Genomic DNA, 264634 nt, shown 5'->3' with positions numbered 1-264634 from the left:
AGATAGATAGATAGATAGATAGATAGATAGATAGATAGATAGATAGACACACACACACACATACACACATATATATATAAATAACTATATTTCAATATAATTGGTTTCTTTTGTCATCCTGTGTTTTCATGTTATGCATATAAAGCTATTATTCTGAGAACAGGTCCCCCATCTGTTGCTGCTGACTACCACAACTCTCTCACTTTCTAACTCACTCTCACTCTTACTCTCATATCTCTCCCTAGAGAAATTTTTTTTAAACTACCAACATAGAAGAAATCTCCACCTTCCAATTTCAATCTCATAACAAAGTCCTCTCATCCTGAGTCAGGAAGAAATACAACTCCCAAGGTCTTTAGCAACCTAGGCCCCTCACAAAACAGCCAATATAACTCTTGCAAGGATTATTTCACACAGGTAAGTAAATGCACAATATATAAGTAAATTAAAAGTAAGTTGGGGAAAAGTAGAGCACTAATGGACAGCTACATGGCGGAGCAGATAGAGTGCAGGGCATGGAGTCAGGAAGACTCATCTTCCTGAGTTCAAATCTGGCCTCAGATACCTACTAGCTGTGTGATCCTGGGCAAGTCACTTAACCCTGTTTACCTCAGTTTCCTCATCTGTAAAATAAGCTGGAGAAGGAAATGCCAAACCACTCCAGTATCTTTGCCAAGAAAACCCCAAATGACATCACAAAGAGTTGAACACAACTGAAACAACTGAACAAAGAACCCTAATAACTAAATGGATCAGGAAAAGTCTCTTTCAGGAGGTGGCAGCTGGGCTACGTAAACCCTGTTGGGAGCTAGAGATTCCAAAAGGCAAAGTGAGGAAGAAAGGCATTCCAGGAGCAGGGAATTCTATACAAAAGCATAAAGAAGCAAAATGCTCATCATGTCAGGGTATAGCAAGTAGGCTAGTCTGACTGCAATAGCATGCACCTATAAAATAGTCCAGAGGGATAGGGTGGAGTCAGACTGTGATCAGCTTTAAACAACAAATACAGGAGATCCATATTTTATCCTGGAAGCAACTGGAGCCACTGAAACTGTCTGAATACAATAGTGATATACTCGGACTTGTGCTTTTTCAGCTTGGTAACTGTGTGGAGAACAATTTGGAGAAGAGGTAGGAAGAAGAGATGAATTAAGAGGTTTTGCTAGAATCTGGGCTTGAGATCATGAAAGCCTTAATTAGGGTGATAGCCATGTGAGGTGAAAGGAGGGTATTGCAGAAGTGAGGTGGAAATGAGAGTGATGTGCTGGTAGAACAGACAAGATTTGGAAATGGATTGGACATGGGGAAGACATAAGGAGTTGAGGATGACTTGAGGTTGCAAACATGGGTGACTGAAAGGATGGTGGTCTCTTCAATGAAAGGAAGAAGTTATGAAGATGGGGTGGTTTGGAGAGAAAGATAATCATCTGAGATGCCTATGGTATCCAGGTGGAAATGTATAGCAGGAAGCTGGAGATAAAGGATTGGAGTTTTGGAGAGAGATAAAGGCTGGACGGGTAGATTTCGGGATTATCTGCATAGAAATGATCATTGAACCCATGGATGCTAATCACCAAGGGATAAATTATAGTGAGAGAAAAGGGCCCCCTCTCCTAAGCCCTTGACTATCCCCAGTCTCGGGGGTGAGAGATGGGTGATAATCCAGCAAAGCAGACTTTGAAGAAACTATCAGACAGGTAGGAAGAAAATCTGGAGAGAGATGTTATCAAAACCTAGGGAGAAGAAGGTATTCAGGGGGATTAGGTGGGTGCCAGTATCAAAGATACACAGAGGCCAAGAAGAATGAGAGCAGTGAAAATGGTGTGGAATTTAGCTATTAGGAGAGTGTTAATAGACTTAGAACAATTTCAGTCCAATGATGTGGTCAGAAGCCAGGTTATAAGGGTTTGAGAAGTGAAAGAAAATGAGGAAAAAGACAGGGCTGTTGTTGTCTTTTTATCCCTAGAAATCACAGAATTTTAGAGCTAGAAGGATTTTTAATGTTCTAGGACAGTCAACCATAGCCAACCCATCCTCCCAAAATACCTATTCTGACACACTTGAAAAGTAGACATTCAGCCTCTGTTTATAGGCATCCAATAAGTGGGAACCTACTACCTCCTGAGGCAGCCAGCCCATTCTGTCCAAGGATTTAATTGTTACGAAGTTTTTCTTCACAGTAAGGCTAGATTGGTTTATTTGAAATGTTTACCTACTGTCCTTACTTTCTTCCTGCCTCCTCCAAACAGAACAAATCTAATCCCTCTTTTACGTGACAGCTCTTCAAATATGTAAAGATTACTATCCCTATACTGTCTTCTCTTCTTCAACCAATCTCCCCAGTTACTTCTACAGATAGTCTTATGGCAAGGATTCAAGATATTTCACCATCCTGGTTAACTCCCTCTGGACTCATTCCAATTTATAAATGTCCTTTCTAAAAGGCAGCACACAAAATTGAATTCAATGCCTCAGATATGGCTTCATCAGGGCAGAGTACAGCAGGGCTATCACTTCCTTATTCTTGGAAGCTATGCCTCTCTTAAGGCAGCCCAAGACTGCATTAGCTTTTTTAGCTGTTGTTAACAGTGTTAATGTTACTTATTGACTCATATTGAGCTTATAGTCCACTAAAATCCCCGTATCTTTTTTCAGACACATTGCTATCTGAATACACTTCCACCATCTTATACTTAGGAAGTTGATTTTCCTGAACCAAATGTAAGACTTTACATTTATTTCTACTGAATGTTAAAGTCAATATTATTAGAATTATCAAGTTCTTTTTTTGGATCCAGACTTTCTCTTCTAATTTGTGAGTTGTCCCTCCCAGCTTTATATCATCTGCAGATTTAATAAGGAGTTTGACAATAGCATAAGGGCATGGTTGTAAGGGCTGAAGGTTATTTTTGAGATTTAGAGAGATCTCTCTGGTTATGTTTTCAGGCTGCAGGGAAAGAGCTAATGGATAATGGCTTCTTGAATCTTGCTTTGAAACAGTTATCATCTGATACTGTCCTCCACTGAATAGCTACAATTTCTCCTACCCTCTCCAAAGCAGGTTACCTTATTGGGAACAAAGCTTGAGTCCTGAAGATTAAGTCCTTTTTTCTCGACCTATATCACTTATCTCAGACCTTCATCCTGTAGCTACTCTTGTTGCAAGTTATCCAAGTAAAAATGAAACAAGAGGAATTGATCTAATGCTAAAATAATAATAATTTTTAAAAATAAAATAAAATACATCTATTGCTGGCCTACTCCCCACAAGAGGAATGATCCTATCAACTACAATTCCTTGTGTTAGAAATTGTGGGATTCCATCATATCTCAGATTGCCCTTACACCCTCTATGGGGACTACCTGGGTTGGAAATATCAGCCTATAGGATACGGCACTGGCACATTGATCTTCCCTGCCAGGTAGTATGTGCTAAACTTTTATTTGGCTAATACCACTAAACATCTCTGGCTGGTAACATACAGCTTAGAGCATATCAAAACAAAACCCAGTGAATTATTGTTCATTCACACTTGAAATCAAGCTTTATATTTGTAGTCTCAGAATTTGTCAGTGAAAGCTCACTTAAAAGACAAGTTCCAGAAACTATGGCCTGCAGGGCCAAATTTGCCCACCCTCCCTTTTTTTTTTTTTTTAAATACAAACAGGAATAAGGAATCATTTTTACAGTTTTATGTGGTCAAAAATTTTTTTAAAGAATAATATTTTGTGCCAGGAGTGAAATTCAAATTTCAGTGATCATAAATAAAGTTTTGTTGGAACATGGCCATGCTCATTCATTTACATCTGGTCTATGGTTGCTTTCCTGATATAATAGGAAGAGCTGAGCAGTTACAACAGAGACCTTATGTGGCATTCTCATAGCTTCACACTGCTGCTCAGTGCCCTACACTGATGCAGTTATAACTCAACAGCATTTGGAATGCCACCTAGATCAAATTTTATTTTATTTTTTATCACCAGCACATACCCAAAAAGTCAAAACAAGAAAAAAAGAGGGGGAAAAAAGTTTTATTATGATTTTTTGAGCTCAGGGCCAAAACAGAAATTTTTCTCAACAAGAACTGTCCTCAACCATTATTATTGAACACTGACTAGCTTCAGAAGTTAGCTTTTGTTGCAAACTTAATAATATTTCTTAAGAAATTCAACCTAAAACTACAGGGCAAAACAGCACTTATATGTGAAACTTACACTGCAGTGAAGTGAATTTGAGGCCAATTAATGTAGTTTGAATCACAAGTAAGGTCAAGGTACTTTATACACTTCCTTTGCTGCCAAAAATTAAAACAAGAAAAAAGATCTCTATTCAAACACAGATTTGCAGGAGACATATTTTCCAAGTTCAGACTCCAGGCCAATTTGTGTTTTTTGGACTTCAATGTGAGTGCCAAAGAAATTTCCATATTTCAAAACTTATTTAACTGTGCAATGGAGGAGCTTCCATCTAACCTTCAATTGGAAATGACTAATCTGCAATATAATGACATACTAAAAAACAAACATCAAGAAAAGAAATCTAATATAATTCTATAAATGTCTTCCAAGTGATGAATCTACTCAATTAAAATCATATGATCATGGATTGATATCTGTATTTGGCAGCACCTTTCTGTGCAAAAAGACATTTTCAAAGGTTAAATACATAAAATCTTATTACAGATCAGCATTAACTGATGAACATTTGCAATCCATTTTGATGCTAGGGAACACTAACTATGAACCCCAAGTAAGAGAAATGTTACCCCCTCAAAAAAGAATTCCATTCTTCTTACTAATAAACCTGTATTATAAAAAAAAGTACTCAATTATTATTACTATTATATTTTGAATTTTGTCAAAAAAAATTTGTACAAATTTCTGCTTGTTACATAAGTATCTACATAATACTGTCAGTTTAGCTTCTTGGACCACAAAGCCTTAAATATTTACTATCTGGCCCTTTATAGGAAAAAAAATGCTGACTGCTGATTTAAAGCCAAGAACTCTAGTTTATGAAAAATAAGGGGAAGCTAGGTGGCATAGTTCTGAACCTGGAGTCAGGAAGATCTGAATCAATCCTGCCTCCAGATACTAGTAGTTGTGTGACCTTGGGTAAGTCACTTAACCTCTGTGTACCTTATTTTCCTCATTTTTTCTAATTCCCTAAAATTGGAATTAGAATAGCACCTACCTCCAATGTTGTTTTGAGGATCTAATGAGGTGATGTATGTAAAGCATTTTAAAAACCTCAAAGCACTGTATAAATGCTCATTATCATCATCATCAGGAATCTCACTATTAGTAATTCCACTAATGGCACATGAAATTGGCTTCTTGTGACCATCAGTCTCCTGGTATAAAAATGCTCTTAAATCCTTAAGCTTGATTCAGTGTGCAACACAAAAGGCTGATTTAGATGCGAAAAGGTCAACTTTGGGGCACCTATGAAGTAATGAACCATTTCTTGATGGCTGTTTACATTTCACAGAATCATAAAATGCCAAAGTTGGAAGGGACCTTAGAGGCCATATGGTTCAACCCATAGCAGAAAAAGACCTCTCTAGCATTCTTGATGAATAACCATTCATCAAGCTTTTGCTTCAACACTTCAAGTAAAAGGGAACCCATTGCTTCCCAATGGAGCAGTTTCAGATAGCTCTAATTGTCAGGAAGTTTTTCCTTACATAGAGTCCCAGAGATCCCCAAATGGTGCCAGGAGGGTTCAAACCAGAATACTGCCTTTTACCCTTATGAGCTTGTTTCTTCTCGACCATATAACCAGGAGCAAGATCTCTGAGAAGCTTACTAATGATGGCATAATTCTGCACAAACTTCTAAAGAAGACTTTAACTCTCAAAAATTCCTTAAATGTGGCCATGTATGGAAATCAATGAAGTATACGGACTGCTCATCAGTTATTCTTGTTCAATATTTATGGAAGGGCCTAGACAAGAGTTACAAAGCATGAGAGGGCAGAGATAGGTTGTGATCTGCATTACTAGAGTACCTAATCAATCAATACTATTTATTAAGTACATACCTTAATAAGTATATACCATATATATACCATTTTATGCTAAGCACCAGCATAAAAAAAAAAACAAATAGTCTCTGCCCTCAAGGAGCTTACATTCTATAGGGAGAAGATAAAATGTATATGTAAATGCATATATATAATGGATATATGAACATGTATATAATGCAATCTATATGTAGAAACATACATACACATATATCTCTATGTATGTGTGTATAGGCATATATGTTCCAATAGCAGCCCTAACTTCAAAGAAGAATTTTGCTTCTGTACCTTGTTAACCAGCTTCCTTTTCTGCCCTGGGCATATGGGTACAACCATTTATGTGACAGTTCTGTTTCCCTAGAATGTTTCCTTAGGACTCAAATGATTCTTTAGGACATGACTCAATGGCACTACTAACCAAAAGACTCTCCTGAATATGTGATAATGCCTGATGATACTTCGTGAAGTTTTTCTATGGCTTGTGCTGTAGGGTTTTTTTTTTTTTTATCTACGTCCTTTTAAATAAATAGCAGCCCAAATGGATATAGACTCAATGGGGGGGGGGGGGGGGGGGGAATGATGAATGATTGAATAAACAAATATATAAGTAATACAAGGTAATTAGGGATGGGAGAACACTATTGTCTGGGAGTCAGGAAAGGCTTCATTCAGAAGGCGACACCTTACTTGAGGTTTCAAGGAAACAAGGGATAGTAAGGGTTGGAGGCAAAAAGAGAGTGCATTCCAGGCATGGGAGGCAAATAAACAAGGCAGCCAATACAAAGGCACAGACGCAAGAGACAGAGTGTTGAATTCGAGGTGCAGCAAGAAGCCCAGTTTGACTGACCATAAAATATGTGAAGGGGAGTAACATATAATACGGCTGAAAGGTAAGTTGAAACCAGGTGGTGAAGGGCTTTTAAATGCCAGAAGAGTTTCTATTTGATCCTAGAGGAAATGGGGAACCACTAGTTTCTTAGAATCAATGAGATCTCAGATCCCTAGAAGTATCGAGGTATTACATTGAACTATATTAGGCAATACTCCTTCTCAAGTCCAAGTACCAATGAAAAGAAACTTTCAATATTCTATTTTCTCTACACTTAAGGAAAGTTATTCCAGCACAGTGGGAGGAAGTGTAATCCATTTCATTTACACAGCATAATTAGAAGGGATGGGTTGAAGAAGAAGGCCTAGAAAAGAAAGGTTTCAGCAAGGAACTAAAAGAAATATAAACAAACTTTGTATTCCTAATCCCTATGACTTTTCTTTTTCCTTACTCGGGAGAAACAGACCCTGCTTTTCTAAATGTGGACAACAGAATCAGGACTACTGCAAAAAATCACAGGATGCCTCACACACACACACCTCACATTTTATGTTTTTCCAGCAAGAATTTGGATATATGAAACATAACTGCAAAGTGGTATATATCAGGGAAAGAGTGTTGATGACCATATCTATGAATGTTACACTCCCCCAATAACACAGATTGAAACCAATCAATACCCTTTCATTCTGTGACACCTTTCTGTGCCCTCCACGAGGAATCCACGCTGCTGGGGGGCCTTCTCTATAGATCTTGACAGTCACTGCATGACTGGCCTATGTTATTTTCTGGTCATACATCTGTCTGGACTTGACCTGAATTGTATGCTCTATCTCCTCATTTTTATTCTTTCCTCCAGGGTGTTATTGCTCTTGAAGTTAGCTCTAACAGGTTAATGTTCTCACTATACACAGAGCACTGATTCTGGAATGACTCCCACTTTGGTGACCAGTCCTTTCCACTAAAATATACTCAATTTCATTTTTTATGATGTTATTTGGTACTTGCCATGTCTAGGGTCTCCTGGCTCTCTCCTTAAATAAAATATTCATGATATATAGGCAGTGGAGTTTCTGTATTGCCTACAAGCCTTTGATCTTTTTATTTCTTATTCTAAAGCCTTGTTTTCCAACACATTTTTTCTCCATATTCTCTTCTGCCCCCTTTGCAATGAAGTCACCAAATATTAAAGTATATTTTGAATCATTTAAAACTGCTGATCAAATTCTTTTTAGAATTTCTCTGCCTTCTCATCCTCTGCAATAGTTTTTGGTGAATAAGCTACAATTATTTTCATGGTGGTATTTTTTACATTTTTAATTAATTTATTTTGAATTATCAACATTCACTTCCATAAGCTATTGAGTTTTAAATTTTTCTCTCCCTCCCACATCCACTTCCCTTCCCAAGATGGTGAGCAATCTGATATAAGGCTATACATATACATTCCTATTAAACATATTTTCACATTAGTGATGTTGTAAGTAAGAATTAGAACCAATAGGAGGAACCACATAGTGGTATTTTTAATAAATGCTTATCCTGAGTACTACAATACAATATGACCATGTCCCCATGAAACAATATTTCTTCCTTCTTTTGGAAGCATGATCAAACCAATCCTGCCAACTCCTTTTTTTTTTTCTTATCAAGGAAAACCTTTGAGCTGTCCTTCATTTATTTGTAACTCCCTTTTGTACTCTGATTTCATAACAAGAATGTAAAGTTTGATATATCTTGCCCTTTCTAAGCTACTCCCCAACTTGCACTCACTTTTGCCAAGGATTGGCCACCACACGGTTTTAGCATATTCTATAGGTGGATAATCTTAATACTATAATTCATAAGCACCTACCAGTATATTTCCCATTAATAGTTGGCCAGTAGAAAAAAAAAAAAGCTCTTAGCGAAGGCACTTACTAAAATGGAAAATAAGAACAGTAATTACAAAACCATTCGTCCCCTGTTCTCCCCCAATCCCTGCCCCCTTCCCACAAGACATGTAGCCAAGGGAAGACATGTGGCCAAGACAACTCACCACCCCGGATTTTCAGGGCTTTCGTGTCCATTCTTAGCGGGATCCTTATACAGTTCCCTTCCAGCCACAGTATCTCTGCTGGACAAGTTGCTCAATTGAGTTCCCAGTATCTGCTCCTCTCCACAGCTCAACTGTCAAATGCCAAGGCTAGCTCTCTAGAGTCCCTAGCTCTCATTTCTGCTATCCAAAGTCCCATTCTTCAAAGCCACTTGATCACTACCTGGAATGACTGCCTCCCTGTATGTGTGTGTGTTTGAAATGTGTGTCTCTTCTCCTTGATGGATGTATTGTCTCCTACTATTCAAGTGACTCCACTTCAAAGAAATACGGATAAACGTGGCTGTGCGGAGGATAGGCAGAGTTATCTCCTGCTTAATCAAGAGCAACAGTAACTTGAACTGGCTGCTGAGGCATCAAGTGAGTCATCCATCAGCTATGCCATACCCAGAAGTAGACTTGGTGGAGTAAATTCTGGTTGTCATCACTTTAAGGTCTTTTAAGATGTTAAAGGTCTTGAAAGTTTTTAAGGTCAACTGTCAACTGTCCCCAAGGACAGAAATTCAGAAGGGTGTACCCTGTTTGAGGAGACGGTTATACTTTGGTTTTTGTTATATCTTTTCAATAAATATCCCTCTATAAAACTGATAGATGTTAATTGGTAATTTGTGGATAGAATGTTGCACCTGGTGTCAAGAAGACATACATTCAAATATCACCTCAGTCATTTGCTAGTTGGCTGTGTGACCTTGGAGAAGTCACTTAACCTCTGCCTTAGTTTCCTTATCTGTGAAATGGGGATACTATTAGCACCTACCTATTGCAAGGATCAAATGAGTTATTTGTTAAGTGCTTGTCAAAACTTAAAGCACTATATAAATGGTAGTTATTGTTATTAAGGAGATATTAACTGGTTAAATGATAGGTGGGGGCTTAAACTAATAGGATTAGAAAAATACACCCAACAAGTTGGAAGTACCTCTGTAAGCTAAGGAGAGCAGTGGCACAAGTGGCAGTTGGGAGAAAGACCCCTAGAAGTCAAATGGGTAGTTCCTCAGGGCTGGTTCCTTCCTAAGATCAGCCACAATACTTCTGGTATTTCTTCTGACATTTTGAAGATCATGTCATTTTATTTTTAATACTCCTTCACCTAAAATCAGGACAGAATAGATACAAGGACAGAAGAAATAGCAAGTCCATGTTTCACAGGCCACAACACAGCCTAGGAAGAGAGATAAGGACCTAAGACCTCTCTCCATACCCAGAGTCTTTCAGCATTTCTTCTCTTGGTCTCTACTAGAGAAGAGAGATTAAGTTTACATTAGGACAATTTGTATGCATTTTCAGTTCTGTCTCAGGAGCCAATTAAAAGGCTTTTCTTCACCACAGGGCATGCATACAAGAAACATGCTTTGAATATTAGAATGTAAGATCTTTGTGATTAAGGATTGTTCTGCATATTTTATTTGTATTCTCAATGTCCAGCACCGGGTTTGGCACATAACAGCCTCTTTATAAATGTGTGTTAATTGATTGTTTGATCCAGTCATTCCCCAATCATTAAGCATATATTTCGTTTCCAGTTTTGTTTTGTTTTTCCCCACTACAAAAAGTGCTGCTATGAATGTCTTGGAATCTATAGGACTTTTTCTGTCTGTCATTGACCTCGTAAGTCATTGACATTATGCCAGTAGTAGGAAGATCTGGCAATAAGTTATAGATGGGGTACAAGAGATCTGTGATCTTCATAGATGGGAGGAGTTCCCATGCCTACACAATCACAGGCCCTTGACTATTGATGTTTATGCAAAGCTGTGTGCTAGATGATTTCAGTATGTGGGCTGGTACAGCTTCTGTAGCCAATAAACTAAATAAACATTCATGCATATAATGATAATGGATGAGTATGGCACCCCTCTCAGTAAATATAGATCTCTGGGGGCAAGTCACCCAAAAGAGCAACTTCAAAATGAGAATTTCAGGATTGTGGCAGGCTCAGGAATGATATATTTCTGAGTAAGAGGGCCTTTTCATGTGCATCAAATCACATCAAATAGGTGGTAGCCCCTTCTTGTCTACACTTAGGGCTAGTTCTAACTACAACAAAAGAGGCTGATGTAATTCTGTACCATACATACGTTAAGTCTCATTGCAGCACTACAGAGTACTATGAAATATGCTAGGGCCTTTGCTCAGCACAGTGAGCACATTATTAATAGAGAGACATAGACAACCAAAAAGAGATAAAAGGATTTTAACAGAACTAAGAAATAATCTATGAGGAAGGATTAGATAAATACATAGATTGATAGATTATAGGCAAATAAATAAAAATAAATTAACAAATAAATGTAGTTTAGTACATAAATAATGGATAGAAAATCTACTCTACTTTCTCTTCCCCTCTTCCTTACCTCATTTGTATGTATGGGTTGGGTTAATCTAGGGACCAGACTTTCTCTATAACCATTGCCTAGACCTCTCCTTTCTTGGGTGTGGTTACCTCTCAAACTAGGCACTTGGCCAAGAAGAAATGGCCATGCCTAGCTCATTTAGCCACCACTCCTGTGGGTTCTGGACGAAAGAGTGAAGCTGGTGAGCCCTCCCTCACTTAAATCCAATTCACTTGCAAGTCAAGACATTACCTTCCTGAAGTCATGGTCCTCTTAGAAAACTGAGGACAAACAACGAACCATTCATATAATATTACTGACTCCTTTTGATATACAGAGAATGCATTCTCTCTACTCTGGGAAGTTGTTAAAGTAATCAGTCTCTCTTGAGCCCCAGTCAGAAATCTCCCTCTCAGAAATGATCTTGGGGAAAAGTATTATTACTGACCCTAGGGGAGGGTGAAGTGGACAAATACATTTTGATTATCACTAATATTTTTCATGATTATGATGCTATTTCTTAACTTTGCTTTAAGTTCTTCAGAGATAAGAGAAAAGAAATTTTAAAAATGGGAATGATAAATAAGGAAATAAAACTATCACTTTCTGCAGACAATATGATGGTACACTTGGAAAATTCTAAAGATTCAACTAAAAATTAGTTGAAACAATAATTTTCACAAAGTAGCAGGATATAAAATAAATCCACATAAATCATCAGCATTTCTACATATCACCAACAAAGCTTTGCAAGAGATAGAGAGAAAAGAAAAGTAAGAAATATTTCACTTGAAATAACCTTAGACAATGTAAAATACCTGGGAGTATACCTGCCAAGACAAACCCAGGAACTATATGAACATAATTTTAAAAAATTTGTTATACAAATAAAGTCAGATTTAAATAATTGGAGAAATATTAATTGTTCATGGGTGGGCCAAGGCAATACAACAAAAATGACAAGTCTACCTAAACTAATTTACTTATTCAGTGCTATCCCAATTAAACTACCAAAAAAATATTTTATTGAGCTAGAAAATTTGGAAGAACAAAAAGTTAAGAATATCAAAGGATGTAATGAAAAAAATGTTAAGGAAGACAGTCTAGCAGTACCAGATCTTAAACTTTACTACAAGGCAATAATAATCAAAACTGTCTAATATTGGCTAAGAAATAGAATGGTACATCAGTCAAACAGAGTAATTATTCAATACACAGGAGAAAATTATTATAGTAATCTCATGTTTGATAAACACAAAGATCTAAGCTTTCCAGATAAAAACCTCACTACTTGGTAAAAAAAAAAAATACTAGGAAAAACAAAAGCAGTTTGGCAGAAACTAGGTATAGACCAATATCTTATACCATTTACCAAGATAAGATCAAAACAGATACGTGACCTAGACTTCCAGGAACATAGCATAAGTAAATTAGAAGAGCATGGGACACAATACCAATCGGATTTATGGATAAGAGAAGAATTTATGAATAAACAAGAGACAGAGAGTATGGTGGGATATAAAATGGATAATTTTGATTACACTTTGATTAAAAAGGTTTTCTGCATATAAAACCAATATAGCCAAGATCAGAAGGAAAGCAGAAAATTGGGGGAAAAATTTTATACCTAATTTCTTGGATAAAAACCTCATATCTCAAATATATAAAGAATTGATTCAAATTTATAAGAATATGAGTCATTCCCCAAGTGATAAATGGTCAAAGGATATAAACAGACAAATTTTGGATGAAGAAATCAAAGCTTTATATAGTCATATGAAAAAATGTTCTAAATCACTATTGATCAGAGAAATGAAATCAAAACAACTCTGAGGTACCATCTCACACCTATCAGATTGGCTAAAATGGTAGAAGGGGAAAGAGAAGGGGATGTGGAAAAATTGGAACACTAAAACACTGTTGGTAGAATTGTGAACTGATCCAACCATTTTGGAGAGCAATTTGCAATTATATCCAAATTATATCCAGAGATATAAAACTGTGCATACTCTTTGACCCAGCAATACCACTATTAGGTCTCTTTCCCAAAGTGATCAAGGAAAAGGGAAAAGAACCTATATGTTCTAAAATATTTATAGCAGTTCTCTTTGTGGTTGTAAAGAACTGGAAAGTGAGGGATGCTTATCAATTGGGGAATGGCTGAATAAGTTGTGGTACATGATTATGATAGAATGTTATAAGAAATGACAAGCAGGTTGGTTTTAGAAAAACATGGAAAGACGCATGAAATCATGCAGAGTGAAATGAGCAGAACCAAGAAAATATTATATACAATAACAACAATATTGTGTAGAAATTTAACTGTGAACAATTAAGCTATTTTGAGTAATATGATCAAATCAACTACAAAAAAGTTATGAGAAAAATGCTATACACCTCCAGAGAAAAAACTGACATTTGGAAGTATGTATTGTATACTTCAACATATATAGCTATATCAAATGTTGGTTTTCTCTAATATGGGGTTAGGAGAAAGGGAAGGAGACAACTTGGACCTCAAAATATGGAAGGAAGGAAGAGAGAGGGAGAGAGTTCTTCAGAGCTGAATGTTTCAGTTCTATTCCTTCTTTTAAAATGCATATTAACTGAAATTTTAGATAAATTTCACACTTAATGGAATTTTTTAACTAGTTAGGATCCCTATACGGTTATTATTCAAGCCCTACTAACTGAATGAGAGGGATAAGAATTAGACATGTGAAATTTCAGTTGGGGATTACTCTTCAAATAGACTCATGTAGATAGGTGGAGGTCAACACAATGAATCCAGGTGACCCAGGCTCAGACCTAGCTGTGTTGATGACACCACCCAGAAATTCTACATGGAGTAGAGCTTGGTCCTAGCACAAAGCCCTAACTCCTACTTTATATATGAAAATGCCCATTTTTAAATGTTTGTTAAGATAAAAAAATTTTTAAATTAAAATAAATAAAATGAATGGAAACAATACTGTATCCATTAAAGGAATTTTGCAAAATGTTACCCAGTCTCATGTTATAAAAGGCTCTTTGGTTATTTTTGAATATGCAATCAATAAATGAACAAGAGTTTATAAACACCTATTATATGCCAGGCATTTGTGAGACAAAAACAAATCAAATAGTTATCTGATTCCTGAGGACATTCCATTTTATCAGGGAAGACAACATATACACATATAAATATGTACAAAATATTAACAAAATGAAAACATAATAATTTTTTAAGTAAAGCACCAGCAGCTGTAGGGATCAGAAAAGACTTCATATAAAAGAAGGTGGTGTTTAAGCTCTGAAGGAAACTAGAGATTCTGAGAAGCTGAGAAAGGGAGGATATACAATCTAGGCATAGGAAACAGACATTTGCAAAGGTACAGACACAGGAGGTAGGAAGAATGTCATATATGAAAAGAACAAAAATTCCAGTTTGGCTGGACCCAAAAGGTGAATAATATGTAATAAGGCCAGGAAGGAAGGTTGAAACTAGATTATAAAAGGGCTTTAAAAGCTAAACAAAGGAGTTTGTATTTTACCCTAGACTTAAGCAAACCAGTGGAATTTTTTAGTAGGGAAGTGATGTGGTCAGATCGGTGCATTAGGCAAATCACTTTGGCATTTGAGTGGAAAATAGATTATAGAGGGGAGAGACTAAAGACTGGGAGAACAATCAGGAAGCTACGGCAGTCTTCTAGTTGAGAGGTGATGGTTGGTTGATTGTTGTCCTTTGCTCTTGAAGAGGACCAAATTGACATCACTATGTTAGAGTCAAGTTACAGTGTATCCAACTGTGGCTGATCAGATCAATAGAGTTCAGAATGCTCCATCTCATGTCAGACACAAATAGTCCATATTGAGATCTGGGATGGCTTCTCTAAATTTGTACATCTCATGGGTTTGGTTTTATTTTTTGTTCTGTTTTGTTTTTGGGGTTTGTTTTTTTTTTTTTTGGTTAGTTGATTACTTGTTTGCTTGGTTTTTTTTTTTGGTTTGGTTTTTTTTTTGAGCTACTTCAATTCTGCTTTGCCCATACAGCACATCATTTTTTATGTGAGCATGCTATGCTGGGTGGTCTTTTCCCAGCGTCTCCCATGTCACATAATCAGTTCCAAAGTTCTTCAGAGAAACCTCAATAGTGCCCTTGTTTCATTTCTCCTGACCATCATGTGAGAAGTGATAAGGGCCTAAACAAGAGTAGTAACTATATGAGTAGAAAGATTTTATGAAGATAGAATGGATATGATTTGGCAACTGATTGGATATGTGAGATGAGAGTGAATGAGAAACGGAGGGTGCTTGAAAAGTACGATTTCAAGTTTGCAAATGTGGGTATCTGGAAGAATGCTAATAACCTTGATGGAAGTAAGGAAGTTTGGTAGAGGGATAGGTTGGGTTGAGGGGGTGAAAGAGAGGGGTAGGGGAGGTTCTGTTTTAAACATGTTGAGTTCAAGATGTCTCTGAGACATTCCAATTTGAGATGTTCAATTGGGAACTGGAACTCAGGAAAAAGACTAGATAAACAGATTTGAGAGTTATCTGCATAGAGATTATATTTAATCTAATAGGGGTTGTGCTCACCAAAAGAAAGTATAAACACTATGCCTAATTTAATTTTCATTTAGAAGTGTTTTTCACACTCAGAGATTTTCAATACTTCCACTTTCTTACAGATATGTAAATAGGACTGACCTACACATATGCAAAATATGATATGATGTGATTTCAAGAATAATGGATATATACCTATGTTAAAATTGTATTTTGTTCTGGTCCCCTAACCACCCCCCTCATCCCACCCTCATTTTTTCCAGTCAATATGATAAGATTGAAAAGTGAAACCTAGAAGTCACATACGGCACTGTTTCAAAGATCAAAGGAGCATAATTTACAAATTGTATCATATATTAACCAAAAACCACATCTTGGTAATATGTGTGGGCTCAGGGGAAAATGTCTAAACTCTGCTGTCAAGGTTTTTGATCCTATGATACATAAATTTCAGACAAGTTCCAGACATCTGCAGAACACCAAAAGGTACTGATAATTTTGAAGTTATGTGGACATAATAACTTTAAAGTTTAACCAAGAAAATTTTTAATTAAATATTTTTTCCAATTACACGTAAAACCATTTTTCACATTCATTTTTAAAATTTTGAGTTCCAAATTCTCTCCCTCTGCCTCCTTCCTTTCCACCTTTTTGAAAAGGCAGGCAATTTGATATAGGTTATGCATGTACAGTCATGCAAAACATATTTCTGTATTAATCATGTGAAAGAAAACACAGACAAAACACATACACATACAAAAGTAAAAAATGGTATGCTTTGATCTGCATTCAGATCCAGATTTCTCTGGAGAGGGATAGTATTTTTCATCATAAGTCCTTCAGAATTGTCTTGGATCTTCGTATTGCTGAGAACAGCTAAGTCATTCATAGTTGATCATCTTACTATTGCTATTTCTGTGTACAAAGTTTTCTTGGTTCTACTCATTTCACTTTGTATCAGTCCATGTAAGTCTTTCTAGGTTTTTCTGAGAACATCTAGCTCATTATTTCTTATAGAAAATATTATTCCATCACAATCATATACCACAACTTGTTCAGTCATTCCTCAGTTGATTGGCATCCCCTCGGTTTCCAGTTCTTTGCCACTACAAAAAGAGCTGTTATAAATATTTTTGTACATATAAGTCCTTTTTCTTTTCTATTGTAAATCTCTTTGGGATATGGACCTAGTAGTGGTATTGCTAGGTCAAAAGGAATGTACAGTTTTATAGCTCTTTCTTTGGGCATAGTTCCAAATTGCTCTCCAGAATAGTTGGATCAGTTCACAACTCCACCAACAGTGCATTAGTGTCCCAATTTTCCCATATCCCTCCCAACATTTGTCATTTTCCTTTTCTGTTATATTAGCCATCCTGATAGGTGTGAAGTGGTACCTCAGAGTTATTTTAATTTGCATTTCTCTAATAATCAATAGTGATTCAGAGCATTTTTTTCATATGAATATAGATAGCTTTGATGTCTTCATCTGAAAACTTCCTGTTTTACATCCTTGGATCATTTATCAATTGGGTAATGAGTTGTATTATTATAAATTATAAGTTTATAATTATAAACTTATAAACTCAGTTCTCTGTATATTTGAGAAATAAAGTCTTTATCAGAAAAACTCGCTGTAATAAATTTTCCCCATTTTTCTATTTTCTTTTTAATCTTGGCTACATTGGTTTTGTTTGTATAAAATCTTTTTAATTTAACATAATCAAAATTATCCATTTTACATCCCACAATGTTCTCTGTCTCTTGTTTGTTCACAAATTCTTCCCTTATCCATAGATCTGACAGGTAAACTATTCCATGATCTCTTGACTCGCTTATGGTATCACCCTTTATGTCTAAGTCATGTACCCATTTTGATCTTTTCTTACATATGGTATTAGATATTGGTCTATTCCTAGTTCCTGCTAAACTGTTTTCTAGATTCCCCAGAAGTTTTTGTCTTGTCCCCAAAGCTGTGTTTGTCAAACACTAGAATACTGTAGTCATTACCTATTGTGTATTATGTACCTATTCCATTCCATTGATCTACCTCTCTGTCTCTCAACTAGTATCAGATTGTTTTGATGATAACCACTTTGTGATAGTTTGAGATCTGTTCACCAACAAATTTGAGATGATTTGGATATGTTAATGAACTAATTCCAAGGTGACACAGATAAAAATTAATCTTTTTCCCCAAGATCTCTATAAAAATGAGATGGTCAAACTCCTGTCCCCTCCCCCGCCCCCAGCATTCTTCCATTTCTATCAGGTCCATGCTGCCTAGTGTTCCCAACTCTATTCCATTGTTATATGAGTGATTTTCTTTGCCTCTCTCCCTTCCTATCTTTTTACTCAGACTGCTTGCCTTCCTTCACCATCCTCTACCCCTTCCACTGCTTGTTTCTGTACTTTCTGTGCTATTTGACCCCACAACCTGTAGTTATTAAAGTATGATTACAACCTTTTTTTCTGCCAAAAAGTTTATTGCGGCCAGTTGTGGTCTTTTCCAGTGAGTACCCCAACAACTGGGCATGCTTGTCCCCATTTCATAACTTCTTAAATTAATTATTATTTCAATACCCTTTTCCAAAAATATTTTCCTTTCCAGTGCTACAGTTTAGGAGTTTCATGTAAGATCAGTTTCAAACAATTTCAAATATATTTGTATTCATAGTCTGTCATACCTACACAAACATCTAAATCTGTCAACACAACAAACCTTCCCACTCCTTCAAAAAAACCAAAAACAAAACAACAAAAACAAAAGAAAAAAAAAACCCCTGTGTTTTCTACCACATCACATAGAAAGTGATGCTTATCTTTAGCAACACTAGCCAGAGAAGGTGGAAATATAAGTAGATAATGCAAAGTGGACCAGATTGCATGTCTGGGTGTGGAGAGAGCATTTGCTCTCCATTTCATTGATGGGCTCCTTTCCTCACAAGGGCAAACCTTATCTCTCAGCAATTGGGACACACCTCTCAGGACTGGAGAAACTGGCTGAGTTCTTATCTTCTTTATCCTGCCAATAGGCTCTTCAGGTCAGGACAGGTGGGAGATGACAAGGTCAGATCTTCACGTTATGAAGATTACTTTAGAAATAGTCCAGTTGATGGGTAATGAGTACAAGTGAGGAGTGAATGATCAATCAGTCAGTCATCAAGTATTTATTAAGCACTCACTATGTGCCAGTCATTATGCTAACTATTGCCCATACAAACAAAAGCAAAAAACAGTCTTTGCCCTGAAGTAGCTTATTCCAATGGGGAAATCAACATATAAAGTAGATAGATAGATAGATAGATAGATAGATAGATAGATAGATAGATAGATAGATATGCAGGAAGTTCCAAAAGTCTTAGTGCAGTTTAAAGCTATTAAAGCTTATACATGTGCATAGAGAGGAATACAGATACATAAACACATCCACACATATGGATGTATGTACATATGTACATATAAACACACACACATAGTTCTAGTGCTCATGATAAGCATTACAAAAAGATCATCGTTAAATTAACAGCAACCTGTTTACCAACATCTGTTTCATGCTTCATCATCGACCAGTAATCGGGTCCATTTTTTTGATCAGCATCCTTAAGTCTTTCAAAGTTATTTGTTTTTACAGCATCATTGATTTTATACAATTTGTTCTCTTGGTTTTGCTTATTTCACTCTGCATCACTTCATACAGGTCTTCCCAGGTTTCTCTGAAACCATTCCTTCTGTCACTTCTTAAAGCCTAATATTATTTGATTACATTCATATATCATAATTTGTTCAGCCATTTCCCAAATGATGGATACCTCTTTAGTTTCCAGTTATTTGCTATAACAACAAAAAAAGAGTTTCTATAAATACTTTTGCATAGATGGATTTTCTTTTTTCTTTGATCTCCTTGGAATATAAGCTTACTAGTGGTATTGCCAGCAATACTAAAGGGTATGTATAGTTTCATGACTGTGAGGCACAATTCCAAATTCTTTTCCAGAATGGCTCTCAGCCTCTTCCCTCCTATTATTATCCCCTGTAAGGGATAATAATAACACCTACCCCCACAGGATTGTCATGAGGATCAAATGAGCTAATACAAGTAAAGTACTGTGTAAACCTTAAACACTCTTTAAATGTTAGCTATTATTATTCATACTAGGATGTGTGTGTGTATGTGTGTGTGTGTGTGTGTGTGAGAGAGAGAGAGAGAGAGCAAGTGAGCATTATCTAATCAAGTTCAACACTTAAATTCTATGGATCCATGATCTCAGCTAAGTGGTTATTCCCTCCACGATAATAAGTACGATTTATTCATGGCTATCCATTCCTTGAAACTCTTGTCCACGTTCTTCTGCAAATCAACCATAGGAAATCCATACAAAGCACTGCGGGGGGGAAGGGGGAGTCATCCTCTAATATGAGGATACCAATGAAGTCTGCAAGCTTGGTTGCAGAAACATTGGTTAAGTTTCACTCTTGCTATTTGACAACCTCTACTTTATTTAGGTCAAACGTTTCTCCTTTAACTTCTTTTTTGTTGCTTCTCCTACATGTACTCCTCATTTTTTTATGTTTGCAGCCCATTCACAATCATGTTGCACCTCTGCAATTCACTTTGTATAATCTTCAACTTCAATTCTTGATAAACTATAGTATTCCATGGCTGCCACCATACAACATCATTAGAAAAATATTGATATTAGAAAGATGGATTTCTCTTTAGGAAGAAGTTCCATGTGTAGAACAGTTATGGTTTGGATTCCCACGCTCACACGCTAGACTGGCCTTCTTCACACAGCCTATACTTAAACTAGCAGATTTGGACCAGGGAGGAGTACACCATGTTACTACAATTCAAAACCCTCTCAGGTTCTTAGGGGTAACCTTGTGTAGGAGGGAAACTCTCCTGGATACTGAGCCCTCATTGGTGTTCCTCACATTTACACATAATCAAATATTATCACACTATTAATTTTAAAACATAAACCACTTCCTAAAAAAGACAAAAGTAACATTTTAAAAAAGTAAAATATAACATTTCCTCAATAGAAAATCAGCTGAGGAATAATCATAATATAACAGTCCACCTGGTTAACATTCTCTGCACATAATGTGCATATAGAAGAGTGAGCACACACTCATAGAAACCAACAAGGAGGTAAACAAATGTGCCTAGGATACTTCACAACCTTGGACTGCTGGCCTTGTTATCCTAAGTCCTTCAAGAGCATCACACAAAGTCCCTTTTTTACTAGCTGTTCTCTTAATCCTTACTATTTTCCTGTAGGACAAAACGATTCCTATTCTACCCTCCAGCTAAAGAAGCAATGACAATCTCTATTCACTCACAGCAACCCTTAAAAGGGCACTGAGGAAAAAGTGTTATGCCCTTTCATTGACAAGTAGTTCCCTTGTGCTGGAGAACTGACATCGACAGCCATAGATTCTGCTTTGTCCAATCAGCACCAAGCCTCTGCTCACAACAAAGCACAGCTCATAGCTCAACAGATGCAAAGCCTCATTCCCCTCTGTTTTTCTCTTTCAAACCAGATATGTCTGTAGAGTATAACTCAGCTCCCCCACCAGAGGTTTGAGCAAGAAGCTCAAACAGCTTTGTACATATCACCAGGATTCAGTTCTCTTTAAATGCGCTTCCAGCATCTACTCCAACCTTTTCTCCAGGCAATCAGCAATGCAATGCCTCCCTTCTGATCAGCAAATTTCCCGCAAAGCAGCTGAAGAGTCAGCTATAGTTCAGCCTACACTCTGGCTTTTAGAGTCTCTTTCTGTAGTTTCTTCTCTGGCTTACCAATTTCTAATGCCTCAACTCAGAGCCTCCTCAGGGTCAGTGAAGCATCTTCACCTTACGACATAAAATTTAAGAAATCTGCCTTTATGTCAAGTATGAATCCTACAGTCTTCATAAAATCTTCCCCAAACAGACCCCAAACAGTTTTTTGATGTATAATTTTGTCACTTATAAGCTTCAAAATATTTTTAAGCCACATGCTTAAATGAACTTCTGGACCACAATGCTATGTAATCACTACTGCCTCAGTCACTGCTCCACCATCAAACAAGTCTTACAGGTACATTCATATGAGCAGCAGTTCTCTACCTGGTCCTCAGAACATTCTCTCTCTGCTCAACATTTTATCTGAGAAACTATGTTTCTTTACAAGTTAATGTTTATCAGTTTTCTTTATATAAATGGGTTTTTTTTCTGCCCCTTTCAGTTACCAAACTGTTCACATATGAAAGGTACAAAATCTTTAACACGAAATGGGGAAAAGAGAGAGACTTTGAATGAAGGGCATTTTGAACATCTTGATATAATCATATAATGTTATTATCGATATGGTTATATTTTTTATTGTAGGATTATCTTTGCATTCCTGGTGTAAATGTTACTTGATTCCAATGAATTGTTGGAAGCACTATTGTATTATGTTTGCCAATATTTTGTGTAATATTCTACATCGATGTTCATTAATAATATTGTCCTTTAGTTTAAAAAAATCACTATAGAGCTTCTGCAATCCAAATCTTGGAGTGAAACTGGACCTGTGATTTTATTGGTATAGAGAACTCCCTCTACCAATCTAGCTTGGTAAATCTAGACCTCTTTTGAAAGGTATAGTCTTAGAAAATTCCCTTGGGAACTGAGAAACTTGCCTAGGATGACACAGTCAATATGTGCAGAGAAGGGATTTGGACCTTGTACTCCCCGAGTCTGAGGTCAGTACTCTATCAACTATGCCATGCTACCTTTCCATCAAATCAAAATTTCAGTGAAGAATTATTTATAAATTTTTTCTCATTGTATGAAGATTGTTTGCTTCACATTGCTACAAAGAAGTAAAAGGCAGGGCTGGAATAGCTACTCATGACACAATCTCTTCACACATCAGATGGTCCTCTGTGCAAGAGCCATTTGACTTCCCTTCCTCCCTTTGAGTGTTGGCAGGTCACCCGAGGTCTAGGTCCTGAGATCCCCTCATACCCAGATGTCTTTGGAGAAGGAAAAATGCAGCCTTGCACCCTCCAGCTTCTCCTATTAATGGTCTAGCCCATATTCCTTATAGTCTATTCTAAGAGGCATAAATATTACTAACGACAAATCATAACTTACCCAGCTATGTTCAATTCCATCTAATTGGGATTCAAATCTCCCCAATTTCAATAACCTAACTGCGTTATTCATTTACATGTCAATCAATCAATCAATAAGTATTTTTTATGCATTTATAGGCCCTTCAGAGATAGATTTAGGGACAAGAATCTGTGATTTCATTTGAATCAGGAACTTCTAGTCGAGGAAATTCCTTCTTACCAATGAATGTTGGCACCTTCACTGCAATTTAAAAAAAAAAAAGAAAAGAAAGCTGCCTGGGGCATTGAGATGTCAAGAAACTTGACAAGTCATACAATCAGTATGTGTCAGAGGGAGGATTTGAACCCAGGTCTTCCCAGTCAACTCTCTAGCTACTATATCACATTGCTTCTACCATTACTTTCAGAAAAAAAATGAAACTAACAAAAGTTAAAACTATTGAGTGCAGGCATCCCAATACCCTAGACAAATCTGATATCTTAATCAACCAACCTTCTGGTCAGGTTCCAAAAGATTCTTCCCAGTGCCAAGTTTCTTTTGAATCCACCCAAAAACTTCTTTAGGGAAGTGTTTTCCAACATCTTGCTTTCAAAGTCTGAAAGGGAAAAGAAGACATAATCTCATGATCATGATGCTGGTTGGCAAGTCAAACATAAGCTCTCTGGCCCAAAGATTCAGCAAGTTGATCACAGGACTTTCCAATGTCAGGGGCCAGCTCTGGAGTCTTCCCCCAGGAGCCTACTTTGGAAATGGAAGTGGGAACTCATTCAAAACTTTAAAAAAAAGAAAGTGACCATCTGCTAAGCTGGCATTATAAGCACAAGCCCCCAGGAGCTCACTGAATACCACTGTTTTTCTCTAGGGTCATTCCCAAGAAGCACAGAGACCCTCTTTGTTTCAAAATGTCCCACTGCTCCCTGACATTAGAATGACCTTAGGTTACTATTTTTACATTAATGCTATAGGCAACTCACAAAAACAGAGGAAAAGAAGTTACCAAGTATAAAAAAGAAATTTTAGAATTAACATAATCTCATACCAGATAGCTCTCAATTATAGTCATCATTTAAAAAGTCAACTGTTTCCTTTAGATGATCACTTTCAAAATAAGTAGTAAAGATAAAATAAGTAGCTGTGCTCCTCTGGACTCCTCCATCATGCCCTAGGAACTGACTTCTCCTTCTTGCCCCAAGACTAGGTACCATCCTCCTCCTCTCCAGGGCTTCTCCAACTTGCCCACTACCACTTCTTATGGGTAGATCTGTTTTTTACTTGTATATCCCTAGTGCTTATCATAGTGCCTGGCACATAGTTGGCACTTAATATTTACTAGGTGGTATAGTGGATAGAGTGCCAGGCCTGGAGTCAGGAAGACTCATCTTTGTGAATTCAAATCTGGCCTCAGACACTTGCTAGCTTTGTGACCATGGGTAAGTCACTTAACCTCAGTTTCCATATCTGTAAAATGAGCTGGAGAAGGAAATGCCAACCACTCCAGTATCTTTGCCAAGAAAATCCCAAATGGGGTCACAAAGAGTCAATCGTGGCTGAAATGACTGAACAACAACATTTACTAACTGACTGACTGGCAGGTTAACAAGCATATTAGTTATTTCAATCATCTTTTCTGTAAGTATATTTTCTAGTTCAAAAACATTCATATAAGTAAGGGGAGACTACTTAATGAGGCTTAAATAATTTATACTAAACCCACAGACTTATCAACAAAGATGGAAAAACCATTGATGCTTCTTGGTTCCAGTGCTTTATGTTGTTTCTCAGAATGATTAATAAAAATTTACTGCTAAGACAGTGGAGTGGAACAAATCAGAAGAATTTTTTTTATGTTTTCTAGGTCGAACAAGCTAGATGACATAATACATCTTCATGACAAGTTTGTCTTACCTAATAAGTAATGTGCTTTTCTCTTCCCTCCAAAAAGAACGTGATTGAGAACATTTTAAACTGCTAGCATTGTGGGTGCCAGGAAGGAGTGAGACCAATGAAGACTAAGGGATAGAGAGCCTGCCTCCGTTAGGAAGACTTGGGTTCAAATTCTGTTTTAGGCACCTACTACTGTAAGACAAGCCACATAACCTCCCAGACAATTCTAGGACCCTAAGTTGTCAGTCTTCATTGACAGAGGAAATTTCTCTCCAAGGCTTTCGCTCCAGAATTAAATGACAGGTTCAGAAAACAACAAAAATTATTAGTATAAACGGGCAAATACACCTTTAAGGAAATGGCAGTGGCTTTTATAGAAAGTATCAGGCAAGAAACAATGAGCTGTGCATTTGAGCATTCATCTAATCATTGACCAGTTTATACCCTTCTGAACTGCTTGTCAACATGACCACAGACAGGGGAGACTGGCCTTAGGAAAAATGTACAAGATAAATTGCTGGACATCTCATAAAGCAAAGTGATACCATAGTTACATCACAAATATAGGTGCAGAAGGAAAAATCAATCAGTAAACATTTATTAAGTGCTTACCATGTACCTGGAGAAACCTAGACCATCAGGACCATAATGGCTATTACCCCAGAAAGCCATTCCCACTCTCCTCGCCTGCTCCCAGTTTGTTTTTCACCCCATAGTTGTGGGATGATGAGGCCAGTTTCTGAAACACCTATAACTCCATGGTTCTTTGAGGTTCCTTCCCTTAGAAGACCTGCTGATTATAATCTTAATGGTATAGCATACATACCGAAGTGAATTTTCTAGAACAGAGATTGTGCCGTCCACCCTCCAGTCCCGGTTATGTCTGTATTGCTCTTTCTACTATGGCAGACACTTAGTAATGTCTCTGTGGGTTAAGTAGGCATGAAACAAACACAACAATATGTGCCTACTACGTAGTTTTCAAAATACTACTTTTAGGTTCAAGCTATCTAGTAATTAGGGGTTTTGTCTACCACATTATAGCAACTCATCTCTTATAACACAGAGCTCATGTTTAATTTGTTTGAGTGTAAGAGAAACAGGAACAATGAAAAGATGAGCTAGCTTTTAAAAATCACTACAGTACCTTAAGCACCAACATCGTAATTAACTCCTTGCAACCCTAATAACCTGAAAGAGTTAAAACAATTTTCAACAAGCCACTACCTTACTTCCAGGATATACTTTAAGCATTAGGCAAACTATTTCATCCATGAATTTAACTAGGATCAGATTTGTAGCACATCAGGCCATCTTAAGTGCCACTGGGATATAAACCTTTACAGACATAGTAGATCGCTTTTAGAAGCCACTAATTTTGCTTCCTTTTCATCCAGTGTTTCTAATGCTTTCTTGAGACTTCTCTGGACATCAGATTAATGTGGATGGTCTGGTATGAAAACAAAAAGGGCAAAAGTATTTTCCTTTGCTCCAAAAGGAGTCAGTGGGAAGTACTGTCCAAGCATGGGGAGGAACACACTGCTTACAATTGGAGGAAACTAATATGTGAATAAAATTCAATCCCCTAACTTAGCTGAGAGTTGAGACTGGGAATAATAGGTTGGGACAGGTAAGTACAGAAGCACGTGTAAAGGGTTTTCTTTGTTTTTTGTTTTCTGTTTTTTTGTTTTTTGTTTTTTTGTGCCATCAAGGTAAGGTTGTGAGCCTGACTAACAAAAGGGCTGGAAATATGTTGACTGACCCTGAGGTAAGTTGGCCTGGACTGGCTCATTTTAAAAGAGCTGTGACATTTTGCTGAGTAGTGGTGGTAACAGTGGCAGCAACAGTGGGAAATGTTTGACAGCTTCACAGGCAGTGGCAGTGTAGAATAATGATGGAGGCTCTAAGTCTCCAGAGCATCAAGAGATTAGGCTGTGCTCAGGTGAGAAAGGTGTGGGAGTGGGGAGGGAAGTAGTAAAGGTGGGGGATAGAGTTGCTGGAAGACCTGGAGACTTCGAAGTGAAGTGACCCAAGGATGAGAGGAGGAGTCAAATCCAAAGAGCAATGAGGCAAGTTTCTGAGCCTCCATTACCTCATCTGCAAAATGAGGGTATTAGACTAGGTGACCATCCCATCTCCAAATTGAGGATCCTACAATCCATGATGAAGAAGAATGAAAACAGATTTTGGGTACTATAGCCCATGTGGATTGCACAGTGTGATGTTTTTCCCTACCTTAGGGAGCCTCTCACACAGGGTTAAGGAACCTGCAGCCTCATGGCCACATGTGACCCTCTAGGTCCTCAAGTATGGTTTGGACTGAATCCAAACTTCTCATGACAAATCCCCCTAATAAAAGGATTTGTTCTATAAAACTTGGACTCAGTCAAAAGGCCACACCCAAGGACCTAGAAGGCCACATATGTCCTCGAGGCAGCAGGTTCTCCACACCTGCTCTAAGATGACGCTGGAAAGACTTACCAGAAGCTCAACATTATTAGGGAGTAAACCCAAGTTATCTTTCTACATAGGGAGGCAAAGAAGTATGTTGAGTGCTCAGAATGAATATGGGGAAGCCCTAAAGACTGAACCTAGGTTGTATGAACCCAGAGTTTTGTTAACAGACTATTGGTCATATTACTTAATAATATTATTACTTCCATTTACTTAGTTTGGGGCATGGGATGAGGAAGTAGAGAGCTGCTTTGAATCGTGGGTATCTGAGTATGAGTATTCAAGATAAGGGATTCAACTTGTTCTGCTTATCCCCAGAGGATAGAACTGGGAATTGCAGGCAGAAGTTACAAAAAGGCAGATTTGGGATTGATTTAATGAAAAACTTTCTAACAATTAGAGCTATCCCAAAATGAAATGGGCTGCCTCAGGAGGTAGTGAGTTGCCACTTCTCACAGGTCCTCAAGTAAGGTTAGGTGACCACTTGTTAGGTATGTAATCCTAGGGCCTAGTGTTCAAGTAGGGGTTGGACTAGCAGACTCTTGAGGTCCCCAACTCTGAGGACCTGTCATTCTGTGAAAAGAAACAGAGAATTATGATAGTGTTATGATTATCCCAAAAGTCTGAATTCTCAGGCTCTCAACATTCCCATTCTAGTAGCATCAAATTCTTTGCTACATATCATTTCCGAATGTAAAAGATTCATTTCACCAGTTTTAAAAATACCTTTTGTATCCTTCAAGTATTTTAAAACTTGTAATTTACTGTATTTTTGAACCAATAATGAGTTTTGTATCAAATGTAAAACAGAATTAAATCACCTCCTTTCAGGATTGCCAAGTAATCACTATCTTAATTACAGTAATCTAGTAAAGTAGATAAGAGACTAATACTATGTCTATTTTTTTTTCTAGGTCAGACCTGTGGTTTCATTGGTACAGACAACTCCCCACAAGAAAACTCCCTGTACAGATCTGCAACTGTTCTACAATTTGTAGGCTTAAAGTATTTCTTGGGGGCATTGAAAGATAAAATAACTTGTCCAGGGTCACACAGTCAATATATGTTAGACTTAAACCTAACTCTGGCTCTCTATCTGCTAGGCAACACTGCTTCCTGTGTTAATTCTATACATTGTTAGTTCACAGTAGTATAAAAATTGGCATTTGTGATACTTTTTTCATTGCTTTAACCATATGGGGCCAGCCTATCAAAGGCCAATAGCCATATTAACACACCTGAGTCTTTATTTTCAAAGATTGCTTATATGATCTGATATCTTCCTGAATACAGAAAAATGCTAGAAAAATTGTTGAGAAATCAGTTTTGAAAATTTCAAGGAATTTCCTTGTGAAAACCTATGGTTAGTCACAGACAGCAATATATGGCATCTTACTGTAGGCAAGTTGTGACCTGCCATGTTAGAGGAAAGTAAGCTATTCACAATGTATCTGGGCAGTTTGCAATGCTGTAATGATGAGGAGGAAAAGAATGTTCTTTAGTTTGCAAATTATCTTTAGTTTTTATGGAGCAAAGGATTTGATTTTTAAAAACATAAGGCCCAGTTACAGCATTTGATAAACTGTTAAGCTTTGACTATGAATTCCATAGACTGACTGTGTAGGAAGAGATTGCTTTGCAAATCAAGAGAGACAATGTGATACAATGGAGAAGAGCATTAGATTTGGAGGTGGAAGACCTGCTTCAACTCTAATTTCTGTTACCAGTGGGACCTTGTACAAACCACTTAACCTCTTGGGTCTTAGTTTCCTCCTTTTTGAGAAAACTGGGCTCATTGGGCTCTAAGATCCCTTCCAACTCTAAAACTATGATCTCAGTTCTGAATCTACTATCTTCATTTTACCAACTTTACTCATTCTGTGAGACATGAATCAGTTAAAAGTTTAAATCTCTACTATTCTTCCATACTTCAAGAACCTATAATTTCATTGATGTGGGTACTTCTTTCATGGAGCCAGATTGCAACCCCTCTTTAACTTAATAGATGTTCTTCAAGAGTTTCTGGGGCAGAAAAAATTCATCATCTTACAGTCAAATTGGTTCAGAGCCCCTGTGAATTTAGCTAGGGTGGTCTTCAGGCAACAGACAAGCAGATCACCTTCAGGTCCATGTTCCAAGATTTCGTAGCTTAGTAGGATCTGACAAAAATTACGTTCGGCTGGCATAGCCTCAACAACTGATACCATGACAAGGCATCAAGGTAGGTCTTTGGTGTTCTTTCATACTTCCCTCAACCTATCTAGAGGTTCTTATACACCTTAAAGAGGTGTATAGGTATATAGGTATCTCTAGAAAAAACAACTGTGTTGGATTTCTGCTACTGTACATAATTTAGCCGAAATCATCACTACCACTCCACTTTCAACATTTTAGCCTATATTATATTAAAGACAGTATTATTGTTAAAGATAATAAAGGAGTATTATCATTAAAGATAATGGGGTATTATTAAAGATGATAAGGGACCTGAACTTGACTTACTAGATCTCATGCTAACAAAGATCCTCTTTCTATTTGCAAAATGTTTATTACTGAAGATCTTATTTCCTAAAATTTTTACATTTAAACTGACTATACTTTTTCTCTGCATCTTGTTCCTCCCATTCTCAGCTTTCTCCTCCCAGGTGCTGGTTTCACACTCAGAGACCCTGAAAGCCATTGGGCTGAGGTTACAAAGGGCAAAAAGATACAAGGTAGAGAATGAAATATTTTGCCAGGATAGTTAAGCTGGGAAATACTAGTATTCACTGCCCTCCTCTATTCTCTGCTATTTGATTCACTTCATGTTATTCTGGGAAGGAGGTGAGGGAGAGAATGGGAGGTAGTTGGGTTAGGGAAAACATTAATGGAGGAGGAGTAGGGTCCTGGGCATAGGAAGGGTCATTTGGAAGGATCAACCATATCAAACCATATCAAAGTTTCAGATGTGATCACCTTCAGAAAGTTTTGACATTTTTATTCTTTTCCTTAATTGCTCTCTAACCTTAAGAAATTGTTGTTGGGCTCACCAGAGCTGGGTTACTACATCATTCCCAGTTCTGTATCCAAGTATGAAGTTTGGACAGGGTTTAGTTCCTTTAATTAGAGGGATTAGCCCTCATCATTCAATGCTTTCTCCAAAGTCACCAATGATCTTTTAATGACCAAATCTAACCAAATCTCAATCCTCATTCTTTTTGATCTCTCTGTAGCCTTTGACACTGTTGATCACCATATTCTTTTTTTTTTTTTAGGCAAGTGCAGTTAAGTGACTTGCCCAGGGTCACACAGCTAGTAAGTGTCAAGTGTTTGGTCTAAGGCTGGATTTGAACTCAGGTCCTCCTGATTTCATGGCTGGTGCTCTATCCACTGTGCCACCTAGCTGCCCCCCCCCCCCATATTCTTTTGAATACTCTCTCCTCTCTAGGTTTTCATGATACCTGTTTTCTCCTGATTCTCCTACCTGTCTGACCACTACTCAGTCTCCTTTGTTGAATTTTCCTCCAAGACATACCCACTAACTGTGGGTATCCCCCAAAGATCTGCTCTGGGCCAGGGTGTTGTGAGGCTCCGATGAGACAATGGATATAAAGCACTCTGCAAACCTATATAAATGCCAGTCATCCTCATCCTCATCCAGCTACCAGACCTCCAGTCTAGGTGCCAACTTCATTCCCAGAGCCTTCTATTGCACTCCTGCCTAGCTTAAACAATGTTTATAAAGCAGTACAGGTGTCTGCTACCCGCTCTGGCCACCGGGGTGGGGGGGGAAGCACATGCACACACTTTCAAGTTTAATCTACATTATTAACACTTTCTTAAGTCTAGACAATCAACAAAACAATAAATCAAGCCCTGGTATACAGTGATTGCTGATTTCTGAGGTATAAATATTCACATAGAAAATCTGTTGCTGTTGTAGCAGGCCCCCTAGAGCTGGCCCTAGAATCTTTTTCTCTTCTCTCTTTATACTATCTCAGTTGGTGAGCTAATCAGCTCCCATGGTTTCAATTATCATCTCTATACAGATGATTTCAGGTCTACTTACCTAGCCCTGACCTGTCTTCTGACTTCCTATATCACATCATCAATTACCTATTGGACATATTGAATTGGATATCTTGTCGATACCTCAAATTCAGATGTCTGAAACACAACTCATTATCTTTCCTCTCAGTCCCTCCTCTGTTCCTAGCTTCCTTATTACTGTCCAGAGAATCATCATCCTCCCAGTCAACTAGGCTGGACAGTTTGGTGTGACCTCTACTCCTCATTCACACTCATCCCACATACCCAATCTGTCTCCAAGTTTCATTGCTTCTACCTTCACAACATCTCTTACATGTGTCCCCTTCTCTTTATTTATACAGCCACCATACCCTGGGGTAGGCCTTTTATCACCTCTATATTGTATTTACAGTATGGACTAATGTAATTACATGCTGGTTGCTTTTTCTGCCTCAAGTCTCTCCCCACTCCAATATATCCTTCACTCTGTTGTCAAAGTGATCTGCCAAAAGCCCAGGAAACTCCAGTGGTTCTCTGTTACCTTTGAATCCTCTTTGGCCTTTAATGCCCTTCACATCCTGACCCCTTGTTACTTTTCCAGTCTTTTTTGCAACATACTCCCCTCTATGTACTTTACAATCCAACAACACTAACCTTCCCGCTGTTCCTTGCACTCAATAGTATCTCTCAAATCTGTGCCTTTTCACTGATTGTCCTCTGTGCCTAGGATGTTCTCCTTCCTCCTGGCTTCCCTGGCTTCCTTTAGGACTCAGCTCAAAATCCACTTTATGCAAGAGGTCTTTCATAGTCCCCCTCACTATTAGTGCCTCCCCTCTGAGATTACCTCCCATATACACAATATGTTCATAGTTATTTGCATATTGTTTCTCCCCATTAGAATATGAGATCCTTAAGGACAGAGACTTTGCCTTTCTTTGTATCCTAACATTTAGCACGGTGCCTGGCCCATATTAAGTGCTTATTAATTCTTGTTGAATGACTGAGTGACTCTGTGGCGCCCAGTGGAAAATAGTTTTTCAAAAATTGGCAATATGGCTCAGATGCAGGGCCTTCTCAAAAAGCAGGGGAGGTAAAGAGAGAAGGGTGAAAAAGGTATTCAATATATAATATGAATCAAATATAGGACAGGTAATTTATTCTTATATACAAAAAGGATGCTAAACATTAAAAGAATCACATACATTCGTTCACAGAAAAGGATTCAGTAAAAGGATTTATAACTACTGTTAAAAACTGCTAAGAGGTAAATACTTAAATTTCATCAAAACATGAACACTTTGTGGGATTGCTGATTAGGCAGTTTACATTTCAACACAGATGTGCACTATCATTCTACTCTAAACTCAAACCTCCATTGAACTTCAGATCATCTGCTCCTGCAAATCAATCACTTCTAATACTGTCATAATCTCATTTGACCCAGGAGCTCCAGACCGTTAGTATTCACAAAGCCACTTCCAACTATGGACACATCCATTTCAGGATACTCATCCAATTATTATCAGGAAAGAGCAAACATTAAGAAGGTAAAAGTAGGCTAGGACTCCAGTACAAGCTCACCTAGATGTAGTCCTCTTCAGTAGCTGCCACATGGGTAAGGTTACTGATACTAGGGGAGAGAAAAGAGCCATCCTTCCCTGACCCTAACTGGAGTCACATGATGTCACCAGGAGAATCAGAGACAAAAAAATTTTCTTTTAACTGATACATCCCTTGTCCTTCTGCTGTCAAGGGGCTAGAGCAAGGGTGGGGAACCTGTGGCCTTGAGCCCACTTGTGGCCCTCTAGGTCCTCAGGTGTGGCTCTTTGATTGAATCTAAACTTCACAGAACAAATATTCTTAAGGAGATTTGTTTCGTGGAGCTGGCGGCAGGTTCCCCGCCCCTGGGCTAGAGGATGGCCAAGGGGCCACTTAGAGTTTTCCAAGGTATACAAAAGTGCAAAATCCTTTCAGTGCCAGGTTACCAATGGTTAGAACCAGATTCCAAACCTCCCCTGGGGTCAACTGGGTCTAGAGAAAGTAGTTCGATTGGGGATAAAATAGATAGTCTCCAATGTAACTTACTCCAATATTTGCAGATAGATTCTCAAGCTGTAGTATGGGATCAAAGGACAGCTGAATTAATTCTTTTCTTTTGTCTAAACCAGAGACAATAGTGGTATCAATGGTATGGTAATTTTACCCTGGTCCCTGCTCCTAATCAAAGTTCAATGAATTTCCAGCAATAAAGGACCAATGCTGCCCTTTCTCCACCGATAAATACTTCTCTCATTGTAAAGAGATTATGGCGTAGAGGAAGGCACATTGGATTTAGATTCTGAAAGGCTGTGTTCAAGTTCCAATTCCACAGTCTAACATAGACTGCTTGTGTGACTTTAGACAAATATAGAGCCTGCCCCTTCCCAGAGCCCCCCTTTCAGTTTCATTTTCACATCCATAGGATGAAATTAATAATACTTGTACTATATACCTCAAAGGCAATAATGTGCTAGACAATGTTTAACAATTGGCTTTCCAAGAAAAAAAAATGTATGCAATACCCACTTTTAAGTTTAATCTGCTTTAATAACATTTTGTCCATCACTTTCTTAAGTCCTGACAACCAATAAAACAATTCAACATCTGATTTGTATTGTTTCCTGATTTCCAAGGCTCACAATGAAAATATATCACTCTCCTCTTGTAAGCCTGAGTGAGCTTGTTCTATCTAGTACACTCCTTCTTTGTGAACCTCAAAGCACTATAGAAATGTAAACTATTGATAATAATTGGGAATCAGCCAGAAACTAGCAGTCCAGTTTTTGCATCTGGACCCATTCTCAAAAAATACCTATAGAATCTCACAGGTCACATTTTGATCAAGCTTAAGGAGTGGCTATGAAATCTTTATTCTGGAGGAAAAGTGTCCAAATGCAAGGGTGGACACGCTGATACAATCTAAGACAAAGGGTAGAACTAGTTCTCATGTTATTAATATCCCAGTACTTATAATTGTTTATGCCAGCCTACTTCTTGCCAGAACATTTGCACATCAAAAATATCACTAACAAAATATTTGTTTTAGTGAAATATCATACGTTGGCCATCTTATCTTCTGTCTACTTTCTTGGCCTAGATGTTCTTACAGCGAACTTGATCTTCCATTTTACATGTTACTATCTTCCATGTCCTTTATATTCCAGAGTTGGTCTACAACAAAATTAAATCATTATGTCTTCATAAAATTCTTTAGTTTATCACTTACATTGTGACAAATATGTTATACATCTGAAGATTTTTGTACTGTCAATCTAAAGAAATAAGCATTTTTATCATACAAAAACTAAAAATATACATGAAGTAATTTGTTTCTTAATCAAATATGCTATCCTCTACCCCTAATCTCTTCCTGATGCCCTTTTACCTAGCTAGTTTCTATACACATTTTATGTCATTCCCTTTGAAAGGAAGAACTTTTTATTTGTTTTTAAGATGTCACCTTGTTCTCTTTCCTTTAAATTCATTTTAAGAAGTCTTCACTGAATTTTCTTCACCATTATTTTCCTTTTTTTTGGTATCGTAAACTTTTTAGAACAAGAATTGTTTTCTATTTAACTATAGAATGGAATTTATTTTTTAGTGCTTCATACTTTCAAGCTTCTTTTTGAAAGAAGTATCAGTAGTCACAGGATAAAGCAATTCAAAAAGGAAGATCATGTCATATGAACTGAACAATCTAGCAGAGTGAATTTATGTAAAAAAAGAGAGATTAGACACACTGTCTGGGACTGAATGACTTAACAAATGTGTATGTCTTCTAAAAGGGGAATCTGGGCTACTAAGATATAAAATGTTAAGAGGTAGTAGAGGAAAAAATTAGAAGAAACAAGAATTTGTTTAAAAATTAATGGATAACAACGGGACACAATACACTACAATGTACCAGACTGCCTTTCTTACCTTGAAATTAGAAATATTCTAAATTTTTTATAAGCTACGTTTTTCTTGTCCAGTTTTCCTAAAATTTATAACTAGTAACTAAAATTTTACTAAAATTATATGTGGAAATGATTGCATTTAGGTTATTCTTATTTTTAGTAGAAGTTTTTAAAGTAGGCTAATTTTGTGTGTTTTTAATCTTCCTTTAAGTGCTGGAAATGTAGCATCCGGGCCCCATGAGGAGGCATCATGATACAGTGAGAAGAGTGCTGGGTTTGGAGCCAGAAGACAGGGGGTTCAAATTCTGACAATGCCACTGAATCACCCCTGACCAAACCAAGATAAATCACCTGGCCTCACAGTAAAGCAAAGGACATTTACTCAAAACAGGACAGAAGTTAAATAACAAAGGCTTAAATCAAATAGCAAGTGTCCATTTCCTAAGACTAAACAACTCGCCACTATTTCCTGGGGAGTGCTACCAATTTTGGCTCCTGTTTGAACACTTGTCTTTGCAACTCAGTGAGAGCAAAGTGCAAGTCACTTATAGTTGAGGGCTAGATTAGCATCCCCAGCAGCAGTATTGGGTTACTGGGGATTCTCAGCACTAGATCCATACAAATACAGAAAATTCAGGCAGTCTTGAGTGTGCTATTTGTCTCCAAAGCAAGTAAATGAACATTGGGAATGTGGGTCACTCTGAGAGTTTTGTTTCTCAGCACAGCACTGCAAGTTTCTTTTTTTCAACATCATTTCATTTTTTTTAATGAACAAAAATTCAACCTTTTCCTCCCAGTTGCCCCACTCATCCACCAACACCGAATTGAAAAAAAAAAAAAAAACCAAGCTGCTTGTAACGTGTTTGCATAATATACAAATAAAAAATTCTTGAATTGGTCTTGTTCGATATACATGTGTGTGTGTGTATATATGTATGTATGTACACACATGCATATACATATGTGTGTGCATGTGTGTATCATTCTGCATTCTGAATCTATCATCTCCCCCTTAGGAAGTGAGTAGCACGCTTCATCAATTGTCCTCTGGAATCATGGTCAAAGTTGGTCAAAGTTCTTTAGTTTTCCAAAATTCTTTGTCTTTACAATAATGTTGTTATTGTATAAATTTTTTTCCTGCTCCTGCTCACTTCACTCAGCAACAGGCCAAGCAAGTCTTCCCAGGTTACTCTGAAACTGTCCCCTTCATCAGTTCTTACAGCACAATAGGATTCCATCATACACACACATACACACACACACACACACACACACAAAATACACACACACAAAATACACACACACATATGACATATTCATATATACTTGTTCAGCCATTACCTAATTGATTGGTATCCTCTCGATTTCCACTTGGATGCCACCATTTTGTACATATGGGTCCTTTTCCTCCTGTTTTGATCTCCTTGGTGCATAGACATAGCAATGATATCCACAACACCTATTTAAGGTGTATAGTTAAGGGCACCTATAGAAAGATGCTGGCACGAGATCTGGAAGTTTTGTAAAGAACATTGTTGTTTCCCAGCATAGGAACTGGGAGAGCTGGATGTCAGGGCTAGGTCCTGGCCATTATTCTCCGTCTGTCTGGTTATCTTTTCTCTGTTGCCTAACTTAGGTTTTATCCCACACAAGATTCCGCCTTCAAAATAAATATAATGACAACTGCTAATATAGTCTTCTGTGTACTAAACGTAGTATGCATAAAGAAGATGGGAAAGGAAGGGGAAGGGAATAAATATGTATATAGTGCCTACTATGTGCCAGGCTAAGTACTTTTTACAGATATTGTTTCATTGATCCACATGACAACCTGGAGTAAATGCTATTATTATCCCTGTTTTTACAGTTGAGGAGACTGGGGCAAACAGAGATTAAGTGACTTGCCCAGAGTCACACAGCTTCTAAGTATCTAGGTTGGATTTGAATTCAGGTTTTCCTGACTCCAGATAACTTGTACACTGTGCCATCAGCTGCCTCAGGCTGCTTCCGAGAGGATAGATACTCTCTACATAAGTCAATATGGTTATTTTTTGATACATAAATAAAATACTGTAAATTTATAGGCATAATGTTTCCAAATTAACAATACATTTACTTTATGTGCTTCATATTTTCAATTATAGTATAACAAGGACCTAGCTCCGTTTGAAGACCTCCAAAGAGAGGGAGCTTATTCCACTTTTAGACATCTTAAACTTTTAGGAAGTTTGTTCTAAAATTTGCCCTTTGCAATTTTGACCCATTCATCGACTCAATCACTTAATCAACATTAATCCATTAATTAATCAACATGCATTTATTAAGTGTCTACTATGTGTCAGCCACCCAGTGCTCCCTGTTCTGCATTCTGGGGTCAAACCTAACAAATCTAATACCTCTTTTATATGATAACCCCCCCCTTTTAAACACATGCAAACAACTATTACATCTCTCCTGAGTCTTCTTTTCTCCAAGCTCGTTTCTTTTCTCCATGCTTAGTTCCTTCAACCAATCTTTATATGACAAGGACTCAGTGTCCTTCACCATCATGGTTGTTTTTCTCTGGATGCTTTCCAGTTCACCAATATTGTTCTAAAATTGTGGTGCCCAGAACTGAACTGGTATGACCCCATTTGGGTTATGCTAGATGGCTGTTGATTTCCCTGCTATCTTTCAAGATAAGGCCTGGTTGAAAACTAAAAATAAATTAATTTTTAAAATTAAATTAAATTGAAAAAAATGAGGTCTGATGAGGGCAGAGTAGAAATAGAATTGTTACCTCCCTATTCCTGAAAGCTATACCATCCAATGTAGTTCAAAATCACATTAGCTTTTTTTTGTGTGTCACACTACTGACTCATAGAAAGCTTGTAATTGATTAAAACCCCAAGATCTTTTGCAAAACAAATGCTATTTATTCATTCCTCTCCCATATTGTACTTTTGAATTTTTTTTGGACCCAAGTATCACACTCTATATTTCTCTCTATTTAGTGTCATCATATTAGATTCAGCCGAATGTTCTAGCCTGTCACATATTTTTGATTCCTGAATCTGACCAAATGTGTTAGCTATACCTCCCAGCTTATCATCCTATGCAAATTTAATGAGCACATAGACTATTTATCCAAATCTTTGATAAAAATATTAAACAGCACAGGGCCAATGATCCCTGAGGTATTCCACTTGAGACTTCTTCCCACACCGACACTGAACCATTGATAAACACTCTAAGTCAGATTATTTAACCAGTTCTGAATTTTTTCAGTTGTATTATTGTCTAGTCCACATTGTTCCCTACCCCATAGGTGTCAAACTCATGGAGGCCATCAAAACTTCTGAGCAAGGCCCAAATAAAAATGTAACTGGGAAATGTTTAACAAAATAAATAAAAATACAGTACAACATAGAAAATGTTAATATGTGGTTTCCTAAGGCAATATGCTTCAGTACCATCCATTTCTATTTGTCTGACACCATTTGTTCTACACAACAATGATATGAGATAATTTATTAAAATTTCTGCTAAAATCTAGGTGAACAATATCAAGGGTAATCCCTTCATGCATCAATTTAATAACCCTGCCAAATAAAGTTAGTCTGGCATTACCTGTTCTGGATGAATCATGCTGGCTTTTTGAAATCACGACTTCCCTACAAACATGCCCATGTGTCTCCATGTCTCCTCCATTTTCAAAAAGTCCTCACTTGAACCATCTATTCTTTCTGACTCTTTCCTTTCCTGGCTAAACTCCTTAAAAAGGCCACCTACAATAGGTACCCCCACTACTTTTCTTCTTACTCTCTTCCTAACTCTGCGCTCTTCCTTCCAACCTCGTGATTCAACCAAAACTGCTCTCTCCAAAGTTACTAATATTTTAATGGCCAAAACACTCCTCATCCTGCTTAACCTTTACACATGCTTTGATACTGTTGATCACCTTCTTCTTCTCGATATTTTCTTCTCTCTAGGTTTTTGGGACACAATCTCTCCTGATTCCCCTCCTACCTGTCTGATCACTCCTTCTTAATCTCCTTTGCTGGAATTCCAACGGGGTCACTCCTGCTAACCATGGAGGTCCCTCAAGGCTCTGTCCTGTGCCCTCTTTTCTTTCCCCTCTTCCCTCTCTACATTATTATGTTTGGTAACTTTGTCAGCTCTCATAGTTTCAATTATCATGTTGATGTCAATGATTCTCAGATCTACTTAGCCAGCTCTACTCACTTCCACTCTTGCATCTCCAATTTCCTGTAGAATATCTTTAACTCGGTGACCTGTAGACATTTTAAACTCAATATATCCCAACCTGAATTCATTATCTATCCACTCTCCCAACCCTCTCCTCTTCCTATATTCTATATTATATTAAGGGTACCACTTTCCTCCCAGTCTACTCTCTCTCATATCTCCCTCCACTCCCATAGTCATTCAATGGTCAAGTCCTGTCATTTCTGCATTTGTTACATGGTTTTATATGGTCCTTTTATATGGTCCCTTCTCTCCTCTGACAGTACCTTACCACCTCATACATGGACTATTTCCACAGCCTTCTGATCAGTCTCCCTACCTCAAGTCTCCTTTCCAATTCATCCTCTACTCAGCTGTAAAATTGATCTTTCTAAAGCAAAAGTCTGACTATGTCATCCACCTATTCAATCAACTCCAATGGTTCCCTATTACCTCATCAAATATAAAACCCTCAATATGGCTTTTAAAGGCCTTCATAAACTGGCCCCTTCCTACCTTTCCAATCTTCTTATACATTATTTTCTTCCACATACTCTGAGATCCAGTGACTGGTATCCTTGCTTTTTCTTGCACAGACACTATCTCTACCAATTCTATGCATTTTTCCTGGCTGTCTCCCATGCTTGGAACTCTCTTATGCCTCATCTCTTTCTGGTTTCACTGGCTTCTTTCAAATCTCAGTCAAAATACCAATTTCTGCAAGAATCCTTTCCTAATCTCCCTTAATCTTATGTGAATATATGTATACATATATATTAACACACATACGATTATTTAATAAATGCTTTTTAACTAACTGATATTTACCAACCATCTCTTTAATGACCCATTCTAGAATCTTCCCAGAAAGCAAAGGAATTGTATTCCTAGAAATACAATTGGCAGACTGTTCTCTTTTCTGAAAATCGTGACATTTGTTCTCCAATTTTGTGTTCTCTCTCCATTTTCCATGATCTTTTACATATCAATGACAATGGCTCATCACCCACATCTGCCAGTTCTTTGGGGACCCAAGGATTCAGTTCATCTTGGCCAAGTGACTTTAATTTATCAAGGCTAGCCAGATGTTCTCTTACAATCTTTTTATCTTTAGAATCCACTCCCTGGTTGTCATTTTTGTTCTATCATTCCTAGTTAAAGGCATTCCCTTATGAAGAGAAAACAGAACCAAAAGAAGGATTGAACAGCCCTGCCTAGTCTCTATTGACATTTCTAATCATCCCATCCCCTCCTCACCTTTTAGGCTTCCTTTTGTGAGTTGTCTTCCCCCTACCCTTAGAAAGTAAGCTCCTTGAGGGTAAGGATGGTCTTACTTTTTCATATTTATATTCCTAGAGTTTAGAACAGTACTTGGCACTAGTAGGCACTTAATAAATCTTTATTCACTGTCTGATCATCTATTCTAACAAAGGTTCTATTCCTTCTTTGATATTTCTTTTTCTCCTAATTTACTTTTTTTAAAAATCCCTTTTTATTATCCTTACCTTCACTTGCCAGCCTCAGCTCATTACAGTATTTTGCTACACTCTCATAGTTATTCTGTTAACCTAGCTTTGATTTCCATCTCCCATACATTTCTCTTAAAAAATACAAGATGTTTGGTTCCAATTGCCCTTTTTCCTTCCTGGTTTTCGTTTGTGTCTTCAGAATTTCAGTCTTGAGCAACTCCCATTTCTACTGGGCTGATTTCACCTGAAGCATTTTAGTTATGGGATCCTTTCTTCCCTGAACTCCTTGTAATCTCCTTTTCTCAAACCTCAGGTCAGGTTATAAGTCCAAATTTTCTCTTTGTCTCTGTTAGAAACTCTAGAAGGGAATAATCGCATCCCCCAAGATTTGCCATCATTTGTACATCAGATCTAGAATTGAATTTTCACTCATTGGTTTTTCTACCTTTTAAGGATAAAACTACCACTAAGGGAAGTTTAAAGGTTATTAGCTGCAAATCCAGGCCTCAGACACAGGATATTTACTATCTGTGTAACCACAAGCAACTGTGTAAGCTCGACCACCTCATCCCCCACCCCACAAAAAAAAAAGTTATTAGCTGTTCTGCTTTTGGCAGAGACACCTCCAGATTTCTGGACAATTGAAACCCCCCCCATCACTGTTATATTATGCCAAAGTTGTGATTTGTTTCACAAACTCCTTATCAATTTCTTCTTTCTTTCCAAAGATAAAATCACTTGCGTTTCTTCTTCCATTGACCTTCAATCAGATTCTCTCATGTGCCACCCTCCCCTCCACCTCCTTGTGGCTCCTGAATTTCCTTATATGACAATGTATCTTTTTTTGTTATTGTTGAGGCAATCAGGGTCAAGTAACTTGCCCAGGGTCACACAGCTAGTAAGCTTCTGAGGTGGGATTTGAACTCAAGTACTCCTGATTCCAGGGCTGATGCTCTATCCACAGTGCCACTTAGCCACCCCCATAACATTGTATCTTAAGATACAATGCTAACTTCCCCTCCTGGCGCCTGCCCTTTTTTTTTTTTAAATCATTTTTCTTTTGAATAAAGTATGTCCATCTATACTGGACCACAGTACAGTCAAGGTTTCATTCTACCAAGTCTTCCCGTATTGAGATCAAATTCTATCTCCTCTCGATTTCTCTTTCATTATGACCTCTAGTTCCTCAAGCTTATTGCCTAAACTTTGATTATTTCTGTATAAACACTTGAGGCCACGGGTGTTACTACCGGCTCCTTTCTTGGATGTTGTCTCTTGTGAATTTCTGGGTTAATGCTAAGGCATTTTTTTTTTTTTGGTGGTTCCTCTCTATAGTATTTAACTTGGGGATATATAGGCAGTCTGGGGGCCATCACCAGTCACCCTGATCTGTATCTTGACACAGGACCCAGATGGCTGTGGAGGAGAGTGTGAGGCTGGTGATTTTGCACAGCTCTCCCTCACTTAAATCCAATTCACTTGCAAGTAATGGCATCATCATCCGGATGTCCTGGTACTCTTGGAGAAGAAAGGACAAACAATAACAATAACAATAACAACATAGTCTTGTCTCTCCCTTATCTTTATTAGTTTAATGCCCATTTTGATCAGATTTGCAAGATACTTGGAAAATACATTCTTATCAGCCTTTTTAAGGTGAAGTAGGCTGTTGTCATCTATTTTAATAAGTTTTGAGGGGTTCTCTAGCATAACTTGGATAAATTCCCCAGGAAAGAAATATCCCTTTCTTGTTATTATAACTGCCTCAGAACCCCTGAGAAGAGAACCATCAGCTACTCTTCTCTTCTTCCTCTATCCTACATCCAGATCTTTCTTTCTCTTTTTTAATGAGAAAGCTGAAGTCTAAGGAGGGTAAATGATTTGCCCAAGGTCATGCATGTAACAAGTAGCAGAGCCAGGATTCAAACCGAAGCCTTCTGACTCACTTTCCAATGTACCTAATTGTCTCTTCAATTCATTGAGTCTCACCTTCTAGAGGAAGCCTTCCCGAACTCCTCTTAATTCCAGTACCTTTTCTCTTTTTAATTATTTTTCTATTTATTCTGTATATAGCTTGCTTTGTAGATATGTTTGTATATTGTCTTCCCCCATTAGATTGTAAACTCCTTGAGGGCAGGGACTGTCTTTTGCCTCTTTTTGTATCCCCAATGCTTAGCCCATATAGGCACTTCATAAATGTTGATTGATTGATTGATAGATAAATAAAAAGAGCCCCCCCCCCCATGGACTGGTCTGGAGATGAAATGTTGAAAAACAATTGCTGTAAGAGAAAAGAGTGAAATGAAAGAAGAGAATTCATAGGAACAAAAAAAGAGAAAAAATAAAGTTTATGGAGTTTTCCCTCCAGTATATATAAGAGGACAGAAATCTATAACAATGATGGAAAGAATAGAATCTTCTCTGTTACAGACATAATAGTCTTACGAAGGTAATGAGAAGTTTATGTGAAAACCTCACTCTCCCTCCCCTATCGTTCCATGCCAGGAGAAAGGATATTTCTTAACAGGTAGCAGTATGGGGAAAGCAAGCTTCTAATGAGTCTGATGCATGAGATGTTTTCTCCATTGAGCAGCTGAGGGTTCCCTTCCCTGACCTATGAAAGGAGATGGCTGACAGGATGGAGAATGTTTTCCCACCTCTGAACAGTTACAGAAGCTGTTGCTCTGTCCCCCTTTTGGAAACTATATTTTTTTCTGCCAATTGGTGAGGGAACAGTTATTGCCCTTCCCTGGAGAGAAATGGAACTCCAGGGAAGGTTTTTTTGGCCATGAGGAGAAAGAACCAGCAGGCAAATTTTGCTGTGCTGCTGGACAACAAGCCCTCGGGAGCAAGAGCCTGTTAGGATTAGTTAGATTGATGACATAGAACTGTTGTTGACTGTACTGAAGAGACAGGATCCTCAGAGAGGAACAAGCTGAGGGTCTCCAGGGACAAGTAGGCAAGCACATTAAGAAAGTTGTCATTAAACTGAGGCTCTAATATCCAAGTGCTTAGATTGTGAGCAAGTGGGCTTCAACTAAGTTTTGGGGAGAAGAGACACTAAGGCTTGGAGATAGGAGAGCTCCCTGAAAAAAGAAGGGGTTGTAAACATTATCTCTCGTTGTTATTACTTAGTTATTTAATAAACCTGTTCTTTGTTAAGGTTGTGTTACCCTGACTGCTTCCAGAGGCAGAAGAGATGGCTTGGAGAGTGGTGTGCTTTGAAAAACAGGAGCCAAATTTCTCATGTTCCCAGGGGTTACCCAAGATGGGGGCTAAGTATTATAGATTGTTATTGTTGAGACGCCCCAAAGATTGAATTGGTCATTATAAGCCCGGAGCTGAGATTCTGAACCATAAATTACAAGGATTAGGGCATAAATGAAAAGGAGTGCAACACGTGATTTCAATCGAGCTCCATCTCATGTACTGGATGTGACTCGGGCCAAGCTTTTGTCGTAGTTTTTTTAAATCGAGGTAAAATGATTTACCTCCTTTAGCCATTGTGAAGGAGAAAAATGTTTCCAAGGTACCCTGAACTAGTCGCAAGAAACGTGCCCTATGACAACCTAGTCGTACTTTTATTATTGAACCCTTGCGTTGGAATGACTCATCTCTTGCTTGGGACAAAGAAGCTCAGGTAATTGGAAATATTGTACACTGGATAGGCAGAGACAAAAAGAGGCAATCATTGTGGTGTTGGGAAAGAAGCAGAGTCCTTTAAAAAAAAAGTATACCAGGTAAGGGGCTTTAAGGGAAGACAAGGAGGAACTTGTCTTCTAAGTCTCAAGACTACGCATCTTTTCATAGATTCAGTTGCTAACCTAGCTTTTGATTGTCTGGCACAGACATACAAAGCTTTCTTAGCTTTAAAAAAAAAACAAAAAAAAACCGAAAAAGCTATACTTAACCAACAAAAATCCTTGGCCTTTCAATAACTGTTAATGTCATCTGGCTCTTGAAAGAGGTGTTTCGGGGGTTGCTTTTAAATAGCAAAGCATCGGGCACCGTGGGCTTGCTTTCTCTCCAAACACCAGGGCTAGGAAGCCGAAGTGCAGACTCTGGGACCCGGGATCCAGGCTGGAGCTTTTTTTTTCCCTTTCCCCCAATAGAACCCGGAACATTCCGAGTGGGAGGGAAGAGGTGTGGACAAGCTGGGGGCGCGGCTGCCGGGCTTGCGCCCCTCCCCCGGAAAGGGCCGGGGGGTGGGTGGGCAGAAGGCCCCGGCGCTAGACGGGAGACGTCAGGGGGCGGTGACTGGCCGGAGCCCCGAGTCCGGGCTCCGCCGCCGCCGCCGCAGCTCAGCCCCAGCTGGAGCGCCGGCCCCGCTCCCGGGCGCGGTGCTGGAGGAGGAGGAGCGGGAGGGGGCGGCGTGCCGGGGGCGCGCCTCGTGGCCGTGCTCGCTCCCTCTGGGTCTCCCTCCCCTCCCTTCCCTTCCTTCCCTCTCTGCCTGTGCTACGGGCCGCAGGAGAAGGAGGCGGCGGCAGCTCGAGATCAGACATGGCGGCGGATCTGAACCTGGAGTGGATCTGCTCCTTGCCCCCGACCTGGACTTACGGGATCACCAAAGGCGGCCGCGTGTTTTTCATCAAGTAAAGAACCTGGGAAGGCTGGAGGAGGCGGGGGGAAGGGGAGGCACGGGTGGAGAAAGGGAGGCGGCTGGAGAGGAAGAGGAGGCAAGGACAGGAGGGGGGAGACAGGAGAACGAGCGCCCCCACCCCCCCGCAGCGAGCGCCCCTCCCCCCCACTGCCCCCCTCACTTTCCCGTCTGTCTCCCTTCCTGCAGCGAGGAGGCGAAGAGCACCACCTGGCTGCACCCCGTCACGGGAGAGGCCGTGGTCACCGGTCATCGGAGGCAGAGCCCAGGTAACCGCTCAGTCCTGACCCCCCCTTTCCCAGCCCAGGCTGCGTGTGCGTGTGTGTGTGTGTGCGTGCGTGTGTGTGTGTGTGTGTGTGTGTGTATGCACATGTCTCCTCTTCTCGTCCTGCGCTTCCCAGGAAACTGTACCCCAATCTTTTTCCCGTCCCCGCCTGGGGCTTATTAAGCCACCTGCACGGGAGCTGCGGCCACTCCCCCACAGGGAGGCGAGGTCTGGTGAGGACCCCCACCCCCATACAGTTAGAGGAGCAACCCAGGAGGTGCCCCGAACTTGGTTCGTGCTCCTCTTGGCCCGGCGCCACCCGATTATCTGTCCATTCATAGGATCTGAAACCCCTTAAGCATCGCCCCCCTCCTCCCCCAACACATACACATACACTCTCTGTCTCTCTCTCACCCTCTCACTGTCACCCCCACCCTCACCTCTTGTCAATGCTCGGAAATGATATCCTCCTTTAGACCTTTCCCCATGCCTGCCAGGACCCCTGCCTCCCACCCCACCTTAGTGCCCAGCATCCCTCTCGGAGCAAGAATAGTTCCGAAGCTCCATTTAACCTAGAACCCTGACCCTGCATCTTGCAGACAACTACCCGTACTCGTTGAGTCCCCTGTCTTCTCGGGTCTTTCTCACTCATGCTCAGACCAACATTTTAGTAAGTCCTGTCTGTGACCCTTAACGGAGGTAATGGTTTCATACTCCCTGCTTCCCATGCTGTTATGCTCTCTGCTCTGTAAAGGTGGGATTTATGTATAGGTGATTGCAGATGAGGGGGAGGAGAGGAATTGGGGGAGGTTGTGCTTTTTTCTGCGACAGAATAGCTGAAAAAAGCTTGCCCATTTCTCTCCTACCTCTGCTGTTGCCGCCTCCTCCTCCCAGGAGTGAGCCTCTGGAGCTGGAGGAGGATTTTTGCGAGCTGAAGATGCTGGAGATCTAGATTGAAATTCCCCAGCAGTGGCAATGAGGTAGCAGATATTCCCCTGGAGACTCGACAATGCAAGCGGGCAAGTGTCCGCTTTGGGGGGGAAGGGGGGGGCGTGGAGAGGGAGCTCAGAGATATGTCCATGGCAGTGGTTTGTTTAATTACTAAGTGTAAGTTGAATGTGAGAACTGTAGCAAAAATGCTGCTTCAGCTTTCCTTTGTCATTCATTGTTTACATTAGTGAAACTTGTTTGTCTTAGAAAATGTTGCATGTTTTCTTTCTGGCTCCATAGAGTTCCAAAAGCTTGAACAATGTGTGCTGTAGGTGGGAGACCATTTAGTTCGCCTTCCTCCTTCACTAGTTTTTTATTAATTCTCATTATTTGAAATAAGTCACCAAGAAGAACGATTAAGAAATGTGATAGCATTCAGTTTAGTGACTAATCTCTCTAAATTTGCAGAAAGGTGGAGGAGGAAGAGAGTGGAGGAAAGGGAAAGTTAGTAACAGGCATGATGGGGTTGAATTTTTAGGGTTTTCTGACTAATATACTTAAGACCCTGCTGGCTTTTGACTTTAGTGTGTCATGTCATTGTCTTTCAATGTACATATATCAATTTGTTTTGGTTATTGATAAATTCATTTAATAAAACACAGTATAGTATGACATTTAAAGGAGAAGCACCAAAATAAGGTGGAATTATACTTTTGGATGCTTATTTTGGTTATTCTGTTGAATCTAGCAGACATTTATTAAGCACCCACTATGTGTCAGGTGATGGGGAGCCAAAACAAAGGGAAAAACAGACCCTGGACTCGAGGTTTAATTACATTTTATTGAGTCGGAAGCAGTGTGACCATTCAAAATTACATTGAAGAAATATATACAGACTGATTTGTGGTGTCTATGGGGAAGGTGTGCTAAAACAGGGAGGACTTTATGGAGGGCAGAATTTAGCTGAGAAGCCAGTGGTTGTAAAAGCTAGAGGTAAGGAGGAAAATTAATTTTGGCATGGAGGGAGGTCTCTACAAAGATACCAAAGCAGTAGTTGAAATGCTGTGTACAGGAAACAGTAAATAGGAATAGAGTGTGGATGGGCGGCAGAGACGAGGAATCGCCCTTTAAAGATTATGTCTGGTCCCACCTTCTCATATCTGTCTGGCAGATCTGATAACATCCATGTATAGAGAAAAAAGCTGTTCCTATTTTATAGGGTATCCACTTTAATTTTTTCTCATGTGTCATTTTCTTCTCCTTGACTGGCTTTAGACTCAAGTCAGTCTGTTATGTCAAGAAGGGGCCAGTTATTATTAACAAATAGCATGTAATACATACATAGTTTGCCTGACATATATTAAGATATATTAGTATTGTCTACATCTCTGGAAAAAGTGAAAAACAGGAAATATGATATGCTTTTAAATTTATGCAGTGTCAGATTTCTTTATATTTAAATATAGTACTCAAAAAGTTCTTCCTTTTATTTAAAACAGTAAGTTGTATATCCTAAATAAGAAAAGTGGAGATTAATATACCCAAGAGGAAGGTGGCATGTAGGATTTGGTGGGAAACTTTTTTCAAAACCATTTTTTAAAATGCTAAGGCCAGTACTTTTTAAGTGAGTCCTTTCTCTGTCATTCCCCTTCATACTTAAATCTAAAAGAGTAATTGGTTCAGATAATTAGCTTTGATCCTGTGGTTAGTTTTCTAGTTGAATGAAGCAGATGAAGTGTCTTGTTTAAACTACTAAATTAATAGCCAAATGAGAGCCTGATTATATACATACAATCTATTGTGTATCTGATGATGGGACTGTGTGTCATAAGAGGACCAGCCTAGTTAAGTTTGAAGAAGCTAGTTACCAGAAGTTTGGCCATTAGGTGATGAATATTTTTGGCCCCAGTGGCTCATGGAAGACAAACTACAAAGGCATGGATGGGTTGTGATCGGAATCATTGTACTTAATGGATGAAACCCAAAGTCTTGAAGTATTGAAGAACAGCCAAATAATAACAGGAATGTTTCCCTTAATGTTCATTCTCAGTTAAACATCTTTCCAGCTTAGAAATGCATTTAACAAGTAAGAATAGCTCATCTAACTGAAATTACATTAATTTTGTGTATGTATTTTAGATTTGCCTACTGGTTGGGAAGAAGCATATACTTTTGAAGGAGCAAGATACTATATAAAGTAAGTTGTTTATGTTCCAACACTTCATATTGGTGTTTTGATTATTGTCATTAATGTATTTTATTGTATGTTTAGATCTACAATAAGATAATATTTTTAGTTCATTCTGTATCATGTATTCTATTGGAATTTGAACAAAGCAAGACTGTTGAGCTGTTCTATAAAATTACCTGACTGAAAAAAAAGTAAAATAAAATTACCTGACTGGTATCTTATTGAATTGGAAATGTGGCAGTTCAAATGTTCTTTTCAGAGCCAGACAGAAAAAAAAAAACCATGGATTTTAGATTAGATGGATGAAATATCTAAAGTATAAATTATTGCATTTAGAATTTGGTTGGTTCTGTTGATATCATTGAGGGCACATCTATCTATGGGAATGGATCATTCATTCCACAAATAATGCCCCACCCCCATGTTTTGGGTTTTTGGGTTTTTTTTTTAATTTAAAGCAAAAGTGATCAATTTGAACTTATTTCCCAGGCTTGTCATGAAGGTAATGATGAGCCGTGAACAGTCTCAGTAAGAGGGTAAAAGGTAGAATGAGGGGCAGCATGAGGGTATATTTTAGTGGTGTCAAGCTCATAGAAAAGGGCCTTTAGAAACCACATATTAACATTATTTTTTTGGTCTATTTATCTTAATTTGTTTTGTTAAATATTTTCCAGTTACATTTAAATTTCTCTCCCCTATTCTGGTGTAATGGATAGAGGGCCAGCTCTGATTCTGAGATGACCTGGGTTCAAGTCCTTTCTCTGACACATACTAGCTGTTTGACCTTGGGCAAGTTACTTAATCATCAAGCCTTCCTTAACTTGAATTACTGTAATTTAACCTCTCAAAGCCCCAGGCACCTCTGTAAGACTCTTAAGTTATAGATTTGTGTGATGAGGTGCAACACCTGGTTCCCTATTCCAACAAATAATCATTCTGGACCCAAAAAACCCTCAAAACCCAAGGAAGGGAACTATCTGGATATTTTACAAAATTGAATGATTGAGAATTGTTTGCTCCTTTGTAAAGTTTTATGTTTTATTTATTTAAATAAAAGGATAAGATTCGGAAAGGTGAATAGTCGTGCCATTAAAACCCATTTGTCCAAGCATAAAATTATTCTTTCCCTTAATCTTTCAACTAATTTTAGTTAATCATGAGTTCAGTAATTGTTGGGATGACTACGATACTTGAAGTTTGGGGTTTGTTTTTTTAATTCAAGACCAAAATTAACTAGAGTGTCCTCCTTTTAAATTGACTCTCATAATCAGCAGATCTTGTTAAGAGTTTTGCAATTAGCTATATAACTTTACCATGATAGTTTCATGAACTTTATTCTTGTTGTACCACAACTTGGCAAAAATGGAGAACTTTTATTACTTTTAAGTGTCTTTGAACTTTTCAGAACATAATTATATATAGATGTCAGATGGCATCTATTGTGTGAATTATTAAGAATGCTTGCTTTTGTTGGAGTGGGTGGGAATGGGATGAAAAATAAGGTAAGGTAGAAAGCAAGTTGATAAATTAGTCATGCTCTGGTATTTTCTCTCCTTTTACAAATTCGGGAAGTGGTATTACAAATGAATTCATGGTGGGGGAAAATGCACTATATCTCATCATTATTGACTCAAGAAGTAATAGTAACAAAGGAGTGCACAATTTCTATATTGTTTCCTAGTGCTGGTTTCAAGTAATGTTAAAATGAGTATGTTGACATGGAAAGGAATGCTGAATTTCTTTTGTATACTACTTTTAAGTGAGGATCTTAATATGTCTGGTGAAAGAATACATTTTTATTTTCCAGAAGTTTATGTGGTAGCAACCACTATATTTTGGTCACAATATAATATATTATATAATATAATAAATAATATAATATAATATAGTAAATCATAGATTTGGTCCTGGAAGGAACCTTATACATCATCTAGTTCATCTGTTTCATTTTATGAATGAAGAAACAGAGGGCCACCAGGGAAGTGGTATAACTTGCTCACACAGGTAGTAATTGGCAAGGCCAGGATTCAAACTTGGGTTCTCTAATTCCATATAGGAAGAAAAGAATAAAACAAGCATTTACGAAGCACCTACTATGTACTAGGCACTGTACAAATATTATCTCTCTTAATCCTCACAACTCTAGGAAATTGTGCTATTGTACTATTGTTATCCCCATTTTGCAGTTGAGAAAACTGAAGCAGGCTGATATTTAAGTGACAGCTGGCATTGTCTGAGGCGGAAATTGAACTCAGGTTTACCTACCTGAAATTTTAAAGAATGATAGTTGTATTAGAACCCCCAATCTATTATTTTAATGTTTTTAAACATTGACATTTTAAAATAACTATATGAAAATATAATGCAGTTATTATTGATCAATGTAATTGAATAGATATATTTAGAAAATTGTAATATTTTAAATTGACAATTTGGTATAGTAGAAAGTGGCTGTTACTGGTCTGGGTTAGAGTTGCCTAACAAGGGTTGGTAAGAATGTATTGCTGAAGTGTCTTGCAAATCCAACCAAATGAGCTCTAAAATGGAAAGGAAAGGGAAGGCGGGGAGGGGAACGCATCATATCCCAAGTTAGAAAAATACCACAGTGTAGAAGAATCGCTATAGAGGCACTTAAGATATTCACAAGGGAAAAAATTCCAAAAGGAAGCCAATAAGATGACTGTGGCTTTCCATACACAAGCATGAGCAACCAATAAGATAAACCAGAGACAGACACAAGGAGGCACATTTAAGGACTCGGACTGCTACTTGGGGTAGTTGGCATGCAGTAGAGAAAAAGCAAAGATGCTTCTGAAGGAGGAGAGATCCAAAAAATATCATTAGAGAAATATATGTTGAAAAGAAATGGGCTGTTCGTGGAGTGAGAGAGAAAGTGGTATAACTGGACAGATTGGACACTCTATTGTTATCCTGCAATGTCAAGAGAACATTAGAAAGGCCTTCAGAATATTCACTGGGGGCCTGAACTGTTAAAAGCCTATGGCAGGAGGTGAACTAGAGTCGTCATACTGGATGGGCAAGCTGGAATGATGTGTAGTCTGCATTGTTGGAGGGGGGAATACCCATATTGATGATTCATTGGAGTGTTGGAGAATTTTTCTCTGTTAAGGAGAATGTTCTTAGATTTAGAAATGACAAAACAATAGTGGCTAATGGGAAGTTGATACTCAGACTGAGGAGATAGTAAGAAAACGTAAGATTGTTGTTGATAAATTCAGATCACCAGATCTCATTTATATACATCCAAGGGTGCTGAAGGAACTGGTAGATTTGACTACCAAGCCACTGTACCTGATCTTTGAAAGAAGGAAAGGTTTGAGAGGATTGGAGAAAGATAAATGCCCTGATTTTTTTTTTTTAAGGGGAGAAAATGGCATAAGCAAGTAAGCTTAACTTGAATTTCTGGTAAACTTCTGGAATATAGAAACAGTAAGTGAACCTTGGAAAAGGAATTAGTGAGTCAGTCTGAATTCAGTTCCTGGTACAGTGGCCACTAAAAGCCAGCCTGGCTTCATCAAGAACAGATTATGCCATCCTAAATTTATTTCCCCTTTTTTTTTTTTTTTGATGAGTAAGTAAGGGACATAGGGATATGATAGTTTACATTTATATCATGCTTTAAGGTTTGTGAAATGCTTTCACTATGTTATCTCACTTGGTACTCAAAGCACCTTTGTGAGGTACTATCCCCATTTTACAAATGAGACCGAGGATCACTGATTAAATTCCTTACCCCAGGATCACATAGGGCTCTTTCTATGGTGCCATATTGACTCTTGATGTGCTCTAGAATTCAGGGGTAGGGAACCTGCAGCCTCGAGGCCCTCTAGGTCCTCAAGTGCGGCCCTTTGACTGAATCCAAACTTCACATAACAGAACCTTTTACTAAGAGTACCTAGAGGGCCACGTGTGGCCTCGAGGCCGAAGGTTTCCTAACCCTGCTTTAGATGAAGGTTTCTCAAATGGATTTGTAATTTCATCAATTGAGGAGTTCCCCCTAGTGGTGCAGATTGCAGCCTTAGCATTACCTGCCCATCCTATGTGTCCATTCTTTCAAAACTTTTAGGGCAGCTAGGTGGTGCAGTGGATAGAGCAGTGGCCCTACAGTCAGGAGGACCTGAGTTCAAATCTGGCCTCGAACACATAACACTCACTAGCTCTGTGATCCTGGGCAAGTCACTGAACCCCATTGCCTAGCCAAAAAAAAGAAAAAAGTTTCACCAAAGAAAAGTTAATGCTTAAAAATAAATGCCTTATCTTAAAGATAAATATTTAATGCTTTATTTTCTTGGCAGAGAATAATTACATATAAAGTCTCCAAATCTATTCATTCCATTTTGATGTTACTATACAGTTCAGGTTCCATTTACATGAAATAGTTTCCCCTCACAATGGAGTACCCTTTACTTTTAATTTCTCTGATGTGTCTTTAGAAAAGAAAATTATTGTTAAAACAATTTTTATTATAAGAGAGTATTGCAACTTGTGTATAGCTTTAAATATTCTGTATTCTTGTTCTTGGTCATATGACTTGGCTTAAATTGTAGAAGCTAATCCATCATGTTTGAAATTAACAAAGCATTTGGAAATACTGCTTACTTATGAAAAAGGCTGCTTATTCATCCTATAATGACTGGTCGTTTAATGTGTCATGATGTATCAGCCAATCTCCTTTTGTGCATCATGGCTTTGACATAGTTAACTGAGAGCACCAGAAATATCTCAAAAGTACTCTCAGAAGTTGTAATGAACAACAATTGGTAGAATAAGATAGCACTATGCAAATTGTTTAATTGAACATTAATACTGATGCTTTCTTCAACATAAAGTTAAAATTTTATAAAATGATAATAAGGCAGCATTTTGCTTTTATATAAGGTTTCATCTCAACGTAACTACGTAACTACACTGAAATATAACTCCAGTTTAATGTTTAGATTTCAAACTACCATGTCACTAGTTTTAAAGGTGATAAAGTGTTTTAGGAAAGATTAATGTGATGATATATAATAACCATTTGCGTTTATACAGCACTTTATACTTAACTTGGAATACTTTAGGAACTATTACTTTATTGGATAATGAAATAATTAGTCCTTGACCTCAAGGAGTTACAGCCTAGTTGAGGGAGATAAAACATATAAATATATTAGCCACCTTGCATTTTTTTTAAAGCCATGTACAAAAAGGTAGAAGGAAGGACAGGTAATAGAGAATGAGTATAAGACTGTTAAAGGAATCCATAGTGGATATTGAAAAAGAAGTAGTAACCACAAAACCAACATGGCTTTATCAAAACAGGTTGTACCATACTAACTTGATTTCCTTTTCTAACAGGGTTCCTAAACGTGTGTGTGTGTGTGTGTGTAAAATATAATTGAGGACTACTATAGATATAGTTTGCCTAGATTTTAGAAAAACATTTGATAAAGACTAATGCTGTTCTTGGAGACAAGATTAGGGAGCTGTGATTTAGATGATTCATGTAGTAGAGTTGGCTTTGATACCTCAGGAATAGTCATTAACGGTTTGGTGTTACTTTGGAAGGAGGTTTTTAATAGTGTCCCAGTGATCTGTTTGGTCTCATGCTATTTACATTTGGGGGGGGGGGTTTAGGCAGTTGGGATTAAGTGACTTACCCAGGGTCACACAGGTAGTGTCAAGTGTTTGGTCTGAGGTCAGATTTGAATTCAGGTCCTCCTGACTTCAGGGCTGTTGCTCTATCCACTGCACCACCTCGCTGCCCCCTCTGCTGTTTATATTTTATCAGTGACTTATAGAAAGGTGTGCTTGGATAGATGGCATGCTTTTCAAATTTGCATATATGATTGGAGGAAGGGGGGGTTTAGTAAGTTATATATTAATTAAGATATAAAAAGACCTTGACAGGTTAGAATGTTGGACTACTTCCAAAGGATAATTCTAATAAAGATAAACAAAATCTTAGACTTGGTTTTTAAAAAAAAAATCAGTATTATCTGTGCACTTTGGGGGAGATGTGGCTAGTTTACATGCAAAAAATTTGGGGTTCATGACAGTCAAAAGAATTAATATTGATTTAACAAATACTACTCAAAGAATGAGTATTTGTTAAGAGCTTACTATGTGCTAGGCAAAGAAAGGCAAAAAAAACCCCAAAACATTGTCCTTGTCCTCAAGGAATTTATGTTCTAATGGGAGAGACGACATATAAATAATTACATACAACATATCCACAGAGTAAAGAGAAAATCTGAGAGACAAGGCTCTAGTATTGGAGAGACTAGAAAGACCTCGTTCAAAAAGTGGGATTTTTTAGCCAAGTCTTGAAGGAAGTCAGGGAAGCCAAAAGGTGGAGATAGGTAGAAAGAACATTCTAGCCATGGGGATTAGCTAGTGCAAAGGCATAGAAGTGGAATTGGTGACTGTGAGGGACAGCAAGTAGGCCAATGTAGCTGGATCATAAAGTCCATTAAGGAAATCACTTTGGGAGCCAATTGGAGGATGGATTGGAAGTAGGGAGAACTCAAGGCAGAGAGACCAATTGTAATGCAATTGTCTGAGTAAGAGGTGATGATCTCTACTAGGCTGGGGACTGTAAGACTAGAGAAGAGATCATAGTCCTGCTTTTCTTTGGTCATACTATGTATGTTTATTGTCTGGGTGAAAGGACATTGACAAACTAGAGAGTTTCCAGAGGAAGGTGACCAAGATGATAAGGGGAATGGATGCCATAACATAAGAGTTATTTGAAGGATCTTGGAATGTTTAGCATGGAGATAACTTAGGAGGAGCATAATGTCTGTTTTGAAATATTTCAAGAGATGTTATTAGTCAAGAAGTAAGAAATAGGATTAGAAGGCTTAGGTTTGGGCTTTTTGCCCCCAAGAATTTGGATCTACTATTAGAAGTTAGAGGGTGATCAGATTTAGGTTTGCATTAAGGGAAAACTTCCTAGTAGAGCTAACCAGAAGTGTAACTGGGCTATCTTTGGAGGTAAAGGGCTCCCTCTCCTTTAAGGAAAGAACTCTGATCACTTATCAAGGTCATCTTGGTCAGAAGCCCCCTCTAAGGTTCCTTCCAACTCTTGTTTTCTTCAGTTCTGACAGATAGCGTTCTTTATTTTTGTAGCTCCATAAGTGGCAAATAGTACTTTCCGTGTAATTATAGGTAGCTAGCATTTACATAGCCCTTTAAGGTTTGCAAAGTGCTTTACTTATTTGATCTTCATAGCAACTTTAGGAAGTAGGTGCTATTATTATCCTTATTTTATGATGAGGAAACTGAGTCTGAGAGAGGTAAAATGACATGCCCCAGGTCACATGGTGTCTGAGGTTACATTTGAACTCAGGTCTTCCTGACTCCCAGTACAGGGACTCTATCCATTGTGCCACACAGCTGCTGCATATTTAATACCACTTGGTAGGTACTTAGTATACATTGAATTTTGGTACAAATACATATTAAAAACGTTAGAGAAAATGCTCTATAGATATTTAAAATGCTGCTTTTGCAGTTTTAGAAAAAAAGGTGATTCTGGTCAAAATTATTTTTATTGTTTAGAAAAACTGGTCTAGTAGGAAAAGCGTTGGATTTGGAGTCAGAAGGACCTACCTGTGTTTTAATCTGAGCCTTGTTTTTTCAGTTTCCACACCTGTTAAATGAAATTGAACTAAATGACTTTTGAGGTCATTCTAAATCTAACTCTATGATCCGTTTGTACCTTTTGTGCATAGTTAATTTTTAAATATATGCAAAACTAAAAGTTGCGCTTATATTTGACATCAGAGATGTATTTCATTTGTCATTTGTTTTTACTGCCCCAGTAAGGTTTAATATCTTATTTTAGTGCCTTTAAAAATACAAATTTTCTTAGTTCTGAAGTCATAGTGTTTCCCTCTAGTTTAATATAGAGTGTCTTTCATTTTACAGTTAATATTTAATATTTAGGTAATGGGAAAAAAATGAAGCTAAAATATACCAATATTATATAAAATATAAGTTTATTTTGTAGTAAGTTAGATAAAAGAATAAAGATGCTTTGTATTTAGGATAGTGGTTTTTGTTTTTGTTTTTTTACGTGATTTTTATTCTTTGAAGTAATAGAATTTTAAGGGATGAATAGTTTTATCTAAATTTAGACTTTAACTTTCTAGAGTTGTTTTTTATCTTATAACAAGGTGATAATTTTAATTACTAGGAGTTGGAAAGATGACATATACTAATAAGGCTGTTAGTGAGACTTTTTATAGAATGGAAGTTTAAAAATCCCCTCCAAAATATGTTTTGTCTTAATCAGCACTTATTGATCAGTCACTATGCTGGGTGCCAGGGATATTGATGTAGGCTCAGGGTCTTTAAGGGACTGGAGCTTTATTGAAAGCAAGTTCCACTAAATCAGGAGTCGATCTTTCTTGATTCCTGAATGCCACCAGTGGGATTAAGTAAAAATGGAGCTATAGGTTAGAAAATACGAATAAAAGGAAAGGGAAAAATAAAAGGAGTTAGAACAAGGAGATAAAATAAGAAAAAAGTTGAAATATTGGCAATGGGGAGTAGTAGAGTACTGCTAGAATTTAAACTAGGTATTCAAAAAGATTCTAAAGTGATTTTTGTTGCTCATTGGAAGATATTTTGTCACAAATTAGGAAGACTTCTCAAGTCACATATTAAATAGTTGGGGTGTGTCTTTTCAGAAGTTCTAGCTCATTTCAAGGGGAAGAACAGACAAACTTGCCTAACTAGTCACACAGGATTTCCTTTACCTCTTTTGATTTTGAGATTAAGCAGAAATACCTCTTTAATTTTAGATTATTCTAAGATGTCAAATTTCAGATTAATGAAGCTCCACATCAGATTACTGAAAGTATTGTCTAGCTAGGTAAGGCTCCCTGCAAATTATTTCAACGATTTCAGTTTATTAAGTACATTTTACTGTATACAAGCATGGGGCTATTTTCTGAGACCAAAGACCTGAAAGGGGGGGAAGCCTGCCCCTAAAGTGTTCTTTTAGTTGATCCAACATGTACACAAAAGAATTGAAGTTAACTTGAGGAAGAGAACAGGGCATTAGATAAATTGGGGAGTTGAGGAAAGCTTTATGGAGAAGTTGTAACCTCAGTAGCTTTCAGAAAGATAAGATTTCTGATAGGTTGAGATGAGCATACAGTGTAGACAAGGGGGACTGCTTAAATGTATACATGAAGATAAAGATGGAAGCATTACTAAACATTCTGTGACAGGCACTGAGCTTCCTATTGGGGATATGAAGTCAAAAATGAAACAGCCTTTAACCTCAGGGACTTATATATACAGATAAGAAACAAAATGAATACGAGAAAAATAATGGGGTGACGTGGGGTTGGAGGGTCAGTACTGAGAATGTGAAGGGCTTCATATGCCAAAGAAATTTGTACTTGACTGTGGAGGCAGTAGTCACCTATTGGAGCTTATTGAATAGGTGAGTGACATGGTTGTTCATGGTCAAGAACTGTGCTTTAGGAACATCACTTTGGCGGGTGTGTTGGGAGGAGAAAATCTGAGATGAGGAGACCAATTAGGCAGCTGTGGTAATAGTTGAGGTGGGTGATCAGAGCCTGAACTAAGAAGATAGGTGTGGAAAGTGTGAGTTTAAATGACGAGACTTGGAGCTGATTAGATATATGGGGTAAGGGACAATGAAAAGTCAATGTGTTCGTAAGGTTCCCCAGGTGAGGGAGATCTAAAGAAAGTTGAACTGTTTTTAAATGCCATCTTTCCCCCTCTGCTTTCTAACACTATTTATACAGACTTATCAGAAGTCTTCACACTTCAGCCTGTGTCTTTTCTGACTGGTTCACTTCAAATATTCCCTTACCAAAATATGTTTGGCCACTTCTGCCCTTGTTGGCTTAATTGCCTCTTCAGTCTAACTAATCCATAGGGGCTGCAGCCTATGGCTTCTGCTTGAACCTGAATCTGCATTGCTCACTGTCTGTAACACCCAGGTAAACTCTTCGTTATTTTATTTTTTAAATTTAATTTTTATAAATTTTTATTGATCTTTTTTACATCACCAAAATTTTCTCCAGTATTGCTCTCCCTTACCCCTTCCATATAATTTGCATTGCTTTTTGATAGGTGCCGTGCCTCTCCAGTACAACTTTTCCCGTTACCACCAAAGAAATCTTCCTGTTGTACCAACCATTCTGGTCATGTCACTTGAAAACTTTGAGTGGTTTCTCATTTCCTGTTGAATAAAATTCTAGCTCATAAACCTTCTACCGTCTTGTTTCTGCCTACCTTTCTAGTCTTATTTTACTCTACTTCCCTCTTTTGTTGTTGTTGTTCAGTCATTGCAGTCATGTCAGACTCTTTGTGAGTCCTCTGATAGACATATGAGGCCTTGAGTTTTAGTTGGTTCCCTTCCTGGATTTTGTCTCCTGTGAATTTCTGATTGTTTCTACTTATGTTCTTCTTAATCCGCTGTGGTTACTCTCTTTTATCTAACTGGATGAATATATGTAAAAAATTTTCTTCTTACTTTTTTTCAGTTTGAAGCCCTTTTGATTAGGTTTACAAGACTCCAGGCACATAACATTTTCCCCCAGCCCTTATTAGTTGCATTCCATCCCTTGCTGAGATTCCATAGTTTGTATATTTCAAGTCTTGGACTAGAAATCCAAAACCCATTCTTAGATCCAGTTATAAGCAGCTAGCTGAAGTTCTTGCCTTTAGTCTGCCGCAGAAATTAAAAAAAAAAAAGAAAGCACTACCTCTAAGGTGTTTGATTTCAAGTGCAAAACTACCTAAGTTTTAGCAGTGCTCTTCAGCTTATTTCTGGCAGTTTCCTTTGTTCTTTCCTTCCCCTCCTCAAAAATGGATATGGGCTTTACTCCTCCTATGCACTTGATTGTTTTTTCCTTGTGTTACAGTTGTTTGAGTCCATGCCTTATCCTGCCACATACTAAACTGTGAGCTCCTTGAGGGAAAGGATTAATGCTTTTGCTTCCCCTGCTTCATCCTCCTTTTGCAAACCCGTTGTAAACACGATCCTTGGAAGTCCTAGTTTTTTAATGTCATCTTGTATTAACATACTTTTATATAAAAAATTAATATGTGTCACTGAGGCACAGAAATGGAAAAGTTCCTTTTTCCAAGGACGGAAAACATTTGCTTCTTGGGAAGATAACTTTCTTTGAAAAGAAATGAGTAATCTCTTAATTATTTTGTCTTTTTATAGCTGTTTCTGCCTCCTGACAGTAATATTATGCAGACCTCTCTTTGGAACTTGGTGCTTAATTGACTTTTGGGTCACAAGGGTTAGAAAGGAGGCTTTTTTGGATGACTTTCATATTCAAACCCCTCCCACTCCCCTTTCTGGGATTAGAATGAATCAGCAATTGAATACCTAGCTAGTTACTGAAACTGGGGTTTTCACTTGGTGTTATTACATTGTGTAAGCATTTCAATTTAGTAGGTGGCTTTATTTTCACCACATCAGGTAATGTGAAAGTCAGAGACATTTATAAAGGAAATCACATTTTTAGATTGAGTACAAAAATACCCTATAATGTGTTGAATAAGTTTTTCAAGTTCAAAAACAGGTTACTTGCCCTCTCCTTGCCATTCTGCTGGTGCTTGTGCCCCTTCCATTCTCAGAGACAGCTAGTGGAGCAGTGGATAAAGCTTTGGACCTGGAATCAGGAAGACCTGAGTTCAAATGCAGCCTCAGACACTTACTACCTTGGGCAAGTCCCTTAATCTCTCTTTTTGTCAGTTACCTCAGCTGCAAAATAGGGATAATAATAGCACCTATTTCATGGGTGGTTGTGAGGATCAAATTGGGGGTGGAGGTGAGGATGCTTAATAGTACCTGGCACATAGTTGGTACCATATAAATGCTCATTCTTCTCCCTCCCCCAGTACACTTATATCTTATATGTAATTGTGAAAAAATGATAACCTTTGTGTGCTGTGAATGCTGATGCAGTATTTTGAATGTGATTCTTTCTCAATGTGGGAGGAAAACATTTTTTAAAAAAAGCTCTGATTCTAAAAAAAAATAAATTTAAGCAGTTAAAACTGGTCAAAATCTTAAAAATTAAGACTTTCAAAAAACTTCAGAACATTCTTTTGGGAAGAAATGGTCAATTTCATTTATAATTTTGTAGTGTCTCTTTTAGGTTCCAAAAGATTATAGACAGTCATATACTTGATATCCAAATTATAGTATTGATTCAATGGTTAAAATTATTGTTTTCATAGGGATAATGTCACGAGATGTTTTACTTTTATTTTTTTACTCCCGTGCTATTATTATCCCTGTTTTCAGTTGAGGAAACTGAGGCAAACGAGTTAAGTGACTTGCCCAGGGTCACAAGTGAATGACGCGAGATTTGAATTTAGTTCTTAATGACTCCAGGCTCATCTTAAATATTTTTTAAAATGAGAATTTCCTTGTACAAAATAGAATGTAAGAAGAAGATTGTATATGAAATTGAATCTGGTAGAGCAGTGAATAGTATTAGACTAATCAGGAGGGCTTGAGTTCAAATCCTTCTCTGGCTTCTCTTGTCCTCACCTGTAAGATGGGACTAAATAATAGCACCTATTTAACAGGGTTGTTTTGAGTATCAAATAAGAAAATTTATGTAAAATGTTTTGCAAATTTTAAAGTGCTGTATAAATGCTAATTGATAGCTATTGCTGTTCCATACTGCTTTGTAAAAAGTATATAATAAATTTAACATGTTACTTTGAAAGTTGTCCTGTGCTTCCTTCTGACTTTTTGTTCCCTTTCGTGCATAAAAGCTGTTGCAATGGCGGTTTCTTATTAATGATATCCCTTTAACCCTCAATTCCCCATCCACCCAAACCCCATTAAAAATAAACAGACAAAACTTGTAACAAATAAACACAGTCAAAGCCCAGCAAACCTGCATAGTGGCCACGTCTGAAAATGTATGTCTCTTTCTTCAGCTTAAGTCTATCACCTTTGTCAGGAAGTGGGTAACTTGCTTCATCATAAGTCTGCTAGCCATGTGGTTGCTTATTTATTTGATCACAGTTCTTAGATCTTTCAAAAGTTGTCTTCTCTTTACTGTGTTCTTCTACAAATCGTCCTGATTCTGCTTCCTTCATTTAGCATTATTAGTTCATACAATTCTTCCAGGATTCTCTGAAATCACGAGTAAAAGACATTAATGTGCTGAAGAGACACTTGTTTCTTCTCTCCCCTTCCCCATTAAAGTGTTAGCATTACATCATCAGTACACTGACTTTCCAAATGCTCAAAAATTTTACCTGCTAGGTTCCTTTTGACTCTTGTATTTGTAATTCAAAGTTCCTACTTGGCTCTGATCTTTAAGTAAGAGGTGCTTGAAAGTCTTATGTTGCTTTAAGTCTCCATTTTTCTTCTGTAGGCTTATACTCTGTTTTCATAGGTAAACTATTCTTGGTTGTAAGGCATTATTGAATCTTTTGCCTTCTGAAATATTAGATTTCAGTAACTTTCATCTAGGGTCAAAGCTGCCAGGTTTTGTGTGGTACTGTGGTTCCTTCGTTATCTGCTTGACATCTTTTTGTATGCTCAAAGTGGTTTTTTTTTTCTTTGACACATTTGGGCTGTGGGATTCCTGTGATTTTTCCTTTTGGGGTTTTTTTCAGGAAGTAATTGTGGATTCTTCCTATTTTCACATTATAGATCTGGGCACTTTTAATTTATGATTTCTTGAAACAGTATTCAGATTTTTTTATATTATGGTTTTTAGGGAGTCTAATTATTAAATTGTCTCGACCTGTTTTCCAGGTCTGTTGTGCTAAGACAAGATTTTCTTACATTATTTCAATCTTTTGATTTTGTTCTGATATTTTGTTTCAAGGAGTTATTGATTTTTGTTTGGTATATTTTAATTTTCTCCTTGCAGTTTTTTCCTCCAGTGCTTTCATTTTATAAATTTCTTCTCAATATTTATGTAATCTTTGTGGAAAATCCATTTTTTCCTTTGAGTCTTATGCTTGCACTTATTGGGTAATCATATTTTCCAACATTCTACTTTTTAGTATTTTTCCACCTAGTGTTTCCCTTTCCCCTCCTCTCCTTTTTTCCATACCTCTGGCTGCCCCTGCCCCTCCCCCCAGACAGATGTCTGGAATTCTGTAATTTCATTGATCCTTTTTGCATTTTACCAAATGTTTGAAAACTAGGTAAGAGGTTGTAACAAGAAGTCCCAGGAGTGGAGGAGTCAAGCATACCTCATTCAGTGCTGTTTCTACTACTAAATAAATTCTGGATTCAATGACAAAGCTTAAACTCACCCATCATTCTAGTTCCTCTCATTACCCTTACAATTTAAATAAAATATCACCATTTTATAATGAGATATTTCGATGTAAACTGTTTTGGATGAGATCCATAATTTGATTCTGCTCTATGAAGTACAGAATTAGTGAAACTCCAATGTATTTTTATGATAGTTAGGATAAGATGAAAACTAGGTTGTAACATTGAAATGAAAGGTAACACCCTTCATTGCTACTGTCATTAATATATCCCTGTTGAAGCATATGTTCATAGAGTAATGTATAACCTGAGGTTGAGGGTCTTTCTGTTAATGTAAACAAAAACACAAGAAAATTCTTACTTTAACCCAAGGGTCTTCTGAATATTATTGGGCTTTTGGCATTCACCACATTTTGAACTTTTTTGCTCAGAAATTTCATTCTCTTTATGTTTTCTGTCTGTGATTTGGGTACTCTAAATTTTCACCCTTTTAAGAGAGCACATGTTTAGGGTCTAAATAAAAATCTTGATGAAGAACTTCATAGCATAAAAACTATAGGTAACTCTTTTCTCCAGACTAGAAAGAGAACATTAGAACATTGCTTCCCCACTAATAATTTCAATGGAGTTATTAGCATGTGTTTGAAAAGCTGTTAATCAGAAATGTGATATGTAGGTAAATACGGGTTTGTGGATTTCTTTTATTTTCTTTTTTTTTTTTTTTTGGCTAGGCAGTGGGGTTAAGTGACTTGCCTAGGGTCACACAGCTAGTGAGTGTTACGTGTTTGAGGCCAGATTTGAACTCAAGTCCTCCCGGTTCCAGGGCCGGTGCTTTTTCTACTTTGGCACCTAGCTGCCCCCATGGTTTGTAGATTTCTTGAAAAGAGGTTATTTGAATCCTGAAAAATATTGACCTTGAAAGAAATGGAATCTTATTCCACACTCTACAGAGAATCAAGATGATGGAGTAGAAAGAGTGTGCAGATTGGAACCCCATAAAAATGAATTTAGCCTTTACCTATGTGTATGATCATGGGCCTCTTCAAAGTTTGTGGTGAGAGAAGTGCTTGCAAATTTTAAAGCACTACACAAAAATGAATTAAGATATAAATGCTGCCTTTTAATTACCTGATTTCAGATCTGGCCTCAGACACCTACTAGCTGTGTGATTCTGGGTAGGTCACTTGGCCTGTCTCCCTCAGTTTCCTCAACTATAAAATAAGAATAACAACAGCACCAACCTCACAGGATTGTTGTGAGGATCAAATGAGATAACACTCTTAAAAATCGCTTACCCGATGCCTGCCACGTAGCAGATACTGTCTAAATGCTTATTCCCTTCCCCACCACTGATTACACCATCAAATCACGCCTCTCTCCCATCTTTCAGGGTAAACATTCTACTATTGAAATGTTTGGTACTCAGTTACTTCTGTAAACTTTTAGAGTTTACTCTTGCGAGTTTAAATTATCTCTTATTTTCAAGTAGAAATATGAAAGTGTGGTAGAAAACCTCTCTTCCCTTTCTCCTCCTCCCCAAGTAGAATCCAGAGCCAGATCTTCTATATAACTCACCTTCATTGTATTCCCTTCAGCTCTTTGGGAAATATGCTTTTTCCTTCTTTGGGCAGTTTCTGGATACTAAAGAATAAAATTTGTTCAGAAACAAAAATCTGGAATGCCATTCGTTATTTTAATATTTGAGAGAATTATTTACTTGAATAAGAATACCGTATCTCCATTTCCCCAAATATTTATAAAATTCCTAGTAAGGGATCCTTGCTAAGGCGATACTAATGCTACAAAAGATGAAATAAGACACAATTCCTATATCCAATGAGTTTATAGTCTAGTAGGGAGAAATTTGACAAATATACGTAGGTTTATATTCAAGTTATAATGTGATGATAACATATAACTGATTAGAATACATTAATAGATGTTATAATAACTAATTGAAAGAGTGCTGTCAGTTTTACAAAACCCATTCTTCACAACCCTGGGAAGTAAGCAGTACTTTCTTTGATCACTGATGTGAGGATTTTTTCCAACAAAACAGATCCTTCCACTAGATTTTTTTATGTTGTGGAGCATGCAGTCTGTCGATCATTTTCCCCTTGCTCTTGCCGCGTGACTGGACCACCATTTTCAGTCATATATCTCTATGTTCCTTGTGCGTAAGTATTTTAAATTTTTACTGTAAACCTAATAATTAACAAACATGAACATTTCAGTATATAAATAACAAAAGAGAATTGTATATGAAACCATGAATTTATATAATTTGTTTTTTTAAGTATATTAAATTTAACACAATTATTAAGAAAAACACCGTGATGCTCTTTCTTTTGCATCTCTTATCCGCTAATTCCTGTCTGCCATCCTTTACACCGGCCTTGTAAGAAGTAAACAGAATCAAATAAAACAAGTCAATTCATTATCTTTGTCTGAAAATATGATTCTATTTCTTGAGTCCATCACCTCTATCAAGAGGTGAGTGACACACTTTGGCATTTGTTGTTGAAGTCTTTATTGGTCACTGCATTGATCAAAGTTCTGTAATCTCTCAGGTTTGTTTGTTTTCCCTACATTGTTGTAGTCATCATATAAATTGTTCTCTTCACTTGCATCTTTCATGCAGGTCTTTCCAATTTTTTCTAAATCCATTGTATTTGCCATTTCTTACAGAGTAGTGTTTCATTATGTTGTGCTGCTACATAAAGTGCTGCTATAAACATAGGTCTTTCCTTATGTCTTTTCTTTTGGGGAGTGGACTAGAGGATATATTCCTAGTAATGGGATCACTGGGTCAAAAGGTAGGCACAATTTGGTGACTTGGGTATAGTTTGAAATTGCTTCCAGAATTATTAAACCACTTTATACTTCCATTCACAGAGCCCAAGTGTGACTCTCCTCCCACAACCATTCCAAGAATTGACTTTTCATCTTTACCAATCTGATGGGTGTGAGGTTGAATCTCAGAGTTGTTTTAATTTGCATTTTTCTTATTAGTGATTTGGAACATTTTTCATAAGGTTGTGGATAGCTTGGATTTCTTCCTTAAGAAATGCCTATTACTATGTCTTGACTGTTCATATATTGGTGAATAGCTCTTAAATATTTGTGTCAATTCCCTATATATCTTGGATATTATATTCTGTCAAGGTAATTTGCAATATAAATGTTATTTTCCTTTTATTTTAACTACATTGATGGTTTTTGCCTTTCCTTGTATCTCCAGGATTAAACTATTGCCTGGCATATAGTAGGCACTTTAGTAATGCTTGTTAACTTGACCTTTTTCTCTTTAATTGAAAATTTTTCCCTAGCCATTGCTAGTATCTCTTTTCTTTCTACTCTAATTTTTCTAACTAGATCCACAAGGTGTGTTGATCTAAACCTAATTTCTGTCAGACTGCCGTAAAGTTTTCCTGGCAGTTTTTGTTGACCAGGGAGGAGCCTTTACCTCAGTACTGATTGATGTCTTTGGATTTATTGAGCACTATGCAAGTAGGTTCACATGTTTTTGTTTCTTATTTATATAATCTCTTCTATTGTATCTTATCTAGTACCACATAGCTTTTGAATACTGATTTATAGTTTAATTTAAGATCTGGTAGTATTAGTCCTCCTTTATCCCTACTACTCCCCTCTCCTTCCCTTCCCACTTCCCTCCATTATTTCCCTTCATGATTCTTTAGTTGAATTTTGTAATTGTTTTGCTAGTTTTATAATGTCACACTATGGTAGTTCAGTATACCATTAAATTTGTAAATTAATTTAGATAGAATCATTTATTATATTGATGTGGCTCCACCATAGTTACTATCTCCCTAATTATTTAAGCATTCCTTTATTTTTATGAAGGCTGTTTTACAGTTTTATTCACATAAATTCTGAGTGTGTCATGTTAGGTCAATGCACAGATGTTTTGTGTTTTGTAATTTTTTTGAATGAAATTTCTTTTTCTGTCTTTTGCTGAATTTTGTTTGTAATATATAGAAAGGCTAATGTTCTTTGACCTTTTTTTGTATCCTGCTGTTTTACTGAAGTTAGTAATTGTTTCAATCTTTTAGTTGAATCTTTAGGGTTCCCTAAATACAATGTCATCATCTGCAAATACACAGTTATTTAATGACAGTATTCTACAGCCTGTTCACACCCACCATGCATTTCTCCATTGCCTTTTGGGTGAGCTTCAACTTTTAATTCTTTGAAGACTGGTATTCCATGACTTATACCCATGTATCATTATCTGATCTTTCCTAAGATCCTGCTGCTGGCATATACCCAGAAGTCATTAAAAAAAAAAGTCCTATATACACCAAAATATTTATAGTAGTTCTTTTTGAAGTAGCAAAGAAATAGAAACAAAATAGATGTCCATCAATTATCTAAACAAATTGTAGTATCTCACTGTAATAAAATATTATTGCACTATAAGAAATGATGAATGTTAATGAAATAGCATACTCGGAAGCATAGAAAGACTGAATTGATGAAAAGTGAAGCAAAAACAAGAAACCTATATACATACTTACTACAATAATGTAAATTTTAAAAATCAGCATCAAAAAACCTGAGACTGACTGCTATTAAGTTTTTATAGTCAAGCCTGGCCCCTTAGAAGACATGCAAGCAGACCTCTCTTTTTTTTCCTTTTTTTTTCCTCTCTCTCTCTTTTTTTTTTTGTGCAGAAGTGGAGGTCTTGAGGGTATGGAACATTGTGTGTTTCAATTTGGTCAGTGAGTTGGTTAGTTTTGCTGGTCTTTTCTCCCTCTATTTAAAATTCTTTGTTAGGAAGTATAGACTCTTTGGGGAAGGTGGAAGGATGGAATATATTGGGAAAGGAAGGTGAAAAAAATAAAATATATCAATAAAATATAAATAAAAAGATGAAGATAGGTCTTTTTTCAGAATAAAACTTGGAGTCATTAAGAGCACTGAATAATTTCCCAAAGCAGTCTAGGTGCTTTCGTATTCAATTCTGTGCCCAGCTCATTGTTCACATATAATGCTTTTCCAAAATATACATTCTAATGGACCATTTTCATCTTGTTGGGTTGTATATATGTCTTAAGCCTGATGCATATTGGCCCAAAATGCAAGTTTGGGATCTAGTGAAATTGAATTAATGAGGTACATTAAAAAACAAACAAACCCTTACTAAATAGGAACATACTGTGAAAGGTGTGTTATTGACAAGCACAGCTTTTCAAGTCCCTACTTATTGGGACACACCCAGGACAATCACAACAGCCTGATCTGGAATAAGAAGTGTCAGATCTGAAGAGCTTTACTCCTTTATTGATATTGATTCATTTGGGATTTTTCAAAATGGCCTATCCCCCTTTCCAGGTCTCTGAGGACCAAGGACTACTCATGCACTTTGAATCACTAGTTAGCCCCTTATGTCCTATGGCCTAGGCCAAATGAGTACTGCTCAAGACATTCTAAGAATCCTCTTAGTATAATTTCTGGCATGGCTACCCTAAAGCTGGGACTGTATTTTTGAATAGTAAATGGATGACCCAGTTCTCAGTTACAGGAACTAGCAAAATAAAATATCCAAGGGGGACAACACAAGAGCCACATTCTGAACAAAGAAAACCTGCAAAAACAGCCAAAACCACAACCACTCCCCAGAGTCAGAACTTTGATGTTATCTCCAAGATTATAATCGAGTCAGAAGGTTCTAATAAAGCTGAAGGCTAGCTGAAGATGATTATAAAGTTATAATATTATTTACATACCATTTAAAATTTATCCTCACAGTAATTCTGTCAGGTAGGTGTTGTTATCATCTCTATTTTACAGGTCAAGAAATGAGAGAAGTTACATGATTTGCTCAGGGTTACAAAGCTAGTAACTATACCTTAAGGTAGGATTTGAATTCAAGTCTTCCTGACTTCAAGTCTAGCACTCCGTTTACATGGATGGCACCAGGTGGATAGCATCCAGAAATAGAGTTGGCTGCCAGAAACAGAACTTGAAGGACGTTTTCTCCAGTACATCTGCAAATGTGTATCCGGAAACACAAACTAAGCTTTTATAATTCCCTTGCTTGCAAAGAAAGTCATCCCTTGACTTGATATCTCCCTTCCCCTTGCTTTACTACCCTTTCCCCAGGAGCTTGGCTACCATCTCTTCCTCATAGGGATACATTCATCCCTGGTCAAGTGAAACCACTCTTTTGTTTCTGGGAATGTAATGATCCTCAAGTTCCTCTAGGAGTTCCATGGCCTAGCCCCTGACATTTACTCTTGTGTGTAGAAGAATCAGTTGGGCAATGCTTTTCCTCATTTCCCAACCAACCTCTTCTCCATCCAATTTGTTCAGAGCTGCTGTACTTCTCCTATACGGTTGGCCTGTGGTCCTTCCTCTGCACAAACCACCTGGTGGGGCAAGGTAAGTGGGAAATTGAGGAGAATGTTTGCATTTCTCCTGATAGATAAGTCTTCTGCATCTGGTGCCTTCAATATTAGGTCTATGATTTGAAACAAACCTGGCCTAGGGATGAAAAATAGGTCTTTCTCAGGTTGCACTGTGGTTACAGTAAGCATCAGTAGACTGTCACCATCACCATTTACCCCTTCATCCCTCGATGACTGGAGAACCCCTCTCCTTTAGTAAGCTGGCAGTGATTTCACCTCCCCTAAGTAATCAGTCCATTTGGCAAAGGCATTTAAATAGTCAATTTAAACTGCTGCTTAAGGAGCATAAGCCCAATGAAAGTGCCAGATGATCTTAATCAAAAGAAATGAAGGTAGGTTAAACAAAGAAGCAATGATTTTTAAATGACCCACCTGGATGTACTCTTCTACCACTGATGCTGCTTCTACACATACCATAGTCCAGCTGTTGCCTTCAGGCTCCAAACTACTCATTAAGGCCCATAGCAACAGACCAAGAATGTCTGCAAATGATGACTTGCCCTTTTCCTTTCTTCTCTCTGTATGTTAGCTTCATAAGCTGTATAAGTAGGCTGAAGCTCGGCATAACGAGAAGGGCTCTGAATCTTTTTCATGGCATAGACTCCTTTGGCAATCTGGTGAAGTCTCTCAACCCCATCTCAGTTACTGCTTTTAAATGCATTTAATAAAATGCATAGGATTACGAGGAAAACCAATTTAAAATACAATTATCAAAATATCAAATAGGTTAACAGACCTGAGGATAAGAACCTCTGCACCAGAAGGATTCTCTAGGCTCCTCCAGTCCTTCAGGGACTTTCTAAAAACTGAACTGAGCTACATGGGGGCCAGTGTTTAACACTAAGTTTGTAAGGAGCATAACCAGGTATGAGGGCAATCCAAGTATCCAAATCCTTCAGGAAAATGTTGAAGTGGCCAGAGCTGAAAGTGGCAGGGGAAGGGGCTCACCCTCAGGGAGTTCACTCACTTCTTCATGGGAAGGTTTTGGTACTGATAGGCCTGTGTGTGGCACATTGCTGGTTCCTGCCCCCATTATTACAATTCATGTCCACTATGAGGATGGACATCTCAGGAATGCCCCTAGGGAGATGGCACTGCTTATTGCTAACAGTTTTGGCAAATTGAGTGGCTTCCAATGAATTTTCCTCACTTTAATAGGTGGTTCTGATTAAACAATACCTTGCACTGGGGCTGCCTCCTGTCTCCAAGCTTCCTACTGCCAGACCCAACAAATCCATTCCTACTATATTGAGGCTGGTTTACCAATTGATGTATTATCAACTGTTATTCTAACTTAGTCGAGGTGGTGTTCTTTTTGCCACTTGTAATGACTCCTACAAAACCTTCCACCTCCAGGAGAATTCTGTTTCTAATCTGAGTGATCATGGTTACTTGAATTCCTTTGTCCAACCAGCCCTTTTAAGGTGTGAATACCTCCTTCTGCCCAATAAACTGTTACCCAGGCATGGGCCTTCCCAGTACTGTTGGGTAAAAAAAAAAAAAAAATTGGATGAATTTGGAGATCTTACCCTCACCCTGTTGGTCCCTAAAATCCACGAAATCAAAATTTATGAGAAGTGGGGAAAGAAATATCTTCTAATATTCCCAAGCCAGTGTGCTAAAGGGCTGGCTGCCAATCTCTCTATCATCTGTGTTTTAATAACTAAATGCATACCAGACAAACCTTCCTGACTCCTCAGGACCCTTGAGGTCTGCTTATTTTTAAGGAGGCCCACTCTAGGTTCAATCAATCAATAAACATATTATTAAGCTCCTAATATGTAACAAGTACTGTGCTAAACACTGAGGATATAAAAAGAAGCAAAAGACAGTCCCTGCCCTCATGGAGCTAACAATCTGATGTTCCAGACTTCAGAAGTATATCCACTTAATCTGAATAGTAACATAGAGAAGACTCACAGCAAACAACTTTCCATAGAGGATGAATGCCCTCTAAGAGCTTAATTTTAAAGCTCTGAAGGAGGTTGTTCCTGTGGGGATAGGAGCTTGTTCAGTCAATCTGTGCTATAAAGTCAATCAAAGATCCCCAACTCATTCACATTAGGAAGACCAGCCTGAGTTGAAGCAGTGAAGGCAGGGAATTTTTCCTGAGGGAGCCAAACCTGCCTGATTTCTGTTCAGAAACCATAAGAACAAAGATAAAACTCTTATCCCCACAGTAAATGGTATTAAAACAGCCTTGTAATGGGGATCCTCAGTTAATTCCCCCAGTTTACAAAATCATCCTCAGTAACTAATCAGTGTTCACTCATGGCTCATAAAAGAACCAGCCAAGCCTTTAAGCCTTCTTTTTTAGTGACAGTTAGCCTGCAAGAGACTTATTTCATTCCCTGAATATTTCTTAATTTCTTTAAATTCACTGTCCCATGTCACAGTGTGCTTTGGCATAGTGATTGGGTATACCTTCCAGGTACCAATGGGGGGGGCAGGTTGGAGCCAAGAAGAGCGGGAGGAGCTGGGTCAGAAATAGTTACACTTTCTGTATCTGTGCATTGCCCATGCCCTTCCTCTACCCCTACCTCCCAAATTGAACTCCATTTGCATTAACTTGAATTTATTGGGACAAAATTAGTTTAGGGTTGGAACCTAACTTCTTTCTCGCCCCATTTGATCTTGTAATTCAGTTGCTTACTTCCCAATAGTAATTAGCAACTAGCAGGGAATAATAAGGGGTTGTGATTTTTTTTTTGCCCTGTTGCTCCTTATTCCTTCAGAACCAGCCAGTCAACTTTTTGTTCCACTGTTTATCACTGAGGGAATTCATCTCACAGAAACCATAATTTCTCGAGGTTTAATGTTAGGCCACTCCAGTAATGCTTCCTTTACCACTGCCATCCCCCTTCCTAGCAAACCACATTCCCATTGTCAATCTCATAATATCCTATTGGCTATCAAATGCCTTAGGCCAAGCTGCACACTGGCCTCAATGCAAATTCAGGATCTGAAGAGATTAAATCAATGAGGGAGATAAATTTTTTCATAAAATAATACAAATGATTTTTGGATAATAATTAACTTTTTTTTTATTATTATTAAATGTGCCTAGCCAGGGTATACATTTCCAGGGGCAAATGAGGACACACCCAGGTCAATCATAACTGCTCATTCTGTAATAAAAAATCTGTTTCGTCTGAAGAGCTATACTCCCTTGTTGACTTTGGTTTATACAAAAATCTCTAAAAAGTAGACCTTATTGCATTCAGCCTATCCTTGTTCCAATTTTTCATGTCCAAGAGTTACATGTGCCTTTTAAAAAATCACCTACTCTATGTAACCTAGTTAGTTCCTAGGTCCTATGGCCTGGGCACAGCAAATAATGTCCAGGGTACAACCCAACTAACTGCCTGTTATAGTTTTGATAACACACATTGTTGATCCACTTGCTTTTTCCTTTGTAGATAATTAACTCTCTTTTGGACCACATTTAAAAGGCTCTCTATTACACAACTAGATGTACAGTACACTATCTGTAAACAGGAATGCATTTGCAGGACCTTACCATTTGGAGTCTCTGTTGACATCTTACACAACAGTGGCAAATGTTTCTGATGAACTTTTCAGATACCTCTATAGTTTATGCCTTGCTTTATAATCAAGGGATCATTGGATAAAGTTATCTTTGTATCTTTCAAGCAAATTTATATGATTTTGGCCAATATATATGGGAGACACCTTGTTGGAGGAGATCTTTTAAGGTAGTGTTTTGCTTTACCAAATCAAATTCTTTTATTATAGTCAAACAGGATCATGTATTCTTTTTACCTTTTAGTATTATATGACTGTAAAGCTTTATCCTGATCTAAAATAATAGTTTGTGAAACATTGCCTCTTCCCATTTTATATCTTTATCAGAGATGCCCTCAATGTAAATGTCGATCATTCTTATAAAATTTTTATAGAGACAGAAAAGTAGACATTTGAATTGATTATTGATATTCCCACAGGTACCTTTTTTGGTAACAATAAGATCTAAGATTTTTTTCCATGCCTTTGGCATCTTTCCTGTTCTCAGATACCTAGAGAGGAATAGTATATCTTCAGGATGAAGACTTTCATTCTTTCAGTAGCAACACTTATGTATGGTTGAGCTGCTCTTCCCATCTCAGTTAGTACCCTTCCCAGTTTTTCATGCAGCACATCTGAAACTCATGTTACCCAAATTTGTTGACTCCATTATAAATTGATGGTTATTTAAAAAAAAAAAGAGGAAACTTTGTAGATCTTTTCCATATTTCATCTCATCTTTCAAATTTCTCTTTTTTTTTTGAGGGGGGGTGGAACAGGCAATTGGGATTAAGTGACTTGCCCAGGGTCAATGTCAAGTGTCTGGTCTGAGACCGGATTTGAACTCAGGTCCTCCTGAATCCAGGGCCGGTGCTCTATCCACTACGCCATCTAGCTGCCCTTCCTCGCTAATTTCTTGAAAGATACTGTCCAGGCTTTTGTTGTTGTTGTTGTTGTTTTGATCATGGCTTTCAGGTAGTCCAATAATTCTTAAATTATCTCTTCTGGATCTTTTTTCTAGGTCAGTTGTTTTTCTAGTGAGATATTTCACAGTCTTCTATTTTTTTTTTATTCTTTCTTGATGTCTCATAAAGTCATTAGTTTCCTTTTGCTCAGTTCTAAATTTTTTTTGTTCATTTGTTTTTGGCTTTTTTGGTGAGGCAGTCAGGTTAAGTTACTTGCCCAGGGTCACACAGCTAGTAAGTGTCAAGTGTCTGAGGCCAAATTTGAAGTCAGGTCCTTCTGACTCCAAGGTTGTAGCTTTATCCACTATGCCACCTAGCTGCCCCTCAGTCCTAATTTTTAAGGAATTATTTTCTTCATTGAGCTTTTGTGCCTCCTTTTCCATTTGGCCAATTCTACTTTATAAGGAGTTCTTTTCTTCAGTAAATTTTTGTGCTTCTTTTTCCATTTGACCTAGTCTGTTTCTAAAGGTATTAATTTCTTCAGTGCTTTTTTCCAAAGTGGTATGATCTAAGGAGAGGCATTTGTTTACTCCTCTCCTGGCCTTGCTCTGGTCGGCGAGTGATCACAAGCATCTTTTCTGCCCTGAAACTGTGAGGAGGATCCCCACTCTACTGCAGCTACAAGCTATGGTGTGTGAGTGCTCCTCCTTGCCTTGGGACTGCCACCCAGGACTGTGTCCTGGATCCAAGTATGGGCAAAGTAAGAGTCCTGCCTCCAGTAAGTCCTGTAATCTCCTTCTGACCAGTCGACCCCCTTACTGGTCTATGGGCTGAGAGCTCCAAAGCAGCCACTATAGTGGCTGGTTCAGTGGCTCCCAAGGCCTGCTTCTGGTTTCCTGAGGCTGGGACTGTGCTGTACTGTGCTCCCCTCTCACTCAGGTGCCCAGGTGTGACAGACCTTTCCTGCCTACCTTCTACGTTGTCTTTGGCCATCTGTGGGCTGAGAGGCCTAGAAACTGCCATTGCTGCCACTGATTCAGTTGCCCTGAGGCCTGCTTTGGATTTGCTGGGGCCTGGTGTGTGCAGTCCAGCCTCTTACCCTGGTGCAACAGACTTTTCCTGCTGACTTTCCAAGTTGTCTTGGGCTAGAAATTTGTTTCACTGTGTCTTTTGTAGGTTTTGCCAGTCTAGAATATATTTAGAGTCATTATTTAAAGGTATATGGTTCTGGGGAAGAGCCTCAGGCCAGTCACGCCTTTACTCTGCCATCTTGGCTCCACCTTCCTCTGTTACTTTAAATTTGTGCTCTAAATTAGTGTTGCTGTTATGCTTACAAAGAGATCAAGTGTTTGGTGACTAAAGTAGTTTCTAGGTTCTCATCATCTGTCTCCTTATGGCAACTGATCTACATGTATTAAACTTCCTTAGGAATCAGTAAAAACCTACTTGTCCATTAATTTCACATTTACCAACAGCTTGTAAATAGGTAAGTTTAAACAGATAAAGTTGAAGTTGTTTCAATTGCATATCATATCTTTTTCTCATTTTTATTGTTTTTGTATAAATTTTGATCTTTGTTCTAACAAATTGATGGTCTCACTGTACACTGATAGAAATTAGTTATTTCCTATCAGAATATTATTAATTTTATTTTTAGAACATTATTTGATGCTTACCACATTTAGTTCTTTCTGATTCTTTTCATGAAGAAGATATGCATGACGAGCAGGCATGAAGCTTTTGTGTAGTCGATGAGTCCGTTGGCTTCTCTCATTTCTTACTCTTGGAACCGTGTTTGGAGGTTACACAAGTTCATAGAATTTTTCTCTACAACACATGGTGGCACATAAGATACAATTGCTTTATATTTTTATATGCACTTTTTTTATTCCAAACTTAAGCACCAATGAATATGAACTTATAACTGTTTATTGTGGTCTTTTTTGAAAATATTTATGTGCATTGTAGTGTCCAGTGAAATGACTTTTTTTGTTGCCTTTGGCCCCATGATGAAACCAACTTTGTCACCTCCTTTGTTTGCCTCTGACCCATTCTTCCATTTAGATGCATCTTTTTTCTCATGGTTTCATTTTTAGCAAAAATGTCAGGATAGATTCAGGTCCTCTAATTGAGTTTCACTAATTGGTCGTTAGGCAAACATTCTAGTTACCAATATGTAATTTAATATTTATTGATGATCTAAAAACTATATAATTCTTAGTCTTCAGCCCCCTTTCCCACACCACAGATATGTAAAGGGACTCCAGCATTCAGGGCTATTTCGTAATTTATCTTAGTTTTATAGGATCATAAACTTAGAGTCAGAAGGGTCCTTTGGGACTATATAATACAAATCCCTCATTTTATAGGTATTGGTTTGCAGAGGCCAGTGTCTTTGACTTAGAACTTGTTGTAGCATAAGAAAGGCATCAGACTGGCAAAGCGTTTTTAGTGGGTTACAGTTTTTTATTGTGGGAAAGTTGGGGTATGACCACAAGTAAAAGCAGATATCATGAGCACAGGGAGGAAGAAAAGGGAGGATTTTCTGAGGGACCTTGACGGTAGCTTTCAGAGTCAGCTGGGCTGGTTTTGATGAAGTGCCACAGGGTTCTTGGGAGCCTCTCAGTATAACTTAGCATGTTGGTGGGTTTCATGGAACTGAATGAGGACTGGTAGGGCGAACCATAGTTCTCAAGTAGGTTTGGGGTAGCAGTTTTTTATTTGGCCTCTTCTAAGGGATAGCAGGCACCCAGAGTGCTAAGTGGACTGGGTGCAGGGGGCTCCTGGGTCCATTTTCTAGGGATTTTTCTATCTTTGTGTTAGGTGCCCAGCATACTGGTGTAGAAGCCCTTCATAGACTTGAAGCCTCTTTAGCATGGTAGAACCTGGTAGCATTTGTGCTTCACTGACATATCCTTTAGGAACCCAAGGTCATCTCCACACCATAATGAGCTACTGGAGTATGTTTTTTGTGCAGTTATCTGTAGAGTAATGTCTATGAATCCATTCAATTGTGTTGATATTGGGACATTCTTTTTTTCATATTATGATGTTTATCACAAGATCACTAGATTTAGAAATGGACAGGAAAGCAATGATTAACTAGTCAAGGATTTTTCTTTTGCATTTTAGGAAATTGAGATTAGGAAAGATGACTTGTAAAATCATGTAGGTTTTGATATAGTAGAGCCAGAATTAGAACCCAGGATTTTTGATTCCAAATACAGCATTCTCAACTATTTCATGTTCTAATACTGTTTCTTTCCTTTTAGAGACAACTAGTTATTTTTTTTTCTAATGAAGATCTGCTTCTCTCACGCACATACTATCTGTGTGTTTATATTGGGGGGGGGGGGGCAACTAGGTTGCGCAGTGGATAGAGCACTGGCCCTGGGGTCAAGAGGACCTGAGTGTAAGTACAGCCCCAGACACATAACACTTACTAGCAGTGTGACTCTGGCTAAGTCACTTAACTCCAATTGCTTTAACAAAAACAAAAAACAAGCAAAGCAAAACTCCTGTTAAAATGTGTAGTCGAGCAAAACATTCTCATATTGACAACATTCATGTATATCAGGAGGTATAGTAGTGATGTAGACTCTCAAGTATTTCATGTTTTTAGTAGTTATTTTAAACAGACTTTTCTTTTTCTACCTTCTTGCTGGATTTTGTTGGTAACATGTAGAAATACTGATTTATTTTGTGGGTGTATTTTACATACTGCAACTTTGAAGTTAATTGTTTCATTTAGTTTTTTAATAAACTATAGAGTTCTCTAGTTAAACCATCATTCAAGTTGCAGAAAGCAACAGTTATGTTCACTTTTTGCCTATGCTTATTGCACCAATTTCTTTTTCTTGTCTTATTGCTATAGAGGTAGCATTTCTAGTAAAATACCAAATAGTAGTGGTGATAATGGTCATCCTTGCTTTCACCTGATCTTTTTGGAAAGGGCTTTTATCATCTTTTCATATAATGCTGACTCTTGATTTTGTTCATTTTCTTTTTCTGAAATCAGGTTAAGTCTTCTGTTTTGTGTACCATAATCTGGGCATTTTGTATATTTGTAATGTTTATCCATTTCATTGAGATCATATGGTTTTGGGCATATAATTCTGCAAAATAATTCTGAACAATTTCTTTTATTTCTTCATTGGTTGTAAAGTCAGCTTTTTCATTTTTGATACCAGTAATTTAGTTTCTTTTTTTAAGTAAAGTTAGTAAATGATTGATCTAATTTGTCATTTGGTTCTTTTTTCCCCTTTTTTCTGTTAAAAAAAAACAGCTGCTGGTTCCATTTATTAATTCAGTGGCTTTTTTCTTTCAGTTTTGATCATCTCTTTGATTTTCAAGATTTCTATTTTGGTGCTTAATTGGGAGTTTTTAATTTTTTATTTTCTATTGTTTTTAGTTGCATTCCAGTTTGTCAATATGCTCTCCCTTTTTTGTGTATGTGTGTGTTGTTTTTTTTTTTTTTTGAATGGAAATAGATACATTTTCCCATAAGTCCAGCTTTGGTAGCTAGCATCCTCAGATTTTGGTATGTTGTCTCATTATCATTATCCTGAATAAAATTATTGATTATTTCTATGACCCATTCTTTGACCCACCCATTCTTCATGAGGTTACCAGTTAATTTCTAACTTTTGCTTAAGAAGACATTTATTGAATATAATTTTATTGTGCTGTGGTACCTAAAAATGTCTTTTATATTTCTAATTTTCTGCATTTGTTTGTGAGACTTTTGTGCCGTAATATATTGTCAATTTTTGTGAAGTTACTATGTGTAGCTGAAAAATAGATATACTCCTTTCTGTTTTCATTCATTAATCTTGCTATAGGTTTATTATATCTGAATTTTCTAAAATTTTATTACAATCTTTTACTTTTGGGGTTTTTTTGTTAGATTCATTTGGGTCTAAGGGGGGTAAATTGAGATCCACCACTTTTATAATTTTACTGGTTTTCCTGTAGCTCGTTTAACTTTTCCTTAAAGTACTTCTCTACTATGCTTATGTGTGTTTAGTATTGCTATTATTTCATCATTGATACCTTTGATCAAAATGTATGTTCTTTGTTTATCTCTTTTTATTATATATTTTTGTTGTTTTGTCTAGGATTGTGATTTCTACCCCTACCCTACCCTTTTTTGCTTCATCTGAACATAATAAATTTTACTACATTCTCTTATTTTAATTGTGTCAATTTCCTGTTGTCTTATGGAGTCATTAACTTATATTTGGTCAATTCTAATTTTCAGGGAGTTTGTTATTTGAACTAGATCTTATACCTCAATGGGCCAAGCTGTTAATTCCCTTTCTGGTTCTTTCTTTTATAGCTTCCATTTCGTTTCCAAGTTTTCCTTCTAATACCCTCATTTCATTTATTAAAAAAAACATTTTTAAATTCTTGCTTTATTTTTTCCAGGAGTTCCCATTGAATTTGTGCCTAAGGCTGTGTTTTTCTTTGAGACCTGGTTCATAATTGTTTTAAAGTCGTTCTCTTCTTCTGGGTTTGTATCTTGAAGATCTCTGTCACCATAATAACTTTTTGTTTGTTTGCTGATTCTTCCAGCTTAATTGCTGACTTCAGACTTGAAATTACGGTCAGACTCTTAATGTTTCTGGAGGGAATGTCTGGTCTCGTCCTGTTGCTGCTTTCTTGAAGTACGAATGTTGTGTTATTCTGGGATCCCCAGGCCAGCTCAGGCTAGGGAACTGTAAGCATTCAGTGCTCCCAGAATGGTCTGATCCAGGGCATAGTTGGAATGCGGTTCCCCTGGGCTGAACTTTCAAAGTTCTTGACCTGGGTTTGGGTCTGAGCAACTATGTACTGCTACTGAATTCAGCCTCTGTCAAGCAGTAGGGAAGCTCTATCGGTTCAGAGTGACCAAACTGTAGGCTTCCTTTTGCTATGAAATTCCTACCCTAATTATTCCACTAAAGGATTCAGTGGGCTAGAAACTGAAACAGGATAAACTGATCACTCCAAGTCTTATTGCCTGCTAATTGGCATTGGATACTCTGCACCTTCCCACTTCCCTCAGCCTCCTCTGTCTCTGATTGGAGAGCTGGCGGGTGGAGCACCAAACTCCTCCTGGAGTTTTCCTTCATAGAGGGGGCAGCATTTGGACTTTCTAGCTCATTGCACTTTCCGTCTTCAGCTCTACTTGGTTTTAGCTCCACGGGATAAGAAGCCCCCTCTCTCAGTACCCTCTGGTGTCTTCCTCCCTACCCCTTTCCAAATTCCTTTTGTGCGTTGTCTTCCTCCGTTAGATTGTAAGCTGTGAAGGGAAGGGATTGTCTTTTTCTTATTTGTGTGTGCCTAGCGCTTAGCACAGTGCCTGGCACATAGAAGGTACTTGATAAATCTTTATTGAATTATTGAATTGAATTGATACCCTGATCTATTCGAAACTAGGTCTTAGACTGTTGCTGCTTGCTCCTCATTCCTAGCTACATAGCTCAGGACCTGATCCTTACCCAGGAATACCATAAATGGGAAAAGGCCCCCTCCTCATTCTGCCTTTGAATGTGACCCAGAATGGGGTAGTGGGCCACAAAGCTTCCAGTTGGCAGCTGTTCCCACACCCTAAACATGGTGCAACAGAATGGATCTAGACCCCTTCTTGACCAGTTGCACAAACGCTCTCTGAACTGGAGTACTCTACACAGTGTACTCCTGGCTAGACTCAATCCTCAGTAACCATAAACCTCTCTTTCCCTGTCATCTTATGTGATCAGTGCTGCAAAAATGATTCATAGTTACTATTTCCGCATCAGGATGCAGTCTAGTGTGTTCTCAAGATTGGTTGAAGGAGTTTAGGATTGGGAATGGGGGGAATATTGCAGTACTGACTATTACTACTCGGCATCTTGGGTTCCTAGCGTCCTTTTGAACATGTGAGTGAAGGAAGTGCAGTCCAAAACCAAACAAAATACTCCAAATGTGGTATGATCAGGTGCAAGAACAGAAGGGACTATTGCTTTGGTATTCATGGAAGCTGTATATCTCTTAATGCAGTCCAACATCACAGTCAGCTTTTGGGGGCTAATGGCTCAGATTGGTCATGAGGATTACTCATGAGGATTACTCAGGTTTTTTTTTTTCTTTTATTATTTTCATTCATATTGTTGTGGTCATTTTGTATGTTTTTCTCTTGATTCTGCTTATTTTACTTTGCATCAGTTTCTGCCTTCCTATATATCTCTGAATTCTCCCTATTCATTGTTTCTTGTGGCACATTAACATTGCATTGTATTCATTTATATACTACAGTTTGTTTATTTTTTAGTCTATGGGGAAATGACTTGAATTACTTTTTTTTAATAGTACCACAAAAATTCATACTCTGAATATTTTGATACATATGGAGTCTTTATTTCTCTCTTTTTCCTCTTTGGTTGTCTACTTATACAGTAGTGGGATCTCTGGGTCAACAGATAATGACTTGTTCAATTTAATGACTTGTTTTTCTAGAACCATCAGACCAAATTTATAGCTCCACCAATAACATATTTGTGTGCTTATCTTCCCTTAGCCCCTATAACATAGACTATTTCCATCTTTTGTTATTTTTGCCAGGTTTATGGGTTTTAAATGTCAGATTTGCAATACTTTGCATTTCTCTTTTAATAATTTCCAGCTATCAGGTGATAGTTTATGATTCTCCATTGGAAATAAGATCCCATCTGCTAACCTCTTGAGGGATTTTTTTTTATCTTATCTGTTTGTTATACAGTAAACTTTTATCAGAAGTATGTGATGCTGAGATTTCCCCCTTCTCCCCTGTGTCTCTTCTTACCTTATCAATTTTGATTTTGTTTGGATGTGCCTGAGGCCAGATTTGAACTCTAGTCTTCCTGACTTCAGGCCACTGTATAACCTTACTACCTGTTTGGATAAGAATTTTGCCCTTCACCATAATTATGAAAGGTAGTTCTTTCATTCTCTAATTTTTTTTAAGATGTGCTGTTTAATAGTTCAGGTTTACCTGTTCTTTATGAAGCAACACTGAGTCTTTGTAGTCTCAATTTCCTTTTCTAGTTGTTTACTGCAGTACTTAAAAATATTCTAAGAAGGAGATAGGCTTTCCCAGACTTTCAAAAGATTGCCTGATACAAAAAAGGTTAAGAACTCCTGTTCTGGAACAATAATAGACTGTAGCATAAATCAAACAGTATCATCAGCTTCGACTCATCCAACTTTTGAACAATCATTAAGAAGCCTTTTAGAATCCCAGCAAATTGTTTACAATAGCCAATATTAATTAGTAGTAGGCCAGAATCTAGGTCTAGTAATGGTAACCATAACTGAATTAAACAAACAAACACAAAAAAACCCCATAACTATAAGCTATATAACATATCAAATCTTACTTTAAAAAAAAACACAAGGGCCCTTTTTGTAGATTGTACTTTAAATTATCAAAATATTATTACTGTTTCTTTTAGTGTGTTAGCATATATTGAAATATTGACATGCTAAGAAGATGCAGATGGCTCATTTCTAGACAAAAACTTTTTAGCACTTAGAGAATTTACAGTGACATATGTCCATTTGAAAATTAGCCAGAATTGAGTATGTGTGGGAGCCAACTTCAAAACAAAGCCAAAAATGCTGTTTCCTTTATGGGGGGGGCAAAGATAATCTTGATTGTTCGAATGAATCTTTCCAAAACAACTTGGATGTGCTCTTTCTGGGATTGGATGTGGTCTTACTTTGGTTTTCAAATTCAAAATGCCTCATTTTAAATGAATTGAGACCAATCTATTTATTATCTAAATGGAACAGAAATCTTTGAAGAGTTAAAAGAAAATCCTAGAAGGCACTGGGCAGTAGTTTTTGGGGAAAGAGAGAAGTTCTTGTTTAGGTTTAGGCAGATAATAGATTCTTTTGAATTACAGATATTTTTAATACAATTATGTAATAGTACAATTATGAATTTCTATTCTTTAGCGATTAATATTTGTCATTTGCCTTACTAAGTTATATTAAGTAACTTGGTTGAGATCGAGAAGCTTCTGTTTAGGTTCTCTGTTATCTCTGATGGAAGTTTGTGTGGCAGTATCCATGATTGTAACAGGAGATTTGTTTGCAAACTTGGGGTCTTACTTTTCAGCAGCATAGTAGGTGATTTTTTTTTTGGTTTTGTTTTCTAGTAATGAATAACAATACAGTATTCCCACATGAAAATGTTCCTATGGACTTTGATGTACTTGTAGTTCCTATTTCTTACAAAAATATGAGAGAACTAGCACATGCTCTTGGATAAAATGGTTATGTATGAGGTGTGGCATTCCCCTGGACTAGGGTGGTGGCAGTGGCAAGGGGGAGTTGATAGGGGAAATTTTTTTTTTTCTGGTTGAAAGATTTAGCCCACGTTGTTTGCCAAATACCAAGTTAGCTTTTTAAAAAATTCATCTTGGGGCTGCTGGCCAAAATGTCGTCTTAAACAGACAGAATCCACCAGCTCCCTTACGTCTACAAAAGCCAAAAACCTAGAAATTGCCCAGACCAATAACAAAGAACTCCAAAGGCAAACTGCAGTGGCTTCTGCCCTCAAACTACAACGAAAGTCAGACCAAAGTCCAAGGGTGATACTAAAGAAAATTGCTAATAAAGCCAGTACTAGTACAGGCAAACAAGCTAGCAGCCTTCTGGTGCAACCAGACTGGCCAGAGAACTGTAGGCTCTAAGGTTTTGTTTGAAACAGCAGGAACAGAGAGTCTTCCATGGTTAGAAACCCACAGCATGGACGTTGGAAACCCATGTGGCATGTCAGCACCCTGGGCGAAAGGGCGCCTGTGCTGAGATGCTGTATAACAGAAATGTCAAACTCCCTGCTCTCCTCAGCAAAGTACTTGAAAACTCAGCAATGCTGCCTGAACCAGATTAAAACGTAATTGGGTAAATAAAAATATAGTACACCAAGTACTTCGTCAATGAGGAAGGGGATATGTGCCAATGACTGTACTAAGCACTTTACGAATAGGTCATTTGATCCTCATAACAGTCCTATGACGTAAGTGCTGATATCATCCTCATTTTACAGTTGAGGAAACTGAGGCAAACAGCAGTTAAGCAGCTTGCCCAGGGTCACACAGATAGTAAGACTCTGAGGTCAAATTTGAACTCAGATCTTTCTGACTCTAGGCCTGCTGTTCTATCTATTATGCTACCTAGAACACCCAGAAGAAATTAAGCAGAGGCAAAAAATGACAAAGCCCTGGAGGATGGCATTAGAAAGAGAATAAATAGCTTAAAATTGAAAGGAGTAAATCTACTCAAGTTACAGTCTCCTTGAAAATTAAAATTTACCAAAGAGAAATTAATGACTTCATGAGAGAGCAAAACATAGAACAAAATTTAAAGATTGAATTTGTTGATACAAACAGATGACTTAGGAAACCGGTGAAGGAGATAGAAATTAAAAATTGCGACTCACTGAAACCCATGATAAAAAAAAAAAGCCTGGAGAGAATCATATCAAGAATCAGGAAATCATAAATGAAATTTCTATTAAATTCTAATTCTAAACTCTAATTAAATCGGTTAGATCCAGAGATCAAAATAGAGATAGAAAGAATGTATCAATCACCTCCTGAAAGAAACTCTAAAAAGGAAAACCCCAGAAATATGGTATCCCTAATCTAGAGTTTTCATGTCAAAAAAAAGAAATACTGTGAGAATTCAGAAAGACACCATTCAGGTACCAAGAAACCACAGTCAGGATCACCTAAGACCTGGCAGCTTCTACCCCCAATAAGAGGAGATAGTAGTTTCAAAAGACAAAAAGTTACAACTAATAGCTTACCCTGCAAAGCTGAGGAAAATCTTGCAGAAGGAAAAAGGAGCTTTAATCAATAAAAGACTTTCAAGTATTTCTGATGAAAAGATCAGAGCAGAGTAAGAACTTTGAAATACAAACACAAAAGAAACCTAAACAGGCAAATTTTTAGGTCATTTGGAAGGGGTTCTGTGATGATTTGGTGTTAACATTTTAATTGGGGAGGGGTAAAAGAAATAGGTGCCTTCAGAATTTGAATGTCTTCAAAGGGATAGTTAAGTAAGCAAAACAGGACACAGTGTGGGGATTGGTTATATCCTGCAGGTTTTATGAGGAGAAAGAGAAGGAAAAGTAAAAGAAATTCCCTAGTATTGAAATGAGGAAGAAGTGAGTGGTTTCTCATGATGGAGAGGGAGGCGTGCTGAGTACAGACAAATATAAAGGAAGGCAGGTAAGAGAGGACATCAGATGAACCTCACTGTTATCTGAAAAAAGGTTGAATACATAAATAAAGAATTTGGTGTAGAAATACAGCATGATCAACAGGAAAACTAATGGGGAAGGGAGGAGATAGTCCTACATAGGGAAGGTAACACTCTCTTTGGATGATGAAGGTATCGGCAGGCCCTAGATTCTCCTGCCTCTGGCTGTAAATGGGGAAGAGCGATGGACTGAGTAGTTGTAAATCCTGACTATCTTGTGCAAGGACCACAGTTACAGAGTTTCAGAGTTGGAAGGGACTTCATTGTCTTATCTGGTCTAATTCATTGACTCCAAAAGATTCCTACTACAACATAATTGAGAAGTAGTCTTACAGTCTTTGCTTACAGACTTACAGTGAAGGGGGGGCGGGGAAACCCATTACCTCTCAAGGCAACCCTAAATGTGTCTCTTTTCAGCTTTCATCCATTGCTCTTGGTTTTGCCCTCTGAAGTCAAACAGAACAAATCTAATGCCTTTTCTACATGACAGACTATCAAATATTTTTAAGGCAGTTATGTCCCTTTTGAACCTTTTTATTCTTCGGGCTAAACATCCTGAGATCCTTAAATTTATCGTCACACGGCATGTCTTCAGGAACCTATCTTGGTTGCCCTCTCTAGATACTCTTCCACTTTTCAGTGTGTTTTCCAAACTGTGGTGCCCAGACCTAAACATCATGTTCCAGATGTAGTTTGAGCGGGGTAGAATACAATGGTACTATCATCTTCTATTCCTGGAGGAAAAAAAAGGAGAGCTTCCTGCCTGACAGGGTCCCCCCTGCAGATGGATGGTGACTCCTTCTGGTGGATTCTACTCTAGATTTGAGGTAAGTAGGAGACGACCTCCATAGTTTGGATTCTGTCAACTGATGCATTTAGGAAAGTGAGTGGTGATAGATGGCCTTGTCTCAGTAGAAGTTTTTCACACCTTGACAGGTGGTTGGTATTAGGGCAGGTTCAGGATGATAGCAAAATACAACAAACAGTTATTTAAGTTCCAGATTCATTGCTAAACGTTAGTGAAACAAAATCAGTAAAAATGGAGCTTATTCTCAAGGAATTTATATTTTCACTGGGAGAAATGATATGGAGTCCTGGATTCAAGTCAACAAACGTTTCTGAAATGCTTGCTATGTGCTGTGTTGAGTACTGCGAATTCAAATATTAATAGAAGGAAAGACAGTCTCTGCTCTTGAGGAGTTTCATTTTAATGGGAGCGGATAACACATAAAAAGAAAGTTGTGAAAAGGGCCTTTAGGATAGGAGGAAAGATGAAGGCACCCTGTATCAACATTGTTCCATAAAGAGAGTCTGAAAGATTTAGGAGTTCAGTTTGGAGTAAAATAAAGAATGACTAGACTGGGAATTGTCTTCAAAGTGGAAGATATGGGAGGAACCAGCCAATCAAAGGGAGAGGCCATGGGACATAAGGTGCTTCCATTTTGTGAAATTCAGGACTAGAGTGAGCTTCCAGAGTGAAGAGGTTTCTGGGGTATAAATAAGCTCACTTTATTTGATAAGTATAAAAAAAAGAAGAAAGCTCATCTATCATATATCACTGTGGCTCAGAGGCACAGTCCAAGGTGCCTATATTTAAAAAAACAAACAAACAACAACAGCCGTCTTGTGTTATAGAATCTCATGGAATGAACCTAAAATAGAGGGAGGAAATCTCAGATATATATACTTTTTTTAAGTATCTAAGTTAACTTTGACAAAATGCCTATAGGAAAGTAGGGAAAAAAATGGAGATGATGTCCAATAGCCAGATGGTATGGTGTGGAGATGGCTTAGAAATTATATGGAAGCCTAGTTCCAGGCAATACATGGCAAAAACTCATCTATCCAAAGACAAGAAGAATAAGGCAGGGACATGGTAGTTGTCTTCATATATGTGAAGGTGGAGCTAACAAGCATTTATTAAGTGCCTACTCTGTGCCATGCATTATGCATGGGGATAGTGCTGGGGTTAGGAAGGCAAAAAAACAAGTCAAGTAACTCTCAGGTCAATCAGTGTTTTGTAGTTGTTGTTTTCCTTCATTCTCGAAGAGGACCAAAATGACATCACTATGTTAGAGTCAAGTTACAGCGTGTCCTACTATGGCTGATCAGACCAATACGAGCTTGGAATGTTCTACCACATATTGGGTACAAATAGGCCATGTGAACATTTGGGATGGATTTTCTAAATTTGTACATCTTGCATTTTTTTGAGCTACTTTAATTCTGCTTTGCTCATAGAGCATGGCACCTTTTCTGATGAGGGCACACTATGCTGGGCAGTTCTGTGCCAGCGTCTCCCATATCACACAATCAATTCCAAAGTTCCTAAGAGAGACCTTGAGAATGTCATTTTATTGCTTCTACTGACCACTGTGTGAGTTCTCCATAAAATAATTTTTTAGGCAAGCATACATTTGGCATTCTAACAATGTGACCAGCCCATCAGAGTTGCACTCTCTGCAGTAGAGTTTGAATGCTTGGTAGTTTAGTTCTAGAAAGGACCTCAGTGTCTGGTATCTTATCCTGTCAGGTGATCTTCAGAATCTTCCTAAGACAATTTAAATGGAAGCGATTCAGTTTCCTGTCATGGTGCTGGTATACCATCTGGTGATGACTATGCACTCGGTGCGGTCTCTGAAGTTGAGATGCATCAAAGAATGGATCGTTTCTCTGCTGCTTGTGCTAATTTTTAAATTTGGTCTAACTTTTGGAGTATTTATTAAGAACCTGTTATATGCCAGACACCCTACTAAGCACTTTACACACATTTCATTTAACCCTGACAACAATCCCAGGAGTTAAATGCTGTTATTATGCTATCATTGTCCTCATTTTATAGATATGAAAATTGAAACTGGAGTATTTAAATTATTTATGGTTGAGCTTTCACAGTAAGATGACTGCTTTATAGGTGAGAAAATTGATGTATGTTAAATGACAGGGTTAAGTGACTTTTCCAGGGTCTCACAGCTAGGAAGTGTCTGAGCCTGTATTTGAACTCATGAAGTTGAGTCTTCCTGATTTCAAGCCCAGTGCTGTATCCACTGCACCACATAGCTGCCCTCAACAAAACTGTATTACTATGCTATAATTTATTCTTTAATTATAGAATAGGTTTTTTCTTTCAGTTTCACATGATCATAACTAGAGCAATGACAGTCCTTCAGATTCAGTGTAAATAAGTATATTATTCCTCAGTGCTTTTGTGCAATGCCTAGCATATAGTAAGTACTTAATAAATGTTTGTTGATTGATTAATATTGATCTTTTTTGTTTAAATATAACCAGTATCATTTTTTAGCTGATAATACATAGTATTTGCTGTGCTCAGTACCTCTTGACTCTCTTTTTGAAGAAAATATTCCAAACACATTGGTGGGAGGCTTCTCATATGCCTTTAACATCTCTTCTTACCTTGGAACCGTGTTTTCTAACCCATTTTTTGCTGTCAAGTCATTGAACTTAAATGTATATTCTTCAGTTTCTCTGGCTCCTCTTTCTCCGTAGATATTGGCCATAAGCTACAAATAATTTTTAGTAGTCTTCTTTCAAATATTCATCATGAGTTTTGCAATGTAAGATGAACACAGGTCCCATGAAATTATGTTTCTTATGCCCTTGGATATTTGATAAAACTATAGAGAGAATGATAGGGTTGTTATGCTTCAGTTCTTCCAACCATTTGTCCACTTGTTGAATGGATAGGAATCTCCCACTTTTAGAGTACCCAAAAAATAAAGTTAAAATCTACAATTCTTGACCTCTTCTCCTGTTCTACCACTCTGTCACTATCATTGGATATGTGAAAATGGTTCTCACAAGCTTAAGATTCATTTTTTTTTACCAGTCACAGGCATTCACAGCTAAAGAATTCATCCCCAAATGACCAGTCTAATAGCAGTGGACTTCCCTCTATGTAACTAACTAGCTAGCTAGAATCGGTGTTCAGAAGGGATCATCAGCTTAGGGCATATTCTGTTTGTCTTTTCTAGCATTTTTAAATTTGACAGAGCTTGCACCCTGCTGGTAACATCTTAGAGATCCTGGTTTAAACTCCATGCTACCATGTATGAGGTATCAGAGGAGGACTTTATTGAGAAAAGTCCACACTGTAGTCTATAAAGTGCAGAAAAATATACTACTGCAGTAAGTAATACCTTATTTTTATACTCAAAAAAAGGCAAGCAGATTATTATATCTTTCTGAGATATTTCCTTATAGAGTGAACATATAGTTCACTCAAACTTAGTGACAGGGAAAAATTCCCCTAAATTTTGTGTTTTAAGAATTTTTAAATCAGTCTATTAGTAACAATTTAGAGTGTTTTTGACTAGTTGGAACAAGATTATTTAGCAGTTAATCCTTTATTTTATTAAATATATTTAAATTAAAGTAGCAAAAGATTATATACCATTGACTTTCTACTTATTTTTGAAACTTAGATTTATATACTTAAAAATTAAGTAAGTTCTGGAAGCTGGGAAATCTGTGTAGTAGCCATAGAATGTTGATTTTTCTTTTGGCCAGATGAGGGCACTTTATCTTTACATTTGGATCTATCATCAGCCTAAAATATCTACACTAACTATATTTTCATCTGTTCCCTGTGGGCAAGAATAGAGAAAAACAGCTTTGTTATTTAAAAAAACAAACAAACAACAACAACCGTCTTGTGTTATAGAATCTCATGGAATGAACCTAAAATAGAGGGAGGAAATCTCAGATATATACTTTTTTTAAGTATCTAAGTTAACTTTGACAAAATGCCTATAGAATACAGCGAATTTTGTGGGGAAATTACCTTGTGCTGTGAATGAGAGATACATATTTGTTGTTAGTTTTCAAAATGAAAGGAAATTGTAACTTATTTTGAGCGTTTTTACCCGACCTATCATTTTGCTAATTTGAGCATGAAGTTGTCTTAACCCTAAAATCAAAGTCAAATTAAGTAAACAAGCATTTATAAAGCCCCTGCTTTGTGTCAGACATTGTGCTAATTAAGCACACATCTCCTTCTGGAATGTTCCATTTGGTTGTCCTGCTGTTCCCCAACATCTTCTGTTCTCCAAGGACATTACAATTAGAATAAAATTTGCCTTATAGTAGTGAAGACTATTTTTCTTAATTCATTGTTATTCTTTTGAAGAGATAACAAAATGGGTTAGAAAAGTGGAAGTTGCTTAACTTTGACTCCTATTTCCAGCATTATGCAAGAAAGTTAACACCTTCAAGAGTATATCACCTTTCTTTACAATTCTTTATGAGATAGTGCAAGTGTTATAATTCCGGTTTTATAGGTGAGAAAACTGATGTATATTAAATGACTTGCCTATTTTCACATAGCTAGTCTAAATGTTAAAACCGATTCTAACTCAGTCTACTGATTCTAGTGCTATCACTTTTCTTACTACAGCACTACACTGCCTTCCCCCATGGGAGTAGGCACTGGGGATCTATTAAAGATCTATTAAAAATCTCAAAGAATCCTCTCCATAATATATACTCAAAGTAGTCAATTCAGTCTTTCTTTGAAAATCTCCAGGTGGGTACCTGACAACTCCTAAGGCAGCCAATTCTGCTTTTAGATAGTTCTAATTCTTGAAACTTTTGCTTATATCGAGCCTTAATTTGCTTCTTTGTGATATCTATGCATTGCTTCTGTATTTTAATAGAAGTAAAGGAAGAATTAGTGAAAGCTGACACTTGTATAGTGCTTTAAGGTTTGCAAAGCATTTTTCACAATTACTGCATCTGAAAGTAGTTGACATTAAATGTGAATGTGAATCTGTATCTCCAGCCCCAACCAGTTGTCTAAGCACCAGGCCCATGTGTATCTCAGTTACCTGACATGTGACATCCTGACAGTGATCCAAAAATGACTTAGCCAATGCTGAATTCTTTAATTCTGCTCTTGCCCAACATCCTCTTTTGCCCAGTTTCTCTCCAGTGGTCTTTTCCTATTTTTTGTGGATGTCATGCCCGTTTTATGTAGGCTGGATGGTTCTTTAAAGGGACAGGAAGGCCTTTGACTTCCTAGTGGCCTGAGGTATGACAGAGCCAATTTAGGGGGAGCTGGTACAGGATCTTAGCTGAGTGGGAAAACCTTCCTGACTTAAGTGGTTAGTTGCTATGGTAACATGGAGGTAGAGGGGAGCAGTGTTTTATCTGAGCCAGTATATTTTTAAACTTTAGAACTTGTGTTCTTTTCATCTCTTGTTATCAGTGAAGTTATTTTTATTGCATTTTACAGCCCGAAGCATCTCATTGCATTCTAATTCCAACCCTGAATCCTTGGACTGGCCTAGGTTAGTACTGGCCTAGAATAGTTCTCATTCTTCTTGGCCTCTGCAGCATTTGGCACTGTTGAAATCTCTCCTAACCCTACCCCGCTTTTGAGTATTGTCTCCATCCTGGGTTTTCCTGACCTAGTTCTGACCCTATTCTGCCATACTTCATTACCTGCCTGACTGATCATTCTCATTTTCCTTTGCCAGCATCATTTATATCTTGCTCTCTAGGCATAATTTTATCCCAGGACCTAGTCCTGAGCCCTTTCCTCAATCTATGACATCATTAAATCCCATGGATTCAACTATCATCTCTATGCAGATAACTCCTAAGTCTACATAGCCAGCCTTTATTTTTCTCCAAAGTTCTTGTCACGTATCTGACTGCATGTCCCAAGGGCATTAAATTAAACCAACCCAAAATTGAGTTCATTATCTTTACCTCTAAACCCACCCTTTTCCTCCCTTGGTCCAGAGCACCAGGTTTTACTATGTGAGTCATTCTTTGAATCTTAACTCACAGTCTTCTCCTGTATCTTATTTTGCTAAGTCTTGTTGCTTCTACCTGCTCACCTGTCACATTCATCGCCTTCAGACTCCTATTACCTCCTGGACTATTGCTGTAGTCTCCTTATTAATCTACTTGTTTACAGCATTTCTCCCCTACAGTCTAGCTTACACACAGCTGCAAAATGATGTTCTTCTTTTTTTGTTCTTTTTTGAAAAATAAGTTTTTATTGATATTTTCTGTTTTTTACATCACCATAGTATCCCATGTATCATTTTTTTCTCCCCATCCCAGAGAGCAATCTCATGAACACAACTGATCAATACATTGAAAAAAATCAGTAAACATGTGCAGTGTTAACAGCTGTGTACCTCTTACCTCCATGCAGGGTAGGTTTTTTTTGGGAGGGGTAGTATCTTCACATATTTCTATTTGAGTGCTGTTTGATTTTTATCATTTTGTTGCATTTACTTTTGATTCTTTTAGTGTCAGTGTTGTTCTATTTATGTTGTTGTAGTTACTATGTATGTTGTTTTCTTGGCTCTGTTTATTTCACTCTGCATCAGTTCCATGTAGATCTTTCCATGTGTCTCTGTATTTATTATACACCATTTCTTCCAGTACAGTAATATTTCATTATGTTCATGTACCACAATTGTTTAAATAGGTTTCAATTGATGGGCATATGCTTTTCATTCTTAGCTATCCCCAAAATTGTTATTTTAAATATTTTAAGGTAGATGGGGACTTTTTTCTTATTGATGGCTTCCTTGAGTAATCCCTTTCTTGAGAGTCTCAGTAATGAAGACTCTGGCTCAATGGGTCACTTTATTTTGCATAATTCCAAATTGGTTGTATCATTTTACAGCTCGGCCAACAGTGTATTAGTATGCCTATCTTTCCACAATTCCTTTGCCCTTTTTTGGTCATTTTTGCCAGTTTTCAGGGTATGAGGTTGTTTTGTTTTGTACTTCTCTCATTAGTAATTTGGAACATTTTTTTCACTTGGTTGTGAATACTTCAGTTTTTGTGAGACTATTTATCTATTAAGGAATGGCTATTAGTCATATATATATTTATTAATTTTTATATATCTTGGATACCAAACCCTTATCAGAGAAATTTGATACAAAGATTCCACTTCCCTTTTTATCCTAGCTACATTAATGCTGTATATGCAGAAGCTTTTCAGTTTCAAGTAATCAGTTATCTTTTTTCTCTTTTGTAATTGCCTCTGTTGTTTGGTTAAGAATACATTTTCTACCCATATCTGTAAGAACTATATGATATGTTTGTGTTTTACATTTTTATAGTATGATCTTTAACATTAAAGTCATATCCATTTAGAGTATGGCCTAATTTCTGCCAGACTGCTTTCCAGTTTTCTAGCAGTTTTTAATAGGCAGTTTTCCTCTATGTAATTTGTACTTGTCAAATACTGGGGTTTTGAGTTACATTGTTTCTAAATCTCCCTTGCCTAGTCCTTTCCATTGATCTGTCTCTCTATTTACGCAATACCAGATGGTTTTTGTGACTACTACTTTATTAGTTTGAGGTCTGGAAGTGCTATTCTTTTGTTCTTACTATGTTTCAAAATTTCCTTTGGCGTTCTATATCTTTTCTTTTTTTCCAAATGAATTTTGTTATTATTTTATCAAGTTTTTTCAAGTGTCCTCTTGGTAATTTGGTTGGTGTAGCATTAAAAGTATAAATTAACTTTGGTAGTGTCATTTTTATTATGTTGGTACAGCCTGGCCATGAGCACTGAATATTCCTTTAAATTGTTCTTCATTTTTTAAAGAAGTGCTTTATAATTCAATCTATGTAAGTCTTGTGAAGTGAGAGGTTGATACCCAGATGTTTTATGCATTTTGTTGTTTGGAATGAGATTTCCTTTATATTGCCTGTTGTGTTATCTAATTATTGTAAAGAAATGCTTTTAATTTGAGGATTTATCTTGTAGCCTGAAATTGACTTTTGGATGATCAAAACTGAGCCCATCTGGATGCTATACTCTTTTCCTCAGACTTAGTGAAGTGCTACCTTGTCATACACTTGTCACCCCTCTCACACAAATACATGTGTGCTGTCCTGGTGACCTGTCCCACTCTATCTGTTCCTTAGTTCCCTGATCCGGCACTGGCAGTAAAGCTCTGCTTTACAGTACTGGTCCTTCCAGGTTGTAGCCCCTGGCAGGCTTTTACTCCTGAAGGGCTATAATCAAGCTTGCTGTCCAGACCCAAGCAAACTTCTTCAGCCTGGAGCTAGGGTCTTTGTGGCACCAGAAAGAGGAGGAAGAAATCAGGGTGTAATGGGAGTTTTGTTGTAAATTTGTGTTTTGTCCTTGGATCTGCTAGTGCAGCCTCACTGTGAGGTGAATGGGAGGTGGGGGAAGGGTGCTGAGCGAGTTCTGGTTCATTAATTGTTTGTTTTAAACTTCTTTTGGCTTCTGGATGTCCTAATTCAGTGATAAGATTGCAGGTGGGAAGAGAAGTGGAAGTAATGATTATAGATAGCATTTTCAAGGAGTCTAGGTGAGAAATGGAGGAAATATTTATAATGATAGAATGAAAGGATGGTAGGTCTAGTTGGAAGAGAGACCATAGTGCAAATATTGTTTATCTTTATTCTGTAAAAATCAGAGGCAAAGTCTGTAGCAGAGCAGATGGTGGGGTGCTTCTGGATGGAAACTTTGGAATAGCCTCTCTAGGATGTGTTATTGAAGTTAGGGAAGAGTAAAAGCATGTTCTTGCTTCAGTGAGGGCCCAGTTGAGATTAGATAAGCCCTTGCATATCAGGCCTCTAACCTTACCACTCAACCAAAACTGATTTCTTTTAATGATCTTTTAATTGCCAAATCTAATAATTTTTTCTGCTCTCTTGACCTGTGCCATATTTTTCACTGTTGACCACCATTACCTCATGGATACTCTTTCTTTTCTTGGTTTCATGATACTACTATACCCTGGTTACTCTTCTGCTGGCTGCTCCCTCCCAGACTTCTTTGCTAGGCTCATCCATATCACACCCCCTAACTCTAGGACTAGATTTTTACCTAGGTTCTCTCAACTTCCTCTTTGCTTCTCCTTCAGTCCTCTTTTGGTAACCTTAATGAGCTCTCATGGGGTTAAATATCATCTCTTCGCAGATCACAAACATGCAGTACATACATACTTGCTTACACAAACAGATTAAAAACACATTGTATGCCTAACTTCCCTTAAGTGCAGATCTAACAGTGTGACTTCCCTATGCAATTGGTTCCAGAGGTTTCATTTTGCCTCTAGGATAAAATGTAATCCCCTTTTGCTTTTTAAAGCCTTATTTTTCTAGCCTCATTGGACGTGATTCTCTTCCCACCTACAGAGTGTCATACCCTGCCCCCATACTTTGCACTCCTGCCAAACTGGTCGCTTGTGCTCTCTCTTTGTTACTACTATCTGCCTGCCTTTCTTTCTTTCTTTATTTCTCTCTCTCTCTCTCTCTCCCCATCACCATCTCTCCATCCTCCATACTTTTTGCACTGGCCATCCCACATTCCAGGAGGGTACTCCCTCCTTGCCTTCCCTGCCTCTACCCCTACCTTCTCATAGAGTCCCTCTCTTTAAGATGCAGCACAGAAACTATATTCATGAGATCTTTCCTATCCCCCACCCCCAAGTGCTTAGTGACCTTCATCTCAAACTACTATATTTGTATTTATTCACTTTATACTTATACTGTATATATTTATATAGGTATTGTCTCCTCCCCTAGAATGGAAGAATGAATTGTGTCATTCTTTGTACTTACATATCTCCAGCACATAACACAGTGTCTGGCATATAGTAAGCACTTAATAAATACTTTTTGATTGACTGATACCATAAATTTGTAGTGGACTCATTTGATTATATGACTTATTCCAACTCTGTTCAACAGTCCTTGAATAAGAGCAGAAGTAAAAGGTGGGAGTAGTCCAGGGTTGAACTTTGACAATGCATGAGCAGAAATAAGATAAGGAGGTAAAGGATTTTGGAGTACAGGATAACATAGAGTTGACTTGATTAACTACAGGGTTGAAATGGGGAAGTGAGAAAAGTGAAGTGAGAGTAGGAGCCAGAGCCTGAGAAAAACTGTGGTGTACAAATATGAGTTTAGCAGGGGTAAGGCATAGAAAAAGATTGGATGTATTAAATATAACCAAATGAGAATATTTCAGATTTTGAACATGCAAGTATAACATTTATGGATGATGGCAGGATTAAAGGTGTTCTTGTTGTTTATTGGTGAAGTAGAATGGAAAGTGTAGATTATGGAAGTTGAGGAGACTGAGGAACCAGGGAGTTGTGATGTTTGAGTCCTCCATAATCTTAGTTCCTTTCCTAAGAGATTATTTCTAGTTTACCCTGTATGTATCCTATTTTCAAAGTTGTTTACATGTTGTCTCCCCCATAAGACTATGGTCTCCTTAAGAGCAGGGAGTATTTTTTTGTCTTTTGTATCCCCTGTCCTACAGCTTAGTAGTGCCTGGCACATGGCAGGCACCGAATAAATGCTTATTGACCTACTTGTTGCTGATTTGAGGCCTGTAGACATATGGTGATATGAGTGCAAGAGTTGGAGTTGTAGAGGAGGACTGTAGGGGCAAGTACTGAATTCCTTTAGAAAGGAGGAAGATGATTTAAGGTCCATTTTGATAGAGTGAATCTCAAAGACAGAAAGGTTGCCAAGAAAAGGCAATGGAGTCTCAAAGTGATAGTAGCAAAGATAAAGATTTCCACTGCCTTCTGGGACCGGTTTGTTGGAGGCATGAGAAAAAGAGCACAGTGCTGGAGAAGGGTGTTTTTGAAGATCCAAGCAACACTGGATAGAGAGGTCCAAAATTAAGGGAGTAGTTTGCTAATTACAGAATGGGAATTATAGAGGGTAAAATGGAACTTTAAGTGAAGATCTAGAGTTGAACATGAGAGTAGTCTGATTGCATAGAATGAGGTTGAGACACCAAGAATTAAGGGGTTTCTTTTCAGCTAGTTGGTAATTCATTATCACAGAGATTGATAGTGTAATGAATGAGTGGACTACAAAATCAAGGTGACACTGCACAGAGTGGTAGTGTGTGTTTATATTTGTATATTTCATTCTGTGAGTTTCTAAATGAGATACCTTATCATAATATCAAAGGCTTCCACAAACAAAACTTAAAAGTATTTTAATAAATTTTTTTGAGTTAGAGGGGATTTTAAAGGTCATTTGTCTATTCCCTTCATTTTCTCAATGAAAAACTGAGACCTGGAATGTTATGTATGATCTTGAGTAAATAATGTTTCTGGGTTTAGTTATATATTGATATACAACATATTGTATTTAATTTTTTTCCCTTTTCAAGAGGTGAAGAAACACATTGAAAGGTAAAGCATTGCTTATGTGAGTCTTGTAGGGTTTTTTTGGGGGGAGTTAAATTTTTTTAAAATTTCTCAGTTCTTTAAAATTGTTGCTTATTCATGATGATATATTTGAAGGAATATTGAAGCCTAAGAATTTTCAATAAAATTATAAATAAGTTTCCAGTCATATCATGCTAAACGAACCACAAAAATCACAAAGCAAAAAATCAATATTTGGTGGCCCAGTTTTGTTTAATGCAGTAAATTATTTTAGATTGGATTTACAGCTCTCTCAGTTTTCTTGGAAATAGGCCATCACATGCTGAGATGAAGTACCAAGCTTTTTAAATTAGATGCTGAGCATGCTCATATCATGTATTCTGTGCCCTCTGAGTATAACTGAGCAGGAAGAAATCATAACACTCTCCTTTGCCATCGAAGTACCACGGTTTGCAATTTGTCTAGCAAACTACAGGATTAAGATAAAGAGTCTCATGACTTTGAATACTGGATTTTAGTAGAAGACTTTATTTGGTAAGTTAATGAATTCTTCTCCCACAACACCCCCCATTCTTATGTTTTAAGGATAATTATCAGATATTTATAGAAAGGCTGTGCCTTTCCTTTTTCCCCCACTTTATTTTATACCAAACTGAAAGTTTATATTGTCTCCAGTTTCAAGAAGCAGGGTAGAAGGGAGAGTATTTTAGCCATCTAAAATTCCTCTTCTAAGAAATATTTTTAGCACATTTGTAATGCAGTGAGCACAGAAATGTTAAAATACTCCTTACTGTGTTATAGAAATTGTATTTTCTTACCTTAAGTGCAGTTAGGATTATGTGCTGGTTAAATCTGATGATTTATCAAAATATGCAACTCTTTCTCTTCTTTTCCTGTATTTTCTTTTAAAGAAGGCACAATTTTAAAGTAATTTTGCTGTTTGGTTTTCAGAAGGCCAATATTATACCACATTATCTTTTCTTAACATAACATGACTATTCAGTTGGTTAATAGTAATAATATTTGACAGATAAATTTTGTGTTCATTTTCATAAAAATACAGTTTTAAATAGTGCTGTTTTAAAGTAGATTTTAGATTTTATAAAGTCTTAATTTGTGGATATGTCAAATTAGATAATATGAATGTGCTTTACTAATTATAAAGTGCTTTATAAATGTAAAGCATTGTTGTGTTTTATATAAATTTTATTTTCTTTAGTACTAAGTATGTTACAAACTTTTGAAACACAAAAATTTCAAGTTCTCTTTTTTCTTGAACTTGTCAGTGAAGTCACATGCTATCAATTATTTCCGATAAGAAAATCTGTTTATTTCTTTAGTATTTCTTATCCAAAATGTTTTTATTGTGACAGCTACAAGCATCCTCATTTTCCTCACTTCTTAAAAGTGTGTGTGTTGGGAGTCCTGTGAAAGATTTTAAAAAAGGAAACTAAATAATTTTAGTTGGACAAATGATTTTATGTTGAACATTGAAATACGTTTTTATCATAGGTAAGTTTGGTATCTTAAACCCTCTTAGCATTTTGCTTACGTGAATTTTTCAGTCTAATTTAGACAACCTATTTTTAATAATTTCAAGGTTCTAAGGGAAAGCATTAAATCACTTATTTACTTGAAAAAAAGTACATTTATTAGTACATGTAGAGTCGGGTTTGCAGTATATGTAAGCAGTTTGAGGCATAAGTGATATTTTGTAAGGGAGAGATTCTACAGATACTGAGGTGGCAAGTTATGTTAAATATTAGTTGTCTTTAAATGCTAGGCTTACAAAGACTTCTTGAAATAACTTACAAAGAAAAATTGTTTCTACTTCTGCATGCCAAAGATTGATATATATGAGTACAGTGAGTGTACATATATAAGTATACTTAATATAGTTCTGAAAGGGAGAGGTGTTAGCTGAAATGGGGACTAGGTGACTAGATTAATGTAATCTATTCGAGGTTTTTCACACTGAATGTGATAAATGATCTGCCAGCATTTTAGAGTAATACATTAATATGATATTATGAAGTTGATTTAAGGTTTAAGTCATTAGATTATTTCATTTTATGCAGTGAAGAATTATAAAGGCGCAGTATACTTCGAATCTCTGGACTATGTCCATCTAGCTGTCTGGACTATCTATGTGAGTTCCAATGGTTTAATCAATCAAACAGCAGTGATATTTCAGACACATATACTATGTCTGAGACAACTCAAGTAGACCAGTTGGCTAGAGTACAGAGTATGTAAAGAGGACTCATGTGTAATAAATAGGTTAGTTAGGCTAGAGCTAAGTTGTGAAGGCCTTCAAATGAAGAATGCAATCCATCCCTTCAACAAACACAGTGCTAGGTGCTGTGGATACAAAGGCAGAAATGACAGAGTCCCTATGCTTATAGAACTTGCATTCTTCTGGGGGGAACAACATGTACCTATTTAAGTACATAGAAAATAAATACAAGGTGGTTTAGGAAGAGTGGTGGCAGAAACAGGAAAGCTTTCTGTAGAAGCTGAGTCTTGAAGGGATCCTCCAATCTGGAGGACAAGAGAGGATATGGATTCCAGGCTTGGTAGGTGACCAGGGCTGGGGTATTGAGACCAGAGATGGAATGTAGTATGTGAAAAACAGTGCAAAGGCCAGTTTGGGTAGACTGTAGTTTGGGGCCAGCCTGATTGACATTTTTACCACAGCCTCTGATAAATCTTCCTCCAAAGTGCTGGAGGACCTTCAGGTAGATTTCCCGGATTTGAATCATAGTCAGTGGAGCGTACCAGTGATCTTTGGTTATTCAAAACTCAGCACATTACTGGCCCATTTTCTTCATACAATGTCCTTTACACCACTTTATGTTGGTTGATAGCTCACTATGCATTTCTTCGTTGCCCTTTGGATGACTTTTAATTTTTAAGAAATGTTTTTTATTCCTCTTTCTCTTTTGTCAGATGTCCCTATGATTAGTTTTGCTTAAGCTACATTAATGCAGCTATTTTCCCACTGGTTTTTTACCCTCTCAAGTTCCGCCCCCCCTTAAAAAAAAAGTGTCAAACTTTTTCCTATTTTCTTTTATTTATCTAGTTATTGAATTTTTTTCTGTCAATTAAGTCAAACTTCTCTTTCCTCCCATCTAACTTCTTTTGTTAATTTAGGGTTGTTTTTTTTTTTCCTCTGAACCTTTTTCTAAGAAGAATTTCTTCATTAATTTTCTTTTTTTGCTCTTCTGAAGTTTTTTTCTCTGATTCGTGGTCTATTTTCTTCTTATATTCCTCATAGAAATAAAACGTCTGAAGTAACAGATTAAAATCTCTTCTAACCAATATCTGTTATCACCTTTATAAATTTTGCCCTATTTTTTGTTTTTTTCCTGTTGTGCCTCACTTAGAATTATCAATTCGTGAGGAAGGTAATGTGGATAGAAGCAGTGCCCCATAGTAGAAATTATCCTTTGTCCCAAATTATGCGGTCCATTTCTACCTCATGCCCTTCCCGTGATCATTCTCCGTCTCATTGGCCGTGTTAATACCCTATCTCCATGCAAGCTGCCCCTAAGAGCTTTCATTTCCCTTTTCCTAGGGGGAATCCATTGGAGACCCAATACTCAGAGAAGGGGGTCCTATGATGAGCCAATATACAGAACTGATAAAATGGAAGACAGTTGCAGATGTTTGGTAATTTTTCCTTTTTATTAAACCTAAATGACTTTGCCATATATATAATTTATATTTGTAATATAGCCATCTTTATTTTTATTCAGGGCCTGATTATTCAAAACCAAAGGTGTCTGTTTACTTTTTATTTTTAGATGTTTGGCTGAGGGGGAGGGAAGTGGTAGAAGAGGAAATTATAACTCGTGGTTAAGATGTGGTTTGAGGATTTTCTGTAAACTTAAATTTGTTGTATCTGTTTCCAAGGTTTTATGGCATGGTAAAAACTCTTTGAATAATTTGGTTTTCTATTTCATTAAAAATTTGAAGTGATAATAGATAGCATTTAGTAGGTTAACTGTACTTCAGTATCTATTTTAGAAATTAATAGCAGTAGCATTCAGAGTTTCAGTATATGTCTGCTAATAAATGCTGGCTTTCATTTTATTTCAGGCACATTTTTTTTTTCTTTCTTCCTTTTCTTTTTTTGGTCTTTGATTGTAGTGTTGTGTGTGGGGGAAAAGTTAATGTTTATTTTTAATTTTTGCTTACTAGTGAAAGTCCTAACTTTCTGGGATACTTAAAAATTCCACATCAGCTAAAACTTGTTTGTTAGTCTGACCTTTTTTTTTTTTTTTAGGCCATAAAAGTTTACTTGCAATTTATAATAAATGAAAGACATAGTAGAGTCCAAGCTTAGGGTGGAAAATAACAAGTTTCATTTTCTTCTTTATCTCACTCCTGCATCATTTTGATTAATAGCAGGATCAGACTTCATGCCTCTAGGTTAAGAACTTCCGGTCTTGAGGATTCTATTTTGAATCAAAGACAGTTCAGTTCTCATATTGAATTCTTGCATCTTTTATAAGCCCTAATAAATGTGGATTAGCACAATTTTTATCTCTTATAAAGGAGACTTTTCAAAACAAAACAGGACTTTGGAACAACAGCCTTCTTCCCACTGGTTCCTTACCCCCTCAGACTCCCAAACTCACCCCCAAAAAAAGTGTCAGGCTTTTCCTTTGGAACAACAACTTCTAATACTCTTTCTACACGACTACTTGATCTACTTTTCTAACCACACGTTTCCTTGATGATATCTTTGTGTCTGTGTCTGGTTGTATGTGCGTGCGCGCGCGCACACACATACACACACACAGGAGTGGTACTTGGGCAGGTGCAGAACACAATTAGACCTTTTTTTTTAAAGTTTTTATTGATAATTTTTTTTCATATTAGTTATTTTCTAATTTACCTCTCCCAGTCCAGCCAGAGTGAGATTTTTTTTGTAACAAAAGGGGAAAAAAACAGTTAAAATCAACTTACGATACCAGCTATATCCAGTATCATCTGCAAAATTCCACTTTCATATTCTCTCACCTCTAATGATAGGAGGGAAGTAAATTTTCCTCTCACTTTTATTCAGACTTGTTGAATTGTTATTGTTGTGTATATTGTTTTTATTCCACTTAATTATGCCTTGATAATGTTTCTTGGGTCACCTACTTTATTGTTGGAAATACAGTGCAGCCAACTTACCCACTGTGTTTCTCTTTGTTGTCCTTTGGTTCACCTGTAATTTTGATTCTCTGTGAAATCGTGGTATTTTATAACTCACAGCCATAGAGAACTACCCAGAGAATATTAATAATGAAGAGGTAGGAATTTTCTGAAGTACTGTGAAACGTCCAAAGTATAGTCCAGTCTGGATGACAACGACTACTACTACTACTACTACTACTACTACTACTACTACTACTACTACCACCACCACTTTTCACAGTTCTGTTCCCATTTCATTGTTGATTCTCAGGGTCTATTTTAGATATATGGGAAATTGGACTCATTCAAGTATAATCATAGTCTGGCCAATGGTCATTCTTTATCTCTGAGGTTTTTCCTCTCTGTGATGCTAGGCTAATCTCATCTGAATGGTCATGGATCTCATTGAAGGAAACTATACAGAAGTTTGAAACAATCAGCACAATATCATTCCAAAGAGGAGAATCAATCTATAGAAAATCCTGCCTTTTGGAATTTTTGCAGAAAGGTCTCCATTGTCATGCAGAATACCTTTGTAGTAAGGCTATGTTCCCATATTTTATGCCTTGCTTGGTGTTATTATAAAAGGATTGAGCAGATTATCTCATCTGTCAAAAAATTTTTCTTGATATATACACAAAAGCTGCTGTTGTTGTTTGTCCTTCATTCTCAAAGAGGACCATGACATTAGGAAGCTGATGTTATGACTTGCACGTGAATTGGATTTAAGTGAGGTGGGGCTTTGCAAAGTCGCCAGCCTCACCCTCTCCTCTGGAGTCATCTGGGTCCAGTGGCAGGTTATTAGACTGGGACCACTGGCATGTCCCAGGATGCATTGAGAGACCTTGGTCTTTTCAAGTTATGGTCTTTCCCAGGTCTCAGTTTTACATGAAAGCTAACCTTTTGGAGAATACCCTGTAAAGCTATGTTATGTTCTACTGAATAACACTCTTTTTTGGTAACAAAAAACAGATATAGGGGTTTATTACAGTCTCCACATTTTCCAGTCAGTTCTATGATTTGATATAGAAAATAGTCAGTAAAAACCTGCCTGTTTTCTCTTTTCTGCAAGTGCCCTATTTCTTTCCTTTCTTTCCTTCCATCCTTCCTTCCTTTTGATTTTGTCTTAAGGTCTGTGCTATTTGCACAGTTGCTTTTTTTTTTTAAGCAATCAAATGTTAGTACTCAGTAGCATAAATTATGAGACTAGCTATAGCTTTAGGAAATCTGGGCGATCTATTACATTTTGCTTCTAGTTGTTGTGGTTGTTCTTAGTTGGGTCTCAGATCAAACTTTCTACAAGCTAGTTTTCCCATCAGTTTTTTTTTCTATTTTTGATGTAATGTTCCTTGTTAAATGCAGCCATCTTGCTCTATAATATTTTGCACCTGTGCTTATACTCAAAACGTGTGTTGGTTTTGACTGCCCTTTCTGCTTGACCAGGAAATCAACTGGTTGCCTGCTAAAGTGGTTTCTTGTTTTTTTAGTGATATTTTTATCACCTAAGTTTCTACAAGCAGTAGTTACAGTCAAAGTTGGTATCATTACGTTTACCAATGTCCCAAATTTTGGATGATTTTGATTGCATGTAATGTGTTTTCATTTTTGTTCTCCTAATTTGGTATTGATTTTGACATTTGTTCTCTGACCACTGGGTGGTCAGACTATGCAGAAATGATAGTCAGAGTCAACAAATCTTGACAGACTAAAGCATTGGGTTGAATCCAGTAAGATGAAATTCAATATTGATGAACGTGAAGTCTTACCTTTAGATATAAAAAATCATCTTCACAAATTCAAGGTGGAGAGGCACAGTTAGGATGAAGAATAAAAAAGAATCATTGGATTTGGCATTTAGATCATTGGGTGAGAGCAATTTCACTTAGTGATGAGGATGAAAATAAGATTGCAAGGGCTTTGAGAAGTGAGAGAGAGGGAAATAGAGGCAACAATACAGACATTTTAAACAGAATCGCAAAATCTGAGAGTTGGAAAAGGAGCTGAAGCCATCTAGTTAAACAGACACTAAAGATAGAGGGCTTTATCTTAATTTAATCAGTTTGGAAGACTTGAAATCTGTTGTTTAAAATGAGAATGTCCACCTTCACATCATGCCTCTGAGGAAAGTTTTTTCAGAGTTCAGTTTAATTCTGGGATAAAGTCAGAAATTTATTAATTATAAATTTACATTTTTTCAAGGCTTTTCCTAGCCAGGCCTGTGGTGTAAACAGTGGGAAGCTTTCTTTCAAAAGGGAAAAGCAGAATAGTGGAGGATGGATTTAGGACAAAATTCCCCACTTTCTCAGTGACCATTCCCCTAGAATTGGTTTAAGCGTTGTGATGTGCTGAAGTTGGGTAGGGGGTAGGGTAGAGCATTCCAACAAGTTGCTTGTTAACATGCTTTCCTCTTACGTAGTGGGGTTGCTGATTCATCAACATAAACACCTTAATCAGGATCAAGATAAAATTATAGGCAATAAACATTTATGGTATAAATATACAAAATCCAAAGTCTTTAGTTTCAACTAATCTGAAAATCAAAATATTTTTAACCACTTCTAATTAACATGTCCACAAGACCACCGAATTGCCATTAAAATATCAGATCACATTTATTTTTGGTTGCTTTTGGCATGAAAATTCATGAAGGCCTCCTTGTTCTCAAAAGAAATTGCGGACAGGTACTCTTTCAGACAGAGCATGAAACTGATAGGACTTCTGACTTCCCAAGGTCTCTCATAACTTCTTTACCTGAACTAGATTAACTCTTAATACACCAGTGTACACTCATTTAAATATTAGATGATGATTTGTCAGAGCCTGGAGAGTTCCACGTGTCCCAAGCAAATGTTTCTCTCAGGGATTATAGCATGTGATAATAAGAGAAGAAATCCATTAGCTACTCCCTTAATTCTTTAGCAGTAATCCTGGGTGGGCAGTAGAGGAAGATGCAGAGAGTAGTAATGTAGTGGAGGGTGCCTGGCCTTAAAGTTGTAGTTCCTAATACAGTGGCAGTTGAAGATAGTCTCATAAAGGAGAACAGAAAAATAACCCTCTCTCTAACACACACCCACATACCCCTTTTGTAGCAGGAATATACAAATTGTGAGCAAAAAGAAAACTAGCTTATTCAGACAGCTACTAGCATGTAGGAGCTAAATAACATAACTAATAGTCTATCAGTTCTGCTCCAGCATGACAAAGCACTATGGTAGTGCCACAGTACCACCACCACCACCACTACTACTACTACTACTACTACTACTACTGTAGGTCTACTGTAGTGACCACTGTCTTAGAGTGTATGTGTCTATGTGTAGATAAATATTCCAATAAAATTCTGTATTTCAGAATCTTTCATATCTCTATTGAAAGAATTTCTTTTGTAGCATCTAGTTTAAAAGCAGCATATTTTTATTTAACTTCAACTGCTATGATGGCACCTAAGGTATCTGAACTGAGTCTTGAAGGAAATCAGGGATTCCGAGAGGCCAGGGTGAGGAGGGAATGTAATTTAGGCTGTACAAAGGCATGGATAGTAGAGATGGAGCATTGTATGTACATAACTAGAAGCAGTGGCACTCCTACAGCTAGATCACAGAGTTTGTAGATGGGAATAATGTGTATTGAATCTGAAGTGTCAAATATAAGAGTTTATATTTTGTTTTAGAAGTGATAGAGAAACTGTAGTTTGCTGAGTAGCATGGTTAGACCTGTGTTTTTGAACAACCACTTTGGTAGCTGTATGGATTGGAGTAAGGAGAGATTTGAAAAAAGGAGATCAAATAGGAAGGTAATACAGTAGTTGAGGCAAGAGATGATCAAGGCGAACTGCAGTGATAGCTGTTTGTACAAAAAGGAAGAGATGGGTGCAGGTGATGTTATGCAGAAAGAAACTATAAGATTTACCAACCAATTAGATGTGTGGGGTGAGTAAGAGTTGAGGGGTTGAGGGTGACTTTGACATTGAAATTGGGAAACTTGGTGATTGGAAGAAATATTGACCAAGCTACTCCCTTTAAAGAAGGAGCCTAGCAGTGAGGGTGGTGGTGGTGAGCCCTTTGCCGCTTAGAACCATTCTAGAGAAATTTAATTATTCACTTACAAAATTCGAGTATTAAGTTTTTCATTTACAGTAACAAATCCCCTTGTCTTAGTATAGTGGTAGTTTAAGGAGAGAGAAATATCTTTACTTTTCCCCAACATATGTAAATTTACTGTGTTCATTTTCATATTCAGCATCACTAAATTTAACAAAATAACTTTTAATTCTTGGCTATAACCATTATTTTTATCTGTTACAATTCACAAAATTAGTTCGCATCAATAATATACAGGTTCAATTACGTTTCAACAGGTGTTTAAACTTTTATAAGCATATGTCACAAGTATAGCTCTTCAACAGTATATTCACTTAGGCTAATTTGTGTCAGATTTTAATTTGTCTCTGTAAAGGTAATTAAAAGTTTTTCTTTGCAAACTTGTAATAATTGTCTAAAGCATTTTGTAGTTTGTTAAATAAAATTCTTGCTTTGAAATGGTGAATGTCAAATTCATGGTGCTAAATGACATTCATGTGTACGATTAAATATTCACTCAATTTTTTCCTGGGAAATATCTCCTTAACTTGAAGACATAATAAAATGTTATTGTGTGACAGTATTCTGGTGTTAAATTCCTGGAAGGGAAACAACTCCATCAGCAAGGAAGAATTTTCATGGTCTTTAGGCATCAGAAAGACAAAGCAGTTGTCTTTGTCATTTATTTCATTTATTTTTTTGGTTGTGCTGAGTATTTAGGCATGTGATTTCTGTCAATACTGGCAAGTAATTATTATGCCTATTATACTTATTTTAATGTAACAGCTAGTAGTTAAAAGGGCAGTAGTAGGTTTTTTTTCCCCTTTCCAAATTGGAGATTCTTGTTAATTGTGTTGCAATGTAAACACAAATTTATTTATTGTGCTGTAATGACATTTTATTATAGAAAATAAAGACCTAAATGTCTTCTCCTCACTTTCAATAGAGTATCTTTAAATATTGATATAAATTGTTGTTCATCCTTCATTTTCATAGAGGACCAATGACATCACAATGTTGGGGCAGAATAATACTGGATGCTAAGTAATGTCTTGATTTGTTCGTGAATTGGATTTAGGTGAGGCAGAGTTGTGAAGACTCACTCTCTCTATAAGGGTCATCAACCTAGCATAATGTCTCTCGATTGCTGTTCAAAAGAAATTCTGGGCTGTGTGGGTGTTAGTTCCTGGAGTGGCAGAATTGTTTCATCTTTTTTCCTTTCAAACGACAGCTTCTAGTACAGTGGACACATTGTAGGTGCCTAATACATGTTTGTTGGGATTAATTATCAGGGTTTAACATTATGTCTTAATGAACTAAGTATTTATAGCTTCTTCAGGATTCTAGGGTATTTACATGACATTTGGTATGTGAGTTGAAATTTTCTGTAAAAAATAAAGTTAAATATCCAACTCACTTAAGTAAGCAGTTAACTATCTATTATGTATCAAGCACTGTGCTGGGTATTGATGATACAAAGATAAGAATGAAACAGTTCCTTGCCCTCAAGGAGCTTAAATTTTATTAGCAGGGAACCAGTTTTATAAATAAATTCTTCACATAGTTGCATGAATATTCAGTATCATGCTTGAGAAATAGACATTGAGCTATATTCTTATGTATATCATTGCTTGTGGCATGGTAACTTTTCTTTTGCTTTGTTATAAATATAAAACAAGGATTTCAAATTCAATATACTTGATTTGGTTACTGTAGCTACAGAGTCACATGTTTTGCTTCAATTGCAGATTTTTCAGCTGTACTCTAACCCAAGCCAGGAAATTTAAATAAAAGAAGGATTCATTAATGGTTATATTCCCTTTTAAACTGAAGTACAAATCATTTAAAAGTATTCCAACAGTTTTTAAACTATATTTTAAAGTTGCTTGTTAAATGTTTTTAATTTATGAATTGGTATATTTATGTGTGTACAGACACACATATAATTTGTATATTATCTAACTAAAGATGTTTTTTGAGGCAGTATAACATCAAATGTCATTGGTTTTTGAAATTTAAGTGAGGAGAAAGGTGCCTTATCTTTATTTAACAAAATAATGTCTTAAAATTGGCAGGTAAAGGACAGGAAAAAAATTATATATTACATAAAGATGTTCTCACTCTTTTTTTTTTTTTAAGATGTTCTCACTCTTGAAGGAATGTAACAGATTTGAAAATAAAACTGAATTTTAATGAGGAGGTATGCTTTGAATAGGCTTTTTTCCTGTCCTGTGTTATGTTGGAAAGGACATTGTGCTACTTTCTTGACCAGAAGAAGGATATTCGTTCTTTTAAATATTGAATTTTAAAATTAACATTCTTTAAAGATTATTGTTCCTTCCCTTTGTGACGTCCATAATTTTATCAAAACTCGGTTCAAGTGCTACTTCCCATAGGACATTCATCTTATTATTCAGATTTGCTAGTTTTCTCTCCCATAGAAATTATTTTGTACTATGTATTTTCAATTTAATTTTCTAAGGAAATGGTTTTTGCCCCGCAATAGAATGTGAACTCCTTGAGGACAGGGACTGTTTAATTTTTCTCTTTGCATCTCCAGGTCCTTGCATAATGCCTGGCTCCTAGTAGACACTTCGTAAATGTTTTTTGAATGAATTGGTGGATACTGGCGTGTCTACTGGATGTAAAGCATTATATTGTCACTTTGGAAATTAGCAAAATGAATAAGAGTCTTAGAATTATAGGAGAACCTGAGTTTGTATAGATGTTTTATTTACTTATCTGTGAACAGTGTTCCACTCTAGTGTTAGACACAATATTCCAGATATGGAATGTATCCAGATGCGTTCTACTCCAGCAGAGTAGAATAAAGCCTTTACTTCTGGTATTCTGGCCATTGTGCCTCCCAATTGGGGAGCTCGGTGGTGCAGTGAATAGAGAGAGCTGGTCCCAGAGTCAGGAAGACTCTTCAGCCTGAGTTCAAATCTGGCCTCAGACACTTACTAGCTGAGTGACTCTGTTTACTTCAGTTTCCTCAGCTGTAAAATGAGCTGAAGAAGGAAATGGCAAACCAGTCTAGTACTTCTGCCAAGAAAACCCCGAATAAGGGTCATGAAGAGTCAAACACTACTGAAAAAAACAATTAATCATCATCACATCCTGAAGTAAGGAAAAGTTGAGTTTGAATTTGGCCTCAGACACTACCTAGCTATGTGAGCCTGGACAAGACACTTAAAACATGTTTGCCTCAGTTTCCTCAGCTGTAAAATGGGTATAATAATAGCACCTAGGGACTGTCTACCTTTATTTGTATCCCCAGTGCTTAGAGCACTGTCGACCACATAGTAAGTGCTTAATAAATGCTTCTGAATTGACAGCAGTTTAGCTCTTCCCAATTTTGTTGTTATTCCTGAGTCTGACTCTTCGTGACACCACTTGGGTTTTCTTGGCAGAAATACTGCATTAGTTTGCCATTTCGTTCTGCAGCTCATTTGACAGTTAAGGAACTGAGGCAAAAAGGGTTAAGTGACTTGCCGGGGTCAGATTTGAACTCAGGCAGAAGAGTCTTCCTGACTCCAGGCCCAATACTATCCAGTGCACGAACTGGCTGCCTTATATTATTAATGACATCCTCTTTTTTTTTCCTCTTATTTTATGGAAGACTATCTCCAAACTTAATTTATGGGGTCTTTATTTCTCTTGCTCATGAAATTAATCACTTAGGAATGGTGTAGAAGAGATTCTGCATCAGGTTTGGTTTGGAATAGATGGCCTCTGGTGTCATTTCCAATTCTCTTATTTTGTAATTCTGATTCTTTTTGATTCTACATCCATACATTTGTTTCCTTCTCAATGCATAGTCATCACTGTAGTTTAGGCCCTCATTACCTCTTACTAGGGCTACTTAAAATATCCTCCTAATTGTTTTACTAACCTCAGGTCACTCTTCCTCTCTAATCCATCTTCCACACAGTTGCCAGAGTAGATTTCCTGAGTGATGGGGCTTGACCCTCTCAGTCCCCTACTTAATAAACTATAATGGCTCACTGTTTATTTTAAAATCAAATATTATTTCATGTCTTTATCTTATCCCTTTTAATGTCTTATTTTGTCTAAGTTTTATATTTTCATAATAGGTCAGTGTAGCACATAGGTATAATTTATAAATAAGTAAATATACACATTGGAGGTATATACTTTAAAATATTTTACTGATAGGGATATACAGGCAAAAGTTTGGAGACTGCTGGAATGTAGGACAAAATGCAGTCTAATTTTGCATTTCCATCTATTTTTCTAGACAACTAGGTTTATATCTACTTCCCTTCATGAACTCTACATTCTAATTCCACTGAACTGTTAACTAAACTCTGTATTCAACATGTGTACGTTGAATTCCCCTTTCTCAGAACTCTTGTCCTCCTTTCAGGCTAGAATAATATGTTATCTCTTTGAAACTTTACCTGATCTTTCCAGTTATTAGTGTTCACTTCCCAATCAATTTTATTTAAATAAATAGTTTATAAATTATTAAAAACATGTAATTTCCAGTATTCCCCATACTAATGTAACATCCTCTATAGTGAAGAATTTTCATTTAGCAAAGCAAACTCACACAATGGTGACATCTAAAGGTGTTTACCCAATCCCTCATTTATCAAAATCATCATCAATAAACCTTTAATTGTGTTTACTATCTGCCAGGCACAGTGTTAAGTTCTGGGGGTATAAAGAAAGGCCCAAACACTTGTCCCTGCCCTCAAAAAGTTCATATTTTAATGGGGGAAGACAACATGCAGCCAACTATGTACACACAAGGTATATATACACTTCTGTATCCGCCAATCATGTCTCACCAACTGCTCTCTGAAATCATGGTTAGTCACCACCATCAACCAGAATTCTTTTGTCTTTCAATGCTTTCATTTGCATTATTGTTATCGTATAAATTGTTCTCTTGGTTCATCCAAGCTTTTATCAGCTCATTCAAATGTTCCCAAGTTGTTTATTATGGTGCAAAAACAATCCATTGTATTCATACACCATGTTTTGTCAAACCTTTCCTCAATCCATCTGCTTTCCAGAATGATTGTATCAAACCACAGTTCCTCCAATAGTGTAGTAGTCTTACCTGTCTTTTTTTTTTTTTTTTTTTTTTTTGGTGAGGCAGTTGGGGTTAAGTGACTTGCCCAGAATCACACGGCTAGTGACTGTTATGAGTCTGAGGTCAGATTTGAACTCAGGTCCTCCTGACTCCAGGGCCGATGCTGTATCCACTGCAACACCTAGCTGCCCCGTCTTTTTTCTTTTTTATTGTGAACTTAACAATCATCAGCGAGTCTTATGTAAAAATTACAAAACGATGATTGTATATGAAAATGTGATCTGTTACATTTATTTTGCAGACATATATTAAAGTTACAAAATTTATATCCCCTTCTAAATTTAACTTTTTCCTGTGTATTTTTAAATGTTTTATTGATGGTCTTTAAAACTTTTTTTTTTTTTGCATCTTAATGACTATTAACTCCACCCCCAAGGGATAGCTTTACCTTATGATGAATAAGTATAGACAAGCAAAGCAAATAAAAACATTGACCTCATAGGAAAATGTCTCATTCTGCCCCTCTAGTCTGTTACTCCTCTCTCAAGACAAGACGTAGGAAACATGATTTATTATTAGTTTTTTAAATTCCTGATTGGTCACTGCTTTGATTGATATTGTCAACCTAAAATAAAGAAGACTGCCAAAACTTAGCAGCAGCACCAAAGTACTGTAGTGTCCCCAAGTGGGACAGGATTAAATACACTTCAACATGGATTAAGTCTCAGGGAAAGCACATCCAGGAGAAGCTTTTACAAAGTATGTGAGTTGTTTCACATAACAACTAAAAGTCCATGGAGGGGGGGGGGGCTCGATATCTGGTCAGAACAGCAGGCTTGGGCTCCAGGAGCAGCTATAGGAAAATGGTTTGGACCTGCTCCAATCTTGGGATCTGATGGGATTAAAGTCAGGTAACCCTTTTGATGTCTGCATTTCACATTCTTTTTTTTAAACTGGTTTCCATAGCCCTCGGGCATTTTGTAGATCTAGGATCGGGCAGAGTCAGTGGCTGCATTCAATAATGTCTTTCAAAATTATCTTTTACAGTATTGTGGTATTCATATATCATTTGTCTCCTGTATCTGCTTATTTCATTCTATATGTTTTTAGAAATTTATCTGAATATCACATTTGTCATTTCTCATAACATAATAACATTCCATTATATTCTTATAGCACAATTTGTTCAACAGTTCCCCACATTTCAAGATGCGTACTAATTCTATTGCTCCAGCAAAAGTGCTGCTATAAATGTTATTATGTACCAGTGTCCTTTCCTTCTTTCTTTGTTCTTCTTTGGAGTATATGCCATTTAGTAGTTTGTTGAATCAAATGGTATTCAGTTTCTCTTATTTTTAAGTGATTGTAAGCCTTTTTAAAATGAGGTTGTTGATAGCTGCCTATTCATGAATTACTTCTCTTGCTACATTCTCTCTAATGTTGACTGTTTTCATCTTTTGTAATCTTTGTCAGTTTTGCTGGCTATGAGTTGAAACCTCAGAGCTATTTTGATTTTCATTTCTTTTCTTAAAAGTGATTTGGGATAGTCTTTCATATAATATGAAAGCTTGTAAATAGTTCATATCTTTTGATGATTGAACCATTGACCTTCTAACTTAATGTGCATAAAACCAAACATGTGCTCAGGTTTTCCCAACCTCCCCTTCTGACTTAAATTGCCTTTTTGCAATTTCAAAAATTCTACATAGGTTGATTTGCATAATTTTAAAAACTAAGGTATAGATGCTTTGGTAAAAAAAATAATAATAATAATGTAGAACGGGTGCCAATTGTGGACAAAATTTCAAAAGATAAAATTCTGTTTTTCTCGTGTGCTTCTTATAGTCACAATGAACGGAAGGTGACCTGCAAGCATCCAGTTACAGGCCAGCCATCACAGGATAATTGTATTTTTGTCGTAAATGAACAGTAAGTACAAGAATTTATTATGAAATTCGTATTTTCCTAGTTCATCACTTCCTTTAAGATTATATTTGTTAACTTAGAGAACGAGACCTTTATTTACATTCAAAGCAAGATTTTATTAGTAAAATTTGCCATCCTGAATATTTGTACTCGGGTGAAACTGCCAAACACTAATGACTTTGTTTGATTTCTTTGGACTAGCACAAGGACCTTCAAAGATTTTATCATGAAGGCTGAGATTTTATAAATTGTTTTAACTAATAAAAGGGGTAAGTTCTTGGTTTGTTGTTCTAATATTTAACTGATAACCTTCAGTTCAACAAACATTTATTAATTGCTAACTATGCTAACACTGTAGTACATGAAGGATCTAAAAAAATTAATGAGATACGGTCTTAGGTAAGGAAGGAAAGGATTGGGTCTAGAGTGTCATCTAGACTATGAAGGTAGCAGTGAGATTAGAAAGATTTTAAAAGATATTTTTAGATCTCAAAATCTATAGAATTATCTTTTAATCTATTTTTTAAAGACTCTTCTAGGTAGGTTTAGACATGTGATATCTCTTGCATAGCAGTTGGCTTATTTGTAATGAAGACATTTGACCCAAAAATTATTTACATGCCTAAGTGTTGTTGTTATTGTTTTTTGTTTTTTTTTAATGCAAACCATTTCCTTGAAGTGATGTTTGATTTCCCCATGTTCTACTAAAAATTCATTTTAGCCTTTGGTATTTTAATGGATTACCAAAGGCAATATAATCATCCACAAGGTAGGCCAGGCCAAATAGAGATTTACTTGGCATGTCTCTGCAATAGATATATTTTGTCATTCAGATTTTCTCCAATTCATTTTGATGTTTGAAATGAGGCAAATATTAACTATTTGATTTTGCTCAATGAATATTTGTTCAGTTATGACTAATCTTTAGAGTGGGGAGGAATTCAGTTGTAGTACCTATTCTGCAAAAGTGAATTTTTCAGATAATTAAAATATATATCCCTTTAAATATCAAAACTTTTGCCTCGGTTTTCCCTCTTCCCTTCTCTCCAACTTTTATTAATGCTTTTTTTCAAATAATCCTGCCACTTGCCTATGCTCTGCAATAAAAACCATCTATTATGATAAAGAAGTACAATTAAGTCAAACAGACCAACACAGTAACTATGTCTAATAAAGTGTGGTCTGACTGTCTAACTCTGCCAAAGGAAAGAAAGTTATGTTTCATCGTCATTTATCTAGAGTCAAGGTTGGTCACTGCATTGATTTGAGTTCTGATGTCATTTAGTATTGTTTTCTTTTACATAATTGTGGTCATTGTGTAATTTGCTTTCTTGGTTCTGCTTGCTTTCTCTGTTTGACCTTCTTCTATCATCTGCCTAGTAGTGGTATTCCTGTTGAAATGAATTGTTCACTTTGCCTTCTGTCTTAAACAGCATTTTCAGCTATTGTGAGAAACGAGGACTGCTTCTGAATTGTGGCTGTGTGTTGCTGTAAATTTGAGAGAAAGTTATATGGGAATAAATTGTGAAAGGAAAGTATAGCAGGGAAGAATAAGAAGATAGCTGAGAGTATCAAAATAAGAAAGAACAGAGAAAAATGAAGAGATTGTTTACTTTAGTGCCCCAGTTGTCTTATTTTGTTACTCTTTTTCGCACAAAAAAAAGAGGTTTGTGTAGAAATTTTATTAATATCACACTTTGCCTGCTTCTCAATTTCATCAGCATCATTTTTGTAGCCAGGAAACCTGTGTTCTGATCTGACTTAATGGACAAGGACATAAAAAAGATCTGCTTTAGTCCCAACCTAGCCTTAGCTTCTCTGATTTCATAATTTCTTGTCCTCTACCCCAGAAGCCTGATGATAGCAGTAACCTCAAAAGTTTTAGTAAGAAATATTAAATGAATTTGATTTAAATGAGTATGTGTGGCAGCAGAGTCTTTAAAATACATTGCTGAGGGTTTAAAAATGGATTGGTAAGAGGTAAATAAGTGCATTTGCCTTGGGGCAAAAAAAGTAAAAAATCCAGCCATTGCTTTAAAGAGGCAGCACCATGGAGAAAAGGAACTGAGTTCTGTGTTGGTCGTTTTGAGTTTGAAATGGAAGAGGAAAAAGCATTTACTAAGCACGTACTATATCCCTGGCACTATGCCAAATAATATCTCATTTGATCCTCATGACAACCCTGAAAGAGGTGGGTCTATTATCCCCATTTTGCAGTTGAGAAAACTGAGGCACAGTGATTAGATGACTTGCCAGGGTCACATAGCTAGTGTCTGAGACCAGATGTGAACCCAGGTCTCCCTCATTTGTGGCCCAGTGCTGTATCCACTTTATCACCTAATCTGCCTCAAATTGTGTAATGGATAGCCATTATCAATGAAGGACTGAAGCTCAGAGGAGAGCCAAGAGCTGGATATATAGTTCTGGGAATCACCTGCATATCAATGATAATTTAATCCATGCTGTTTAGTGATATCACCAGTTAGTCAATAAGCATTTATCAGATGCCTACCCTGTGCCAGATACTGTGCTAATTGCTAGGGATACAAAAATAAAAATGAAAGTCCCTGCATTAGAGGAACTTTACGTAACATATTCTTTTGCTAAGAGATAGGGAGAAAAGACAAGAAGGCCTACAACAAATCTAGGGATACTTAGTGGGCAGAATATGGATGGTAATCCAGCAAGATGAAAAGTAATCAGAGGAAAGAGGGAAATGAGAGAATCATGTCTGGAAAATCCTATAGAGGGAAAAGGAGGATGAGGAGTGGGAAAAGGCTATCAGATTTGGCAATTAAGAGATCCTTGATAACTTTGAAAAGAGCAGTTTCAGTTCAGTAACAATGCAGGAAGCCAAACTGTAGGAGGTTAAGATGCAAGCAAGAAGAAAGTAAGTGGAAACAAGTATAAAAAGCATTTTTCTTGGTCTTTGGATAATAGATTGACCAGATAATAGGACAAATGAAAGAGTGCAAGAATATCATGTAGAGGAGAAAAGGAAGGATTGTTAAACAGTTGTGAACAATTAGAACAAAGAATAAAAATTGAGGCTTTCCTTAAGTGGAAGAAACTTGCTATTCTGAGAAGGAAGCAGCTATTTGTTCTTCCAGGAATAATAATGTAGACCGATCGGTGCTGTCACATGAGAAATCATCTAGGAAGATTCAGAAGATGGATGTTAAGGCAACTATTACCAACCTGATGATACTAATAGAGGTCTGCTATTTCCCTGGGGTATTTATCCAAGACAGACAACTACAACAAAATCTGATGATTCATGTGGGTACAAATTCTACTTCTAGAAGAATCATAGGAAATTGAAGATCTTAGGTACATATGTGATCTTTTCATCACTTCTAACAATAAAAAGACATTCTGAAAAAAGAAGCAAATTTTGGAAATGACCAGCTGATTAAAAAGATATTTGAGAAGATTTTTGTACAGTCTTTGACTTAAAACATAGACATGACAGGTACCTGGCCTGGGATAGAATGCACCTAACAAGAAATAGTAAGTGTATTTGCCTGGAGCTGTACAAACCTAATCAAAAGGACTTTAGAGTAAGGAGGAGAAAGAAAATGGCTTAGGAATATCCACCAAGCTCGATAATCATAAGGAGTAGCTACGAGGAAGGAAGAACTGTTCAACGACAGTTGAAACACACAGAAGTTAATAGGAGCAAAATCCAGGAAAGGAATTACTAATAAATTACATGACTTCATATTTTGGTATACAAATGCACAAAGTATAGCTAACAGACAAGACAGATTAAAGAGTATAATGCTAGAAAGCACATTTAAGTTAACCTGATAATACTTATTGACATCATTGAGATTTGGAAGGGATGATACCAAGGACTGAAATAAGGTTCTGGAATGGTATAGTTTATTCCAAAGAAATAGAATAGGTTAATACTTGCCTATTTAAAAATACACTTGGGGCAGCTAGGTGGAGAAGTGGATAGAGCACCGGCCCTGAAGTCAGGAGGACCTGAGTTCAAATCCGGCCTCAGACCAAACACTTGACAGTTACTAGCTGTGTGACCCTGGGCAAGTCACTTAACCCCAATTGCCTAAAAAAAAAAGGAATGTAAAAATACACTTACGTGAACATTCCCAAAAGCCAACATGGGTTGGGGCATAACATCAATAGACACCATTTAGATTAAGAAACAGAAAGAAGCAATACTGACATGAGACAGAAAAAGAAAATTGGCATAGAAGCATGATATAGTTGGAGTATTTTCTTTGCCAAAAGCAAAATATTTAATTTTTAATTTACTTTAATGATGATTTCTTCCTTTAAGAAAAGTGGAGAAATCAACAAGCAGAAGTTTTGTTCTGTATCTGATTCTCACCAACAGGGCAGGTTGCCTGGGTGAAAATGATGGAAACTGGGGCAGCTTGATGGTGCAGTAGGTAGAGCTCTAGCCTCGGGGTCAGGAGGACCTGAGTTCAAATACGGCCTCAGACACTTGAAACTTACTAGCTGTGTGACCCTGGGCAAATTACTTAACCCCAATTGCCAAGCCAAAAAAAAAAAATGATGGGAACCTTCAAAGGAAGTGAGTACTCCATCTTAAGAATTGTCATAGAAGAAAACTAAATAAGACTTACACCCTTGATTTAGGAAGAGCATGTTTCCAAAACGTAGGAATGCATAGGTACATCTCCATAAACTAAACTTCTTCAGAGGAAGTTGGCCTTAGAGGAATGGGAAGGTCTCAAAGAAAAAAATTCTGAAAACACACATTGAAATATTTCTGAAGGTTAGCATGAATGCACAGGGTATATTCAGTGATCCAGCAGTTTCTGTGATGTAAAAGAGTAAAGACAGCAATGACATTTCAATTTAAAAAACAAACAACAACAACAACAGAAATGTCCAGAAGAGGGCAAATAACAAAACCTATGATATGGCACGATCTTCTATGAGTAGTTGTCTGGCATGCTGAACCTTATAACAAACTGAGGTTGAAGCTAAGGACAAGGGAAAAGGGTTTTGTTTGTTTTCTTTTGAGATTTTTTTTTTTTTTGAGGGAAAAGGAAGGCCAAAGAAGGGATGGAACACTTTCTCAGAAGGATAACTGACAGAAGACAAGACAAGCTGCTCAGTTCTAACTTTATTGCTGCTTTTCTGTGTGAAGAAGAATGAAGTCTGGACTGGAACCAGGACAGAACAGAAATGACCAACTGGCCATTGAGTAGATACTCAAAATAAGTAGGAATATTAAGAAAAGTATGTAGCTGCCCATGATGAGTTCAAAACATTTGTCCAACAAGAGCGTGCCCATAGGTACTTAAAGAACTGGCTGATGACCTTGCTGAGTCATTCTGATCTTTGAAAAATGATAAACAGCAGGACAGGTACCACAGCACTGGAAAAAGAGACAACTTCCCAGTTTTCAAAAGGGAAGCAAATCAAGAGCTTAGACTATAATAAACCAGTTAGCTTGACCTGGATATTTAGAAAATACCTAGAATGGTGATAGTGAACATCTGGAAAACAAAGTAATGGCAAATAGATGCGTGAACACGTCTTGCAGAACCAGCTTTATAATTGTTTTTTTAAAGTCACTTACTGATTTTATTTTTATTTTTAAATTTTACTTATTTAATTTATTCTTTAAAATTATTTTTATTTATTGATGCATTTTGTTTTTGCATGCATCATTTCCCAGGGTAACTCTTCCCACCCTCACTTGCATTGAATCTTCCCTAGAGGCATAAATAAATAAATAAACCAAACTGACTGAAAATATTATCTCATATGGCACTGTGTGCAACATTCTCCTCCTGTAATATCATACCCTTCTTTCCAGAGGAGGAAAATGTTATACTGTTCTCCAGGACTGTGCTGTTTTCATTTATATTACTAGTCTATATATATTGTTTCCAGGTTGATTATTTCACTCTGCATCACATCTTTTAAGTCTTTGTCTTATCTGACTTCCTTATGTAATTTTTTCTGGCTCAGTAATGTTTCATTTCTTACAGTGCAATACATCCCTGTGCTTGAGTTTCTTTCAGCTATTCTCTAATCAATCCATGCCCATTTTGTTTCCCACTTTTGTGTATGTGTGCATTGTGTTGTTTTGTTTACTTTTGACTGTATCAAAAAGTACTACTTTTACCTCTTTAGGGCTTATTCTTAGGAATCTTTAAACAAGCAAAGCACTTGCTAAATATTCTCATGCTCATCTTGTGGAAAAGATACAGAGCTGTAGGTTAGTTTCAGTTAGATTAATTCAAGACTAGTTAAGTTTCAAGTAATTAATGGTTTGGTGTCAGCTTAGAACTTCTCCAAGGGGTTATCCCAACGAGGTGTTGTTAGCCCTGTGCATTTAGGAATCTTTTTATTAATGATTTGCATATAGCATGCTTCTCAAATGTGCAAACTCTTTGTTTGATCTCGGAGTCAGAGTCAGTAAAGATCTTGACAGGCCAGAGAATTATGGCAAATAAATAAAGAGATAAAATTTAATAGATATAAATGTCTTACATTGAGTTTAGAAAACTAATTTCACTAATTAAAGCTGAGGGAAGTAAGCGATCTCAAGCTGAATTAAGTAAAGTTGAATGTCCAGCCCTGGGTAGGGTCCTGCTGTGCCCTCTGCTATTCAGTTTCAGGTGCTGCATTTTAGGAAAAAACATTGATCAGATGGAGAGTCACCAGAGAAGGGCACCCAGAATAGAAAAATGCTTTGTAGTGATCCTCTATGAAGATTAGTTTAAGAAGTTCTTACATTTAGCCTGAGGAATAAGAAGATTTAGGAATAGAGATGGGCAATGTATCTTGTTTTAAGTATACTCAGGTTTATCCCCTACCAGAGGGATTAGGATTCTGTTCTGTTTGGGCCCAGAGGAAAAATTGGAAATGGTATGTAGAAGTTAAATTACAAAGAAACAAATTTAGGCCTGATGTAATTTTCTAACAGTTAAAAACTATGAGAAGGAAAAATGACTGCCTTGGAAGCTCCAAGCAAATGTTGAATACTTTTTCGGATATGTTGTAGAGTAGATTCTTCTTTAGGGTTGGTCCACGTGGTCACTGATATCACTCTTGAGCACTTTGATTCTATTTTATACATTCATTTTCTAACCTTGCATCTTTTGCTCTAATTCTTCTCTTTCTCTTTTCATTCCCTCTTCCTTTCACTGTTCAGCAGAGCAATTGTCTTATTAATTATAGCATTTTTGCCCATCACACTCTTTTAAACTTTACTAAAAAGAAGTTATTGTCTATGAAGGAGGTTGGTGCTATTTCATATTTCATCTACTGCCTCTCAACATCATATCTTAAGTAAAACAATAATAGTATGGAATAGGTGCTTAATTTAATATTTGTTGGTTATTTTGAGATCAGCATTCTGGCCAATATAAAATTTTGTTTAAATTACATCTAACTTTTTTTTTCAAAGCCATACAATTGTTACTAATTTTAGGATAAAGATTGACCTAAGTATGAATTTGTGCCAGTTACATGTCCCTGGAAATATATATAATGCTTCATTTGTTCAGGCTGTTTTTTTTGTTTTGTTTTGTTTTGTTTTTTTTAGGAATGAACTAGTCTGTGTAAATGAGTTTTCTGTGCACCTAATGCTTACTCTTCAGCTTGATGTAATGGAAAGAACATTGAGTTAGAGTTAATGGACTAGTTCTGTTCACTTCCTAGCTCTGTCAGTTACCACCTGTGTAATCTTGGGCAAGTTCCTTAACTTCCCTGGACTTCATTTCCTAGATATGTAAAATGAAGATGTCGGACTGCATGATGGTTCAAGTCCCTCCCAATTCTAAATCTGTGGTCTTATAAGTGCCTCCAAATTTTTTTTTAACCATTTTGATGAAACTTGTTTTCCTAAAATGGATAACTCCTTGTAGATCTTATGTTATAGAATTCATTTAAAATAATTTATATTTTTGTTTATGTTTCATTGGTCAGCATTTTAAACATCTGAGTTTTGCTAATTTTATTATGTCATAATTTTAAAATTTTTGAGTTGAAGGGCACATCTAGATTGAGTCTAATAACATAGAACAAGAATCCTCCCTACAGCATACCCAAGAAGTGGTCATCAATCTTTCCTTAAGGGCTTTCAATGACGGGGCCTGGCTAGTCCATCAATTTCACTATTGGATAGCTCTAATTGTTAGGAAGTTTTTCCTTACATCAAAAATTTGCATCTCCTCAGGTTTTACCTGTCGCTTCTATTTGTGCCCTCTGGAGGCAAAACAGAGCAAGTCTGCCTCCTCTTTTAGGGGATAGTCCCTCAAATACTTCGAGACAGCTATCATGTCCTCTCTTTCCCCAAGTTTTTTTCTTCTCAGATAAATCTTCTCTGTTCCTTTTTCATATAACATGAAGTTGAAATTCCTCACTATTCTTATTGTCCTCTTGATATTCTTTAGTTTATCAGTGTCCTTCCTAAAATGTGGCTCTCAGATCTCAAACACAATGCTCCAAATGTAGTTTGACCAGAGCAAAGTACATTGGTTCTCTCATCTCCCTACTCCCTAACATTTTGCCCTTTTTAATGCAGCATAAGATTGCATTGGCTTTCTTGGGTGCCATCTCATTGAGCATGCAGTCTGTCCGAAGTTGTTGTTTAACCCTCCCCATCTTGTATTTGGAAAGTTAATTTTCTGATCCTAAGTATAAGGCTTTACATTCATCTCAAATTATACCATATTAGATTTGATCCAAAACATTTAGCTTACATAGGTAGTTTTGAAGCCTGACCATGTTTCAGTTTGTTAGCTATTCCTCCCCCTTTGTGTCCTATCAAAATTTGATAAATATGTGACCTGAGGATTTATTTAAATCATAGACGAAAATGTTGAACAGCATAAGGTCAAGCACAAGCATCTGGAGCATCTTTTCAAGTTATCATCAAATCATTAATGATTATTCTTTGATCCTGTGAGTTCACTTGTTCAAAATCCCCCGATTGTGTTCTTGGTTAGCCCATTTCTCTCCATCTTTTCCACAAGCATACTATGAAAGACTTTACCAAATACATGGCTGAAGTTTAGGTGTTAGTCAGTTACATATTGACCGTATTCCCTTGTTCTATCAGTTTAGTGACCATCACAACAAAGAAAATAAAATAGTCTGGCATGGCCTATTTTGACTGAAAGTGTGCTCTCAATGATCTTTTTCTAGATATTACATATTCAGGAACTTTAAAAAAATAATATAGTGTATCATTTTGCCAGCAGTCAAAATCAAGTTCATAGAGCTCTAATTTGCAGGCTCTTCTCTTTCCCTTTTTAAAAAACAAACAAACCCCGTGGACTTGTTTCCTTCTCTAATTTTGTGACAGCTTCCTCATTATCTGTGATATTTCAGAAATCACTGACTGGTTCATCAATCTCATCTTCAGATTCTTTTAATATCCAGGGATGTAGCTCATTTGGTCTCTGCTGTCCCTGTTCCTGTTACCAACAGTAACTTCCGTCTACTCCTAATTTGCTACTCCTAATCTGCTGTGGGCTGGCAAACCAAATAGCTAAGCTTGTCACAACTGTGTCTATAATCAGAGTAAATATTGTCTGAATTGAGTTTATGAGGGACTTTCCTTTGAGTAAAGTGAACAAACTTTAGTACATAGAACCCAAGACCCACTATTGTGGCAGTCAAGGGAGCTTCCCCCCTTGTATACTGCTTCTCAACTTTTCCAGATAAATGAATGTCATGATGAAATTAAGGCTTTTCCTAGTATCATATTTAAATATATAAAATAATTTCCAAAGTTATGCATGTTTTTCAGTGTATTATATATTTATTTTGTTTGTAATCTGTCAGGCTGATTTAAGCTTCAAATGAGTATTATTGTTCGTAAGGTTTTTACTTCCTAATATACGTCCTCTGTATTCCTTATGCTTTCTTCACTATAATTAACCCAGATCCTCTGCTCTAGAAGCATTCAATTGAGAATGAAGAATGCTCCTGCATTAAAGGGAGACTATAGGAACGGTGGTGATGCAGTTTAGAGCCACCAGACAAAGCGTGCCTTGAATCAGTAATCAGTTAACAGCATCTAAAATGGAAAATGTTGTGTAGAAGGCTGTTTCTGTTTAACAGCATGGGAAAATTGTGGGCCCAAGAAATAAGAAGCAAATTAAAGAAAAGGTGAACTAGAAAGAGGAAAAAAGAGAACAGAAAAAAGGGAAAGGAGACTGTGGTTGCTTAGTAAGAGACCTCAGAGGAGAAGGCCATCTTCTTGTGAACTGATGTAATGATATTTTTCAGACAAGTTATATTTAACTTCCATTAGTTTAAATTGTATGTAATAATTAATTGTTTTTGAGTCTCACATTGCCTATTTACTGAGAAAAGTGGTACTTCCAAGCCTCAGTACGCAAATGATCTTGGGAGTGGAGGGTACACAATATTCAAATAAAGAATTGTGACTCGAGTATGGTCATTAAGTAAATAAAAAGTGCATTAAGCTAGGTGGTGATGATTAAATCGTATGAGCACAATAGCCAAGCACCTCAAAAGTTTGAAAAAGCGGGCCAAATTGCCACAACTAGGAAACTTTCATTAACAAGTTATCTCCATACACAGCAAGTTCTAGTACTTTGGCATATTGTATTTTCAGGACCACCACAACTATGACCTCGGAAGAAAAGAAGGAACGACCCATAAGCATGATAAATGAAGCTGCTAACTATAATTTGACTTCAGATTATGCAGTGCATCCAGTGAGCCCTGTGGGCAGAGTAAGTTATATTTTCTGTTAATTATTGGTTAGCAAGGCTCATTATTGGTTCACAATATACTTTTCTATAACTGGAAATACTGTATTAAGAATAATTAGAATTCAAAATTAAATAGTGTCTATGAACACTTGAAGACAACAAGAAACTGAAATATAATGTAGGATTATAATTTGATACCATGATTTGAATTTATTTTTATAATGTCCTGATAGTGTGAATTTTTATGTGAATTTGTATATAAATGAATCAGTTTAAAGTATTTCTGTTCCAGTTTCTGTTGGAAGCTAGAAATTAATTTGTGTTTACTGTAAAGAAAGGAGATTAGTTCCAGATTTTTAAAAGATAGAGACTAACTATATTTCTGTAGCTTTTTCTTTGACAAACCCATAATCTGTATCACAGAATTCTTATTGATGAATGAAAGATGAGTGCTATTGTACTTGTTTAAGAGTAGTGTAATTTATTCTGACATTATTATAGTTTAGTTAAAGGAATACGTAAAACTGGTATCTTTTGTGATTGTTTCAAAAACAATGATCAGTAGCAGAAATTTATTTAATTCATCATTTTCAGCATGGTTTAATGGAAAGAGTACTGAGGTAAAAGTCAAGAGATGTGGTCTTTAATCCTAATTCTGTCACTGTGTTATAATGTATGGATATCCTTCCCCCTCATAAGATAGGAATTGTTTCATGTTTTTAATAGGTAAAAAAAATTGCCTTAATGGTGCTTTGGTGCATCTTTAATCCCACTTATGTGGGCACTCCCTCTTCTGCATCTAATGACAACTGTCTTACCTTTTTTGTGTGGCTAGTCCACATCTTCCCATAATTTCTTTATGAGGGGTCCACCTACTGTGCTAAAAGTTGTCCTGTAATTTTCTTGACATTGTTTGGCCTATTGCATAGGAGCTGTTGATCAACTTATGCCTCAGTCTCTCTAATGACCAGCCCACTTCCTTTTCTGATCTTGAGTCTCTTAAATGACTTTCTTTATTTGGCTTCTTCTAACCAGTTCTTTGTTGGTAATAAGTTGCTAATGACCCACATCCACGCTGTGCCTCTGTTGCCGTTTGAATGACCTTCAATCGTAATTCTTCAGAGACTATGAAATTCCAAAAACAGAATCCATACAGCTGTATGAGAAGAGCATTGATTTTAAAAAACATGAGCCTCTTATTTCAGGAAGATGCTTGAGATCACTAAAAGCACTATACATTTCCCCAAGTCCAGTCCAACTCATTTTCCTCTTCCAGTTCAGTTCTGGGGCAAGTTCATTGTGTCTCCAAAATGTCTGTCCAAGATATATGTACTAACAGACCAACTCAGTAAAATTATCAATCCAACTGCATATCATAATCTGAACAAGAAACATTTTTCATCCACTGTCGTTGAGGTTGAATTTTGTTGAGTGGTTACGGATATCAATTAGGAGACGACAAAGTTGGAAGCCTTGATACAATCAACACAGTCCTCTAGAACAGTGATGTAAAACTCAAGTAGAAAGGGATCCCTGTGGGCTGCATATTGGCTTAGAAAACCACAACTTTATCTTATCTATGTTGCATTGTATTTTTATTTATTTTGTCAAATATTTCCCAATTACATATTAATCTGGTTAGGGTCTGCCTGTGAAGTTTTGGCGCCTCAAGTTTGACATCTGTTCTAGAAAAAGCTTTAATATAAGAAACAAATACCTTTGCTGAACATATATCTCCCTGTTTTATGCCTTTAATGATTTCAACAGAGGATCACCAACAGTTATCTCTGTTAGTGTATCATTCAGGGAGACTAGTTTGATATTGACATAACACATGGGAAGAGAGCTTGCAAAGAACATTTTGCTCTACTGAATCAAATGTTCTTTCTTTGATATATGCCAGACAAGCACAGTGGCAGCTGGTATGCTCAGACACTTCTCAGTCAGTTGTGTTCTGGAGAATAAGTGAATATATAAAAGATCTATCATATCATCATCATAGAGAACTTCCTTCACCAAAATAGATAAAGTAACTTATTGATTGATATATCAGAAGATAATTGTCCAATTACATAGCTTACAGGTGTCAAAAGGTAGGATTTGAATCCGTCTTCCTGATTGCAAGCTCAGTTTTCTGTGTACACTGTCATACGGTATTCTTCTGTAGAATATTGTTTGCAGAAGCCTTTCTGTAGCCTTCTCATATCTTTTTCATTGATGTCTCTACTACATTTACAGGTCATTGTCATAAAATTGTTTACAAAGATGGAAAAGTGGGCATGGGTTTATAGTCATTACTTTCTCAATTGCCTTTTAAAATTATGTACTTTTCACCCCCCCCCTCCTTCCCAAAATAGACTTTTTCTGTATATATTTGATCTGCTCCAGCTATTCTTCCCATTTTGGTGGGAACTTACTGCCATTTCTTCTCTCTCTTGCAGAATGTAGGGTCTTGTGATGTTCATCTTTGTCATTGGTGGGGAATATTATAGAAATCTTGATACAGCTTTTCTGGTTTTTGTCTGTTTAGGGGGGAAGGGTCAGCAGAATAAATAATCCCCTCAGTCCATCACAGACAAATAGCTCCAGGACCAATATGTTTTCACAGGAAGGTCCCATACCACATTAATTATATAATCAATGTTAGCCATTGGTCATAGTTGAGAATTTTAGTAAATGACTGAGCTTTTTTAGTTGGATGGTGCCCACACCATCTTCAAGTGTTTTGATAACATTTTTTTTACTGAAAAGATAGACAAGCATCAATAATAATATAACTTACAGTGTGTCAGACACAATTTCTAATGGCTCTTTAGATAACCAACTGAAACTCACTAATCAAAGTATCTATTATTGTATCTATAAACTATTTCTTATAGGCAGTTGGTTATCGCACTGTGATTTCAAATAAACTTATCTTCAGTTAAAAGGGAAACATTCCTTTGGTGTTGACTGTACATTGACTGTGATGAGGAATGTTATTTCTTTTTTTTCTGTTAATTTATTTTGATTTATCAATAATCACTTCCGTATGCTTTTGAGTTTAAAATTTTTCTCCCCCTTCCTCCCCACCACCCTCCCCAAGACAGCGCACAGTCTGATATAGGCTATACATTTACATTCATATTAAACATATTTTCACATTAGCGATGTTGTAAGTAAAAATTAAAACCAATAGGAGGAACCATCACAAAGAGGAAACCAAACTCAACAGAAGAGGAAAAAAAAATAGCAATTCAACTTCCATAGTTCTTTCTTTGGATGTGGATAGCATTTTCCATCACAAGGCCTCTGGAGATGTCTTAGATCCTTGTATTGCCAGGAAGGGTTAAGTTTATCAGTATTAGTCATCACACAACATGTCTGTTATTGTGTACAATGTTCTCTTGGTTCTGCTTACTTCACTCAGCATCAGACCATACAAGTCTTTCCATGTTTTTCTGAAGTCAGCCTGTTCATCATTTCTTATAGCACAGTAGTATTCCATCACATTCATATATCACAATTTGCTCAGCCATTCCCCAATTGATGGGAATCCTCTCAATTTCCAATTCTTTGCCACCACAAAAAGAGCTGCTATGAATATTTTTGTACATGTAGGTCCTTTTCCTGTTTGTGTGATCTCTTTGGGATATAGCCCTAGAAGTGCTATTGCTAGGTCAAAGGGTATACACATTTTTATAGCCCTTTGGGCATAGTTCCAAATTGCTCTTCCAAAATGGTTGGATCATTTCACAACTCCACCAGCAATGCATTAGTGTTCCAGTTTTCCCACATCTTCTCCAACGTTTATCATTTTCCTGTTTTGTCATGTTGGCCATTCTGATGGGTGTGATGTGGTACCTCAGAGTTGTTTTGATTTGCGTTTCTCTAATCAATAGTAATTTAGAGCATTTTTTCATGTGACTATAGATGGCTTTAATTTCTTCATCTGAGAACTGTCTGTCCATAGCCTTTGACCGTTTATCAGTTGGGGAATGGCTTGTGTTATAAATTTGACTTAATTCTCTATATATTTTAGAAATGAGGCCCTTATCAGAGACACTGGTTGTAAAAATTCTTTCCCAATTTTCTACCTTTCTTCTAATCTTGGTTGCATTGGCTTTGTTTGTGCAAAAACTTTTCAATTTAATGTAATCAAAGTTATCCATTTTGCTTTTTGTAATGTTCTTTATCTCCTGTTTGGTCATGAAATCTTCTGTTCTCCATAGATCTGACAGGTAAACTATTCCCTGCTCTCCCAGTTTGCTTACAGTATCAGCCTTTATATCTAAATCATGTACCCATTTTGACTTTATTTTGGTATATGATGTGAGATTTTGGTCTATGCTTAGTTTCTGCCATACTCTTTTCCAGTTTTCCCAGCAGTTTTTTTCAAAGAGTGGGTTCTTATCCCAAAAGCTGTAGTCTTTGGGTTTATCAAATAATAGATTACTATAGTCATTGAGCACTGTGTCCTGCATACTCAACCCACTCCACCGATCCAACACTCCACTTCCTAGCCAGTACCAAGCAGCTTTGATGACTGCTGCTTCACAATACAGTTCAAGATGTGGAATGGCTAGGCCACCTTCCCCTGCATTTCCCTTCATCATTTCTCTTGATATTCTGGACCTTTTGTTCTTCCAAATGAATCTTTTTATTATTTTTTCTAACTCTATAAAATAATCTTTTTGGTAGTTTGATTGGTATGGCACTAAACAAGTAAATTAGCTTAGGTGGAATTGTCATTTTTATTATATTAGCTCGGCCCACCCATGAGCAACTGATGTTTTTACAGTTGTTTAGATCTGACTTTATTTGCGTGGAAAGTGTTTTGTAGTTGTGTTCATAGAGTTCCTGGGTTTGTTTCAGGAGGTAGACCCCTAAATATTTTATAATGTCTGCAGTAAGTTCAAATGGAATTTCTCTTTCTGTCTCTTGCTGTTGGGAGGAATGTTATTTCCAACTATATCAGAGTGACCCTAGTCATAATTACAGACGACAAAAAGCCACGTGCATCAAGAATAATAATGCTGCAGCTGGGCTAAAGTTAAGGCTGCAAGGGAAGGGCAATGGTTTAGCTAAAGCAAGTGCTGACTTCAATTAAAGTGATGAAAAAAATCATGGATATTAAATTTGCTGCTGAAAAAGTTGATACTGAAACATTATCAAGAGAAAACAGAAAGACAGCAGTAATAGTTTTCAAATGGAACATGTGGTCAAGAAGCGAAAGCATAACTTGAAGGAAAAGGAAGAGAAAGAAAACGAACTTGAAATGGGAAGTTTTTATTATATAACTTTACATCCCCATTTCAGTTTAAAAAGCTTGTATGTCTTTAGTGAGGAGATAAAATATTACTTAGTGAATTGAGTCCTTGTCATATCTCTGCCCTTCTTTACTGTACTGATGATTATTCTTCCCAGATTTGTGTGTGTGTGTGTGTGTGTGTGTGTGTGTGTGTGTGTGTGTGTTTTGGGATGTTAGGGAACAGGAGAAGGAAGAGTTCGTGAAAAAAAAAGTATAGTGGGTTTAAAAAAAATGAGCATTTTGTAAACTCAGAGGCTAATACATCTTCATCATAAAAGGAAGCTATTAATAGTTAGGATTTGGAACTTTTTCGTCATTTTTATTAATGAAGTTTGTAGTTTAAGAAAATGCTAGCGAAGCATAGTAGATTCTAAGATTATTATAATGAATAAATAGCTTTGCTAACGTGTTAAAAGTTTATGTAGTTGTCAGCATAAATCTAAAAATAAACTAGTGTTAAAGTTTAATATTATTAAGTGGGGTTGTGTAATATTCTTAACTAGATTTTTAAGCAGTAACAAACACCATATATCTGGGATGGTTAAAGTTCACTTTTCTACCAAAGTTGAGAAAGGCTAGATGACTTTAAAGATCTCTTCAGCCATGTTTTGTGTTCTAGAGTCTTCAAAATTTCTAATTGTAACACTAATTATGCTGATTCTGAATTTTTATAGCGTTTTTGTATGAAAGGCATTTTCATTGATACAGAGCCAAGGGCATGGTCATGCATTTTTCCTTGCAACTTTGCTTAATACTATATATTTCTTCTTTAAATTCTCACTTGTTTTAACAGCAGGTAGAAAAATATCTCGTAGCTAAAATATAACCTGACTCTGCCATTACTTCAGTACTTAAATGGATCTGTGACTTGATATAGGTGCTCCCTCCAGTGGTTTAGCTGAGTTCCGCAAGATGAGAAGGCATAATTGAGTTTGTTGCCTTCCTATCCTGCCATAAATCCTTCACAGGGGTTCCCCCCCCCAACTTAGTTGGGACATTTCTGTTGATCTCTTAAAATTGCATTATGTCAGTAGCATATAGGCTATCCATCAGTGATCATTTGCTCTTGCTCCATGACCAACTCATCTCCTTTTTCAGGGTCCATTTCTCTGATAACGTCCTTTGTACTGCTTCTCATATCCATTCTTTGTTAGAAATATGCTCCAATCTATTTCAAATACAACATGCATTTTTCCATTACCCTTTGGTTGACCTGAAACTTTAATTCTTTGGAGGCTGTAGTCTTCTGTCCTTGATAGCCATAGAGAACCAATGGAAGAATGTTGGTGTTTTTAAAAAAAACTTAGCCTTTCACTCTTCCTCTACCCCTCTTTCTTTACAGAGATGGATGACTATCAATGTAGAACACTGCATATAATGTTTGAATGTTTTGTCGAGCTTGTTTTTGTTGCCTAACTGGGTTTTCTTCCTTTGTTCTTTATCATAGGGGATGGCTCTTTGGGTGTTGCAGGGGGATGGGAATACATTGGAAAAAGGAGAAAATGTAAAAAACTAAATATATCAATAGAAACAAATTAAATATTTTTCCATGGGGATGTGAAGCTTGAAGTTATTAAATCTCTGTTCAGTTTCCCAAATACAAAGCTTTCTTTTTACTGTTTTGATGATAGGTTTTATCATCTACAGTAGGAGTAAGCGGACTCCTTGTTTCTTATTGTCATTTCCGTACTCTCTTCCGCCTCTGCCACTCAGCAAACTCTCCTCCTTTAAGATTCACTCTGTCTCTATATCACCAGTCCTAGAACTTTGTTGCAATTAATTCCTGTCCTTCAGATTAGTCTTCCCAGTTTTTCATTCATACTCCTTTCACTTGGAAATTTAATTATATGCATTTCCATCCCCTCAAACACTCTGGTCTCCTATTTGATTGGCATCCTGTGCCTTCCTGTCTGTGGGTACCTTCCACCTATTCTTTACGTATCTTGTCTGTATACATGTATGTAAGTTATAGAAAAGAAATGGCATAGTGAATAGAGCCAGGAAGATCTGGGTTCAAGTCTCCTTTTGATGCATGCTGGCATTGTGTATGACCTTGGGTAATTTTTCTCAGTGTCCTCAGGCCCTCTAAGAAAATAATTTGGAGAGAAGATACTCATCTTCATTGACTCAGTTTCCTTTGCCAGGTCACCGTCCACTATTGTGTCAGTGTACCCCAAGGCTCAGTTCTGAGCTCTTTTCCATCTCTGTGTGCTCAGTGATGTCATCGGCTCTCAGATTCAGTTATCATTTCTGTGCAGATGATTCCTAGATCTGTAGCCATCATCTCTCTCCTGAGAAGTAGAATGCCAGTCCTGCTTTTGCCAACTACTAGTTGAACAAGACAGCTAAGTGGGGCAAGGTAGCTGGATGGCACGGTGGATAGAATGCTGGGCCTGGAGTCAGGAAGTTGAAGTCCAGCCTTAGTCACTTGCTTGCTAGGTAGACCCTGGGCAAGTTAGTTAACCTTACTGTCTGCCTCAGTTTTCCTTCTCTGTAAATTTCACACATAATAGTAATTCAATTCACTAAACACTTATTAAGCACGTACTTTTTGCCAGGCATTCTGCTAAGAACTGAGGGTACAAAGGGAGGTACAAAACCAAGGGGAAAAAAAAGATAGTTCTTGCACATGGCGAAGAAGTCAAAGAAATCCAAAATGAGTCTAACTAGTAAGGAAATGTTTCCCCTGATACAACCTACTACCAACTTCCCGAGGTTGTTGGGAGGACAAGATGAGATATTTGTGAAGTGCTTAGCAAACCTTAAAGCACTATATATGTGCATATCAAATTCAGTGTGTTCCTACACTTTATGCAGACATCTCAGGTATCCAGGTTTACCACTTTCCCTCCTCCATATGCACTTATGTTCAGCATCTTGTCATTTCCACCCCCACAGCCTCACATACATGTCTCCTTCTTAACTTTTTGCAAGACACCACTGTCTTAACCTAGGCCATCATCTCATCTCACTTAGGCAATTACAAAAACCTCCTAATTGGTCTCTTTAATATTAGTCTCTCATTCTCTCAAATCCATCCTCCACACAGCTGTCAAAATCACTTTCCTAAAAGCATGAGTCCGATCATGACCCTCCCCTCTGTAGTATTTTAATTGGCTGCCTATTCCTTAGCTTGGCGTTTGAAGCCCTTCACGACCTGTTCTTCAGCCTACCCTTCCAGACTCACTTCACATACTTACTTTTGTTCACTCTGTTCTGTTTCCCTTCTGAGGTTTTTACTCAGGTGTTTCTTCAAGCCCAAAGTTGAGGTTCAGCTGTCGACCGCTCAATTATTAGTATTCTCACCTTCCTTAAATTGTCTTCTGTTACTTACTTGTGTATATATTCTACCCTTCGACAAGTTGTTAATTGCTTTAAGGACAGGAACTTATTTTTGCTTTTGTCTTTGTATCTTCATTATTTAGTACAATTCCTCACGTGTGGTAGGTGCTGAGTAAATGCTTATAGAATTTATAGAAAAGGCCTTTGAAGGGGCAGCTAGGTGGCACAGTGGATAGAGCACCAGCACTGGAGGGGGACCTGAGTTCAAATCCAGTCTCAGACCAGATACTTGATACTTACTAGCTGTGTGTCTAGCAAATGTGTGTACTAGCAAGTCACTTAACCCCAGTTGCCTGGCAAAAAAAAAAAAAAAAGCCTTTGAGATAGGTACTATTATTATTTCTATTTTAGGGATGAAGGTATGGTTGAGAAAAATTAAATTACTTGTCTAAGGGAGCTCACACAACTCTTAAGTCCAGAATTCAAACCCAAGATATTTTAACTCCAGATCCATGTACCTCTGAGCTTCCCTGCCCATTTTACAACATATTGCTCCTGTGGAACAGTTAGGTGGCACAGTGAATAGAGTGCTGGGCCTGTAATCAGGAAGGCTCATCTTCCTGAGTTCAAATCTGGCCTCAGACATTTACTAGCTGTGTGACCCTGGGCAAGTCACTTTACCCTGTTTGCCTCAGTTTCCTCATCTGTAAAATGAGCTGGAGAAGGAAATGGCAAGCCACTTTGCCAACATAATCCTAAATGGGATCATGAAGAGTCAGATATGATTGCAAAAACGACTGAATAACAAGCTCCCGATGGGCTTGTTGTTTTATATCATTTATATCATAAATCTCAACAATATCCATTCTTTACGTGTTTTTTTTTTTTTTTTTCCTATATGGAAAGTTAGGATGAACTCTTTGAAATGTTTATAGCTCTTGTTTAGGTAGCCCTGAAATGTTTGTGCTATCCACAAGTAGAAATATCTCAGGGGTCTCACCGTCCATTAAGAATTCTTTTCCCATTGTGATTCTTACCTGAAGTTCTGTGACAGTGGCAAATTGCTTTGAGGAGCAAATCACTCCCTTGATGTTTTTAAAAAGAAGTTGCCATGTTTTCTCTATTAGGTCTTTCAAAGATCTTGTAAGTTCTTTATATATTCTTTGCTAACATTTTTTGGGGGGGAGGGGCTAGGCAATGGGGTTAAGTGCCTTACCCAGGGTCATACAGCTAATAAGTGTTATGGGTCTCAGAGCAGATTTGAACTCAGGTCCTCCTACTCCAGTGGCAGTGCTCAATCCACTGCGCCACCTAGCTGCCCCCTTAATATATTCTTTGAAGGAGACCTCCTAAGACATCATTTTTTCCCCAGGAGTGGGAAATCTGCTCTACCCAGTCAAATATGGTTTTTATTGTTTTTTTTTCATAGTCAACAAACAATAATCACAATGTGACCTCTTACTCTTTCATTCTTTCCGTTAAGTGTTAGTTTAATGCTATAGTTGTATAGAAGAGCCGTTTGAAAAAGCCTAACCTTTCCTTTTTCTTACCTTCATTAAAAATGGCTTATAAGCATAAACAAATTTTTCTAATTAAGCTTTATAGACGTAGAAAAGTACAAACATAGGCTGGTAATTATTCATATTTTCTCAGTAAGCTTTCTTTGATAGTACTAATGAGCTTTTTTTTTTTTTTAATTTTTAACTATGTTTACCATTCCCAGATTTCCTGAGGATCCTTCAACAATCTCAAAAGACTGTGTCACCTGTACCATAGACCTACTTGGTGTATACTCAGTCTAATCAAGCTGGAAAAGTTAGTTTTAGAGTCAGTATATCTCATTTAAGATCTTGTTTCTGTCAATTACATGTGTGACTGTTATGTGCTTAGTCTTTTGGGATCTCACTTTCCTCATCTGTAAATGAGGGTTGGACTACATGACATCTAAGATTCTTTCCCATTAAAATATCTATAATCCTGTGGTGCTTCCTCAACAAGGACTGTAATGTTAAGGGCCAAATGAGGTGATTTCTCTGTCTTTGATGGTAGGATTAGAGTCAGAGATTTAGGGTTAAGGTTAGGGCAGGTTGTTTCCCTTCTTCATCTGTTGTCTTCCATTTTCTTAAATGCATTCAGAATGATTTAGCTTAATTAGGTGTCTCACCAAGCTTTCTGTATACTTCATTTTTTCTCCACCATTTTTTACTGTTTTATGAGATGATACTATTGATAATCTCCTAACATCTACCTCCCAAAGATTTGACACAAGTTCTATTCTTTATTAGTATGACCTTTGGCAATCTTATCTCTCCACTTACCAAGTAGAGCAAATATTTGCTGATTATAGTGGTTTCTAGCCTCTTTCAGTCTTTCCTTTAAGGTAACTGAACCACCTTAGAAAATAGTGATCTCTTTTATCAATACTCCTTTTTTGCCTATCTCAATAGCTTGTTTAAGTAGATCTTGTTTTCTTCTTGTTTTTCTTCCTTATTCTAATTTGTTAGCAGTGATTTTGATCTTTGCTCTGGCAAGTCAATGGTATGACTATACACAGACAGCTAATTCAGAAATGACTCCTGCATTAGTAACTAATCATCTCTTGCCTTTCAAAACTTACTCAATTTTATTTTTTGTGATATTTGGTGTATTTTTTAAAAAATGTTTTTGATTTGGTGCTCACCATATCTAAGGTCTTTGAAATTTCTTCTAAAAGTATTCATCACATATATATGACACATCTTTGTAGTATTCACACCGTGGATTTATTTTGTTTCTAAACTAAATTTTCTTTTTTTTTTTTTTTTTTTTTTTTGTTTTGTTGCTTTTTCATGAGGTAATCGGGGTTAAGTGACTTGCCCAGGGTCACACAGCTAGTAAGTGTCAAATGTCTGAGGTCACATTTGAACTCAAATCCTCTTGACTCCAAGGCTGGAGTTCTATCCACTACGCCACCTACCTGCCCCTTTCAGTATTTTTTTTTTTACCATCCTCTTTATCCTCCACTTGTGAAGTTCCTTATAACTAAAGTATATGTTGATTTAATTAGAGGAACTTAGCAAGTTCTGTTAATTGTCAGAAATTTTAACGACTTGTTAAAACATGATCTTTTAAATCCTTGGGGAAAGTCTTTCATTGTAGACAACAAAATCTTCACTGTAATCCTTTAAAATAAATAAGGGATTAAAATTGTCCCATACAGTTCTCATGAAAATCCATTGCCATAAGATCATAGATTTGAAGCTGAGGAGACCTTAGATATAATTTTACATTTTACAGATGAAGAATTTGAGGCCCTAAAAGGTTAACTGGCTTGCCGAGATCACATCAGTGCTAGGTAGCAGAGCTAGGATTAGTCAAAGTACATATCCCATGTTCTTTCTGTTTTACTGCTCTACCTTTCCAATCAGAGAGAACTTTTATTTTCATAAGTGTCATTTTTCCAAGGTTTTAAAAATATTTTGTAAAAAAAAATTTTTTTCTAGTACTTTAATATATCTATTTAAATTCATTGAACATTTAGAGTGTCTACGATATGCAAAGCACTGTGCTAGGCACTAAGAAAGCTACAAAAAATAAAAAATGAAAATTTCTCATAATCATAGAATAATGTTTTGATCACATCTATAGGCATTTCATATTCTAATTTTTCATTCCATTTAGTCTTCACGTTCTTCAAAAAAAGTTCATAATTTTGGAAAGAGATCAAACTCAATTAAAAGGAATCCCAATGCACCTGTTGTCAGACGAGGTTGGCTTTACAAACAGGTACCTTTTAATTTTTTTTATACAATATTAGGTGAAGCATTGAACTTTATGGGTATAAAATGGAATTCGAAGTTTGCAGAGGTGGTCTTTCCATGATTTCTGATTGTCAAGTCTGTTGGGGAAACATGATATGATAATAGAATATGAGGAAATATGGGCAAACAGGAAATGATAGTAGAATTTTCATGATTTAAAATAAATTCTCCTTTGAGGGGGTTTTTTATGGAAGAGAATGAAATATGAAAAGTAATCTTTTCTGAAAAATATAAGGATAAGTATGTCAGAATTATCTAGAGTAGAAATTTTATTCAGAAATTTTGGCTTATGCCACAAGAAAGATGTGCTAAGATTTCATTCTCTCCTGCTAATACGTGAGCATAAATGTGTCCTTATGCATATATAGTGTCATTCAGCTTTGACAAACCTAGTTGTTGAAATACTAAAAATTAGTCATCTTATTTGAGTAGGTACTCTTTCTGCATTTCTATGCCCAACTCCTACATTTAGTGATGTCATTTTGATTCTCTTCAAGAATGAAGAACCACCAATCAACTTCCTCTACAAGGGGAGAGTACATAAAAATTAGTTTTAGGTACTCAAAGTATTTTTTAATTTTCCTAAAAATTATTCCAAAATGGATTATTTTCTTTTATTTTGGCTTTTGCCTTACTGCCTTCTTAAATGGGTCAAACTGTATAGTATGAATCTTGTAGTTAGGAAATGATGGTACAGTTGAAGTATGTTGGTATGTTGAAGTATATTGAAAATATTCCTATTTTCTTCTTCTAATTCTTCAAATTACTGTGCTATTTTAAGTTCTTTGTCTACATTTTAGTTTTTTTAGTCACCTGCCAACCATTTTTTCCTGCTACCTGGAAAGATAGTGGCATGGAGAACTGACCTTGAAGTCAGAAAGTTCAAGTTCCATCTCTGATATATACTACAGTTTAACTATTTGTTTTGACTTGGCTGTCAAGAGAATAAAGTTACGGAGAAGGTGTCCACTTGCATTGGTGGTGCCCAGTGGGGACTGCCAATGAAATAACAGCCCCTGAAGACACACACACACATAGACACTTTTATACCAACACACTAATAATTGTCATCTTTTTGTCACCTGTTTCGGCCTAGAAGACTAGTTAATCAAGTTCATCATCTAAGTAAAAAGACCTGAGTGAGTTTTCTGTAATTAAAGTACATGAACTTTAATGCATAGAAGCACTAATCTCTATTTTAACTGGTCAGACTTTTTAAGGTTTTGTTGGTTTTCAGTACTATGTAAGATAGCTAAGTTGTCTGGATGAGTAAGATCTTATCTGCATATTTATACATTTTTCTACATATCTTTCACACAGCACAGGTAATAAGAAATATATCATGTATACCCCTTATTTGATAGTACAAGTAGTTTTCTAAACAAGTTAAGGCAAATATTTATAACTATAGTACTAAATGACTACTCAGAGCCTGTTTATTAAGTGATTTGACAATTTTTAATTTGCCCAAGATAGTTTATAACATCCTTTTTTTCTTTTGAGGGATTCTTCTCCCTTTCACAAACACACCTCTCCCTGTCCCAAATACCCCTTTTGTCCTAAATATCCAATTATTGCTTTAATTTCAGAATTGTTTTGAAATGGTAGTAATAATGAGGAAATTATTTAATGGCTATATATTTAAATGCATTTAAAATTTGTCATTTCTTTTTGAAAGATAAGTTCTCAAGGGTCAATGTATGTTTTTTTTTTTCTCTTTGATTTTACCATTTACAGTGTGTAGGCTTTGGTTATGACTTTTTTAAAGGAAATGCATAATTTTGCATTCAGCTTGATACATTTTTATGAACTAAGTATTCAGGGAAGAAATGTGTTTACCAGATGGTAAACCCGTTCTTCAAAGTGAGCAAAAATTGATCAGAAACTATATTTTAAAAAACAATATTAATAGAATTTATGTGTAATCTGTCACTTCAGGATACTATTCATTATCATTTTAAATCTCATTATCTATAGGGGTAATTTAAATAGAAATGTCATTCCTGTCGTATATTATCATATTTATTATTTCTAGTTTGCCAGAATGCACACACTGTTTGTTTATTATCCTCATGCCAGCCAGTAGTCAAATATTCCCAATAGAATGTATTTAAAATTGCTTAAAAATACAAAACTGCTCTCTTTATATAATAGTTACTTCAGAGTTCAGTAGACTTGGGGAAAATATCTGATATTGGGGCTCTTTAATGGCAAAACCATATATTAAACTTCAGGTTAACTTTTTTTACTTATGAACATATATATTCCATTATGGGATTTCCTTTGCTTTTGATCTTCAAGTTTCTGGATGTGAGCTTTATTATAAATGTATCAGGATTCATCTTAAATTGTTGGAAATGAAAATTATTCTGAAAACATGCTGATTTCATGCAGGATAGTACTGGTATGAAGCTGTGGAAGAAACGCTGGTTTGTGCTTTCTGACCTGTGTCTCTTCTATTATAGAGGTGAGTATGCAGAAGTCCAGAGTCTGTTGTTTCCTAGTTGCAACTATGTAATTGTTTAATAAATCTTACTTCATAAAAACAACTGCATTAGGAATCAGGAGGCCTGCGTTGTGTATAGTCTCAGACATATGACCTTGGACAATTAATTTCATCTTCACTACCCTCTGATTCTTGTTCTGTAAATTGATAGTATTAGAGTGGCATTGAAGTTCTCTTGCTGAACTCTAAAATTCTTTGACTCTTAAGAAATGTTATAAAAGAAAGAAGAAATATTTTTATTAGTAGCAACCTTTTGCTATTTTTTCCTATTAATATATGGTTCAGAGTCATGGAATCTTGGGCTTGGATGGGGCCTCAGAGACCTCTCCCTGTTGAGCTTAAAAGAACAAGAATCCATTTTGCAGCATTCCTTACGATAGTAATCCCAGCGCTTAACACAGTATCTGTACACAGTTAGCACTTACTAAATACTTCCTGATGGATTGATTCCTTGATTCATTGACCAAGCCTTGACTTAAAGATCTCAAAGGAGAGAGGGCCCATTATATGTAAAACGAGGGGGTTGGATGATAAGAATTATGGTGCCAGGTAGCTCTAAATCTCTGAAACTCTGTGACATTGAGGCAACCCATTCTACTTTTGGATAGCCCTAAATTTTAGGAAATTTTCCTTAAAGGCAAGTCACCTGAAAGTTGTTGAATAAGTCTAAATTGGTCTCTTTTCACCTTCTACCAGTGCTACTAGTTACATCTCCTGGGGACATGTACAACAAGTCTAACCTTTTCCACTTGAGACACCTTGAAGACTGCTATCATAGTTCCCCTTGTCTGCTGTTCTCCAGGCTGAAATCCCTAGTGCCTTCCACTGAATCTTTCTATGGCAAAATATTTAGGTCTTTCACCATACTGTTCAGGCTCCTGGGTATTCTGTACGTCTTATTAGTGTCCTTTGTTAAATGTGGCACTCCCAATTTAACCCAGTACTCAATAAATATTTATTAAGTGAATACTATGTACCAGGAACCATACTAGGAAAATAAACAATAAAATAGTCCTGCCCTCAAGGATTTTACTTTCCATCAAGGGAGACAGCAGTAACAGCACACATCATCATTGCTAACATGTATATAGTGCTTCCTATGTGCTATGCGTTTTAAAAATATTTGATTTGAACCTTACAACAACCCTACAAGGTAGGTGCTTTTCTTATCTCTATTTTGCAGATGAGGAAACTGAGGCCCAGAACAGTAAGTGACTTGCCCAGGGTCCACACAGCTAGTAAATGTCTGAGGCAGGGTTTGGATTCGGGAAGATCTTAACTCAGGTCTTCCTGAATCTTGGCCCAGCTCTCTATCCACTCTGCTGCCTAGCTGCCTCCTGTACATATCTTAGCATATACAAAATAAATAAGTAGTAATTTGGGGGTACAAAGCACTAGTAGCTGTCGGGGGATTAGGAAAGATTTCTTGTACAAGAGAAATCTTGAAAGAAGAAATGGATTCTAAAAGTTAGAAGTGAGTCGTAAATGTATTCGAGGTATGGAAGACAGCCAGTGAAGAAGCATAGGGGGAGATTGAAAATTATGTTGTTTTTGTCATCTGTCCTTCATTTTCTAAGAGGACCACTGACATCACAGGTGATGTCATGACTTGCATGTGAATTGGATTTAAGTGAGGCAGAGTTGCACAAAGTCAGCAGCCTCAGTCTCTCTTCCTGAGTCTTCAAAGTCCAGTGGCAGAATAAAAGTCAAGATAACTGGCAATGACCCAGGATGCAGTGGATAACTTTGGTGTCTTTGATGCCTGGCCAAGTTCTAAGCACTCCACAGTACCTGCTTCAGCCACCTTTATGGCCATTGGAAAAAATTGTTCTCATCAGCCCATTCCACCAGGGGAAGTCTTTGCATGCTTGGGGTAGATATCACCTTAATTCACTGATTGGTTTGAGGCCTGTCAGTTACCCTCAACCTGGTTTAACCGTCTGCCAAGATGGCTTGTTGGAGTGTAGCCATTGTGCATGCTACAGCTTCTTAGAGCCATGGATGAGAGTTGGATAAATCGGGTGGACATCAAGTGTTCATGAGCAGTCCTGAAAAGGGCTTGGCTGTCCCTCACACCTGAGGTGCTAGTCCTCTCTGAACACCCCATACACCCCAAGTTATATATAAGGAATAAGAAAACCAGTCTGGCTGTATTTTAGAATGTGGGAAGGGAGAAACATACAATAAGACTAGAAAAGTGCGTTATGAAGGACTTAAAATGTCAAAACAGGACATTTATATTTTATCCTGGAGACAATAGGGAACCACTGGAGTATATTGAGCAAAGGAGTCATATAGTTAGATTGCACTTAAGAAAAATGAATTTGGCACCTCTGTATAGAATACATTAGAAAAGAAATGGAGAGAACGAGGGAGGAAGATCAGTTAGACAATTCCAATAATAAAAGCAAAAGGTGATGAGAGCCTGAGCTAAGATTTTATCTATGACTAATGATAAAGGGTTGAACATTAGTGAGGCTGTGGAGGTAAAAAAAAAAAAAAGATAAAATTTGACACCTGAATAAATATGTGGAGTAAAGATGAATAAGGAGGCAAGGATAATTCAGTTTTTGAACCTGAGAGTTTAGAAGGATGGAGATTGGAAAGTCAACAAAAAAGAGAGGGAGGAGAGTTCAGAAGAAAAGATGGAGATTTTTGTTTTGAACGTGTTTGTGGTGTCATGAGACATCCAGTGTGAATATCTAATAGATAAGCTTATACCAGAGAATGAGCCTGGTTGTATAGATCTGAGAATCATCTTCATAGAGATGCTAAACCCATGGAAGTTGATGAGGTCACCAAGTGAGTATATAGAGAAAATAAAGCCCTGGACAGTGTCTTGAGGTATACTGCCTGTGACACAGGGTGTAGTATATACAGATGATAAACCAGGAAAAGAGACTGAGGAGTGGTGAGACAGCCAGGAGGAGAACCAGGAAAATAGTGTCATGAAAACACTGAGAAAAGATGATACTCGAAGGTGTTAACAGTGTCTCATTCCACAGAGAGGTCAAGAAATATGAGAACTGAAAAAAGACCAGATTCATTTTGACTGGCCAAGTAGTACTAAATCTCCTTAATCCTGGACAGTATACCTAATGTAGCCTAAGACTGAATTTTTTTGATACTGTATCATTTTGGCTATTGAGTCATATTGATTTTAGCAGTCCTAAAACCTCTAGGGCTCTTTCGAACAAATTGCTATCTAGCCATGCTTACCTCTTCTTGTGCTTGTGAAATTGATCTTTTGAACCAAATACAAGATTTTACATTTTATCTTACTATATTTTCAAGGCTATCATCTGGTTTATTAGCTTTCTCTCCTAGTTTTATATCAGTAAAATTTATTGAATCAATAAAAGCTATTGTTTAGTACCAGATCACAAACTACATTTAGACTATTTTAATTATCCAGAAAAGCAAAAATGTATTTGTTTATAAATTTAATTTAATGAATCTTATTTTACTAATCTGATTTCACTAATCCTAAATTTATAAAAAATGTATTAATGTGAATTTAGTACACAGGAATCCCATTTGGCACTGTTTTTGTGAAGTCAGTGCCACTTGATGGTTTCATATTAAAGATACATAGTAAGCAGCCCTTTTGGTAATTCCTGCAGTCCCTAAGGTGAGGTCCAAAACCACTATATGCAAAATTCTACTCTCTAGCAAATACTTGACATAGTGAGGTTCCAATGTACTGGGTTTTTTTGTTTTTTGGTTTTTTTTGTTAGTTTGTTTTATTTTGTTTGTTTTTTTTTTTAATTTGAACCAAATATACTGGTAGATGTGGTAGGTTTTGCTTAACTTTTTTCCTTATCAGAATAAAGATCTCATGATGGGGAGTAGGCAGGAGAATTGACAATCCAGAATTGACTGTAATATAAAAGAAACAAAAACAAAAACTTAGTCTTCAACTTAATTTTTTTAATTTGAAAGCAAAGCTATTATACAAGGTACAAACTATTATATAAGGTTTATCATGATATTGCTTTTGTGGTAATCTTCTATTCCTGACTGTTGTTTTTTATTCATGTTTGTTTTGTTTTTTAGTATAGTGAAATATTTAAAACCATGTTACGTTAGTCAAAAACTCTTGATCCTGTTGAACAATAGGTAATTATAGTCATGAAGACAAAATATGAAATTATTGTATTCAAGTGACTTTCTTACGATTATACCTTAGAAGTCAAACTATAAAGTCAAGATTATGAAGTACAGAAATATAAATCTCAAGGCATGCAAGAGTGCCTAAGAACTAAACTATCAGTACTGTCTGATAGAAAATGAAAATTCCTATCGTTTGTAATACAAAATGAAGGATGTGTCACAATGGAAAAAACATTCATTATCTGTGGATTCAGAGGACGTGGGTTCAAATATCTCTCTTGATTCTTGATACCTCTCTGACCCTGAACAAGTCAGTTAAGCTCTGTTGGCTTTAATTTCCTTGTTAGTTTACTTGAGGAGATTTGAATTTTAGAGGGCTTTTGAGGTCCATGTTAGCTCTAAATCTATGAGCCGATAATCCTAAAATTGTTTGTTATAAATATAACCTCTCGTTTTTCCCCTTGAACGCTGTTTTTAAAATCAGGAGCCCTCCTTGAAGACATTAAAATGCCAATACATAATGCAGTATTCATTATTTTTAGAGAGATGATGCAAAGCATGATAGACTTTTAGAACCGGTTATCAATTATAGACAGTGGCAGAAAAATTTTGTTTACTATGAGATAAAATTGATTAAGCATTTTGTTTTGAAAACTAGCAAATTTCAGTGAGCAGTTAAAAAAGAATTCACCTTTCTACCTTATAATTTGTATTTATCATAAAATTTTAATTATTGATTTTGTATTCACATAATAAAAATATCCTTTCTACCTTGTAATTCATATTGATCATAAAAGTATAATTATTGATAATGCCTTTTTTGGGGGATGGGACGAGGCAATGGGGTGAAGTGACTTGCCAGGGTCACACAGCTAGTAAGTGTCAAGTGTCTGAGGCCATATTTGAACTCAGGTCTTCTGAATGCAGGGCTGGTACTCTATCTACTGTGCCATATAGCGGGTCCTATTGATAATGCATTCGTCCACAAGCTATACAAGACCATTGCTATATTCAAATTACCTGGATATCTGTGAGAGTGGTTTCTGAGAGCAGTTTCTCGTAGAGATGTTGGTACATTTCAGTTTTGCTTGTTCACTCTTCTTGTATAGGGTTAGCACTGAGTCAGAATTCAAATGTTATAATTGGTAGCTGCCTATCCTAATTATTTGATTAATTTCTCTAATCCAAATTGTGATTGAAATTCTAATTTAAAACATTAAACATGACAAGGGTAAGGATGTATATTGTTTTAACTGTGATTTTTAGTCCTTTAAAATGAAATTTTGAAATATCCTAATTCTGTTTCCTGCAGCAATAACAAAAAGATTCTACTCACTCTATCTTTGTTTGTTTCTTAAGAACACTTTTCTTATCTCAGGAGAAATTTATGTTAGTGTGAGAAAAATAAAGATGACAACTGGAGAAACTGTAATGAGTAAAAGTTCACTCAAAGAAAAAAAAAATTAACGAAATCAGATTGTTTGATGCTAATTGCTTTGCGCCATTGCCACTTGATCATGGTCCTGTTGCAGGATTGTTGTGAGAATGAAATAATCAAATGATCCTAGGTGTGTGACCTTGGGCAAGTCCCTTGACCTCTGTTTGCCTCAGTTTCTTCATCTGTGGAATGGAGATGATAATGGCACCTGCCTCCCAGGATTGATATGGGGATCAAATGAGATAATAATTGTAAAGTGCCTAGCACTTAATAAGCGATGTATAAATATTAGCTACTATTATTATTATCATTGTTGTTTATTAACATATGCAAAGAAATTTGCAAACCTTCAGTTGTTTTTGTTCAGTCATTTTTCAGTCATGTCCAACTCTTCATAACTCCATTTTGAGGTTTTCTTGGCAAAGGTACTGGAGTGATTTGCCATTTCCTTCTCCCATGTCATTTTTCATATGAGGAAACTGAGGCAAACAAGGTTAAATGATTTGCCCAGGGTCACACAGTTAGGACATGTCTGAGGCCAGATTTGAATTCCGGAAAATGAGTCTTCCTAACTCCAGGCCCAGCACTCTGTGCCACCTAGCTACCCCAATTACAAATCTTGAAGTCCTATATAAATTTTAGTTATTTTTATTCTTATTACTGTTAAATCAAAATATTGTGCTTTGTCTTAAAATTTTGCTTCAAAAATTTTTGTTGATGCCTTTTGTTTTTAATGCCTTGGCTTTACCTGTCAGTCCCTCCCCCCGCCCCACCCCATTTTTGAGCCCCTTTCGGATTACAAATAAAAGGTTAAGCCAAACCAATCTACACCAGCAAGCATGTTATGCATCCTGCAGAACACTCTATACACCTCATCCCTAATCTCCTATAGAGAAAAGAGAAGTGTTCCATCATTTCAATTGTTAATCTAGATTGTTAATAACAATCTGTTAGGTGTTCAGCTACCTTTCAGTGCTTTTTAGAAAACTATGTAATTCTACTAAATGACCTACACTTATGTATATTTGTGAATTTAGAGCACATTAGAAGATATTTTGTCATTGCTCTTTTTAAGATAGAGAAACTAATTTTCTTTGAACTTTAGCTTTTTTCTCATATTCTTTGGAAATTTTAGCCTCCAGGACTATAGAAAGTAAATAAAATTTAAACAAGCTCTTGGTGATTTTCTGTGTCACATTCCTTAACATAATATTCATATTTGCTAACTTGCATTTCCAGATATGGCTATACTGAAAAACTTAAATTTAACCAACATCTTCTACTTCTTAACAGCAGTTACGTGTAGATCCATATAATACCAAAATTAATCGGGTTTTTTCCATGTTTGTGATTATTTTCTATTTTTGCCTTAGAATCTGGCTCCTTGTTTCTTAAAACAGTATTGATTCATAGTGAGACTTAAAATAGGAATTCATGATGATGTAGGAAAGAATAATAGGAATTGTTAAAAGTATATTCATAAATATATATTCTATATGTCGTGATGAATTCAGCAATCTAATATCTTGTTTTTCTGTTTCTGTTACACAGAAAGACGTTAAAACATCTGAATTATGAGTCCTATTCTATCCCTACTTCATATGGTTACACTTGCAATTTTGTGTTTGTTCTTCTAAGACTTACATCAGTAACACGAACACCTGCCATTTAAATCATTAGTTGGTTTCAGGTGTTAAGCTAAACATTTCTGTAGGATCAGGAAAGAGTATTGAGGATACTTCCTCCAGGCCTATCTGACAACTGCTTTTCTGTTTTGGGTTGTTGATCTGGCTTTGGGTGTGGGGGTTCCTTTGGGAGCAGAGGAATGTTGGACTTGGCTTTGGGGGTGCGTGATGTCATTGTCAAAACAGTGGAACCTGAGCAAGGAGAGGGTGTGAGGTTCCCCTTAAGAGAACAGCATCTGGGAGAAGTAAATCATGAAATAAGGCATCATTTTGCTGCATTATGTCATACACTTTTGTAGAATATTATCCCTGACTCTGTGCTGAGTTGCCTGACTTCAGCCTGCTCCTTTGGACTTTGTCCACGTCTTCTCCATTGGCTGTTATACCCGTGAATTTGAAGCTCTATCTCTCATTTACTTTCTCAGGTCATAGCTTTGCAGTTTCTGGCTACCAAAGAGTTCCTTCTTCATGTCCTGGTGATTTCTTTCAATCATCAGCAGTGTCACCCCTCCCTACTCAGTGGAAGTTTGAAGTTCTCCATTATTCAGAGGACAGAGAGGGAGGAGGAAAGCCAGCTACCATCCAGATGGTGTTAGAAGTTTTATGTGACATTAGTTTAGAATTTGCTTATGACAGACTGCCATTAGTATAATGCTTTGATTTTTTTTTTAAGCAGACATTCAATTTTTTTTTTTGGTTCCAGCTGAGGAAACTTTCAGTGCAATTTGGTACCTTTTCTGCAACTTAACTGTCTTAAAGAGCTGCCTGAAGCAGTGAGAGGTTAAACAACTTTCTGACTCCAAGGCTGACTCTCATTATAATGTATTAATGGTGTAATTACAGAACAATGTTATGTTGTTTTGAGACAGGGTTATGTAGAACTGTGCCCGTATTTTCATTTATATTGAACATTTATTGAGCGCTTAATATGCTCGGTGTGTTCAAGGCAATGTGTTTGGGTACTATGGTAAGTGCAATCAATCATCAGCCTTTTATTCAGATCTTATTTTGTGCTAAGCACAGTACTATCAGCACTGGGAATTCAAAGAGTAAAATAAAATAGTCCCTGTCTAACCAGAGGAGGCAACATGTATATATCTAGGCGTATGTGGACTACATACAAGATGGTGGATAGGAAAAGCTTCATGTGGAAGATGGCATTTAAGCTTGCCTTGAAGGAAACTAGGGATCCTGAGAGAAAGAGATGAGAAGGAAGAACATTCCTGGCATGGCGAACAGCTGAGAAAGATGGGACACCGAATGACTTTGTGACTCTGAGGTTATCTAGAGATAGGAAGTAGAATGTCCTTTGTGAAGAACAGTAAGGCCAATTTTGCTGGGATATAGTATGGGCAGAGGAGAGGAGTGTGCATTCGTTCTAGAAAGATAGATTGGATCAAGGTTGTGAAAGGCTTTAAATATCAAACATATTTGGAGTTTATATTTGATTCTCTCACTGGAGTTTATTGAGTAGGGGAGATACCTAGTCTTACTTGAGCTTTAGGAAAATCACTTTGGGGACATACTTAGGATGGTAGAGTGAGAGAACATAACATCCCAACTCTCTCACTACTCTAGTAGTGATTTTAAAAAGAATACCAGACTAAGTAATGATTAGGAACTTTAAGGAGAAGCTACAGTAAGTGCATTTTTCCTGCCCATATCTGTGCAGGGATAGCCAGAAGCCAGTAGAAAGTAAGGAAGAAGTCTAACCAGAAAAACCTAGCCTGCGAGCATGGCGCATGGAAGCCTTCCAGCATGTGGGCCAAGAGCAAACTAGGGAAATCTGAATTCTGCTACTGGATCCCTGGGATGGGAGAATGAGAATGTGAACTCCTGAAGTTTGCACCTTGTCACTCTGACCCAGGATGAGGGGCTGCAGCCTGAGTGACTCAGAATAGAGGGGCAATGATTAAGCCATGCTCTGATTCAAAACATTGCATGTTCAGCTTACTAGTCTAAGCCACCCTTGGGGTCCTTGAAAAATATCCCACTCAGTATCAGGAGGAAACAATCAATAAACATTTATTAAGCACCTACTGTGTGCCAGACATTGTGGAAGGATCCCAGATAATACAATTCAGGACCAAATAAAACCCTGTAATTCCTTCTGGAAATCCTCATAGCTTAGATAAGAAGCCTTTCCTTATCCCTCTCAATTATAGTCTTCCCTATGTTTATTATCTTCAATTTATCTTATCCTGTCTGTAGCTTGTTTGTACAGTTTTCATCTTGTCTAACCCATCACTCTGTGAGCTGCTTGAGAGCAAGCACTGTCTTTTACCTTTCTTTGTAATTCCAGCATTTCACATAGTACATAGAATGTGGGCGGTGTTCATTGGCTGACTGACAAAGTCCCAAATCAAGAAGTAATGCTGGGAAAACACTCATGATAAATAAATATTATAAATATTAGTGTAAGGAGCCACAGATGCCCCAAACCAAAACCCAGAAGACAGTAATTGCACATCATATCTGTAAGCAAAGCCCCAAAGAAATTTGAGATGTGCCACTAACTTTAATGGGATTTCTGGAAGAAATAAAGCAATAGTTTAAAAGTGATTATATGAACAAAATTAGAACTCTAAAGCAAGACTTCTTAATCTGGGGTCCTTTAACTTTTTAAAAAATATTTTGATGGCCAATTTCTTTTGTAATCTTACATATTTTATTTGTGTGAATTTAAAAACATTCACTGCCAGAGGGGTTCATTTCACACAAAAAAATTTAAGAATCCATTTTTAATCCCTAGAGAAAACATTTGGGAAGCTTAGTTCAGGACATACAAAACTTTATTCAAGTAATAGACTCTCAAAATTAGATCGGACCAAACCGAAATCAGCAATTACACAAGACAATAAGAAATACTAGAACAAAATTGAAAGACTGAAAACCAGAAGAAAATATAAACTGTCACCTGTCAAAACACTGACCTGGTGAAGGAGAGATAATCTAAGAATTATTAAACTACCTGAATACTACTGCTCCTCTGCACAAATGCTAGATACTGTCTTGCAAGAAATCACAAATAGAAATGGCCCCCATTCCTTAGAACCATAGGAAAATGTGAAAATAGAATCCACCAGTCATTTCCTGAAAGAAACTCCAATGTGAAGATTCTCAGGAATGTCCTTATAGCCCAAATTCATATTTTTTCAGGTCAAAGAAAAGGTGCTATGAGCAGTCAGAAAGAAAATTCAAACACCATGGATCCACAATGAGGATCCTCCTAGGAAAAAAAAAAACAAACACTTTAAATTAAAATGGAGAGAGCTTTGAGGGCCGAAAGACCAATTTGGAGGCTGTTGCAAAAATTAATGAGACAGGTTCCCTGCCTAAATGAATAATAGTTTGTTAGATTTAGAGATGGAAAGGGTATTGGAGATTCAGTTGCCTAATTTAGCCTCTTTGTTTTACAGATAATAAGTTTATTCTGAGGCCTAGAGAATAAGTGACTTGCTCAATGTCACAAAGCAAAATTAGGACTCAAACTTGGGTGCTCCAGAACTGTTTGCAGTAAACCATATAGCCCCGCCATGTCTTAGAACTTGCATTAAGCTTTTAAACTATTAGAAAAAAGGAAGACATCTCTACAAATACAATTAACATAGTGTTCATATACAAATATCTTTTTTTTTTCATATGTTAAACCATTTTGAGAAGATCCTTGCTATAGGGAAACATTTTTAATTTTGATTAAATATATTTTAGATGAAAAAGAAGAAGGTATACTGGGAAGCATTCTCTTACCTAGTTTTCAAATAGCAATGCTTACCTCTGAAGACCACATTAATCGCAAACATGCTTTTAAGGTAAGGAATGTATTGCACATTTTTTAGTCTGTCTATTTGCATTTATATTAGAAGAATAAGCTTTTGGGATATATGGTTTTTTGTTTGTTTTAGAAAACTTTGTTATTGCAAAGATGTATATTGACTACTGGATATTTTATAGTATTTAAATACATTATTATAGGAAAATTCAGTTTTCAAAATAATGACTTAAATTAAGATTTTGAAAATGTTAACATCTTAATGTGGAAATATGTTCATTTAAGAGATTAACTTTTTGTTCATTCTAAATTCAACTCATTAATCAATCATTTACTTGGCACTAGATTAAAATTTAGAAATAATAATAAAAAGATTATTTTTCATATTAATGGTTTTAATATTTATTTCTTAAAGTTTTTTGTATATTTTGTGTCTTCATGATAAGAACAATAATTTATGCTTCAAATTCTCTCCAATGTATTATTTGCTTATTTGGAATTATGAGCTGCTCTTAGCTATCTGAGAAGCCTTTGAGCTACATGCTGCTGCATTTCAAAATGGTAAGTCAGAATTCAATCTTGGTATCATGGACCTATGTTGATTTACTTTATTTCTCAAAAATTTCATTCAAATTTTGTACATGTTAAGATAGATTATATAGTTGCTAGTTTCATTCACAGCTATTTTGTTGAACCCAAAATGAAGAGCTTTACCAGTTAATCTGATCACTGTAGAAAATAAATAAAATAAGTTAGATCCCCAGACTAATTTGGTGTTGTGTTTTTTTTTTAGTTTGACTTTATAAAGTTATAAAAGTATCCAATTAACTGATAAATCTTCCCTTCACTAAATCCTAAGCCTGAAAGGGAAGCAAATCCTAAATGTATGGACCCCTACACTTATTACCTACATTCCTAATTGAAGGAAATAGTAAACTTCAATTAGAAGTTAGTGAAAATAAAGATGCATTTTTTTTGCAGTCAAGTTCACAGACCCCTTAAAATAAAACCCTCTGACTTAAGCAGAACTGCTCTTAACTGAGGGGAAATTGCTTCAGGAAGGGAAGAATGTTAGGAAACGTGGATGTCAATTTACTTTGCCCCGATTGCTGGATAACCTAGGGTGAGTCATTGTTCTTTGGTAAATAGAGATGAGGTCCTCAGCTAGCAATAAAAATTGCTAAGACTGGACTCAGTCTGTGTACTTAATTTCTGCTCCCTTTTAACCTACCAGTTTAATTTTATATTGAAAATATCAGAGAAAAGCAAGGTGGGACATAATGGAAGTAGGTATATTATCTTAAAAGTAACTGAAATTAATTCCTCCCTGAAATAAAAAGCTTTCTGTTGTAAAAGACATTTTAAATTAAAAAAAAATAATGGTAATAAAAGGGAACTAGATGAAGAGCAACTTCTAACTTTCCCCCCCATTTTTCTTTTACCAGGTCCTCATGTTTTAACTTGAAATGACCGTGTCATCTCCAATTAGGCCGCCCATCCAAACATGCGGACATATTATTTCTGCACTGATACAGGGAAGGAAATGGAGCTGTGGATGAAAGCCATGCTAGATGCTGCACTTGTACAGACAGAACCTGTCAAAAGGTAAAAGCACACAGGAGAAATCGTGGAGATTCCCAATCATGCGTCTTCCTCCATTCATTTGAATAGGCATGCCTATAATTGTTTTTGCTTCTGTGTGCATGTGTATCTGTGTGCAAGTGCTTAATAGCTTTATCATTATCATAGAAAATCTCTGTCTGTAGTGGATGAGGATTAGTAGATTTTTTGAAATCTTAGTGCCAGTTTAAAATCCTTGAGAACTTCTCCTGATCTCTTCTCCCATCTTTCCTATTCACTCATTTTCACCTGTCAGTATACCAGAGATGAGTCCAGACTCCTAATGTTCGAACTTCAATGTTTTTTCTTCTTACAGAATTACCTTTAATTTCAGGTAAGTAAATTTTTAGTTGTTATGATTGAAATTCTACTCAGATGTTTTCAAGATAATTTCTTTTAACTCCTTAATCCCAAAAAGGGAATTGATTTTACTGAATTTAGTTTAATTATATGTAAGTAAGGTAAGTTACCTTGCTTAATTTTTGCTGATGGTTTTAATAACAAGTATTATTGTGATAAATTCTAGTAATATTTGTCAATAGAGATTTTTTATTAAATAATTTCATGAATTTTTAATTATTTTTCCACATTTTTATTTTTCTTTTTAGTATATAAGAATTTTAAGCCACCATATAAATATACACATAGAATACCAAACTATTAAGAAAATACTTCCTGTCTGATTTGTTTTAAAACTTGAAATTATAATTAACTTTAGTATACAATTGAGAACTAATAGAAGGAAAAATCTGTTTCTTAAACTCCATGAGTTAGATAAAATTCTATATAAAAATATTATTGTATCAGCCAAGAAATAATTTGACAGAAACCCATAATATGTGTAAATATTTATTGATTCATCAACAAATAAACATTTATTGAATATTGCTTTATGTAACAAATGTGTTAAGTATAAAGTAATTTAGCTAGCATTTATTCATTTCCTACTACTTGTACACGGCACTAGGCTAGATACTGTGATACAAAGGTGAAAAACAACCTTCCAATCTTTAAGTCTATATTACAGTGTTAGAGGTGGTAATTAAGACATCCACATAAAAAGCATAATATAATATAGATTGTGATAAGAGCAAAGAGGTGTTCCACACAGATTAAGAAATGTGTGAGGAAGGAATTATGGTATTTTAAGCTGGGAAGATGAGGGAATGTTAGTGAAAGAAATGGTACATAATTAATCTGGACTATGAAGGAAGAGGATTTCGACACGGATGACATGGAGGAATATATGGAGGCATGATGCTCATCTTCTGAAGATAGGGATGGGCAAGAGTATAAAATTAAGAAATAGCTAAGAATTTAGTTTGGTTAGCACCTATAGGGCAAGAAAAGGAACAGAATTAAATCGAGATCAAAAGGCATCTTGGACAGCCTTGTTTGCCAGGTTGAAAAGTTTGCAGGCAGTGAGAAGCTTCTAAAGGTTTTTTTTTTTAGCAGGGGGGTTAATATGGTTCGGCCTGAGGATTAGGGGAATAAATCTAGTCACATTATGTGGGTTAGTTTAGAGAGAAAAGTGGATGGAAGCAAGGTTACCAGGTAGTGCACAACAATTTTTTATTTGAAATAATTCTTTGAGGGGGCAGCTAAGTGGCATAGTGGATAGAGCACCAGCCCTGGAGTCAGGAGGACCTGAGTTCAAATGTGGTCTCCAATCAGACACTTGACACTTACTAGCTGTGTGACCCTGGGCAAGTCACTTAACCTCAATTGCCTCGCACCCCACACCCTCCCCAAAAAAACATCCTTAGCCCAACAGTAGTCAAGTTTTCCTGTGTAAATAATTTCAAATTCTATCTGGGTTTCATCCTTACCCAGCGTTATACGACCCATACTTACTTTGGTTACTGTAATAATAACTAGGTTCAATTTTAAATTAGAGCTTACATTTTAATACTATTTTTTGTTTGTTTCTGTGTCTTTGTTTCACTTGGTTTTAAAAGTAAGTTGGTATATGTGACTTTTGTGATTAGTATTACTTATGTTATAAAGATTCATAATATTACATTGTACATGGAAATAGGGCAGATATTCAATTAAATATTAAAGTAGACTGGAAGATAGATACAAGACATTTTACTTTTAACTCACAATTTTAAAGAAGCATAACCACTTAAGAAAATAATATTTAAGAAGAAAGTTAGCTTGCTTGCCGGTATAAATGCTACCCTGAATTTTTGTAATGTCACACTTCTAATTTGTTTATAAAAATAGCATTTTCTGCCACAGCACCATATAAATACCCTGACATTAAAGAAGCCTAAACTCTTTTCCCACTAAGCATAATGGAATTTGAAAAGCCATATGGAATAAATTGAAAACTTTAAAAAAATATACTTAGTACCTAATAGAAGAAAACCAAGGCTTAAGTAGTAATCTGCTATGCTTAGCATCTGCTAAAAGAAGAAAATTTTGGCATAAAATAGTTATCGCCATGATTAAAGTTTTCAGTCTAAAAACCAAAGGCTTTTGAGTAGTAATTAATTTTAAATAATTAATGAATAATTCTAAGTAATTTCCAAGAATATGAATTGAAGGGGAAAAAAAAACCATGAAACAATGTTAAATGACAAATGGATGATTATTCTGTGGTTGTCAGTTGGACGGGGGAGGCTTGCTAAATCTCTATTAGTAAACTGAACCATTTTCTAGAATGTTACTTTTCCAGAAACTGCCAAATAGACATAATGTTAATGTCATTTCCCTTTGTTTTATCTTCTTTGGAAATTAAAAATTCTGTAAACAATCCCATAATTTTGTTTCATTTTTTCTGATTAGTCTCAGTCCAACTTTTTTTTTTAACCATTTTTTTACTTCCATACATTTCTCATCCAGTTTCTCTACATATGTCTGAAATTGGGTATAACATTCTAAAGGTCTTACCAGTCCTTATTATAATAAAAATTCCTGTGTTTTTCACCAATATCCCAATATATGCTTATATTTTAATATCACTACATTTATGCAAATTTGTTATCTGCCGTGATTCTCCTCTCCTCCTCTCTCCCATGGATATACCACCATTTCTAACCATATATCTATCAGTCTGGTATATTAGTAAAAGTGATTTTAGTTGTTTTTTTTTTCCTAGAGTATATCTCAGGAAAAAATAATGATGATAATTTATGTTTATATAGCATATAAGGTTTTGTTAAGTGCATCACATAAATTATTTCATTTGAACCTCACTTCAACTGGTTATTTATTGTATCTGTTTTGACTAAATCACCTATATTTTTTTTTTTTTTTTTTTTTTGGTTTTAGGGTGGATAAGATAACGTCTGAAAAGGCACCAACTAGAGAGGTCAATAATATTTCCAACCATAGGGTGCTAATTAAGCCAGAGACACAGAGCAGCCAGAAAAAGAAAGAAGTAAGAAGAAGTGAAGAAAAAAGGGCCTTAGAAGCTGAAAAATATGGATTTCAGAAGGATGGTCAAGATAGACCTTTAACAAAAATTAACAGTGTAAAATTGAATTCTCTGCCTTCAGAGTATGAGAGTTTAACAACCAACACAAATCAGCCTGGACGCTACCGGCCAGCTCAAACCGATGGTTCAGAAGCTAAAGCAATCAATGTTAGCCTTGCAGACCTTAGAAGTGGAAGTCATCATAATACTGTGCCAGTTCATATCGAATCTGATCGAGTTATACAAAGAACCAATTCAATGTTGCAACTGGAGCAGTGGATTAAGATCCAGAAGGGGAAGGGTCATGAGGAGGAGACCAGGGGGTAAGTTTCCTACAGTTATGTTTTTGTGAACCCTCCGTTTAGTCAGATAGTTTTTATTGTGGCAAGATTTTCTGCTAAAATCTATAAATACATAAAATTATATACATAACCATGCCAATCCAAACTCTCATCACCTCATGATCTATTATAATAGTCTTCTCTCCCTACTTTTAGTCTCTATCTTTTCTGATCCATTCTTCACATTTCTAAATCACAGATCTGACCATATCACTCTCCCCTTTTCAAGACATTTTGATGGTTCCCCACTGCAGTATGAAATATGAGCTCATCTATTTCTTATTTAAGCTCATCTATTTTCTTATTTAAAACCCTTTATGATCTAGCACCAGCCTACCTTTCTAGATTTATTATATATTACTTACTCTCACACACGTAACATTCTAGGCAAACTGTCCTAATTGCTGTTTTCAGTACATGATGTCATCTTGATGTCATCTTCCTTCTCACCTTTGCACAAGCTGATCCCCCTGTGCAATACTGTCTCTCCTCACCCTTGTCTCCAACATCAGTTCCCTTTTCTCCACTTCACATGGTACCCTCTAGTTCAAGCCTTTATAACCTTGCCTCAGGACTAATATCATAGCCTAACTGGTAAAGAAGAGAGAGCCTTGTTGTTCAGTAGTTTTCAGTTGTGTCTAACTGTTCGGGACCCCATTTGGGGTTTTCTTGGCAAAGATACTGAAGTGGTTTGCCATTTCCTTCTCCAGCTCATTTTACAGACAGAGAAACTAAAGCAGACAGGGTTAAGTGACTTGCCCAGAGTCAAACAGCTCATAAGTGTGTGAAGCCAGATTTGAACTCAAGTGGATGAGTCGTCTTGACTCCAGGCCCAGAACTCTATCCACTGCCCCACCTAGCTACCTCAGTCTAGAACCAGACAAACTGAGCCATCTTCCATAGAACTGCCAAAGTGATATTCTTAAAGCACAAGACTGGTGCTATCACTCCCTGGCTCAAGTAGCATGGTGACTTCTTGCTTCTATGCAAACCCCTATTTGGAATTAAAAACCCTTCACAACCTTGCTAACGCCTGTTTTCCCTTACTCATTTCACATTTTCCCTCTCATTCACTCTAGGTGCCAGGCAGGCTAGCGTGCTTGGTTTTCCCAGTACACAACATTCTGTCTCCCACCTATGTGCCTTTGTACAAACTGGCCCCCATAGCTGGAAAACTCTTCCTTCTGCCCTTTGGCTCTTGGAATCTATGTCATGTCAAGGCTCAACTCAGGTGCCACCTTCTATTCAAGACCTTTTTATCCTCCTTCAGTTATTAGTGCTTTCTTCTCTCCCACTGGGATTGCTTTATATCTGTTTTGTGCATATTTTATATTTGTTTATCTGTGTATCATATTTATTACTTTGTATAGGTGCTTAATAAATGATTATTGAATTGGATTATAGATTCAGAACTGGAAGGAACCTTATAAATTTCATCCATTCCCTTCATTTTATCCATGAGAAAATTAAGTCACAGAGAAGTTAAATGAATTTCCTAGTGAAACAGCTGGTAAAAGTCTGAGGCAGAATTTCAATTCAGATCTTACTGACTCAAGTCCAGCATCCTGTTATATTTTACCCACTATACTTCTTCGCAAAAGAATTGTATAGATTGTGAGAGACATTAAATATTAGTCTGAGGAGTTTGTATTTTAGCCTACCCACAGCACCAAGTTATTTGCCCAAAGCAATAGCATGGTCAGATCTCCATTTTAGGAAGATTATTTGTACACCTTTGTGGAATATAAATTGGATAAGACTGAGACAGGAAGTAGGAAAACCAATTAGGATGCTATTAAAATAGCAAGGTTGACTAGTGATGAGGACCTGAAAAAAGGGACAGATTCAGGAAATGCCATTAACCTCAATACTGTCTAAGTTGGTTTGCCCCCTAGCTTCCTTCAAAGCTTATCTTAAGTGCCAGCCTACATGATCTCTTATCCCTATGGCTAATCTTCCCATCCCTCCCCAATTTTTATTTTATTTTGTGCAAAATTTGCATTTACTTACTTGTGTATGTGCTTTTTTCATCCAGAAGAATATACACACCTTAAGGCCAAGAAATAATTCATGTTGTCTTTTTATCCTCAGCATCTAGCATGGTGCCTCAACACCAAGTAGGTGCTTAATAATTACTTACTGGTTGAGCACAAACCTCCTCTTTATATATTTGGTTTAGTCCAGTTACTTCTCATCTTTATTTTACTCAGTAACATTTCCACTTTCTCTAGAATTACGTCCAGTATTATGATGTTCGAGACCAGAAGTTCTGGTTCCCCTGTCTTTGGTGGTATGAAGAGTTGGTTATATCTTTGGAGAAGTTGACCATCTGGTTTTGTTTTGTTTTTGAAGGGGGCAGTATATTTTGTCTCCTTTCACATTTCATCTTTAAATATGCTTGAATGACTTTACTTATGTCTCTCCCTTCCTTTTGTAACATACTACCAAGTTGCATTCCAGTTTTGGGTGGACTAATTCACAGTTCTACCAGCAATCTGTTTTTCAGCATTCAGCAATATGTTTTTCAGCATGCTTGTCTTTCAGTATTCAATATTTATATATTTTGTCATCTTTCCCAATTTGCTGGGTGTGAGGAGAAAACACAAATTTATTTTAATTTCTATTTTTTCTTATTCTTAATGAATATATATGTTTTCACGTGGTTATTTGTACTATGCAATTCTTTTTTTTTTTTTTTTTTTTTTTTTTTGGTGAGACAATCGGGGTTAAGTGACTTGCCCAGGGTTACACAGCCAGTAAGTGTTGAGTGTCTGAGGCCAGATTTGAACTCAGGTCCTCCTGACTCCCAGGGCTGGAGCAGCCAGCTGCCCCTTATGCAGTTCTTTTTGAAAACATTTTGTTCACGTCCTTTGACCATTTGTTTGTTTGTTATGTGGGAGTAGCTCTTGATATTATGCATTTTGGTCAATTCTCTGTATATTTTGCATGTCATTTTTTAAAATAGATATTATATCTAAATATTTTCCCACTTATAGTTTCTCTTCTAATTCTGTTGATTTTATATTTTATTTCTGATTCATTAATTTGTATAAAAACTTTTAAACACATAGTCAGAATCATTTTTTTTAATGATTTCTTATATCTCGTATTTGGTTAAGAATTTTTTCATAGATATAGCTGTGAAATATTCCTTATCTTATTCTCTTTTCCTTGCTCTTTTTCTTTTTTTAAATATAAAGTTTGCTGTATCATTTGGAGCATATTGTAGTATATGGTGTATGTTATTGATATGAAACCTAGTTTCTGCTGAACTGCTTTCCAGTTTTCCCATGATTTCTTGCAAAAAGGGAATCTTTCTCCCTATAATTTGTGTTCTCAAGTTCGTTAAGCACTCGGCTATTTTTTCAGTTGTGTCCGTTTCCCATTTATTTGGTCTTTCCTATTGATACGCTTTACTGTTTCTAGTAGTGCTAAATAGTTTTCATGACTACTGCTTTCTAATGTAGTTTAAGATCAAGTAATGCTATACCTTCTTTATTTGTACTTTTTCTTATTTCCTTGATGTACTTTGTGATCTTCTAAATGAATTTTATTTCTTTTTTGTCTATTCCTTAAAAAAAAAATAAAAATTATCCCTTTAGTAATTTAATATACCACTAGCATAGGTAGCATTATCATTTTTAATATTAGCGTGACTTAACTATGAACAGTAATATCTGTAATCATATAATTGTTGTATCTGTAGAAATCTTGTGTTTGTTGGTAAGTTAATTCCCAGATATTTTACACGTTTTGTGGCTTTATTTAAAGGAATTTGTTATCTCTTCCTGAGCTTTGTTAGAAATACATAGAAAAATGATAATAATTTTTTATGTTATCTCTTCCTGAGCTTTGTTAGAAATACATAGAAAAATGATAATAATTTTTTATGAATTACTACATGGTTGTATCTACTATTATCCCAACTTTTTTTGCTGATTGCCTGAGGTTTTCCTATTACACCATCATGCCATCCAAATATAGAGATTTTTCTGTCTCCTTTTTGCTAGTGGTAATACCATTGATACTGTTTTCTTGTGTTATTGTTATAGCTAGCATTTCTAGAACTATGTCAAGTTCTATGTCAAGTTCAAGTGAGGAGAAATCTTTGCTTTATCCTTGTTTGTACAGCGAACACTTCTAGTGTTTCTCCATCAGAATTGGTGCTAACTCTTATTTTATATATATGCTTTTGATCATATTAAAGAAGGGCCCTTCTATGCTCTGTCCTTTTTAGAATCTTTAACATAAGTAAGTGCTGTATTTTGTTGGGGTTTTTTTATATTGAATTTTTTTGTTGTTTTTATGGCTATATTTATTGTTTTCCTTATGTTGAACCATCTTAGTAATGATATGGATCCAACTAAGTCATAGTGTATTATTTTCTAGATATCTTTAATCCTGGTTTTCCCTCTACTGCTTCTTTTTGTCTTGAGGCAATGCTGATGATGATCTTCTACCATCCTTCTCTGTAAAATTTTACAAATATTATTAAACCATTATTGCCCTGGATGCCAAATTTTTTCACTTGGCAAGTAAGACAGGTGTTTTCTGACTAAAGAATGTTAAAGGCTCTTCTAGATGTCTTGTTATGGCAGTTGAATTTACATATGAGTCCAGAATTAGTGTAGAAGTCCTTTCTTCTGTCCATTTCCCAACTTTCAGGTTCAATAACTTACTTAAACAGGTCAAACTGGAGTTCTTTTATAATTGTATGCCATATCTTTTTCACTTATTTACTTTTTCTAGCTTGTATTAGTTTTGTTCTTTGCTCTGATGATCTGATTATACACAAATAGCTGATTTAGGAATGAATCCGTTATGAGTAACAGATTGTTTCCTTAGAAAAATGTCTCCTAAGTTCTCAGTCCCTTTTACCAATTGCCTATTGGATATTTCTAACTAGATGTAATATTTTGTTATTGTTTAGTTGTTTCTCAGTCATGTCCAATCCCTTTTTGGGGTTTTCTTGGCAAAGATACTGGAGTGGTTTGCCATTTCCTTCTCCAGCCCATTTTACAGATGAGGAACTGAGGCAAACAAGGTTAAGTGACTTGCCGAAGGTCACACAACTGTCTGAGGCCCTGAGATACACAATTGTCTAAGGCCAGATTTGAACTCATCAAGATGATTGTTCCTGATTCCAAGGCCAGTGGTCTCTCCTGTGCCACCCACCTGCCCATATACTATAGGCATCTCAAACTCAACAAGTCCAAATGAAACTCATTATTTGTCCCTCAAAATTCACCTCCTTCCTAACTTTCTAATTCCTAATGAGGTCATCATCATCATCATTCTTCTAGTCCCACAAGTTTACAGTCTTAGTTGAAATAAAAATAGTTAACATTATTAATCTTATAGTGTGCCAGGCACTGTATGAACACTGTGAATACAAAACCAAAAAAGAAAATTTTCCCTGCCCTCAAAGAGTGTTACATTCGGGGGGTGGGGGGGAGGTGAGGATTTCTGGTTTGGTTATCTTTTTGTTTTTCTTTTAATTTGGGGGTTGGTGGTGATTTGGAACTGATTTCACTGTAATTTCAGTGGTCCAGATCACTTGTGGTAAGGGAATTCCTTCCTTTAGTAGAAATCAGCCTCTGCTTTATAATGTACACTTAAAAAAATGATGGGGTTAACTGAGAGGTTCAGTGACTAGCCCATGTTAACACTTCCAGTATGTCTTAAAAGTAGTGCTGATTCCAAAATCAATTTTTTATCCATTATGCCACACTGCCTTTTAGGGCTGGGTAGCATTTACATGTATGCATAAAAGTAAATATAAAATATATTTGTATGTGAATCCATGCCTCTGGTTTGTTTTAATCTGTACTACTTTGATGATGATGGGGTCAAGCATTATTTTAATGATTTAACAATTTTTATTTCCTTTTTTTGAAAATTGTTTCTTCACACACTTTGAATTTTTAACTGTGGAATGAGAATTACCATGGTTACTTTTCAACTGTTTTCATGTACTTAACAAATCTAAACCATCCTTCATATATCCTGTAAATATTTTGCTTGATCTATTATTGTTTTTCTTTTCATAATACTGTTTTTGTTATATAATTTTTAAAAATTTCCATGAAGTTAATGCTGTTGTTATGTCTCTCTCATGGAATCTTGTATGATTTTAACAGGTGGATAAGAAAAACCTTCTTGGATAAAGACATTTAAAATAGAATTTTGCACTAATGAAGCCAGTGCTTCTTTTAATCAGCAAATGAATGATAAGCACAGTTGACCCTCTGTACTTTTCAGTCAGTTGTGAGCCTAAAGATATGGTTTGCTATCAAATAAGGTTTATAAAAACTTGTCTACTCGCTTCTTAATCTTTCATCAGGGATAACAGTGCCCCTGAAATGTGTGTATTCTCATGAAGATTTTGGAGCCCGGAAAAAATTGATTGTATGCTATGATAGTTAAACATATTTTCTCTATCACCTCTTCTTTGTTGTGTTGCAGTAATTATTTAAATAGTTCTATGTAGTAATTATATAAATAATTCTCCCAGTTCTTCTCACTTCATTCTGCATCATTTTATACTAATCTTTCTGTTTTTCCTATAACTTTTCCCTTTTGTCATGTCATACAGTACAAATATTCCATTATATTAATACACCATAGTTTGTTCAGTCACTTTGCAACTGATGAACGCTCACTTTGATTCTAGATTTTTGCTACAAGAGAAAATACTCTATAGATATTTTTGTACATATGGGTAATTTCACTTTCTTTTTATATTTTTGTGGTCTGAAATGGTATTGTGTCAAAGGGTATGCATAGTTTAATGACTTTTGGGGTATAGTTTCAAATTACTTTCCAGTATGATTGTGCCAAGTCACTAGTCTACCAACAGTGCATATTGATGATACATGATGGGCATTAGTATGCCTATTCTCCCACAATCCTTCCAATACTATCAGAGAAACTTACTCCAAAGATTTTTTTTTGCCCCAGTTAACTGTGTTTCCTTTCTAAATCTCACTGCTTTGCTTTTCTGCAAAACCTTTTCAATTTTATATAATCAAAATTACCCAAATTATTGCCTGTGATCCTCTCTGTCCTTTGTTTGGTCAAGATCTCTTCTCCTTTCCGTAACTATGGAAGGTAACTACTTCACACTTCCACTAATGGGTTTGACCTTTCATGTCAAGGTCATATATTCATTTAGAACTTATTGTGGTCATATAATGTGAGTTCTTGATCTGAACCTAATTTCTGCCAGATTGTTTCTCAGCTTTCAGTAAATAGTCTGTGTTTCAGAAGTATAGACTCTTTGGATTTATTGAATACTATCCTACTGTGGTCATTTGCTTTTGTATCTTGTGTTCTTGATCTCTCCCTCTGACCTACTTTTCTCATTTGTAACCAAATAGTTACAAATAGTTTTGATGATTACTGCTTTTAGTATGTAATTTGAGACCTGGTACTGACAGGCCACCCACCTTACTTCATTATTTTGTTATCATTTTTTTCTAGTTCACAAAATAATCCTGGTAGTTTGGTATGGCAATGAGTCTATAAATTAATTTAGATATTCCCATAATTTTTATTATATTAGCATGGTCCAACTATGACCAGTTATTTCCTCTGTACCTGTTTTTGTTGGGCTTTGTTGGTAATGTACAGAAAGACTGATTTTTGTGAGCATATACAGCTACTTTACTGTGTTATTGTTTCTAGTAATTTTTTATTGAATTTCTAGGGAAGGCTGAGAAAAACAGCCTATTATCTGCAAAAAGCAATGATTTTGTTTCTTCTTTGCCTATTCTCATTCCCTCAACCTCTTTTGTTTGTATGTTGCTATAGTTGGCATTTCTAGAACTATACCAAATAATATTGCTATAGATATCAGAACCATGTTTTATACCAGATTTTATTGGAAAGGCTTCTGATTTTTCCATTACAGCTGATTGTTGCCCATGGTTGTATTTTTAAATTGTATATTTTTTCAATTAACAACCATCTGCCCTCTCTCATTCCCTTTCCCTAGGGGAAAAAAGAAGAAAGAAAATGCTTGCAATAAATGTACATAGCCAAGTAAAACATATTTCAACATTGTCCATGTCCAAAAATGTGTGTGTTCGGCAGCTAGGTGGCGCAGTGGATAGAGGATCGGCCCTAGAGTCATGAGGATCTGAGTTCAAATGCAGCCTCAGACACATAACACTTACTAGCTGTGTGACCATGAGCAAATCACTTAATCCCATTGACTAACCAGGAGAAAAAAATGTGTCTCACTCAATATTGAGTCCATCACCACTCTTTGAGGAGGTGGCCTCCTCTGTCCTTTGGAATTGTGATAATCAGTCCTCTGGAATTGCGATGGATCGTTGCATTGATCAAATTTCTTAAGGTTTTCAAAATTGGTTGTTTTTATAGTGTTGTTTAAAATTTTTTCTCAGCAATACAGTGATTTTCCAGATAATTCCAAAGGACTCATGATGAAAAATCTATCCACCTCCAGAGAAAGAACTAATGGAGTCTGAATGCGGATCAAAGCATACTATTTTTCATTTTCTTAATTATTTTCATGGGGTTTTTTTTGTTGTTGTTCTTTTGGTTTTTTTGCTCTGTGTTTTCTCTCACAACATGACTAATATAGAAATGTTTTGCATGATTGCACACCAAATTGCTTACCATTTTGGGAAAGGAGAGGAGAAAACAAGAGAATTTGGAACTCAAGATTTTTAAAAAATGAATGTAAAAAATTGTTTTTACATGTAATTGGGAAAGATGTTATTCAAAATAAAATTTGTTTTCTAGTTATGCTCATTTCATTTAATATCACTTCAGTGTGAGTGCTTTGTATAGACTTCTACTTACACCCCCAATTATATAAGTTCCCATTCCTTTTTTCCCTACTTTTCTTCTTTTTAGATAATGAAAATGTAACAGATCACCCCCAAGGTCTCTATCTTATTTAATTTCTTCTTTGACCCCTGTTGACATCACAGTTTTGGGGTTTTTTTTGTTGTTTTTGTTTGGGTTTGTTTTGTTTTGTTTTTGTTTTTGAGTGAGGCAGTTGGGATTAAGTGACTTGCCTGGGGTCACACACCTAGTGAGTGTTACATGTCTGAGGCCAGATTTGATCTCAGGTCTTCGTGACTCCAGGGCGGGTGCTCTATCCACTGCACCATCTAGCTGCCCCAACATCACAGCTGTTAGGATGTGCTTGTATAACTTCATTTATACCACTTCATCTGTATAAAATTATTTTCCAACTACTCACTTTTATTTACCTTTTTTGTGTTTCTCTTTACTCCTGTGTTTTTATTTCAAAGTTTCCATTGAATGCTCTGGTTTTTTTTCCATCAAAATATTTGGAAGCTCTTTTTCGTTAAAAGCCCATTTGCTGGATATTAGTTATTCTTGGTTTTAAGTCTGTATTATTTGACTTCTCTGCTCTATTTTTAGTTTTTTATATGATACACCTTATTATTTTGTGAGATATATTCTGTTTTTTCCATCTTCTGGCTTTGTTTTAATATTTCATGACATCATTAATTTTGTTTGGTCTGTTCTAATTCTAAAAGAATCTGCTATTTGGGTTAGATTTTGTACCTCTTGCACAATGCTGTTAATTCTCTTTCCAAGCTCTCATTTCTTTTCTAGTTCGTTTGTTTATCATTCTCATTTCATTTATATTACCATATTTTAACTCTTACATCATTTCTTTGCAATTATAATTGATCTTATGGGCAAGCCATGTTTTTCTTTGTGGCTTTGCTTGTAGGTTTTTGTAGTATTTCTCCCCTTTTGGATTTGTATTTTGGGCATTGCTGGTTCTCAAGCTCTTTATCTTCTTTGCTTAGTTATTTTTCCAGGGCTCTGGATGAATTGTCATTGGTGGCCTGGCTGGGAGCTCTCTTGGACCTGAATCAGTGATCCTTTCACCTCCCTCCAACTGCTTTTCTAGGAGGAAGACTAAGCTTATGATCTGCTCTGGGCATCTCTGTGCTGGGAGCTATGGGCTCTGAGTTCATACAAGATCGATCCCAGACATCTGTTCACAACAGACATAGCTCCAAGCTCTAGGCTTGGAGTCTGTGTTCCTGGCCCCTCTAAGAGACAGACCGCTCACTGTTTGAGGCTTGGGTTCAGTCTTTGATCAACTCCTACTACCTTATGTTGTTGCCATAGTTCAGAGTTCTGAGAGCTGAGTCTGTGATCCCAGCCTACCCATGTTCCACACTTAGATAGATCATCCACTGCAATTTCCCCTTTGATTTCCCATCCACTACTCTATCCAGCATTCTTCTTAGATAATTGTAGGCAGAAGTAGGCTGTACTATTTTGGCTGTCCTCCTTGCCCTTGGTTTAGATAGTTATATTTACCATATGAAGGAAAAGTGCATTTATTCTTACTCTTTCTAGTACTTTCACACAAACCTGTGACCCTTCCTCTCTTAATGCAGCTTAGCATTGCATTAGCTTTCTTTGCTGCCAGTATTACACTGGTGATCCATTTGGGGCTTACAGTCCTTGAAAAGACCCAGATCTTTTAAAGACAAGCTATTCTTTAGCCCTGTTTCTTCCCACCCACCCCCCATCTTATGCTTTGGAAGGTGATCTTTTTCATCTTCTGTATGAATTCATATTTATTTCTATAAAAGTTTCATCTTATTTGTTTTAGCCCAGTAGTCTATCCTGTCAGGTTTTTGTGCATCATAACTATCATCCACTGTGATGAGGTGTGTGAGGTTCAGAGTTGGGTTGTCTGGAAGGAATGCAGGAGACAGATGTTCTCCTAGTCAAGAGGGCTTTGTTGATGCAAAAGTGGTAGGATAGTCCTTAGGGTACTAGCAACTTGAGAAAAGACAGGGGCTTTCTTTTATACACAAATTTTGTGTGTTGTTTATTATTGTGTATTTGTGTATTATATTTTCAGCCTGGTGTGGGGTATGATCTTATAAGGGCAGTTAACCACAAGCAAGGGGAGGCAGGAAAGGGAAGCAGGTGTACTAGGTATGTTCACGAAGGATGTGATCACCAAACAGGAGCTTTGCTTGCAACATTCAAGATTTAGATTTAGGCAAGTCTCTCATTGTTGCTGGGCAGAAGTCAGCCTCATCACATTGTGTTGTATATTCCTCCCAGTTTTGTGTCACCTGGACATTTAATAAGCATGCCATCTGTGCCTTTATCCAGGTCATTGGTAAAAATTCGTAATTGCACAATTCCAAGCATGGGTTCTACCTGAGACACTATACTGGAAACTTCCTTACAAGTTGACATTAAACCATTATTGAGTCCAACCATTCAGACAGTTCTGAATCCATCTAATTGTTTTATCAGGTAGCCCACATATCCATCTTTTAAATAAGAAAAGCTTGAGATAGTTTATCAATGCTTTGTTAAAATATAGGTAAACAGCTAGAATATCCCTTTGATCTATCAATTTAGTAACCCTGTCAAAAAGAAAATAAAGTTAGTGGCTACTGTGTGCCAGCTACTATGCTAAGCCTTAGTAATACAAAGAAAAGCAAAAGATTCAAGGAGCTCACTCTAATGGGAGAGACAGCGTTCAGACAACTATGTACGAACAAAATGGGTAATCTCAGAGGGAAGGTAGTAACATTAAGAGGATCTGAGAAAGACTTCTTGTCACAGGTAGGACTTTAGTCAAAATTTGAAGTAAGCCAGATGATGGAGATTATGAGTTCAAGACATGAGGAAAAGCTAGTGAAAATGCACAGAGTGGAGATGGAATATTTTGTAAGAGGAATAGCAAGAAAACTGGTGTTACTGAATTACAGGGTAGTGTAGGAGCCCGTTATGAGTAGGGACTATCTCATTTTTTCTACTTGTATTCCCAGCAGTTAACACATAGTAATCCTTTAAGTGTGTTTTCATTCATTAATAAGACAGAGCCATAATGATAACTTTCTCAGGGACTATTTGATTGTTTTTGCTGTAGTACCTTGAAACTCCTGTCTCTGTATGATGATATCTCTCTTTGCTCTGACTTGGAATTGCAAACATTTGTTTCTCTTCTACAAGGTAACTCAAAGATCAATATAAAGCAGTTACTTGTCTTTTTCAAGGACCATCTGTCCTACAGAGGTACTTTGGAAACTGTGTTCTATCATTTTATCTTCAATTGTAGAATGATCTTTTATAATTTTTCTGGGTCTGATTTCTTTTAATGGTCTTTCGATCTTGCACGTATTTTTGTTCTGCAACTGTCAATTCACATGGTAGTACTGGCCAGTCTCAAATTGAACAGTTGAAAAAGGTGTCTATCCCAGAATTATGCTTGAGGCTAGCCAGGGAGCTGTCCCTTTTATATTTTCAATTTTGTTTTATGTTACTTTGCTGTTTCACAGGGCATAACATTTTCACAAGGCTTTTTTGGGACTACGATCAATGATTAGCAATACACAATTGTGATCCGAATTTTCTAATAACAATCACTGGACAAACGCGACCCCTTCTGACACATGCACAAATCTGCATGGAAAAGTTGTAAAAATGTTAATCCTGGACTCATTTATTTCCAATGGTTTCCCCCCATTCTGGTGTATTAAGAAATGATATGCAGTTTAATTTGCCAAAAAGCAACATTTGTATTCTGGTAGTTACATGCTATTTCTATTGCATAGTAAAGTAGACATCAGAACTACAAAGACAGGAGTGTGAGTGAACTTTTATTGAGAGGGAAATTGTCAAATGAAACCCCCTTTATTTTCAGTTTTGTGAGGCTAGATCTCACTAGCCTGTTGTCCCTATTGTCCGCACAGATACTTACCTCAGACTAATTCAGTAGTCAGATGGAGTACCCCAGAACAACTATCATGACTTCACTGTATTTATCAACAGTATTTCAATACTAATAGCTTACATTGACATAGCCACCTCCTATGTGACAGGGACTGTCCTAAGCACTTTTCAATTTTTATCTTATTTGATCTTCATAATATAACCCTAGGAGGTGCTATGATTATTCCCATTTTACAGAGTAGGAAACTAAAACAAACAAAATTTAAGTGACTTGCCCAGGGTCACACAGCTAATATGTATCTGAGACTGGATTTGAACACAGGTATTCCTGACTCCAGAATAGGGCACTCTACCTACTGCACCACCTCGCTGCCCCAATAAGCAAGAGAAGCCGCGCGGTGTAGTAGAGAACTAGCACTGAAGCTAGGAAGACCTGGGTTCAAGTCTCTGACACGAGAGCTTTATGACCTTGTCATTTGATCAGCTTCTCAGTGCTTTAAGCACCTCTCTAAGACTCTTACACTTCAAAGAAGGCTCCACACTACATTCATCATTTGTCAGGGAATTCTTTATACCAGTGAAATCATAAATCTAGTTGCCATCCCTAATTTTTTTAAATTAATTCATTTATTTTTAGTTTTCAATAATCACTTCAAAAAGCTTTTTTTATAAGAGTGATGATTTTATTTTTTAATTAATTTATTTTGATTTATCAACAATCACTTCCATATGCTTTTGAGTTTAAAATTTTTCTCCCCCTTCCTCCCCATCACCTTCCCCAAGATGGCACACAATCTGATATAGTCTATACATATACATTCCTATTAAACATATTGTCACATTAGTGATATTGTAAGTAAGAATTAGAACCAATAGGAGGAACCACCATAAAGTGGAAACAAAAGTCAACAGAAGAGAAAAAAAAATAGCAAAGTGTATGCTTCGGTCTGCCTTCAAATTCCATAGTTCTTTCTTTGCTTGTGGATAGCATTTTTCATCACTAGGCCTTTGGAGATGTCTGAGATCCTTGTATTGCTGGGAAGGGTTAAGTTTATCAATATTAGTCATCACACAACATGGCTGTTACTGTGTACAAAGTTCTTTTGGTTCTGCTCACCACTCAGCATCAGACTCCAAAAGCTTTTGACTTTTAAATTTTCTCCCCCTCCCTCCCCAAGATGCCATCCCTAATTTAATGAGTAGTCTACTGCCATTATTCTGAACTTAATTTTTGATCAGCAAAGAGAATCTAGTTGGGGAACTGGAAGCAAAGGAACCCTTGGGACAGAGAGTGACTATTGGCACCTGAGAATTCATAATGGAAATATAAGATGGGCATGTGTATCCTATACTGTTGCAGAAAAAAGACAAGCATGAACTAATATTCTAATCAAAGGTCCTTAACATCTGTGGGCAAATTTCAGGGGTGTTTTGCTTGACTCTGCATATTTATTACAAGAAATTTATTTTTCTTTTTTTCCGGGGGTGGGGAGGAGAGGAAATAGATTTTGATCACTTTTTTAAAAGAGCTGTAAGAGGGGGTGCTACAAATGGGAAATGATGCATTCCCTTTCATATGAGGGCACTATGTTATTAGTCTTACTTAACTATTTTACTTTATTACAAGAGGCTTCTCACAAAGTTGGAATATCCTGTAAATGTTTATGTTATGAAAAATAAAACATCCGTAAGACTTTTTAAAAATGTTGTTTGTAGTTATAGGTAGAAGTAAGTTATAGGATATTGCTGATTCGATTAAAATGAATTTTTAGTTGTAATTTTAAATTTTTCTTTGGTATTTCAGTTTTGTAGTCTTATACCTAGTAACAAAGTTGAAGTTATTGAAGAAATATTAATCCATTCCAATTTGTAGATTAGCTCTGTCATCCTTAAATTTTTTTTTCAGTGTGATATCCTACCAGACATTACCAAGAAATATGCCAAGCCACAGAGCCCATGTTGTTCCTCGCTATCCTGAAGGCTACAGAACTCTCCCAAGAAATAGCAAGACAAGACCTGAGAGCATATGCAGCATCACACCATCGGCTCATGACAGGACAGTGGGACCACCAACAGAAGAAAAGCGGAGATCCATGAGAGATGACACAATGTGGCAGCTCTATGAGTGGCAGCAGCGTCAGTTCTACAATAAGCAAAGTACTCTCACTAGACATGGCACTTTAAGCAGCCCTAAAACTATGATTAACATTTCTGACCAAGCAATGCACTCTATTCCCACATCACCTTCCCATGGTTCAATAGCTGCTTTTCAGGGATATTCTCCTCAGCGAACTTATAGATCAGAAGTCTCTTCACCGATACAGAGAGGAGATTTAACAGTGGAGCGCAGACACCGAACACATCACCCCAAGGTAAAATATTCAAAGTATATATCTAATTCTCTAACTTATAAATGCTAGGTTTTATTTGTATGTATAGTTTCTATTGCTTTTGTTAAAGTTCAGGTGTTAGAAGTTTAAGAGAAAAGTTATTTACTTTTTTTGAAGTTCCACGATCAGTATCAAAACCCAGGGTAGAAATTTTCATCCCCTAGGATCACAAGGAAAGCTCTTTGGAGAATGAATATTTCATGATTTTCTCTGAGCAATAATACATGAATCATTGGCCTTGCAGAAATCCTCCCCAGATTTCTTGGAGAGAATCTTTGTCAGCCATAAATGCAGTTCCAGATTTCCGCAGTTGCCCTCTCTAGGTTTTCCTACTTGCTCCTCTCCCATTGAACCTTTTCTTTGGCTGGCACGTCACCACAGTAAATAGTGGGACACATGTCTTTTCCCCTGTGAGTTCCAACTCAAAATAATTCTATTTCTATTTCCTCTTCAAAATAACAGCCCTTCATATGTTTGAAGATAACTCTCATAACCTCTAAGTCATCTTTCCTTCAGGTTAAACATCTCCACTAATTCAACTGTTCCTTGTAAGATGTCATTTTGAACATAATCACCTGGGCACACTCCAGTTTGTGGATGAGGTCCCTCTTAAAATTATGGCACCCAAAACTCAGCAAGAGATGTCAGAGATAAAAAGATAAAAGTGAAAATGGTCCCTGTCTGCACAGAATTTATAGTGATTAACCTCCACTTATTGATCACATTGAATATCGTTGAAATGCATGGGTTTCACTACTATATAATATTTTGAAAATGTTGCTACCAACATAAGTAATTACCTTTTTAAGTAGTCAAAGTTTAGTATTTTTGCTTTCAGTTGATCTTTTAAGATTCAAGAGCTGCAATAGAATTCCACTATAGTAAAGCTCATTATTTCACAAATATATTCATACCATAAGTCAGAGTATGCTGCACCAAGCAGTCTCCCCTAATCCAAGTCATAATCAGAATTTCACAGTTTTTAAAAATATCTGATTCTGATTTTGATTTGGCCTTTGCCACTTTTGAACATTAAACGTTTTCTTGTTCATTTAAAAATAAAAAGTAGCTCCCAGAAGATTTCATAATATTTTCACATTTCATTCTATTGTATTTTTATCAATAAATCTTTCTTTGATAAAGCTGATTAATTTTCTCTTGGGTTAAATCATGTTAAATAAGATTAATCTGTTCTAAGTTCATACTATATCATAGATCTCCATGTTCTTTGCACTGCTAAGCAGAACTTAACTATCTGGTGTTTCAGCAGCCTGTATGAGATGAATTAGCGGTTTCTGTCCAGTTCCAGCAGACTAAATGTCTGCACCAAAAATCCCACCAAACCATAATCCTTATACTAAATAAAAGTGGTAGAATTAGCCTGTGTTGAGCCATCTGTGTTTTAAATTAGCAAAAGTTGGCTTAGTATCTGGCTCCTTTCACCAGCACTATGAGTAATTTAAAATGTTTTTACAGTGTAACTCTACTTAACATTTTGAGTGACTGACCTTGACCTTGACACCCTCTGCGCCCCCCCCCCTTTCCCCCCCAAAACCCCCACATATACACGACTCAACACAGGGGTTATATTGTTCCTTTATTTCTCTAGCATGTTTTTGTACCTGATCGAAGGTCGATGCCGGCAGGCTTGACTTTACAGCCAGTTAATCCCCAAAGCCTCCAAGGCAAGACGGTGAGCTAAAATTTTTTGGCACATCATATTCTATCTAAGGATGATATGTAAGAACAAAGTGCAGATGGCATTAATTTTACTTTCTTTCTTTTTTTTTTTCATTCATAGAGATGTATTGCAACACAAAATAGTTACTTTTAGGGAAGAATAGTAAATTATTTTGAATAATGAATTATCTTGTCATATATTGGATGATATTTTAAGTATGTGACTCATGAGTACAAAACTGGAATTCAAGATGTTTATATTTAAATATCTAGGTATATAGTCTTCAACAATCATGAACTTTAGCTACATGCTGTTAGACTGATTTTATCACCTTTAAAGATATAAAGTAATAAGACAGATTCCACAAGCCAAAAATAGAAATCAGTATTACTGCTTTGTGTAGTATTTCACAAGTCTGCTTATATGAATTATGCATATATATTTTATATTGATAAAGTATAATATGGAATTGCAAGGACAGGGTTAATTTGGGATTGAGGGTTCCAGAGAGACTTGCAATTGATGTAGCAACACCCAGTAAGGAAACTATCGATGTATATCAGCTATTGCTCTTTCATTTGTAGTCTTGGAGTGAGGATTGCCTTGGACGCTAAGAGATTAAGTGACTTGCCCAGGGCCACACACTTCATGTATGTTAGAAGTGGGGTTTGAACCCAGGTCTTACTTACTCTGGGGCTTGCTGTCTATCCACTACACAGCCATGCTTCCCACAGAAATGAAGTATGCTTCATATCTATAATAGAAAAATGTGTTTATATAGTAAGGACTATGTATAAAAGCAAAATAAGTATTCCACTGTAATAATTTCATTTGTGTTACGCGCATCGTTAATGTGCAAGATTTAAACATGCACAAAATTTAAGCACAACACAATGTTAAATTTTGGAATGGGGGATTTTTACAGAGATACATATTATCCATAATAGAAATAATATTTATTATATGTGAAGGAATTTTGAGATAGTGGATAGAGTGTTGGCCTTAGATTAAAGAGATGACTAAGTGACTCAATGGATAAAACACTGGACCCAGAGTCAGGAAGACCCAACTTCAAACCCAGCATCAGACGCTTAACAAGCTATGTTACCCTGAGTGACTTGGTTAGCCCCTGTCTGCCTCAGTTTCATCATCTCTAAAATGGACATAAATAGCACCTACCTCCCAGGATTGTTGTGAGGATCAAGTAATATTTATTATTTTATGTGGCTTTGCATACCATAAATACTATGTAAATGTTAACTGTTTATTTTTTATTGTTGTTATTATTATTGAATTCAAATCCTACCTCTGACACTTAGAAGAAGCTTTGTGACCCTTGGCAAACCATTTAATGGATATATGACTCAGGTTACTCACTTGGACTTATTTACTTAGCAATAAACTATTTGCTTTCTGCTGGACTACTTCTGACAAAAATCACATTAATTAGCTTTGAAAGTGAAAAGTATCAAGCACTGGCCCTGGAGTTGGGAGGACCTGAGTTCAAATCTGGCCTCAAGAGACCAGCTATGTGACCCTGGGCAAGTCAGTTAACCTCAATTGCCTCCCAAAAAAAAAAGTGCCATGAAAAATTTTGAAGTCTCCAAAAATGCATATCTACATATATATTATATGTTTATCTTTATATTACCCAAGGTTTTTCCCATTCACAACCCAAAATTCATCAATCCGCTATCCTAGAAGACAAATAAATGATTTCTTTCTTTTTTGGGGGAGGGGGGTGAGGTAATTGGGGTTAAGTGACTTGCCCACTGTCACACAGCTAGGGAGTGTTATCTGTCAGAGGTGGGATTTGAACTCAGGTACTCCTGACTTCAGGGCCGGTGCTTCAGGCCACTGCGCCACCTAGCTGTCCCGATTTCATTTTTTTATTCAATAATTGCAAAAACTACATTGTTTAAGGAGCTTTAATATTCAGCATACATATCGATTTCTTTGAAAATGTGAATTTTCTGCTAGTTACAATTTTGTTCAAAATAAATAATTTTTCATCATTTAAATTCCTTTTCCACTCTTCATCCTACTGTCTGCAGCTGTCAATGCTTTTCTCAAAGCACTAAATTTTAAGCTGTTTAATGTTTTATATGCTAAGATAAAGCATTTTATTTGTCAAAACTGACAGAATCATGCTTTTTTCTTTTTTTAGTTGAGTGTGGAGGAACCTTGAGATTATCTTGTTCAACTTCCTCGGTTTAAAGATAAGACAGCTGAGACCTAGAAAGAGATGCTAACTTGCTTGAAGTTACATGTCTAGGTAGTGGTTACAATCAGGACTGAAACCCAATCTCTTTGAGACTAAGCCCAGCATACCACACTCACTGCCTTGATGAAAACCCCATGCTGTGGTTAGCCAAGTAAATAGTACATAGCTCCTCCTAAACTGATTACATCTTGGACAAACAGCGTATGTGTTCTTACTCCTCTCACAAGTTGCAAGGTCATGGGTATCACTTTTGAAGGAAGGACCATGGGGTGGGGGTGAGGGCAGAATTCACGTTCTTGAGTAATCGAGGGGCCCTTATAAATGATTGGTGTTAAAAATAGCACGTCAAAATGCCCTGCCTTATCATAAGCTTTATCTAAAGCTTTCCAGTGTTGATTGAAGAATTCTTTATTGTTTTATTCGTCATCTTTCCTACTCTAAATACCGTTAACAACCAACCTAATTTTGAACCCTATTTCTAATATTTACTTTTTGTGTAAACGTATTTATGTGAGCCTTGGTCTCTTCCTTTCTAAATGCTCTTGAAAGACCCTACGTTTTTCAGTTCTGTGATTTTCTGATGTTTTGATACATGGTTTTCCTGTTTCTACGTTACCCGTTTATTGAAGTTAATGCTTCGTGCTCCCTCTGGTGGGCATTTAAGATAAAATGATTTACCAACAGTTGTTTTTCTAATAAGAATTTCTTTTGGCTTTGACTTGAATGTTATCATTTAATTAAATTTTGTATGGGACTAAACTTTTCATCAAAGTTTAGTTTGTTTTTCATCTTTTTAGCTGAACAGAGTGTTCCTCATATGTCTTAAGATACTTCCCTTTACTTCTTATTCCAAAATTATTTACTGACCCCTTTCCTTTTTTCTTTGTTCTTTTAATATCAGAATCTCATACCCTTCCTTACTTATTTTCTTACTGGCAAGATTTTCATAACCTGTAGATTATCCTAAGATATGAAAGATCCCAACAGTCCTTGCAACGTTACTTTGGGATTCTGTAGTATATATGGATATTTAAAGGAATACATTGGTTCAGAAGAATATATACTGTCTCCCAAAAGCCTTAGTGCATTTTTAAGCATTTAAAGCTTAAAACTGTGTACTTGGTACACTATTAAAGCTTAAAACTTCACTAAGATTTTGGAAATTCCCTCTTTGTTATGTGAGGAACTTTGCCAACTTTATCTTCATAGGCATTTTTCCCATCAGAAGTTGTTAATTCTCAATGATATTCCAAATATCTGGAAATGATTATCCTCAAAGAACTGTTTTTGAGTAGAGAATAAATAGTAAAAAGAAACATAAGAAAAAATCATGTTTGACATCAAAAATCAAAAGAAGAACTTGAACAGAAAATTCTGTGCTACTGCTGGAAACCCATGTGTATTCTGCAAAATTTTTCACAAATTGTTTCTACAAGATACAAAAGTATCCTAAGATAAGAGAGAATATTCTTTGTCTGGTCTACCCTAGGTATTTTTTTTTTAATAAATCATAGTGTAGCTTGAGAATCACTAAGTTAAATCATTATCCTACTGCCAAGTATTATATCTTCTTGCTCTGAGAGAAAAACAGTATGAGAATGGTCCCTTGGGGGCTCCTGATAAAATGTTCCATCTATGTATGTATGAAGAGAAGTATTTACTCTTCTTTATGTAAAGGCAAATCTTACATTTTCCATGTATGTACATGATAACATACATACTTGCACTGAGTACTTCTGCCTGTGAAAGGCAATATTTTCACTTTAAAGATCATTAGAATATTAATTTTGGGAAATGTAGAAGAATTAATCAAGGATGTTAAAAATGTAACAAGGAAATAATTAGTAGGTCTAGTTGATTTTAATCAAATCAAAATCTTTCCCTCAAAGTGTTAAATCTCAATTTTACCTTTTCATTTGCCTTCTACTCTGTAAAATAATTTTTTTAATCACTCAGGAACTATTCTGTTATCAGAAACGTTTTGATATCATTATTGTTTATAGTATTACAGACCTAGAACTTAAAGGAGTCTCTCAGTCATATTTAGTCTAACTCCCTCGTTTATACAAATGAAGAAACTATAAAGCCCATGGCTTTTAAGTGACTTTCCCAAAGTCACACAGGCAGAAAGTGTCAGAGACAAGAGTTGAGCCCAGGGCCTTAAACCCGGAGTTCCTTCCACTGAACTAGACATTGTCTTACTGGAAATCTTTAATAGAGTGAACTAAGCCTTTTATATTCAGCTCGATGCTTAGCCCATCCTTACTACAAGTCTTTGTAATTTTCATTGTACGCCTGTATTTTCTCAATGCCTGTAATATTCAAATGCCCTTTCCATTGCTTTGAGAAGAGAGCTTTTGTGGGTGAAGTTTATGATACTCTTTTATAATGGTATTTTTGATAACTCCAAAAATGATGCTATTTCTATTATTTCTATAATTATATATGCACTTAAGTAAGACCTATATTATCTAGGTGCTATGATTGATGTTTCAGCCTGTTTAACCACCAAAGAAAACTTGCCAAGAAATCTTGGTATGAATAACTGTCATTTAAAACAATAATTAATGTTTTCCACTATTTGGATTCTTAAATTACACTCCTTCAGCCAGAGGAGCTCACACTGCTGCTAATAAAGCTGAGACGGCAGCAAGCTGAACTGAGTAGTATCCGGGAAAATACATTAGCACAGCTCATGCAACTCAAACTTGAGGCTCACTGTCCAAAGGTCAGCTATGAAGTAATTAATATGTATCACCTGTCATCATCACTAATTTTGAACCACTTATTAATCACAGTTTCTACATTGCAATTGTTGTCAAGCATAATGCTATCATTGCGTTAAACATATCATATCCTGCTATTAACCTTTTGAGCTCTGAGGCCAGTTGATTTATTAATGCTACACCAAAACAAAATACAAATAAGATACAAATCAGACTTTCTAAATTGACATTTAATAATAGACTTGATAGATGTACTATTTTATATCCATATCTGATTTTACAAAGGAGAGGTACTACAGTGATTAGAAAGGAAAGTGTTGGCTGCAAAAATTCTTAAATAGTAGTACCTTCTACTATTTCATCTTTCCACTTCAGGGTGTAAATTATTTTTGATCAAAAGTACATTATTATGTGGCTAAATTCTCAAAGGGTTCATAGCCTTTTCTTTTGATTGAGAAAAGTAATGGAAATTTTTCATGGACATGTGTTTAAGGAGTAACGTATTTCAGAAAAGAATTTACATTTACCAATTGAAACTTAAAACTGATAGCTTATTAATTGGACTCAACATTTTTCTTGTTCACTTTATATGTTTATTTAGTAATTTCAATTTTAATAATTATTAAATTGCATGTCACATCTTGCACATTATACAATATACGTGTAAACCTGTATGAAAATGATGATGTGCTGTGGTTTTAATAAAAAAGTAAACTAGTCATTTTCCTGTTTTCAAAAATTGTCCTTTTTATGGCTTCTGTCCTGACCTTCTGTCCCTGTCCTTTTTCTGCTTGACTGGCATCTACTAGAATGAGATTCTTTCACATCATCTTCAAAAGAACACCCTATACTTGGATCATCAGGTGGGATTTCTGGAATTTTTTTGTTTATTAGTGATTATGACATTTTGAATGTAGGGTATATGTTAGAAGCATTTTAGGATAGTTCTACTTAATACCATGAATCTCAAATTCCTACTGAAATAAAATAATTTAGGAGACCCTCAGAATTTTAAGTGGCGTTTTAGGAAGGATTAGGTTCCCAAGGTCTATTCCACTAATAGAATCTTAGAATATTCCTTTAAAAAAAGAATAAATGTTCTAAAAGATAATTGCCTCTAAACGGAACTTACTAAAAGGAACCTCTAATAATTTGGAATATATATGGAATGTTTTTGAGAAGAGTACCTTCTGTTACTTCCTTTTTTTTTTCTGTTATTTCCTCATCCCCAATTTAATCTGTTTTAGAATGAGGTATATAGAATCATCATTGTTTAGCCACCCACTACCCCATCTCCCCTTCTTCACCTTAGCAGGTGGTTTTGTATCAGCCCTTACTTAACCAAAACGAAGGCAATAGAAGAAAATAAGGATTGTCACAAGGAGGGTCTCCTATATACTTTACTGGCAGTGCTCAAATTCATTATTGAGTACATTTAAATATTAAGGATATTAAAGTATTTATGTTTTGGTACATTTTCAAACATTAAATTTGTTTTAGCATAAACTTTCAAGGAATACATTTTTATTAGAGGGTGAGCTGAAGGTTGCACTAACCTTATTTTTTAATATCTTAAATTTCAAGGTGTTTTATCAAAAGCAATGAAGTATTTGCAAAAAGTAATCTGGAGAAAGTCATGCATTTAGTTATGTTGTTCCATTTAGAACAAAATAAGTTAATTTATTTAATGAAGTGTTTTGTACCGCAAGAAACAAAAAGAATATTTTATACCTAATAATTTTGCTAATTTTTAATGATTTCTTACTATGAAATTTTGTTATGGTAAAAACTGTTATTTACCAATCAGAATGGTTTAAAATAGTATTTCTTATATTTGCTACTAAAATTCTCAGTTTGGGGGCTGATGCTCTTGAAATTTAACTGTAGTGTCAGCATTCTAAGAATGTATTGGTAAGAATATTAGCTAAGGAAAATGACATAAAGGGGAAATAAAAACGTTCGCTTAATATTCTGCATAGAGAAAAGATTTAAAGTCCAGAATAAATTTTATTTTAAAATAACAATTAAACATGGAAAAAACTAGAGGCAGTTTTTAAGACAGTGGTAGTAGTAGGGATATATACTTAAAGTAATCTTGAGATCATTTAAGTGGTAAATTAAACCTAAATCTTTAATCTTTTTCTTCTCATTCTATATTTTCACATTTGCAAATCTCTGACCAGGGCAAAGTACATTGGGAATATCACCTCCTTCATTGTAGGCACTGTGCCTTACTTGCCATAGCCTACGGTCATATTACAATTTTTGGTTATCATATCAGCTGATAATTCAATATGAATCGTTGAATATGCAGATCATACTGCAGTACTAAGACCGCCCTCCCTTCCCCACCAAACACCCCTTCCCCCAGTCTTTTTTATATGAACTGTCTGGCCATGCTTACATCTTGACAATAATATTGTCTCTCCATCTTATACTTGTGAAGTTGATATTTTTATGACCATAACATATATTTATCTCTAAATTACATTCAGATCATAGCCTGCCAAAATCATTTTGGATCCTTAAACTGTCACTGAAAATGTTAACTATCTCTCAGCTTTGTCACCAGCAAATTTAATAAGCATAATATTTGTTAAAAATGTTGAACAGAACTGAAGGTAGTTGCATAAGCACTCCACTAGAGACTTCCCTTCAAGTTAGTTTCAAATGATAACAATCTCTTCCTTAGCAATCTCCTCTGCTTCCATGGCTTTAGTTATCTTCTTTATGTGGATAACTTCCAAATATCTACAGGACCCTACAATCTTAAAATTTAGAAACAGTGATTTGCCCAAGGTCATACAAGCAGATCTGGGATCTAAACTCATATCTTTGTGACTAAATTGCATTATTTTTCCCTCACTTGTTTTATTGATGTCTTTTTGTAGTTCACATTAATTTCTGGATATATCCCTCCTCTCCTCAGTGACGCTTCCCTTTTAACAAAGACTTTGAAAGGAAAAAAATTTTTTTTGACAACCACCCCGTTGTGTCTAACAGTATAGGAAGCATTCCGCCTTTGTAGTTGTCCACTTCTCCAGTGAAAAAAGGAAGGTATATTTTCTCAGTTCTTTCCTGGGTCCAAGCTTGGTCATTGTAATTAGACAGCGGTCACTTTTTCCCTTTTATATTACTGTAGTCAGTGCTTGTGGGGGGTTTTTTTCCCCATGTTCTGCTTACTTTGTATCACTTCACTTAAGTCTTTCCATACTTCTCTGAATTGTTCATATGTAGTTTTATGTACCACATATTTTTAACCATCTCTCAATTGTTGGACACTATTTTTTTTTCCTAGTTCTTTGGTATCACAAAAATATCTTCTGTTACTATGTTGATATATAAGGGCATTTTCTGTCTTTGTCTTCCGTGAATCCCACTCTCTTTACATTAAATATTACAGCTAGCCAGAGCTCCAATTCTTGCTACGTGCTAGAAATTTTTACCTGGAAATATAATTGGCATCACAATTTAAGTATATCAAACAGAACACCATCTTTCCTTAAAAAAAAACCCCTAATTGATAGACTTCGCTCTTCTCAGCAATACAAGGATCTAAGACATCTCCAAAGGCCTCATGATGGAAAATGCTACGCGCATCCAAAGAAAGAACTATGGAGTTTGAATGCAGATCAAAGCATACTATTTGCTATTTTTTCTTCTGTTGTGTTTTGTTTCCTCTTTCTGGGGGTTCCTCCTAGTGGTTCTAATTCTTACTTACAACATCACTAATGTGAAAATATATTTAATAGGAATGTATTTGTATAGCCTATATAAGATTGTGCGCCATCTTAGGGAGGGAGGGGGAGAAAAATTTAAAACTCAAGAGCTTATGGAAGTAATTGTTGATAAATCAAAATAATTTAATAAAAAAATCTACCCCTTAAGTTATCTATTTGTAATAATGGCATCACTATCATATCTGGCACCCAAATTTTACTCTTAATTCCCAATCCATATGAGTTTGCTCCTTTTATTATGCTCCTTGGAACCTCTTTTCTGTTGTTACCAAACTTTCCTTCATCTTAAACCTTCCCCTCTCGTATACCCTCTGCATTCTGCCACTCAGAGAAACAAGGCTTCTCCCAAGACACTGCATCCCTGGCCATCCCTTCTCATACAGCGTATACCTGCACCTATTTGAATGAAGAAGCATTTATTCTTTTGAAGGATGATCTTTAAGGCAAATCAAGAAGTAATTAGCTGCCCTGCTTTTGACAGAGTTCCAGAAGAAACCTAGGTAATTAAAGTTCCCCCATCACTACAATATTATGTCTCTTTGACATACCTGTGATGTTTGCCATTCTCATCTACTTCCTCTTTCTGATCAGATGGTCTGTAGTATACTGCAGTAATTTTTTTTGTTTTTTATTTTTTGTTTTGGCTAGGCAGTGGGGTTAAGTGACTTGCCCAGGGTCACACAGCTAGTAAGTGTTATGTGTCTGAGGTCGGATTTGAACTCAGGTCCTACTGAATTCAGGGCTGGTGCTCTATCCACTGCACCACCTAGTGCAGTAATTTTTTTTAAAAACCTTCTATTTTTCCTCTTTGTCCTTTACTGAAAAATTCTCCATAATACTCCTTTCTTTTGGTTCTTGAATTTCCTTGCATGAGTATAGCTTCTCAGTAGACAATACTCTCAGGGCAGCTAGGTGGCACAATGGATAGAGCACTGGCCCTGAAGTCAGGAGGACCTGAGTTCAGATCCGGCCTCAGACCAAACACTTGACACTTGTGTGACCTTGGGCAAGCCACTTAACCCCGGTTGCCTCACAAAAAAAAAAAAGGAAAAGTAGACAATACTCTCCCTCATCTCCCTCCTCTCCCCATTTCCATATCCTATTTCTTTTGAATGAACAATGCCCATCCAGACTCATTTTTAAATCATGGGTTTGTTCCCAAGTAACAATGAAACCTATAAGGGTAATTTTGCCCCCTTGCATTAGGATCATCATGTTTGTTGTCTAAACTTTGAACATTCATGTATGGACACTTGAAGCCATGGGTTTTACTACTGGCTCCTTTATTGATTTTTGTCTTCTATGACTTTTTTGCTCTGTCAGCTGCTATTCTTTGTGTCTACTCTCTATAGTTTTTAATTTGGAGAATATACCTAGGCAGTCCATTCCCTCTCCAATCCTTCTTGGTTTAGACTCTTGTGATTTGATTTGTAAGACAATATGTTAAATATGTCTTTAACAGCTTTTTGCTGATATATTCCTTCTCTGGCCTTTCACTCCCATATTATAAACTGATCAAGAAATCCAAATCTGTTCTCAGATGCAACCTTCTTAGAAGCTGTTAATCTCCCAAATTAATTTTTCCCTTTTTTATCCTTTGCCTTTTTGAAGAAAAATTGTACCGTTAGGGTCTTCAGTTTCTTGCCTAATTCATCATGACCATTAGTAATTTCTCATTTATGCCTACATGATTCACCAGAAGGAAGTAGTTGTTATCTCTTTGATATGTCTAAGAGGTTTCTCTGTTACGTCTTGGATGCTTACCCTAAACCAGGTTGAGGATAAGCAGCAGGTCTCAAATCCACTGGTGAGGTAGGGAAATATCTAACCCAAACATGTGAAGACTTCCCCCAGCAGAATGGGCAAATGAGAACAGTTTGTTCCAACAGCAATGAAAGTGGCTGAAACCGGTGCTGTGGAGCACTTAAGAGTTTGGTCAGACATCAGAGATACCAAGGTCATCCATTCATTCCCAGTGCCTTTGTCATTCATCCTGACTTTTGTCTTGCCACTGAACTTCAGTGACTGGAAGAGAGAGTGAAGCTGAAGACAGCAACTTTGCCTCACTTTAATCCAATTTACAGAGAAATCAAGACCTGTGCTGTCATTGTCCTCTTCGAAAACAAAGGACAAACAACAATTGGATGATCCCTCAGTTAGCAGTTTTTGTGGTTTTGCTATATCATTCCTCCTCTGACTCTCAAGTCTATTTTTAAGACCCAGCTATACCAGTGTCTTTTTCCTTTCATTTCTCCTCTGTGTAACATTGTTCCATTATCCCTTCTTAAACCTGAGAAGGATACTATCTAGCTTGATTTCTTTTGCCTATCAGGTTGTTTTAGCTAAAGGCATTAATATCCTATTGGAAGTAGGATTAATTTTTTAGAGGAATTAGCATTGGAAAATTGTTTATTTTCTAAGAAAAACAGAAGAGTAGTGATATTAATTGCATTCAACAGAGATGTAAGTATTGTGGTATAAGAATATCAATTTGATATGAAAATATCAAACTGATATCAATATTTTTCAATATATTTTTATTTTCCAATTACATGTAAAAATTCTTTGACATTGCATTTTTTTAAATTTTGAGTTCCAAATTCTCTGCCCCCCCTCCTATCCCACCATCCTCCTTGAGAAAGCAAGCGATTTTATATTGATTATACATGTGAAGTCATATAAAACATTTCTATATTAGCCATGTTGTGAAAGAAAATATAGACCAAAAAAAAAAAAAGAAAGAAAAAAAGAAAGAAAAAATTTTAAAAGTATGCTTCCGGCTGCATTCAGAGTTCATCAGTTCTCTCTCTGGGAATGGATAGCATTTTTTGTCATGGGTTCTTTGGAATTGTCTTAGATCATTATCTTGATCAGAAGCCCTAAATCTTTCACAGTTGATCATCCTTAGAAAATTGCTTTTTTTGTATATAATATCCTTCTGATTCTGTTCACTTCACTTTGCATCAGTTCATATAAGTCTTCCCAGGATTTTCTGAAACCATCTTGCTCATCATTTCTTATACCACAGTTTGTTCAGCCATTCACCAATTGATGGACATCCTTTGATTTCCAGTTCTTTGCCACCACAGAAAGACCTGCTAGAAATATTTTTTGTACAAATAGATCCTTTCCTCTTTTCTTTGAATTCTTTGGGATATAGACCTAGTAGTGGAATTGCTAGATCAAAGCAAATGGATATCAATATTGAAGCTGTGTAATTTTTTTTTAAGTTGGTTATATGATTGTCACAACTGCTATAGAATCACTAGCATTCCTTTATGGGCTAGAAGATAGAAAAGGAAAATTTGAATTTTTGTATATAGAAAAGCTTTTGCCCAGAAAAAATTCTATTCTGTTACATCACGGAACCATGATTTTATTGATAAATCTTTCCAGCCTTAACCACCTTGATCATCATTCAACAGAAATAAAGCATTCAGCATTCATTTCATTCTACTGGAAAGTCCTTCCTCTCTATCAAAACCACTGGAACATGCACTTTGCTTGCATAAGCTTACCCCTGCCCCCCCCCAAAAAAAGTCACTTCCAAGCCGCATTTGGAGCGTCCAGATAATCGTTTTTGTGGCAGGTCCATTCATAGAGGAAGATAATGATGAAACTAAACCCATATAAATATATAAATATATCATTATAACTTCAAAATACACCTTTTTGTATTTAAGTAAGTCATTATTTTTAATTCACATTGATCTTGGTCTTCACATTAATACAGCTTTACATTCTAGAAGCAAACACATATACAGGATATTGTACCTGAAGATCTAAAACTTGCTTGACCTAAACTTTAAAGCAGAATTGAGATTTGAATTGGTTTGATTTTCTAACATAAATCTCAAAATTCCTAGGTTGAAGGAAACTTTTCATCAGTATTTAAAATGAAGCTAATTGATGATTCATACTCTGTTCAACAAAAATAAATTTTATTAGCATTAAACATTGGTAACTATTTTAAACATGCGACTGATAAAATTGTAGCAGTTTTAAAGACTTGTACCTTAAGATTTAATGCATATATTGCAGATTTTAGTTTTAAAATTAAGTTAAATTAGTAAAGCAACATATATATGCATGCAGATTTATCCTTGAAATGCATGTTTTATATGTTTTCTTACAGAATACATATATTGCATAGTATATTGAATCAAAATAGACCAATTAAGTAATGTGTTACTCTAGACAGTAAGTTACGCAGAAGAACACATTTATTTGTAGTGAACTGAAAACTGGCTTTTTCCTGTCTTCCATTATAAATATTTGAAACTTATTTTAATAGCATGATATTGAATTATTTATAATTACTTATTTTTCCTTTTAAGTTGATAGGTACTTTGATTTATTATAATTTACTTTCCTTTGTACACTTTTATGGAACTTAAATGCAGTTATCAAGTTTACATTAGAAAATAATACAGCTTTTATAATAGATTGTTATTAGAAATTTCATGTCATTTGTTACTTAGTTAAAATGCTTTTTATCCTTATAATCTTTTAACACTTGGGTGTGACTTACTGCACTGTTAGGAAGACATTCAAGTAGAGGCTATATTTACAGTGTCGTCTTTCAAATCTAGCCATGCTGTAAACTGATGTTTGCTGTATGCTCCTCCTGATTTGAAATAGATGAAAGAGAATGAACCTTTAATCACCATGGTTCACACTATGATTGAGAACTCGGCGCTAAGACCCCAACTGTACCAGCAAGTAAGGTCTTGGATAGTGAATGATACTGCTTTATCATCTGCAAAACTCCCTCAGTGACAGTTTTGGTTGTTCCCCAGATTTACTCATAACATTAATGTTTCTTTTTTTTTCTTATTTATTAATTTATTTTTGTTTGAGAAGCCACAAATCATCCATGCTTTATGAAATGCTGCAGGATTGTGAGCATGGCTTTGCTGAACGTTTTTGCTGTTGAATATGAAGTCTGTCTTTTTTCTAAAGTATTTTGTCTAACATTTGACAAATTATGTGTATTATAGGTCTCTAGTAAAATTGTAAAATTTCTAATGAACTTCAATTTGATTCCATCAATGCAAAAGCATTTCAGAAGTAATTTTAAGATGGGTTTTTCTCAATTTTTTTTTTACAGATAGTTGGTTTCTTAATTTTAATCTGTTTCTTAATCATCAAAAAAAAAAGCCCATGATTTGTTGGGTTTTGTCTTATCTAGTTTTTAATCTGGGAAATGAAATAAAAATATTTTTTAATATCAAGAAGAAAATATTATAGTATGGTAAAAATGTAAGGTGACTTTCTGATGGGAAAAACACTGTTTGGGTTGCTTTTTCTCATGTTCCTGTCATTCTCAGGTAATTCTCCAGATAGTTTTCCATTTACCATACTTTTCACACACAAATACATGTGTATGCATGTGTGTGTATCTATGTATGTATCTCTTGGGAGTAGAAGACAGCCTTAGTAATATGGCTAATCACAGATCTGCAAAAGAAGTGTTCTACCAATCTACACTCAAATTTTGTTGTATTTCACATAATTTTTAAAGTAACCAGATTTTTTTATTATGTTAGAATATTGCTGTTTATAGTTCAGTTAGAATGGCTTATTAAAATAATAATAATAATAATAATGACCTAGTAAAATCTTTAGAAATAGAAGAAAATATTGACCAACATGAAAAAAATGAAGGTAATATTTTTTAAAATATGTGATTTACATATTGAAACACTAAATTTCATATTTAGTGCAACATTATACATAATTCACAATAAAAATTAAAGCATTAAGTATTTAAATAAGCTTAATTTTCAAAACAAAGAAAATTTATTTATTCTTAGTCAGAAAGCCACCAGTTTAAAAAAACCTTGTCATCTTCAAAGACTTGCACTACAAAAACATTAATATTGCTGCTTTCTATAGAAAAACTTAAAGAGTTTTTCTGCTTCTATGTGTTTTAAACATAGGACTGGTTACTGTTTGTAGGTGTACGAAGAGGTGTGTTTCGGGGAGAGAGATGTATATGTTGGGGGCATTATGTGTATGTAAAAATTTATATTATAAGCCAGATATACATTTGGTATGGCAAAAATCATTTGCTTCCTCTTTTGGATTAGAGTTATCAGGTCATATACTATATGATACATAAGCTAAGATAATGTAATCTCTAATACTATACCTTGAATTCAGAAAGAACTATAAAAGAACATAAATTTATATAAATGGGTAAAAGATAGGGAAAGGTTATTACCTGCTTAGTATTGTAGGTACTTAGGAGACAAGATTAAAAACTAGATACTTGATGTCAGTAACCATACATATCCAATTTAATACACTAGGCAAGAAATCAATCTTAACAAATTTTAGCTCACAGGCCAAAAAGAACTTGATGTTAACACTGAGGAGTTTTAAGAAATATGAATATCATATTAGGATATGTTTCTCTAAGATTGTAAGTTTGTGGTGCTTGAAATTTGACTGTCCTCTCTTGAGCTCCAATTTTTGCCTTCTTCATGAAAGAATATCTATATGAAAACTTATGTTTTAGTTTTTATTTGCATATCTGATACTAGTTTACAGTCTTACTCATAATAAGCATCCTGGTATTTTTTGGTAGTGCCAGACCTGTGATTTCATTAGTTTTGAGTTTGTTTGATATAGAACTACCTCCACCAATGAAGATACTCAACTTTTATAGTGTTGTCTGGGTTACTGAGAGATTAACACACTTGACTTTGGTCACACAGCTAGTATGTCAGAGGCAGGATTTGAGCCCAAGTATTCCTGGATCCAAAGCCAACCCTCTAGATCCACTACATCCATCTTCATCAGTATCCTGATGTCAACCAGAAATAAAAAAGAATATTTTTTTTGTAATTCTATATCATACTTTCTTCCAAATTACATTTCCACAGCTACTTAGTTCTTACTCCACTAGAGATCCCTTTATGTTTGCATTCTTTTCTGCTCAAGAAGAGGTCTCATAGTAGATTTAATTAAGCAGGCAATAATATGCCTAAATTAAATCAATTAGCTGATGGTCTGGTAAGGACCTGAAACAAAAGTGAAAGAATGAAAATGATACATAGAAAATATTACACATTCATTATGTAATTTTCTCATTGTGTCAAGACTACATTTTTAGTGCTATCAATTAGTTTTATTCTTTTCTAATATAATGACAGGGTTTTTATTAAAAATAATGAGAAGTGTTCTATCCAAAATATGACTTTAAAACAGTAACATAAAGTACATGTACACAGAGGTACTTTAAAAGTTTTTTTCCAAAAAATTTTCATTAAACATGTTTTACTTCTGGTAATTTTATCAAATTTTAGTAATTCAGCATTAGGCTTAAACATTTGATATTTAAAATACCATCAAGATTTCAGATTAAATGTTGTTTTATGCATTTTAGGGGAGTGCTTAGAATTATATTCTTAAGTAGGGTGAAGTTGTTTTACACTTAAATTTAAATATTTAGAACAGTTTAGACATTTCATTTGGTTGGAGGCTATTATGTTCATTGAGCTTTTCAAAACAAGTTAAAGCTAAGATGATTTTTAAATATATCCATGGAGTATGAACTATATTTTAAAATAAAATTTCTGCATGGTTTAATATAACCACACCCGCCTTTAAATTATCACAAAATGCATTTGCAGATAATTCATAGAGTAATACCTCAAAATGAAACCTTTCCATCTTTAAAGGTTTTTTTAATTATACTGTGTTTAGAAATATGTTATATATAAACATATATGTATATATAGCTACACGTGTGTGTATATGTGTATGTTTAACTTTCCAGTAATCTTTGAGTTTAAATAAAAGTACTCTGATTTCAAACAGATTATTAAGTAAAATGTCAGTGTCAACTAATACTTGCTATGGAAAGTGTCATATAGAGTGATATTAGTTGTAATCTGTGTTTATATAACATAAAATACTTGACATTTTGTCATCTGATGTGATCCTCACAATTACGTTGTGGAGTAGGAATACAAGTATTCCCATTTTTCAAGTGTGAAAACATATAGTTAAGAAGTGGTGGAGCTGTTCTTCTAATTCCAAGTGCTCTTTTCATTATGTTACACTGTCTTTTATTGTAGTTTTGACGTACATACGTGTGGTTCTGCATATGTGTGTGAAACTTATTTTGTTACTTGTAGCAGAATTCAGTTGTACTTCATAGTCAAAACATAATTCCACTAAAATGGGTAATTCAAAAAGATAAATGAGATATTGAGACATCCCTTTTCTCAAAGACGATCACCTTTTCTTTTGTGTATAAAGAAAGAAATTAAAATCGTTAAAAAGTCCTATTTGATAAGAAATCACATTTAATTTTAAAAAAAATACTAGTGGTTATGAGAGCTTGTTTGTGCAAAAATATTGTGATGAAAACCACTTAAAAGGCAACTAAGAAAAAAAATCTAAATGTGCAATACCTTAGAACTATGCTAATACAGCACTTGCTCCATAATATAAAATATATAAAGAAATTTTAGATTCTCTACCTTCTGAATCTTGAGTTTCAGATTGACAAAGGAAAGGAGTCAATTTTCTTCCTGATATTTCTGGTACATTTATTTACAAAATAGATATTAGGTGCTTTTTACACACAGAATTATACTAAAATATATAAGACATTCATGAGTATATGTACATAAAATACATGTGTCTGTGTGTCAAAAATATATCCTTTTCAACCTGAAGTCATTAAACCTGATTGAAGTCTTTTATTCTAGTTCTCTGCTATGATTATGCTTTTCTTATTTTGTGAGATAGTACACATGCCTAATAAACACAACTTTAAGAATATATTCTCTTAAAGCTTACATGAAAATATTAAATTATTAATTTTATATATCTTTTCCTTTTTGAAGCAATCCATGCTTGATAAATGTCTGTTCGGTGAAGTCAGAACTTGTCTCCCCATAAATTGTTACTGGTCATATAGATGATAAGTGTATTTTAACTGTTGACTACATTCTAAACATTTTCATTCTTTTATTTTTGAAGCTGTTTTATGACGATAATATTCTTCCTTATAGCTGTCACAAGATGAGTATAGAGGTACATTGTACAAGTACAGATCTGAGGAGGTGGATATTGATGTAAGTATCAATATGACATTTATCACTGATGTTTTTACCATACTTGTCTTGCCAGAGCATTTTACATAAGCACAGAAAGTATATGCCTCCTCACTCTATCCCATCCCACTCCCTGCTAAAAAAATGTTATTGATTGTTGGTAAATTAGCTTTTTCACTATTCTGTGGCTTAAATCTTTACACTCCTGAGTTGGTTAACAATGATGATGATATACAGAGATTTGCTCTTTGCTAAGAGTAGAAAGCTATGTCCAATAGTGTATTTTCAAGATGGGGAAAGAAAAAAATGGAAATAACCCATTTTCCAATCACTGCTCTTCAAATTCCATTATCATTTCCCTTTTGGATCCCAGATTTAGACAAGTAATCACCTGTAAGGTCCCTGAGTTGCTACTCTGTCTTTGCAGTTCATCTCTTATGAGTTTATTCCATAACTTTGCTCTAGTCAAGCATACTTAGAATAACAGATTGTTATAGCTGGAAGGTACCTTATTTTACAGATAAGTAGACCTGAGCTGAGAGTCTGAGACAAGATTAACTTGCCTAAGGTCACACAGAGGCAGAATTGAAGCCATAATGCAGGTCTCCTGACTCCCAGCCCAGTGTATTTTCTATCTCAACTTATTTCTCTATTCAGTACATCCAACTACATGTATTTAAATTATCAGATTCTCTTTAAAAGTTTCAATAGTAAATGGCAGAGAAATTGATTTTTACCTTTGCACCTTTACTTCATTATTCAATAACTGTTTTTCATTATAAGGAGTTATGGACTTGGAATAATTCTCTTTATTTGTATTATATCTGAGGTTTGGGTTCTGAGACATCAAAGCAAATATATTTTGATACTTTAAATTTTTTTCCAAGGCTTTAACTTTGATTTTCAATCAAGTTTATTTTGACAAAGTTTAAAGTGACTTCTAACATTTTCCATGTGGTTAGGATGAAAAAGGTTATATGAAAAAATTAAAACTGTGTCCTAAATTATAACCTAAGGCTTAAACTAATAAAATATGTGCATTAATGTTTGAAATGGCTACTTTCTGTAGATTTTACTGTTATGTTAAAAATAATTCTGTGTTTGGATTTTTCCTAAGGATTTATGAGGAATTAATGTGAATCAAATTCAGGTAGTGTTTTGTATTAAGGATTACATAAAATGTTTGGTCTTGTAAAATATAAAATTTGAAATTAACAACATTTAAATGGGTAATTAAAGTGATGTGTGAGTGTTTTACTTCATTATATTTGTATTTGCATAATTTGGATTTACCTTAATGGTAAATTAAGTATTGAAGTGTAATTTAAATAGCCTAGTTATCGCTACAGTTTTTGGTTAGCTTTTTGTCTCTGTAGCCTTTGGGGGCAGGAGGGTGTGTGTGGGAAGGAGTGGGGAAACCTGCTCTAGGTCCTGGGGTGTGGCCTTTTGACTGAGTCCAAATATTACACAACAAATCCTTTTATTAAGGGGATTTGTTCTGTGAAGTTTGGATTCAGTCAAAGGGCAGCACTTGAGGACCTAGAAAGCCACGTGTAGAGGCTGCAGGTTCCCCACCCCTGGATTACAGGCAAAACTGTGCCCCTGTCTTTTTTCATTAGATTGGGTACCTCGTTTTTAAATCATAGTCTCATTGTTGCCTGAGGGCACTGATAGTTTATAACTCACCCACAGACACACAACTAGTATGTGTGAGAAACGGGACTTGAACCTAGATTTTTCTAATGCCACAGTTGACTGTATCTACTGAACTATACTGCCTCTTCTTTGCAGACAGTTTTTTTAGTCCAAACTGCGGTTTTCATTTGGTGTAGGGAACTCCCTGTGAGTAAACTTCCTCTATCAACACAAGATTTACAACTGTTCTGTAGTTTATAACCTAGAGTTGCCTGGGATACTGAGAATGTAAGTGATTTGCCCAGAGTATGTCAGAGGCAGACTTGAGAACCAGGTCTTCTGACTGACAGCTTTCTCTGCACCACTCTAAGCTGCCTTGATTTGTCTGCAGAAATATTGATTTGAAAATATCTCTTTAGTCTTCTTCCTATGTCTTATTTTAATTTCAGTCCACATTTATTTAAATCATTTAATTAAAAATTGGGTGATTATTTTAAATGTACATTGTCAGCTCTTAAAGCAAAAATGAAAAGTACTGCTAACCATGGACGTTTTCTTTTATTAACCTAGGCCAAACTAAGCAGATTATGTGAACAAGATAAAGTGGTACATGCATTGGAAGAGAAACTTCAGCAGCTCCACAAGGAGAAAGTAGGGCAATTATGTTTATTACCTAAAATTAATGTTATTTTATTTGATTATTATCAGGGCAGTGATAACTTAAGTAAAAAGACTATATTCAGTAATTCAGAATATTAAACATAATTCTTTTTATTGTAATAGTACATGCTTGAGCAAGCTTTGCTATCAGCCAGCCAAGAAATAGAGATGAATGCAGATAATCCAGCAGCCATTCAGAGTGTAGTTTTGCAAAGGGATGATTTACAGAATGGACTACTTAGCACATGCCGAGAACTATCTCGAGCTACAGCGGTAAGTCAATTTTTTTTTTCTTATAAAAATCATTAAAGTTTCAATTCTTGTTGTTTTTACTTCTAGTTGGAATATTCATTTTTAGCATAAGAAGCAAATATTAAGTTGCATGACATTAATGTAAACATTATCTTGGAACAATGAAGAATAAATTTTTAATCTTAAAATCAGTAATGTCTTTTATTTGCCAAAAGAATTATCTTACCAAACGATAAGCGCATAGATATTTTATAGACTTTGAAAGTAAAAATCTGGGGCAGCTAGGTGGTGCAGTGGATAGAGCACTGGCCCTGAAGTCAGGAGGACCTGAGTTCAAATATGGCCTCAGGCCAAACACTTGACACTTACTAGCTGTGTGACCCTGGGCAAGTCACTTAACCTCAACTGCCTTAAAAAAAAAAAAAGTAAAAATCTTAAGAGGCATGTATTATGGGGCACATTCCATAATACAGTTAAATATGTAGTAGATTTTTATTTGATTCCATTGACTAATTCTAGGTAAAACAAATAAGCAGAACTTGCACGTTACCAGTTTTGAATTCTAAAGAAAAAATTCCAGAGTATTTATTATCTAGAAGTTTCTGATAATTTTTTACATAGGGCAGCTAGGTGGTGCAGTGGATAAAGCACTGGCCCTGGAGTCAGGAGGACCTGAGTTCAAATCCAGCTTCAGACACTTGACACTTAACTAGTTGTATAACCCTGAGTAAGTCACTTAACCCCATTGCCTAGCCAAAGTAAGAAAAATAATTTTTCTACAATTATCATGGCAAATTAATAAAACCAGGATTCTTGACAGAGCTCCAAACCTAACAATGGTTACTCAAGTCCTGAGAGTATAGTTATATGTAACTGCCATATTCTTTGGCACTTAAGCATGTTACTCAGAGAACTCTTGGTGTTGTTTCCTGTGCACATTTATCAGTTAATCTAATAGCCTTTTCTTAGGCCTCCTCCTTTTGACCTCTTCTGTATTCACCATTCTTCACCAGCCTTTTCTCTTCATAGATCTGCTCTCTTGGCTATCCTCCCATCTGTCTGACTGCACTTGTCCTCAATACATTTGGTTTTAAATGAAAGAAATGACATAGTCAGGGCTTTGCCTTAGGAAGATTCTTTTGGTAGCTAAGTAAAGGGTGGATGTAGAAAGGAGAGATAAATGGTGAAGAGACCAGTTAGGAAACTATCACAAGTAATCCAGACTACTAGTGATGAGGATATGTATGAAGGTAGCTAATTGAAGAAAAATTTTTGTATGTGATATATTGTGGCAGTAAAATCATTAGGACTTACTTTGCAGCAGGTTAGACATATAATATAAGGAAGGGAAAAGTCAGAGATGACACTAAGGTTTTGAAACTGAGTGACTGGGGCAACTAGGTGGTGCAGTGGATAGAGCACCAGCCCTGAAGTCAGGAGGACCTGAGTTCAAATCCAGCCTCAGACCAAACACTTGACATTTACTAGCTATGTGACCCTGGGCAATTAACATTGCCTAACAAAATACAAAAAAAAAGAAAGAAAAACCCCAGCTCCAGATTACTCCCACCATCTGCATCCTTCTCTTAAGGAAGCTCAGGGAAGTCTTACAAATCATTGGGTATACCATTGAGTATGTCTAGAAGATTGATTATGAAGCCTCCTTCCTTTCTGACAGAGAGGTGATGGACTGAAGATGCTCAGTGAGACTGAAATTTTCACACAGCTGAAATTACAGGACACCCACCCCACTTCAACCCCCCAAAAAAAAATTTAAAAAGGAAAAAAAAAATAATCTGTCTTTTAGGAAAACGTGCCAAAATTTTCTCAAACATTGAAAATGAAGAAAATTGCAAGTTGATAGGATTCACTGACATAGGTGATCTCCACCTTCAGTTCATCCAATCACATTGTTGTCAGACTTCCATACTAAGATGACAAAATCATTTTTAAATACATAGGCAGAAAGACATCCCAGATCTGAAAAAATGGAAATTAATCACATAATTACATAATACTTTTCTATAAATTTAAGAAATTATCAAAAATATAATATGATATATTGAAAATTTAGAGAAAGGGAACTTCGTCTTCCAAATCAGCTTTTAGTAAAGATAAATATCTTTTTCAGGTAAAAAAGAAGTTACTTGTATTAGTTTGAAGAGTTTGTGGAAGGGCAGAGTCAACTTTTAATTTTCAGAGTTAAAAGCACAGATGAGATATTACATATAGGAAACAAGGTAGCCCAGATAATCTGGAGCCAAATTGTGAAGGGCCAAGTTGAAGTTTTCATTTTATCCGCAAGGCAACAGGGAGCCCTGGAAGTTTTTGAGTATGTAGTGGAATGGTACTTGTGCCTTAGGAACTTTTTTGTAACTCTTCTGGAAGATACCTCTGAAACTGCTCTGCTTTTCACCAGATTTTCTCCATCATGTCATAGAAATTTCTTCACCCTAGAAATTCCCTCTTCTCCTGGACTATCTCTCACACTCAAAGTAACCGCTGCCCCAAAGTCCTTCTTCTTCTGATTAACTGATTCCTCCTAGAACCTCTAATTTATGGTGAGGTCTGGACTAATCCTGGCTTCATTTCTTTCGAAACCGCACTGCTCCTCCTTAGGAAAACTCTCCCTGCCCCTCTCCTCCTTCCAGTTCCCCACATTAGAATGTAAACTTCTCCAAGACTGGCACTGTCTTTCTGCTTTTTTCCCCCCAAAAGTTTAGCACCTTGCCTGGCATTTAGTGATTGCTTAATAAATACTTATTGACTGATTAACAGAGGAGAGAGTCTGGAAGCAAGAAGATCAATAAGGAACCTATTAAAATAATTTGGGCATTAATGACAATAGAGACTGTGTATATAGAGTGAGTAGGTGATTAAAAAATGATATGATGGTAGAATGAACAAGATTTGACAACCAATTAGTATGTGGCAATAATATCCTTAAGAGAAAAAGGGAAATTGGCGAGAAAGGTGGATTTAGTGGGAAAATAATGAGTTTTGAGATTATTGTAGGACATCCAGGTGGCTTATCCAACAGGCAGTGATGATAAAGGACTGGAACCCAGGAACAAGATGAGGGCTAAAAGTGCAGATTTTGGAGTCATCTTAATAGTGAATTTCTTTGAATTCATGAATCATCAAAGACAGTTCAGTGTTATAATGTTTATGCCTTCTTAAAACTTTCCGTTATCTTCTACTTTAACTTCCCATTCATCTACTTTTAATATCTTTTCCCATTATGCCTATCACTCTGACACTTGTTAAGGAACAACAGAGCCTAGGGTGAGGAAGACTCATCTTCCTAAGTTCAAATCAGGCTTCAAATCATACTAGCTGTGGAATCTTGGGCAAATCACTTGCCTCGGTTGTTCATCTGTGAAATGAACTGGAGAAGGAAATAGCAAACCAGTCCAGTATCTTTACCAAGAAAACCCCAGAGGGAGTCCCAGAGAGTCAGACACAACTGAAATGACTGAACAAATTTTGCACAGTTAATACAATAATATTCTGTGAGGTTTATAAGAGAAGTTCAATAAATCTTTATACTCAGAGGCAACATCATAAGAAAATGCTTTTCCCTGTTAAAGTAATAAATGCTGGTTGTCATGTTTTCAGGAACTAGAAAGAGCATGGCGAGAATATGACAAATTAGAATATGATGTAACAATTACGAGGAACCAGATGCAAGAACAGTTGGATCGACTTGGTGAAGTACAGGTACGAAATTTTAATCTTCTCAAATTCTTTTCAGCCTTCTGGTTATACTTTGATATCAAACAATTTCAAGTTGTTATACTGATAAGAGATCAAGTCCAAAATGAACTGCTTAAAAGTCAGGTCAGAATTGATTTCCTTTTGACCATAGGCTATTGTAAAACATGCCAGTAACAGGTGCAGTATCTATCCTCTATTTTATTGCTTATCTATTAAAAAAAAATTGACATTGACAGAATTCCAAGTAGAAGAAAGATTCATTGTTTTTTAAAAGTTGTTATTGAATTGGTTGGTGTGGGTAAGTACTTAGGACTGCAAAAAGACCTGAAGTGTGATGAAACTACATATCTGGACTCCCCCAAACCCAAGCTCTAAATTAACCACACACTTGCCAGAATCACCCTAAAGAAGTCACTCCACAGGACTTAAAATGTACTTCTCTGTTGTTATCTTTTGTTTAGTGACTATTTGTGTTTGTGGTTGAATTTTAAGTTTGGCCACATGTGTCTTTACCTGGTGTGATAGGAGAAGCAGACTAAAAGAGGTGACAATGACATTAACAAGTTTGAGATATAGTTAGTGAATGTTTGCTTTGCAAGTAACAGAAATAACAGAAATCCTTCTTCTGAAGACTATTCTTGATTTCCTTCAACACCCCACTCCCACCATCACCACCATTTATTGGTTCTCATTCCTCTTGAAATGGATTTGTCTACATGTATATTGTCTCTAGAATGTAAGATCCTTGAGGGCAGGTACTATTTCGTTTTGACTTTCTTTTCCCAGTGCTGAGTGTTTTAAAACGTTTATTGAATTGTTGGATTTCCTGACTGGGTTTTTCCTCTATTACATGCCTTATCATGTTTTAGAACTTAAAAAGTTAACCGTATATTGTCATTCTTTTTTTTTAATTTAGTTTAATTTTGTTTTTTTCTTTTAGTAGAGTGTTTCTCTGCTCATTTTTAGCCCCTTATGTACCTTCCTGTCATCATAAAAGATGGCATGATAACTCAGTGGCATATAAATAATACTATGGGTTAAGAGATATAACTTAATATTTTAATTTCAAGTTTCCCACATATGAATTAATACATATTATCATTATTAATAGACGGAGTCAGCAGGCATTCAGCGTGCACAGATTCAGAAAGAACTTTGGAGAATTCAGGATGTCATGGAAGGTTTGAATAAACATAAACAGCAGCGAGGCACCACAGAGGCTGGTAAAGAGACTTCTTTTATCTTTTATTAGCTGACATTTGGCCATAGTTACATCTAAAACGAATGGAACGTGTGATTGCGTTTCATTAACTTAGTTGGCAAGTCACTAGAAGCACAAATATGACTAAATGTAAGTAAATGAGTAGCATGACATTATTTTCTTTTTCCTCTAGATTCAAAAAAATTTTCTAATTAGTTTTAATAGTGATACATTCTAATTTTTAAAAATTATTTTAATAGGTATCATAGGATCAAAGGCTTTTTCTGCAGTTAAGTACAAAAGTGAGGTAAGATGTTTGCTGTTTTAATTTCTAAATGCAAATTGATGTATTTCTAACCTTAAAGAATGAATAAAAAGAAATCAAATATTTTCCACACTTTAACAGAAATAAGTTTTAAGTGGTTTTAAATATGTTCCACTCAGGTTATTGTGTTAATCTTGAAGTTACAATGGGCATTACAAGAGTAATGTTTAAAGCTACATTGATGATTTCTTATTTATAACAACTAATGAGTCCCCTTCTCACTCCCAAACCTTAAACTGGAAAAATTGAATCTGGGTTGGTTCATGCATTTCAGAATTTGACAGGCAGGATTTTACTTCTTGGTCATCTAAATGTACTAAATTTCACTCTTGTATGGTAAGCACTTATCTGTGTCTTAAGAGGTTTTGTAAGAGCAAGTTTTATGCATAACATAAAAAAATTATAACTATAAAGAGATACTGTCAACATAATTAAAATAGCTTCCAATTTTGATTCCAATGAGGGGAAATGCTTGGTATCATTTCTTTTTAAAATCTAATATGAATACAACATTTTACAAAGTTTTAAACTAAAACTTTTTCCTGATATTTTCGTACCTAAATAGCAACATTTTTATATACAGTGATCCTTTGGACTTATAATAGAATTTTAAATGGAATGCAGATACAAAAAGTGCTAACCTCAGTGGTCCAAAGCAAACTAGATACTGTTTCAAACTCAATTTGACTCAGTGAATATCATGACCTTTTTGTTTTATTTCTTTACATATGATTTTGACAGTGTCCCTTTCATTATCTAAGGTTTATGAGACATAGTATACATTTTTAAAGCTAAGCTGCTATTGAAAAGTTTGTTAGATATTCTTAACACAATATGCTCATCTAAATAAGGTGACTATTCTACAATCTTTAGGAAGAGGAAGTAGTCCCACCTCGTCCTCCACTTCCTTGGTCCTATGACTTTACAGAGCAGCCTCCCATAATCCCCCCTCTGCCCAGTGATAGCAGCTCCTTGCTCTGTTATAGCAGGGGCCCAGTACATCTGCCTGAAGAAAAGAAGATTTACCAAGTTCAAGGATATCCAAGAAATGGCTCTCACTGTGTAAGTGGCTAGAATTGCCACAGAATTTTACATCACAAATATCTTCTTGATTTTTCATAATCATTTTCTTTTGCTATTGAAGAATTGTTTTGTATTGTAATCTTCTTTTGACTAGTACTTTTTGTTGCTTTCCATGTTATCATTTTCATATGTTACATTTTTGTTTTTTCATACTTGTGTACTTAAAATTTTTTAAATATGGAAAAGTGTAATTTAATATTAATTATTAAATTAATATAAATTAATATTATATTATTATAACATGAAGAGACTAGATTTAAAATAGATTAATGTGGGACAGGGGGATCATGCCTGCTAATTTTTTCTGTCCTCAGACCAGAAAATAAAAGGTGGAAAGTAGAATTACTGGTAGCCAGGATAATTAAAGATGAGATTCAGTCTATAAAAGTAAGACTTGATAAGCAGGGAGAAAGGATCAGCAAAAGAAGAAAAGGAATATAAACCAGTGGGGGGCAAAACATCAAAGGAATTTTAGTTATGAGAATTTGAAATGTAAGACTTTCCTAGCATATATAGCATCTGATTACCTTTTAAAATGGATGAGATAATTTAATACAGTTCAGTCACTGCTCTTAAAATATATGTAATGCCAAACAGTCTGGTGGTCATGATGAAAATAAAATATTTATTTTAATTTCAAAACAAAAAGCTTAGAAGATATAAATTTTAATCTTCCTTCATATTTGTTTTCCTTTACTTTACATATAGATTCTCACAAGTATTTTGTCTAAAACAGTTCCTGTTTAAAAATTCTGAGGGGGGGAGAGGATTAGCAACCTCATATACCAAATTTAATTTGAGATTTCATAAATTAATAACATGGGAAAATTTTAGTCATTTTTAATCTACATTTTTTCCTCTCTTTAAAGGGTCCTGATTATAGACTTTACAAGAGTGAACCAGAATTAACAACTGTAGCAGAAGTTGATGAATCTAATGGAGAAGAAAAGTCTGAACCTGTTTCAGAGATAGATTCTGTAACTAAAGGTCAGCTTTTAACTTTTATATAGTAATATCCATGTAATCTTCAGTACTAATGGAAGTTTCCTTATTAATCCTGGTGTCACTTACATTATTAGTTTTTGTCTTTATAGTTTAAAGCTAAAAAGTCTATACAATCTTAAAAATTTTAACTTAAGTACAAAAAATACTTAGTAACACTAGTTTTAGAAGTTATTTTAAGTATTTTTCCATTCTCTGACATAAAACATTTAGTCATATTTTTATTAGCATCTCCAGGTCTTTAAGTTCAACTCTGGAAACTTTTTTTAAGGATACGGCTAGAGAGGACAATGAAATAGATAAATGAGGAAATAAGGTGGCATATTTCAAATTCCCAAGTAATCTCTTTTTGAAATGTTATAATGACTGTCTCGTTTTTCTACTTTTTTCTCTAGAATTATGTCTTTTAATATTTCAGTAATGGGGTTCCCCCCCCCACCATGTAGTAGATGTGTGGTTTTAAAATGAAAAAATAATGCTTAGAAAATAGTCTAATATGGCTATCTACCATCTCTACATCATAGGTAACTCCGTCTTACAAATTACAATTTTTTGTGAGAGAGGATTTTAGTTGAAAGTATATTCTACCCAAATATAAATAGTTTCTTAATACCCAAGCTCCCAGCAAAAGCATTGTTTCTTTCTCCGCATTGTATTGTGCTCGTTGATCAGCAACCATGAATAAAGAGGCTTCAGTCTTCTAGGAGTTTATGACACTGTTGCACACAAGGAATCATTAAACTTTATGTAAATAAGTAAACTATTTCCCATTAAAGTAAGAGATAAATCATTTACTGGATGGAGCTTGGAGAAGAGGTTGTCATATTGATTAAATGAGGAGTGAAGGAAATTCCTACTAATTAGGGAAGGCATCAAAAAATTTAAAGTAAAGTACCCCAAAAATTGTATGTTTGTACCCCATTCCATTCTTGTTTCTGACTCCTATGTAATCATAATAATCTATCTATCCTGAGGTATATGTAATGCCAAATATTACTCATTTAGTTTTCCAAGTTTAAAAATTATCTAATAAGTGACTGTAGAAGGTTGATTTAACTCAAATACAGTGAGGTTTCCTTAACTTTAAGAAAAGAAAGAAAGAAAAAGTTTATGTCTTCATTCTTCAGAATGCTAAAAAGGGTCCATGACCAAAAAAGAAGACAAAGAACCCCATTCTAAGTCTTCAGTGTTCTGGAGAATGTTCCTTATGCAATATAAATTGATTCTAAATAATAGGACATATGTTACACATTTCTGCTCCACAACTTCAGAATCATTTAACCCAAAAAACAGTGGTCAGAAGAAAATAAGTCAGTAACAATTTAAGATTATTTTAGAGATTAGTTGTGATTCTCCATGAAGTAGTCTCCTGACCCTGCACTTGTGGAAAGTACAATTCTGCTTATCCAAGATGTAGGTTGCAAAGAGAGTGACACTTATCCAAGTTCCTTGAGTTTCTAATGGTTTAATGAATGACTATCTAAAATGTATTTTAGTCCATTAATAGATTTCATGTTCAATATTGGACAACAGAGAACTTGGAGATATCACTTAACTCCTCAAGATGTCAATTTCCTCATCGCTCCCAAATTCCAGACAGACCATGCCATCAAATTAATTCTGTGACCTAAAGAAAGTCACAACCTCTTTGTGTTACAAATTCCATATATAAACAATAAGTAGAATACTACTTAGTCTGTTGTAGAGAGTTTTCGTGAGGATAAAAAAAAGGCAATATATAATATTTCAAAAAGCACTTTTAAAAGTATATATAGATGTTAATTGATGCTGTTATTGTTATGTAATTGATGTTCTTTGAAATAAAAATTAGTAATGATGGCAGGTGCTATCTGCTTTTTTAAAAATGCAGTAACTACTTTTAAATAAAAAATCCTAATTTAACCAATTTAATACAAAGAGAAAATAAGGCATCAGATTTTTTTATGCCTCCTATTAATGTCACCAGCTAATTTGCTTTTAATTTAGCCCTAAATTATATCACTATCATTGGCTAATGAAATAGATAAAATAGTGTATTGCTACTGCATTTTTCTTGTCTTTTTTCAGCCAGATCTGGCTTGGAGTATTTTAAAATGAAAAGAAATTCTAATATTACAAAGAAAAATGTAAATTTTTATGATAGGTGCTTTGTAGGAATTGCTGCTATTTGGTTTTTTTTTAGGTTCACATTTTCCTGTTGGAGTTGTACCTCCCAGAACCAAATCACCAATGCCTGAGTCTTCAACAATAGCCTCTTACGTAACCTTAAGGAAAACTAAGAAGATGATTGATACAAGAACGGTATTTAAAAACTATTAATTAACAGAAAAAAATTCACAGAACATAAAAATTAAGTTTCTGTTTCTCTGGTTTCATGGAGAAATTTTCATATATAACCAAGATAAAGCTTATCATTCTTAGTTTAAAAAAAAAATACCCATAGTTATTTCTGAATTAGGATCAAACCATTATCCATTCAAGAGAATGTGAGCCTCTCAGTATATTTCAGTATCTAATTGCTACCATATACCCCAGTCTGCATCCTGAGGCCAATTTAGACCTCCCTGAGGCTTTCATGACTAATAAGGGTTCCTCTAAGGTCAAATAGCTTTTTCCAATAGCCGTTCTTAGAAGTTCACCATAAACACTGACCATTCTAAAGTTCTGCAGAATAAATTTGAGGAAAGAAAATCCCAGAGACCTAGAGTTTGCATAGTAGATAAGGACCCACTTCAATCCTGTGAACTGACGCATATGCTGATACGAGTCTAGGGAGACCCACAATTTGATAATACCAAACTAAACTCCACAGGCCCTCTAGAGGCTCCAAAAGCGCCTAGTTCAGGCCAGGATGGAAGCCTTCCCTCGGAAAAAATCAGTCTGATACTTAGCTATTGTTTTATTATGTAAAAAAATACATGATTGTAAAATGCTTTGTTTCAATTATTGGAGTTCTAATCAAGAACTTGTAAGATGATAGATTTTAAATTATATCTGAATTGTCTTTTTAAGATAGATTCTAATATTGATGATATATGTATATGTAATTGATGAGATAAATCATCATGTTCACGTATGTAATGTAGGTTTATGGTATGATTTCCTTTATTTTTTGTCATAAGGAGGAAAATTACCTTAGGTTTATAGAATCACAGACTGAAAATTGGAAGGAAACTTAGAGGACTTCTAGTCAACCTGGCCCTGACCAAGAATCCCTTCTACAACATAACCACGAAGTTCTTATCCATACTTCACTGGAAAACTTGAAGTGAAGGGAATCTCCTAATTATACTTTTTAATAGCTCTGATTTTTATGGCAATCTTAAAGCTAAAACATTTCCTTTGCTTGATCCAAGTTCTATACTCTAAGCTAAGCAAAACAAGTCTTAATTTCTCTTCCACATTACAGCCCTTTAGATACTTAAAGGTGTTTCGATTAGTCCTCATTTGTCATGATCTCTGATTCCCTTACCCCTTGGTTACTATCCTCTGGAAGCATTCTAATTATTTATATTTTTAATATGGTTCCCAAATCTGTATACAGTACTTCACATATGGTTTTACCAAGGAAAAGAACAGCAGGGCTATTACTTCCTTTTTATTGGACAAGATCTGTCCCTTAATGCAATAAGAGACAGGACACTCTATTCCTGTAGAGCTTGCATTCCACTAAAATTCTCCACATCTTTTTCATACAAATTGCTGTGTAACCACACCTCTTCCATCTTACATATGCAAAGTTAATTCTTTGATCATTTGTTTTTGATTCAGTCCATTGTTCTTATATTTGGAAGCCTTTTTGTATCTTGGACTGTCATCCATCATGTTAGCAGTCCTCCCAGATTTTACATCATCTACAGATTTTATCTATCATTTCAAGCCATTGAAGACAGTCATTACATGTTTTATTAAAAAAAAGAGAGAGAGAGAGACTAAGTACTTATCTCTAGGGCAGTAGTGTCAAACTCAAATGGAAACTGTACATATAAGGATCCCTGCAGGCCACATATTGACTGAAAAACCAGATATTAACGTTGTCTATATTCTGTTATATTTAATGATCCTCACTGAGGAGTGTTGTAGGCCACATGTTTGACACCTCTGCGTTAGGACACTCCACTAGGGACCTCTTTGCTATTGATTTCAAACCATTAATGATTATTCTTTTGCTCTAGTTATTCAATTAGTTCTGAATCCCACTGTCATCTAGCCTGTATTTATCTATCTTGTCTACAAAATTACCATGAGGGGTTTTGTCAAACACTTCACAAAAAATCTACGTAAGCACTAACTATAGCATTCTCCTATTATAACAGTCCAGAAAACATTTTGTTTTTTTACAACACAATTATTTCTCTATATATTTTCTTTTGCTCATACCCTGCCAAGAGATAGCCAGGTAGCACAGTGAATTGAATGTTGGAATCAAGAAGACCTAAGTTCAAGAATGGCCTCAGGCGCTTACTAGCCCTGTGACCCTGGGCAAGTCACTTAACCTCTGGCTGCCTCAGATTCCTTAACTGATTGAGATAATAATAATAATACCAACCTCACAGAGTTATTGTGAGGATCAAATGAGATGATTTTTTTTTTTTTTTTTTGCTTTTTGGTGAGGTGATCGGGGTTAAGTGACTTGCCCAGGGTCACACAGCTAGTAAGTGTTACGTGTCTGAGGCTAGATTTGAACTCAGGTCCTCTTGACTCCAAGGCCAGAGCTCTATTCACTGCGCCACCTAGCTGCCCCACGATGATATTTTCAAGGTGCATATCCGTAATACTTGGCACATAGTAGGTGCTAAATAAATGTTTCTTCTCTTCTCTCTCAAATCCCTCCTTTGTAACCAAAAGAAAGTTAAGCAAAAACTACCATGGTATTGATAGCTATACAACATTTGGCACCTCTACCTTTCTAGGGAGGTCTTTTCATCTTACATCCTTTGTAGCCAGTACTGGGCTTGTGATAAGCCATGCCATCTTTCACATTCACCATTTCTTTTACTGCATGTTTACTGACCTCTCTAATAATTTGTTTTAGAACTTTATCAGGAATGAAACTTAAGTTCACAATGTATACCTTGTAGATTTTGCAACCTTTCCTTATTAAAAAGTTTGTTTTCCACATAATAGGTGCTTAATAAATGCTTGTTGATTTGAATGGAATGTAAAACAAAGACAGTCTTTGTCCATCTGTAGTCCTCTTGGACCTCTCCCATTCTCTGACTTTTCAGAGGCCAAATACAGGAGCTCAGGAATGATATCCACCTATTCTTTCAGTAACCTGGGATGTATTTCATTCAGGTTTGGTGACTTACTAATTTTGGGCAACTTGCTGCTCTCTTACTATCTCCTTACTTACCTTGACTGTCGGTACCCTGTTTCCCATTTTATAATTTCCAGGATTAGAATAATGAAATTCCCACATAATAATTCTTGGGGTTATGAAATTGAAATACACATAAAATATAGTGAATAGTAAGTAAGAGATAGTCTGCCTGTAATAAATAAGTTTATAAAGACCTTTACATACATTATCTCATTTGATCCTCACGACCTGTGAGGTAGTTTACTAGTGTTATTCCCATTATACTGATGAAGAAACTGAGGTTCAGAGAGGCTATGTGGCTTACCCACTGCCAACAAGCCAGCAGGTGTCTGAATCATTCTATACGTTACACCACAGTTCCTCTGTATCATATAGAAAAAGATGCTCCAGAAACATGAAGTTTCATAAAATAGTAAACATTTGTTAAGTGTCTACTATGTGCAAGAACTCTTCTAAATGCTCAGGATACAAGGTAAGGCAAAAGATAGTTCCTGCCCTCAAGGAGCTTACAATCCAATGGAGAAGACAATATGCAAACAAATATACACAAATAAGCTCTATACAAGATAAATAGGAACTTATTAACAGTGAGAATACAGTAGAATGAAGAGGGATTGGGAAAGATGTAGAAAATGGTATTTTACTTGGATCTTGAAGGAAGTCAGGAGTTGGAGATGAGGGGGAAGAGCATTCCAGGCATGGAGATCAACCAGAGAAAATGCCCAGAACAGATAGAGTGTCTTGTTCATGGAATATGAAGGAGGCCACTGTCACTGGATTAAAGAGTATATGGTGGGGAGTAAGGTATAAGGAGACAAGAAAGGTAGGGGAGGCTAAGTTATGAAGAGCTTTGACTGCCAAATAGAGCATTTTATATTTGCTCCTGGAGGTAATTGGAGCCATTGGAATTTATTGAGTAGGGGAGAGGGGTGATATGATCAGACCTACATTTTAGGAAAATCATTTTAGTGGCTGAATAGAAGATGAATTGGAGTGGGGAGAGACTTGAGCAGGGAGACCTACCAGCAGGCTATTAGCAGTTATTATCACCTATTGGCATAAAGTGATAAGGGCCTTCACCAGAGTGCTGTCAATGTCAGGATAGAAGAGCATACTTGAGAGATGTTGGAGAGGTGACGTTGACAAGCCTTGGCAACAGATTGGATGTGGGCATAAAAGATAGTGAGGAGGCAAGGAGGGTGCCTAGGTTTTGAGCCTAAGGGACTAGGAAGATGGTGGTGCCCTGTAAAGAAGTTGTGGGTTTAAGAAGAAAGATAATGAATTCCATTTTGGACGTATTGAGTTTAAATATCTGCTGGACATCCAGTTTGAGATGGTCAGCAGGTTGGGGCAGGACAGGTGAATTTGAGAATCATCACCATAGAGGTGGTAATTAAATCCATGGTAGCTGATGAGATTACCAAGTGAAGTGGTCAAGAAGCAAAAGAGAAGAGGGCCCAGGACAGAATCCTTTGGGACCCCAGTGTTGTTAAAGGGACATGATATGGATGAGGATCCAGCAAAGGAGACTGAAGAGGGGTCATATAGGTAGAAGCAGAAACAGGAGAGAGTGATGCCCTGAAAACCTCGAAAGAAGAAAGGAGGAGAAGGGTGATCAACAGTGTCAGTGGCACTTAAAGTCAAGGAGGATGAGGATTGAGAAAACACTGTTGAATTTAGCACCTAAGAAATCAGTACTAACTTTGAAAAGAGCAATTTTGGAGGAATCATAAGGTAGGAAGCCAAATTGTAAGAAGTTAAGAAGAGAGGAAAAGGAGAGAAAATGGAGGCATCCATAAAGGTGAGAGAGAATATGGAAAACATACTATTTGATTTTTCCATCCAAATAAAAGACCATTTTCAGCTTCTACAAAGTACCCTAGAAATGTTTTCCTACATATGATGAGTTCTTTGTAGCAGATTTAATTTGCATAATCTTTGATTATGCAAGAATCTTTGATTCTTGTAGTGCACAAACATAGGTATCTTCCCTCATCTCTTATTTCTAGATATTTTATTAGTATAATACCCCTGTGAGACAAGTGCTACAGGTAATATTATCCCCGTTTTATAGGTAACAAGTTCAGAGATTTAAGTACATGTCCATGATCAAACATCTAGAAAGTGTGAAAGGAAAAGCAGAACTTCAACCTATGTGTCTCCTAGCCTCAAATCCATCATTCTTTCCAATACGCCATGCAGTTCTGCATTATTATTAGTTTCATTAATGGAGAGGCTGAAAATAGTGAGCTTTTTAGGGAAGACTAAAATGCTGTAGAAATTTAAACGAATAGATTTTCTTAGAAGAGTTGAATTAATAAACCAGTATTATCTTAAAGTGTATTTTATTACAAAAAGATGGTTCCTAAAAAAAATCTAGATTAGCTCCTCTATAATAGAGGTTCTTAACCTAGTGTCCACAGAATCCCAAGTGCTCTGTGGATAGAGTTCAAGGGGCCTGTGAACCTGAATGGGAAAAAAAATTACATCTTTATTTTCCCCACCCTCTAATTGAAATTTAGCATTTCCTTAGATTGTGAATGTAGACCACAGACATTCTAAGAAGGGGTGCCTAGGCTTTGACATAATGCCAGAATAGCCCGTGACATTCATTAAAAAGGTGAAGAACCACTCATCTAGAAGAAATGTATTGTCTTCTTTCAGTAATACCAGAATAAAATTATGAAAAATAAAATTGAAAGCCTTTATAATTTAATTCCCTTATTAAACTATTATACATTATTGTATTAAATCACATATCAAAATTTAAATGGTCATGTTTCTCTAAAACAAAATTGGATTGTCATGATTAAAGTAAGTTGTCATGTTTCTCTATTGCCATTATTTAAAAAGACTGGCATTGATTTGAAGATATATAACTAAGCCTTTTTCTTTCTCTGTTATTGTTCTGTGTAAAACCAACAGAATCAAGCATCTTTGCTACAGAATTTGCCTTACATTTTTTAATTATGACAGCGTATAAAAGAATCAAAGAGGGAAAAAAAGGATTAATGAACATTATATTAAATCTTTCATCTAATAGAAATTATTAGTTGCTTTATTTTAGGCCTAACAAAGGTGGTAAAAACAGAATAATTAATCTCGTTTTGTTACCAGTTTAAAGTATAATATGAGATTCAGAGATGGTTTTCCATTGGCTTTTTCTTAAAGGGAAAATGAAGTTAAAAGTATTCCTGGGAAGACGATATTTCCCAAGACTAAAAATAGCTATATTCCCAAGCAGCAGCTGAAATTTGCGTATCTTCATTTCAGTGCAAACTAAACTTATTTTTCAAAGAAATGCAGTCCTTGTTTTGTAAATTGCCTCCTTTCTTGTGCACTTGTTCCTATTGTTTTTTTTTTACTTACTTTACCTTTTGCCTTTTTAAATATGTTCTCAGTAATCATTTCTAAACTGACCAGTGTTGATCAGTCCCTCCTCTGCAACTTCGAGTCCTCATGATTTGCCTACAATACAGAAAAGTCTCACAGCCAGTATGTGTCAGAAACAGTACTTGAATAAGACCAGAAAGGCAACTACCTCTCTAAGTTTCCACTCACTTTTTTTTTTAGTTGAATGATATGATTTTAAATCTGAAGATAAAAAATACCTCATTTCTCATAATAACTATGTTTTTCACATCTGGCAGGGGAAGTACAAATTGGTATTTTATTGATCCCTGGAATTTTTTTGTTTAATACTAATTCTATTTGCTTTTAAGATGACATTTCCTACACTTTGACATATTTCTATTCCCTCTTCACTGCTGATTTAAAAGTATCTTAGAGCATTTGTATCATTTATCTGGCGATAACAAATGTTTGATGACATGCGTTAATTTTAAATGTACTTTCATAAAACAGATTTCTATACTTCGTGTCCGGGAAAGGCCTTTCTTCAATTTCCATCTTTCCCCCTACTCTTTCTGGTTTCTCTTAGGCTGAGTTTTAAGCAATGGTAAAGTTTTGTTGTTGCTGGCCCATTGTTATAGAAATTTGAAAAACACCTAGTTAGATTATTCTTGAGCCATTTCTGTTTTGGTTTTGCTTACCATGTAGTGCTATAAATGACCCATGCATGGGAACAGAAAGAAGAGAGGAAATAATTTGTCAACTCTGCAGCCTAGGTTTATGAAGCTTGCTTTATATAGAAAGGAGAATTTTCCTCAGTGTCCTTGCTCACATATATTAATTACCATTTCAAAATAAAATAAAATTCTGACTTTAAGATTAATAACATTTAAGATCTTTGTGTTTCATTTTGAATAGAAAAATGTAACTGAAACACACTTTACAATATGTTTTATATTAGCCATGCTTTTCAAAAACTGTTCTTGTCTCTTTTTTTCTAATGTTTAAAAAAATTATTTCAAGGAAAGGCCTAGAAGTGCAGTGGAACAGCTGTGTTTAGCTGAAAGTACTCGACCTCGTATGACTCTGGAGGAACAAATGGAAAGAATAAAAAGACGCCAACAAGCTTGCCTAAGGGAGAAGAAAAAAGGACTGACTCTCATTGGTACATCAGACCAGTCACCCCTGCAGTGTCCATCATTTTGCAGAGATAATCCATTCAGGGTGATCCAGGTAAATGAAAATTTTTTGTTCATTATAGTATGATAGCATTCCATTTAGATTGGACTAGTTCATTATAATGCTGTTTAATATAATTTTAGGTATATACCTCTCCTTTTATGGATGAGGGAAAAAAAGCTTCAGAAAGGGTTGGTAATTCGTCCTTGGTCACATATGTATAGCAACTGGTACAATAAGGACTCAAACCCAGATCCTTTCACTTCAAATTCACTGGGGTTTTTTGCTCTATACTATGTGATCTTTTATGAATGAATGCACTTTTTAAAAATCTTAGCAATTCCATATAAATATATGATATTGATGTTTTGCCCCTGTTCTCTCTAAAATGCTGTGGATTGTTCTGCATTTTTATTTACATGCATCTAAGCTGTAGCAGGAGACAGTAAAAATCCTCCCATTTGTAAATATTCTGCTTTCCTTCAGATACTTTTTGCCTTGTATTGCCTTTATTGTCTCATTAACCTTCTAATTTTACTAGACTTCATATTTTCACTTTGACCTTCTAAGAGTACTATCATCTTTGTTCTCTGCCCATCATCCTAAGCATGAGGATATAAACTAGTGGGTCAACTGTAGCTCATCAGATTTGTTTTGAGTGCAGAGTTTTCACATAATACAGCTTCACCTGAGTGTTATACAGTCACTCTGAATTACAACAGATTAGCTGGTTTCATCAGCTTAAAGTTATCATCATAGTAATTAACCCCATTCCCTTGCTATTAGAAGTAGATGTTGCTAGTGGCTAATTATAAATTAATATAAAGTTTAAGGTATTGCATTAATGCAAATGATAGTTCTTATTTTTCCTGCTCTCGAGGATTTTGTCCTTTAGAGTAGGAATTAAATAAGTCTGCATATTTCTGCCAGCTACCAAAGTGGCTAAGTTAAAAAACTAGAAATGAAAATAAATGATACATATAACATGTTCCTTTTATTTCCTCTGACTATTTTCATTAGTTTCTCCACTCATTCATTGTTGTTTGTGGACAGGAGAGACAGCTTATTTCAGAACAAACAAATGTGTGTCCTGTGTGCAAGGAATGTGTCAGAAAAGTTTTAGATGTGCCTTGCAGTGTGAATAGGCAACATGTGTATATGTTATCCTTTGTAAATCTATAAATGTGCAATTTGTTGCACAGACTCAGAGGGATGATTTGATGTCAAATAACGTTAAGGAACTGGAGAACATCAGTAGAGAAGACAGTGTTGAACCAAACCTTGAAACTTCTGTGGAAGAAATAGCTCAACTAAAAGAAACAATCGCCATAGACCCTCAGGATGAGGATCTCAGTAAAGAGGTACAAAGTTAATTTGAGTAGAGGTACTTAGAGTTTGAGCAAATAAGGTGACAATTGTAAAAATTTGTTAAGTGGTATGAACCATAAAAAAATTTATTACCTTCTAACTCTTCCACCTGTTTTACTTTCCCTGACTTCCTGTCTTTTCTTTACCTTATTTTAGCCTTATCTGGTTTTCTCCCTTTTTTATTTTTCTGCTGACAAAAGTATTGTTTTTTTTTGTCATGCTTTCATTTTACTAATGAAGTAATTATTGTTTTACAACAATGTTGTTTTATAATCTGTGTTTAAAGACTTTAATATTAAAAATAGAACTATTTCCCAGAGTTATTCAGAGTTGGAAGAGGTCTCACTGGTCATCTAGCCCAGGTAACTGGGTGGTACATTAGTTAGAGCACTTCAAATACTTTCTTTGTGACCATGGGCAAATTTTTTTTTTTAACATCTGTCTGCCCCAGTTTCCTCAGTTGTAAAATGTGGATAATAATTGCATCTACCTTCCCATGGTTATTGTAAAGATCAAGTGAGATACAATATGCAAAGTGCTTACACAGTGCCTAGCATATAGTAGGTGTTTAATAAATGCTTGTTTCTTTCTTTCTTATGTTGATCCAGCATTCCTTTACTACACATTAGATAAGTTGTTATCTAGCTTTACTTGAAGTCCTCACAGCAGCTATTCCACTTTTAAATAGATCTAATTTATTAGGAAAATTTTCTGTAAATCAGCCTAAATTTGCCTCTTTGCAACTTCTACCCATATTTTGGCCCTCAGGAACCAAGCAGAGCAGTATTTTTTTCTATTCCATATGACAACTATCTTCAGTTATTTGGAGGCCTATCTTATCCTCCCTAAGTCTTCTCTTGTCCACACTGAACATTCTCTGTTGCTCTTCTTCATATGGCATGAACTGGAGGCTTTTCACTTCCTAACTTGTCCTGTAAAAGATCTCTTACACTGTGGTGCCCCAAACTGAACATATTCGTCTGACCAGGGCAGAGTACAATGGGGCCCGTTATTCCTGATAGTTTTCCCTCTTATAATCCACCCTTTAGTTTTTCTGGCTGGCACATCTAACTATATAAGAATCTTGAGGGGGCAGCTAGGTGGTGCAGTGGATAGAGCACTGGCCCTGAAGTCAGGAGGACCTGAGTTCAAATCCGGCCTCAGACCAAACACTTGACACTTACTAGCTGTGTGACCCTGGGTAAGTCACTTAACCCAAATTGCCTAAAAACACAAAACAAGAATCTTGAAATCCACTAAAACCCACAAGTCTTTTTTAGAGATACCTTGCATCCATTACTTTCCCCATCTTATATATTTGTGAAATTGACAATATTTTTTGGTCATGTAAAGCTTAGCATTTATCCCTGTTGAATTTCATCCTGTGCCATCCTCTGTCCCTTTCAACCATCCTTTTTCTCCCTAATTTTCATCTGCTTCTTAAACCATTGGTTCCTTCCCTGCTGCCTAAAAGCACTCCTAAATCTCCCTCCTCTTTTAAAAACCAAAAAACGCTTCACTTAATTCTATGATCCCCTCAAAGTAATGTCTCTCTCCTTTTCTCAACCAAACTTCTAGAAAAAGCTGTCTACACTCATTTATTGTTGTCATCTCGTTTTCCTCCCCACCCCCCTCCCACCCCATCTCACCCCATCTCACATCTCCTCTTACTTTCTAACCCCTTACAATCTGGCTTCTGTCCCCACCACTTGGCTGAAATTTAGTATTTATTCTTCATTGTTAAACCCAATTACCTTTATGCTGTTCTTATCCTTCTCAGCCTCTCTACAGTGCTGGACCCTGGGGTCCTTCTCCTTTTGGATACTGCCTACCCTGGGCTGGTTTATGGTTTGTTTTTAACCAGACCTATGTTCTCATTGGTTTAAGGAATTCTCACTGCTGATGGAGATTAGTATCTATTCTGCAAATTCTAGTTTTAGAGACTTGCCCGGGATCACATAATAGATACGTATAATGGATGATACTTGAACCTAGGTCTTCTTGACTTTAAGTAATGTTTCCTGTGAGGCCCAAGAGGTCCGACTCACAGGAAGCAGGAGCTGGCAATTTGAGATCAGTCCATCCTGCTCCTTCTCCTGTACTCTCTCTGGATGATCTGATCAGGTCCCATAGATTAAACTGCCATCCATGTGCCGATGGCTCATATATCACTATAGCCAATCTTTCTCCTGTACTTCAACCCTACATCATCTCCAGCTGCCTTGCAGGGTATCTCCACTTGTATGTCCCATATGCATGTCACACAAAACATGTCTGAAACAGAAATTTTTGTCCCCTAAAATCACCCCTTTTTCTGTTTTCCTGTTTCTGTTAAGATCACCAACATTCTCCTACTTATTCACGTTTACAATCTAAACTTGAGTTTGATTAACCTAAAGTTGAGGAGTCATCCCCAACTCCCATATCCAGTCAATTGCCAGGTCTCATTAATTTTGCCTCATTAAGATCTCTTTTCATCTGTTTCTCCACTTGTATCGCAACCATCCAGTCATGATCGTCATCACCTCCCACCTGAACTGCTGCAATAGACTTCTCATTGGTTTCCTTGCATAAGTCTCTCCCCTCTAAAAATCCGTTCTCCTCACAGCTGCTAAAATGATATTCCTAAAGCCTTGCCCTATTCACTCCTCACTCAGAAAACTTCTGTGATTCCCCATTGCCTTCAAGATAAAGGATAAGCCCCTCACTTTGGAATTAAAAGTCCTTGACTCCAGTATATCTTCCCAGGCTGATGATATGTGTTACATGTATGTTACTCCAACACATACACTCTTAAGTTCCAGCTAGGCTTTCCTACTTGAACCCTGTACATAACATTTTATCTCCTCTATCTTTGCACAGGCTATGCCAAATGCCTAAAATTCTCTCCTTCAGCTTGTACCTCTTGGAAACTAGTTCCCTTCATAGCTTACTTCAAGAACCACTTCCTTAAAGATGTCTTTCCTGATTCCCGCCATCATTAATTTCCCCCAGTGAAAGAAAAAATACTCTGTATTTATATGTGACTATGCTCTGTTTATATATCCTTCATATTTTATCCCCCTCATAGATTGTTACCTCTTAGTGCTTAACACAGTGTCTGGAGTGTACTTGGTGGTTAATAAATACTTGTTGATTGTTTCAAAGAAAAATTTTTGATGTGTAAGCAAGAAGCTAAATAAAAAAAAATTTTAAATAGAAGAAAATATAAGGTCTACTATTAAGAACAACTGACCTGGAAAACGGGTAAAGAAAAGATAAATGAAGAACCACTGGGCTTCTATTTCAGGAAATCAAAAATAAAAATTGTTTATATTTACTAGAAATAGAGGAAAAGTGCAAATAGACTCCACTGGTCACCTCCTGAAAGAAAATTAGAACCAGATCTCTCAGGAATGTCATAGCCAAATCCACAGCTTCTAAGTCAAAGAAAAATACTGAGAGCAGCCAGAAAGAAGGGATTCAAATACAAAATAAGATTTGGCAGCAACTATTCTAAGTAAGAGAAAATATTTGAATATGATAATCTTTTCTTAATTGATTTAATTTTTTTCAGAATTTAAATGCCCTTAAAAAAGAATATTTTATATACACAGTACACAAAAAGAAGATTGTATGTGAAACCATTGGTCTCTTATTTCATACCTCTTGTTCCTATTAAAAAGTATAAATAGTGGGCAGCTAGGTGGTGCAGTGGATAGAGCACCGGCCCTGAAGTCAAGAGGACCTGAGTTCAAATCCAACCTCAGACCAAGTGTCAAGACTTGACACTTACTAGCTGTGTGGCCCTGGGCAAGTCACTTAACCCCAATTGCCTAAAAAAAAAAAAAAAAAAAAAAAGTATATCATAGATTCCTCATTATGTCTTCCAAAAAAGAAGCAAGAGAGAGAGAGGCAGGGATGAGAGGGAATTGATAATAAACCTTACTGCAAAAATATTTATAACAGCTTTTTTTTCCTAATTATTTATTTTTAGTTTTCAGCATTCGCTTCTATAAGCTTTTGAGTTTTCAATTTTCTTCCCCTTCTTCCCCCTCCCCAAGATGACGTGCAATCTGATATAGGCTCTACTTATACATTTGTATAAGCATATTGTCCCATTAGTCATGATGTAAAAACAGTTAGAACTAATGGAAGAAACCACGAGAATGAAGCAATAAAACAAAACAACAAAGGAAAAGGAGAGCAAATAGTATGCTTCCATGTATGGCCGCTCTTTTTAGAATGACAGAACTGGAATGCTATCAGTTGGGGAATGGCTGAATAAATTATAGCATATGACTATAATGTAATACCATTGAACCGTTAAAAATAAAGAGAACTAGGAAAACTCCTACTAAGTAAGCAAAACCAAGAGAACAGCTTATGTTCTAACAGCCGTATTTTTAAAATGAACAATTCTGAAAGACTTAAGAACCCTAATCAGTGCATTGATGAATGGTTATTACAGAGGACTGATGAATAAGAATTCTGCCCACCTTATGATGGACCAACATGCAGATTGAGAAGCACATTTTGGTTGTGGAGAACATAGGAATTTGTTTTGCTTATTTGATACGAGAGTTCTGTATGTTTTTCCTTTTTTTTTTCCTTTGGTATCATAGCTATTATTTTTATGTTGGCTACTCTCTATGGTATCTCTCTGTGGTATTCTCACCATTATTCCAGTACCTAGGTTTACAGTCTGGATGTTGTCTTCAACTCTTCCCTCTCTCCTTCACATCCAACCAGTTGCAAAGTCTGGTCAATTCTTCATTCATAATACACCTCCCTCTCCACTCACAGAACCACGTACTAGTTCTTGGCCCTCCTCACTACACTAGTACCCTCTTCCTATTCTTAGAAAATTCTCCTAATTGGTTTCCCTACATCTGTTTTGTCACTTCTGTAGTGAGTACTTCCCAAGCTGCCCAACTGATACTGCCATATCAGTTCTGACCAGTCTAACCCCAGCCTATCTTTCTAGGCTTTCCCGTTACTCTCTTTTGTGCTAAGTTTCAGCCAAACAGGTGTTTATTCTTCTCCATACTTAGTGTCTTTCTCTTTTCTCCCTGCCTTTAGAAGGCTGTTCCATTACTAGCATCTTCTTCTGTCCTAACCTTCACCTGATGGAATTCTTGTGTTCTTCAAGGCTCCTGCTCATCTGTTACTTCCTACTGTCTTGATCCCCACCCTTTCTCTCTTTGTTAATGCCTTCCCTCTAGAAAGGGAAATTACATTGTATTATTTTTCATTTGATTTACTTTGTGTCTGTGGGTATCTCCCTTGGTAGTATTTAAGCTTCTTAAAGGCACAGACTTTCATTTTTGAATCCCCAGTGCCTCACTGGTATATAGTAGGCATTTAATAAATGCTTACTAGATGAATGAATGTTGAATGGATAAACTATCAGGTTTGGGCTCATTTGAACAATATCTGAGAAATAATGTTTTCCGTCTTACTTCACAGAATCAAATTCCAACGGATTACAGAGCCTTTCAGAAAGGCCTATAGATGTATGAGTAAACCCTGGTACCTGGACTCATATTTTTTTTATTTTTTTTAACTTTATCAATTTATTTTGATTTATCAGCAATCACTTCCATAAGCTTTTGAGTTTTAAATTTTTCTTCACCTCCCTCCCCAAGACACAGCACATAATCTGATATAGGCTACACATATACATTCCTATTAAACATTTTCATGTTAGTGATGTTGTAAGTAAGAATTAGAACCAATAGGAGGAACCACCAGAAAGAGGAAACAAACACGACAGAAGGAAAAAAATAGCAAATAGTATGCTTCTATCTGCATTCAAACTCCATAGTTCTTTCTTTGGATGTGGATGGCATTTTCCATCATGAGGCCTTTGGAAATGTCTTAGATCCTTGCATTGCTGAGAAGGGTTATGTCTATCAATATTAATCATCGCACATTGTGCCTGTTACTGTGTACAATGTTCTCCTCGTTCTGCTCACTTCACTCCGCATCAAACCATGCAAGTCTTTCCAGATTTTTCTGAAGGAGTTAATATTTTTTAAAGATTCCCTGGACCATGTCACCTGAGTAATGAAATTATGTAGTCTCAGCCTCTTTCAAAGCAACTCTGAAATTTAGGCATTCAGACTAAGAGAAATCTTTGTATGTTTTAGAATGTTATTATTGAGCCCAGAATCTTGGTACTCTATTACATAATTTAGTATTAGGAAAAGCTTGCAGAAAGCATCGTGATTTCACAGGGAGGATAATTTACTATAGTCCTAATTTTATTTGTGGGAGAGTATTTTTTGTACTGTGAGTATATTTAAGAATGATTTGAAAGAGGAAATTTAATTTAATTTTTGTTCTATAGTTAATGAAAACTGATAGTAACTCATTCTGTGAAACACTAATCAAATCTGAGCCAAGAGAAGAGAATTCTGAAGAAATGATGGATAAGCAAAAGGAAAGAGAAAAAATATCTGATGATGTTTCATACAGGTAAAAACAAAAGTAACTGTAATTAAAAAAATTACTGATGCTAGAAACCACAGAAATATAATTTACCCACATCAAAATAGCATTACCTCAAGCCAGTTGTGTTAACATTTTAACTTATATCACACAAAAGTGTAGTGTTTATCAAGATTTTTTTTGTTACTTTTATTTAGGTTCTTAAAGGCCCCATTGTTTTTGGTAATTTTATAGTTCTTTACTATTAGTCAAAATAAACTAATACAGATTACTTATGTCCTTAAAACCTCAAAAAAGAAAGCATTTCCTTCCTTTCTATGCTTTGAAGTTTTGAAAAAATACTTAAATGACAAAAAATAAGGACAAGATTTATTTTTTTAACTTCATAATGTCTTATAAGGAAAAATAATCAGTATCTTAAGGTCAATTTTTGTATTTAGGTTCATTACATAATGTAGAACCATATTTAAAAATGTCACTCTGTATTCATTAGCTCCCAAAGTGTGGCTCTAATCACAAATCATAAACCGGAAGGCAATTCAGAAGAAAAGGAGATGACCAGTATCAATGAACAAGAAGAGAACGTCATTTCTTATGAATCAACTGCTGAGATTTCAAGAGGAAATCAAACAATACCAGGTAGTATTATTGTGTGTGTTACGATTCTTTCCCTGCTACTTCATTTAACCTTCTCCATCATTTTTCTATTTTTTACCTTGATAAAAACATTCCTTAATGAAAATAAGTCCCAATTCTCCTTACAAAATTGGTACTATTGGTAGGCATAACAAGTAAGTGGTTCTCTAGGGATCATGCAAAATTAAGTAGCCAAAACTGAAGAGTGGATTCATTACTCCTGACCCTGTTAAACTCCATAAGTGCTTGCCTCAGTATCTCAGAATTTGACATGGTAGTTAATCCCAAATAAGGAGAACTAGTAGAAATGAGAATTTCTTCCACACATTTAGTAGAAAAAGAAGAATTATTTTATTATCCTGCTATACAGTATTTTTCTGAGAGTTATAATACCTCCCTTCTTCCAGACAGAAATGGAATATAGTTCCTTGGTTCCTTCCCCACCGTGGGGTATAAGTGATTATCCCCAGTTTACAGATGAAGAAACTGGGGCTCAAACATGAAATGATTTGCCCAAAGTCACACAGATAAGAAGTGTTCAAGCCTAGGTCTTAAGCCCACCTCTCCTCCTAACCCTACCAGTGTTCCTTACACTACACCACATAGAGGTATGAGAGCCACATTTTTACTGGTTACCTGGTTTACCTGGTTCACTGTCGTTCTAAGATACGACATTTTATACTGAAATATTTTTCTTATTAGATCATAAAACACTGTCTTTTAAATTGAATTAATCATTACTTTGTTCTGACTGCAACTTATTCACAAATATAACTAGTTCCTGAAATTGTCCCTTAACAGCTCACCCAGCTCATGTTTCTATAGCACTTTAAGGTTCACAACAACCTCACAACACATTCACAACAACCTAAGAGCAGCTAGGAGTATTACAGTTGGAGTCAAGAAGACCATGTTTGAGTCTTGTGTCAGGCCTTTATTGACTGTGTGGCCCTGGGCAAATCACTTCACCTCTCTCGGCCTCAGTTTCCTTGTCTGTAAACAGGGAATAATAGCAACTACTTCCCAGAATAAATGAGGTTCTATGTATATGAAACCTTAAAGTGCTAGATAAATATTAGCTTATAATGATAGCAGTTTGTAGAACACTTTACTTGTATTATCAAAATGGATTGGTTACTCCTGTAACTTATTATCCTCATTTTTTAAATGAGGAAACCAGGGCCCTAAGACTTGCTATTTCTCCCCAGAGGTTGCTCAGCTGATGACTGTCAGTGCCAGGACATAAATACAAGGCCCTGATCCCAAGTCCTGAGTTTTTTTGTGCTACACACTATATCTCTCAGATGTATCAACGTGTGTAAAGCATTGTAATATTGTTTATGAAAAGTAAGATATTTTTCCTCCTTTGTATTGTCTGTCCAAACCAACCTAGAAAGTTTATTAAAGATAAGACAGATTGGGAACCTAACTAGGAGTGACTCATTTAGCTGTCAGTCAGAAGTCTGGAAAACTACAGAAACTAACATTTTGACACACAGATTCTGATGAAAGATTTCATAGTATATAAGTAGTTTGTTCCCAAATTAGACAGTTGCAATAAAAAATAAACACATCTGTTCATTTCTACTCAAAACCATTCATTTGTATGTAATTGAGAACCTACCGTGTGCAAAGTGCTGTGCTGTAGTGACTGTAGAAGTTACAATGCAGAAAAAGACCTCTGGCTACTTTTTCTGACTGTATTTGTTACCATCTGAATGGAGCCCCAGGATTACTGGGGCTAACATACCTATTGTATGTTAAAGGTTTTTGTTTTCTCATGTTTTCTTGGTGTGTTGTTTTCAGTGAAAAATCTGCCCCAGTCACCTGAGCCTTCAACATCACCAGTTCCATCAGCACAACCACAACTCACAGAAGGATCACATTTCATGTGTGTATAGTTACAGAGAAGTATGTTCTTTTTTCCCCCCATTTTGCTTGTGCTTCATAGGTAGTTGTCTGTTCATTTGTCATGTTGTTTAATAGATTAGTCTGGACAGTACATGAGTAACTTAGAAAATTTTTAATTTTGTCTTACTTTTTTTATGTTTTTTTTTAAATGTTTGTCTTCCATTCAATCTGTATGGCTGTGAATAATGGAATACCATAATCTCTAGTTGGCAACTAGGCGGCGCAGTGGATAGAGTGTTTAGACTGGAGTCTGGAAGACCTGAATTCAAATATGGCTTCAGACACTTACTAGCTGGGTCCTTGTGCAAGTCACTCAACCTCTTTTTGCCCCAGTTCCCTCAAGTTGCAAAATGGGGAAAATAATAGCACCTACCTCCCAGAGTTGTTGTGAAGATGAACTGAGATATTATTTGTAAAGCAGTTGTCACAGTGCTTGGCACTTAGTAATAATTACATAAATGGCAGCTATTATTATTACCTCTGAAAAATTAAAAGTTGAGAATCACCTAAAAATGTAATGGAAAAGTGCTTAGTGGGCATGAGTAGACTGCAACACATTACCAGTGAGGCTTTGTATGAGAAAAGCAACGTAAAGCTTGTCATCAGAAAGATGTATGATGGGGAAAAAAGGTTAGCTAGTCTTGACAAGAACAACCTACATGCTCCATTAGTGAACACATAATGTCAAGAGAGCTCAAAAAGGGACACCCAGTAACATGGGTGGATCCCTCTATGAAGAATTTATGGGAAGAAGTGGGCAAGTGTAATACAGGATGAAAGGGCGTGGATGAGTTGCAGTGTGAAACGAAGTACCCTATATTGATGAAATCACACACTTAACTAATGTATTTCCATAAAGGTCATTTCTCCTGTTAGATTGCAAGCTCTAGATATCTTTTTAAAAATCTAAACTTAGTAACCATCAGTGTTTAACATAAACATTCACATACACAAAGATTTTTAAATGAAATTACAAACTGTTTTTTAGTTTGTGTGCGTGTGTGTAAAAGATTTTAAGAAAAATATCTTTGTTTCCCAGTACCCCTCCCAAACTTTTTCCAGTTTGCATTTTTTCATACTTTGTTGCTGTCAGATTTTTTTTTATAAATGTTTGATGTGCATATTGTGATGAATCTGCTTTCTCCACTCTTCTTCACTTCATACAAGTCTAATAGTTCTTTGTGTTTGTCATAGTTGTTATTTCTTATGACATAATATTTCACAGTTTAACCGTTCTGATGGGGTTGGAATCTGAGCCCCAGAAAGGAAAAACCCTGAACTTTCCCACATGGCCAAATCTCTGGCGTTCCCCTGAGGCTATGGTCCCATCAACTGGTCTTTCATTGTGGCTACACCCAATCTCCCCTCTATTGTCTTGCCTCCCTATGGCCCCAGGCCACTTCCCACCCTTGGTTCCACCTAGGCTCCATTTCCCACCCTTGGGGATTCTATTACCTCATGGACTACTTGATCCATCTTGTCTCCATTAAGATGCTCAGATTTTACAATCTAGACAATAGCCCATAGATGCCCAGATTCCTTAAGAGTCTAGCTAATACGGCGAGTCTTCGATAAACTTTGTTTTTGGCTACAGGAAGGCTTGGGTCGAAATCTTTCGGGCAGGACCCAGATATCGTGATTTTGGGGTGCCAGGACCCCTAACTTCTAGACCGCATCAATTCCAGTTTTAATAACAAATGATACTGCTATGAATATTTTGGTGATGTCTTTTGCTTTCTTTTTTTTTAATTTTTTTAATCCGGGACAGCACCTAGCACAGTGTCTTGCACATAACAAATGCTTAATAAATATCCATTAAATTAAGTGAAATGAAATGGTCTTATGATACAGCCAACATAGTGACATCAAAAACCATCAAAATTATTTCCCAAAGAAATTTATCATATATTATGCCATAGCAGTCACTTGTGGATTACAGTGAAAATGGTGAAGACAAAAAAGATAATTACTTTTAGGGGAGAGTATGCAGCACCAGAAGTTAGGAGCTCTCTACTACAATGTTAGCTCTGCCATGAATTGGTTATTTGACCTTGAACAAGTCATTTTACTTCTCTGGGCTTCAATTTCCTTATATGCAAAATAAATTGTTAGACTAAATGCTCACTAAGGTTCTTTATGGGTGGTTTATGTTGTAGAGTCATATGCAAATATTTGCAAGCTTCAGAAGGGGGAGACGGAGGTAACAAAAATTTAAGGAATTACCTACAAAACTACTCTAAAAATAGCAAAAAACCTATGACTTTCTTCTAATGGCTGGCATCTAAATTCATTACCTTTTAGGTCTGAAAATAATTTCCTAGAGATCAGGCTGTTAATAAACTGCAAAAACTATTGACATCAAGTGATATATTGGAATTTTGCTGATCATGAGGATTTGCAAATCAGTTGTTTTCTTTGTGTTGTTTTTCTTGTTTTTCATTTTTCAGAAAAGTTCAGAACAAGAAATTTCTACTCTTATCCAATTTTATTTTCAGTGTCCAGATGCAGTAATATTTGGTACAGTTTTTAGATATATTCTATACCTAAACAACCTAAACCCAATGCAAGCTTTTGAATGCCTATCAGTCTGCATTTATTAAGCACCCGCTAAATAGCTCTAGGCCAGATCCTGGGGATACAAAAAGTGAAATAACCCCTACCTCTAGAACTTACATTCCAAAGAGAGACTTTAAGTACCTGAGTGTACAGTTAATAGCTCAATTAGCATAATGAATTAAGTTATTACCACTGAGACTTTTTGGGACATATGTGTCTATTAATTCTTTATATACAAAGAATGCTGAGAGTACTGGCAATTGGGAATCAGGAGAGACTTCATGTAGAAGGTGGTGCTTAAGCTGAGTATTAAAGGGGAAAGGGGTGTTCTGTGAGACAGAGGTGAAAAGAGAGATGGCCAATGCAAAGGCACAGAGAAGGAGATGGAGTGATGCTCAGAGAGAAGGCCAGTTTGACTAGATCAGAGTATAGGAGGGGGGCTTGTCTGTAATGAAGCCAGAAATATAAGTTGAGCCAAGTTTCTAAAAGGCTTTAAATGGTAAACAAAGGAGTTTAAGAGTTAATATTTTATACCAGAGGCAATATGGAGCCTCTAGTGTTTTTTGAGCAAAGGAATATCTTGCTCAGATCTGCACTTAAAGAAAATCCCGGAGTTAGCAGAAGAAGAAAGGATGAATTAGATCAAGGAAAAATCAACAGGGAGGATTTTGTAGGCAAACTGCAGTGCCTACAGAAATTGTGGAGATGGAAATGGCAAGATTTAGGAACTTATTGAATAGGTGAAGTGAGGGAAAATGAGTCCAAAACAAGACCAAGGTTATGAACCTGGGAGACTAAGCAAAGCAGAGTGGTACCTTCAGTAGGGAAGGGGAATTTGGTAGAGCGGTGGATTTGGGGAAAAATATAATGAGTTCTGTTTTTGACATATTCAATCTGATTGAAGACATCCAGTTGGAAAGGTCGAATAGGCAATTGGTGAGGGAGGGCTAAAGATCAGAGGAGACTAAACTTGGGCATATATCTCAAGTCATTTGCATAAAGATGATATGTAAACTCAAAGTATTGATGAGGTCACCAAAGGAGAATATGGAGAGTGAAGCAGAGGGGCTCCAACGCAGAGATTAGGGAATACCCACAGGGGATGAGATACAGCAGGTGAGATAGCTATGGAGACTGATAAGGACTAGAGGAGGAAATCCAGAAGAGAGTAGGGTCACAAGTAACCAAAGAAAGAAATAGATAGTGTCAAATGCAGCAGAGAAGTCAAAAAGGTCAAAAGAGAGAGTAGAATAAATGGGGGGCAGGATAAGATTAAGGGAAATATACTTAGTTTTGTACAACATAACTACTATGGAAGTGTTTTGCTTGACTCCACATGTATAACTTGTATCAAGTTGCTTGCCTTCTCAATGAGGGTGGGTGGGGAGGAAGGGAGAAAATTTGGAACCCCAAGTTTTAAAAACAAATGTTAAAAAAAAATTGTTTTCACATGCAATTGGGAAATAAGATATACGGGCAATGGGGTATAGAAATCTGTCCTAAACAGGAAAATTGAAGGGGAAGGGGATAAGAGAAGGGGGTGGGAGAGAGAAGGGGAGGACAGATTGGGGAAGGGGTATTCAGAATGCATGCCATCTTGGGTTGGGGAGAGGGACAAGATGGGGAGAAAATTTGGAACTCAAAATCATGTGGAAGTGAATGTTGAAAACTAAAAATAAATAAATTAACCCAAAAAAAAAGCCAAAAAGGATGAGAACTGATAAAGAACCATTACATTTAGCAATTAATTAAGATGTCATTGTTAAGTTTAGAGGGAGCAGTTTCAGATTATGAGATTGGAAGCGAGCAAGATTGCGTAAGATTGAAGAGTGAGTGAGAAGAGGGGAAACAGAGGCAATCAATGCATGTAGACAGCGATTTTTAGGAGTTGGTCTGGAAAAGGAAGAGAGATGTAGGATGATAGCTTGAGGGGACGGTATGCTCCTGAGCACTTGGGGTTCAGTTTTGGTTTGGCTTTTTTTTTTTTCTTTTGAGGATGAAAGAGACTGAGGCATGTATGTTTAAAGACAGTAGGGAAGGAACTAGTAGATAAAAAGAGGCTGGAGATTAGACAGCGGGGATGATTAAATTTTACCATTACTTCTGCACAGACAAGTTTAAACTCTACAGGCCTCTTATCAGTACTTAATATTTGTTTTTATTCTTTTAAAAATAAATGAGCAAGTCAAGCTTATGTTTCAGAATCCGCAGCAGTTCAGTATTTTGCTAAATGCCTTTGTTTTCAATTTTCAGGATACTCTTCTTGATCCTTAAATTATTGTTGTACGATGCTTTTAATTCTTACTTAAGATCATTTCCACTGGAAACAAATAAGTACCCCTCTTTTGTTGGGTTTTTTTGGGGGGGGGTTTTGGTTTTTGGGGTTTTTTTTGGTAAGGCAATTGGAGTTAAGTGACTTGCCCAACATCACACAGCTAGTACATGTCAAGTGTTTGGTCTGAGGTCAAATTTGAACTCAGGTCCTCCTGACTTCAGGGCCGGTTCTCTATCCACTGCTCCACCTAGCTGCCCTGCCTCTTTTGTTATTTATATAGAATTCAAGTAGCACCGTGGAAAAATGCACAGTCCTTTTCTTAGCTTCCATTCTTTGGCTATCCAGTGCTGCCCTCTTTTTATTCTTTAATCCAAATTAAATCAGCAAGTACTTGTCAGGCACTGCTTCATAGGTCTCAACTATGTCACTTAGGCTTTTAAGTCTTATTAATTTAGTCATTTCAGTGCAACTGATAACAAACGAACACCCACATGACTGGAAGAGGAAAATACTGCCTAACAAGCTGTAGATGAAAATGACCCCTCAGTCTTACTACAGAGCTTGGCCCTAAAAGACAATTATCATTATTGGTTGGTTAAGTAAAAGCAGCAAAAATTAAATGTTCAAGCCCTAAACCTATTCACTAGTTGAGAAGCTTGCAATATATGGCAAGTTTTCATATATTTTATACCCATTTTTGAGGATAAAGCCTTTGTGAGGAATGCTAACAGTTTGGTTCCCACAGAATTGATAAGAAAAGAGGACAGGGGGAGATTAGGTTATTGATTAATTGATTTCTTGGTTTATTGGTTTACACAAATATGTAAATAAGATAAGGGAATGAATGGGATAATATAGGTGAAGCCCCCTCAGGGGAATGAACTAACCCCGACCTCAGTTACTTTTCCTACTTATGACTGTTGCAAGACTGCACCCAGATGCTTTGGAGCACATTCTGGCTGAACAGGATGTTCCATGTGGCTAAACCAGATGTTCTGGTTGTGCAAAGAGACCATTCCCCTCTAACTTGTTTTGAACTTCCTTCCATAGAAGTTAGAATTCCGCAGATAGATTGTGCCCATAATATACCCAGCCAGTGGGTTGAGGGGAAGGGTATTAGGGCGGGGACATTGCAGATAGGGTCTATATATTCTGCTTCACAAGACATTCAGACACACACCCTAGCTGGAGCCATCTTGAGCAAATGCTGGTTGTGTCCTTTCTCATGAGAAAGCAATAAAACTCCTTTTTGCCTTTCTTAAGAAAAAGTCTCTGATTTGATTATTTTGGGGGTCACAAACACCGCATACACCTTGTTAGTCAGCATTGTCACTTTTTCAGTTTCTTAAACTGTTTCTTGAAGCAATTATGTTTAAAGGGACAGTGACACCACAGAATAGTAATGTATAATATAATTTTAGCATCTATCTGCTACAGGGTGCCGGTATCATCCTAATTTTTGATATTTAAATGTATTTTCTTCCATATGTATATCATTTTCTAAATTCTTGGCTTTGGCAGCATTTAAGAAAGTTTTGGAAAGGACACTTGTGTAGTTACTTGAGCGTATTGTTATAGATTTTAGTGGGGTCCAGCAAATCTATTGGGTTTTTTTTTCCTTTTTTCTTCATCCACAAACATTATTTATTCCTTCATATTCAATAAGTTTGGTTCTATTTATGATTTTGAATTGCTCTTAGTAGCAGTTTGGAAGTACAATTAAACAGTTTTCGTCATTATATCTGTCAAGCCCATATGGAAGAACAGAATTGGGTTGTATGCGTGTTTTATTTCTTTCAGGCTAGCAGCATGCTTGTGGAGCTGTGAACTGAGCTCCTTTGGGGGTTACACTGCACAGTTTTTATACCCTTCCAGTAGGAACTATTGTGGCTCCATCATCATGTCACCCCTGGACAGAGAAAATATGTGTGTACCAGACCACTCCCAGCCTTGGGCTATGCAGGCAAAAAGATCTGTCTCCACCCAAGCTTGAATAGAACACAATGGGCTTCCCCACTGTAGATTAAATTCCTTGCCGGCTAGGGTGGTGTCTGATCTAGATGAGGAGAGTGGATGCTGTCTCATTGTCAATAATGTCCTGTAGAAAAACTGAATTTAAACTCAGGACTTTGGAAGAGGGGTGGAACTCTGAATCTCCCCACGATACTGGTTATTAATCATTTCTCACATATTTTAGTTGTTTAATAGCCATGTATGTGATCACACTTCTCTCTCTATGCTTCCTTCAATTAAAAATGTGAAACATTAATTCTTTAACTTTGTAGGTGGTAAAATAATTTTCTTTTCTTCTTTTCTAGCTACAACAGCTTCTGTTGAAATAATTCATAGTTAAGGATATGGACCTATGGAAGTGTCAGAAGAAATTGTACAGTCTCTTAAATCTATGAAATTCATAGTTCAGATGCTTTTAACCACAGAGCATCATTTTATCACTTCTGGAAATGTTTATTCCAAGATAGCTTTAATGGCCCATAGGTACACTCCACAATATCAAGGTTATCTATTATGACACCAGCTTGCTGCTATGATTTCAGTGCACATAAATAATGGTGCTTTTTAACGTGTAGCCTACAGCCATAGCTTAGTTGCTGTGTTCCAGATTTAAATGTTTCTTAATTCTACGTTGATTTACATTTGGATTTTGACTTTTTAGTACATGAAATTGGTTACTTTTACACAACTCTACTGAAGCTTATTTTCTCTTTGGCTACTATAATGCATTGTTTCACACTTGGTTTGTAAAATTCTTATATATGTGTGTGTATTTAAAATGTGCCATTTTATTATTGCTAAGTGAAATGTCCTGTTTTTGCTGTAATTATTTCTCAGTCACATTGCACTCAGTCACATTGCAGCGTCAGCAGTTAACTGCCATACTGTTGTCAACATATAAACAAATGTTAAGGCCTATTTTTCCTTAAAAACAAAATAAAGTGTAGGTATTTTGAGGTACTGGGCTTTTACTTCTTTGGAATAGGTGTGTACAGCAATAAGCTTTCCAATTCCAGTACTTAGTTTGTGTACAAATGTAATTATGTTCATTGTGTATATATTATACAATGAGCACATACAATATAAGTATATAAAGTTACTATTGTTTAAATGCAAATGTTCATATCTCATTTCTTTTCTATCATGTTAAATAAATGTTGATGTTCTTAAACATCTGTGTTAGTGATTTTTTTTCCCGCCATTTAAAACTGAATTTAAAAAAAATGGTAGATTTGGTAACTACCAAGAGGAATGTTGGGACTATCAAAAAAAAAAACCAAAAGTTAGAGAAGTTTTATATTTTATTGATAAAGAAACTAAGGGCTAAACAAAGTAAATGTCAGCCTACACAGCTCATCAATGGCAGAGCTGTTTTAAACAAAGTCTCCTACCTTCCATATATTTTTGTTAAACTTCATGACTTTTTATTCTTGTTTGGACAAAAATTAGTTTTGTAAGTGGGAAAAATAATGAATAACCTCATTGAAGAGTGTGTGTCTAAACACTTAACACAGTTTAACAAATTCTTCTCATGGAAATTTTCTGGGATATCATATCTTTTCCCAAACCATTTCTCGTGAAGTCAGTGGTGCTATTAAAGAACGTTATCTATTTTATTCTATGCCAGGGATTCTTAACCTGGAGTTCATGGACCTTGAAGAGGATATGGATATATTTCAGAGCATCTGTGAACTTGAAAGGGAAAAAATCCAACTGAAATTTAGCATTTCCTTTGATTATAAATATAGACTGCAAAAAAATATTCTGAAAAGAGGTCCATAGGCTTCACTACACTACCAAGGAGATCCATGAGTCGCAAAAATGGTTGAGAACTCAGGTCCTTTACTCTTTTATCCTCCAGTAATCAGTTTCACATTCTTCCTGCTATAAGCTTTCATTTGTACTTTACATTGTTTCCAAAACTCAGGGAAACTTTAGCCTTTTGGATTTCTGCATAAAAATTACATTTTACAAAAAAGCCATAGCCCCCACACACAAGTCCAAGTCTTACTGAAGTTAAAGCCTAAAATTTTGGGGACATTGTTGTTCGTCCTTTGTTCTCAAAGAGGACCAATGACATCAGAAGGTGATAATGACTTGGATGAATTGGATTTAAGAGAGGCAGAGCTGTACCTTACTCTCTCCTCCACAGTCATCAAAGTCCAGGAGCTAGACAGAAGTCAGTACAGATGATGCCCTGGGATACAGTAGATGACCTTGGCCTTTCTAAATTGAGGTCTTTCCCTTAGTTTGTCTGAAGCCACCCTCATTCAGTGGCTAAGGGCTATGTAAGAGTTGAGACAAAAGATAGCCCAAGTTACCATCACAAAGATAGCAGTCTGGGAGGGGAAGAACTCAATTTCTGGCCTCAACCGAAAAACTGATTCTATTTGCACTTATCTTAAGCCATCCAAACCTAAACAATGAGCCACAGATACTTGGGTTTAAGCTATTTTTGGCCAATCCATGAAAGCCAGGGTGATTTAGGTTTAAAGGTGTAGTCAAATAGCCGAATTTAAAACACAATGAGCTTTTTTAAAGCCTGGTTTTTTCTGAGCTTTATTTTAAGAAATGAAAAATGCACAGGACAAAAAGTAAGTTAGGGGACATTGTACTGTGGGCCGTGGGAGGGCATTATTTAAAGTACAGATTATTAATGATAAAGAGGATGTAATCTTTACAAACCAGTTTCAGCCTAATGATGGTATAAATGAAATATATTCAAAGGAAAAGTACTCAGTATTTTTTTCTCTTTAGGTAAAATCCGTAATTGTTATGGATCAGTTATGTTTTGGTTTCATTAAACACAATCATTTAAGGATATTCCTTGGATATGTATGAGGCAGAGTGACCCTGCAGATAGTGGAATGAGCATCCAGAATTTTTTGTAAATTTTCATTTTTATGTATTTAAGTAGTCATACTTGTCAAGGAAATTTTTTAATAAAACAATCAATTCTAGGTAGCATATACCTTTTTTAAGATCTATCAAAAATTCATTACTAGTTTCTCTGATAAAGGCCTCATTTCTCAAATATATGGGGAACCAAATCATACAAATAAAAGTCATTGAACAAGCACTTTTCAGAAGCAGAAATCAAAGATATCAATAGTCATGTGAAAACATGCTCTAAATCACTTTTGATTAGAGAAAGTCACGTTATAACAACTATGAGATACTACCTCATACCTATCAGATTGGCTAATATAACAAAAAAAGAAAAATGACAAATGCCGGAGCAGATACAGAAAAACTGGGACACTAATGCATTGTTGATGGAATTGTGAACTGGGTCCAACCATTCTGGAGAACAATTTGGAACTATGCCCAAAGGGCTATAAAACTGTCTATCTTTTGGCCCAGCAACATCACTACTAGATCAGTATCCCAAGTAGATCAAGAGAAAAGGACCTATAGGTACAAAAATATTTGTAGCAGCTTTTTGTGGTGCCAAAGAATTGGACATTGAGAGGGTGTCCATCGATTGGAGAATGGTGACCAAGTTGTAGCATATGATTATGATGGAATACTACTGTGCTGTAAGAAATTATGAGGGAGATAACTTCAGAAAAACACGGGAAGACAGGTGAAGTGAGCAGAACTAGGAGAACACTGCACACAGTAATAGCAATTTTGTAATGATCTGAGCAAGATTTAGCTATTTTGATTAATACAATGATCAAAGACTAAAGGACTCGTGATGAAAAATATTGTCCATCTCCAGAGAGAGAACTGATGGAATCTGAATGCAAATTGAAGTCTAATTTTTTCACTTTTTTTTTTTTTGCCATATGACTAATATGGAAATGTTTTACATGACTTTACATGTATAATTGATATATTGCTGGCTTTCTCAGTGAATGGAGAAGGGATTGGGGGGTTTGAAAATTTGGAACTCAAAATTTTTAAATGAATGTTAATGTTTAAAAATGAATGTTAAAAATAACAGTTATTGAGGCATCTAGACCCTGAAGTCAGGAGGACCCGAGTTCAAATGCGGCCTCAGCCCAAACACTTGACACTTACTAGCTGTGTGACCCTAAGCAAGTCAATTAACCCCAATTGCCAAAAAAAAAATAAATAACAGTTATTTTAAAAAGATAGCCAAGGGGGCAGCTAGGTGGCGCAGTGGATAGAGCACTGGCCCTGGATTCAGGAAGACCTGAGTTCAAATTTGGCCTCAGACACGTAACTCTTACTAGCTGTGTGACCCTGGGCAAGTCACCTAACCCCATTGCCTAGCGAAAATCAAAACAAAAAAAAAAAAAAAATAAGCAAAAAAGATAGCCAAGTCTAGAGAGGCAGCCTGACAATACATACAGGAACAACCAGCTTTGTTGTTAGAAAGATATGGTTCAAATCTTGTCTGACAAATACTAACACAATGAATCTCTCAATGGCCCAGGTGACGTTTTAAGTTTGTAAGTTATAATGTGATGATCTGCATTGCGGCCCTAGCTGTTTTTACCTATATATTTTCAAATTTGCTAACAAATAGCAAGGAGAATTATATCCTGCCTTTTCCACTTCCTATATCCAAATCAAGAACCTAGAACAAGGAGCACAAAATGAAGTTGTAAATTCCTGGACATACTTCAGTATGTCATTGTACACACTTCTGGTGAGTATTCTAACTGAAACTGGAATCTGGAATCAGGGCTGAAAAGGTGCCAGCCTTGGGCATAGCCTTGGGCTCATTGGAGTCGTATGACTAGCAGCAACCATGGGAGTAGTAAAGCCTTGTCAAGCAACAGCCTTCTCAGATAAAGAAGAAACAATAAATATCCAACAGAAACTGCACACAACCCCCAAGTCTACAGAGACTGTGCATCACTAATGACCAGTGGGAGCAATGTGAGATCACCAGAAGACAACTCAGCCCTACAGTGCTAATGGCATACTTTCCCCACCGTTCTAACCATATATCCTGGCCATACTTGTTCCTTTTGTGTATATACTCTTTCCATTGATCATATGTATGTTTGTGGGGAAGTGTTTCCCAGGCTTGGGGGTAGGGATGGGGGAATAAGGGGCATAAGATTGATGTTTATTTTTTTCTTAATATGTTATTTCATTAAAAGCCTTGCTTTGGGAAGGAGAAAGGGAATAAGCATTTATATAATGCATGCTATGTTACAAATATCTCAAACCTGCAAGGTAGGTGCTGTCATCCCCATTTTACAGTTGGAAAAACTTAGGGAAACAGATTAAGTGACTTGCTTGATTGAAAATTGATTTGATTGAAATTTGATTGAAAATTGATAGTATTGATAACTCCTAATACTAAACTCATGAATGGAGTTCCTGAGTTGTGGTTTTTTAAGTAGATGCAGTCCCAATGAGTGCCTTCAAACTTGGGCACCTTATTTGGGTGACCTCTGACTTGGGGGCAGTGAGGGTACGTGAGGTTTCCTCCCTTGGCATTTAGCATCATTCATGTAGGACTAGAGAAGGAAATGGTGAGAGAGGTTTGTAGTCTTTTTTTTTTTTTTTTTTGGCTAGGCAGTGGGGTTAAGTGATTGGCCCAGGGTCACACAGCTAATAAGTGTTAGTGTCTGAGGCTGGATTTGAACTCAGGTCCTCCTGAATCCAGGGCCGGTGCTCTATCCACTGCACCACCTAGCTGCCCCTGATGAGACAGATTTGGGGGCCTACCTGAGCAGTATGTGATAAGGCAGGGCAAGGGGTATGGAGATGGGATTCAAGGGTAGAGGATAATTTAAAGTTGAATGGGTTCACTATAGGTTCAGGTTTACAAAGTAAATAAAGTAAGACCTGAGAGTGATGAACGAGGAGGAATGGAAAAAAATACATTGTTTGGAATCGAGGTCAGACAGTTGTGGGTGTTGCTGAGATTGAGCATAAAATTATCCTGTCGTGTGGAATGGATTCTCAGTACAGACTGTGAGAGTTGATGTTGATGAGCTGGGACACTAAGATGTTTTAGGAAACAGTAACCAGCATATTGAAATCCTCAAATATGAGGGCAGATCTTTCTGTGGTGGCAAAGAATTGGAAACTGAGGGAATGCCCATCAATTGGAGAATGGCTGAACAAGTTATGGAATATGAATGTAATGGAATACTACTGTGCTATAAGAAATGATGAGCAGGCAGACTTCAGAAAAACATTAAAAGACATGAACTGATGCTGATGAAGTCAGCAGAACCAGGTTTGTAAACCTGTAAACAGGTTTGTAAAAAGGTTTACTTTGTAAACCTGAACCCATAGTGAACCTATTCAACTTTAAATTATCCTCTATGCTCAAATCCCATCTCCATACCCCTTGCTCTGCCTTATCACAGTAACACCAACATTGTGCTATAATCAATTATGGTAGACTTAGCTCTTCTTAGCAATACAGTGATCCAAAACAATTTAAAAAGTCTCCTGATGAAAAATGCTATCCACAACCAGAGCAAGAACTGATGTGAATCTGAATGCCAATCAAAGCACACTATTTTCACTTTATTTTTTTTTCCTTTTGTTCTGTTTCTTCTTTCACAGCATGACTAATGTGGAAATATGTTTGATATGATTGCACATGTATAACGTATTGCCATCTGTGGGAAGGGGGAGAGGAGGGAAGGAGAAAAATTTGGAACTCAAAATCTTATTAAATGAACGTTGAAAACTATCTTTACATGTAATTGGAAAAAGTGCTATTTACCTTAATATATATATATATATACACACACACACACACACATATATATATACACACACATACATATGTGTGTGTGTATATATATGTATGTATGTATATATATAAAGGGCAGAGGTTGGGGTAAAAAGGAAGATGGTGAACCAGGAGCCAAACTTTTGAAGAAAGGAAGGAAAAATGAACAACAATTCGAATATGGCTAGGGTAATAAACAGATGGAATGAATCTCACTGGAGAAGTTGCTATGTAATAGAGTGGAGGGAGGATCTGGAAATGACTATGAAGAAGCATACCCATTCTTCCTTTTCACGCAGTATGTCAGGTAGCACACAAAAAAAGTAAATTCAGTGATTTGAGAGGGTAGGGAGAGATATATTGTTAGGGGTGGAAAACTGGTTTATATGACTACTCACAAGCAGGCAAAATGACAGAAAAGGATTAAAAGAGAAGCTCATGAACACCAAGGTTTCATTTTAAAAGATAACAGAAAATGGGAATAGTCAGTGTTGGCAAAAGTATAAAGATAAGCATCCTAATACATTGTTGATAGCAGTGTACATTAATACAACCATTCTGGAAAGCACTTTGTAATTATGCAGATAAAGTGGCTAAAATGTCCATACCCTTTGACCCAAAGATTCCACAGCCTATACCCTAAGGAGGTCATTAATGGAAAAAAAAAAAAAAAAAGTTCTATATACACCAAAATATTTATAGCAGCTTTTTAAAAATTTTTTGGTGGCAGCAAAAATTTAAAAACAAAATAAATACCTATCATATTGGGAATGGTTAATCAAATTATGTTATGTAAATGTAATGGTATATAGTAGAGCTGCAAAAAATAACAAACATGATGAATCTGTAGAAGCATAAAAAGGCTTATGTAAATTGTAGTAACATCAAGTAAACATCCAGGGAAACAAGGACTACAAGGATGCCAATGCAAAGAACCACAACCTCAAAAACAATAAAAATGTTGCAAAAGTGTTAAGAACAAGGATGACCCTAAAGAAGAGATATGAGAAGACACTTCCCTCTATTTCCTGATTCTGTGCCTTTTCATTAGCTGTCTCCCGTTCATGTAATACTTTCTTTCCTCAATGAGACCTCCCTGCTGTCCTGGCCTCCTCCAAGATTCGGCTCCAGTCTTCTATAAGAGGCCTTCCCCAAGTCCCTGGCCTCACCCCCACAATAGTTCCTTTTCTCTGAGATTGCATACAGTAGACATGAACGTACACAGTTATGTGCATGTTCATCTCCCTAGTAGAATGTGATTTTTTTGAGGGCAGGGACCATGTTTTTCCCCTTCTTTGCTTTCCACAGTGACTGGCACACAGTAAGTACCAACAAATGCTTCTGACAATCTGCCTACCTACTCATGTTCTAAAATCACAAAAAACATAAAGGGTTGATTATGGGAACAGAAGTCCAGGTCCATAAATTTCTAGGCCTACTTTTTTTCTCGTGCTTCTAGAAGCTTAGCATTAGTGCAAAGGGTAGGTTAAGCATTCCGGCCCTGGAGGTCTATGGAAAAGCCCTTATATCTAGACAGACCAATTAAAGGCTTCAGCTACTGGTTTGCACAATTTTTGATAATCCTTTTTCCATTAATATTTTACCTTTTTCCAAATTGTCTGTAGGCACTGTCAGAGTTTGCTAGGACTCAGCAGTTTATCTGTGAATATATCTGCTATTTTGTGAACAATCTATAGTCCGGGAGTATTTATTAAGCACTAATTATGTGCAGGTACTGTCCTAAGTAATGGGGATACTTTAAAAACAAAAACTGTCTCTGCTCTCAAAAAGCATACACCCTAATGGGGGAGACAGCTTGTAAATAAAGTGGTACTTACATAATATATACAGGGTAATTTGAAAGGGAAAGGACCTAGCAGCTAATAAAGAACTCCTGCAGAAGGTAGGAACCTTGAAGAAGATGAGGGAAACCAAGAGGCAGAAGGAAGGGACAGAGCATCCCAGACACAGGGTGTAGCGATTGCAAAGGATCAGGGAGATGGAGTACCATATCTGACAAACTGAAATAGGCCAGTCAGCTATATCATAGAGGTTGTAAAGGACTAAATTGTAGGAAGACTAGAAAGGTAGCAAGGGATCAAATTATGAAGAACTTTAAATGCCTTAAAGAGGCCTCCATTTGACCCTAGAAGTGTTACAGAGCATCTGAGTTTATTGGCAGGGGTGAGAGAAAGGGGCAGTTGACATGAAAAAAAAAAATTAGAAAAATCACCCTAGCATTTGAAGAAAGACGGATTGGAGTGGGGAGAGATTTGAAGCAGGGAGACAAGCTAGAAGGCCATTGCAATGGTCCAGGTAAGAGGTGATGAGGGCCTGGCTAGGGTAGTGACTTCAGGGTGGAGAAAAGGGGATTTATAGGATAGATGTTATAAAGGTAGAAACAATAAGATCTGTTGATTAATTATATATGTGGGGTGAGTTTGAGTGAGACTGACAACAAAATGTCCAGCTAGCCTAAGGGACTCGGGGATGGTGGTGTTATCCTCAGTAATAACAGAAGAGGAAAGAGGGGAAGGTATAAGGGGATAATGAATTCTGTTTTGAGCCTGGGTTTGAGAGGCCTACAAATACATCCAGTTTGAGATGTTGGTGATGCATGCCTAACTGAGAGAGGCTAGGCCAGACATGTATCTGGGAATCATCCAAATATCAATGATAATTAAACCTATGGGAGCTAATGAGATCAACTAAGTGCCATATAGTTAGAAGGAGAAATAGGAGAGAATAATGTAACAAAAATCCAGAGAAGAGAGAGTACCCAGTGGGAGATGATAATCAACAATGTCAAATGTTGCAGAGAGGTCAAAAAAGAATGAGAACTGAGAAAAGGACATTTAAGAGATCATTGGTAATTTTACAGAAGGCAGTTTCAGTTGAACAACACAGCCTAAAGCTAGGCTCCAGAAGGGGAGGAAAAGGAGCTCCTGGAGATTGGTGTTGATATTTTGGTGATATATGAAGCAAGGAGGTTCATAGCTGAGACCGTGAAGGATTAGGAGTGAGGGGGTTTACTGTGTGTGTTTGGGGCGGGATGTGTTGTGAGAATCAAAAGAGAAAGTTGTGGTGAATTGTATTGAGAATCAATTACCAAATAGAATGCCTTTCTCCTCTCAGCAAAGGTCCACTTGAACTGGCATTCTTAAGTTTAGCCACAAAAGGAAAGAAGGCCAGTGGAAAAAGCATTAAATAGGTGTCCACCAAGTGCCAAGCACTTTGCAAATATTATCTCGTTGCTTTGTGATGTAGGTGCTATTTTTTTTACAATTGAGGAAATTGAGGCAGACAGGTTAAGTGACTTGCAGAGGATCACACAGCAAGTAAGTAACTCAGATCTTCCTGACTGGGGACCAGCACTCTACTCACTGCACTATTACCTAGCTGCCTCCAGCTGTGAGCTGGAGGTGAAGGATACCTTTCAAGAATGATCTGATTATGTGAGGAATTTTTAAGAATGAGAGAGACAAGGGCTTGTTTGTAGGCTTCTGGGAAGGAACCAGTTGATTGGGAGAAAGATAAAAGAGAGAGCTGAGAGGATTATGGAGGCAATTTGGGGGGAAGCGGGAAAGGGATGGGATCAAAGGTGAACTCATCCGTGAGGAAGAGTTCTCTTGAGGCTGCCTGGTGCAGTAGTGATAGGGAGCTCTGGCAACTGACCTGGAGCTGATTTAATTAGATCCTTTTCATCCAGAGTGTGGCTTGTTCTAATTGTCCCAACTAGTAGTGTCTTCTAGGCCTTTAGGTACATTTCATACTGAGATTGTAATGTTGGTCCTACCCCAGAGCTGTCCAAGTAAATCTTACTTCTCATAGTTCTAAGTTCTCTCATTGGTCCTTTTCGAAAACAAAGGGCGAACAACAACAATCCCAGATAGTTTTCACCTTGAAGCAATGAAAGTTTTAATAAACAAAAGGTTGTTGAGGGGTAATTTTAAAACTCCTAACAAAGAATTTACAACTGTTCATCTTCTTTTCCAATTTTAGATTCCGTAATACCAGAGCAATATGATCTTATCCCACTCAGATCACTAGTACAAAGGAACTGTGGCTATTCTCTTACAAAATGCAGTATCATTACAAAGGACACTATAGTTATCTAAGATAACCTATTGTATGTTAATCGTTAATCATTACAAGTGGTTTTTTTTTTTTTTTTTAGGCAACTGGGGTTAAGTGACTTGCCCAGGGTCATACAGCTAGTAAGTGTAAAGTGTTTGGTCTGAGGCTGGATTTGAACTCAGGTCCTCTTGACTTCAGGGCTGGTGCTCTATCCACTGCTCCACCTAGGTGCCCCCTACAAGTATTTTGTATGCCACCATGTACACCTATCAAATCTCTTCTTAAAGAACACCTTTGTGGAGACTGATAGGTGGCACAGTGGATAGAGCACCAGCCCTGGAGTCATGAGAACCTGAGTTCAAATCTGACCTCAGACACTTGACACTTACTAGATGTGTGACCCTGGACAAGTCACTTAACCCCATTGCCTAGCCCAGTCCCCCCCAAAAAAGAAAGAAAGAACACATTTGTGGATATCAGGGTAGGGTGGTGAGTGTGAGAGTGATGAGAGGAGGCACAAAACAATAATGTCAGCTAGCCCATCCAAGGCCTAAGTAACAATAGACCTCACATTCACAGAATTTGAGAGTTGAAAATGACCGCACAGTGGCCATGCAGACCAACTCAAATGAAAAATATTCCCATTATGACATACCCAACAAATGGGTTTTCCAGCAAAGCTTTTCCAAATTTCCTCCAGAAAGGCACTCATCACTATTAGCCATAAAGGCTTAATATACAGTCTTTCTGGCTTGGAGATTGTAGAGGCACATTCTCTTTGCTCTGAGAGTGAAGTCTTCTTCTTTGGGCAGAGGAAAGGTCACTAATAAGTCAGCCAGCCCTTCTTCTTCAAATTATATTGAAGCAAAACTTTTTTTTTCCATTTGATACAGAATTGGTTAACTTTTATTCAAGGCCTTCTAGGTTAGTACCTCACATACAGAGATAGCCGGGCTAGAGGGACTTGAGGACAATTACCCAGGGCTAAAAATAAGTCCTATCTCAAGACCTGCACAGGCTTCAAAGATAAGCTGTTGGGAAACTACAGAACTCTTTTGAATAGCCTACAGCCTTGGTTGATATCTCTAGGGGAACAATCACTGATTTATCATTTAAATACTATGTAAACACCAGATTTCACAATATGATTAAATTCCAAATATTCCTAGTCCTTATAAAATGCACAATCTAATCCTCCATGATAGGTTTTATAGGTTGTCAAAGTCTACAGGACTATATTTACTATTTCAAAATCAAATTAGGTCTTGACATTGTTGGAGTATATACTTTAAATCCTTAGACAATCAACCAGAGGGAGAGCATTATCCCCATCAGAAAAATATTTCTCTAATTCACAAACTAATCATAAAATTAAGATCAAAGAGGATCCAGTATCCTAATGTTACATATGCACCACACTCCAGATATAATTCCCAAATATGAACACTGCTCTAAAATATTTTCCAAAATTACAGTACAAGAAACTTACAGTATTAACATAAAAGTTTTTATGAACAACTAAATATATATTTAATTAGATAGATTTTGTACAACTAAACAACTTGAATATATTTTATAAATAACAATGTATTACTATCAAATTAGTCACATTAGTCCAGTGGTGATTACTTTTACCATCAGCCTGAACAAAGCCACAGCTTTCTTCCCTCTCTCCACAGCTGTTCCAAACTTTTGCTTCTGTTGAGATTCCCACAACACTCCTAATGCGGTTTAGGGGTTCAGGGGTCCTGGGACCTCAAAATTACAACACGCAGGTCCTGCCCAAAAGAATTCGACCTAAACCTTCTTTCAGTCAAAGACAAGGTTTATTAGAATATCTGTCATATTGGGTAGACTCTTAAAGAGTGTGAACATTAGTAAGCTATAAGCTAGATTATAAGAATCCAAGCAGTGGATGGGTTATAAAAATCTAAGCAGTGGGGGCAGCTAGGTGGAGCAGTGGATAGAGCACCAGCCCTAAAGTCAGGAGGACCTGAGTTCAGATCCGACCTCAGACCAAACACTTGACACCAGCTGTGTGACCCTGGGCAAGTCACTTAACCCCAACTGCCTGGAAAAAAAAAATCTAAGCAGTGGCTAGATTATAAGAATCCCAGCATCTTAATGGAGACAAGATGGACCTTATATACAGAAAGCCTGTGGGAGGGATCTAGGAGTGGCTAAGTAGTTTGGGGTGATGGGAAGAGGGGCCTAAGGAGATCTGGATGGGAGTGGCTAGAAAGCTGGGGTGAACAGAACTCCTGGGACCTGGCATATTGGGCAGACACTTAAGGAGTCTGAACATTAGTAATGCCAGACATTTGACCATGTGGGAAAGTCCAGGGTTTTTCCTTTCTGGAGTCTAGATCCCATCCTCATCACCCCCTCACTCTACCCTCTCAGCTAAGGACTTCCTTGCCTCATATACCACCAAAAAAATCGAGACAAATTGCCAGGAGTTCCCTTTTCTCCACTTCTGATCTTAGGCAATAAGCATTTATTAAGACATGTTCCAATGTGCTAAGCCCTGGGGATAAAAATAAATACATTTTAAAAAAGCAAAAACATGGTCTGCCCTCATTTTCCAAAGTGAGGGACAACACGCAAAGAACTGCATAAAGCAAGGTATATACAGGCTAAATTGCAGGTAATCTGAGGGGAAACGTACTGGTATTAAGGGGGATTGGGAAAGACTTCATGCACAAGGATTTTAGCTGAGAACTGGAGGAAGCCAAGGAGGCCAAGGAAGCCAGGAGGTGGAGATAAAAAGGGAGAGAATTCCAGGCATGAGAGACAGTCTATGAAATGCACAGTTTGGGGAGATGGAATGACTTGTTTCAGAAACAGCAAGGAGGACTGTCCAGTGTCAATGGATTGCAAAATACCAGGGCAGAGTAAAGTGTAAGAAGAATGAAAGAGAGGAAGGAGCCGTGGTACAAAAGGATTTAAGAGTCAAATAGGATATTATATTTGATCCTGAGAGGAATAGGGAATCACTGGAGTTTTTGAGAGTGAGAGAGAAGAGGAAGGACCTTTCATGGTCAGATCTGGGTTTTAGGAAGATTAATTTGGCAGTTCAGTGGAAGATGGAATAGAATGGTAGAGAGACTTGAAGCAGAACGACCAACCAGAAAGCTATTGGGATAGTCCAGTTACGAGATGCACCAGGTTGGTGTCTGTCACAATCTGTTAGTGGCTAAAAGTGCATGTATATGAGAGCTGGTATGAAGATAAACTTGACCACAAATTGGATATGTAGATTGAACGAGAGTGAAAAGTCATGGATAACACTGATGTGAGCCGGATGGTGGTACCCTCAACAGTAACAGTAAAACGGGAAAGAGTGGAGGATTTAGGAGGAAAAATAATGAGATTTCACATATACATTCATATTGAGCCTATTTTCACATTAGTCCTATTATAAAGAAAAATTAGAACCAATGAGAGAAACACAAGAAAGAAAAAACAAAAAAAGAAAAAGGAAAAAAAAGAGAGAGCAAATAATATGCTTTGATCTGCATTCAGACTCCATAGTTGTTTTTCTGGATGTGGACAACATTTTCCATCATGAGTCCTTTGGAGTTGTCTTGGATTCTTGTGTTGCTAAGAGATGAGTCTATTAAAGTTATCATCAAACATTGTGGCTGTTACTATGTACAATGTTCTCTTGATTCTGCTCACTTCACTCAGCATCAGTTCATTCAAGTCTTTCCAGGTTTTTCTGAAGTCAGCCTATTCATCATTTCTTATAGCACAATAATATTCCATTACATTCATATACCACAACTTGTTCAGCCATTCCCCAACTGATGGGCATCCCCTCGATTTCCAATTCTTTGCCACAACAAAAAGAGATATAGCTTGTATTTTTTAAAGAACATAATAAGATGCAGAGTGATATGAACAGAACCAGGAGAACATTGTACACAGTAACAACCACCTTATGGGGTGACTGACTTTGATAGACGTGGCTGTTCACAGCAACACGAGAATCTAAGACAACTACAAAAGATTCATGATAGAAATTGCTATCCACACCCAGAGAAAGATATATGGAGTCTGAATGCAGATGGAAGCATACTATTTGCTCTCCTTTTCCCTTGTTGTTTTGTTTTATTGCTTCATTCTTGTGGTTCTTCCCATTGATTCTAATTGTTATTTACATCATGACTAATTGGAAAATATGCTTAACATGAATTTATATGTAGAGCCTATATTGGATTGTACACCATCTTGGGGGGGGAGAGGAGAAATGGGATGGGGAGAAAATTTAAAACTCAAAATCATATGGAAGTGAATGTTGAAAACTAAAAATAAATAAATTTTTAAAAATAAAAAATTTACCAATTCAACTTAAGATAATAATAAACTCATTGTATGTTAAGAAATAAAAATTTTATGAAAATAAACAATAAAAGCACATACTAAATTCAATACACTTTATTTTTAAATATTTATATTGATATCTTGTTTTTACATCAATTCAATTTCCCCCTATATGCCTCCGTCTTCTTCTTCTGAGAGCTATCCCTTGTAACAAAGAATTTTTTAAAGAAAAAAATATTAGCACAAACAAAGCCAATGCAACCAATATTAGAAAAGAAGCAGAATGCTGGGAAACAATTTTTACAGCCAGTAGTATCTCTGATAAAGGCCTCGTTTCTAAAATATATAGAGAACTGAGTTAAATTTATAAGAATACAAGTCATTCCCCAATTGATAAATGGTCAAAGGATATGAACAGGCAGTTTTCAAAGGAAGAAATTAAAGCTATCTATAGTCATATGAGAAAATGCTTTAAATCACTATTGGGTTTTTTGTTTTTGTGTTTTGCTAGGCAATGGAGTTAAGTGACTTGCTCAGGGTCACACAGCTAGTAAGTGTCAAGCGTCTGAGGCCAGATTTGAACTCAGGTCTTCCTGACTCCAGGGCCAGAACTCTATCCACTGTGCCACCTAGCTGCCTCTAAATCACTATTGATTAGAGAAATGCAAATCAATATGACTCTGAGGTACCACATCACACCTATCAGATTGGCTAACATGACAAAACAGGAAAATGATATATGTTGGAGATGTGGGAAAATTGGAACACTAATGCATTGTTGGTGGAGTTGTGAAATAATCCAACCAATGTGGAGAGCAATTTGGAACTATGCCCAAGGGGCTATAAGATTGTGCATACCCTTTGACCCAGCAACACTACTTCTAGGTCTGTATCTCGAAGAGATTATAAAAACAGGAAAAGGACACACATGTACAAAAATATTTATAGCAGCTCTTTTTGTGGTGGCAAAGAATTGGAAATTGAGGGGATTCCCAGCAACTGGGGAATGACTGAACAAATTGTGGTATATGAATGTAATCGAATACTTTTGTGCTATGAGAAATGATGAGCAGGTGGACTTCAGAAAAATCTGGAAAGACTGATATGAATTGACACTGAGTGAAATGAGCAGAACCAGAGAACACTGTACACAGTAACAGCCACATTGTGCAAGGACTGACTTTGATAGACTTAGCTCCTCTCAGCAATGCAAGGATCTTAGACTCAAGATGGAAAATGCTATCCACATCTAGAGAAAAAATTTTGGAGTCTGAATGCAGATCTATTTGCCCTCCTTTATTTTTGTTGTTTTGTTTTGTTTCTTCTTTCTCATGGCTTCTCCCATTAGTTCTAATTCTTCATATCAAGACTAATGCAAAAATATGTTTAATATGAATGTATAAGTAGAGCCTATATCAGATGGCATTCTGTGTTGGGGAAGAGGGAGAAGGGGTAAGGTGAGAAAATTTAAAACTCAAAATCTTATGGAAGTGAACGCTGAAAACTAAAAATAAATTAGTTAATTATAAAAAAAATCATCAAAACTAATCAACACATCAAAAGAAATCTGACACATTTACATTGTTGCGATCATTATGTATATTGTCTTCCCAGCTCTGTTTAGTTTATTTTTCATTAGTTTGTGTATGTCTTTCCATGTTTCCGTGTTTTCATCATGTTTGTTGTTTCTTTCAGCTGAGTAATATTCCATTACATTCATGTACCACATTTGTTTAGCCATTTTCCAATTGTTGGGCATTTTCTTGGCTTCCATTTTTCTGCTACCACAAAAAATGCTGCTACATACTATTTTTTACTTTTTTATTTTTTCTCATGGTTTTTCCCTTTTGTTCTGTTTCTTCTTTCATAACATGACTAATGTGGAAATATGTTTAACATGATTACATGTTAAAAAATGCTACTATAAATATTTTGGTATATATGGAACTCTTTTTGACAGTGACCTGTTTAAGGTATAGGCCCAGCAGTGAAATCTCTGGATCAAAGGAGAGGGACATTTAAGTCACTTTTTTTTTTCATAATTCCAAATTACTTTCCAGAATGGTTGTATCAATATACAGTTCCACCAAAAATGCTTTATTGCCCTTGCCTTTGTAGAACCCCTTCCAACAATGACTTTTTTTTGGGTCATCTTTATCCTTCTAAGATTCTCTGTAGCATTTGACACTGCTGATAATCTACTCATCCTAGAGACTCCTCTCTGCATTTTCAAACACTGCTGTCTTTTGATTTTCTTCCTACTTGTATGACAGCTCCTTTTCATTTTCTTTTGCTGGATCTTTATATGTCATACTCACTAACTGTGACTGTACCTCATGTAACCTCTTCTCTTTTCTTTCTATCATCTCTCACTGGGTGATTTCATCAGCTCCCATGGGTTCAATTATCATCTTTATGAATATGACTCCCAGATCAAGCTATCCAACTCTAGTTGCTTTTCTGAACTCTAGTCTTACATCATCAATTGTCTTTGTGCATTTTGAACTGTCTTGTAAGCATCTCAAAGTCAGTATGTACAAAATAGAAGTCAGTATCTTCCCCTCCCCAGTCACCCCTCTTCTGAACTTCCCTGTTATTGTCAAAGCCACCACCATACTTTCAATCATTCAGGTTTACAACCTTGGTGTCATTCTAATCTTCTCATTCTTCATCACCATCATATCAGTTGCCAAATCATGTCATTTTTATCTCTACAACATTTCTTGGCAAAGATACTGGAGCAGTTTGCCATTTCCTTCTCTAGCTCATTTTATAGATGACAAAACTGAGGAAAACAGGGTTAAATGTCTTGCAGAATCATAACAGATAGTGAGTGTCTGAGGCTGGATTTGAATTTGTTTCTTCTTTACTCTAAGCCGGGTGCTCTATCCAATGAGCCAGTTAGTGTGTCTATCCTCTTTTGCTTGTTTTTTAAAAAATTTATGTGGATTATTTCTCTTTACACAAAAGAAAATTGGTGATCCACTGATCTTGGTTGCATGATTAATACTGTAGTAAATAGAGGTTTCTGGAGAAGACGTGAATTTGGATTGAAAAAGAGACATTGTGCTTGAGTGCTAAGCAGAGAAAAGTGACAAAGGTAGTGACATCTATTGGAAGTCACAGACATACTGAAGGTGCATTTAAGGTACTGCTCCCCAACCAGCTCTAGCTGATAAGCAGGAGAGATTTTAAACAGAGAAAGATACTCATTCAAAGTAAATTAAAATCCTGAGAGATAAAAGACCAGGAAGGAAGATTCTTTAGTTGGAAACCTTACAATGATAGTTTCCTATTCCCTGGCATTACTGCATGCATCAGTATGTATTTTGGTATGGTCCTTTCTCCTAAAGCCAGGCAAGTTACATGCCCCTCAGGGCTCCGATGTACCCCAAAGGGGTTTTTGAATGACTTTTTCTCTACTGCCATCAACTCAGGCCCCACCTCCCTTTTCCCCTAGCTGTGTTTCCCCCATTTTTAGGTTCCTGTGATTAGTTCTCCAATTCCATTCAACCACTCAACATTGGGTAGCTTTTACAAATATTTACTTTTAAGACATAGACATATTTACTTTTAAAAACAAAATAAAAACACCTCCACCCCAAAACCTCAGAGCATACTCTCCCCTATAGCACAATAGTCTCTAGGGAGAGTAGGCTTGACCTAGCTCAGCTCCTACCTATTATTGATCCCAAATTCATGTACAGAGGTGGTACCACTGCCAGATGAGTCATTTTCTCATTTTCCACTGGGTTAGGGTGCCAAAGGTCATTCTCAAAGTTTATGCCTTGTTCTTCAAGGCATTAATGCTGTGTGGGCTGCAAATCATAACTTTGGAACAATAAAGTGCTCAGGCAACCCTCTGGACCTTTCATACTCACAAAGTCATTGGCTTTGCTACACTCACCGGTTGTATAACCCCTCCAAGGGCACTGAAAAAAAAGAGACAGTAGCTGGAGCTGAAAGGACTTTTTGAATGCCTCTGTAGCCTGTCAAAGGGACACCTCTTACTCACGATTTGGCCAAAATCACTGGAAACTATCCCAGAGGGAAAATGAAGAAATTACTTTTCAGAACTAAGAAGAGGGAAAGATTTCATGACAAAACAAGTGATAGAGAGGATCATAAAAGATAAAATGGGCAATTTTGATTATTTAAAACTGAAAAAAATGTTTGCACAAACAAATAAATTAGAAGGGAAACAGATAACAAGGAAAAAAGTCTTTACAGGTTTCTCTGAGACCTCATATCCAAGATACATAAGAAGTAAATTCAAAGTGTGAGGGCCATATCAAGTGATAAATGGTCAAAGGACATGAACAAGCCTTTTTTTTTTTGGCTAGGCAATGGGGTTAAGTGACTTGCCCAGGGTCACACAGCTAGTAAGTGTTATGTGTCTGAGGCCAGATTTGAACTCAGGTTCTCCTGAATCTAAGGCCAGGGCTCTTTCCACTGCACCACCTAGCTGCCCCAAACAGGCCATTTTCAAGGAAGGAATCAAAGCTATCACCAATCATATGGAAAAAATGCTCCAAATCAATAATGATTAGAGAAATAAAAATTAAAGCAACCCATTCTTCCTCATACCTATCAGACTGGAAAAGATGACAGCAGAAGAAAATAACAAAAGTTGGTGAGACTTTGGAAAAACAGATACACTGGTGCACTGTTGGTATAACTGATTTGGTCTAGCAGTTATAAATTAGAAAGTTATTATACTATGCATAATCTTGGACTCATTTATGCTACTAGGCCTATATCCCCAAGGAATTCAAAGAAAGAGGAAAAGGATCTATATATACAAAAATATTTATAGCATCTCTTTTTGCGGTAACCCAAATTTCAGTATTAAGGAGGTAACCTCCTAGTAGGAAAAGCTAAACAAACTATGGCATATGAATGTAATGGAATATTACATACCATAACAAATTATGAAATGGAAAATTTCAGAGAAAACTGGTGAGACCTCTGTGACTGACAAAAACAAGTGTGAATATGATAACAACATTATACGATGAGAACATAATAACATTATGAAAACATATAAGTACATGATAACAACATTATAGAAAAATACAACTTTGAAACACTCTAGTATTCTGATCAATTCAGTGATAAACCATGAGTCCAAGAGAGTGAAGATGAAACATGTTACTTGTCTCCTGATAGAGAAATGATGAACTAAAAATGAAGAAAAAGATGCATAGCTAAAATGAGCTTTTTTTTTTCTTTTTTCTCACTGGACTATGCAGCTATATATAGATGGCTTTATTTTTCAGGTTTTAAAAAAATTGTTCAGTGGATGTGGGAGTTGTGGGAGAGGCATATTAGTTTTTAAAATACTTTAAAAAAAAAAAAGACCAACATTTGGTTGGCCAATTAGAATCAGTTCAGAATGCCCATGCTCAAAAGTCTGTCTCTCCAAGGCACTTTGCTTTCATGTCATCACTATTCTCCCAGAAACCGTTTCCTAGTATCCTCCATATGGAAAGATACTATCTTCTCCCAAGAGTTTTCCCCATGGAGATGTCATCTAAGGCAGTCTGGGCGTGTGCCAGATCACTATTACGTGAGTGAAAAATTATCATCTGCTCTATTTTATTACAAATATGTTCTTCTGTTGGCATTCAAAACTCTTGACCTGGCACCTTCCTATCTTTCTGGTCTTCTTACACATTACTCCCCTCCAATGTACTTTATGGTCCAGTAATAATGGTCTACGTGCTGTTTTTTACATATAGCACTCCATCTCTTATCTCTGTACCTTAGCACTGCCTGTCCACCATGTCTGGAATGCTGTCCCTCAGCTTTACTTATTACAATCCCTGGCTTTCTTTGAGACTCAAGTACCACCTTCTGCAAAAGGTCATTCATAGTATCCCAAATGCTAGTGCTTTCTTCTGTAAAGTTACCTTGTATCTACTTTGTATGAATCTTATGTATACAAATATATGCATATGTTGTTTCCCTCACTGGACTATAAGCTCCTTGAGGGCAGGGACTGTTTTTATTTTTTTTCTTTGTATCCTTAGAACTTAACATAGTGCTTGGCACATAGTAAAAGTTTAATAAATGCATGTTGAATAATTATTCCTACATCATCAATTGTTACCTGCTGCATTTCTTACAGTCCTTGTTTACTTTTTATCTAGACACTCTTACATCCATAAGCCACATACATCTAAATAGTCATAATATCTACACTGCCTTTACTGATTATCATAGACCCTTTCATGCAGTCTCCCATTCATTGATTGTTCATGTACTACAAATATATAAAGATCCAAGTAAAGTGAAAACAATGAAGCATTTGATGTCCAAATGGAAGACTGTTTTATATTTAAAACATGGCAACAATATAATAATATCAAGGGCAACTGCTGTAAAATGTAACACTTTTCAGGTAGTTTAAGCCTATTCTGCATGGCCTTACAGATATTACTATCTCTCCTAAATAGAACTACAGCCTCCATGTTAAAGAGAGAGATGGACCAAAACATCTTATTAGTCACTTAATACGCATTGATGGCATGGAAAAAGAAGACTGATAAACATTCTCAGATTTTATGATTAACACATCAGAACTCAACAGAAATACATTTGAAACAAGTAGATAGTACTTATGGGCAGCTAGGCGGCAGCGTGGATAAAGCATGAGGCGTGGAGTCAGGAAGACCTGAGTTCAAATTGGGCCTCAGACACTTACTAATCTGTGTGACCTTGGGCAAAACACTTAACCCTACTTGCCTTAGTTTCCTTATCTGTAAAACAGGAGAAAGAAATGGTAAGCTACTCCACTATCTTTGCCAAGAAAACTCCAAATGGGGTCACAAAGGGTTGGACGAGACTGAAATGACTGAACAAAAAAAGATCATTTCATCAAGCAATAATAAAGGCTGTCAACATTGGATTTGTCAAATGTAATTGAAAGTGGTGTACTTCCAGATGGAGCCTATGAAATGGCTCAGATCCAAAAAATGGAATCAAAAGGCCCTGATGGGCAAAATCTATATAAATTCAACCAACAATATGTCAACAAAAAGCATCAAAAAATTTGCTGAATCATGAGCATTTTCATATAGGAACAGAGGGGATTTATAATGGCATTTTAGGATCAGGTCATCACCACCAGAAATTACAGATAGGCTATCCTTAAGAAGCCCTGTAATGAGTGATCAATTCAGATTATGTGTAGAAACACTAAAAACTATGCAACACTTCAAACCCCAGGCTATAAAAGTTTAGCACCTATTAGAACACAGCAAGACATGACCTGATATGGCTAGAATTATATAATAGAAGCTTCCTATCTCTCATGAACCAACAGAAAACAAATCCCCATACTATAAATATAGACCTCAAAATGTACTTGAGAATTCAACCAATAAACTGAAACATTATCACAGACTGAACTATTTCCCACTATTACCCACCTGTAATATCAAGCTATAATAATTCAAGAATGACATTTTAATAGATGTTACCATACCAAATACTTCCAACATCCAAGCTATATGGAATGAATAACTTTCAAAATATAGAGACTTAGCAGAGGGAATCAAAACAATGAGGGAACAGGATGAGGTACATATAATCAGTGTCATCCATGCCCGCTACTAGAGTTATACTGAGGATTCCTTCAGTAAGACTAGAGAAGAAAATAAGTTCATTCAAATACATAAATATATATAAACAAAACTTCATTCAAATATAGAAAGCACTTATTTTATTTACTTGTTCAGAGAACATGAAATATAAAAGAATGATTATAGGATAGTGACTTGATTGATTCAATCTGTATTCCTTCAGAAAGATAAGAACTTTTACATAATTATGATAAAGTTATGGTTGTATGTGTCAAGAGACTTACTAGCATCCTGAAACCAAAGTTAAACATGAACATATACAAAGCGTTTGACACACAATATCAATCTTTTTTTTTTTTTTGTTTTGGTGAGGCAATTGGGGTTAAGTAACTTGCCCAGGGTCTCACAGCTAGTGAGTATCATGTTTCTGAGGTTGGATTTGAACTCAGGTCCTCCTGACTCCATGGCAGGTGCTCTATCCACTATGCCAATGCTCTATTCTCTGTGCCAAATATCAATCTTAAATTGCACTTTTGGAATTGTAAAATGGATCGTGATAGATTTGAAAAGTACCCTATTATAAATCTGTTCAGTATTAACAGAATATATGGCCCATTGTGATAAGGCAGTTATGGAAAGATGAACATTTCCTTGTCAAAAAGGAGGAAGAGGGTTGATAGACATTTTCATAGCACTGACAAATAGGTTTAATAGTTTTACAGAAATACTTTTGGAATAAACAAATTTGGTTATTTGAGGTCCTTGGTGGGGCTCTACCATACCTGCTGATAATCCCAGCAGCTTTCTGTTCCTATAGTCACTGGAGTCATTGCCATATGGAGCCCAGAGGGGGAGTTCATTGCATAGGAAGGCTGACAATATTGCAGCTGTCTGCTCCTTTTCTGTCAGAATCATCTTAAGGGGATATCTTTCCATTTTCTTCTTTTGGTTGTTGTTATTGTTTTAATTTATACAGTAAATTTCTTGCTGTTTTGAAGTGTAAAGGGAAAGCTGGACTTGAAGCAAAATATCAGCCGTCTTGGCAGAAGTCTAGGCTTTTGATATTCTTTGACATACATGTTTGATATAGTGCTTACTAACTTGATCCATTCAGCTATTATATGCTAAATTACTGGAATTTTCAGTGTATTTTAATAGTTCATAGGGACAATGGGACAAAATGTTTTTAATCCATCTCAGGAAATCTGGCACATCAGTTATCTGCATACTTCATTAAAGCAAAAAAACCTTCCTTATGAAGAGTTCTTCTAGATTTCTTTGCAGCCTAAAGCAAAAAATTCTCCCTTATCATTTAAACACATACTCCATGGCACTCTTCTGGCCACATCAACTCAGTTATAGATATCTACTCAATTATATTAGGCCTATTTCCTCTGGGTGCTAATTAAACAAAATTGAGTCAACTAGGACTATAGCTTTTATGATTTAAAAACAACCAGGGAGGAAGGAAGGAAGAAAGGAAGGAAAGAAGGAGGGGAGAAAGAAAGGAAGGAGGGAAGGAAGAAGAGAAAAAAGGAGGAAAGGAAGTAGAAAAGAAAGGAAGGAAGAAGGGAAGGAAAGAAAAAACCAAGCATTTATTAAGTACTTACTATTTGTTCACTTGACATATAAACCATAGCCCTTAATAAACACTCAAAAAAGCTGCACTAACATGGTGTCCAGTTCAATCTTAGAGGCTTCTCAATAATTATGACTCCCAATGGTTCATGTTTGCCTCACACAGAGGGTCTCTCTGGCTCATGTTGGCTTTCTCTAGGGGCCTTCAGTTTACTTCCTGCAAGAAAACAAGGTCACCAAGGCATTTGAACTTAATTATTGTAAGTCATGTAAGGAACAGAAAGAGAATGTTATGGGTAGCACCGTTCATATTAAAAGCACCTGGATCCCTTTCCTCTAGGTCAGGTCCCTGTCCTTGTAAAGGACACTAGGAAGTAAAGTCCCATTAGCCTAAAGACTTTGTTATTATGGTTTCCTGTGTATTGAGTATGTTTAAATTCATCATCATCCCAGTGTGAAAGCTGTAGAACCTTTCCTTCAGAGTTCTCGAGAGACCTGAGTGGTTGGAGTGTCTCTTTAGTGCTATGTGCTGAGCAGGGACCCATATGTTCCTGCCACTGTTAGTTGCCAGTGACTAGTGCCTCAGTCCTATTTAACCATTTAATGCCAATTAACTTTTATAAAGAGATATTTATTTCAAGGACGTGGCAAAATTCCCTCCATTTTACCAGCATATTTTCCTCTATACCACCTCTCTCTCTGGGGAAAATGCTAGGTTTCTACATAGCATTGATCCTACCAAGTTTAGGTCCAAATGCAAAATCAGCCCCTGATGAGTCTCATCTGGCTAAAGATGGGTTGGGTCCACACAGGGTCCCCTTTTATCCCTGGGGCACTGAGGCTGGGCTGGCTGCAAAACCTGGCATAGGCAAAGGTCCCAGACTGCCAAAGGCTTACTCTTCTGACCTTTTAAAATGCACAGTTCTGAGCCACCAGATTAATTTCCACCTAAAATGACAGAAAAAACACTGAGGCAAGCAAAGAGGTGAGGCAGGTATTCATGGAGCCATGTGAAAAGAAAGTGAAGGAAATTTTCCCTCATTTTTTAAAGAATTGACTTGTGTTTTGTTTTGTTTTTACATTGGATAGATGTCCCCCAAATGGCCTCTAGGTTTTAAGCAAAAACCTCTTGGGTAGAGGAAGTAAAGTAAAGCTTTCCTCCTGTATGCTTATCTCACTTACATGTTCTGATTTCTGAGGAAAGGCTACCCTCCTACTCTCCAGAACTGTACCCAGTTGATTTGTTACTTTCCCCTCCCATATCCTGCACAATTCAGATGTGTCTTTTAAGGCCCTGATGCTGGACTTCCATGAACTGGGTTCAATGTGGGAGGACGCCCTCCCAAATAATAACTCTGCGGCCTAATTTGCCCTAATCTGGTCTTCCCTGTGGAATATCTCTGAAAATAGCTCAACTATAACTTGTGTCTAGTTCTCCAAAAATGTAGATAAAAGACTCTCTAGCTTCACACAAGTACTCAAGGTCAGAATGTATATCATGGAGAAGAGAAGCCTTTCCTTGTCTCTGCTACAGTATTCCACACTCACAGTAGTATGCTATAGTTTGGACTCTCCTCAAAAGGGAAATAAATTTGAGGTTGTAACAGAGGCCACTTCTCATTCATGTCAACCCTGTGACACATCCCACTTTCACCCCAGATATTCATACAGACCTCCAGCATCAAGAGCTACCCTAAAGGTTTGAATTCCTCACCCTCCCCTCTCTCAAAGGAAAGCAAACTTGGGATTCCTAGAGGGCTAACTCCCTTCCCATTAGACTCAATGTCCAAATAACTCAGGGTAATAGCAGAAGCCAAAGTTCAGTCTTTTACTCCTCCATGCTGCTTTTTCCAGTTCCAGAAACCACTTATGCAACCCTATTCTCCTTAAGAGACTGCTGCTATCATCCAGAAAAACCTCCTTCTCTGTAGAAAGCTGGTGTCCTGAAACTCTCAAGTTTGACACTGCTATAAAAGCAACCCTAAGGATGGTGCTTCCTAGGAACTCCCCTTTCTTTCACTAGAAGGCAGATCCCAGAATTTGCAGTTCAGGAGCTCTTCCTAGACACTGGTTGAAAATATATGCATTTCCCAAGTTAGCCACTAACAGTTCCATGATTAGGGGAGAGGACTGTTCCCTTATTATAGGCTCTCTCTTAGTTTTACTGATCTCTGATATGTTGCTGAAAAGAGAAAAAGGGCAAAAAGGACAACAAAAAAAACCTGACTACAAGTGGCTTCCCTTATTATAAGTTCAATGGAGGTGGGGTGGTGTGTGAAGGGGGTAGGCTGACCTGTCCCACAAAAGTCTTAGCTAACCCAATTCATCCTCAGATGATAGATAGATAGATAGACAGGCAGACAGACAGATATATAGATGGATAAAACATTTATTAAGTATTTACATTGTTCCGGATACTATGCTAAAAGCTATATATAAATACAAGCAAACAACATAGTCCTTGTTCCCAAGGATCTTACATTCTAATAAGGGAAGACAAAACATAGAGGGGAACTGGAAAGGAAAGGGGTAGGAGGTAAGAAGAGAGAAGGAGGATACTTGTGTGAGGGGCTAGGCAACCTGTATGGAAGTGGAGCAGAAAAGAAGGTGAGCTTGAAACAGAGACTAAGCAGTGTGACTGGGCCTTCTTATGATGAGAAACAATCAAATAGCTGCTAAGAAAAGTCAGTCTGCTTCCATAATATCTCCTCATCTCCACTCAAACAGTCATCACTCTAGTTCAGGTTCTTATCACCTCTAGCCTGGACTATTGTAATAGCTTCCTAATTGGGCTTCCTGCCTATGGCCTTTTCCGTCTCCAATTCATCCACTACAGAGCTAACAAATTAATACTCCTAAAGCCCTTGTCTGATTGTTACTTCCCTTTTTAAGAAGCTTCATTGCTTCTTTGTTGCTTCCAGGATAAAATACAAACTCTTCTCTGCTTATCATTTAAAGTCCTTCATAGTCTGACTCCAACCATTCTACTGAATTGACTGCTTCATATAATGTAGACAAAGAGAGGCCGTTGCATTACCAAAGACAACAGTCTTTGTAAGACGCAAAGGAATTCCTGCATTTACATGAGCACACCAATCACACACAAGTCAGGACAGAGGTGCATTCAGGTTGGCATAGTATATTTAACACTGCTTAGCTCTTCTTTGTGAATTCACCAGTCCCTTTTGCCTACCCCTGCTAAGGTGTCTCTTTCTTTCTTCTTCAACAGAGCATGGAAGACACCAAGCTTGACAAATCTGCACCATATCCTCTTCGGTGCTTATTCATGTTGTCCCATGGATCTCCCAGGAAAAGAATGAACACAACATGCTGAGGATTCTCCTTTAGGTCTTTTTACATTTTGCTAGTACTTAGTTTGCTAGCAACATTTAGGCTATCTGCTTGTTAACTCCAGTTTCCACTTAAGCTTACTCACACATTCTAACCTGGGCAGAAGCCCCTTCTCAAAAAGACATTTATTCAAGTTCCCTTCTCATTGCTGATATCAGGTGCCTATTGTCCAGATCCCTTGGCTAGGTCCTGTACCACCCTGGTCAACTAGATTTTTTGGCTTAACTTCTAAACCTCTGAAGTCCTGTATCCCAGTTTTCCAGTCTCTTAATGTGAAGTCCTCTGTATTAGTTCTCCTGTTTGGATTTGAATTTCTGTCTCTCTGGACCTATGATACCTTTCTATTTCTTGTGTCCTTACTGATCTGTCTAGATTTCATCTCTAGTCTGCTTGACTTTTGTTTCCTTCCAAATCTGCTAGGCCCTCCTTTCTTGCCCCTAGATCTCCCCATTCCCCACCAAACAATCTAGTGAAACTCCTCTTTTGTCTTTTCCTCAGCAGGCACCGTCTAAGTATCACTTAAGATTTCTCATCCTTGAATATTCCGCCTGGTTGAGTTTTCTTAGAGATACAGTGCAAAAGGAGATCCAGTCATTAGCATGATTTCTTCTATTCCATAATCTTCTTAATGAATTTCCGTGAAGATATGTATCTCTTCAAAAGCCTAAAGAATATTCTAGATTCCTTAACCTCGCATTTAAAGGTCTGCACAATCTAGCTTTTAACTTCCTTTTCTGCCTCATCTGTCACTATTCACTTTCACTTTTTTTGGCTTCAAAGACTTTATAGTCTACTACTGGGGAAGAGTATGGAGGGTATCAGTAAAATAAAAGGCAAATTAAAATAGACATCATCAATGTTGCATCTGCCCTGACCATTCTTCAGCCTCCCAGTGTGGTATAAGGAGAAAAGCATTGTCTTTGGAGCCAAAAGATCAGAGTTCAAATGTTAACTGTTTCTTAGTATCTGTTTAATCTTGGCTAAGTCACTTAATTTCTCTGGGTCTCAATGTCCACCTCTGTAAAATAAGGGGATGGGACTAGATGGGTTCCCAGGTCTGTTTCAGCTTTAAATCTATCATCTTATTTTTCCCTAGGAGAGCAAAGAGATCAAAGCAGTCAATACTTAAAGAAATTAATTCAGACTATTCATTGGAAGGTCAAATACTGAAGCTAAAGCTTAAATACTTTGGCCGCTTAATGAGAAGATAGGACTCGTTGGCAAAGACCCTGATGTTACGAAGATTGAAGGCAAAAGGAGAAGGAGGCAACAGAGGATGAGATGAATAGATAGTGGATCTTAGACAGACTTCAGGAGATATTGGAGGATAGAAGGGCCTGGTGTGCTATTGTCCATGGGGTCATGAAGAGTCAGACGTGATTAATAAGCCAAGAAGAAGACAGCTTACTTCAAAGTAGCATTTAATCAACAAGTATAACAAAATAAATGACAAGAAAGATCTTCCTTTTATGCACAGGAATACATTCTTCCCATAGATTGCCTCTTCCACCAGTGGGGAGGGGACACATTCAGGGAACACATACACTGGGGAACATGCATGGCCAGGGAAACTCCTGCCTCCCTTACTGTAGAGTCATTGATGTTCCCGGGTGATGTCATCAGCCTGCTCTCTATTGAGCTGTCTTCTGCTTCCTGCTGTTGGGTATCTCTACTGAGTTGCTCATGCTGTTACTTTTCTAAAGTTTTCTGCCAGTGTCTTCTCTCTTTTCTAGAATTATGATTAATCATTGTATTTATTATAGTTCCTAAGTCTTTCACAGCCATTTTCTTTAAACGACAGAATCATAACTAGCACTGATATAGCACCTTAAGGTTTGCAAAGTGCTTTATAAATATTATCTCATTTTATCCTCACAATAATGCTGAGGAGTAGATGCTATTATTGTCACCTTTTTCAGATGAGGAAAGTGAGGCAAACAGATTAAATACAAACAGATTAACTTGCCTAGTCATACAACTAGCATGTATGTGAGGAGGAATTTGAACTCAGGTCTTCCTGATTTGAGGTCCAGTGCCCTATCAATTGTGAAACTGTTCAATTCTGCTCAATTTACTCTGCTTTGGTTCATCCAAGTTCTCCCAAGATTCTCTTAATCCACCACTTTCATTATTTCTTACAGTGTAATAATGTTCATTACATTCATAGACTATAATTTGCTTCACTATTCTGTAATTGATGGGAATCCACCTTCCCTAGTTTTTTTGCTACAAAAAAAAGTGCTGCTATAAATATTTTTGTCTTTATGAGTCATTTCCCTTTTTCTCTGATGTCTTTGGGTATAATACTGGTAGTGGCATCCCCAGGTCAAAGGATATACAAATTTCAATTATAAAGTACTAGTGCTGATTACATTCCTTCTCTTTCTAAACTTCTGTTAGAAAGGGGAGGAGTATAAATAGTATAAGAGATACAATTAACAATCATAAATATGAACATGAATGAGATACACTCATCCAAAAAAACAGAGAATAGCAGAATGGGTTAAAATGTAGAATCTAACAATATCTTTTTATTTTGTTTTTATAAGAAGTCATATTACAAAATATATTCTAAATATATAAATGACCTTAATATTAAAGATCATGCCATAAAATATTTAGAAGCATATCATATGCCTTTCACAGCTACAGGTAGGGGGTATATTCATTAGTATACAAAGGATAGAGTAAATTACAAAAGATAAAATTGGTAATTTTGATTTAATAATAATAACAATAATGTTGTTGTTAAGTCATTTTTCAGTCATGTCCAAGTGTTTATGAGTCCATTTGGGGTTTTCTTAGCAGAGATACCGGAGTGGCTTGCCATTTCCTTCTGCAGCTGTTTTTACAGATGAAGATCTGAGGCAAATATGGTTAAGTTACTTGCCTACTGTCACATAACTGGTAAGAGTCTGAGGCCAGAGGACACATTTGAAGTCAGGCAGAGGAGTCTTCTTGAGTCTAAGCCCAGCACTTCTATCCACTGTGCCACTTAGTTGCCCCCAATAACAATAATACCTAGCATTTCTATAGGCTTTAGGGTTTGCTTACAAATATTATTTGCTTTATCTTCACAACAACCCTGGAAGATATCAAAACTTTTGGGACATGGCAAAAGCAGTCTTTCTTTTGGGGAAAATGCATACTTCTAAATACTTTCATTGACAAAACAAAGAACAGATCAATGATTGAAGCATACAACTAAAAGAAAAGTAAAAAGCCAACAAATTTTTAAAAGCCAGTTAAACACTAAAAACTTCTTAATTGCTATAGTCAATAACCTTTCCTCAGTCTCATTGTTCTTGTTATATTTTTGCAGCATGTGATACCATTGACCACTCTTTCCTCTTTAATAATCTCTTTTCCTTGGTATTACATGACACTGTTCTCTCCTAGATTTTTTGCTTATCTGTCTGACTGCTACTCAGTCTTCTCTGCTAATTCATTTTAAAAATGCCCATCCCTTAAGTCTGGGTATCTCTCAAATTTCTTTCCTAATCACTTTCTTCTATTTTTATATTTTTTTCCCTTGGTGATCTTATTCACTCTCAGGGGCTCACTTATTACATCTATACTGATGACAAAACTATAAATAGAATCCTTTAAACTTCAGTACTATGTCTTGAACATCTCCACTTGGGTTTCCCAACATCTCTAGAAACTCATTTTATCCAAAACTGAATTCATCAGTTTTCCTCCTAAACCTGTTGTTCCCTACCTTGTTTATTTCTCTGAAATATTTTTGACTTCTCACTAACCGGCATATCAATTGGATTGCCAACTCCCACTGTTCTACCTTCACACTATTTGTCACAATTGCTATGCTGTTGGATTAAATGTGTTTTGTTTTTAAATAATGTGGTCTATAAAAAGCAAACACATTACTATGGGCTTGGGAGCTATGATTTTGAATGTAAAGAGATCCATAGAGTGCATTAAAACTAGAGTAACTTTATGGGGACCCACAAACTTCATGTATTAATTTACGGGGGAAGATGGTGGAAGGTTATGGGCGTTAAAAAAAACCTGAAAAGAACTGAAGTGAAAACAAGTCTGTAGAAAGCTTGGCCTCTCACATAGTAGCTACTTAAAAAATGTTTGTTGAATAAAAATTACATAAATAAATGACATCTGTTGCTTAGCTTTCACTTCCTCATTTATGTTAAAGAAAAAAAAGTTAATACTCTTCATTGTAGGCACAAGTCTGCTAGAAACAATTTCTATTAATTTGTTATTTTTCTAAATTTAAGCATTGTTCTACTTGACAGGTGTCCAAACGGACAGAATCCCTATGCCCTTCGATATATCTTACCGACAAGATATTTTAAAGTAATACTTATAATAAGATTCTTGAACATAGGAAAATTTCAAGATGATGAATTATATAGCTCCTGAGGATAAGGTAAAAACTATTGTTTTTTCTTCATCAATCCAGAACAACAGTCACTTAATTTTGGAGAATCATTTTCCTAAAACCACTTAATCCTTCTAAGAGAACTCTTGGAGAAAGTGTTCTTTCCTTCTCTTTCCTCCTCCTCCAGTCTTCTCCCTCCCCCACCAAAAAACAAAACAAAACAAAACAAAACAAAAACCAGGTCAAGGAAGTAGTCCGGAGATTTCTTCCCTTGGGCCAACATAGTAATCCCATCAGGGAAAGGAGGACAAAGATCTTATCTAGATATGAAGAACTTCTCTTTCAAAATCTTGTTAACACCTTTAATTTTTTTTGTCCTGAGTTTGTTCTTGACTTTTTACATACTTTTTTAAAAGTCAAGAGGTTAGACCAAAGAGAAAGGGGGAAAAATATTAGTTGAGGATAGTTCAAGAATTTTGATTAAGTACTGATAATGTTACTTTACTTAGTTAAGTAAGGATATAAGACTAGAGAAATAGTTATTGCTTAATATTTTGAGTTGAATGAAAAAAGAGGTTTTAATATGCTTCTACATCTACAAACTGGAGATTAGCGTGCCACTTCTAATGGCACTCTTTGTCAAAACAATTTTTTTTTTGAGAATATAAATGAATAATAGCAAGATCTGAATTCAAATCCCACCCCAGACACTTAGGGGAAAGATGCTTAATCTCTCTCAGCCTCAGTTTTCTCAAATATTTCAAAGGAATGTTGTGAGAATATAAATAAAAAACATTAATCTGTGTTGATGAAATATATTAAAATGATTGATATTGGCCCTGATAATTGCTGCCACACATTATCTCACTGATCATAGAGATTTCCCTTCTCTTTGGATCCTGGTCAAATACTTTGAAACTGCCCCCTTTCAGTGACTTATACTGTTAGCTTTTGCTCCTTGCATCCCATGTTAGTGACTTATATACTATTAGCATTTCAGTTTACACTTCCAAATGATAGATTAGTGAAAAAGTCAACAAGCATTTATTAAGTACTTCCTATGTGCCAAGCAATGTGCTAAGCATTGAGGATTTGAAAAAAGGCAGAAACAAGTCCCTTCTCTCAAGGAACATACATCTTAATGGAGGGGACAACAGGCCAACAGCTATGTGCAAACAAGATGTGTAATACAAGATGAATTGGAGATAATCTCAGGAGGGAAGGAATTAGCATTAGCAGGGATTGGGACAAACTTCAGACAAATATTGGGGTTTCAGCTGATATTTGAAGGAAGCTAGGAGGTGAAGATGAGAACAGAGAGAATTCTAAGCATGGGGACAGTCAGTAAAAAATGCAGAGTTGGAAGATGGAGTGTTTGAGGAACATGGAGGCCAGTGTCACTGGCTTGAGTGACCTGGAAGGGAATAAGGTGTAAAAAGATTTTAAAAGATAGGAAAAGGTTACGTTACAAAGGACTTTATGGGCCAAATACCAGATTTTATATTTGATCCTGGAAGTAAATAAGGAGTCAAGGGAGTTTGAGTGTGTGTGTGGGGAGGGGAGAAGTATGTGTGATTGAGATTACATGGTCAAAGCTGGACTTTGTTAACTTTGGCAACAAGTACAGATGGGCTGTAGTTGGGAAAAACTTGAAGGAGGTAGCCCAACTAGTGAGCTTTCGAAATAGTGCAGGTTGGGGGTCAGGAGGGCTAGCACCTGGATAGTGGCTATGTCTGAGGAGAAAAAGGGGCAGGACATATGCAAGAATGTTAAGAAGGTAGAATTGACAAAAGCTGGCAACTGATTGGATATGGGAAACATCCAATTGTCTAACTGACATTTGGAGATTTAAGACTGGAGATCAGGAGAGGTATAGGGCTATTTAAATAGATCTGAGAATCAGCTGCAAAGAGTGGATTTGAGTCCTTGGGAGCTGATGAGTTCTCCAGGTGAAATGTTAGGTAGAAAACTGGATGAAGATTCATCAAAGAAGACTGAGAAGCCCATAGAGAGGTAGGAGAATCAAAAGAAAGCCTTTGGAATATTAATTTGAAAGCTGAATGGAAAGTGGTTTGGAATGGGGAAAGACTTGGGACAGGGAGACCAAATGGCAGGCTATTGCCATAGTTCAGGAGGGAGGTGATGGGATCCTGTACTGGGGGGTGAAAAAGAGGAGGATTCATACAGAAGAGATGTTAAGAAAGCAAAATTGATAGGACTTGGCAACTCAGGAGAGGATGACAATGATGCAAAGTTGTCAGTCTAAGTGACTGAGAATATGATGGTACCCTCAAAATTAGTATAGAAGTAGAGGAGAGGAGTGGGAGGGAAAGTATATAATGAGTACAGTTTTGGACATGTTGAATTTTAAAATGTCTACAAGACATGTCCAGTAGGCAGTTGGAGACCTGATACTAGAGGTCAGGGAAAAGGTTAAGCCTGGATCTGAGACTCATATATGTGTGTATGTATGTAAACACATACATATATATATACATATATATATATATATATACACACACACACACACACACACACACATATAAATAAGTATATGGGAGCAGATGAAATCATCTAGGGGATAGAAGTATATAGGAAGAAGTGGATTCTTGGTGGAACTTCCTGTTAGTGATTAAGACCTGGATGAGGATATGGCAAAGGAGACTGAGAAGTGGTCAGATAGGAAGATAACTGGGAGAGATCAATGTTAAAAAAACCTAGAGAAAAGAGAGTATTAAGAAGAGGGTTGGAATCAAGGAAGTCAAAGGCTGCTGGGGCTCAGTGGTAACTTTAGCCAGAAGGGAGGGGCTGTGCAAGTGAGGTTTTTTAAGGATGGAGAGATTTAGAAATGTTTGTAAGCAGCAGGGAAGCAGTCAATGTATAGGGGGAAAGAAGATAAAGATTAGTGAGAGTGGGGATGATAGGAGCAATTTGTGGAAGTCAGAAGGGGATCACTGCATGTAGTGGAGGTGGCCTTGGCAAGGAAGAATGGCCACCTCTTCTTTGGAGACAGGTGAAGGAGATTGTGGCAGAAAGCTTTGGAATGATGGGAGATGAGAAAGAAGGAAGAAGTAGAATGTTCAATAGGCAAGGTTCTCAGATAAGAAGGGAGAGGGAGAGGGAACCACTAGGTTTGAGGAAGGATCAGAAGTTTCGAAGAGCTAGTGTAATAAGTGGAATAGACAAACAATTAAAGAGATGTAAAAGGATTGTCTTGCTGCAAAGAAGGCCTGGTTGAGATTAAATAAATTTGTAGTGGTCAACTGGTTTTTGTTACTTTCCCCAATTTTCTATCAGCTGGTGGAAGCAAGGCAAGTTAATGGTGGAAGTATCCAAGGCTGTGTCTTCGAAGTGCAAAATCTGTGATAGGATAAGGGAAAATAGTGTAGAGTTGAACTGGTCCACCCAGGGGCCAAGATAGGGAAGGAAGAAGCATGTAAACTGTTCTGGGGGTGATGGCTTGGGAAAGAATTGTAGGAGAGACAGAAGGACACTGAGCTGATTAAGAATTGCTAAGTGGGAGGAGAGGTGGAATGACAATGGAGTCAGATAAAGGAGTCCTTTCAGTAGTTTTTGGAGTTTTGTAACTTTAGCATTATGTTGATTTTCTCCCTCTCCCTTCATCCTACTTTTCTAATTGGTTGCCAGATCTTACCATTTCTACCTCCACAAAATCTTTCTTATTTGATCCCTTTTTTTTTCTACTCATACAACTACTATTAAATTCAGGCCCTTATCACTTCTTTAGATGATTATTTTTTAAATCCAAATTAGTGGGGTTTTTTATAAAAAGAGCTAATTATGTCAGATAGTCCAGCCTTTGATGTGAAACATACATTTATTAAGCATTTATCATGTGCTAGGCACAGTGCTAAGCTCTGGGGATACAATTACAGATATCCAAAAAGACAAATCCCTGCCCTCTTGAGCTTCCATTCTAACTGGGGAAGACAATCCATAAAAGTGCTGAAGGAAGTTGCAAGAGTGATACTTGGGCATACTAGAGAACTCTGAAGTAGGAAGCATGGCTGGTCTTGGCCATTCCTCAAAATAAAACTGAAGGTTCTGGGAGAAATTCATCAATGGGAGAAGAGGGCTGAAGTGGTAGAAAGAGAAGACAGAATCTCAGAGAGGGCTCAGAGAAGTTAAGTGACTTGCTCAATATTGCAAAACACGTAAATATCTGAGTCAGCTCTAATCTGTATTCTGAGCTTAAACTGATTGCTATAAAAAGATTCCCAAAAACTTGTCTGTTGATAAGCACTTCTTAAGGGCCTAAGTACTAAATACTTGGGATACAAAAAAAAGGTAAAAGATAGTAAATCAGTCCCTATTCTCAGGAATCTCACAACCTGATGAGGAAAACAATATAGAAACAATTATATACAAATACTTTGTATGTGGGATAAACTGGAAATAATCAACCAGAGGAAGTGCCCTAGAATTAAGGGGAATCAGGAAAGGCTTTCTAGAAAAGGTGGGATTTTACCTAGGACTTGAAAGAAACCAGGAGGCAGAGATGAGGAGGGACAGAATTCCAAGCATGGGGGGACATTCATTAAAAATGCCCAGAGTTCAGAGATGGGAGTGTCAAGGGAACAGCAAGGAGGTCAGTGTCACTGATCAAAGAGTGGGGACGTGAGGAGGGTATGGTATAACAGATATAATAGATGGTTCAAACTGTACTTTTCTAACTAGAGATAAATTAAAACCAGCTTGTTTCTATTATTAGTTTTTATGAATTTTATTTAAAATTTTAAAAAGTATTAATACTAATTTATTACTATTAATTTTTAGTTAATAGAATTACTATCCTATTACTATTAATATGACTTTCTTGCAGTGACTTTCTTGGAATCAGTCATTAAAAAATTATAATGAATTTAAACATCAAAAAAGAGGGTTTCCACACACACACACACACACACATAGCATCTGTGAAACTGCAACTCAATTTCAGACCTCTTTTAAAATAAGTATAAAATTCTATGTTACTTTCAAAATTTTCTGATCTTTTCTTCTGTTCCTTTCTGTACGTTAAAAAATGTTTTAATGGCTTTTTTTTTTGCATCACTTGCTAATACCTCTCTCTGACGCTCCCGCTACCTTCCCATTAAAAAAAGACAAAGGAAAAAAGACACTTGTAACAAATAAGCCTAGTGAAACAAACTGAATCCACACTGTGGCCATGTAATGTCCCTTTCTGCACCTTGAATCTGTCATCTTTTCTGTCAGTAACATGCTTTATCATCTGACTTCTGGGTACATGGATTGTGTCTCCTAGATACATTGCATTTATCTGGGTACTTAGAAGTTTTTCAAAAGCATTTTTCTTTACAATGCTTTTTGTCCTTGTATAAAATGTGCTAGTTCTGCTTTCTGTTCCACAACGGAGCATACTCAAGGATTGTATGAAATCTCTTGCTTTTGTCATTTTTTACAATAAAATAATCCATTATGTTCGTTTGTTAGTCATTATTCAATTGTTGGGCACCCTCTTAGA

At 36.4% G+C, this 264634-nt stretch overlaps 1 protein-coding gene across 15 annotated transcripts; it reads left to right on the top strand.

Moving 5' to 3' along the window:
- The first annotated feature begins 45326 nt into the window (after positions 1 to 45326).
- On the top strand, positions 45327 to 228236 carry PLEKHA5 (pleckstrin homology domain containing A5). 15 transcript variants are annotated; one of them, XM_027838658.1, is made up of 28 exons: positions 45330 to 45510; positions 45705 to 45784; positions 48850 to 48907; positions 113643 to 113726; positions 124327 to 124447; positions 136659 to 136763; positions 139193 to 139265; positions 150252 to 150352; positions 151802 to 151917; positions 155212 to 155679; positions 170330 to 170795; positions 172423 to 172506; positions 177327 to 177446; positions 178254 to 178307; positions 190217 to 190279; positions 192464 to 192544; positions 192677 to 192826; positions 196424 to 196525; positions 197634 to 197745; positions 197984 to 198030; positions 200001 to 200118; positions 202316 to 202434; positions 209831 to 210040; positions 211189 to 211347; positions 217686 to 217813; positions 218280 to 218425; positions 220229 to 220313; positions 227483 to 228235. In XM_027838658.1, the coding sequence occupies exons 1-28, from the start codon at positions 45419 to 45421 to the stop codon at positions 227499 to 227501; spliced, it is 3561 nt and encodes a 1186-aa protein (XP_027694459.1). In that variant the 5' UTR covers positions 45330 to 45418; the 3' UTR covers positions 227502 to 228235. The 15 variants fall into 15 exon arrangements, 14 of the variants coding, with proteins under 14 accessions (XP_027694469.1, XP_027694470.1, XP_027694472.1 ...); XM_027838659.1 differs by having other exon boundaries at positions 220229 to 220333; positions 227483 to 228234; XM_027838661.1 differs by lacking the exon at positions 211189 to 211347 and having other exon boundaries at positions 45329 to 45510; positions 227483 to 228236.
- Positions 228237 to 264634: the final 36398 nt, after the last annotated feature.

This window comes from Vombatus ursinus, unplaced genomic scaffold, assembly GCF_900497805.2.
Source record: "Vombatus ursinus unplaced genomic scaffold, bare-nosed wombat genome assembly UNPS02014830.1, whole genome shotgun sequence".
Lineage (NCBI taxonomy): Eukaryota > Metazoa > Chordata > Mammalia > Diprotodontia > Vombatidae > Vombatus > Vombatus ursinus.
Note: the sequence above shows the minus strand (reverse complement) of the source record. Positions and strands in the feature narration are given on the sequence as shown.

Coding starts and splice junctions, on each gene's coding strand:
- PLEKHA5 (XM_027838658.1), top strand. CDS start 45,419: ATGGCGGCGGATCTGAACCTGGAGTGGATCTGCTCCTTGCCCCCGACC. Junction 45,785..48,849: donor TCATCGGAGGCAGAGCCCAG/GTAACCGCTCAG, acceptor TATGTATTTTAG/ATTTGCCTACTGGTTGGGAA. Junction 150,353..151,801: donor ATCGCAAACATGCTTTTAAG/GTAAGGAATGTA, acceptor ATCTCCAATTAG/GCCGCCCATCCAAACATGCG.